Raw genomic sequence first — 288,358 nt, 5'->3', positions numbered from 1 at the left:
TAGATTTGATACCCCCCTCTCAGCTTGATAGATCCACTCATTAGTAGACATTGACCCACCAAACAGAGAACACAATGAGACTACATAATGAAAGATAAGCATCTTGAAAGCTCTCTTCTTCATCTGCTCAGAATTGCAAGTTGGCTGTCACCAAGATGGACCCAGTTAAGGCAGCTGATGTTGTTGTAGGAAATAGTTCTCACCCCTGCCTCAGCCAAGAGCATCCAATAAGCTCCCATAAATCAAAATAATCAGTGGTGGTCATCAGTTAGGCACTGTATATAAGTACACCTACTTAAGAGTTACATCTGAAGACAACAGTCTGTGCATTCCCAACAACAGTGTATATCAGCTGGAGCTGTCAAACGTAGGAAGTGCTTCATAATATGTTAAAAAAACAGGTCCTAGATATCTCTAACTCGGCATCTGAAATTATTGAGTATTTCTGACCTTACTATATGCCAGTCTCATTTTCTTGTTTGTGAAGCAGGGGAAATATATACCATGCCTTAGGGAACTTCTGAAGATACACTAAATAGTATTTGTAAAGTAATTGTGTGTTTTAGAGTTATAAGCACATAGAAAAGCCTAAGAGAACATAAATAATAGACACAGTGGGAAATAAAACCACCACTGAAATAGCTGCTAAGTAAATGAGAACTGCCAGTTCCTTGCACTGGATGGAAAAAAATGTTGTGCAGTCACGAAATTAAAAATTACATTATAATACATATATTAAATGACATTGAACTAAGGTGTTTTCTCCCATCTTTCAGATTTTTTGCTTTTTTACTTCATACTGTTTTTTTAACATTACCTTGCAGTTTGCACCACAATGAAATGACCTTTAGTTTCATTTGGACAATGAATTGCATGATTATGTCATACAGCAAAAGAATTTTACAGTCATTCATACTGAATCATGGGATTAATCACAGGAAGCAAAGCCCTAAGTGAATTACACAGATCACATCAACTAAATGTTAATAAAACCATTCCACTACAGCACTCTTCACTCCCTGTACAGCACACTGCATACACTGTTTTTAAACTCTTGAACAAATGTGGTAATTTCTAAGGAACTATTTTTCAATCCCCTTCTTGCAAAACCAGGATTAGTTTTTCCTGTTTTGTCTAGTGAGATATTAAGCCTTAGGTGCTGTGGTTTCAGCTATAAGAACAATATGGGTGACTGGTATATGATCTAGTCTGTGGCCTGGAGGAAAGCATCCAAAGCTTCACCTTAATTATAAAGGCATCTCTGGGATGCATGCACCTAAATGTGTTGCTAGGAATTAGATCAAAATGCCATGTGTCTTATCCTGCAGTAAGTCAAAACGTTCTCTGGTTGTTTATCTACTTTAGTATATACTTAGTACAGGTAAGTATACATACAAAGTATATTATGCCTTATACAGGGACTTAGGAATTCAAAGATATACAGATTACTACTTCCAGCAACCACATCCTCAGGCACAGGATGGCACCATGTACCCATCATGGCACCATGTACCCATCATGGCACCATGTATCCATCTTGAACTCTTTTAAGAGTCACAGTGGCTTTGCACCATCTCTAGTCCAGCTGCTCCCTCAGCCTCTCCAGCTTCTGCAGCAGATCAGCGGGTCTCCCAGCACTCCCCATGGTTTGCTCTATAGCACAATAGCCAAACACAACTAAATTCATTCCAGTTAATGTATGCCCCCGGGTGCCTTAAGATTACTCAGATTCAAACAAGTCATTGTTATCCTTGGAAAGCAATAGGTGGTGTTTAGGCTACAACTTTAAACCAGTTTGAAAATAGTTGACAGCACCTGGGGTAGCTGAGGCAGAACTAGGCAGAGTTCAGCCTCATGGGCAAACAAGAACCATTTTACTTTTAAGCCTAGTCAGAACTAGAGGTTAAGACAGTAGCTTGACGCAACACAAGGAAAATTGTCATTCTGTCACCTGCAACTCATGAATGCTGCAAGGCCCAGATTGGTGCCATGCTTTCCTCCTTCTCACTGTCTGTCCGTATCCTCAGGTTTACAGTTACCATCATCAGAGTATTAAAGCTCTCCAGGCATCATCTACATCTGTCTGCACCTGGCAAATCCTGCATTCTCCCCCTCATATAAATCCTACTGCTGAAAAGTTGGTTTATACATTCCATGCACTCAGGGTTAACCTTACAGTCTTAAAAAACTCTTGGCTCATAAGCTATATAAAGGGGAAATTAAAAATGAGAGGGAGGGGAACAGGCAACAATTAAACACACTAAAATTAATTAGGTTTTTTGAAATGTGCTGGTGACCTGAAGAGAAACATGCCTGTTTCTAAACTCTTTCAGTACTTTCATATGAGATACATTTTTCAATCTCTCTGCTTTCTATCTTGTGGTCATTTTCGTCTTGAGTGAAGGCCCAGAGATATACCAGTTTATTACAGATAAGCATCCGTAAGATTACTTGCTTATCTGAACCTTGTCCAGAGCTCTTTGTTTGAGAAATCAAACCATAAATCAACTTCCTTGTGGTATTCCTAGGAATTATTTATTGTTGGCTAGGCTGGAGACACTGTAAAACAGTCTTTCTTGTGGTATTTTGGGACTTCAGATTATAGCAAGATTAATGCAGCCTCCCAAAACAGATATGGACACACACACAAAATAAACAAAAAGGACCTACCACAAATCTCAAAGTGCTGTACTACTTGTGAAATGACCACTGTCAGAAAGAGGGAGCTAAATCCACTTCTCTCTCCTGGTGTAAATCAGGATTAATGCATTTACTTTCAGTGGAGCTATTTTGAGTAATTTAACATGATATCATAGGAAAAAATCTTCAACTAAAAACATAGGTTGTGTCATCTTTTCTGCTGACATCATTGTCTGAGGGAAGCTTCATGACAATGGTAGATCTAAATTTATTTTCTTTTAAATAAAAAAAAAAGCTGAATTCAGAAGTTCCCATCTCCTGTGTCTCAAAACAGTTTGTGAATCATCTGCATAGACTTTGAGGCCATTTAAAGTCAAAGATTATGCTAAAATGCAATAGCTTTTTCCAAGGTAATTGCATGCTATCCTAGACTGAAACATTACCACTCCAAACACCCCATGCATGAGAAGAACATTTCCACACAGAGCATTTGACTGGACAACTGTTTTCCTTTAGCGGTGGAAGTTGATTTGTAGTGGCTTGTACTGTGCGTGTTTTGAGTGTCCACAAAATTCTCTAGCTGATTATGATGTATTTATTTGTGTGGGGTAATCTGAGATTATATGCTTTCTGTTGTGGAAGGTGGTGAGCCAGTGGCTGTGCAGAGTCTCCAAAGCCTACTTTTTGTTTCTAGCTCTGTTTTTTCAGAAAACAGCATGATGCACTCTGGCAATAGTGATTGCAGGGAAAGCAGTAGCAGGCATAAAGAATCAAGAGGGTCCTTTGTGCGGCTCACTCACCAGACTTCTATCTTAAAATCATAAGTTTACTGGCCTGGTACTGAGTGGGTTGTTCAGAAATGACCCAATGCTTCTTATAAAAAGCAAAAGCAACAGGGAAGTCAGCTCAGATGGGAATAGTGGGAAGCCAGTTATTCCTGTCAACAGCTTTGTCACATCCTAGACATAGACAGCTGGGTCTGCTTCAGGAAAGGTACTCTAGGATTGAACTATGGTCAAGAAGGGCTGGAGAAGGGGCATGGAGACCATGCTCCACACTCCAGTCAACATCTGTACTAATTACATGATGCACGAGCTAGAGTAACAAGCAAACAAAGGCAGAAAGAAAAGAAACAATGTTAATCTAATGAAACAGTGAGATGGAGAGGAGAAGTAAGAAGATACTGGGGGGTGAGAAGACAATGCAGGAGAAATATAAAGGCTTTGGATTTGACTTCCTCTGACTGCTTAAGCACTCCTTAGGCAAGAGAAGAGCTGGCTCAGATGCCAGCAAGGGTCTGTGGTAGGGAAGTGTGTTTGTGGCTAAGGAGTCCCAAGCTGTCAATGTGAGACTGCTTGACCAGTGGGATGCCCCTAATGGGCATGGTCAGGAAAAATTAAGGGTATGAGAATGTTCTTCAGAGAAAGCAGGAGATGGAGATCTGTGTGAAATTCATGGGGAGAGGAGGAGATAAAGGAAGCAAAGGAAACAAGAGCTGCTGAGGAGCCTGAAATGGGGCACTCCTGCTGCGCTCTGCTAACTGAATTTATGGGGCTTGCATAATCATAGAATCATAGAATCATTGAATGGTTAGAGTTGGAACAGACTTTAAAGATCATCTAGTTCCAACCCCCCTGCCATGGGCAGGGACACCTCCCACTAGAGCAGGTTGCTCAAAGCCCCATCCAGCCTGGCCTTAAACACCTCCAGGGCTGGGGCATCCACAGCTTCCCTGGGCAACCTGTTCCAGTGCTTCACCACCCTTACAGTAAAGAATTTCTTCCTAATATCTAATCTAAATCTCCCCTCTAATACAGCCAGGTTACCCTCTGCTTTGAAAGCAAGAAAGTTAGAGTAAACTTGCCCTTTCAGATGTACTGAAAACTTCCAACTGCAAATTTCAGGCAAACACATATGAAGTTCCTGAGCTGACAGGCAGCCTGAATCGCAGAAGGCTCAGAAGTCATTAGACCCCCAGTAAACTCCCTAGAGTACCACAGAAATAGCTCTTCAATATCAGTGTTAATTTCCACTGTGAAGAAAAAGACAAAGGGTGAGTTTCAACACAATGAATGGTGATGCCTGCAATTTGGACACCTCCATCACAACTAGCAATTCTGTATTCCTGTTACAGTCAACAAAATCCTGGTCAGTCGAGTCCTGATTCATCCAAACCTCAGTCAGACATCTTAAATATCCCTGATGAATCACACCCTTGAAATACTCATTTCTTTCCATTAGGTGTGAAAGGAATTGAGGGTGACTAACTCAGAGAAGAGCTACACCCAAAAAGTCAAGTAAAAAGGATGAAAAAAGAGAAGAGGATAAGGAAAATGAAAGCTGGAAATCTAAGGGTCCCTTGTGTTGCAATGATGTACCTAATGAAGACCAGAACCCCCAATTTTATTACCATAAGAAGGCCAATTCTGTTGTGGATGGAGAGGGGCAGGGAGTTCCCACATTAATTCAGTTCCCACAACTAAAAGTGGAATTTGGCCTGTTGCATCAAAGTTTGTCAGCATGAGACTTCAAAATCCTTTTGAGTTTTAAGGTTTAACACCCTATTCAATTCTGATTTTGCCAGTTGTTGCGCTGTTTTATCTTCACAAATCCATATGCTCCACTGTTTCATAAAGGATACACTTTTCCAAGCATATGTATCTTCAGCTGTTAAATCCCAAGGAATCCAGGTTCAACTACAAGGCAGACAGGCTACAAAAAAAAAAAAAAAAGGAATAAGGTTTTTTTTTCACAAATGTTTTACCTTCAAAAATACCCAAGCTTTTCCAGAAGCAGTAAGCTGGGAAGGAAATAGAACATCTGAGGATTTCCTGTGATGTTATAGCACCCTGGGAAAAATATTTACAGGGATGGGAATTTGAAGCCAAGTGGGGTTCAGTGACTTGTACGATAATATCCAGAATACTCCAGTTTCTCAGTGTGGTGCTGTTACATTAAACATACCATTTTTTAAAATGGTAATGTATATTTACGGTGTTTCTCTGAGCATATATATTCAGAAAACAGTGGATATGAAGATGTTCTATGTTAGTCTTACAAAAATTGAGAAGTAATATTCCTCAGATTGAGAAGGCAGCCTCACTCCTTTAGTGTTCCCCATAGAGAAGGTCCTTTCTTAACCATTTGGAAGGAGTATTAGCTGTTCTTCGCATAAAAGACTCCTGAGAGCCAATCAGGAAGTTGAAGTTACCTTTATCGAGGAGAAAGTGCATTTGGAGGACCAAAATATTCCTCCCTCTGCTAGGAATCCCAAGATTACCTAGAGGAGGCAATGCAGTGTTGCACCTCTCCCATCATCCATCTGGGTGGCGAATGTACTTTCCTTTAAAAGCAAGGCTTTGTGGACAAGGAAAGGGAGAGCCTAGCCTCCAGTGATGTGAAGGCTGCAAAAGAGGTTATTCACAAACTAACAAACAAAATCAACTTTGGCAAGGTCTCTCTGTTTATTTTCAGTTTTAAAGTGGCTTTCAGTCCTTACTCAGGCACAGCATTCAATGGAGGCAATGCACCTTTTGCTGAACTGAGCTCAGCTTTGAGAAATGGAGTAAAACTCTGAAAATCATTAATAATAATATAATTAATGACTCCCACAAAGTAATCTTTACAGGTATTATCATAAAAAAACAAAACAAAACAAAACAAAACAAAAAAAACCCAAACAAACAAACAAAAAAACCACCCCAAAACGTAAGCAACCAAGCAAAAAAACCAACCCCAAACAACACTCTCCCATTTCCTGGCAGAAAATTTCACCACCTTAACTACCTTTTTTCTTTTACTGATTTTATGGTACATAACAGATATAAAAAAGAAGCTAAAACATGGCCAGGAGCTGTCAGCAAGCAAAGAAACCAACTTCAAGACCCAGGGAATGTGGGTAGTCTTTTGTTTCCCCTCCTCATGCAGACACAAGTCCTAAGTTCACATTTTTGTCAGTGGTTTTGCTATCTCGACCATGCAACTCCTTCAAGCATTAAATATGATTGAGATACAGGTTTTCCATTAATTTTAATTAACTAGAAAGAGAAGATGGAAATATACAACTCCTGTCCCTTCATTCAGTTGTCAAACGTCATTGAATTTATTCAGGTACACTGATTGTGTACAGGAGACCAAGTGATACTCATTTGCCTTATGAATTCTGTCTCCTGCCAACTAAGATTTAGCATAGGTTACTAATTCTATATAACTTGGGACTTTTTCAATTTTTTAGCTATCTTTATATTTTAGAATGTGTTGTGAACGAACCAGAATGCAAATATAAAAGAGAAAAAATTCACTGTCTGTATTTTATTAAGATAGATTGAGTTTGCTTTTTAAAAATTGATCTCCTAGATTTTTATTTTTATGTACTAACTGGCATTTCTTCCTGTTTTCCAACTGGGTTCCTAAGGATTGTTAATGTGGCTATCGGTCCTTTCACCAGAGGATTTGCAAAGGCTCACCCATTATTACCTTATAAACCAAAAAGCATGCAGAGACACGAGAAACTTTGCAGGACACAGCAACCTGTCCACCCTGTAGATGAGGCAGAAGTCCTTAGGAAGAGTCAGAACAACTTGAATTTTTTGCAAGAACTGAGAAATCCTGCACCTGAACGCAAAGGACTGTCATATCTGTGCATAAGTGCAGGAAGGACCATCGATGGCTTTACTTGATATGTTCTTTTTAGAAAGCTCTGGAAGCCATTTGGTGTCAGTAAAGTGCTTGTTGAGTCACTAGTGGAGGACTTCCCTTCTCCAAGTCTCCTCTGCACAAATATGAGAAACAAAAAAGAAACAGACAATTTGAAATTGCATGTATATAATCATTTTGAAGTGTCTGTTCAGGCAGCTTACAAGACTGAACTACAGAAAGCGCGTGTGGGCCAGGAGTGGGCTATCCATTTTTCCTTCCCTCAGGGGGGGAGTGGCAACCGCTGTTTCTTGGCATTCGCTCAGCCCTCCTGCTTTGGCATAATCAGGAGCTGGAAATGTACCGTGACTAAGTCTCTTTTATACCAAATCCAAACATTCTTGTCAACGCCAGGATTCAATTTGCATTTTCAATGTCAAAGGTCAGCAGACTAACTCTACCCTCTGTATATTAGTCAATCCCATGAATGAAGCGAAAGACCTATTCAGCTTAATTTAGATTACCAAGGGACAATTCTGAGACTTGCTACATAAATTATAGTGAAAAAAATCACAGAATATGGGGAAAATTGTCCTTTTGGTCTGTTTTTTAGCAACAGTTGGAAAAAGTGAATTTTGCCTTCAGACATGATTGAGCCCATTCTCAGCTGTTTTTAAATGGAAATTCTACAGTAACCCACCCACATACCTTCACCACCACTCAAGAGCAAAAGGTGCAACCGTTGTAGGATGGAGGGATTCAAAGGCAGTGTGGCCAGAGGAGAAAGTAGGGAATCAGATTGCTAGCATAGTCATAGAGGTATTTCCTCAGAAATGTTAAGGCAAACTACAAACATTTATAAGACTTTAATAGACCAGGTTGTCAGAGAACTGGGAGAATTTCTTGATTGAATTACCTGCCAACCTCAACTCTATCCTCAGTTTCACACTTGGCAGACATTTCACCTCTCTCCCCATCATTTGTCTGTCCCTCTGATGCACTGTATGCTTTCTTGGCTCACTCCTCATCTTTGCTATCTTTGCTCCTGAATTTACCCTGTGCAGCATCTCTGGAGGAAGCACCATGACTTTGACAACGTCTTATGCATTTGTAGCTCTTTTCTTTCCAGACAAGCTTCCTTCTTTCATATTCACTGTCATACTCTTTGCTGTCATGGGCTGACTGAGCCTTCTCCTTTCTGTTCATTCATTTCCCCCTGTCCAGTATTTTGACAGTTTGTTTAAAGGACAGGCAGACATTTTCTATAAAAAACTCTCTGTCCTTTGCTCCTTTTCCCTGCTTTCTGTTGATCATGTGAGTTCCAAAGCATCTCAGACTCCTATCAGCTGTCTCTGTTTGCCAATTTTTTTTTATACTCTCATTTTTCCTTTGTCTTACAAATTCTTTCCTTTCACATTCAAGCATGTTTCATGATCCTCCTCAACACCTAAGGAAATACTGCTCATGCTCACTTTCTTTTCCCCAAACCAGAAACTTAATCCTTAAATAACCTCTTACTTTCTGAAAATATTTCTTTTTTTTTTTGTGCAGGCTCCATGATTTCTCTGTCCTCTTTACTTCTGACAAAGTCCTGATTTTACTGAGCTTTCCTCAACTCTGTATTTCTCAAGGAGTATTTTTCTTTGAGAAAATACTCCTTTTTTGTTTTGCTGACCTTACATTCAGCACTAAATTTCCTGTGCTCTTTAATGTAGATTTGAGGTGAGTTTCCTTCATCTGGTGGATGCTGCTGTCACGTGGCATCAGGATATTATCCTATTTAATGCAGAGCAAGGCCGTAGGAATGCTAAGGGTGCAATGTTAGAAAGAAGTGACTTTGAAGGGATGCCCACTAGGAGCATTATGTGGGTGTGCACATTTTTGAATCACTCTGTTACTATTTAGCATGCCTGCAGAGATTAAGCGGGCATGGTAAAAGAGGCAACTGAGTCTTCCCTCCTGGTGAGGCAGTGTTACTATATTACTCAGGTGCACTTAGAGCCCTACAAAGTCCCCAGTCAGGCATTTGCTCCTTCTGATAGAGATGATCCATCTGCTGAGGGTGTACATCACCAGCCAGCTGAATGGCAACAGGAGGCCCAAGGCTAGATTCACATTGTGTGTTTGATGCGGGTTAAGACTGGGTTGTTAGAGTGGTAGAGGTGCCAGGCAGGAGCTGTACTCTCTTGAGAGGTAATAAATTCCACTCCTCTTCACTGCTGCAACAACTGAGCAGCTACCCCTCCACTCCATCAAACATGGTAACACATCACAAGCTTCAACAGTTCATTCTCTTCCACCTCATGCTTTTCTCCTCCATCTTCCTAGAGAGGATTAGGCAATGAACTTCCTTTCTGAACAGTCTGGCTTTTTTTTTCTAGAGGAGTGGAGACAAATGGCAAGGAGAAGTGGATATGAAATTAATTGGAAGTTTGGTTAAAATCTGTAAATCGTTTTTCATAGGAATAAATAGAGACAGAGGATTGGTACTGTATATTTAATTTTCTAACTTTGCCTATTTAAAATTGGAAATTTGACATAACTGCAAATGTGTTACAGGAGTTAAGACTGCAGGGCAAACATAATCTCTGCTCCGCTGTAGTTCAGCAAACTATCACATTCAGTTGTGTTTACAAGCTGGCTCTACTACTTGACTCTGAACAGCTCTGCTTTAAGACTATGATTTTCTTATAGTAATGGATTTCTATATGCATTTTAAAAAAAAAAGTGAGAAGAGAGAAAAAAGAAATATTGGCAGTGGGCAATCTAAGGGTAGTTAAAAGGTCTCTATTTTGGATGTTTCTGGAACTGTCTATTTGGGCTGTCTATTTGGTACCTGCAGCAGGCATAGGTAAGCTCACAGGAACTCGCCATGGCACCTGCAATGCGATGCAGCCCAGTTTCCTGTCTCTGACTGTGACCAGCATCAGTGGGAAGGTGTGGAAAACTTCTCCTGACACTACATAGTCACAATATGGATTGAGCCTGGAAGTGTGAATTTTAATGTTCCTTCCAATATTTATTTTAACTTTGATTATTTTTATTCCAGAAATTCTTATGATATGCATAAAATTCCAATATGATTAAACCAAATCCTTGCCTCCTCTACATTATATAGCTCTTTGTCTTTTAAATAAAAACAGCACCACAGTATAAAGTTTGTGGATCAGAAATACAGAGGTTTCTGTATCAGTTATTGCAGGGCCGATGACAGAGATGTGAATTTCATATTGCTGCTTTGTGAAGCTTCTGTTCTGTTTTAACAGTATAACATTTGTCAGATCAGGACCAGTTTGAACACTTGTCTTCAATGCATAGAGTGGACTTTTGGAAGGTTACTCTTAGTTTGGTTGTTCTAGGTGCCAGGGCTGAAGTCTCTCAGAAGATATTGTTTCGCTCTTCCATGAGACGTGCACAGCTTTCTGGGGGACCAGTGGTTTAAACATATGGAAAGTCTGTGGCTCAACATGTATTTGTTGGACTTGTGTCAAGTGCAGACCTCAGTGAAATTGCTAACTCAAAACCTTCCTCAGATGTTGTCAGCCTTGCTGATGCGGCAGTTATAGTTTGCTGGCTTGGTGCCATGGTGCAGGTTTGTAAACTGAGCATCTTTTCCTGGCTGATGTGAAGTCACAGATTCCTGAATGCTTCTCCTTATTCTTCTCACTCTTTCCTACATACTATTCTCCTGGGTGAGCTCACTATCACCTCGATGTCTTGTCTAATGCCTATACTGCAATTTTGCAATCTAATTCTTTAAATTCATCATCTTCCTCTGTGCAGACTTTTTTGCTGCTTCCCTCCCCCCTCCTCCCTAACTAATCAGAAAGATGGGAAATTCTTGTCTTTTCTCCAAGCCCATTCCCCATGCCATTTCTTTCGCCACTTTTGACAACTCTTCCATCTTCCCTGACACTCAGATTGACAACCATGAAATTATTTTTCACTCCTCACTTTCTAATATCCGAGTCCACATCAAGTTTTGCCTTCTTTGCTTCTATAATCTTTTAAACCTGCCTCTCTATTTTTCTTCTGTGTCACTCATCATTGTACTCTCCAGGCCTACTTCAGTCTCCTTTTCTGTTCATTCCCTGGCACTCAGCTTCCCCAATGTAGCCTACCCAATGCTCATCAGCTAAAATAGCTTCTTTTCCCTCAGTTGAATCAATGTTGTTTTCTTTCTTTAAGTCCTTTTTTCTCTTACTCTTTCTACATCCATTTCAAAAGCACTGACAGAAGTTTTCCTTCTGCTGTACCCTCCTGTCATGGTTCCTATCATGATTGTTTGCCCTTCCCACTCCTCTTGTTTCATTGTTGTATCCTCACTTCCCATCCTTACATGTGGTATTTGGGTCAGGCTTTTTCCACCGTGCAAACAACCCACTTCTTTCATATAAATCTTTGATTACATTTTTGGTTTTGTACCCCATTATTTTCTCCTAGTGTGCTCCTTACTGTTCCCTACCTGAACAGTACATGCTTCTCCATATAAAAAGTCACTACTTGTGTATTTAGATCATTTTAACATTTAAGATTGGTACTCGATATAATTTCAATTCTATTTTTCTGTGTCTTGTCTTTCGTCAGTTTAAATTGTATCTTTTTTCTCTGAAATGGGTATTTTGGCCCAGGAATTGTATTTTATCAGGTATTCGGTACTGATGTGGCTAATCTCTAGTCAGAATCATTACAAATGCCCCCAAAAACATTAGTGAGATAACAAGATTAAAAAATATTTCTCTCATCCTTCTGTGGGACTACAGCATCCAGCATGACCCTTCTCTATTCCAGGCACGTTTCACCCCTCTGCCTTGTAAGTGCTGCACCAGGTTTCTAAGTGCATCCTTTGTTGAAAATATAGACAGGAATTTGGCAAGCACCTTTCTACGAGGCTTGGGAGGAATGTTTCTGAAAAATTCACTGCTTTAGAAGTTGTGCATCTTCTACGTACAAGATTTTGAGGGAGAATGTCTTGCAGATAAAAATACAGTGAGTGCTTAGTATTCATCTCTTTCACCTTTCCCCTTTAGTAGCAGTTTCCTAAGAAAAATGTTAATGCTTCTCCTTTCAAAAACACACAGTATCTGATGTGTATATTTTATATTTACACACTTTGGAGAAAATAGCCAGTATTGAGTCTTTTGCACTAATGAACTTGTACTGCTATTTGAGAACCTTATCACTATGTTGGCTTCATTTAACAACACAACCCTTGCTACATAAGAAATTAAATTAAATTATACATTCAGTATTATAAGTTATTCTCACACAGCTGTAGCAAATGTAATTGTTAATGGCAGCAGCTACAGCCTTCATAACTCAAACAATTTTATGACCAATGTGATCTGTTTGTTTTAATTATAAAAGCTGTCACTAGTGGTAGGAGTATTACTTTGGAACAGGCTTGTCAAACAGAACTTCTCTCTTTGTAGAAATTTTCATTAAGAGATCTACTCTTCAAGCCAATAAAACTCCCTCCAGTGTACAGAGGGAACATTATAGTCTGGGGAGAAGTATTACTTTGGTTTCTGACCATCTAGCTATATGAGTGATACATACATAGATAGGTATTTATTTAAAGATCAGTCTCTTCTGCAAATCAATGTATTTTAGATGCAATCCAGAAATCTTTTGAGGCAACTTTATACATGACTTCAAGAATAATTGTTTTCTGGTTGGGTTTTAGTCTGCCTCTTTTGTGTATAACACACAAGGATAAGGGCTAAAATACTTAAATTAAGCCACATGCTAATCAGACCTAAGCAAATCAAACCCTATTTGAGCCACTGTCTACTCTGAACTTGAACACAAAGTTACTATTTTTCAGAAGTGATTTCTGAATATTCATCCTGTGACTGTTGAGTCTGCTGAACATGATGCCCACTGACTTCACTTGGAAGTGTGAATACCTACACTTTTTGTGTCCGGAAACAGCGTGACTACATCAGGAAAAAGCTCCCCATTCAGAAATCTCTCTGGAGTAGAAAAATTAACTCTGCTTTATTAATGTCAGTCCTTAATGGAAACAACTAACATATGTTAGATTGTAATAGACCGAAATGTGTACTTCTTCATATCAGTTCTACAGTATGTTGTATTTTGTCCCAACAAGATAAAATTATACACATAACTACACATAGCTGAAAGCACATATAAATTAATAAGCATATATGAATGTTAGGCAGGAAAACAAATGCCCACAAATATGTGGGATGAGAGCAATTGTGAAACAGTGGCTGTAATGAAGAAATTTAACACAGATATGTATTCTTTTTTCATCAGATTATTGTAGATTAAATTTTGTGATTTCACAAAGAAAATAGAAACAATATAAAAATAGTAGAATTGTTATTTGTCTTGTAAAAATATTTGCTGAAGGAATAAACTCCTTGAAGCCTAAATGTTTACATTGCCACAGTTTAAACAAAAACATCTTTAAGGCAACTTGGCTTCAAAGATTAATCCTGTGTGTGGGAATAGGAGCTCAAGCAATGGGACCAGCTTTGCTGGGCAGTTCTGATTTATATGTGATTTGTAAGACAGACTCGCCAAGTTTATGTTCCCTATGCAATACTGAGGGCCAAAGCCTGTTCTGGTGCCAGCCAGAACAGCTCCACTATTTACAGACTTACCTAATAAAAATGAGCCAAGCATGTGTCTCTCTCAGAGTTCCTGGAATAGCCACTTCTATACTTAACTATTAAAGTATTCCAATGAGAAGTTTGCCAGATTGGTAAAACTAAAACCTGGCTCTGACTCAGATGGAGTTTACTGCAACATGTATGCTGAGTATCATTATTGACATAGGTGTACCCCTTCATGAACATAAGTTTATTTAAAGTAATTGGGTCTAGAGGGATGCGATGCAGTACATGTTTGCAGGAAAGATAATATTCACTGGCATATACATTCATCCATATGCCAAAAAAAAGATAAATATCATGTAAATGCACAAGGTTGTATTACTGGCACCAAAAACTGAAGTCCAAATCTAAGGCAATTACCCATCCATAGATTTTGTGCCATACATACTGCTGTCTTCCTCACCTGGATCCATAAAATTTCCACTTAATTTTGACGGTCAGTTCCACATGAGGACAAGCCCCTATTACTCTGGCTTGAAGGGCAAATGGAATTCAGAGATTTACTGAAGGCAGAACTGAGTCATTTGCATCATGTCTATGCTACCCTGGGGCTGCTTTCATATTCTTTCAAGATGAAAGGCATGATAATGTTACATGTGTAAAATATCAAGGATATGGTTTGGTGAGGCAGGCATGGATCAAGCATCAAACTGCCTATCGACACATTCTCAAGGGATTTTCCACTTACGAGCTTGTCGGGGTGATTTTTTTTGATTAAAGACCTGTCCCCTTGAAAATGCTGATTTCTTGAAACTGTAACTTTTCAGGAAAAAGTATAATATTTGACAAAATTTTTTGTGGTAAGGAGTCTCAGATGCAGGATGACATTCCTGGTGAGGAAAGGAGAAAGCATGTGTTGTGTCCCATCCTAACAAGTGGTCTGGAGTCTGGAGTTTGGCTACTGGTGGTGAGGGTCCAGAGCTTAAGGTAGCAGCTTTTCATTATCAGGCTTCTGTGTTTTTCTGAGTTTCAAAGGAAAAAAAAAAAAAGAGGATTTCAAGATATCCCAGATTCTTCCTTGCACAAAATAAAACCAAATGCTGAAACTTGGTGTGCATATGCATGTGTGTATGTATGCTGTATAAACATATGTATTGGAATTTTTGTTTTCCAGCCATCCCTGTCACACAGTTGATGTATGGTGCTGGCTCAATGTTAATATTTGTGAGGTTAATATTTTCTATGGATCTATCGGCAGAGGCCCATCTAGCTGCTGAATGTTCTGGCAGTTACGGACTGTGTGCGGCAGCTGTGATCCACAGTGTAGAGACTGTTTTCTGCCAGACAAAGCTAATTCTCACAAATTCCTAGACAGTAGTGTCTTATGAGGACGAAAAATGTCCAGATGTAAACTGAAGTTTTGCCATGATGAAATCCATGCCAATCCAGAGCTTGGATTTGATCCACCGTTTAGGATGTACCACAATGCTTGATTGTAGATCCTTCGAACCACTCTGGATGTTGTGGGCAAACTGAGGAAATTTCTCTTTGGCATGAAGCTGCCACATGGGAAAGCCACATTTCCATCTTGCTATGAAGAAAAACTTGCCTAGTGAATGTTCCGGGAGAATTATAGTCCTTAGACATTTGGTAAAAATGCCTCAATTCCTTTGAGTAACAGCAGTAGCCTCTATGCAGATGTTATCATGTAACATGTAAGTATGTATGTAACATGTAAGTATGTATCATGTAACATGTAAGTATGTATCATATAACATGTAAGTATGAAATATCATGTCCCTTTGGCAGGGGCATATCTTACAAATTACTATTTTGGGAACAGTACATTTAGTCAAGGGAGGAGAAGAAAGAAATTTTCTATATGACAGAAAAGGTGTCCAGTGTTCTTATCAAACTTTAAATCTCACTGTGCAGGTCTCCCAAATGCTGAGTGACGTTGTTTACTGAACTCCATACCTAGCTTTGTTGTGTTACTGGTGTTTTTTAGATTCATAATCAATAAAAAAGAAGACTGGATATCGGTCAGCTGAATTTCAATTTGAAGCATGTCACGTGGTCCAATTAGGTAACTGTTTTTAAGAGCAGGTGATGTAAAAATACCTTTGATTCAGTCGTAGTTGTAATAAAAAGATCCAATCATCACCTCAAGACAGCAGAAGTTCAGAACTCAGCTTCGGTTGTTATCAATGCAAATAGTGTGTGCATTTTCACTTTGTTTCCAAAAACCTAGTTAAATTACAGTCTTCTCCTTTGAATAGGTAGTAGAACGAGTAAGAATTCAGTGAATATCTAAGACCCCTTCTTTGAGTGATGGTCAGGCTTGTCTTGATTAGAGAAACAATGCAGCTTTCAGGATAAAGCTTGAGATCAGTCATCTGAAATCTTTATTCCTCTTCCTACAATGCTACTGATCTTTTGGGGTGACCTCAGGGAAGCTGTGTTATTTATCCAATGCTTTAATTTTACTGTGTGGAAATAGGAGATAATGACATTTTCTTTTCTTTGTTCAGTCTTTAAATATTTTTCAATTAAGAATACTATGTGGTTGCAATCTAGGGAGTGTTGACCTCAGCTGAAAGCTTTCTGCTAAATTCAACCTGTTTTATCAGGCCATCTAAGTGTAAAGAATTATTAAATGTTGCTGATGTATTTAAAAAAAATCCTTTCACTTTGAAGTGCTTCAGGTTCCAAACACTGTTTTCTCCATTGGGGCTTACAGATCTTAGGACAATTTTTTGTTCATAGTTTCCTAGCGCCTAAAATTCTTTGAAAATTTTTGTTGTTATAGTTTCACATTAGCCAGAAGCTCCAAGATGACCCTGGAGCAAACTCTTGCAAATCTTCTGAAACTCAACAAAGGCCTCTGAGGCCCAGATTCTATTTAGCAGATGAGGCTTGTGTGTGGTTTTGAGTTTTATAGCAGAGTTTCCCACAGTTCCACGTTTAACATCTCTTAAAAATTATTTAAAAAAAAAGTAAAAGAAGGAGAAATAGCCTAACGACATAACAAAAAGCCTAAAGAAGGTAAATAGTCTGTGATTCAAAACATGGCACTGCAGCTTTACATACCATACCAAATTGCTGAAACCAAGCCAAACTTCATTCATATTTGCAGATTTGGGTTTAAATAAACAGTACTGCAGTAGCAAATGGAACATTCTCACTTCACTGTTTACATTTCAGAAAAGCCAGCTCTGGAGGCCAACTCTGTGGTGAGGAATGGTTTCAGATTCATTTTGTTCTTCACTTGCTTTACATTTGGGCATCGAGGTAAACCACTACATGTAGTCAGGTCAAACATAAGACCTGAAATTCAGTATGTGCTGCTTGTCATGCTATGCGACACAACTACAGCATCTTTCTGATGAAGAATTGCTGCTTAAACATGGTTATGCAGTTCAGGTATATAGTGGTGAATTAAAACTATATGTATTGCTGGCAGAAGCTTAGCAGCGGACCTCAGCAAAACAAGTATCTACCCACTATTCTCTTCAAAAATTCTTGTGGTTCTACTAGCTCTTTTCCAGAGCTATCTCTTATTTCCCAGTTGGTAAGATGGATTTCAGCACTCTCTCAGTGAGCAACCAATCACTCATAATTTGCACCATATTTGGTGGTCTATTGACCTTTTCCAGACCAAGACTTAGATCTCTAGACATGTGTGTCCTGCATGGTGTACTAGGACAAGATTTGCTTAGAATGTATATGTTTCTAGCATATATTTTAGCAGCACCACAGAGTCAAATATATATTTTTTTTTTTTGTAAGCCTAACTAAGCAAATGTTAAAATTTCCTAGTTCTTTATGCTTTTAGAAAGCTACATCTTTTGCTCTATATAATATTTCTTCTGTTACAGCCTAAGGATCATAGCACTAACTGCACCTTATTATGGAGGTGAATACATCAACTGCCACATGAATGTGCACAATCTGTTACACTACTGAACAGACATTTCCTGACATCCTACATTTTCAAGGAATCTTATCTTTCAACAAGATTTGTAACAGGCAGTTCAAGTCACACAGACACTCATATCTTAAACATCCTTTCCCCTGACCTTGACAAATGCAATCTTGTCTGGTCAGAGCCTTTCAGAATGCTGCTTTAATGATCATTTTCCCAGCCCATTGCTTTGATCTTGGTACCCCTTCCTTATGCACACAATTGGCTCCTCATCTCCCCTCCAAACAAAAGCAACTTCATTTCCAAGACCATTCATGGTTTTCTTCCACCCATCTCTTATTCCTTATCAAGACATCAACTCCCACCTCTGATTGACCTATGGTGCTAACCTTTACAGCTGCTTGTTGCATTTTCATGTGAGACCGTTTTTGCACTTGCTTTCAAGCAGACCCTCAGACTTGAGAAAGACTTCTTAGCTGTGACAGTCACTTATTAGTTTTCTTCCGATTTTTTTTTAAATATATTTGGGAAAAAAAAAAAGTATCTAAAAATGCTTTAATGATGATGTTGTGGGCCTCTGTATCCTTCTCCTCTGCTCTGCCTCATGTATACACATTGTGGGTGTTTTGTGCAGGTCCTGTACTATGAAGTTCTGCTGGTGCGGGGTCCTAAAACATGATCAGTGTATTTGAGTCATCCAGTAACACAAATCAAAGTAATGAAGATCTTTTCTTCTCCTAATTATGTATAAATTTCTCCATAACAGCTAATTTTAAAATGCAGGTATTCCATAAGCCCCTCAAGTGGGCCATGCCTATCCTATAAGGTTGCCCTTATAGGGCATGCATCCTCCTTAAACTTGTGATCTTATATCAGCAAAATTATTGGCATGGACATCCCTATGGTGCCAGAAGGAAGTTCTAGTTGACTTTGGTTACGACTTTCAGGAAGATAGTTTAAGTACACCCATGAAACACTTTTCCAGTCAGCAAACACTGCATTTGCACTGCATTTACACTAAGGGGTTTTACTAACACAACCGTGATAACAGAAACTCTACAGTGCAGACAAGGGCTGAAAAAAAATCAGCAAGACCCTGAAAACGCTGAGCAGTGACTGCCTTGCTCCGTTGACATGCATGGGAATTTTGCCATTATCATGAGTGAAGCTAGAATTTCACAAAAGATGTTTATGAAACATCATAAATGGAGGCTATAAACTGGAAGAATACCATAACATCCAGCTCTATAAATGACATGAATATACATCCCCATTCTTTTAATGATGTTTTAGAGGTAGGTCAAAGTCAGAGCTGATCTGAGTCTAAAAAAAAATAAAAATCTGTATTTACTTTTCAGTGATCTGTTTTAGATTTCTAACACTGAGGAAAGTTCAGCTCCTCACAAAGGGTAGTAAACAAATAAGAAGAGAACCACAACAGTTTTCCTTAAAATTCAGCTGATAGTCTGTAAAATTTCAAGGGAAGCATAAGACTATTCAGACACAGCCACCTACCTCAACCAAAAGAAATTTCCAGGCCCTGAATTTCTTCAGTTTTGTGAGTTTTGTTCAAACAGCTAAAGTGGAAATCTGTAAAACTATTTAACTCCCCAAATCTGGCTTTTGGCATAAAAGGTCAGTTGAAAATGGCCAGACCACAGGCTCTTCCTGAGAGGTGACCTGGGTGCATGTGGCATAAAAATAAAAAGATATATCTGAGGATTCTAGGTAGTCTATTTAAAACATGAATGTAAACAAAAATAACTCACAATTTTATTCGAAATGATAGAGAAATAATACAAGTTTAATTGTATATGGACTGCAGGAACATGAGGCAATTTTTATTTTTTTCTTTAGTTAAATTTTGCCTAGAAACATCTGAGACTAGAAGAAAAATGAAGGTGGTTGTAGAAAATATGGAAGGAAAGACAGAGATCCTTGTTAAAACAATAATCCTTTCAATGATTCCCCTCTTAGCTGAAGTATTTTGATGTGTGCTTCATTTGCTTCAGCTTAGCACATAAAAAAGAAAGCAATCTGAGTTGGGATAGCAGGGGGGGAAATTCACTGGAGTGAAAATAAAAATAGAATCTTTTGTAACTTTTCATGCTGACTTTTATTTTAGCAGTACGCCAGAAACAGGGGCTTTTGAAGACATTCCAAAAGAATGGCCTTTTAATTATCCTACTGTTATATTGCTCAGTTATGAATCTTTTTGACAGAATAAGTGCAAAAAGCTAAGAAAATGTATTTATAATCTTATCCCTACTGTCTTTGCTCTTTTTCTTCTCTCATGCATGTTATTTTCCCATATTGGAGTAATAAATACCGGCATCATAATAGGAAGACACATTGAATGGTTCACTAATGAGCTGAGGGAGCTGAAGGCAGAGACTTCATCCAGCAGTAAGGGGTGCCTGTGATGGATGAGACAATAACAGTGACTTGAAAGCAGGAGCAGGACTAAATACACCCAGGGTTGTTTGGGGTTTTTTTAGCACGTATTCTCTTTTGCTTCCTGGGACAGTTATTTCAGTGGGATTCAACCATTTGCCCAGGATCTTTGGAAAAACCTGGCTGTGGTATCACCTCCAGCAGAGCTTTGGGACGTCCCACAGTCCCAAAAAATAGGGTCTCTGGAGTCAGTGTGTGCCTAGTGAGTATTGTAGAAGCAGAAGGTAGTGCCCTTGCCACACTTCAACAGCAAATCCATCTTGCACACCCATGTAGATCAGCTGCATGGGACATGTTCACTGGACCAGAGCACAAAGAAAAGAGAGGATTGCATATGCCCTGGTGCAGCCACTCTATTCATCACACACCAGGGACATTGCTCCTGCTCTGCATAGCTGAGCTGGGCTGGGACAGAGTTGCAATGGACTGTATTGCACCGACTGCAGGGAATTGCTGGGTGTATTATGCTACCGCAGGCAAAGATGAAGTTCAGGTTGATACACACACGTACTTCCCATTTATTCATGATGAAGGGGACAAAATACCCTTACAGTCTTCTGCTAGGATTTTTCCTAACCTTGTTCATATTTGCTATCTACAGACACAGAGACATTATGTTTATGAAGGAGTCTATTGACCACAGAACTAGCTGTTACAATCATTTGAAAACTCCTAAGAGGAAACTGCCTCCAATTGCACCAGGGGAGGTTTATATTGGTTATTAGTAAAAAATTTCTTCACTGAAATGGTTGTCAAGCATTGGAATAGGCTGCCCAGCGAAGCGGCTGAGTCACTATACCTGGAGGTATTTAAAAGACGGGTAGACGTGATGCTTAGGGACATGGTTTAGTGATGGACTTGGCAGTACTAGGTTAGCAGTTGGACTTGATGATCTCACAGATCTTCTCCAACTTAAACGATTCTATGATTTCATGATTCTATGGTTTATGTGGTTATTCCAGTGATCAACAATTTCATTTTACACATTGCAATTGCTTTTGACAATTAGAGAGTGCCAGGATTATTTCAAACAGACTAAAAAAAAAGTTAGGGTTGTTCAGCCTGGAGGAGAGAAAGCTCCGGGGAGACCTTATAACAGCCTTCCAGTACCTGAAGGGGGCCTAGAGGAGAGATGGGGAGGGACTCTTAATCAGGGAGTGTAGCGTTAGGACAAGGGGTAATGGTTTTAAACTGAAAGAGTGTAGATTTAGATTAGGTATTAGGAAAACATTCTTTATTGTGAGGGTAGTGAAGCACTGGAAGAGGTTGCCCAGAGAAGTTGTGGATGCCCCATCCGTGGAAGTGTTCAAGACCAGGCTGGATGGGGCTTTGAGCAACCTGCTCTAGTGGGAGGTGTCCCTGCCCATGGCAGGGGGGGTGGAACTGGATTATCTTTAAGGTCCCTTTCAACTCTAACCGTTCTATGATTCTGTGAAAAAACCTGCAGAATGAAAAGCTCCCATCTATGATAAGAATGATTCACATTAACAAATTCTCACTCTTGTTCCGTGAGATATCTTTGTATTTCCTACCACTCAGTAAAGTATCAATCAAGTATAGTCAAGTAATTATTGCCAAAAAAAAGTAAAAAGTATTTAAAGCAAACATGATGGCTTGTCATCTTACCAGAGGCCCCTGTACATTTCTTAATGAGCAGAAGATAAAATACTAGTGTTTCTCATCCAGAGATTTTTTTTTTTACTTGCTGCTGGAGCAGAACGATAAGTTTAGGCTCATATATATGTGCAGATCTAATGGAATGTTGTGTAACTACATATGAAATGCTACATTATCAAAGAAATCAAGCAAATATGTATTTATAGCCAGCATACATATTATGCATGCTGTTCTAGTCTTATAAAAAGAATAATTGTGACTCTAGCATTTTGCTTGATCAACCTAGACTTAAAAAAAATCTGAAGTTGATATAACATAATACTTCTGTACTAATCTTTAAAATATTTCTACAGCCACTGACACCAGCTCTGTTCTAAGAATAAAGATCCAGTACGTTATTGCTTGAATCTCTTTCATTCAGTGAACTCCCTTGAACTTCAAAATGCTTAATGACCTTGAAAAAATTTAAACACAAGTATGTTCTTGACAGTTTTTGTTTCTATCTTGACTTATGTGCCAGCACAATAAGGTGGAGAATGAAAAATAACACCTTTCCCCCAAAATCTGTTCTTTAGAAAAGATGACCTTGTTTCTCTCCAACACCAGAGATTTCTTCTGGTTTTTGTTTTATGGTAAGAAAATATTATTTTCCTCTTTGCTTTCATAAGAATGGTTGGAATCTGTTAGCTCATCTGTGCAGTTTGAGACAGACCCTACATTTTAAACATTTATCAGTTTAGGACATATTTTTTTCCAGCTTGTTTGCCAGCAACTTTCATTCAAATTTATTAGTGAAATAGACTACAAGGCAGTGAATAACTTCACAGATCCTGACCAGGTTCTGTCCTTGCCTTATGTTTTGTCCTTGTCTCACAGATAGGATCTAGGAAAGTTTAAGCAATTTCGGCAGAAGCTAAAATAGCTTTGCTACAAAGAAGATGAGGGGGGGTTGGTCTTTTTTGTCTGATTGTTTATTTGTTAGGTTTTGGGGTTTTTTATGTGGTTTTTTTTAAGTATTCTGAATGCCTGATGGGACCTGGATCACTGTCTGTCTCATCTTGTAACTCATACTGGATTTAGCTGGATTTTTCTTCCCATTTATATTAGATAGGAGCTTTGCCTTAGGAGCTGGGCGTTAAAATGTTTGTGAACATTTAGGTCCCTCTTTTCCAGGGAGTTCTTTACAAATGCTCTAGTTTCCATTTTTGCCTTTCTGTAAAGTTTATCAAAATGTGAAGTTCTGGATAAAGGTTTTTATGTAAGACTTATTTTCTTCAGCCTTTTTTCCTTAAATAAGTCTGTGTTGAACCTGCTGTAAACACCTACTTATAGCTTCCCAAGTCTTGAGGCTTGATATTTTATTTTTTTCAGTACAGATTTCATTGGCAAATTATATGACTGATAAAATTTAACAGAAGTTTTCTGCTTTTGCTTTAAAAAAATATTCAGAGTACTGATAAAATTGATGGGTCTATTTGAAAGTTTCTGTAGATGCTAAAAGCTTGCAAATAAAGCTATAATATCTTTCTGAGAATCTTTCGGTAGAAATAATTGCTAAATCTAGTTCTGATTCTGTTTCATGCACCTCTTCGGATCATCTTTGATGTACACTATTAGCCACTTTGGATAATGAAAAAAAGGCTCAGAAATCTACACAAGGCCTTAAAAAATTACTTTTCCCAAAATTTATTTAATTACTTATTAAATTTATTTGTAAATTACATTTACAGAGGTGGTTTTAAGTGAATACTGAGGTGCCAAGGGGAAAATAAAGATGTAGCAGAAATTTCAGAAGCAAATTTGTTCTTGTATGATTTTCATTTCAACACCATGAAAACCTGGAGAAGTAACCACAGTTTAGCAAGACCAAATACCTGGCTGTTTTTCAGTGCGTTCTTTATGTGGCCATTTCAGAAAGTCCTTGCTCTGATGAAGAAAGGTAAAGGATAGGTAAACTGCAGATACTAGTATCCTTTAGACTTTCAGTGTAGTAACAACGCCAGAGTAGTATATTGCTAGTATTATCTAGCTATGGTGGCTTGGGGGCATCTAACAGCAGGACCCCAGTACCTGTGAGGAAGCCACGAGTGGTTGGTGGAAGGATGAGAAATAACATGCATAATCTGAAAGGAGAGACTCGGACTCAATTTAAGGAAAAACTTTTACACCATGACTACCATCAAGAAGTGGAGAAGGTTGGCCAGAGAGGTTGTACTGTCTCCATCCTTGGAGGTTTTCAAGACCTGGCTGGGAACAGGCAAGACCCTGAGCAGCTTGGTCTGGCCTCAGAGCTGACCATGCTTTAAGCAGGGGTTGGAATTCGAGACCTTCTGAGGTTTTTTCTAACACAAATCAGCCTATGATCCTACAAAGACCTGCTACAAGATAAGTTCAGGGTCACCTGGCCCAGTCCGTCCCATGGAATGGTGGATGCAAGACATGTTGCAAGTACAAAATGCATAGGATTGTCTTTTTATGCACCAGAAACATAGTAACAGTAGTAACTAATGTGCTAGCAGGAAGAATAAAATCTGTTGCGAGATAGAATATGATGGAGTTAAAATCAGAGAAATAGTGCCTTCTGGCACCATTCTGACTACCCAGGTGTCCAGATGCTTCCCTCTTTCTTCACCCTCTCTCACCCTGCTGCCACCTCTTCCCCTCTAGCTACAGTCCTTTCCATCACCCCCTGCCCAAAGCAGATTCCTTTCAAGGAAAGAATTCCACTTTTGAATTCTGTTACTTTCCTCTTATTTCAAATAATTGTAGCATTGTCTTTTCTTCCATCAGTGTTTTCCCTTAGGGGAATTTTTCTAGCCTTAATTCCCATACCACCCTCTTTCAAATAGCTTAAGGTTTAATGCAAAAAACCTGTTCATCAGCTTATGTTTCCAGCTACAGTTATTTCTAGCCAGGGTGTTTAGGAAGTCTTATGCCTCCCTTTGCAGGTTGTAAAGTTGTGGGTTTGGCCTCCATGAAATATTCTTAGTGTCATTTCTGCTTTCCCTAGAACTGCCTTCAATCAATCCCCTATGCATTTAGCTTGGAAAACACAAAGATGCGTTTCACACCGATATAGTTCCTTCTCTGAAACCATAAGTGTGGAGATCATCACCCTGAACTATTTAATACGCTTGTTATTGGGACTTCGGTTTATGAATCCTTTTTTTATTTGACCCTTTGTATTTTTTTGGTGACTTTTTCTCCAGCCTAACTGCCTGTGTGGTAGATGCTTTCACAATGTGCAAGGAGGGGGGCTGCTGCCCAGTCCTTTACACTGGAATTAAGAAAAAGTTAGAATATTGAATGAAATTGTTGTTGAGATATATTCACTGAGCAAACTAGTGATTCCAGTAGTCTTGTGCCATCGCTTGTTTTCAGTTGCTAAGTTCTCCCACTTTTTCAGTCAGACCTCTGTGAAGTTTTGTCTGCTTTCTGCTGCTGTAAACTGGACTTCAAACTAGTGTTCAAATAACCCTGTGGAATTTTGAATTAGTTTTCATGGGTCAAGTTTGTCAGTGAACTTGAGGAAATGAGATAAATAGTCCCCATCAAGTACCAAATTCCCTTTGGATCTTCAGACTTTGAGCCTCAACACAAGTCTAGAGCTTGAGATGGCACAAATAAAAATGCTGTCAGGACAATTTTGCCTTAGCTGCTGAATCCTGACTGCCTTCAGATAGTACTGAAGTACCGAGTTCCAAAATAGTCTCTCATAAACCATTAGTTAGCCTAAGCTTTGCTTAAAATTCAGATCCCACATACACTGAAAAGGCTGAAGGATTTAGAATACATTAGAGCAATTTTCTGCATTTTAGGCTGAAATCTTCCCCATCCTTCACACCTCACATTTCATGACTGCTAGAGCAGTTGGTAAGATTGCATTGGTTCAGAATGCCCCCCGCCTTGCAGAGGGAGCAATACCTCTCTGTGTGCTTCTACTTTGGCCATTGACTGCTGTCTATAGTGCCTATGGGCAGGCCCCCAGAGAGCCGAGGTGGCTATGCTGCTGCCGGCCAGGCATGAGTGTGTGTAGATGGACTCTCTGAGGAGGTAGGAGACATTAGTTATCAGCACTACCTCATAGTCCTCTGGCAGCAAGTATACCTAGCCCAGGCTGCAGCACCCTCTACCCCATCTCTGTCCTTCTACTCTGCCTCTCATGGCAGGAGCAGATCAGCTCCAAACAGACCCCATCATCTCCATCCGGGGAGCATAGTGCAGCACTGCTTTTTTTGCCTTGCCTTTGCACTCACATTGGTAAACAAATTTTTAAAGCAAGTAAGGGTGAGAAAAGCATTTCTTGCTTTCCTATACAACACAGATTGTATCGCTTCACAGAACAATTTCTAGATTCAAAATATCTTTATGATTCCTCATATTTGTGAGTCTAGAGATGCAGATGCACTAAAGGGAAATACCTGCTAAATGTTTTTTTGTTGGGAGACAATTAATCCCTTCCACCTACATTTGACCTCAGTAACTTCCCTTTAATATCCCCTTGCTTGCAAATGCCTAAAACTCAGTCTTCATCATGATCAGTCTGTAGCAGAGGTATGTATGTCAGTGTGAAGGTACTGCTCAACATGCAGTGTAGTTCTGCCCTGAGCATATAGTAGAAATGGAAAAGAAGAAAAAGAGATTTTTGTATATTTCCTGTAGAAAAGAGTACCCTATTTGATGCAGTAGAATGGATCACTTTGACTTGGGATAAACACAGTACAATATAAAAGAATTGTACATAAAATTTACTCTGGATATTGCAGGGAGAAGCAGCTGGACAAAAAAAAAAAAAAAGTGGGGAACCAGAAAAAGTAGAGGATATGATGCCTATTGCAAAAAAAGACCACTTCAGCCTTGCAGAAAAGGACCCAGGGTTCCCTGTTGAACATAAGCCAGCAATGTGCACTTGCAGCCACAATGTGGCTAATGGTATCCTGGGCTGTATCAGGAGTGGGGTTATCAACAAGTTGAGGGAGATGATCCTTTCCTCTGGTCAGCAGTGATCAGGCCACACTTGGAATACTGAGTCCAGTTCTGGGATTCCCAGTACAAAAGAGTCATGGATATACTGGGGAAAGCTCTGAGACATCTCATCAATGAATAGAAATATCCTAAGGGCAGGTGAAGATGGATCCAGGCTATTTCCAGTTATGCCCAGTGGCAGGACCAGAGGCAATGAGCACAAACTGAAACACAAGAGGCTCCGTCTGAGTATCAGGGAACAGTTTTTACTGTGAGGGTGACTGCGCAATGGAACAGAAGATAGCCTTGGAGATACTAAAAAATCATCTGGACATGGTCCTGGGCAACCAGCTGTAGGTGACCCTGCTTGAGCAGGATGGTTAGGCCAGATGACCTCTACAGGTCCCTTCCAACTTCAATCATTCTGTGATTCTGTAATTGTTGTCTACAATTAAAGTTACAGTAAATTAATACCGTACTCAGTGTTTTAGCTAAGATACAACTTCAAGCTCAGGCACTGCATCGACATGAAATATCTTTGGTTTATCTACTGTATGGGGGAGTGATCAAAACAAAAATTGTCCCTCTAGTGACAGAAGAGCAGCCCTTTCTGTATTTTTTTCTTTATGGTTTATATTACTCTGTACTATGCCATCAAAACCAGATGCATTTTGCATCTGTTGCTGGAAGCTTACTTGAACAAAAATGAAATTCCACTAGCTTTATCAAAGGAAAAGGGCATTGTTATTTCTCTGAAATCTGTTCAATTCTTTCTTTCTGTCCATGCATAACCATAAATCTACCTGGTGTATTGACAACCAAATGTTTTCTGACCTGTGCCAAACATAGTCAAATAAATTTTAACTCCTTTGATGCGCTACTTTACCAAAACTGAAGCCAGATGTTTCACAGGTGACCTGACAGAATGCCATTACTTCCCAATTACCATAAATAAAAGGCAAAGCTGTCACAAAGAGTGTGCAAAGATATATCATCCCAACATTCCTGAAGAATTAACCCTTCCTGACCAGTCACAAACCGAGCATCTCAAAGATGTTCCTGGGCTCAGTAATTAGACAGAAGGATCTTGACATTATCAGGTTTCACTTTTCTCAATATTTAGATGCTTCGAAATGAGGTATTTGGGAGGATTCCAGTCTTTTCAGAAGCTACAGCTGTGATATGCAGACAGGTAGACAGACCTGCAGCAGCACTTCGGAGCTATGCAGAAGGTACAATTCTGCCTCCTATAAGGCTCAATGAGAAGATAAATAGGTAGACTACTGGCCCTTGATACATTAGCAATAATCTGGTAGTCTTCTCTAGTACAACTTTTTCCTGAATTGGTGTGTTAGTGAATATAAAAAAACCTCTAAGAGTTTGCACTTTGTATTTCTTTCTGTGACATAAACTAGGATCTAAAAGTATTTTCCAAAATGATAGGTCTAGCTTCAGGTATGCGTCCATTTATTTAATTGCACTGTGCTCATGGCATACACATTGCTGGTAGCGTAGGTAGTCTCAGTGATGGTGGGATAATACATAAAATTAGTAAAATTAATACATAAAATACCTAACACTACCAGAAATGTTTATATATTTTGCAAAAAGCAACTCTTACCCTAGAATGGTGGACAAATCAAATATTTTCCAGAGTCCATTGAATTAATGGATTCATTCTGACTTTCATGGGTGTTCAACTAGGCTCAGTGTACCCAAAATGTTGAAGGAACTTCACACCCTAAAAGAACCTTTTGTAGTGGTTACATGGAGCCAAATAGATGCATTGACAGACTCTTTGAAGGATGAATTCTGTGTAAATATTCACAGAGTGAAGACATGGGTAAAAAACAACGCAATTATGTACCATGCTGGCAATTCAGTTTAAGCAGTAAACAAGCAGGTTGAAAAGATTTCCAAACAGTACCTGCACTTAGAGTTTGAGATCCAGATGATAGTATTTGCTAATTAGTGTAGCACCAGCTGGTGGAAAGTCACCTACTAACTCAGTGGATGCTAGCTACAGTATCATCTGCAATGGATTTTTCAGCTTAGATTCACAAGGAAAACAGGTTCATAATTGCCGCTTCAGACAATATATGCCCAACATACAATTCCATCAAGAAAAACAAAAAACTCCTTCCTTACTCTGAAAGTATCAAAGTTCCCAAGGCCAACAAAGTGCCCTCCACATCTATACTTTTCCCATAGAACCGCATCTATCCTGAGGGGAGGAAGTTAAATAGCACTGATCCAGTGACTGCCTAATAAAATTCATATCCACAGTCCTGTTTGGTTACCCTGCTCAAGGGCCTATATGGGAGGTGAAGCTAGGTATACCTACATTTACATCAGACGCAGCTAAAAGGAGGCAACACTCTCTTACACAGTAGTGACCGGGTTTATCATTTATTACCCATGAAATTGGAGACTTCTGTATGGCTTGTTAGCAGTGAAGCAACAAGAATAGTCCAGGATTAGTTGCAACTGTCTGGATATAAAACAAAGTAAACGTAACAACCACTCCTTCCTTTTTAGCCCAAATGCTGTATTAGCTTCACAGACCTCTGCAACTTTTCAGTCACCAGAGGGGGACGAAGAACTATAATGCTGAAGACATGGTTACGTTTTAATTTGCCTAAATCCACAAAACCTTCACTTCACTGTCTTGTCAGATTCTGGCTCGCATTCCTGCTCCAAAACAGTCTCTTTTTCTCATCTTTTCCAGTTTGGTATATACTTCTTTTAGCGGCTATGACTTATAGAGGTGTATACTAGATTTCAGGATTGTATAAAGCCAACAAAATTAAACCCTCATGAAAGAATAAGAGCTTGAGGTTTCCCCATATTGTTCCCACTAACACCACACAACATTCCTGTTGATTTTGTCTTTCTAGATGGAAATATTGCTATCGAACTGGTCATACAACTCACACATGGCTTCCTGCTGCAGTCGTTGACATTTCATGAAAACTTCAGGTATTGCCAAAGTTTTCCCCAAGCTTTACTGAACTCTTTCATTACAGTTTTGGTTTCCTGACTTTTCTTTCACATTATCTGAAATATTAACCTGGCCTTCTTTCCTTATTTGGCATTTCTGTGCAGGAAAAACTATGTCAAAAACATATTGACCCGTTAGGACCATTGGGCTGTGTACTAACATCATGAGGCAAAGAGTGCATGATGCTCCATTAGTATCTTGTTGTGGAGTTTCAAGGAATATAAACTGCTATCAGAAAACTCAATTGATCCTGAACGTTATTCTGAACATGAATTCTTCTCTTCATGCAGAAAAATATAAAAAGTACATATTATTTTATGGCTTACAATTGTATAGCCCATGGAAGTACAACTTTGATGGAAACTTACAGATGTTGATGGAAACTTGCAGCCCCCCCACCCCCCACCCCGCCCCAACCCTGGCAAACGTACAGGGTTCAGCTTCCCTCTCGTTCTCATATCCTCTTCTTCCAGGTAATGAAGTATATAGACAGGACATATGCTGAGCTTCTAGAAGAACAGGATCGCTATGCCCAAACAAATTTGGCTTTCCTTCATGAGCAGAAAAGGACAATAGCAACAACCTAAAATTTCTCCTAGGGAAGACTAGGGAAGGTGTTTATCCCATAAAATAAAAACAGTGCTTCACAGAGGTTTTTTCTGTATATTAAAACCTGTGACTATCTGGTTTGGTATCATGCTCACAACACATGAGGAGAAATCCCGTCAGGTGATCTTTTTCTCTTAGCACCTATTTATCAGAAGGAAAGACAATATCGTAATCATGTCCCATGCTATCTTCAGACTTATATCACCCCTGCTGTATCGTCTGGTATTTAGCATAATGCATCATGAATCATTTGCTATCTATCTCTTTTATTTGTATGTCATTACCTAACATACATGTATTAAATTCTCAGTGTTTTTCAGACTCTCAAAGATGCAATTTCATGCCTGACAACTCCATAAAATATATTAGATATTTTCATTTCTTTTAAATTTAAACCAGAAACCTGGCTCCAGTGGATGTTTCAATTGGTTTTTTAAATCTCTCCAAGCTTGTGACATTTGTAACTGCTCAGATGTTAACCCAAACCATTCACCCATTCACCTTGGTAACAGCATACTTTTGGTTTTTATGTACTGGGCTGGACATCAAAGACATGTTTTTATTGCAGTGGTTTTACTAGCCAAGTCTGGATTTGTAACAGACCCTGTTCAGAAACAGCTGAATTGTATAGACAGTTCTTCTTTGGGATAAAAACAGGTGAACTGTGATCAATCAAGTCCCAAATTGAAATCTTCCCTCCATCTTTGCTTCCACCCACTTCCCTACTCAGATTTTGGCTGGACTGGGGTACTTTCTGGAAATAAATGCTTTATTTGGTATGCTCCTTACCATAGGAAGCCCCAGTCTTCCTGCAGGAAGTGTCTCTCACACAAACACACGTACACAGTTATTACCTTTCCAGTGGAGACACTCAGGAGTCTATACTTACCTTATTCAAAAGGAAACTAGCTAATGATGGATGCATTGAATGATTTATTTTTAATGATGCTTTTAGCACCTTGGGTTACATTGCCTTCCCAAACCTGTTCCTACAGAGCTTCTGAAGGTTCATATACATAGCTGTGGCTTGTCCTATACTTACTCAAACTATCAACTCCTCTCTCACTCCTTCCAGAAAACACCAACTGGCAAAATAATGGCTTCTCCCTCAGTTCAGTCAAGCCCTCTTTCCCTGCAATCCACACTCACAAGGTCTCTACACACACGTTTAAGTATTCATGCTACTGCACAAGTAGGGCTGAATATATTACCTGGTCTACATACCCACTTCCACGAACACTTGTTTTAATACGATTAAGAGCTCCAGATGACCAGGCAGACATAAGGCAGGGACTCAGAAATCCTTTTGGCAAAAGATACCTAAATTACTTGTTAAGAAATGTAAACAGTGTTCACTGTCATTTTCGTTTGTCAAGATTCATATAAGAACCCACTTCTATTAAAAAAGTCAGGGTATCTGCTGTTTCAGTAGATGTTATTAACCAGTTTTTATGGTGAAGATTATTTCCATCTTATTTTCAAGAGAAAGAAATGAATGGAGGATGTTGCTGAATGACAGTTTAATAGTAATGATATATTTATATAGTATCTGCCATCCCAGAGCAATTTATAAATGATATTCATAAAAGAATTACTCTGCCTATTTTTGAAATACCTCTGTCTCTCAGCTGGAGGTTGAGATCCCAACAGACAATTGGCAAAGAGCAGAAAGGAGATCAGCAGGGGAAGGAGAATTTTGGCCGAAAATTCACAGACTTGAGAAACAACATCTCTTATGGAAAAAAAAACCAAACCCCAACAAACCAGCACTGTGGAATCATTAAACTCCCCATGGAACAGAAAATTTTGGTCTTGTCAAAAAAACTCTGGTCATACAGAAATCTTCTTGGGACTTAATTATCTACCACTGACAGACGACAGACCAAATTCTGCCATATGTTGCCAAGGAATATCCATAAGCCAAATATAGGCCATGCCTTTCTGGTTTAAGTACAAATGAACTTAAGAAGGTTGGTCATTGATATTTATGGATCTGCTTTTACTTGCATGTATTGTCAGTGCAGCACACACAATTGTGTACCACACTCCCTTTTACTATCACTATACCCATTTACAAGGTATGCCAACATGCTGCAGCGCCTGATTTGAAGTCTATGATGGAATCTCTCACAGAAATACCTCCTCCAGCACTTGGGTCTATCATTTGAAAGGAAAAGGAGAGCTGTGCTCTCCTCCTACAACAGCTATACTGCATCATTGGTTTGGGGGGACTCAAGTCAGCTTTGGGTTGATTGCACCACAGCAGTGATTTAGCAAAGAATTGAGGGAATTCTTTTTGTGACCTTTGTGTATCGCACCAGCAGATTAAAGACAAACAAGTACATGCTTTGTTCACTCAGAGTTATGGGACTTCTAGTCGGACATCCAGTTGCTTCAGGAGTCAGGCAAACCATTTAGAAGGTGTGCTCTACATCTCCCTTCTCAGTTTCCCACCTCTCAGGCAAGTACCTTACCCACTGTTTTCTGGTTTACTGAAAGGTTAAAACACACTAATCTGAAGGTGAAGCATTGTACCCAACCATCTCAAATGCATTATAGTTTAATGAAAAATTACAACAGTGACAGACACTAGTAAGTGTCTGAAGCCAAAGCATCAAACTACAAGAGGCCTTTATTTTTTTTTTCAAATCTGACTTTTTTCCCTCCTTCATCCATTAGTAGTTTTCCCAATGCAGAATTTTCCCACTAGCCACCAGGCGCTGGGAAAGCATTTGAGAAAGAGAGGTGATAAGGGAAGAATGATTTGAGAATAAAATGTTTGCAGCAGAGAGAGAAAATTAGCTGGTTTAGTGCTTCAGTATGTAAACTAGCTTGGGCTTTGAAGCAAATTCATTAGAGCAGGTTGACAGTCCGAGTGACAAGTGAGGGAACTCCTCACAGGAAGATTTCTCATGGTTAGAACAGGGCAGCAGGTTAACCCGTTACTGAAGGATTAACTGTTCATCAGTTATGTGCTGACATGCCTGAAAAACATTTAGCCCCTTTGTCTATGATTCACTTTAATTCTGCCAGCCCTTTGTAACCCTGAAAAGCCTAAGGTTTGTGTCCCCTCAGAGCTCTATGACATGACAGATGGTTTGAGAAATACTATGACACAAAATTTTATTACAGAATTTACTGTGGACTTTAGTTGAACACCAGTCTGCAAAGTAAACTTTCTCTAAGTTTTTAAAATAGCTCATTTTCACCTGTTATACTCAAATATCCTTTGAGAGATTGCTTCTGAAAGAGATGTCAGAGTCATCATGAAATAATGCACCCGGTGAGGAATTCAGCCATTTGTATGCCAAATTCTGACACTGAAAAAAAAAAAAATCCCCCCGAAAAAAATCAAAACAACCCAACAACCGTAATTCTCTCTGATCTAAAGTGGTATGAAAATTTGGTGAGAGATCCCATTCTTCTGTAGTCATGCCATGAAGATAGAGGTAGATAGGAAAGGAGTACTGTGTAGACTGTTTTGGTCAGTTCTGAGTAGCTAATACTAGACATTTTCTCTTCTTGCTCTTTCCTTCTCTAGTTTAATTTATCAGTATACTTGCCCTTTGCTGCTTTTCTTTTTTTTTTTTTTTTTCTGGTGTGGTGGGTTTTTTGGGGGTTGGGAGTGTTTGTAGACATCTATTTAAAGGTCAAGTACAAGATAAAATAAAAGAAATATGAATCAAATCATGAACTTTACCAAAAGGTAGCTCAAATAAAGATTACAAAACAGACAGCATTGTGAAAGCTGCAAGCCACCAGTTCTTATTTATGAGGAGCTAGAACCTTCATAGATCTGTGTGCCAAAATAGAACCTTCTGGAAGAGGTCAGACCAGAACTCAGACTTGCCAAGGAATTTCTCCATTACACTGGCTTTTGATCAGGCATCTAGAGTCCCTTTCCCCTATGTCCTGAAAAATTTTCTTGCATTTTGCAGTGTTTAGAAATCGCTGCTATATGGCCAGTAAGGAGATAGACTGTAAATCTGACCAGCAAGGTACACAGTCATCTTGCTCAGAACTGATCATTTTTTATCTAGTTTTGACTGACACTCTTGAAGAAGCTCTCCACCCTGGATATTGTTATCAGACAAATAAAAGTTGTAGGGCAAGACAGGTAGCTGAGACACATCTGCTGCTAAAGGACTGTGAACAAGATTGTCTGGCAAGTTTACAATTGCTGGGTATGGGCTGTTGCAGCCCGAGTGTAATCCAGTTAGTTTTGGGATGTTGTTTCACTGGAAAACTGATTTTCTGCTCTGAGACTGTAGTGAAAAGACCAGATGGATTATATGTTGAAGAAGATGTTCTGGGAGTTATGCAAACACGCAGGGCTGCCGCTATCTAACAGGGTGGTCACTTCAGCAGAGATAACAGACTTTATCTGAACTCAAGCACGCTTCCTGATAAAATGGGCTGTACAGCTGCTAGGTGACATTTACAACAGATAGATTTAGTAAGAAGAAGGAAAGACACTTTTTTTTTGTTATTACTACTTGGGCTGGAAAGCTAAGAATGACTTCAAGTCAAAAAACTCAGCTTCTTGAGATACTTAACTCAAACCATGAATGTGCACTAGTATTCTCTGATATTATCTCCAGATTCCCAGTATACTAATTCATTGATTCAATTACAATAAATGCACATTCTGATTTCAGTCAAATCAGATAGAACATTGACCAGTTTGGGTCGTTTTTTTAAGAGCAAAAATCAAATTATTTTCCACAATGCTTACATTCATTGAACTATGTAAGATTTTTCATATAAGGAACCTGAGGTATACTTGTTTTGTAATATTTCCTCCTGGAGTTATTGCCTTTCCAAGTGCATATACTAAAGAAATAAGTGTGGTAATCAACACTTTAAAAGATAATGTACTTCTGCATCAAGAACGCTTGCTCTTGCAATACCTACCCTTAGCAAAGGCTCCCTTCCTTTCTTGATGACAGAAAGAGGTATTGTAAACTATGCCTATATGAATTTACTGTTAGGACTCAGATTTACAGATATTTCTATCCCCAAAGCTCCTTCATTCAACCTGTATAATGGCAATGACATTCTCCAGAGTGATGGAATGTAAGCAGAATCAGTTAGTTAGCTCCTGGATAACTTCCATATACTAAAAACCACCAGATCTTGTTATTGAAAGATAAGAGTCCTTCATGGGTGGCTACAGATTCCAAGTAAACTCCTGGATTGGAAACAGAATATTTATTTCGCTTAAATCTTTATCATCAATGGAATCTTTATTCTTCTTAAAACACAAGTAAATGCAAAACAATATCATCCTCTTAATGGAGATGACCTCCAGTAGGCTAGAATAGTACAGACCGGAAAAGAGTGCTACAAAACTACTTCAGAAACAATTAAGGATATGGAAGATAAGGATATGGTTGTATGAAAGAAGCTGAGGCTGTGGGGAAGATTATGATAATAATTACTCATATAAACAAAATATGTGTCATGGTTATGTCTCATCTTCAAAATGATGATTTTTTATATCCTCATTTATAGTGATTAGGAGGCAGAAAATACAAATTTTATGAAAGGAAAATTATCTTCCCTCACTAAGTATATATGATCAGACTTCCCAACTATTTGCAGCTGGAAGTTGAAAGTGAAAGACTAAGACTCAAAATCAGGTTAAATGGGTAAACAGGAGCCCTCAGTGAAACAATTACTTTATCTGGCAAGTAACTCCAAAAGAGATAAAAGTCTTTGCAGTTTTGGTTTGGTGGGGGTTTTTTTGGTGCTCAAGCAGCTATTTGCATTAAGGTAAATTCATCATGATTTGAATTATGATACTTCTACCTACTGTACCTTTTTTATATTTCTGCTTTAGGCAGCTGGGACTTACTGCCTTGGAAACTGTTCTACTTGTGCTGTAAACTTGAAGGCGATAGTAGGACTTGGACTTCCTCTCTCCCTCTCCTGTTTGGCCATCTTCAAGGGATAAACGACTTGTATTCTTTTCTGCTGAGAAATGGTATTTTCTTTCTACTACCTCCAAGTGAGTAAAAGGGCTGAGGGAGTTGTTAACACATTAGTGGTGTATCTATTACTCTTTCTCCCAGAAAGAGTCCTCCAGTGAGCTGAAAACTTACATGGTTAGTGCTAAAGGGGGTTTTTGAGGTGACCTTTTTTCCAGGCAAAATACATAGTTGTTTCAATTATTTTTTATGGAATGTTTCTTGTATTCCTCCTACTTGCTCTATGCCTTTAAAAATCCTAATGCCACATCTTTTTCTGTCCAGGTCTCAAATTATTCCAGGTCTTTTCCATTTCTTCTATCAGTTTTCTATGTTATGTTTTCTCTTCCCACTCGCAAACTCTACACTACACTGGCCATGTGAAGTTGCATAGAGTTATCTATTTTTTTCCCACCCCCGCTGCCCATTGAATATATCTAAACCTTTTCGGTTTCTTCATGACTGGCCCTAAACATCACTGTATACCAGAACATTCATTTTTACTTTATATTTTGGGGCTTTCCAAAGGTACTTCAAAATACAGTTTGCCTCTGAAGTCTAGAAATATACATCTTAGATTTACTATAAATCAGCTATAGGTACTTCGGCCAATGTTTATGCTAAGCCTTCTCTTTCTGGAGTATGTAGGTAGGAAGAAACTAAACATAAAGAAGCTCTCTTAAAGTCATCTGCAGTAATTCTTCAAAGTAGAGTTTTCTTGAAGACCTTAGTCATGAAAATCACAAACAGCTTCCGTGCACTAAACAACAACAAATGCTAGCCCTGAAGGTCTGAGGAATCATGGAAACAGTTCTTCAGTACATTTCCCAGTATTGATCCATATGAATTTTCATGCTCTCAATTTTGCATAATTCTCAGGTTGAAATGAACTCAGACCATGCAATGTGAAACTCAGCCAAGCATTCTTCTTCCCGTAATTCTGGCTCAAAACCATACATTGGCCTGACTTCTCTCAAAGCAGTTTTCACAAAAGGCATGCAAGCATTGACCACCCCCATGCTGGATTCCAAATTTGTAATATGGTTTTGGTTTTGTTGTAAACATTTTGCATAGCTTTGGTTTTCTATATTAAAAAGTTTTATACAATCTTCAGAAGTGTCTAAATGGGGAAAAAGCAAAATGAACTCCAGCGTCAATAAGTCCATGCCGTTCCTCCTAGTCTTTAGACCCTGAAGTCCCACTGGCTCCACAGCTTGATTCAGATATTAAGGAATAGTTTTTGAGATGTCTGCAACTGACCTTCCAGGTTGTGCAGCAGACGTTGCACATCTCTTCCAGAACAAATGATCTTCTAACACCATCCACATAATTACCTACCTCACAAGTTGTTCTGCATGGTCCTATCGTTGAACATGGAGCCTGCAGCTGCCGAGTACTCATGCAGAAAACGTGTAGAAGAAGGGTACCTTCCCACCCAACTGTGGGTTAGGGACCTCTTGAAAGAAATCCTGACACTTAGACCATATGGATGTAGAAAAAGCAGAATACCTGTAGGTCAGAGATTTATAACCAAAAGGTCATTAGAGAGTCTATTCCTTTCCTACAGTTTTAGCTAAACTGCTTAACAGCTTGCAGCTGTACCTACAAGTATCCTAAAGAGCAGAAAGCTTCCTAGACTACCTTAGCTCTTTGCAACCCTTAAAAAAAATATTAAAGACAACAATTTTCTTGGATTAATAACAGAAGCATTCAGACTATCAGTTAAGGGGCTCCTCTCAGCCATTTTTACCAGCATCCCTACATTTCTGAGAGCACATCAAAGAGGTTTACCTGGCCTTCTAGTCATTTAAACTTAATTATTTCACTTTGCAGTGAAAAGAATGAAGAATAGAGTCTCAGATAAAATTACAACTTGGCCTAAGAGGCTGTTTAAGAAGCTACTGTATCTCAAGTATTAGATATAACCTTTCATGAAATGGTAGTGCAGTGCTATGGTGTATATGGATGCAGGATCATCAAAGTGAACTACAGATCAGAGCTTACATATGTGTATCTGTGTGGATACCTCTGTTGTTTTCATTTCTGGAAGAGCTGAGTATAAGTACAGATCAGCATGAAATCTATGGACAATAGCAGATTATTAATTTTGTGTTGGAATATCCAAGTCTCTAGCTACGGCTTTAAGAAAATAAGGGAGGAAGAGGAGTTAGAGCGTGCTAACACAGGAGGACCAAGGAGAATCTGTGACGCCACAGATGGCATGGTGGAACACAGTCCTCATCCCCTCACTGGGCACTTGTGAGGCCTTGAATGCATTCAGGAGCTGCAGCATCTAAAGAAGAACAATTTTAGCAATCCTTAACCTATGGATTGGCTCACAGCTATTGCTAGAAGACCGCTGTCTAATTCTCTGTCCTGTCTGTCCTGCTGTGTAAGTGCTGACATAGTTTTCAGCTGGACTTTGCTGCAATTCTCCTTTTTGCAGAATGTACATTAAACTCCTTAGTGGAAAAGGGACGTTGTGAAGCCTGACTGAATTTGTCACGGTGTTTTGCTATTGATAAGTGGTGTCACAGGAGTGTGAAGTGGAGCTAGATATGACTCTTACTCACCTCTTCAGTGCTGGAGAGGTGTTTAGGGCTTGATGTCTCTAGCTATCTATTAGCTCTTCAGTATTTATTCAAGACAGAGTTAATGACTCAAGGTTTTAAAACAAACTTTAGAAGAGGAAGTTGGACTAAGACAAATAAGCGAATGTATTTGAAATTCCCAGAGTGAAGGTATTAAGGAGAAAAAAACTGCTGAGAAGGAAGTCTTTCTCCCAGCTGTGCTTTCTCATGTCAGGTGAATTCACACTCTGGTTTGACTTTAAATGATCGTAAAACATCTTTAACATAAACAGTATATTTAACAAAGATAGAAGTGGCCTCATTAGAAGTGCAGTAGTTTCTCACACCTCGTCTGCTTTCAGGGAATGACTGGTAACTCTTTGCAGTGGATGTGCTGCAGACGCATTCCATCTCTGATGTCAGCAGCAGCCACACCAAGAGCTTCACTGTTGTGCATCATGGCTAATTTGCCAGAGCTTGTCAGATAAGGAAATAAACTTATTTCAGCAACCATGAGTTATTCCCATCCAAAGAAAATCTTCTTGGGCTCTGATGTAAGGATTCTGTGAAAATTTTATTTCATGATTCTCTTTCCAAAAGTTTGCTGACTTTTCTTCAGATTTTTTGCCTGTGTAACTGAGGAGAATTTAACCTAGAAGATTTAGCTTTTTTTACCAACTTTCCTCTAAGAAATTTCTACTTCAGTGGCCTGTACAAAATTGCAGACCAAGCTATATTCTGTTCTCAGACCAACTTTGCGCACACTTTGATCGAAAACATTTTCAGACTTTTCACTATTCATTTGTGTACTCATAGTAGTTTCACCTGTAAAAGTACAGTAGATTCCAACGCTTCCCGTCAGACTCTCTGAGATCCAGATTACTCTTCAGGCTTCCTCCAGACATCATCCTCTTTTCCACTGAAGTCACAATTAGGTTCTTGCAACCTTCTTTCAAGTTGTACCTAAATTAGCATCAGTCGACATGGCCCAAACTGATGATTGACTCCCTGACATCCATTTCCATCTTGCTGCTGTGTTAGACTTGTGAATATTCGTCGATCCTCTGCCTTTGTCTTCTGTTCCCTGCTGCTTCTATGTTAGGTCCTACTCGAAACTGCTTAGTCTTGAGGGGCTAGACTCACCAGTGTCCTTATCTGAAGATCAAATACATTATTTAAGAGTCGAGGCACATTTTTGATTTTGCAGGTGCATTGGTGGATTATAGGAACTCCTCTACTAGTCCTGACTACCATATCCTTATTTTTCTTCCCCTATGCACTGCCACAAATGTAATATTTTCTTGACCCAGAGTCAAGGGACTCAGTAGCAAATCTGAGATTTAGACCCAACCCCTGTATGAACTAAGGCAGATCCCAAAGGTGATCATACCTGTAAACTGTTACTGTTTAGTGGAGTTTGGTATTCCTAAATTCATGAGCATAAATAAAACGTTACTTAAAAAAAAAAAAAAAAAAAAAAACCAAAAAAAAAACCACCAACAAATATTTCTGTTTAACCACATCAGCAAACATGACAACTCTTATGCCCATCTTCGTTACTCTGAGCACAGAAAATCTTTACAGGTGATTTTGGTCAGTGTGAAGCATGCTGGCTAACATCCTAACACCCAGTAATACAGCAGCAATAACTAAAACTGATGTATCTCTTTAAACATCAAGCACCTTCACCCCGTGAACTGGCCCAGGTTAAGACCTTCTTTGGTGATACACGATGATTATTGAGCAAAGGGAGAACTTTAGGTTTTCTGCTTAGAGAGTTAGGTTATCCAGATACCCTGGTATGTTCAATCAAGACTCTTTAACGAATATCCAGACTACTGGGAAAAGCAGCATATGTTGAAGTAAATGATGCTAGAATTTAAGCAGAAGCTTTGTAATTAAGACTAGTTATATGCGCATAACTGTTATATCTCATGTGAATGTGATGAGAGAAAATGAAATTTAAAATGTGCAGGTAGCCAATAAATCTTACTGTAGCCTAATTTTTCTATGAATGCTACCTCAGGCAAAGCATATGTAGCCTAGAAAGATTGGCATTTTATAAAATATTCCACAATTTTGCTCTCTCTTCTTAGTTATCCAACACTGAAGTACCTACTATTCTTTGTGATATTACAGCACTGTTGTACCACTTAAAAAAAAGAAAAAGAAAAATCACAAACCAAAAAACAACCAAAAAGCAGGAGATCCTTTTCAGAGTGCTTGCTGCTTCTGACAGGCACCATCCACTGTCATCATCCACTTCAAACAGACAACGTCCAAAGACGGAGTTTTCATTCTCTCCAGTTGTGGGTATCCTTGTAACTTGAGTTCACCCAATTATTTTGTGGGAATTTTAATTCTGCAGCTTAAAGAAAATTCCATTTTTTATGAGCTATTTCAATATTCTTACTGGAAAACTTCCCTGTTGTATTCTGAATTCACCAATACATATAAAGGAGTTTTGTTTGCTACTGAACACCTCTGAAACCTTTAGAGGTATGTCAGCAAATCTGTACCTTTTATACAAGTTGAGCTACTGGAAGCCTCATATGTAAGGCCTGTCCTAGTGGATGCTGGGAAGGTTTTCTGTGCTGTATAAATGTCAATTATGTTTTTTTAACACAAAACAGGGGTGGTTTGTTCTATTGCATCAGCAAGTATCAGATGCAAAATAAAGCAAAGGCCATCTATGTTAAGTAAAGGATGAGCTGGGTGTGGAATTTTGTTTAAAGGAGACTTAACAGTAATTCTGGCACCTGACATAGTGTGACATGCATGCTTTCATATCCAGAAAGAGGTGATTTTTCCAGACAGGCCATTGTCAATGGGGCAGACAATATACACCAAACAGAACATAGAGGGAACAATGTCGTGTAAATGTTAAATATGTATGATCCAGCAGGAAGCAGCACCTTCTTGAAACCCCAGTCATGAAACCCCCAAAATTTTGTCAGAAATATTGGTGTTCCCTTACTTCTTTTATGACAAAATCAAAATAATTGCAGCTGGTCATTATTGTTTTGCAGAAAAAAATTAGGTTTTATTTGGGAGGACACTAAGAAAGAAGAAGTGTGGTATCCCTGTGGTGCAGTGTAGCAAACGGTAGCAAATGCGGCTGTGTTAATTAGACTTAGTAGGAAACAGAATAAATTTATTCTATCTTCCTAGATACTGTAGTTTTAGGACAAAATCAGCTTTCAAAGATTATGTTAGGCTCTTTTGCCTTTTTTTTTTTTTTCATTTTTTTTTGCCATTAAATGCATTAAGAATATTAATGTTTAGATATTTTTAATCTTTCACATTTTTCTTTATCTCCTTCAAATTCTAGTGATTCAGCACTTCCAGTTCTCTTAAATTTACACTGCATCAAAACGTGGAGTTCTCATCTTTTCTTTCAGTATTTTTTTATTGTCCGTAAACTCAAGATGTTTCAAAGAATTAGAATGAAAGGAGGAAAAAAAAAACCACTGAAAACAAGCATAGCTCATTTCTTTCTGTTATACTTATTTATTTATGTATTTAACAAGCTGAGTTAAAAAAGTGAGAGAACAAACACAGCCCTTAGAACCTGAGATAAAATGCAATTGAAGCAGGATCAAGTTTTAACGTTTCAGTCAGTTCTAATCCCAGTACAGTAGACCCAAGATCCAAGATAAAAACAACCTGAGTTTGCAGACTTCAACCTGCAGACCCTATATGCCCAAGCCATATTTTTCTCAAGGGCCCCAGTTCTTCAGTTCTTAGCTGATCAATTGCTAGCCTTCCAGTGAACATGTTCAAGAAAAAAGATCCAAGAGTACTTTGATACTAAACTCGACATACAGTTTGTCTCAGGCTAGAGTATATCTCATTTTATTTTAAAAAGAGAATACAGAGAGGAAAAACAACAAGTCTTCTGGGGCTGGTTCTATCCCATTGGAACTCAAATTAACAGAAAAGTGTGAATCACAGCTTGCTTTGCCGTGATTGCTTCCCTGGGTCCTTTCGGGTGCGCAGTCTCAGGGCAGAGGAACAGGTTAATCTCAGACACTTCATTGTTAGTGAGGTTCAGACAAGAAATGGGGTGCTTGTACCAGAAGCATCCCTCTTTGCCTTGGGACTCAGAATCCTCGTGCCTCACTTGCATCGAGGAGTTGGAATTGTCAGAAAGAGAAGGAGAGAAGCCCTGAGGTTGGGAAGGTATCTGAGGAGTGGCTCCCCTCCCTGGGGAGTGGCTGAGCTGAATTTGTAAGATGCTGAGTCCTAGGCTTTTTGAGTCTGAAAATTAGTTTCTTGTACCTGTAACCCAAATAAGAGCAACCTACCACTGCAGGAGCTGACTTGCCTCTTTATTTTACTACTGCGTTTCTGCTTGGCAAAAGATCTCACCTGCAAGTACTGGAGAGACTGTAGAGAGTGGCTGAGATGCTGGAATGCCCAAATCCACTGAGCACAAAAGAGCCCCAAATTTACCCTACTGCAGGGCTCAGCCAGGACAGTCCCTCACTATCTGAGATTGAATAAACACTTGAAAATCAGCCCAGCTTTCCACAGCAAGATTCTTAGGACGCAAGGATCAGAGACAATTTCAAGCTGGCATTTTATTTCAGCTGTCACTTCTTTCCTGCTTTCCGTCGCTCCGGTCCCTACTGGCCAGACTTAAAAATAAACTTTTTTGGATCTGGAAAAATTAATGACATTCCTTTGGAAAGCAGGTTGGTTGAAAGAAGCACTATCAAGTCCAAGAAATAAACAGGAAAGTATTATTAAGAGAAAAATAATCTTTAAGAGAAACAGATTTAATGATTAACAGCTCTATTTTACCACAGACAGAATTCCTGCGGTGATATATGGAAACCCTCTGGGACTCTCAATTTTTACTAGATAATCCATCCTGAATGTTAAAATACAGCTTTATCCCTTGCACATCACCTTTTGAACTATTCAGGCATTTTACTAATTGACCTCAAGAATAACTCTGGTCAAGATTATCTGAGGTACGTGGCTGCCTGACTCCCAAAAATAAAATAAAAATTAGGGGGGTTGTTGGGGTTTTTTTTAAGTTTTTGTTTTAAGTTTGTCTTGGAGGCCTTACTGTTGAGGAGAAAAAAAAGGGGGGGGGGGGGGGGGGGGGAAGAAAAAAGCTCTAAGAATCAATGTTGTGGACCATGAATATTCTATTGCTCTTAATTGTGATTTTGCACATTGTATTGTGGATTTGCTTGGTGACACAATTATCATTTATTCCTAGTGTGTTCAGTGCACAAGAATGAAAGGAAACCCTAGATATTTTAAACAGTATTAAACATTATTCATTACAGAAGGTCTTCTATAGTCAAGGAAAAAACATATTTGTTCCCAAACTGATCTTTCAGAAGTAAGCCTCTTACAATGGGCAGACTCAAACAGCTGTAGCCTTGAAAGAACTTTACTCCTCAGTATTTCCTGGCATAGCTCTCTAAGTTTCCCTTAACAGAGTGAAAAGTGATGAAGCTTCACTTTTAAGTAACTTGAATCAGCACCAAATTAGTCACAGGAGAAAGGCTGTAAAATAGTTGTCAATACCTATAAAAGCATTTATTATACCTTCAATTAACAGAGGTACATCAAGTTCCTCGAACCTGTCAGGGAGAGAATAAACGTACCGCTCCCTCTCCCCCTAGAAGAGTGGGAATAAAATACTGACAGTTAATTTTATTACTTAAAGCCAGAAAACAAAATTATGGCAGATACCCTCTCCTGTGTATAACTCTACAGGTGAAGTTATTTACACTCCTAGTACAACCATGGGCCCAATCTGGGCCACCCAACCTATAGACACAGTAGAAGAGAATCCCTGCCTCAATGAATTTGAGGAAGAAAAGACAGAAAGAGAAAGAATGAAGGATAATCGAAATCATCTTTACTTTTTTTGTTCATAATTTAGGTGGAGAAGAAGCCAGTACTACTGCTCATACCTGCATCCAGTTTTCAGAAATCTCAACTGTAACAAAACTAACAGAACTCTCACCAAACTTCTTTACTTACTTCTTTTTCACTCTTCAAAATACACCTTCTAGGAGGTATACAAATAAATCAGAACTACACGATGACACCATGACACATGGAGCACAGCTGAGGGTTTGTGTCCACCAGAATGGGTCAAGGCTGAACAGGACTGGTCAGGCAGCGGGACAGGTGCCATTTAGGGTTGGTCAGGGCTACTAAGCCACACAGCACCCATTTTTCTGTAACCTGTTATTTCCATCTGTTTTTTATCTTGCAGATGATAGCCAAAACATAAAATGTAGGCTGGATGGTGTTGTTGCTAAACCTTTGTCACATTTAGACTTCTGGAGTTCATACCTTTTCCTGTAGCATTTTGGACAGCTGCCTTCAAAGTGGCCATCAAACCACTTCTTGTGACCCTGCTTCCTGTTTGTTTTTTAATTCTGAGCTTCCTGGAGGAATAAACTGCCACTACACAGAAAAGCAAGACAGTAAGCATGACAATTTCAAAGGTGTCACGTACACAGTAGAACATGCACATGCAGTCAGGATGTGACCTGAAGAGATTTCATAAAGGTGCTGTATTGAGTTTGAGCGGCAAGGTTTTGGTAGTGGAGGGTACAAGGGTGCCTTCTGTGAGAAGCTGCTAGAAGGTTCCCCTAAGTCCAATAGAGCCAATGCCAGCCAGCTCCAAGACAGACCCACTGCTGGCCAAAGCTGAGCCCATGAGCGACAGTGGTAGCAGCTCTGTGATAACCTATCGCATATACATTGTCCGAGCAAAAAGATACAGTACTTTGATATTGAGGTTGACGCACAGTTTGTCTCAGGCCATAGTACATCTCATTTTATTTTAAAAAGAGAATACAGAGAGGAAAAACCGTGAGTCTGCTGGGGCTGGTTCTAGCTCATTTGAACTCAAAGAAGCCTATTGGTGAATACTTTCTTTGTTGTGATTGCTTCCCTGTGCCTGTTCGGGTGTGCAGTCTCAGGGCAGAGGAACAGGTTAATCTCAGACACTTCATTGTTAGTGAGGTTCAGACAAGAAATGGAGTGCTTGTACCAGAAGCATCCCTCTGCCTTGGGACTCAGAATCCTCGTGCCTCACTTGCGCTCAGAAGGCGAAAAAAGCCCTGTGCAATGGCAATTGCAGTCAGAGAGAGGAGTGAGAATATGAGAGCAACAACTCTGCAGACAACAAGGTCAGTGAAGAAGAAGGCAAAGGAGGTGCTCCGTGTGCTGGAACAGAGATTCCCCTGAAGCCCCTGGTGAAGACCATGGTGAGGCAGGCTGTCCATGGTGATTAACAGCAGAGCAGATATTCACCTGCAGCCCATGGAGCACCCCACGCCAGAGCAGGTGGATGCCCAAAGGAGGCTGTGACCCCAAGGGAAACCCGCACTGGAGCAAGCTCCTGGCAGGACATGTGGACCCGCGGAGACAGAGAAGCCCACACTGAAGCAGGTTTGCTGGCAGAACTTGTAACCCTGAGATGGACCCATGTTGGAGCAGTCTGTTCCTGAAGGACTGCATCCCATGGAAATGTCCTACCTTGGAGCAGTTCATGAAGAACTGCAGCCCATGGGAAGGACTCACGTTGGAGAAGTTAACGGAGGGCTATCTCCTTGTGGGAGGGACTCACGCTGGAGCAGGGGAAGAGTGTGAGAGGTCCTCCCCCTGAGGAGGAAGGAGCGGCAGAGACAACACATGATGAACTGACCACAACTCCCATTCCCTGTGCCCCTGCGCCACTGGCGGGGAGGAAGTAGAGAATTCTGGAGTCAAGTTAAACCCATGAAGAAGGGAGGGGTGGAGGGAAGGTGTTTTTAAGATTTGGTTTTATTTCTCATTATCATTGATTGGTAATAAATTACTTTTTTTTCCCCCAAGTGGAGTCTGTTTTGCCTGTAACATAACTGGTGAATGATCTCTCCCTGTCCGTATTTCTACCCATGAGTTTTTTGTTGTATTCTACACTCTCCTGTCCAGCTGAGGAAGGAGGGTGATAAAGTAGCTTTGGTGAGCACCTGGCATCCAGCCACATTCAACTTACTAAAGGTGCCAATTTACACTTTTCTCCAATAGCTGGAGAGTGGTAAGTCACACTGATATCTAATGGGTGGCTGACGTGAAAAATCAGGGATGTTCATAATGGCCAAGTGTCAGCAAAATCAACAGCTCAGTGCAAATTTATAAGTATTATCCAAAACTCCCAAGGAACTCAAGGAATGAGTCAATGAGTGATTTGGACTGACCCTTATTCTTCAAGACCTATCTAGAACTGAAACATTTAGGCTGGAAGCCTGATACTAAGAGAAAAGAGAGGAGAAGAGGATGTTACTTGATTTGTGTCTAACCACACAACAAAAGTCAGAGATAGAGAGGAGCTTGCTGCTTGTTTAGGAGAGCACTTACCTGCATACATGCCTACAGGGACAATAAAAGCCTGCCAGACCCAATTACAGATAGTTTTATCCTGCCTAGGGAAAGATTTGGGAGTGTGGGAAGAGGCAGGGAGGCTACAAAGGGAAAGCATTTTCTCAATTTAATGATGAGTCAAGTGTCCTTCACCACAATGCCTGCATAGCACCAAGCTCTTTACTGCAGAGCACGTTGATCCTCTGGAGAGACAGCCATTTCACAGGCCGTATTTTAAAATGTTTCTGTTAGGATGCTGACAGCTCCTGAGCTCTGGCTGCTATTTTGTGGCTTACAGATTTACGGGCATGTGACTGCATGCCCGCCCACCCATCCATGCTTCAACCGAGTTCCTAACCTGTCAAAGAGAAAGTCATCTGATTGCTAATCCTCACAGACATTTTTCTTTCATTTTTGCCATGTTCAGGGTTTCTTGTCTGTTTCAGGGTGCTGTCTCCTTCTCAGAAGGAGATACAGGCTGTGATCAGTGCTGTTTTCTTCACAATACAGCAGGCCTTACAGTGTCCCCCATCCTTGTTTTTTGTCCATTCATTCTTCCTCTTTACTGAAAAGAAACGCATTGCAGACTTATGCTGGGTGGCTTCACTTTCTGATTCTAACCAAGAGTTCATATTTCAAGTGTCCTGTGCACAGGGCTGCATTTTGATTGATCGCACAAGGCACTGCAGAGACAGTAGCCTCACCCGATGGAGCTCTGATCTCCTCCAGCTTCATCTGTGCTGATTGAGCACACTAGTCTCCTAGGCTCCCCCAGTTGCTGCTCACTACCCTGCTGTGGATTTCTGCTCCCTGTGATCGGTCTAGCAAGCTGTTTGCGTGAATGCTCTCTGACAAGCCTAAGTCCAAAAAATTCAGCACAACCTTCAGTTTAGATCATCTCCTGTTGGCTAAAACAGGTTAGGGGATGCTAATGTGACTATATCACTTGAATTCAGGTGGTGGTTTTTAAGGCAGAAGGATGAGTAAAGAAAGGTAGATGAATTAATCAGCTGACGTAGTCAGTCCTGACGTAGTCAGTTCTTGTGCTCTTCAAGAGTAAGAAAGCACTGTGATTTAACAGTACTTTTTATTGTTAATTTCAGCTGATCTTTTTTGTCCAGCTTTTTCCTGGACAAAGCTATGGGACTCCACTGCCTGGGACATGTAAATTAGATGTGCATTTGTGCACAAACCTGTGTGCAATGACTGCATGTTAAGTATGGAAAGCCTTCAGCATGCGATGGCAGATGTATGGTTTCTTACAAAACTCCATTGAGCCTCTGACTTTGCTAAATGACACATTTGCATTCTATCCCCAGTAGCCACATGACACGACATCCTCTTTTCCTTGCTGTGACCCTGTATGCCATGTAAACCCAAACTGATGTATTATAACTTGATCCATAGTCCTGGCTCTAATCCCAAAAGACAAAAGATGCTATAGTGTGATAGAACTGAGGCTAGTGTGGGATGTTTCTGCAGAGCATGAATTTTGATAAGTCTACTTACTGATCCTAAGGTTCCAGTCTGAATTTTCACCATGCATGGGAGAAAAATATCAGTGATTTTCTGGGCTGGTGCTTCATTAGCCATCAAAATTTTAGATGCATTAATGTAAATGACACCCTGACAAAAGCAAACGCTATGAAAGGTATAGAAAATAAATCTTAGAAATCTTTGAAAAAAAATTTAAGGATTCAGTTTCCCATTTCAACTAGATACAGGCAAATCTTGTGTGTTACTGACAGAGGTTAGTGAGGAAAATCTTCCTATCTGAAGTCTCAGTAGAAGCTAATGGGACAAATTGAGGCTAACAACCAAAGCACGAAAATATGGATTTACAGCAATGACAAGGAAGTGTGTTTGATTGTCTATGCCAGTGACTCCTGATTGAATGATTCTTTTGAAGTGTTAAGTGAAAGAGAAACCCTGCTAGGCATACACCATGATCTGGCCAAAATAAAGAACATGTGACAAATTATTTGATATGTTCTGGAAGAAAAAGTGGGCTATGAACAAGTTGTTTCTTCCAAAGAGAGAACTGAGCTACCAAGTCAAAACAAATGTTCTCAGAGAAACAGGATGAAATGACTTCATGATCCAAACCATGAAATTCTGATCCAGACCTGAATCTTCAACTGGCTAGAGCATTCAGTTCAGTGATTTTTGTTATGGAGGTGCTAAAATATACATAACTCTGTCAACTTGTGACTTAAAATATTGATATTACATATGTGATAAAAGCCTTATTTGTCACCTTTTGACATAGCTTAAATATTTCATTTGATTTGATGTGTCAGATTCCAAAAAACCCAGACATGAAATTCCTTATATGATCCATTTTTTGATCATCATAAACTTACATTTTACTCTGAGCTTCCTTTCTTTCAGGTTGGGACTAGTGGCTGGGTATACTGTGATTAAAAAAAAACCAAAGTATTATTCCGCATTACTGAATCTGTTGAACTTGTTAATGTAAGATGAGCAACTACATCTCAAAGAGAAAAGACTTTCTGCCTTTCAGTTAGAAGTTCAAAGTATGTAGAGGGATTTTAAATTTCTATACACCTTGTCAAATGCTAAATCAAATGGAATAACCTTATGTATACATACTTTACAATCCTCAACAGCTTTCTGATCTCTTTCAGGATAAAGCCATAGCGCAAACAAACGTTGCTTTCTCATCAGAGACACTTTCTAGTTTTAAGAGTTTCAGCTCTGAATTCCTTTAAACACCTGTCTCCTTCCCCCTATAGTTACTTATACCTTGAAGGTAAAAATCTGCTTGTTGAAAGTGAGCAAACACCAAAATATTAGAGGATTGCAAATTATAGTAAAGTCTTATAGAATTAGGAAATTGGACAAGAAATATAAAATATGTTTGTGTTCCTTTCTATATTCTTTGATTTATATATGCAGAAAAGAGTGAATTAATATATACATTTATAAACTATTTATTTATATTCTGTATGAAACACTTTAAATAAAGAAAATACCCACATTTGCCTTCTGCCTCATGAAGAGCTATCATTAGAGCTTACTCCATAAAACCAACTCATTTCCCAGTTATCTCAGCCTACCATTTATTTATATCCCAGATGTACTTCTTGCACCATGTTATAAACTAAATGCCTTTGGGGACTGTTTTTCTGTTTCATTTGTGTTTAGTTCAGGTACAGTATGGCTTTCACCACGTGTGAGGACAGAGTCACTACTAGCAGTCAGTATCAGTAATCATGATTTTGTTTACCACAATGGAAGGAACAGCTCCTGCAGATGTGTCACTGGTTCCCCAGTGTGCTCTAGGAGCACTGCCCTGTGGAGACCTCTGACTATAATAATAAAATTTAATAAAATTTAAAAAAAAGAAAAAATTCTTAACTGAAGTGAAATGTTTTGATTACTGTACACTGCACTCTTGGGCATGCTTCCCTCTGGGACTGTTGCTTTCTTGCCCTGCTACTGCAGAGGGACAATGGGGGGACCAGCAGCAGTCACCTGAGGTTTCATGTACTTATCCCTGCTTTGGTGGCCCTACTACCTCCCCATGTGCTTTGATCATTGTACAGAATTTTGGGACTTCAGTGTGTGCAGAAATCTGCTGTTACAAGACACTGGTACCCATACTGGCAATATCTGCAGGGCTGCAAGTCTGCAGCAGGGCTGGGGAGAGAACAGAACATGTCCAGAACACTTCTCCTTACCTCAGTCAAAAGACCATCATAACACTGTAAAATGTATATATTAACTTAAGCAGTCTATATTTACTTAAGTGATATTTATAATATAAGTTTTCATGTTCCAAGTGTTTTCTTTGCAGATTTTAATGAGTTTCAAGACTGTGAATTTAAAGACTGTATAAATATTACACTCAGCCCTGACTACAGAATTATGACCAGTAATTTTATAATATCCTACATCAAATTTTGAATTAATTTGGAGTTAACATGGTGTATCTCACCAACATTTGGCTGTACAGTTGATGAAAGCTGAAGTCTTTCCCACTCTGTGGGAGGTTTTGCTCTTTTGAAGGTCATTTCCACTCATATATCACCTGTGTTAAAATGTAAATGGCTTGAACATAATTCAAGCAGGGAATGTTCTGTGATAGAAAAAGAAAAGCTGTTTCAATCAGCGTGAAGCAGCAATTCTATAAAACTGAAATGAAATATTTAAACAGTTATGTCTCATTATGGTATGTCAGCATCATGAATAGAACTGCTGCTGACATATTCTTAAATAGTAAAGAAATAATATTGGCTGGAAAAATCCACTAGATTCTGAATTAATCGCAAAATAAAAGAATTCAGAAACAAATTTTCTGATTTTGAAAACAGTCCTTTGGGATTTCCAATGATGTTAATTGAATTTAATGGAAAAGGTGTTACAATAAAATACATTTTTCTCAGGGGAAAAAAAATGTAGTACCATTTTACTGCCTAAAGTAAACAGTATGCAACTGATAATGCCATCTGAAATGCAATCATAATTTGTCACTCTCAGCTTCGTTTGTCTTGTAATTATCAACTATCTTTACCTGGGGGTACCTTAAACCTGCCTACATGTTTTAATTTGATGCACTTTGGAAATACAAACACTGTTGTTTGTTTTTTTTTTTAAATTAAATTTAGTGCAAAATCAAAATTCTATTTTTGCTTAATTGCTCAAAATATTATTTTTTTTCTGAAATATTCAAAGGGATTTTTTTTAAATGACTTTGTTATGTGTTTTCATAGGCCTTTTTTGCTTTAGTCAGCATTGTTGAACTGGTTTATGAACCTTTTCATAAAAATTTATTCATAGATTTATTTGATTTACTAGAAAACAAATTATTGAAATGTTTCATATCATATGAAATAAACATATAGTTAGCTATTTAACAATCTTCTGATCACATAATATGTATTATTATGAAAGGCAACATTTTTATGTTTTAGGAGTTTTATGTTTAGGAGTTTGAGGAATAATGTCAATATTCTGTATCTTTGGAAAGAGCCCTCTTAGCCCTTTCCACTTCTGCAAAATATAAAATATTGAAACAAAAAAAGCCCATGGTCTGTAATTCTAACATTTCATACGAAGGTTACCTGTGGTATTTCCACCATGTGAGAACGAAGATTTGTTTCTATACGGAATATCTCTATTTAACTAGGGAAAAGTAAACATATATGAGAAAAGGTGACAGAATTATAAAAGATGGAGCAATTTATAAATTTCCACATATAAACATTGCAGAGAAATTAAATCATCCATGGAATTATATTTAATGTGTTAAATGTGAAGATAAATTACATTTGAAAATGTGAGAGAGGTGTGAAATCTCATTTTGCTGTAACTTTGGTTGACATTTAAAAGACAGTGCAACCTGTAGTAGAAGGATGAGAGGCCAGTGATTGGCTTCTAGGAGGCATTTTGCATTTGTTAAATACATTGGAAAGACTAAACTGATTTGTATTACAGATACTATATTCATAAAATGCATGTATATCAAATTGGATATCTAGCCTCATAATGTTGCATGGCCACACAAGCAAGCAGTCACCAAAGTCATTGTTCGCTGCCTAATCCCAATAAGAAAATGGTGGAAAGGGACCAAGGCACTGCAGTTAGAGTAGTAGGGATGCTGTTCCAGTCATGAAAGCCAAAGGAGGGACACAAGGGAAATTTTAAAGGAGAAGTACAGGGGGTTACTCTTACTCTTACTCTTACTCTTACTCTTACTCTTACTCTTACTCTTACTCTTACTCTTACTCTTACTTTTATTATTAATATGAGTTGGATTCTGGGTGGTAAGAAAGCAAGATTTCTGGCATTCATTTCTCGTTTTGGGCCTGAAACAGAAGCGGTAAACTTCAAACTAAGCAGCACACTAAATCACAACTGAGCTGTCGTTAGCTGTTGGAGGTATCTCAGCCAGGCTCTATTTGTGGGTGGTTTTTATACAGTAAAGGAGACGTGGAAGTGTAAACTTCTATTACAAGGTAGAACACCATCTATCGCAGATGTATCTCATTAGTTACAGGTACTGATAGCTGAAATTTATCAACTAGGATTAAAAATTTGAAATCAATCTTTTACCCAAACCTCAAACCAAATAAGAACAGTGGTCACATTAGAGTAAATCCGTGGACTTCAGTGCAACTATGCTGATTAACACAAGTTGACTTCTTGACCCAGGGTTCTTTTTTCTTCTTTTTTTTGGGTTGGTTTTTTTTTGGAGGCATAAAAAAAATAAAAGGGGTTACATTTCAAGTGCATTTCTCTTTTTAAGGGCTATTGAAATACATATTCTACAGATTTCAGCAACTTGTATCAAATTTCCAACTAAGAATCCCTAAAATCATACAGGAAAATTTTACATACTCCTGAACCCCACATTGTCATTTATGCTGATATGACATAAATACAATATAATCACAAATACCCACTAAATGAAAACACTACCTACTTTGTATGTTTATGTTTACATATATACCAAGATCACATAGATGAATAACAAGTTTGCTTAAACAAAAAAATCACAAAAAAATATGAGTGAAAACACGGCCATTTCTAAGCAAGTTTGGCGTCATAAAATGTGTGAAATGTCTATGAAATGATGACTAGGTGTTAAACCATCAGTGGCCCCTTTGGGTACAGGTGGCTGCTAACAGCAAAATGATATGGTTATGGTGAAGGCTTCTTCTGCCTGCATGCTTAGAGGCACCAGAGATATCACGGAGCTTTGGCAAGAGGGGCAAGCAAATCAGCAGTGAAATCAAATTCAAGTAGGTGACCCAGTACAGAGGAGAAAACTCAGCCTCAGCCACTTACACTTTTAGGCTGACAGGACAGGATTAATTAGCTGACTTTGAAATATCTAGCCTCGGCTAGCCAACTAAGCTCTCTCTATGACAGGGGAGACACAAAGAGGCATTTGTCATGACTCAGACATTTAAAGATAAGAAAGAGTAGAACACCCTTGGCAGGTGTCCACCTCTCCCTTTCACCTCAGGAGCATGGGGAGTGGCTTTGACTAGATGCCTGTGTCTTTGGTCAGTGAAAGTTGGGTGAATTCAGTCCCACCATCATTCACGTTTGTCATGTATACCCTATTATGTGCCATAAAGGAACACTATAGCTGTCTGAAAAAATGCTGAATATTACCTGAAGGATGACAAACAGTTGGTTAGTTTGTTTTCAAAATAAAAAGATATGTTGCTAATCTGTGGTAAGGGTTTTTTTTTTCTTTTCTGAAAATCTGGAGAGTATTACTCCCAAAATTTACTGCATACTGTTCAGTTCTGCAGAAAGATTCTCTTAAATCAAATACAATGACTTTTTTAATGGCATGGAAATTTTTTTAGGGTCTTTTTCATTTGAGACGTTCTTCCCATATTGAGTATCTAAGGAAAATGAAGAGGGCCAAATCCTACACTACTTGAAATGATGCAGGCAACATTCCCGTTGAATACAGCCAGGGCTGACACAGGCTGTGGGAACTGGATGAAAGTAATGATCATTGAAGCAGCTGTTATTGATGAAAGTATTTGCCAACACCTTCGCAGTGGCTTGATCTATTCTGTTTTGCATATTGCAAATTGTAACCATTGCAAAGAGCAACTTGCTGGGCAGAGAAAAACAATGGGATGTCAGCCACCTCACAGGCAGGTACATACAGACTACTGCAGAAGTGTTTGCTAGCCATCCAAATGGCACTTATTTCAACGTGAGTAACATTATTTCAGAGAGATGTTCCTAATTTTTTCCTTCAGCTTCTTTTGATTCCCTCACAGATATGATGAGGATCCCCTTTCCCTTGAAATTCCTTTATTCATTAATTTTTATTACTGTTTCCATTCTCAGAGATAAAAAAATTGAAGAAAACAGCCATAAACTGTAAGGGTGTTAGTATCCAAGTGGGCTTTTTCAAGCTGAAATGTACTGCCCTGTTCACGAAGTGAAAGGAACTTGCCATCTTTCAAACCGTCGCTAGAGGCTGATCATTTTCATTAAGCTGAATTCACAGTCGGAAGATGCAAAGAGTACAAACATGCTAAAAAAATCTGCAAAACTATTCAGCTATTCCAAGAGACTATGCCACCCCTCAGGTTTAAATTTCCATCTGCAGGAGATGCAGACATGGAGGTGATAATGGTATCACATCATGTGGGAATTCAGGAACTAGTGTCAGAGCTGAAAAATGCTCAGTTATATATATCAAATAGAGTTATTCACAGATTTCAGTGGGATTTATAAAAGAAAGTTATGATACAGCTTCTTATTGTATCCAAGTACAACATTTCTTTATACCTTTAATTTTGTACCATTAGTTACATTATTTAGATTCCACATAGATTAGAAAAAAAATGACAGTTTTTGCCCTTTTTTTTGATTGAGGTTAAATAGTTGAATGCTCTGTGTATAAGGAATTAGAGCTATGAAATCATGCCATCTTTTTTAAAACCAATGTGACATTTCAACACTTTTACAAACAGTATCATTCTCTTGACATGAACATTTCTGGTGCTGCAATAACATTTTTGTTCATATACTGAAGCTCTGAGAACTTTGACAGCTTCAAATCCCCAAGGTTCGATATATTGTCTTTTTTTCTTTTTTTCTTTATTTTTGTTTCGTTTACTGTGGGTTCACACACTCGCTGAGTTTAACTTTGGGTTTCTGGCCTCACGCAAACCCAAAAACTCAAAGCAATACTCAACCATAATCATGAGTTTTCCACAGTTTGGAACAAAACAGTAAACTTTCTGTGGAGCTCAAAGAGAGGATTAACTTGACAGTCAGTCTATACTTTGTAAATTCAGCCTGAGTTCATTTCAAGGGCCGGCAAAACTTGGAAAATCTTTTTGACAAATCTGGGACAAATTGAGGATTATGAAGACAACTCAAAACATACCCGTCTCAAAAAAGGCAAGTAATCCTTCCTGTATTTCCTTTGAGCCCCACAAAAAGCCTCTGACAAACCACTTGCTATAGAGGAAGGGAATTTCACATGGCTGCGAACTTCATAAAAAATGTACACAATTCATTCAGATGAGAAAGGCTTAATTATTCTTATGCTCTTTAGAATTTAACGTTGCATCTGTCCCATATTCAGCTGAACTACTTCTAATTTATGCTTACTTACATTAAAGGAAATTCAGGCCTATAGTTCAATGTCGATCAAATTGTATAAAAACTCTCTCTCTTTCAAACAAATGGGTCTTTATTTTTTTCATGTGTGAAGGTACCTAACTACATTTGATCCTATTCAAGTCATTTTATATTTAAGTCCAGATCTCAAAAAAAAATAACCAAAGTTAAAAAAAAAAACCAAAAAAGAAATGTCCAGTCTTTCATTATTTACATACTTAATGTTGTTTGATTCAGAAACCACAATATAAATATTTTCTTTTAAAAAAAATCTGTAAGTATCAAGATATATATAAATATTCTACAAAATGATCAGTGTGTTCTCACCAGAAACAGATGCCTTGAAAATATTTGGCTTGTTTTTAAGAAAAACACTTAAATCATTTTTTAAGGTTTAGCCATCTATACATTCAAAGAGCAAGTGCTTTCAGAAGAAATACTTCTAAAATATATATTTATACATATTTCATATGTATACATAAATAGAAGGTATTTACTTAATATTCAGAAAATCCACTGTGGTGCAGGTGTTCAGGGCTTTCCAAAAAAGACTTGGGAACGAGACGAATTTACCCAAATGGCCCCTTTTACAGCAAAGTTTATTCTGCTGTTCGCAGAGTCCCAGCAGCGCAGCCAATGCCTTCAAGCTCCTGGCTCCTTCCAAGAAACAAAATGTCTCCAAGCCCACGGGTCTGGATGGGCCTGCAGCCTCCGTGCCCTCGCACCGCTGGACAAGCAGGACCCCAAGAGGTGGCCGGCAGTGTGACCCTTTGACATGGGGGATGATGCTCAGGCTGTTGGGCAGGGAGACCAGCCCTTATTGCAGCTGGTCCTTTCACATCTCGGGGAGAAGCTGGGTTTGTCACAGTGCTTGGCCAATATAGCAGGTGCCAGAAGGAAAAAATGTGTACAAGTAAGCCTTCTGTTTGTTAATTGTTTATCTGGATTAGCTGCTCACTGAGGAGTACAGACTTGAACTTGGCACCTGTCCTCAGAGCAGCGTGAGTCTATCCCATGCAGCTTTGCTTTTTACTGGGATAAAACATAGTTCCAGTATTCCGGTAATTTAAGCATATGAGTTGTTTTCTTCTTCTGGCTTAGCTTTCTTTAGTTTCCTAAGTTTTCCATGCTTTGGGAGCACTCACTGATCTACACTGGAATGTGGTCTTTTCATTTTATTATTTACTATGTTTATTTTCGAGGTAGCCATTTCAAGTCTCTTGTCGCTAAGCTACAGCACAACTAACAGGGCCTTATCCAGAAACATTCACTGACTGAGTTAAGAAATAAGGGCAAAAATTACAAGTAATTGTAAACAGATGAGGCGGGATCCATCCCTCCTTAATTTGAGAGCCTAAAATTTAGGTATCTGGTCTAAACTAGTCCATCTAAACTCCTTCTCCCATCAGAGGAGAGACTTAGCCTTCTCCAAATAATAGTTTATTTCACCATAAATTGGGCAGCTACAATACATGATCCTTATAAGGTGCATATGACTCCCCTTCATTTTTATAGGAAGCCTAAATAACTAACTGAAACTAAATGGTCCTCTTAGGTGAAATGAAGCCCGCCATTGGTATCTGCATCTAACATGAACCTGGCACACTCAAAGTTATTTCACTGAAGGGTTTCTTAATAGCTCTGCAAGGAACAAATACTTTGAGCTGGCTAAGAGCAAGCAGCCCCCACTACACAGAGATTTTCAGCATCGTTTTTGTTACGCGTCTCCTCAACTGTTGTGAAATATATGACTATACAATAGAGCAATTATAAAATGGCTTTCATGCACAAATACAAATGTGTAAAGAAGAGATGTTAAAATCAAAGACAAATGAATACATGATGAAGTAATTAGAAACAGATCACGCTATAGCGCTGTTTGGAAGGAGTGTTTTTCACTTGGTTCTATTGATATACGGAGGCCTGCAAAACACTTAAACATGGAAGAAGCTTTGTAACACATACTAAGTTGCAGAAAAGAAACAATTAAAAAAAAGTCTTCCACTGCTGCTTCAAGTGAGTACAGTATTCTTTTTCTGTACTTCTAGCCTAAATCAAATTACAAAGCATAAACAATACACTTTACATAAAAACCTAATATGTGTGCAGAATTATTTTTACAGTGGAAGACAATGTGCCGGTACTTTCAGTGTGAGACTCAGAAGGTTTTTCTTACAGATTTGTTGGCAAAAGCAGTATTAGGCATGTACCTGGATTTAACCACATAAAGTTAAAATACTCTTTGACCCAACTGCACTGAAGTCAATGTAAATTATACATTGGGTTCCTTTATTCTCAAGGTCCTTTCATATTCCATGGGACAGTTTACTGCTCAGATCTCCCCTTCCAGAAATCAAAATCATGTTTTGTTATTTCTCTCTTGAACATGATAGTAAGTCCCAGATTCCCTTTTGTTAGGATCCTCTGGAAGTGACTTTGTCTATGGCTAGCTTTTGCCCACTGCTTTTATAAGACATCAATTTCTAACCAATAAACAATAATGTACATTTAATTCCAACTTTTGAGTAGAAGTCAAACATAAGTGTTTCTAGTTGGAAAAAAGGGAGGACAGTTTCCTGGCAACTTAATGCCATTTGGATTTATATTTAAAGTTCATAATATGTAAAAAGACTCTTCAGCAATCTTAATTACATTCTTAGCAAGGAAAGAAAACAATCTCAAATACTTGGGTTAAATCCTGGAAATAGACAGTTCTAGCAATATGCTATAAAACCTCCCAAAAGTGGGTGAACTGTCGAACAAAACACTGTAAGGAATATTATAATTTATTTGGCCACGGGTCTTTACCAGAATTTGTGATGTGTTACATGAAGAGCACAAACCACACGTCATACACAGTCATTTGTAGAAAACTTTCCACTTCTTTGTGCTTTGAGACTAATGTTGAGCTGAATTCTCATGGATTTCAGGAGGAAGTGACAGCTGACCACAGATTTGGCTCAGAGTTCAACTGTTTTTACACCAGGGGCCATTCTTTTCTAGAGGGCAAGTAAACATTTTCATAGGCATGAATGGAACTGGACAGAAGAATCTCTGTGCCATCACTCAAAGCTAAATGACCTCTAAAGTGAGATGTGGAAAGAAGACTATTTTCCCCATAGCTAATACTATAGTGCATTCTTGTTGAACTGAAAGGATCTCATTGCACTAGAGAAAGACCATCCTGAAGAGAACTTAGAATCTAAGTGATAAGAAAGACTAAAGGCAGAAAAACTGCATTTACTCTCCAGCATCAGCTGCAACAGAATGAAGAATGATGGTCTGTCAAGAGTAAACCATTTTATATTGTCTGATTCGAGTGAAGTTTTCACCTCATTCTCTTCATAAAAATTTGAAAAAGTCTTTTTCATTCTTGACCCCAACCTTCTACACCCATCTCCCAAAAGAGAGCTTACTGTAATCAAAAACTTGAGATGAAACAGCAATACCATGAGGGTTTATGGACCTTTAAAGGTTTGGTTAATATCGATTTAGTTAAAACAACAGTTGTTTGAAAATTATGCAGATAGATGCCTATACTGAAACCAAAGATGGGTAACATTAAAAGCAATTACCTAAATTGTTTTTAAAGTGTTAGCTCAATATTTGTATCGGCATTTAGTACTATGCATTTTGCACTATGCATTTTGCACTATCTGCTTGCTTTAGACTTTCCTGCCTCTTTTGGTAAGTCTGGTAATTCAGACTTTTCTATGTAAAATTAGTTCTGACATTCCTAATGGCTTGACATTTACATTTCCAGAATCAGACATGGTAATAAGATGTACTTCAGTGCATCCTATTAAATGTTGACCACTCATTTGGCAAAGGCAGCTATCTAACATGAACATTTTCTTATAGAAGATCCAAATACTGCAACCTTTATCTAGAAAATCTTGCATATAAATTAGAGGTAATTTTAGCCTTGCATTTCCAATAAGAAGAAATGAGAACTTATACCTGAGACTTGCAGAGTGTAGTGTTAAAACATGAAGAATTTTCAAAATGTAATCATTCTTTCTTCTTTTTAACTCGAATTCATGCAAGAAAAACCATATTTCATGGTTGTGCATATGTATATATGCTTCAGTCTTAAAAGCTTTTAAACCCATGAAATAGTTTAATAACTTGTAAATCCACTTGTGGATTTCAGTCCATTTTGTCAGAACAGGTGGTAGACCACCCAGAGACTAATGCAATCCTACAGGTTCTATGAAAATGAGCGTCTTCATAATTATTTAAGGATTCATTAATATAGCCAAAAGAAGATAGAAAATAAGTATTAATTACTGATAATGATCCCCAAGGTGGTATATGGGTGTTGACTGGCTTGAATACCATGAAAATTACTAGAGTTCATTTGGTCTGTTATGTGCAAGTTGAAAGCCAAGATGTGGCTTTAAATAGTCAATCCTTTGATGTGGGCATTCTGACTTTACTGATAACTGCCCCTCAGCATCACACCTTAAGCCTATTGCCTTGATTGTTGTCAAGGCATTCTTGAGTCAGCAAAAAGGAGAGAAGTCAGTCCAGACCTAACAGGCCTTCAGGCTGGGTGGTTTTGTAGCTGTGAGTATGCTCACTTTATGCTAAGCATAAGGAAATTTTGCCTAACCTGTATTTTACTTGAAGATAATAATTCTTCTGTGAGCACAGAAAGACACTGCATAAAGCTACGTTCCCTGAAAAATTGTCAATAATTGAAGTCAAATTTGCAAGCTTTACAGCTGCTAAGAACCATCAGATTGAAGACGTGTCCTTAAAACACTGAGGTAAATGTCCTCTTCTTATACTACAAAGTTTACACAGTTTTCCTCCCCCCTTGTTTGTGTGATTCAGAGTCAGTTGCTGCTCTTACTAGCTGCCTTTATGGGTGGCATATCCATGGACTGTGTGGGAAACAATCCCACGCAAGCAGAGGATAGACAAGATGACCTAGTACTTTAAGGCTTTTTTCTTCTAGCTGACATCATTTGTGGTATGACTGAATTCCAGACTCTCTATATACGAGAGATAAGTGAGTGTACAAAATGTTTAGTGCACAAAACACAAAAATTCACAGTAACTGAAGTCTGCTTCCTTAGGTTCTCTTTATAGTCCTTGGAGAGGGAGAAAACCCCTAAAGGAGCCTATCTGAAGTAGACAGGTGTCCTCTGGAAGCGTCACTGCCCTCAGGGAGGAAATCTAGGTAGACAAGGTTCCCAGGGTTAACTTGAGACTTCATGAATACCTACCCCTAATTGTAGTTTTCAGTTCTTTTGAGACACAAGAATATTTTAGTCCAAAGAAAACCAGGGCATCTGGCCTTCAGAACGTTGCTGGTTGAAGGACTCTGAGTGGGTGCAGCTTTTATGGCCTGAAGTTAGAGAGTGGCTCCCTGGCAGATGAACACTGTATATCCCGTGGAACTTCCCAGACCAGCATGCAGGAAATGTATTCATCATAAACATCTGAAAAAGTTAGTTACTTTCATTCTTTAAAACAATTAAAAAATGAAACAAACTAATGCAGAGACTGACCTGTTAAATACAGCTTCTGGAGGAGCACGTTTAAAGGGTCCTAATTCAGAAATTTTGAGGCCCATTGTGACAATGTAGTCCAGTTCCTGGCTATAAGGAGCTTCTACACAAGACTGTGAGAGGTAGGGAACTACAATCATCCCCAGTCTCATAGGTAACTTACTGTTTCAGATCAGGAGCATCGTATACCATACCCGCTGGTCAACCTGGAGCCAGAGAGCATCACCAGTTGTAACTTTCTATAAAAGCTAATTGAGTTCAACAAATTGTTTCCTCCAGCTGATGCATGCAGACAACTCACAACAAAATATTTGAGTCCTGTTAGCATAAAATGAGACTCTGGGCAGTTCTGAATGAAATTCTGCATCTTTAACTTATTTTTAACAACGCTGTGTAAGGTAGCTCTGTCATTGCCTCAGCAAGTGTGAAACCAGAGACACACAGAGGCACATGGCTCGGTGTTTCTCTCATGCACGTGCATATCAATTGAGCATCACAATAATAAAGCCAGTGGAGTAATACATGTATAAAATCCCTCTCTCCTGTAGTGAAAAGAGAATTAAACCTTGCATAAATGCTCCAATTTCAATGTATGTGTGAAACATGCAAGCTAATTCATAGGGTTGCATCTGCATATATAGTTCTCTGGGCATGTTCACCACGTGCAGCTTTGTGTTACCTGGTTTAGAAAGCTCAGGAGAATAAGCTGTATTAAACAATCACCATTCTTTCTTCCTTCAGTTTGGAGGAGAAGTACTGGTGGAACAGAATAACTCCTAGGAACATAACACATCTGAGCTCTCCAGGGCTGGAAATAACAAAAGTAAAAGTCCTCAACACAATAAAAAATAAAATATTTTTTTGGAAGTAAAGTGACTAGGATTTTTTTGGACAGTGTTGAATGAAAGTGAGCTTCCTTTTTTACTTTTATCTAAATCTCTCTCTGCCACAAATCAGAGCAAAAAGAAGCATGAAAATGTATTTTATTATCTGCACGTCTTTTGTCTTACATTTTGAATGTATTTCTCTGTACTGTGGCTTGCTTGAACAAGTACTTTTCATTGTAAACACTTTCGATTGTTTATACAAACTAAATGTCAGCCAGGGCTAAATGCATTTGCAACAAGAAATATACCAAATCAAAATAATGGCAGATGTATCTCAGGCAATATTAAAGGACTATAAACTGCAACTGTATCCAAAACAAAAAATCTACATCAAAGATGGAAACACATGGTTAATCTGTCACATCTGTTTAGTTAATTGATGGCCTTAATTACTTTTAGTCACCCATGTCTCTCATGAACAGCCTCTACTTTAAATTTAGAATCAGACATTTTTCCATTTCTCTAATTAGGATTTATTCATGTGTAAACAAGTTCGACATTGGCTTACCCACACACATTTACATTTTTTGACTGTGTGGCCTTGCAGAGAAAATTATGCATGCTTTATGCATATTCATATAGTTGGCCTCCTTGACCCACATGTAAACTGCAGTAATAGCTTGTTGACTAGAGCTGATTTTTTTTTTTTCCCCCCACAAATAGGCTTCAAAAGGAATATCCATAACTGAAACCTTGATTTGCAGAACCATCTTTCTGGTAAGCAGACAGTTCTTCTTTCTCACGCATCCCTTCTGAGTATCTGGGACGGAAATATGTCTGGGTTATTTTTTCCCTCCTCCTCTTTTCCACATCACACTAGTAGTGGATGGAGCATGGAGAGATTTCAGCAGGCAAATGAAACTTCCAAATAAAATTTCCCATGTGACTGTGGCTGGCCACTGACATAATAATCAGCATGAATTTCATTAAGGGTTACACATTTGTGGATATGGTCTTTTATTCAGCTATCTCTGGAATGATTTCTCTCAAGCACAGAATAATGCAGGCTGAGCACATTCCTTCAGGTTTAACCCTTAAATGAACTAGATTAGACACAGCATGATTATTTGCTGGAGTTAATGTTACTGAGAGTCCTTCAAGATAACCTATTCTCAGGCATGAAAATGAGATTTAAATGTGTTGCCAGAGTTTGCCCCTTTAAAGTGTTATCTCAGCGCCCTTTGTTAATGGGTAGAAAAGTTTTTTCATGAACATCCACGTTCGAGTGTCCCAGAAATGTGACTTACCATATGTTCATGACCACCATTAATGATTTACAGAGGAAAGGATTAAAAAATTTAAGTGGCTGTTCTACAAGCTCTTGGCTGTGTCAAGGGCTCTGCAATGTTCTATCACAACATCAAGAACAGACAGAAGCTGATCCATTGAGACTGATGCTACACCTCATATGATGCTTCACAGTTGTAAGCAAATGTTGCAAGCAAAGTGGTTCAGAATGCTTTATAGTAATTTTCTCATCTAGTTTTACAAAACTCACATTTTAACCTCTTTATATTTGCTGTAGCATTATCTACATTTATGCGTACATTTTAGTATAATGTATTATACAGTATATTTATTGTATAAACTATACTATTACATGCTGTTTTAAGTAAACTAATAAATCAAAATTAAAATCATTTTCCTGATTAAAAAAAAAAAAAACTTAACTATTTCTATTTAAAAAATAATCCTTATTTGGAAAAAACTGCTTTATTCTGTGCTAAATAATATCTCCTCCCTTCTGTCTTTCAAATATATCTTCCTTATGGGCTATCTGTAATTGCAGTTTAGCTAGGTGGTATCAGGTTGTTACAGCCAAGCATTTTTTTTAATACAAGTGGAACTGCTCAAAACTATTTCTATTGACAATAACTGCATTATATGCATGTCAAATTGATACAATCAGGTTGAGACAGTTTTCTATATAAACCACATTTATTTTTTCCTGGAGTCCCTCCACTGCTGCTGGACTTACACAGTATTTAGAAAGTTGAAATCTGAAGTTTAAATTCAGATACTATGTTATTATTGAACTAGTGCTGACAAATAATTTCCACGCCATTACTGCCTGTTGATGTAGTTCTTAAATTTGACCTAGGTCCTTCAGTCTGTACTAAAAGTTTTCAAATCCAAATGTACGTACGCAGCTTGAGCAGACTGTGAATATTGCTGCTCTCTGAAACTCCACTAACCGAAGGCAGCCTTAGTTTATGAGATCAGAAAGAACCCAGGTTATAAGAACCCAAGCTGTAAGAAACTTACACATCCATTTAACATATGGTGGGCATTTTATCTGAGTACAGTCTCTTTAAAGTTTGCTTAAGGAATGGAAATGAAGTGACAATTCACATCTTACTAGCTCTGCTCAAAGTATTACCAAAAGACTCCTGGTGAGAGAAAGGGAGAAGCAAGGATAGTGGTAGTGGTTGTGGTTATCTTAGTGTCAGGATCTGTGATGGGAGCACTTAGCGAGGTCAAGTTTTGCAAGATGGCAAAAGCAGTTGAGGATGGCTTCTAAAAACACAAAATTCAAAAGGTGTTAGAAAGATCTAAAATGAGAGAAGTGAAAGCACATAATGGGCTGAGAGTCAGAAGAAGTGTGAGCACAATCCTACTCAAACTTTTTATTTTTTGGCAAGGAAGGGGCCAGAAGTCTTTTGACAGAAGATTTTAAAGTTACTTATAAACTAGCTTAGCCCAAATCAAACTACTGTGGCCTTTAAATTAACATCTTTGTCTTTGTACTCTACCAGAGTCTTTCTTAACCCATGGAGAAAAGACAGCTCACAAACAGCAAATGCTCAGAATGATTGTTGGACCACAGAAGGGAAAAGGAAGCAAATGCCCAGGTTTTGGCTGTGGAGTAAAGTAAGCCTACATATTGTCAAAAATTACTTACCAAATATGTGAATAAATTTAGACTTTTTTGTCTTCCAGACACAACTAATACTGTCCTTCTATTTCAAAACAAAAGAAACTGCCCATTCTTTACCCAATGGCTATGACCAAAACCATCTTCTATATTTAAGTGCAAAGATGCTCAGTTGGTGCTAGCAGCTTCCATGTATCCACCTCTGCTCTCCAATTTTGACCATATTTTTGGATGAAGATTGTGCCAACATCCACTTCTGAGGGAAGAAGTTAGAGCTATACTTGCTGGGTAATGATTAACAAGCGCTTTATTTTTCATTTTCTTCTGTCATTTACACATGACATGTTTGCTTATTAGCTCTCAAATGTCTAGGCCCTTCGATATGTCCCAATAGAAGTATGCTATGATACTTTTAAACTTCCTGTGATTTTTCTGTGCATGTAACTTTTATCCCCAGTTTCTTCTTTTTCTGATGTGGCATTTATACTACAGGGGTTTTATTTGTTTATTTGTTTTAGGTCAGAAGTCTGGCTCCTCCAAAAGTGGCCTGAGCATCTGGCCTTGCTTTTCTACCATTTTTTTCCTGATCAAATCATCATGTGCATAGACTTAAGTGTACTCTATACAATCAAAAATGTGTTTCATTTTCTGATGAATCACTGTGGCTGCCAAGCACAACCCAAATGGCAGTCTGAGGAACAGTGTCTCCTAATGGGAATAGAGAACGTGCAGAAATGTTTCCTTAAGGCACCTGCCAGAAACCTGCTGATGAGGCATGTGCAGAAAAATATTTGGCAACAGTCATTTCTTGGGTAATGAGAAATGTTGCCATTACAGACATTTGCTTAATTTCTTTGGTCTGTCCATAAAAAATGTCTCAGTCTTTTTGTACCATGACCAATTAGTGTACCTACTCAGTTAATTCTTCTGGTCATTTTAAGGACTTTTGGACAAAGTTTTGTCATTTATTTTGCCTCTGCTTAAAACCAAAATTATCTTATACAAGGCAGAAGTCATGGGCTCCTAGTAACAATTGGACTAATAAGCACTTTGCTGAAAGCTTCCTTAGTAATTCAAAGACTTCCTGGCATTTTTAGCTGGGTTTTTTTTCCCCCTTCCCCTTTCGGTGAGCGTATCTTTAGATAAAATCATCAGATGAACACATTTTTAGCTCATTAATGGATAACTTTTTCCTAATAACTAACAGTGACAATAAAACAAAATACAACATGCCACAGAATGCTTCTTCAGGTGAGAGCTGTCTATCCTGAATAGGCATAACATTAACATAGGTACAGGTTGTGCCGGGGAACGTCTCAGCACCCATGGCACTATCTGCCCACTTGGCTGATAGCATATCTCAGGCTGTGGTTATCTACTGCAACTTTCAGACAGCAGTTAAGAACTAACCTAGGCCAACATCTCCTCTCCCGCTTCTCCCGTTTCAACTCAGTGGCCTTAATTGAACATGACAAGGGTGGCCAACAGCAGAATGTGTTGATCGGAGTGAAATGTAGATAGGAACAGCAGCCAAATTATTGCACAACTGATTATCTCAGTTAATATCTCACTGCAGATAAATTCAGTTTCATACCAAGATAGAATCTGCTTCTTTGGTCCATGGCAAGATATAGCTGGGATGCATTTCTAAATGACGTAACATCTTCTGCTGTTTCAGGTCACAGACTAGTACAAGTAAAGCACTGAGGAAGGTGCAGAGCAAAATTATCCATCGATCAGAATAAGAATGGTGTCTGTAATTACTCGTGCTGGGACAAAAGTCACAAGAACCATTAATCCTCATGCTTCAGGACATAATTGAGCAACAGTTGGAGTCAGCAATAATTTTCCTCTATGACAGAGCATTGCACAACTTTGTGTACTAGGGGCTTTTATGTCTACATTTGAGATGGCTGACACCAGCTCAGTTGAAGACAGAAGGTCAAATTAGATGGTCCTCTGGTTTGTTCTGTAGCAGTTGTTATGTTTGTACACTGATATATTCACTGTAACAATCCCAAGCTGTCTCAGGCATCATGTAGGCGTTAATGGCTGCTTCTTCATTCTCTGTGTTTCATCTGCTTTGGATAACCTGGAAATTAATACCAGCTGAGTCTGTGGCTAAATCTCATACCAACAAGTGGCAAAATGAGGATATGGAAGTGCAAAAGACCATGCAAGAAATAAACATTTTCCACATCAGCCTGTTTATCTTCACCAGCACTCACTAATTATCAAGCACTCTCTATTAGGAAGACCATTCTGCAATAATAAATAAAAAAGTTTAAATGGTTTTAGTGTCACTTCAGTGCCTTGCTATGAATAGTTGCATCTCAGGTGAACTGCTAGCAGGATTTTGATGAATCACAAAATGGAAATGATGGAAATGACAATTCAGATAAGAATGAGTGAATAACTTAATTATAACAGTTGTGGAGATTTAGTCCCGCACTTTTCTTTTCTCAAAAGAAAATCTTGATGATGTTGATTTTTCAGCTAATTCAGTGTGCAACCTTGTGTGAGTTAGTGTAATGGTTTTAGCTGGGATGGAGTTGACTTTCTTACTAGCAGCGGGTGCAGTGTTGTGTTTTGGATTTGGGATATGTTGATAATGTTCTGATGGTTTTGGTTGTTGCTAAGCAGTCAAGGTCTTCTCTGTTTCTCACCCCACCCCACCAGCGAGTAGGCTGGGAGCACACAAAAAATTGGGGCATCTGACCCCAACTGACCAAAGGAATATCCCATGCCATGTGACGTCATGCTCAGTATATAAAGGTAGGGGAAGAAGAAGTGTGTGTGTGTGTGTGTTGGTGTTTGTCTTCCCAATTATTAAACTGTCTTTATCTCAATTCACGTGTTTTCTCACTTTTACACTTTTGATTTTCTCCCCCCAATCCCATCGCGGGGGGAGGGGGGAGGGGGGGTGTGAGTGAGTGGCTGTGTGGTCCTGGTTGCTGGCTGAAGTTAAACCATGACAGTTAGAAATGCAAATTTAGTGCTAGATAATTTGATTCATACTGATAATGCAAGGAAATTGGGAAAAAGGGAATTCAACCTCCGCCAGGTATTTCCAGTCTTGCAAGCGTGCATGGTTTTAGGATTTATATTGCCACTCTTATTAAGGCAAGGGAGTTACAGCCTATTCTGAACACTATCAGAGTAGGGAAATTTTGAAATTCTGTCCCACTTCAGGCTTATCTATTGAACGCTTCTTTTACATTAAGCCTGACCACTTCTCTGTCTAGTCTAGGCAGTAGCAACAAGACTCACTCATTGGTCAGTGAAAGTCCGAAAAGCCTAAAAGAAGTCAGAGGAAAGTTCTACAATCATCTAGCATAATGGCTGCCTAGACAATCTTCTCATTTGAAGTTTATGGTTTTAGTCTCTACAGTTGCTTAATTAAGTTTTGCTTGCTTTCATTCTGCTTCTTAAGGGTAAAATTCAATTCTGTGTAGATCACAGAATATTTCTAATAATAAAAATTACCTCCAAACCTATTTATTCTTTATATGGAATATTTACACAGGGAACGACTTTGATTGCTATTTCTGAAGAGTTGAATTTTAATCCCTAGAAAATGGCTATAGTTATGCAGAATGTGCATCCTGTTATCATAGTAACAGGTGTGAAAGAAATTTTATACCATAGAAAGTTATTTACTGAGTAGTTTCTGAGTAACTTGATGCAATCTTCCTGTGATAGAAGACCAGGACAAACTGAAGCAACATGAATTTAAAGACATTTATGAACTCTTCTTCTATTTGACTATCTCTTTTTGGTGGTTGCAGTGAACAGAAATAGAAGCAAAGAAATTCAAAGAAATGGCAAATAACATAGATGGTTCAGTCATAAATCAAGTCACTTCACATTTATATAAGGCACTTTGTTCAGAGTATTTCCAGGAAAGCTGTTCTGAAAGTCTGGAAACTGAGACTAGTTTATATGCTATTCTTCACGTTTCCAGGTTTATGGTTTTTAGAATTGAATAGTTGATTGCTGGAAGAAAAATATTGAGAATTTAATTTTAGTAACCTTTAAAATACCCTCTAGAGGACATGTAATATGGATTATAAAATTATTTATACTGTAAATTAGAGTTTCCAAGCAAGTAATCTGCAGAGAAAGATCATCAAAACATAATTGAGTTTACATTAAAATATTGTCCCAATTTCTTTCTGTGTATCACATATAGAGAAAAGGAAAACTAAGAGGGGAAAAACTCAACAATAATTTTTATTTTTGTCTCCCCCCAACCTCTTATTTTTTTATCATTGTGGATATTCATTCCATCTGTTCTACATTAGATGCACACCTCTTAATACGTTTTCTAACCAATTCTTGTGAGAGATAAAGGGAAATTGAGAAATTGAAAGGAGTTGAGAAACATAAAGGCACTGGGGGGGAGGCATGAAGTGAGAAATGGACACATCATAAATCAGAAATGATAAGAGATTTCGGAGCTGTGGAAGAACAAGCTTAATATATGGGAGTTGCATTCTAAATCAAGTCTTGCTGTTTAATATCCTCAATATCTTCCACAAAAAGTGGCATATAGAAAGATGTCAACCTTATATTCCATTGGTTTATTTTATTTTTTGCTTATACTTTGTCATTTACATATGTTGACTTTGTAGCACCACACTGCGTAAGCCTTGACACTTTCCATAGTACTTGATTTGCTCCAAGAATATTTTATTGCCTCCATGTATTTTCTAATTATAAGCTTCTAATTATAAGGCTAAGTGGCATCTCCTTAAACTGAGTTCTGATGAATAACTAACTGCATTAAGTGATATCAGCTGGTTTTATTTAATCTATTCATCACAGACTTACTTTAGTGTTGAAAGGCGGCTTAAGCAGCTTGTATACAAAAAGCCTGGAGTTTTCACGGAGGAAGATTAAAAAATTTGTAATGACATACGTTCTAAGGCTTTTTAGAGAACTAACTTAAAAGAAAATGATTTCTTGAAATATTCTGAAACCCAAGTCAGAGAGAGCTATGCTAGTGCTTGATTGCCAGTTTCTCAAACTGACCAACACCAGCTTATTACATCCATACTTATTAACTTTAACCACTTGCATCACATTATTGATGCTAATTGGAACACTTCATTATTAACCCAAATAAGCAAATACCTTTATAAAATCAGGGACGCCTTATATATACAAATAACTACTCTGATTTAACTCTTAAGATAAGTAAAATGAAAAAAGTAAACCAGGAGTAACAGAAAATAAATCATGATTTTTTTTTTAATAATTTCTAATTATTTTCAATGTTATTAATTCCATTGGGTAAGCAGTTAAAAATAATTATGTTATTTGAACTGAAAATGTAACTTTATTGAGTCTAACACTGAAATGAGTGTCTTGAAAATACTTTGCAACTATGAAGAAAGAGCCCTGTACATATAGGGATGGCATCCTTTTTCTTCCTCCTCTTGGCCTTGCTCAGTAACATATTCCCTATAAGGCTGACTCTTACCTAAACCTGTACCGAGGCTCAGTTTTGTAATTCTTCCACTCTTAGATTGTAACTCTTGACCATGGTAACCCATGCCAATAACATTCACTGGAAAAGCTCATCTGGCTTTAGCACCTGCAAATCCTTCCTTCAGGAGGTGGGATTGGTGTTGTACTATGACCAGACAACTGTCTTGAAGGAATTTAGAGAAAAAAAATTAAAATATTAATTACAACATACCCAAGGTTGTATACATCTACCTTCTTTCTTTTCCTAGGTCGGTCTTTCTTACCTTGCCTCCCCCTGCTCTATAGTTTGGCTTCTCCTTACCCACATGACATGTATTATGTATGTCAGAGAAGGCATCTCATTGCTAAAATCAAACAGCTCTTCTCTCTCGTGCCTTCAAGCCTACTTGGACTTGTTTGAATAGACCACTGGTGACTGAAAGCCAGGGTATAAGCCAGTTGAGATGGTATTCTTCTGCTTCCTGCATACCAACCCCTTCTTGAATTAATCCTAATGATAAAAAAAATCCCTAACTGAACAAAAAAGTCATACAAACATATGGAGCACATGATATTGCTAACTTAGAGCAGATTCAGAACTAACCCAATACACATAAACAAGATGTCTTTTGGAACATGGTAAGTAAACAGAAAACCACTATATGGAAATTATTTATTCATGTGACATTGAACAATAGCATCATTTGGAATGGCTAATAGATGTAAGAGTTATGTTAGGCCTCATTCAGATTACAGAAAATAAATCAATAAAAAAAAATGTAGTCTTCACAACAGAGATGAATGGGCTTTTCTGTGTTAGGAAGTCAGAGATGTACTTCAGGAGACATGCTTGTCCTTGCTTGAACTAAAACATGTAAACCACACGAAGAAAATAGCCTAAAATTAATTAATTCTGACTGACTGTATGTGCTTCTTTATGAAAAATATAATGCAAGTCTGAAAAAAGTATATAAAGACAGTTCAAAGAACTCTAACCTTTATTTCACAGCTTGCTGTATCTCTGTAGTCAGGTACATGCTGAGCATTTCCTTAACTGTTTTCTCATTGAAACAGCACTTCTACAGCTTCCATGCTGGTAGCCACAGCGGAGACATTGGTATATAGAAGGCAACTGGACTTTCATCATGTCTTCTTCTTATCCTACTCAGAACAAGGGTGGATGACACAATGGGAAGGAAGGACAAAGATGACTCTTTTCATGTCTTTGCCAGTACACCCACCATTGCTTCTGCAGGGAGCGTTGTATTTCTAAAATGGAGAGACAACTAAAAACAGACAAGGATACTCAGGTATAAGGGCCCTATCATTTGCTGGACCTCTGAGCTTGCTGTACGTGAACCATTCCTGAACTGGGAGACATACAGCCTCATTACTATGGCACTGTTACCATGAGCCATCTTGTAGTCAGGCACTTATACAGCATAGGGGGTGGAGCTTACACATGCCCTCATATTTCTAGAATTTGGAGACAGTTTAGCATACAAATTCAAATTTTGTAGCAGAGTAGCCTGCTTTGATCCTAGCCAGATTCTTGACTCCGAATGTATTTGTTCAAAGGAACTGAGACCTGGAATCATATCTTAATTTTTCTGCAAGACCCATTTCTAATCTTTGCAAAAGGGACAGAATAACCCAGGATTTTGATGGAGAAAAGTATGTCCATTTATTTCTTGACAACAGTTCTTAGGATTAGCATGTAATGTAAGGATGATGAAAATTGTGCATGCATTGATTCTGAGTAATGGAACAAGAGAAAAAAAAATCAAAACTGTACTCTCTTTTACAACCAACTGGCATAAATTTCACAGTTTCCAAAAGTAATATAGGTTACTGATGCATAAACATATTGAGAATAGTCTGTGCTCTGTTTATTTCTGGTGGAATGATGAAAACCATTGAGTGAAGGCCAAGTATCAATCTTAGTCAGCCACACTGTGGTGAAATAATTGCAGCTTCGTTGATCCAACTCAATCCATCAGTCACGTGTTCTGTCCTGGTAATTAAGTAATTAACAACCTTTGTTCTTCTGCCACAAAATGCTGTGGCAAAGCAAAATTTGGATCAGGCTGTCTTGAAACAGAATAGAAAACTATTTTTGTGATTATTTGCAAAAATGAGTTCCCTATTTTTGCAAAACTCAGTGAAGCAATTATGTATTTCTGTGCCACTGCCAAAAATGCAGCACTTCATTTTCCTCTGTTCAGTGACTATTTTTCTATGTAGGCATTTATAAGTGAGAAAATCTGCATAAGGGCTCTTTGTGTCTGTTCTGTCAATGATTTTTTAAAAAAGTAGAGTATGTGGAGTGGGTGTAAGATGATTGTTGTGACAAGGATATCTATTAGACAGTAATATTGTCTACTCAGAGAAGTGATTGAAACCCCAGCGTTTAAGTTTGCAAAACTAAAACGGACATACAGCCACAAATATTCAAATGGGAGTAATCTTTCATTCCCGGTATCTGGGCTAGAAGACCCAGAAATGTTTTCATCAGTGATTTTATTTTAAGGAAATATTTCATAAAACTCCATTTGAAAATATTCTTATTGAAAAGGGCTACTATAACCTAAGCAGAAAAGTATTTTTGTTTGTTTGTTTCCTTTGTATTTCCTGTCTTTATTTGCCGCCATTTCTATTAAAGAAAACCCAGAAAAAAACCCAAATGAAACTGTGAAGATCTGCTTCAAATGCACTCCATCCTCCTGCAGATAGAAGTGCAAGATTTGCTTCCATGTATGAGTCTCATGTGAACTCAAACCATTTGTTTCTTTGGGTTCCAGGTGAGTGCCTTCATTTAGACAGTTCTAACAGAGTTTGTATATAATGTCTCATCCTTAAAGCTGATGGCTTGAAAACATGAAGGTGGCTTGATTTTTCAGTTAATGTCACACCATTTTCATGAAACCAGCAATGTCCCTCTTTTTTTTTTTTTTTAATTTATTTTGGTAGTCTTTCTTTCTTTTCTTTTTTTTTCTTCTTCTTTTTTCTCTTTGTCGAAACTATGAAATACGTGATCACAGGAAGGATTTAAAGCTATTTTTGCCTCCACTCACTGGCCTGGCCTGCAAGGTCCTTGCAGTACAGTACAGAAACACACAAAGGGATTTGATGAAGCACAGGGGTGGAGTATTTATAGGATTATGTTAGCTAAACAGATTTGTCAAATCCTGTTGATTCTGTAGATTTTTATAGAATCATAGAATCGTCTAGGTTGGAAGGGACCTTTAAGATCATCAAGTCCAATCATTAACCTAACACTTCCAAAACCACCACTAAACCATGTCCCTGAGCACCACATCTACCCATCTTTTAAATACATCCAGGGACGGTGACTCAACCACTTCCCTAGGCAGCCTGTTCCAATGCTTGACAACTCTTTCTGTGAAGAAATTTTTCCTAGCACATCCCGTTTTTTTCTCTGGACTGACATAAAAAAGCACATTTTAGTAGTGAGATCCAATTTTTCTCTTTTGTTTTTTGCTAGTGTCAAACCTGTGCTATTGGTTGGAAACAGCAAGGATTCTCCTTGTGCTTCATTTGCTTCGGAAATACCTAAAAGAGATAGTATGTTGTTCCATAAGTGCAAAGGAATCTTGTGTCAGTTGCAAATACACTGATCCTTTAGATATCTCTCACCAATTGACTCCCCTAATATTCAAAAAGAACCTACAGTAATATAAACCTCCTCCAGAATCCATGAGATAAATTAAGGTAAGCAACCCACGTATCTACTCAGCATGGTTCTTTTTTTAGCAAAGGGTGGGTAGATAAATCCTTCAACTCTGATGCTGACGTTCAATGAAATACACATTTATCTCCATTTCCATTTCATGCAAAGGGAGTTAATTGCTTCATTCCTTTCCCCTGGACCACAGCCAGGGTTTGTTTCCTGGATTGCTGAGTTACAATGTTCTCTTCTGTCTAGGAGCAAGACCATGGGCAATAGTTCTAGTATAAAGATGCTATATTCTGTGGGAAAGAAATTTGGAAAACACATTTAATTAGGATATTTCTAACTTGCTGTATTTAATATCGTATATGTGGCAATATGGCACAATGTTAGTTCTCACTTGCTATCTCTATAAAACAGCCACTCTAAATAAATGGTTATAATTTTTTTTACTTTACCACATCATTATAATCTGTCCATATGTCTTATTTATATGGATGGATGTGCATATGTACTTATGTATGCCCATACTTACAGGATTTGACCAGTATGTTATCAAATAACCACTTATTTGGGGGAGTTGAATTTATGACACTTTCCATATACCTAATTTTCAGAAAATGCTGAGCATTCAGTGTTTGAGGCTATAGGACGATGTAATAAATTCAGCACTTAGAATTGCCAGTCACCTCTACAGATCTTAGCCACACATTGCTAAAAGAAAGGGGGTTTTGTTGGTTGTTGGGTTGGGTTTTTTTTCTGAAAGAGTGCAAATAAGTAGTGTCAGCTGTAAAAGCCCATTCCAGAGTGACTCCAAAGAGGAAATGGACACATTCACTTATGTTTTGAAAACATAAGGACATGAAAACTGATACTTATGAGGGATTTCTTGCAAAAGACTGAAATTTAGAAAATGATTGGAGTGTCTCTTACATAGTCAGGAAAAGAGGTTTTTGGAGGGCTAGGCTTTTTTTTCAGAATGCGAAAATGTAGAAAGAGAAGCACTGACACACTGATTCACATACCCTGTTGTATAGGTGTCATTGTTTTTTTCTCCAGATATATTTTCTTGCTGGAGGAATAAAGATCTGGGTTGAAGCTGGCACTTAAACATATGTACAGACAAGAGTTGCACACTATCTCTTTCTCTTGTCTTTGAAATAGGACTTTAAATTGGTCTTAACCTTGTTGTGACCCTTTTGCTATAAGAAATATTTTGGTAAAGTTGTGCATCTTGATAGGAAGACACAAGACATGGCTTTCCAGGATTTAAGTGCAAACTCAGAGTTCAAGCCCATTTCTTTGCCTCTCCCCATCACACTAGACACACAATCAGACCCATACATCTAAGAGGCCATACATTTATGTGCCTCCCATGTCCCACCAAAGAAACTGTGATTCAGTCTGTTTTGGTCTAAGAGGTACACCAGTAAGTGGGGGGCAGGATTGACGGTAAGATTGGTTCTGTATCTGACTAGGAATATCTCCTCACATACAGCAAGTATTTTCAATCTGTGCCTATACCTGCTTACATGTGGATTCCACCTCCACAGAAAACTAGCCTTGAAAGCATCAGGAGGAGTGAGGCCAAGGGAGTGGTTGGCTGGGTAAAGAAAAAGACCACTGCTGAAGAGCTTCTCTGCAATGAAAGACGGCGGGGACACAATTTGGCCTGCTTTTATTTCACTTGTATTTTTTGCCAGGTAGGTGAGCTTCCCCAGGCTCACAGACCCCCACAGCCTTTCTGGCGTTGAGGGCTTGATCTCAGACTGAGTCATAACCCTTGTGTTCAGTCCTGGGGTCTAGCCCAAGCATTGCATAGCTACAGAGCTGGCCAAAGTGCGTAAATATAAATAATTACTTGCTCAGTGCACCTATGGGGATGCTTCTGAGCCCTTGAACAACAGAAGAAAAAAATATCCAAGGTTTGTTCTCCACGTATTGTATGTGTATCCTGGCAATAACTGCAGTACTGTGACTGCTTTGATGGCTGAATGGGGTATTACAACAACTACAAAGTAGCCTTAAAAATCTCTGCATGACTCTATTACGGTAACTATTAAAGAGTTGACAGCATCTGTAGGAACAGACTGTACTGGGGCAAAGGTTCCAGCATGCAGCAGGGAAAGTATGCAAATGTGCTCATTCCTGCACTTAATTTGTATATAACTCTTTTCAGGACTATCGTAGGCTTTCTGCGTTAGATTTATTTTCTGATCCACACATGACATTAATTGCGTATCAGAGAGTTGCAAACTACAGACAGAATTTCTTCGAGCAGTAATACCAGTGCATTCAGGTAGCTTCCTCTAGTCTTTGCATTTAAAGCCAGCTTGTCTGCAGTTGCATGTGAATTAAATTACAGGGTCAACCTTAATTTTTGTTGTTTTCCTGTCTGGCTACAGTATTCTTGCATTCCTCCCTTCAGTAAAATACAGTGTAACCTGAGGGTCATTTTGGTGCTGCTCTCACCACACATTTACTCATGACATTTTCACAGTGTGTCCCCAGATTCTGGTTCTCTACTCTGCAATGAAGCCTGTTTCCTTCAATCATTTGCAGCTACTGTTGCCCAAAGAGATAGTCTTTTATAGTGATACCAGTGCTTAAAGGACAAGTATGTACTGTGAAGGAAAACGAGGTTCTATTAAAAGGGGGAGGAAGTTCATTGATTTGAGCCACATGATGAAATTGCTCATGCAGCTATTAACAAAGCATCCTCAGAATGTTCCGCCAACACCTTTAACAATTCCCATGTCAGAAAGTTACGGAAAACATATAGAAATAAATTATTCTCACAGCACTCTAAAAAGCACCCAATACCTCAGAGACACAAACAGAATAAAATCCCAATTAGTGCTATATGGGGCTTTAACACTTCCAATTTCAGAAAGCTCAAAGCAGTTCTGAACAAGATCAGCTTGCGGGAATAATTTTAAGCAGAAAAATATGAACAATAACTGGAAAATGCTTAAGAATATTAACACTTGTTAGTTAGGAAGCTGCAATCCCATAATCCAAAAGGAAAGCCACATGGATTAGAAAAACAGCCTGACTGAGAGTCAGCTATTTAAAATGTATCTAACTGTTGGAAAATAACTGTTGGTAGAAATTAAAGTAAACCAGAAATTAAGACTTAAAACCGATTAGGGAAACTAAACACTGTAATGAACAAATATAATCCTTGTGGTATTAATCTTTTTCTAGTTGTCAATGGTAGAATTGTTAATTGTAGTACAAAAAGGGTAGAACTGTTCAGGAAATATGCTATTAGATAAAGCTTGAATAGAACATATTAAAATGAGAATTTCAACATTTTCCACACTCGGTACATAGGGGAAAACCAGAGGCTCTATTCATACTTTACAGCTATCATAGAAAAATTACAGAAAAACATCTTTATGTGATATTAGGAGATTATCTAGTCTATTTCCTGACCCTCAAAATACCTTTGTCTTTCATGATAGCTGTTTGTATAATGTGTTTTTACAGACGTCCAGAACTGAAAACTTTGTAGTGTCCTTTCGCACTTTGTTCTAGTGTTCTACTGTTCTTGCCCATATAAGGTTTTTTCCCTTCTAACCTTTCCCAATATTTTTTATTTCTTTCTTCAGATTAAACCCGCTGTTTATTGCCTAATCCACCATGGTCACTGAGAACAGATTATACCTTTCATCCTTGCAAAATTCTTTTATGCACTTGAACACCCATTATGCCCACTTCAGTCTTCTTTTTGTTAGGTGAGACAAATCCGGTTATTTCATTCTCTCATCATAGGTCATGTTTTCTAGACCTCTGATCATTTTCATCACTCTTATTTGGATTACCTCTGATATTTTCACATCTTTCTTGAAATGCACTGCTCAAAACAACTCCAGCTGAGGCCTTAACAGTGTTAAGCAAAGCAGAAGGATTATTTCATATGTCTCATCTTGTTTATACATCCCACTGTGATGTTAGCCTTTCCACAACATCAGAATGTTTCTGACTTGAGTTCAATTTATGAGTAATTCAAACCCCTAGATGAGCTTCTAAAATATGGCCACCATCCTGGGGTTTGGTCCTTCCCCACCCCTCTCCTCTCCCTCCCCCCTATCCTGTATCTCTGAGGCTGATTTTTGCTTACACTTGTTACTAATGCATTTCATCCAGTCTTTTTTTCAGACCACTTCTTCAGTTTGCTAAGATTATTTTGATTGCTCTTCCTACCCTTCTGGCCTCTACTCAACTGTAAATTTAATCAGTGTGTTCTCTCTTCCCTCCTGAAGGTCAGTCAGTCATGAAAATACTGAGCACACCTAGATCCAGGGCAACACATGACTGGATATTTCCTGTCACTAACCATGGACCATAACAACTGTCTGGAACTGCTATCCATCCGATTTTGTGTGCAGTTAATAGGCAACACAAGATTTCCCTAAGATCATCATAAGATGGTCAAAAACTTCATTAAAAGGAAGATATATAGCATCTTCTGTGTGTTCTCTGCTCTGTTACTGTGTTAGAGAAAAAAATTAGACATGATTTGTTCTTGGCAAATCCCTATTAGCTCTTACTCTGACAAAATAGTTTCCACTTTGACAGAAAATACTAAACAAAAACTACTAAAACTTGACATTTCAACCAGTGAATAAAGATTAACTTGCATCCAAGATTTTAAAAAGAACTGGTTGAGTGTCTGTTTAAATTTCAAATATTATTTTCCAGTAAGTTTGGAAAGAGTAGGGAAGTTCCAGTAGAATAGAAAAATCCTAATGTTACGCCAATATTCATAGAAGATAAATAGGATGAAGCAGTTATAATCCTGGTCTTCCCAGACACTAACCCAGTTAACTAAACAGCTGATGAAGGATTTCATCAATAAAGACTGGATAGTGATAAAATAGAAGTCAATTAGTATGGCTTTTATGAGAAACTTTATTTTCACAAAAGACTTTGCATTTTAACCACAGTAACAGTTTGATTGATAAAAATGAAACAATTCATAAAATATTGCCAAACTTTTGCAATGTTTTACATGCTAATATGTTCCACTTTATTAAAGAAAACACCATCAACAACAATAACAACAAAAGAAAACCATAATAGAAAACTAGTTAATTGAGTAGTAACTGAAATGCAATTGTTCACAGGAAGTCATCTTTGAGTGGGTAGGTTTCTGTGTGGGTCCAGAAAGTATGATCTGGCACTAAATAGCTTTCCATTTGTATTGCTTTTCTGGAGAAGCATGTGAAGTCCTTTGTGATAAATTTTCAGGTGACATGATGATACTGGGAGTACTGATAAGAAAGATTGGATTGTCTATGAACTGGTTGCAAGGAAACCATCAGAGTTTTTAAAGATACTGCATATAAAACCATGCATTTAAGAACAAAATTGTATCTCAGAATCATACGAATGTGTCAAATGTGTCATAAAGTCCTGACTTTGATCAGTTGGAAGCCACGGTGGTGAGGAGATCATATTGCAGGACTATGGGCAAAGAATAGCATGTTCCATAAATGCATGAATAATGATATATTGGGTTGAAATAAGGAGGGTTTTATTTCTATTTAAGGAATTCCTTTAATTGGCACAGTTCTAAAAATAGCATATGTGAACCTGGGCATTACAATGCTGGTTAAAGCATGGGGAAACATGCCTTGTTCCCAGTCTCAAGAATTTCTGAGATTTGACTTTGCTAAGAGAGAGTTAAGAAATCACTTGACTGGAGCAAAATGTTAAAAAAACCCCAAACCTACTTGCGTACAGTGGGGACTGTAAGACTATTATTCTTTGAACAACTTTGTCATGTTTCAGTGACTGCAAATGGCAGAAAGAAAAGTGAAAATGTGTAAGTATATAAAATACAAATATGTAAATAGTGTGTCTGTATAGTAAGGGGAAACTGGCCAAAGTTTTCATAGGTTTACAAAACTGGAAGAAAGTGGAGAAGACAAAAAACTATACATTTATATTTAATAAACTTCTGTATTTTGTTATATAATGTGTAATAAGAAAGGACTGAATTTCAGTCTCTGCAAAATGGAAATAATCTTTTCTTTTTTCTCCCTATTGCCTCCCCTTTTTTCAATGAGTTTTGTTACAGATTCTTACCCACTTTCTGATATTCTCTTTTGTTTTTCACATAAATTAATTAACACAGAATTTTTGGTTTGTTTCTACAGTTTCTCAGATGTGCCTGTAGAGAAGGGGAGAAGTTGGCCAAGACAAAATCTCACCTTATGTGAAAAGCTCACTAACACGTCTTGCACAGTCTCACACAAGGTGAGCAATCAATCTGAAGCTGATTTCTGAGGCCCCTCAGAAATGAACCCCATACCTACCTGTGAAAAAATAACTATAGGCATGAATAGTGATGATATTTGTGCTCACCCTGTTGGCACTTCCAGACAAGAATGAACAATAACACCATCTCTGATGAAACCACAAATAGTGCAACCCATTTATTTAAATACACCATGATAAATCATGTAGAGAAGTACATTCTTGGGAAACAAAAATGAGCTTGCATTTTTTTCTAACCTTTTGCAGACATAAACATTAGTCACTTTCTGAGATTTTCCTCTAATCTGTCCTAATTATATGTATACAGTATATTTTCATCATTAAGAATATGAACTAAACTTGCATAGAGGGCTTTTTTTAACTGCCAGGATTGAAACAAACCCACATCGATATACTGCAGGTGTTCTCTCTTTGGAATGCTACTTCAATGCTCTATTTATGAGGCATATTTTTATGAACACTTACAACTTGCACAGGATTTTTGATGTTCATTGTGACTTTTTCCTTTTGATAATTTAGAATGGTGTCAGTTGTCAATTTTTACAGCTTCCATATCATCAGTTTTCTTATAAGACATGGTACACCCGAAAGATACTTCTCTCATTTAAGGAGAGCTTTAAAAACAATAGATGAAAAACACTGGTTCTCTTAGAACTCCCAAAGGCTCCTGAGTCAGCTATAGCTCTGGGAACAGGAGATATCATTGACTGATTAATCCAAAAGACTAGTGATGCATTTTCACAGAAGAGATAATCCATTTCTGTGAATCATGAAAGAGGTATTAGGTTTTGTTTTCAAAGACAGCTGCAAAGGAGATGAAAGGAAAATGCAGGATTGGGCTGACTGACAAGATGACAGTATTTCCTACGCTGCTTGAAAAACATCGCATAGCTGTAATGTTAATCTTGTTAGATGCCTCTAGTAATAAATTTGCAGTAGAGATGACAACAGAGTGCCAAATACATACCTTAAGTTAGGTGAAGCCTGCTGAAGCTAGTCATTTATGGCGTCTTCTCTTAACAGTTGATCATCCATTTAAAAACTGAAATCCATCAGCACAGAAGCCCTAAAACAGACAAGAAGATTTGTCAGGACTTCATTTTCACCACATCCAGGAGCTAAAATTCACCACAAAGCAATAGAAAATGCTAAAAAAATGCTGGTCTAGGCTTTGGTACAACTGAGCTGTTCCAAATATTTTGAATGAAAATGAATTAATTTGCACCCAGGTTATTTAAACATACTTTTACATTTCGGTATGCCAGGATTGGTTATTCCCAAAGAGATGACTGAATGTTTTAGCAGATGAGAGGTCACATGATATGTTAACTAGGGAAATAGTGCATCTTTAATACAAGTCTATCCTGGGACATCTGATGCACGCTGTATTAGATTTAAAAAAAAAAAGTTATTGCTAGTAGATTATGACTTAGGTTGAAAAGCTAAACTCTAGAAAGCCAGGAAAACGTAGATTTACACATATCTATGGAACTTAATTAGCTTCACTTGCACATGTGAGGCATAGAAATGTGTTTCCATGTAATTAAAACCAATGTGTAATATATGTGTCCATGGGAATACTGCTAACTTGACCATGCTGCTTTTGGTGCCTAGAGTCATACCTCCACATTATGCCATATGGATATATCACTTGCAGCTGTTATTGGCCTGTGCTACTCTTTAGTACTCTCCATTCAATTTAGCATTTTGGGATTCTCATTCTTTTGTTGCTGCTGCCTTAAAGCTTTGTAAAACACAGTCCTGTGTTGTGCCTTCTGGCAGTGCTCAGAAAAAAAATAGCATTGGGAATTTAAGTTAGGTCTTATACATAAGAGCCAGGTTAACAAATCTGAGCAGCAAGAGGGACACAGAGCACTTCTGCCTCAGAGATAACTCACTATGTTAACCAAGTCCAGTATCCATCAGACTCCAAACCTGATTAATGTCAGAGAGCAGGTCACCCATCTGTACAATGAGTTTATAACCCACACCCACCCCTTTAAGACCTTTCACTTTTCAGAGAAACATTTTCTTTCTTATAAAAAGCTGTTAGTTTACTCTGGGGAAACAGGAGGATCAAATAGTCCTTTCCCGCTTTGCTGAACTGTCCCTGGGACGAGAGAAACAACTTACGAAGAGAGCAGAGAGACAAAGCAAGTGGCAGATATGTCCTACTGCTAGAGCCATCCCCTCCTTCTTCTCTAGCTATTGCAAGCGGAACATTTGAATTTCTGTTGTTTATTCAATTTACATGGTACGCCAGTTTGGTTTGTCCGCTTTAGATTGCATAGTGTTATTCATTTCGCTCCTCTCCTTCTCTTCTCTTCTCTTCTCTTCTCTTCTCTTCTCTTCTCTTCTCTTCTCTTCTCTTCTCTTCTCTTCTCTTCTCCTCTCCTCTCCTCTCCTCTCCTCTCCTCTCCTCTCCTCTCCTCTCCTCTCCTCTCCTCTCCTCTCCTCTCCTCTCCTCTGTATTTCTATTTCTACAGAAGCAGATCTCTACTATCCTCTCTCATAAACAACAATAAAACAAGACAAAGGTTTGCCTTATGAATAAAGAAAACATTTGCCTTTAGCTGTATGTCACCCTCTTTACTTCTGAAAGATTTTTTGTAAACCGGAGCAAACAATGAACAGATTTTACAAAAAGTCCTTTCGCACCTACCCAGAGGGCTACACAGCTAGAACAAATTTGTCAGCATGGTATTGTAAAGTGCATTCCTGGAAGCTGCTGGGCCCCTAATCCCACCATTTAAAAGTACCAAACTGCAGAGCTGAAAGACTTGAATTTGACAGTTTAAAGTTGCAAGGTTTTAAATTGCTACAAACTAAAGTCCAACTGAAGAGACAAAGAATCATCCAACCCTCCCTCTTCTGTTTACACCCTTCCTCATGCCCATCTATGGCTCTTATCCACTACAATCTCCACATCTGTTGAAGAGGTTTTCTGAAAATGTCTGCACTGAATGATTTCCTACTGTAGTAATATATTGAAAGGTATTTCTGATTTGAGCTAATGGTTACATGCGCAATTTCTGGAATGAACTTAAATCTTAGCTATCAAAATGTTTCTGTTAAACTTTTTTCTTTCCAGGTGCCTTTTTTTATGCAAGACAGATTTTATTTTATTTTTTACAAATAATTACAGTTTTCAATATCTTCTCTCCTCAAAAGCATAAAGGCTTAGAACTACTAGATTAAATTTAATATGCAAATAAAAATTATTCTTTAGTCAAAGAAAAAGCAGATGGGAGAGGTAGGATTAGCATGAAAAGCTGAAAAGGGGATAGAGGGGAAGGGAGGATGCAAGTTGAAGATCATCCCTGATTATTTTCCTTTCCTTGCATTTGAGTACTTTGAGATTTTGGCTGGGAACAATGTGCTGAAATGCCATGACCAAAACTGAAATTGTGGTATTTTTGGACAGAGTGGAAACAGGAAGGATTAATAACCTTACAAAACAGCCCTTTTCTCTTGAGACTCCCGGCTTAATTTTGTAGTTCCAAGTTGCTATATCCTTTTCAGCTTGAAGTTATACAACAAGACTATCCAAAGATTATTTCATATTGCAAGTTAAACCAATGCAGTTTTGTATATGAACAATCCAAACATGTTCTTACATGCCAGGGAGATGTGGCTGTTGTATGGCAAAGCTCTGAGAAGTTACATTTCAGCTCTAATTTGAGAGCAGATGGCTACAGAGACATATTCAGGGCTGTAAAAAGATGTCTGAGTTTCACAGGGTCCTCAATGACTTATCACAAGAGGAACTCTGCAGAAATTTTGCATCTTCAAATTTGGGATATCTTTGGGACTTTCTCTGGAGCAAAACTTGTTTGACCCAATTGCTTCTTTTAATCCCTGGGTCATGCCTGTACCATACAGCACTGAGTTGTTTGAAGCCATGAAGAACTGTGTGAAAAAGAATGAATTTCAAAGGCACACACATAAAAGTTTTCCTGAGCACATCCCTTCCTAAGATGTACTGAAATCCACAGCTGAGGTTCTAGTTTTCATACACTTCTTTTACTCGTCTGGTCTCAATTTCCTGATTAGCTTTGTCCTTACAACACTAGAGGGAATAACTCAGCTGCTGTGTTACCAGCCATTTTGCCCAGAGCATCATCTGGTTTGAAGCAGCCTGGATAAATATGTTTTGATACATCTAGATGAACGGAGATTTGAAGACCCTCCTCTTCTCTGGACATGCAAAACCTTTGTGGTTACATGTGTATTAAAAATCTAAAAACAGCTAGGGCCCATTCTCTGTCCCTGAGACCAAGTAGGTTAGACTAGCCACTCCTATACTTCCACAAACAGGCTGGCCACATCCAACCTGTTTATTGCTAATGGTTGCTGGCCTGTGCTTGCTTCTGACTGTGCCTAGTTATGTCCCAGGAATTGTTCTAACAATTTCACAGCCCAGATGATCAAGATTCAGAGCTACCTGGATGTAGTCACATGATTTACAGATCTTTGGGGCAGTGTGAGAAACTGACTCAAATATGTTTGGTGTTAATGTTAGGAGGTTTTTTTGTTTGTTTCTTTGGCTTTTTAGATATCTGGGAAGATCAGAGGAAAAAAAAGCTATCCCCACATATTGTTTAGTTCCTTTGGAAACAAAATGCTTTAGCTTCTGGGCACAATTAGTGAAAGCTAAAGACACAAGCTGCAAGATAACTGAAGCACTGCTTACGTAATAGGTGTGCTCTCCCTTTCTTCTTTATATAGCCCCAGTTAAGGAACCCAGTTTGGGTTCATCTTTCTTTGTTCTGTGATCAACAACAGTGGTATTTTTGAATTAAGGCTTGTTATGTGCTAGCAGAGAGCCTTTATCCCTGACTACTGAAGCTATTCCGCTTATATACATCACTGAGATGTTTTGTTCAGGTCAGGGTGACTATGAACAACTGAGATAAATTCCCAATTTTATCTGAAGAGAGAACCTGCAGCAAAAGTCCTCCTTCTTGCTGTCTTGGAAATCATTTGTCTTCACTCACCAGGTCACACAACATCCCTGAAGCCATTGGAGCACTTGCTCATGTGAGACAAATTTGAGTTTACCGCGGCAGGTAAGCAAGAGTCATGCTGGGCCCAGTCTAAAGGGGTCCAGGTGCCGAGTTAACAACATAGTGTAAAAAACATAGCAATTTGGTAGGTGGCCCCAACTCCTTCCTTGTACCAGATTCCTGTCTGTTACTTTATAACACTGAATTAAACATATATGTAGCTGTCTATAGTGCAGTGCAGCAGTGGTAAACAAGGGTACTCAACAGGATGAGGCAACAGCCCTCTGCAGACCACTCCCAGTGCATGGACCATAGTTTGAGAACCACTGAACCAGCCAATGGTTACAAAGGGCTCTGAAGAGGTAATTGCTATGTCAGTGCTAAGTATTATTATTATTACTATTTTGCTAGCTAGCAAAACCCAAAAGATAATGATATGATACACAATACATCATACAATACCGGAAGACATACTTGTCCTTGGTTTTGGTTACAGTTTTGTGGAATCAAAAATTGAGGGGAGCCATATCTTTCACTGCCCATAAAATGAGAACAGCAGAAAGAAGGTTCAGATCTAATACACAACAGATAAAGAAACACACATGAAAACATCAGGAGAAAGAACGCTTGTGAACAGAACCTGCCCAAGATTTGGATCCTACTGACCCTGGCTTGTCCTCTAACAGCACAGGACCTGGGGCATCCCTGACTCTCTCACATGCAGAAGCCCTTGCAGAGAAAAGCCATGCCTGGAGAAACACAGAATCTCTGTCTACTCACATGGCTGTTCCTCACGCTGGAGACTGTGACCTTCACATTTACGAACATATAATGGTGAAAATATTTTTGCCAATTAATTTAATAACTTCTAGATTTCTATCTGTTGTGTATAATTTCTATTCCTAGAGGATTCCTGCACTGTTAGCCTTCACACCTCAACCCTCCCCTGAGCTATGTGAAACATGAATGGTTTACAATCCTCACTTTGCAGAAAAGTAATTGCACCACAGAAATGAAACCCAGATTTTCAAACTGGATTAGGCATCTCATTTTTTTGCTGGATTCCAGTGGGTGTTATTTGCTTACATATCTCTGAAACTTGAGTGATGGGCTGAGGATCACACAGAAAGCTACTGGGACCCCTTGGAATAGTTCCCAGCTTCCCTAAATCCAGCAGTGTTCACTGTTCCCATCTTATGATCTCTTAAATTCATATTAGTAAGCTTTTATTTGCAAGCAGTAAGGCCAAGAAACTCGCTGGTTTTGAAGGTTGACAGCAACGATTTTACTGTAATCACAGAGCTGCATGCCTCAATGCTGTAAGGAGTACATAAAAAAAGGTATGACCTGTGATGAAATTATTAGTGTTGGCTCTGTGGTGCATATAGAGGGCAATATCAGAAATGCTGGTTAAATGTTGTTTGCATACTGCACCCCTCCCTTAAGCAGCAACCTCTAATAATATATCACAAGACAGCAAGTCAGCATACGGATGTCTGATAATCAGTTATTTTGTGGGTTGTGTATGGCCTTGCTGAAAGTGGGTCCAATCCCACACAGGCAATACTAATCCTTGCAAATACAGTCAGAATCTATTTGCAGATAAGAGCAGGAGCAGTCAGTACCAGTTCAGGTTTTTATGGTTATTTAAATACCCAACAAAGAATCTGTAAGACCACTCCTGCAATTACCCTCACATGAATGGAATTCAGTAATAATGCTTCATTCTTAAAAGATACTTTCCAGCCATGCATCCCAAGTGGCTTTACAAAGGGAGACACATATCTTCACCCTTTTTTACAAGCTGGGAAACAAATGTACACAGAGATGCATTACTACAAAAAGAAAAGCCAGTAGTCCAGACAGGAATAAAACCCAGGCAACCTGAGCCTGACATGCCCTTCTCCAGTGCAGTGGAGAAGCTTTGAAGAGCCATGCAGGAGTGGAGTCGTGGCTTCTGCCTTCTAATCTACCATAAAACCCATTGTGCTCATAATCATTTCATTCTGTACATCATATGGGTTGATTTATGTCACCAGGAATTATCTTTCAATCAGAAGCCGTGAATGTATTTTACTTATTTTTTTCAAAATCTGCCTGTGGAAGAAAACAACACTTACAGAGACACTGAAAGTGGAAGGACCTGAGTTATGCCTTCCCTTACTCTTAGGCCCTGATCTTCCCACATATGAATAAGCTCATACATGAGGAGTCACAAACACTTTATTAAGATTTTTCGTACTTCAAGCTAAGTCAGTGTATAAATGAGGAAAATTATTCTTATAACTCTGCTTACAACAGCATTCAAGTATTTCTAAAGTGACTCAGAAGGTTTGAGGTACAAGATCTACTGGAATTTGGAACCAGTGCTCATTAATGCTTTTCTGCTTTTTTTTATGTGTAAAAAAGTCACCTATGATTGAGTACAAGGTGAAAGAGCATGAATAATTTATTGGAATTATGTTGTTTTGGGTCAGTAGAGTTTGTTTTGTCAAAGAGGTACAAAACAGTAACTTCTGAAAATCACATTCCCCTCCCCCATCCCACCCCAAAGTTATTAGGATTTCTTCCAATTGTCATTGTAATGTCTGAATGCTCAGTCTGGCTAAAAAAAAAGTCTTGGCTAGGGTTTTCAATGGGAGCTGGGTGGCTCAGACTCCAGGGTAAATCTAAGCTCTTATTAAAGTACTTAAATTGTAATCTTTTCTAGGACTTGGCAGCATTAGCTCTGACCCATTTCCCGTGAAACCGGGTTGAAGAGTCAGCTTTGTCTCGCACTTTTGCAGTGCCATCTAGTCATCCCTTGTGTCTTCGCTACCCAGTACTGCAGATACATTTTTTTGATAATGGACATCCTTCCACATCTGGCTGCATCTGTATGAGATACATGGGTCAACTCATCCCATTCAGAGCTGTCAGTTCACTCCACTCACCCTACTTCCCCTCCAACCCTTCCCACACTGCACACCCCCAGATGGAGATATGTGCTATATCTAACCTGTTTCCCTGAACTGTTTGAAAAAGGAGTGACCTTTTCAAGAAAAATGAACAGCTCTGGTTCAGAAGATGTGCGTTGCTGTTCTTTGCCAGTCCCTGACTAAAACAAGGCACAGGGCATTTACAGCCATGCTGTCAGCACAACCGTGGACTAACGGACTGGAGGCAGCAGTTTTTTTGGCCTGCACAAAATCAGCTGCAGGTCACCTTTCCTTTAATACTTCACTAGCCTGGTTGTCTGTGTATCTCATATGCATATAGTTTAGATATACGTAGTTCACATACATATTTGTGTGTATCATATATATATATATATATAAAAGACATAGAAGTGTGTGTATATATATACACACATATATAAAAAATGTGCATATTATTGTTTCTTCAGTACACCAGTGAGGAAAATTAGCCACAACAGAATTGTCTTTGCTTGATGAAAAAAAAAAAATTGAAAAAGCTCAAAGTTGCCAGGCAGAATGGAAAATCTTTTCAGAAGACAACACAAGTGTAAGCCCCCAAATAAAAGGGTGTGTTGCCAGGAAAAATTACCTTTGAGCCAATGTAACAATGACAACAACATGCAGAAATGAGTAAGAAAACAAATACAGAGAGAGTAAAAGAAAAGCTCTAAAGACTCAGAAAGAATAGAACTGACAAGCTAACTGCTATTTTGTAAACCTCTGAGATGAATAATTCAAAGGTAAAACTGCTAAAAAACTGCAGATGTTTTAGCATCAGTTCATTAACCTCTCTTTCCACACACTCTAACAAAAGATACAGAATTGAACCTGGCTCCCTAAATAACATGAATATCATCAACTGCAGGGAGTATCTCAGGAAGACACAGATAAAGAACAGAGCTGCAGTCAGTTTCACTATCTTCTCTGTAGTCTGGAGGTAGCTAGTGCATGGGACCTTATAAAAGAGTCACCCCACAGTCAGCTTTGAAAGAAGGATATCCAATGTTATGATATCCAGCCTTGATATCCAAGGGTATCCATGCCTGAAGGAGTCCATTGAGAAGGGAGGAAGTTCCTACAAGTCCCACTAGGTTTGTACCCAGCTGGACACTGCAGACATCTCCCCTCAGGCATCTGAGCTTCAGTTCCAGTGGACACTGAGGAATTGATCTGGTAGCAGGGGAAAAAGTGGCAATGTTGGCAAAGAAATTAAGAGCACTTCTTATCATGGCATGCTCCCTTCTCCTCGCAGACAGGCTGCAGAGAGTTTGCCAAGCATCCTTATTGGCATGCTAACCTCACCAGCATGCTTAGGCCTGCAAGATCCTGTATGCTCTGCAGGGTGTGTTTAAGCCTCTGCCTGCACAGACTATGAGTCTGGCCAAGGTGATGCTGACCTCTCCCCGGCATATTCCTTTTTTTTTTTTTTATTTTTGTGTGCTGTGAAGCCTCCCCTGCGGGACCACACAGAGGCTCAAAAGGGGTGCAGAAATACTGAGGGAATCTCCTGGAGAATCTCCTCTACTGAGGGACAGAGAAACTCAAGGGGTAGATGTATTCCCCAGGCACCAACCAGAGCCAGTGAGGCCCAGCAGCTGGTGTCTATCCCCATGGACTCCTGAACTCCAGCAATGACTCTTGTAGAATTTCTGGCTTCTTTCATGCTAAGCAAATAGATAGCTCCCAAAGAAAATGGGGAAAATGAGTCATTGAAAGTCCCCCATAGGGAAGAACGTAAGGTTTGGTATTCATCTTTAGTCTGAAGAATTGTACCCTTATCTGAAACTCTCCTGAAGGGTCTAAATCTTTTGTGTCTGCACAAATGGTCTGGAAAGCTCATCATCTGTTTCTTCATGAAAGTCTGGGGCATTCTTGCTTCTTTCAGGCCTCATGATGTTTCCTCACGAAACTGTACCCTTGCGTGTGTTGAATGCCTCCAAACCTCAATAGCTACTATTTGGTTTGGGGCAAAACTCTTAGGGATAATGGGATAGAAAACCTCCAGTTTTCAACCTGAATTATCTCTCCACCAAATCTATTCAGCAATTCAGCCATTTGCTAAACACAACTTGCTTGCATCAATGCCCAGTTCATCCAGATCATTGTTATTTTCTGTTTGCTGTTTTTCCAGGCTGATTTAGATTCTCCCCTTCTCTTAACCATATAAGCAAACTCTTTTTCCTTCATGTTTTGTTTGGCAAGTGGTGTGGAAATCTTACACGTCCAGCTGCTTTTGAGCAAGGCTCCAGGATAGGTTGTCATTGCCACTGGTATTTAACCATCAGTGGCAAGTACTATGGCGATACCTGAGGGACAGTAAATGCTTAATTTGACATAAAACTTAATTCCAGAAAGGTGCTTGACATTCTGGCCCCTGTTAAATACCTGTATTTGTGCCCTAGTAGGTGAAGGCCCTGCAAAATTCTGTATTTTCCTTGGAGTCAGATTTAGGAGGGATGTCTGGCTCGTAGGCTGAACCAGGCTTGTTTTCTAAAGTTAACTTCACGGCATTTGGAATATATTATTAAAAAAATCACTAGTCTGAGAGAAAGAGAGTCTGAGAAGGATTAAATACTTTAAATAAAAGAAGACAAATAATGTGAGAAACTACAACTAGCCTAAATTTTACTATCCGTTACATTTCATGTTGGATGATTTAATTAATGAACTTGTCTGCAGCTAGTTCCATACAGAAAACGTCATGCATTTCATTATTTATTTTCTCATTGGTGTGGTTTCTTTGTTTTGATTTTTTGTTTTGTTTAATTTTCTTCTGTACCCCCAGCCCACTGAAGGCGACGCATGATGTTCAAAAGGCTGTTTATATTAAAAAACAACAACAAAGCAACAGACCAAAACCACAGTGCTGTGCTCATCTATAGCTAACAGTTAATAGTAGATAAACAAGGTCCAATAAAATAAAAGCCTACATGGCCACTTGCCCAAAACACAGAACAAGTCAGATTTGGACGTTTGGAAAAGCAGAGTTGTTTATTCTCCTGTGCACACCTCTGGAGCTCATACAGTTACTAAGGAAGGGAAGTCACAGACCGTGTTTTGTTAAGAAGGTTGTCCCGCAGGATTCGTGAATCAGCCAGGCAAAAGCAAAACTGATTACCAACCATACAAAAGAGCAGCTATATATTTGTCATATGACTTTGTATTTACTCTTTAGTTAAAAAATATTTTCACAAGTGGCTACGTGATGTCTTAGTTACAGATAGGCAATCTGTCAAAACAAATTGAAGGTGAAATGTATGAAGTCTGAAATCTCCAGGCCAATCTAATCTCTTCAGTCTGATTTTTTTGCAAAATACATTATACTTTGAGAACAGAAGCCTGGGAGTTGGCTTACGTAAAGTCTGAATACGGATTTAACGAAGTTAGTCTAGAATTTGTATGAGAAAAGTTAATCAAATAGATAATGTAAAATAGCCTATTCTGGAATAATTTTCATTAGAAATACTATTCTGAAATAAAAGCCTCTCTTCCACAATCGTTTGGATGCTGTTGAAGTGGAGGGTTCTGATCACATTCTTTAGTGCCAAAAAGCACTTAAAAACCTTACTTTGTAATGTGCAAGAGATGTGAATTGAGAGAAGTAGTTTATTGCTGAAGATCCAAGACAGATTGCAAACATCATTTTTTATTTACTTGTTAACAGTTAGTTGTCTATAAAAGCATCAAAATAATGAAAAATGTGCTATATTTTAATAGCTGTAGCTGCATGGAATTGATGTTGATATGCAAACTTACACTTCTCAGTCTTTAATATTGAACCTAAACTGCTTTAATTCTAACATAAAATTATGAAAAGAGAGTCACAGAGATGCACATCCATAAAGGGAACAGCTTAAACTGTGTCCACCAAAATAATTAAAGCTGCGCATAAAGAAGGTTGCTGCTGTGCTAGAAAATGTGTTCTATTCTCATTGCTCCTGACTCTCTCTTGCTACTGCCACTGACTTGATCTTCAACTTCATATTTCAGTCTTTCTGTTTTATAAAAATGTATTTAACTGTATGAAATGGTTTTAAATTGCTATAGGAAAGATATTGCATTAGGACATGGTAGTCCATATTATGAAATCTTCTCTTAGTAATATCCTAGCCAGATGTCCTGAGAGCACTATCGTTATCTTATTATTACACAGGGGTGTTGGGATGGACCAAAATGTTTCTTAGTTCTGCTTACCTCAGCATTTCTGTTTCAATGCTACCTTGAAACAAAACAAAGGTGGCTGTGAGCCCAGGGATAAACAAAGCCAGACACAGACCATGGACAGTAGGTCAAGTCTTGTCAAAGACCTAATAATAATAAATGCAGGAGAGAAGGAAGAGGATTTAACCTGGTCTAAAATACTTTGCAATCTAACTCTAGGCATACATACATTTGTCTCTGCAATGTGAACCACTGGGACCCACGTTCACATCACCTCTGTGCACAGTTTCCTGTTATTGATGCATTTACAGGGATGGTTTCTGAATGATACAAACCACCATAGAAATTAGACAGGAAAAAAGAAAAAGGGCATGCCCTGTCCCTCCCCAACAGATGATCTTTCCACTATCCTTATATGGACATACTGCCTTTCTGTTAATTCACTTATTTTTTCCTATATAGATGTTAAGTAATAGATTTTTGCAGACAGCAACATGCTGAATTCATTGAAAAGTGATGCTGTGTAATGCAGAGCCTGCATTTAAAACTGGAAGCCCTAGGCTGTATATGAGGGAGAAATACCTTGTGTGTAGGTTTTTGGAACAAAGGTACACTCAGTCCACCCTCATGGCCCAAGATTCATTTGTCTCCGAAGTAATAAAAAACAAGTCAAAAAGACCACTGCCATCTTTTGCATCAGGTGGCACCAGAACTATTCAGGGGAATGCAATGAAATAATATAATTGTAGTAAAAGACGGAAATATATTGTACTGGAAAACTACCAGGTAAAGCCAGGAAGGGAAAACCTGAGAGGAAGAGAGAAAGGCATATATTATGCCCTACTCAGTGTATCATGATAAAAAGCAACATTCAGAGACCAATAAAGCTAATCTAAGATAATTAATTTCTACGAAGAGATAACACTTATGGAAATAAGAGGGAAGTAAGCGTGCTTTGGACAAGCAACAGTAATTTTGACTATTGAAATCAATAGCAAGACTCTCCTCGTCTTCCGTGGGCTTGCATTTCATCCAAAGCACTCTTCCAAGTCTGCTAATGTGCAAAGCACTTGGGCAGGCAAAGAATGCTGAATTGACAGCCTGTCTTTTAGCATTACAAAACTTATAACCTTGCTGAAAGTAGAAGGCAGGTAAGATGAGAGGAAATGGCCAGTAATTTTGGGTGAGGGACTAGTTAGAAGTAAATAAGACAAGGCAAAGTGGAAAATGAATATTTAGTTATGATTTATGACAACACCGTAATTAGATAAGCAGCTACCATAAGTAAATAAGCATCTCACAATGATGACCAAAAAAAAAAGCTGGCTGCCAATACACAAAGTCTTCACTGAGAACAGAAATATCATGTGTGTGTTCAAGTGAGCTTAAGGTGTTAGAAGTCAACGTGTACAGTATCTGGTGTCCATGGTTTAAAACCAGTTTATCCATTGTGCTTCATTATGCCAAATTAGAAAAATGCCAAGGTGTCATTTCTCAGATGGCCCCATCAGAAGCAAGGAAATTGTTGTGAGCCATACAAAAAATTGTGGCAATGTCTACCAGTTTTAAAAGTGGAGTGGGTTTATGTCATCTGCAGGCATCAAAATGCAATCAGATCTTAGTTCTGAGTCCTTTATCTTCATATGCATTTTTAACAGCTCATAAATACTAGCTTGTATATGTGGGTCCTCTGTGGAGGGCAGGCTAGGGGTTGAGGCGAAGGAGTGAAATGAATGCACCTGGGTAATTCACAATAATCTTTGGGATCAGAGAGCTGGCTGTGGTGGAGATGCCACAATTCCCAAACAGAGCATGAATTCTGTCTCTCACTGCCTCTCAACAAAAGTCAAGTTGGCTAAAAGAGCCAGACCTATTTTGTGTAAAGCCAGAGTGCTGACAAAGTTTCCATAATTCTGGACAAGATTTTCCCAGTAAATTTCCCTGATGTGGACAAGTTCCCAAAACACAAAGGCCACGCATTAAAATACCATCTGAAAAGCTAAGATTGGATAAAGGAAGGGAGAAAAACATCAGACACTCCCATTTGTCCTAAATGTTTCCAAGGGTGGCTTTGGGGGTTTTTTTGTTTGTTTTGGTTTGAGTTTTGTTTTTTTGTGAGTTGTTTTTTTTGTTTGTTTTTTTTGGGGGGTGGCAGTGAGGGGGGAGATGGGGTGGGGCACAGGATGAATTTTATCTGTCCAGAAAAGTCCAACTATAACTCAAGTAACAAGTAAAAAGGCCCTAATTATAGCAGCTGTTGGGATGAACTTAGAACTTCTCTCTTCCCTGAGGCTTTTTTCCATCCCTACTACTAGGTTCAGCTCCTAGGTCCTCTGATAGGAGCTCTGCAACAGATATAATACCAGGTTGCACTATATGCAACATTATCTCGGTATGCTTAGAGGAAACAAGAACAGAAAAGATATTAAAGTTTCAGCCCCAGCTGGTACTATATTTACACTAGCACTCTAATGGCAGCACTATGATAGGAAAGAGAAAGAATTATTGGCATAAAATGCCCTTCGTTTACTTAAGCCCTTGGAGAGTTCTGCGATGATGACATTTAGATGTTGTGCTGGAGATAGAGTCAGCAATGCCATTCTGGAACCAGATCATATACCAATAGGCAGTAAATTGCAGAATCTGGAGACTTGGGGTAGAGTTAGATATGTTTGTTTGGGGACAGGAAGAAAAAAATCTCAGCAGCCCCCAAAAGTAAAGCAGTCTGAAAGGTTAAAGAAAAAAGATTCATAGATGGGTAGAAAAAGAGGCTAAGAGGGAATATGAGATGATGTTTGCTCCATTGAGTTGCCCAGGTGAGAATCACTCATGTTGGATTCTTGTCTACAAGATATACAGTCTGCTTTTTAAGGCCCTAGGCACTAGCCTCTCCTATGATCTTTAGCACTTCGCTGTCCCTACTACAGAAGAAGTTTTTGTGGTGTCAAACCTGAATCTTTCCTGCTACAGTTCAAGGTCATGACTTCTGTTTGTTTCCTTGTTGGAAGACAAGAACAATGCTTTCCTCCACAGCAACATCTTAAGTGTGTGAACTTCATTGCAGTGTCTCCCTTCGTTTTTTTGCTAGTCTCACAGATACTAAATATACACAATTCTATCAATCTTGCAGTCAATTTACAATCTAATCATTTTCATTTAATGAGCTATAAGTAATTTCAGGTACAACACTGATACAGTATGCCAGTTTTTTTCTGCTAGTTTCACATTCACATTTTCCCTATTGAAAAATAATAAACTCCCTCTTGTTGTAGTCTGAAAGACCCACACAAACAAAAGAAAGAAATGACGAACTGATTATTCACCAAATAAAACAGTTCAGCTGACTCATTAAGTACTTTTGAGATGTTGAAATCAGGGGAAAACTCTTTAAAATCCTTTTACATCATTTAATTGCTTCAAGTGGCCTTCAAATAGTGACTTCCCAGGTCTCTCATACACTAACCTGGACAGCTGTAGCTCTGTTGCCTCCAAGCCTGCCTGTGTTGTAACGGTCAGACTGGTCTCTGCCAGGCACAGCAGATGGAGGTGTCCTTCCATGTCCCTTTGACAGTTCAAGCTAGAAATGCCCAGGGCAGTGGGATGAAATTTTGAGCTTTGCAGTGGAGCAGAGTCCCTGGGCCATGAGAAAAACATGCTGCCTCTGTGGTATTTAAACTGTCTGGGTCTCATACGCTACTCTGGTACCATATGAATTACTGAAATCGCCATTTCAGACCTTTAAGAATCTATTTTTCAAAACCTGCTTTCTCCCTCAGGGTCCATATGTACCCCCACAACAGAGCAAGTATGTGTGTGGCTTTTTACTCTATTTTGTGATTCTCTTTCAAGCATCCTCATTCCCAGGTCTTTGCAGGCTGCTTTTGTCATGAATTTTCCGTTTCCCTTTAGAAACAAATATTGAACGACCCAGGCTGAAAGGAACCTCAAAGGATCATCTGGTCCAACCTTTAAACAACTTTTCCTATTTCTCACTTTACCATTTACCAGTATTTATCTGCCATTTTGTAACTTGTCAAATGATTGTGCAGATCCTAAAAACTCCCAAAACAAATTCTGAAGCCTTTGTGGAATTTTAAAATAGATGTTAACAGGTAGTGGAAGATTTGTGGCTACACGACTCTTTACCACTGTGCAAAAGGCAGTGACAATTCCAGCTTTAATGATTGCTGCAGAAAGACTGGCCAAAAAGCTTTCAAGTCCTCCTGCTCCTGGTCCCATTAACCCAGTTGGCAGTCTGTTAACACAGCAGTCAGTTGAAGAACAGCTTCTGGCAAATGCCAGCGCCTTTGCTACAGTACAATAATTGTTCTTACCAACTCTCAAAAATACTTGGCTTTATAAACAAGTGCTTCATTAAATGCCTATAATTTCTCTATCTGAGTTTGGGCAGAAATGCACACAAACTGTTTCATCTCACATAACAGGTCAGAGCCTTACATCATACAGGAGAGGGCTTCATTTTGAAGAAGTCTTTTCCACTGTACTGTGCTCTGGCTAGGGTCACCTCACAATGAAGTGGTCAAGAGGAAGCTCCACTGTTAATCTCCCCAACCCCTATTTCTGTCGAAGCTTCCACCAGACCTCCTGCAGGCAATTGATCATTGTCGTTGCTTGATTTCTTTGGTTAGACTCTTCCAGTGAAGCACACAGCAGACATAACTATGTCTTTACTTGATACCTAAGGAAAATTGGTGTTAGGATATCTTCCATGTTAATTTAGGGTTTTATGACCTGATACCCTGGTCAGGACATCTGAACATATCCTAAGTTCAGCCTAAAGCCCAAACATGAGCCAATAGATACACAAAAATTTACTTGGATTTAGTTGAATTTAGGTAACTGTCCATACAGACTTGTTACCAAGATATTTCATAATATTTGTTTGTTTATGATGCAGGTAAGGCCTGATTTAGACTGAATGCAAACCAAATTTAAACTGAAGCAGGACAGGAGATCCACAAACTATGAGACCACAAAGCACCAAAAGGCCATGTTACCTGACTGACCTTACACATTTTCAACTGCAAAATCGTATCTTCTGGAAAAGTCACCTAGGATTCATTTGAATACTACAAAAATAGAGAATATTTTACTTCCTTGGGTTGTACTGGGGTTGATAAATCTGTCTGTTAAAATATATTTCTTATTTCTCCATGTCAGCATCCTAAGGAGCTGTGACCTTAGTCCTCCCTGTCCTTGCCACCCCCCAGGACACCCTCCATGCAGTCCACAGCCCAGGACCCCATGTCAGTCACTGGGGCCATCAGCCCACTCCCCAGTGACCCCACAGCAGAGCTCTTCTTCAGCTCCACATATGCCTGCCCCTGCCCAGCCATGGGCCCTGCAGGGCTGGACCCACCCACAGGCCTGTGTCCCAGCCCATCCTGGCCTATCTCCATCCCCAGAGAGATGCCTGATGCACAGGGCTGGGGCTGTCCCAGTGCCCCGGCTGCCTGCTCCTGGCTGAGGGTGGGATGCATCCTGGATGCCGGACCCTGCTCTGATGGACCCACATGGGCAGCCCCTCTGGACCTGCAGGGACCTGATGCTGGCAGATTCAAGAGAGTTATACTGGGCACTTTTTCCCCAGGGAGATACCCTGTGCTTGTTGAATTGCTTCTCTGTCATCTGATTATCTAAGCATATATGTATACTGTTTACTTTTCTTGCAAGCTAATTTTATGAGCATTCAGCTCAATCTCTTTTCTGCACCTTCTCTGGTTCTGGAAACTCTTTCCAAAGCTGTGAATACTCGTGCACATCCCTGCTTTCCTACAAACTGTATCCGTATCAAAACCAGAGATAATATTACCTCTCTGTTCCTCTTCACAGGCAAGAAGCCAAAGGTCCTTTTGGAAATGGCTTCGCCCAGAGGCTCATACTTGCCTGTTAGGCCAACGTAATAAATGCCCATCCTGATGTTCATGTATGCTTGAGTAATGTGGTTTGAAAGCCATATTTTTACTTTTTAAAAGGTGCATTTTGTTGTGGAGACAAGGTCCAGACTCAGTTTTCAAGTCCCTTTTATTCTTATGATGCCTTTGTTACTTTAATGGTGGTAGCCTGAGGCTCCTAGACCTGGCAAACATGAACAGCTTTTCATCTTCATAAAAATGAGCTGAGATTGTTCAGTGAGTTTTCCATTGTTTATCAACCCTAGTAAATATTTGTGGGTGTCCCTATTCATAAACTATTTCATATTTGCAAAGGAGTCCTTCCAAAAAAAGAGAGGGGAAAAAAATGGGGGGGAATATCTGGAATGCCAGCAGTAGCAGCAACCAGTGCAGTGAACGCCAAAGCATCTGTACTGTTCTCTGTGGTGGGTCTGTTGAGTCTTCCTATCCCATTCGCATTGTCTGTTCTGTATTAAGGACAACACTGCCAATTAAAACAAAGCCTTTACCTTGCATCTCTTTTTGCAAACAGGGTTGACTGAGGTTTACTTCTGGAACACTTTAAAGTAGCCAAGAAATAGACAGGCAATTCCAGCTGTAGTAGATACTGTTTGAAGAAACACTCAGAGCCATTTTTCTTGGTCATGATCTTCCCATCATGTAAAGAAGAACTGAACTGTTTCAAGAACATGCTCTTGTTGCATACAGAGATTCCAGTAGTATGCCATTCATAGTCTTCCAGTCTTTGATGGAGATTTTAATAGCACTGACGCTGCCTTTACTGAGAAAGTGTCTGAGTCGTCCCCCAAGCCTATGCTCATTTCTAGGGCCATTTAGATACAAGTGTTATGCTGTAGGTGGAAAAAAAACAACAAAAAAAAAAAGTGTTACTCAAAGCTTTGATGATCAGTCTGGGGCAAAAAAACCCCATAATAAACCTGAATATTGTTGTTGGAAAATGTCATCTTGATGTATTATATTTCATGTTTCATTTACTTTCATCATTACTGGCCAGATTTTTTTTTTATTCTGCATTTCAACCTACAAGATGGTTCCAATGGCGGGGGGGGGGGGTGTCTCACAAGAGGCTATAAAGCTAAATTGGCTATGCCAGTAATCTTAAATCTTGGGTAGGTAAATTATTACTAAAATTTCTTTTAATTAATTTTAATGAAAATTAATTCCACTTATGGAAAACAAAACTGCTAAAACAAAACTAAACAGAATGAGCTAGAAAGACCTATCAAGAGGCAAGAATAGAAACTATCGTTATTTTTTTCCTCTTATTCTTCTGACGCTCAGCAAAACCCCCAAGATGTGCTGTTTAGCACTGGTCCACACTGTAAGCATAAGCACACCACTGCTTCCAACTGCTTGGTAGTTCAAGTGGTTTAGGTTTATGCTACAGATTGAAAGGTCTTACATTCTTCATTCTCATATTGTGCAAGTTGGATTAAGCATCTTTTTATTAGGTAGAAGTGCCTTTTTCAACTTGCTTTTACTGAATAAAAAGAAAAAGGAGGAGATCCATGTCAAAAAACCAAAAATACTCAAGGGATATTGCAAGTGTCAATCCCAGTGCACTCGGAATTAATTTCTATCTTGTCTTGGCTACGGGACCAAACCATGTCCTTCTGTGCACACATGCACAATTATGTGGTTTTACCTGACAACACACATGTTGCTTGTTGGAAATCTGGTTTTATTCACTGCACAGACAACAGGGCAGAGGAGAATTTATTAAAAATATATGCGTATATCTAATTAATATTTTTATATAATATATAAATATTTATATTTTAAAGCACTGTTCCAGGACTCAGAAGAATTGGGTTCTCTTTCTGGCACCCCCACAAATGTCCTGTTCAGCAAGGTTATAATAATGCCAGCATTTGAGGATGTCAGAGCAGCAGGTTGCATACCAACCTCAACCACAGTATTTCCTGTTTCTTGCAATCTGTACATGGTACTAATGCTTGGCATTTTTGTATTATTTGGGGGAAGGTGGGAAGGAGGGGGGGATATTGAGAGGCAGAATTTTGGTAATAGGTGTGCAAACTCAAATTCAGGAAGGTAAAAATGAGAAGCCCAGAGTCCCACTGCAGGTCCAAATGGGAATAAAACACATGCATCTTAGTCATCCCATTCCTTTCCTATTTATGAAACAAATCTAAGTCTCACCTCTAGCTGCATACTTTGTCTACTTGGGAATATAAATTACTGCAACAGCTTATGTTGGCTTAATATATTTTGGTTGTTCATGATGAAAGGAGTCCTTTTAAAGAAGCCTAAGTAATATTGCTCGTTCATTATGTTCTCCTCCAGTCTCTTTCCCAAGATGATAATATTTGTAATAAAACAGTTGTCATTCTGAGTTTTTCATTACTTCCCTTGAGATAGCTGTCAAAGGAAACGGCCAAAGTCATGTAGCAGAAACTGCATTGCTGTTCTCCAAGAGATCCCAAGTTACCAGCATGTGGTTCTCATTTGGAAAGACTAAGGAGCAGTGTTCTCAAAATTGATCCAAACAAAAAACATTTACTTGAAACTGAAACATACAGTGAGAGGTGATGTCCTCAGGAATACCTTTTTTTCATTTTTAAGCCAAAAGTGGTAACAAAAAGATGAATTCATTTGCCAGCCTTAGTACCTGCCAAGATACAGAGAAAAGTTGTCTTAGTCACCTCAGTTAACTGAAGAAGCACAACTGAAAATGGGAGCATTTGCATCAGTGCATTGTAGTATCAGATTGAATCCTTATCCTGGTTGAAAATGAAGTCTATCTAAAGGTTGATGAATTCTAAAGCATTGTTTAACTTCAGTATTTCCCAGGCTACTGCCACATACAACAACATTTAAAACTATACTCATCTAATTGCCTTGCCTACAGACATGAAGCCACTTACAACCTCCCCTGGTGTTTAAACATGATGATAAAATGTTAATCAATTTTACCATTCCAATATGATTGATTGCTTCTGTTTGTCTTTACTGGTTATACATAAAACATCAACCATAATTCTGAAATCTCTGCAATGTTACTGTTTAGTGTAAATGTAAATTCTGCTAAATGTAACTCTGCTACAGAATATCATACATACAAGGTCTATGTGCCTAATCCTTTTCTAGAATAACAAATATACATGGTCTGAGTTAAAAGTATTTTAAAGGCCAGCTTCAACATCTGAAAGATCCGGGTCCCAGACATAACTTATCTTTGGTTTCCTCCTAAGTTATAGGACTCAGAAGGTAGAAATGATCTGACAAAGTAAGTAGGCAGAGAAGTTTATAGCATATTTAGCTTACCATTAACAGAAAGAAAATCAATGGCTATGAAGTCTTTTAAGGAAGTTCAGCTAAATAAACGCAAATGTATATCAGGGCAGAAATCATGGGAATTAGGTCTAGGGCAGACTACTTTCTTAAGCTTATGTCACTGGAATGTGTGAAAGAGATGGTCTTGCTAGACATGATATTATGTTTTTCTGATAGCAAAGGCAGAATCAGGGAAATACTTGTGGAATAAAAAGGAAGATTTATAACACATAACAAACAGTTCAGTGTCTTATGGAAAAAAAAAAAAAAAGGACAGTCCTGAGGTAACTGGAAGCAAGCCATATTATTTTTTAAAAGAGCCAAATTTTCTGCTTAAAAATTTTGGGAATTCAAAAAAATCTAACTCTTGTAATGAAAGTTTGTGGTTTTGAGTAAATTTCTGCATTGAAATTAAGTTCAGTTTTTATAAAGACTTTTCATAAAATAAAAAAATAAATTTAAAAGATCATCCTTAAATGAATTAACAAATTCTTCTCTTTTGAAATTTCTCCCAGTTGGGCCAAATAAGGACAAGAGAGTTTTAAAAATTTTAATTTTTTTCCTATAAAAGAAAATTGTTTCCCATGCCACTTACCTTCTTCCATTTTTTTATTTTAATTTAGGTACTTTATAATTCTTTGATTATCCTGAAATGAGAAGACTTTCAGCTTGCACAGAGGTCAGAGTTTGAAGTGACCATGTTGTTATTTTTGTTAGCAATATTGTTGGTTACTCAAACAATTAATCCCTTTTGGCAGTAGTATAAATTATTTCCTAGGGCATAGCTTAAGATGGGGAGTCAGAGAAAATCATAATATGCTCTATGACAGCAGGTGGGAAACCTATTTTTCTTATGTGGAGTTCCTAAAAGTGGGGACAAAAGAATTTTTTTCCAAAAAGGTTTCCAAAAGGTTTCCTGAATGTGCTGAAGCAGGGTACAAATTCAAGGACATCCCGCACAACTGAGATTGTCTAGTCAACCACACAGAATCCAACTTGCAGTCATCAGACTTGCAGAGATTTCTGGGAAGTTAGGCACAGATGAGGGAAGCAAGGCTGGAGGTGCAAATTACAGCAGATCTGTAGGTACTCTGCCTACTCTGTGTTTGAATTAACTAAAAGAAACCTCTAAACACTACAGAACAGCTGAATATGAGAAAGTTAAAAATTTCATCCTTTAGATGGGTTCAGTACAGTATTTCTTCATCATTCAGGCCATTTTGTTGTTCAGGAGTGTTATAAACTATGATGAACATGCTAATAAAACATGTTTTTATTCCTGATTTTTTCTCAGTGTCTCAATGCAATGTCCAGTCATGATTTTACTGCATTTCTGACACTCCATGAGACAGTATAAACGCAATTATCCCTATGGTATACAAGGATGGGCACAGATAGCACCTTCAGACTACTAGACAGGTATTCAGAAGAGAAATCTGGGCAGAAGGAGGAAGGAGTACATATAACTAATTATAGTAATGATAAAAACCCAACCCTCCACATAGGTTCCACTGGGAGGTAGAATAGGATGGGGTGGGAGTGGCAGCAGGGATTTCTGCCAGATGAACAGAACAGATTTCTGCCAGATGAACAGAGAGAGGACAATGCTGGCTCACTGCAGGATGCCTGTTTTCCTCCTACCAGTTTTGAATGACTGCCAGGGAAAGAGTATACTCAAGAATATCTCTCCCTCGAGTGCCTGTGTTCCTGACAAGTATGAAATATGGGCAGGAGGGTGTGGCTATACCTTCAAAATGTGAAGCAGAGCTAGTCAAAAAGCTTGAGTGTAATCCTTCTGCTAGTAAAGGGGATTTTGTCCAATAGTTATCATGAAAAATTGTCTAGTTATTTTGTTTTGAGGTTTCCAGCAGAAAAATAAAATACTGAATTAGGTCTTAAGGACTCAAAAAGTAAAAATTTTTTATCATCGTTATTTTCTTGCCGAGTAAAATGTTGAGGTATTTTTCCCCATCTTTTACTTTCTGTTTTTCTCCAGTGTGATTCCTCCTTTCTTTTGTTCTAATAGTTAAAACAGCAAAAGGGAAAATAATTCAGTTTCCAGTCAGAAAGACTTTTCACATCACCTCCACTCCCAAAAAATTTCAGATTAGAAAATAATACTCCATTTTATTATTTGTAACATTTCAAGTGGAGAAAAACAACTCCCTAAGAAGGCAATACTCTGAGTAGAACAAGAGGAGCCAGATTGTCTGACTCTTCCTAATATGTAGAGAGCCTGCTCAGGCTACCGGTGCTGTTGTGTCATTGCATTGAAGAAGGAACTAGGAAAGCGACTGCAGCCTTTTGCTCTCTCACACTCCTGCCACCCATGGTGCAGAGTTAGGCATCCTCAAAGAGAAAAGGTTCAGACAGAGGAACCATAAATCTATCTGACATTGTTCTCGTGGTGGTAGATCGTTAGCCTACTGGCACGCCACTGGGTTTGGCTTTGTTTAACAGCTCGGCATTTCACAAAAAACAAATCAGGCCTTTAATTTAGATGGTAACCTTATGCCGTCAAGTTTCAATATTTTCAACTGAGGCGTTTAGAATGTACCCATTATTTTTACAGATCACATAATCAGATAGTACTAATAACAATGCTACCTAATTGGTTGTTCTTTTGGCTAGAGCATATTTCTCTAGTCCTAATGATTATAATCAAATATAATATGTGTCAATAGTTACAGAAGAAAGAATTAAAGAACCTTAATACTACAATGGAGTTTTATTCCTGCTTAGGTATGAAATTACTTATTCTGATGTAAGTTTGTGGAGTTGGAGTTCAATGTTGTCCCAATTAAACCAAACCTGCCATAACTCCAGCAGAGCAGTGTTTGCAAGTAACTGGTTTTACTCCTTTGAGAGCAAACATGGAGCAATATTCAGACTCAAAGTCTGGATTCAACTCACTATGGATCTGGTTTCTGTGGTTGTTGTATCAAACCCGAGTCTGACTGTAGTGAAAAATATCAGGTTCTCTGCTAGATGTGAATCATAGGTCTCAGACTGGACTGGATCTCTGTTCCTCATATAAGCATATTGCATCTCCATAACAACGTAACAATTCTTGGCAGACTAGTAATAAAAAAACCACACTGTGCATGAACCCCTCTCTAAATGCGTCCTGCGAGAAGATCTGGTAGTTAAGGGCAAACACAAACAAGAAAAGGTCACCATCAGTATAATACCAATGCAGCTAGCATCTTTTCTTTGAGAAAACGCTATGCTCTTCACAGCACAAATGCGAACAAGCTCCTGAGCAGTTAATTTATGGTTTTTTGTTTTTTTTTTAAATGTATTAGCAGATTCCAAACAGAACAGCAACAGAAGAATCAGGGCAACTGTTCAAAATAAGGTATGGAAAGAAAGTATGGAGATCTTGGAAAGAATCATTTTGTCATCAATCTTCTATCCCAACAGAAGAAAGCTAACATGAAATTTCTTGAAACTTATTTTGACTGGGAAAGAATAATTGCACTGTGTTCTCCATGGGCTGATTGTTGTTTCAAATTAATTTTCATGATGTATTGCTCCCTAAGAATATTAATTTACAGGAATTAAGCAAGCCACATACAAAATCTACTAATTAGAGTCTGTCCAAGAATAAAGGTGATATTTTCTAGCACCACCTAATTATTGAAATATAATAAACATAGGCAAGTAGGGACTAAGTTAAAGTTGACAAGAGAAAGACAGGCTTCCATTTCATGGTGTCAGATTTACTCTTTGGGCAAATTCCATGACTATTTATTTGTTGCTTCTGTACAGAGTGTAACTGTTTTTTTGACTGAATTCTGCTGAGGTGCTGCAGGGATTCATTTGATTCAAAATGCATTCAGATTTTCTGATGGTATTGCAGAATGGCATGTATTAAACAGTTTGAAAGTGCATATAAATACATACTCTGAGCTAAGATGCTCTCAACTGCCTTAAGACTGAGCAAAATTTGGGAATGAGGTGGACTCCGGACTTGGAGAGCCTAGACTGGAGACTTGGCAGCCTCCAGTTAAATTGTACCAGTTAATGTCATGTCTGAATTTAGTCCACTGTATGCAGAGACTTTCAGTATACTTGGCTAATTGTACTGCAAAATCATAATAACAGCACCTTATGTGTAATGCAGAATAGCCCCACCCTTTCTTATTGGGGCATGCTGAGCCTTACCATCAAATTTTGTTTGGGGTCTGGCCAGAGCCACCTAACACAGATAAACAGGTCTCACTATGAATTACAACTGATTCGCTCTACTCTGGGTCAAGCTTGTTGCCCTTCTCCTACGCTTAAACCTGGCAGCTTTGTGGGATAATTTGTCCTTAGCGTTCAATGATGGAATGAAGCTTGGAAAAGTCAAAAGCATGATTTATTTGTAGCAAGGAAACCATCATTAGGCAACTCAAGCACTAAAGTATGTTTATTCCAAAGTGTTATAAAATACTCAGCTTTGGAGCCCAAATTGACATGCCCTTGTGCAGGTGACAAATCTCATGCCACAAATCAACTTGAAATTATTACTTCTGTAGCTTCCTCTCCTTCTCTAGCAAAGTGTGTTCTCAGATAGGCCTTACTGAAGGAACAAACGTAAAGCACAGATGCTGTCATTTAAGAGAAATTACTAATTGCTATGGAGCTTCTCTATCTGCTGGAATGGGTGCTAGAACAGATACCATGCATAGGATCTATTCTTGGCAGTGATGAAGGGTTGAGATTTCTTCTTCACAAATTGAATTAGATACAGAAGAGTGATCAGGCACTCTAATTAAAACTAAAAACCTAGCCCAGTAGGACTTAAATCATGGAAGGGCTTAGCTGAATAGCTGAGTTCTGCTGCCTTCCAGTGGGTAGAAGACAATGTATCATTTCAAGTGAAAAAGTTTCTCACATCACTGGCTCAGTACCTTTAAACAAAACTATAGTCGTATTGGGTGACTATTTCTTAGAATTTAGCTGAGCAGATTCCCTTCACTCTGGTTTGGCAAACACCTTGTCAGCTACTAGGAAAGGTAACTGTGGCAGTGATGTTCTGGAAATGCTGCTATAATCTAAATGCTCATTGATTTTTCAGATCTTTGGGATGGTAGGAAAACAGTCATTTCCACTAGCCAAAGAAGATGTGGGAAGAGATTGTTGTCTAGAACTGTTTACAGATTAACGTACCAGAAGTAAGCATGGAAGCTGCTCATGAGGTGCTGTAGCTGAAGTACAAATACGCCACTTCCAGCCAACTCCCTGATGAGTTCATTTCATAATTAACACAGTCAGGATTAGAAGCTAGATCTCGCTCCCACTGAAACCAGTAATAATTTTTTTCTCTACTGAGCAAGACAATTAGCACAAGATTAAAGCACTCAGTGCACAAGCTGAAACTCAGTTCTCTACAGGGCCAGGTGGAAGAGATACATTTAAGTCCTCATTAAACCCTTATGGATTCTCACGAGAGTGAAGTTGTTCTTTACCTCCTGTCAGTCCTGAAATTCTTAAGTCTCAAATAGAAAATAATTCTGACTCTCCCAGGTGTACCACAGCATAACTTTGTAGATGTAAACAAAAGTTTTGGCTCCATGAAAGTTAAGTATCTCATGGTCCTCATATATAATTCTTTGCAGTATGACAGTAACAACATAATGCTGCTGAGGTGGATAAAGCCTCCCCAAGGAAGCCCTGTGCCATGACCCTGGTGCTGCCATGGGGTGGGAATGCGATATTCCATCAAACAGCTGGCTGTAAGGATGTTCCTTCAGGTGATGTATGTAGAAAGCACGTCTTGGACACACACATCCTTGGAGTTTTAACACCAAAGATACGCATACTAGTGACAGTTTCTCTGTTTTTAAGGGTAAAAAAAAGAAACGTGGAGGCTCCAAAATACATGAATAAGTTTGCAGTTGCATGGAACAAAGCCATGAAGGAATGCTTTACTAATCTAAATCAATCATTCTGTGTCAGATGATGGGAAAGGAAAAGAGAAGAGCAGAAAAGAAACTTTGGTTTTTCTTTTTTAGTTGAAAGATTAGATATTGTATGTTAATATGGCTTAGGAAAAACACATAGCCACTTGAACAGTATATGAATGCTCCTAGCCAAAGACCAATAAGAAAGTTTTTCTTTAGAGCAACGTATTTCTTCCAGACTTGCTAAGTAATCATTACAAACACCTCTGCAATTCTGATATTTTAAAACAATAAGATCCCGAGCAGCTTGACAGTATTGAATTCTGAAGAACTGCTGTGTTATTACCCCCCTAGAGCACTAACTGTAGGCTTAGATAAGTGCTCAAGCCAGCTCTCATTTAATAGTCCTGTTTGGGAAATTATGCTTAATATTAATAAATGAAACAATAATCTAAACCACAACAGATTTCTGGTTTCATTTTACACAATAAAAATCCTTTGTGAGCTAGTGGTGGTGCATTTTATAGGCACTGGGACAGCAGCGGGGGGACAGATGCTTCATCTGGAGGAAAGCTTTGAAAGATGCTATTATCAGCAATCTATGGCTAGCTGAGCTTTGATATTTTGCTATAAAATCAATCAGTGAATGCAAGTTATGCTTTGGGACAAAGAATTCATATTTGTGGTGCTAGACACCACAGGGAGAGACCTGATTTTTTTAGAGCACTCAATCATGCCTTTTGTAGAAATGGTTAGAAAACCTGAACATCACAGCATGTCTTTGGATAGTGTCTAAGATTGAAAATTTTTGTTCCTTCCTATGAATTGTTAGCCAGGTTTCCTAAGCAGGTATGATATGTTTATGTGTATTCCTAATAAGTTTTGGACTCCTCAGACAATTTCAGGACAAAGGAGTGAGCATCTTCAACATACTGTTTCTACAAGTCTCTTTAAAATTGTATCTTACTAGACATGAGAAAATTCAGTCACACATGTCAAGCTAGCAGAAGTCAGGCCCTATCTGCTGCCCATAGAAATACTGACTTTTTTATGTCTTCTTCCAGTACTTACCTGGTTCTATGTCTATTTACATAATTAGTTTCATGAAACTTGTTTAAACTTCTCCATCAAATGTCAGGACCTCTTTGCATTCCTGGGAAATGCATAAACAAGTTAATGTAAGATGTGGGGTGAGATTCCCAGCTGGCCACACATGGGTGAGTCCAGATGTAGGATCTTGCCTGTTTAAATCTGCAAGCCCTTCCCAGCACTTAGCAAGTGCTTCAGTGAATTTCTGTTAGGTTTGCTGAGTTGCAGTGATGGGTAGCTCTCAACAGGGTCCAGGGAAACTTTGACTGCTTACTGGGAGGGAGCAGGGGACCAAGGGAAGTTTCTTTGGCCAACGCCATCTCTGTCAGTCAGTGGGTCCCAGGCCAATCTCTCAAAGCTTTCATCCCAACATAGTTACATCTCATTGCACAAAGGCAGGCAAAATGAGAAGCAAACGTATCGGTCGAAACAAGAATGGCTACTATTTGTTTTTCCCACTTCTAGTTTTCAGCTAACAAGAAAAAAAGTGCCACTGGGCTTTGGTAACAACCAAATGGCACAATATTGTACAAACTTTTATTCTTTATTCACTTTAAAGAGAGGATGAAACAAACATGAAATCTAAAGTAGTATGCCTGAAACTGAATGTTGGAGCCAGTATTTCCCTCTGGAAAATAAACATCATTAAAGTTTGGCAAACCCAAGTCCTAGAAGTTAATCTCACCTCTAATTAAAAGTTATGTTGAGGAGTTCATTTTGAATAAGTGGCATTAAAAGTACTTTACCTTTCTTCCTCTGTATTACATGTTTATTTTGAAATTCACAAGCTGTGAAAGCCAAGAAGAACCACATAATCCACAGTCTGATTTCCTGCCATAGGGATCTATATAGACCCTTGCTCAGTCACTACTGCTCCAGGCTCAGCATTCCGGCTGAGTCAGTGAATATCTTCAGGGAAAAAACAACCTTGATTTAAGAAGTGAAATTCTGTCCCCACAGAAGCATATGGAAAGTCTTCCCCACATCCTGCCTATATAATTACTACCTAAACATTTGGCTATGACAAACTTTCAGCAAATATGAAGAAATACATGGAAACCTGGTGACATTTGCTTTGCACATCTCTGTGTTTGGGATCTGCAGTGAAGTTATTTGATGAAGTGGTTGGTCTCTAGAGCTCTGAGTAATTCTTCATTTCATTACATGTGACCAGAGATAGATTCAAAATGACATACAAGCACACTGCAATCTAGGCTATCAGCAGCGCTGCAGCAGATACCAAAACACAAATCTGCAAATTTACTGGGCTACAGCATCGGTTAATTTCCAAACTGGCAGAAATCAGATTTTCCAGTAGACTACGTGGCAGAAATTATTCTTTTCCAAGCTGCAAGAATAAGCATTAGTGGATGAAAATGATTTGTAGAGGATTCATGAGCAGTGTCATCCATACTACCAGTAATCTCTGTCTACAGTGGGAGTCTCAAACTGTGAACTGCATCTGCCAATGGTCCATGGTCTGTTTCTAAGAAATCCATGAAACATAGTTAAGAAAGATCTACTGTCAGTAGCTTGTATTGACTCAACCAGAAAAAGCATCTCCTTTGAAAAAAAAAATTAGATTTACAAACCGAAAAAGGTTAGAAACTAGTATTTTAGTCTGTTGTCCTGTTCCCTGCATTAAAAATTAATGGGACAGTTAACTTCTGAAAGAGAAGACAAGTTGAGACAAATGGAAGAAAAACTGATGTAGATCTAACAAAGAAATTTCAAAAATACCTATGTAAAAGGATTATGAAAAAATAACATTTGCCTTAAGAATGTTACGATGAAATTAAATTTGTCACTATTTTTCTATGATGAATGGTACTGCCTGAGTCCATATTTGAGTTACCAATCTGTTGGAGCAGATGCAATTGCTTACTATAAAGTCACAAAAGTATAACATGCTTTTCCATCTGCTGGAGCAAGGGCATTAGACATCAAACTAGTGAATCCTCTGTGTAGTGTTGGAAGTGTTGGACTTATCTACTCTATGTACCATGCTTGGTGGCCCTAGAGACCATAGCAGGTAGGACTTTCTGTATGTCTGGAAATGTAGATTATAACCTTAAATTAAGAGAACAATAGATTAGCACTGGGGGTGTCAGTCCATTGCCTAGAGCAATAGAATTGGCAGGTGTAACTTGTAAACCTGCAAAGAAAATGTATTTTCACTGCAATGTCTCTGCTTCACTCATCTTTTTTGATATGTTGCCTACAATTGTAATCCTGTCTGAAATAATTTCTAGTGTTTTGCACAACGTCTCAGGTTTCACCCCCATTCATGACCTGGAAAGTTACCTAGAACTTGTTGCTCTACCTCTTGTATTCTAGCTGTTCCCAAACCACAAGAGGAAAATATAACCAAACACCAATCTCCTGTGTGAGTTATGTGCTTGTCAGGTAGACAAACAAAAAAATTTGCTTCGAGTCAGTTGAGACATAAGTTAATGATCTTTTATTTTCTGGAAATATTTTTTCTGTCTTCTAGTGACCAACATTCTTTGTCAAACCTAACCAGAACTCGTGCATAGCTTTTTGGGGGGCAAGTTTGCTATTCACCACAAACTTCACCATAACTCTATGCAGTTAAAAAGCTTTATGTCAAGCCTTCAGTCTACTTTTGCTGAGAATTTCAGCAAGAAACTGTTTTCAGAGTAGCTAACTAAATTAAAGCTGAAAACCATTATAAAATAACCCATGTTATTTTTTTTTCTTCAGAACCAATGCCCAAGGCTTTCTAGAACATGTGCAACCCAGTTTGTGATGCAAACTGCAGATTTGCCATGCTCCTGGAAACAGATGTGTCTATAGCCTGTGCTGCCAACCTTATTCTTTTCACGGAAACAGGCTCTCAGAAGACTTGTACTTGGATGATGGAACTCAACTAAGACATAAGCGCTGCATATAACTTCTGTTGCTCTATTGAACAGGACAGATTTTATCCACTATTAGAAACAATGGATAAACCTAATTTGCTGATTCACTCTTAAATTTTAGATTATGAACTTGCTCCTAACTCAACTTTCTTAAGATCCTTCACTTTAAAACTTACAATTTGCTGACTTCTCACAATACATGGATCAACATTTTTTCCTTGTGATGATGGCCTAAACCATTACATCAGTACAGATGTCCGGATTACACATTAGATCCTAGCTTCACCCATGAGAAAAAATAAAATTAAACTTAAAAAAAAACCATATCTGGTCCATAAAACTAGCATTGCCTTGTTCTTGAAATCCCTATCTTGGATTCACATACTCCTCATTACTCAGAAAGTCAGCCAATAAGCAGAGATACATTCCTTTGTATCTAGGGCCAACTATGCCCTTGTCTGAGGTCTTAGTATGAATTAAAGTTGAACTAATAGTTGCCCTAACTTCATGCTGGCAAACCACCATTTCTCCTCCCTGCACATGGCAGCCAGTCCTTGCGCACTTTTCCAATACAGAGAAGGTCCCATCTGTTTCATCTGTTTGTTCATGCCCATGCTTATTAAGGCTTATGGAAAGGCTGCTCTGAGCCTGGCATCATTGGTAGGGATGGCTCATGCTGGGGCTTGTCCAGAGTCTCGCTCAGCGTCTGAGCCCACAAAGCCATGGTCTGAAGTGACGGCGTTGGAGCCCTGCTTTGAAGTGGACCCAAGCACCACATTTAAAGCTGGCGCCTAACCAGATGCACATTTAGCCCATCCAGCAGCACCCTCCTGACAGGTTTCTAGGGAAAAGAGCATAAGGAGGAACTCCACAGTGAATGGAGTATCACAGAGTAACACACTCGCTGCACTATAGGCTGAGGTGAAAGGGGAAATTGTAGCAGCACTTTGCAAACGGTAGCTTACAGCCTGCACCCGTTGCACTGTCAGCCCCTGGTTCCAAGGAACTGGGCATATGCATGTTTCAGATCACCTTAGCTCACTGCCTGTGAGAGCATTTGTATTTTGACTCTCATGGGAACAGGATGTGATAAAGTGATGCTTCCATTCCCCTCTCAAATCTGGCTTGCTTACTCTTTAAATCCACACCGTGCTCGTTAGAGTCCCAGGCTCTGGTCTTGAACACTGGCTTAATGTTCTCAGGAAACCAGAGCGCAGCTGGTCTGCACAGCGTTTCAGAGAAAGGTAGGGATCTTTATGTGGGAACAGAAATCTGCCTGCATGTTAGGTTGTCTGAATAAACATAGGTTTTGCTATTAACCACAGCCCTGAGTGTTTATTGAAGGCAATTCACAAAGGATATTAGACAGAGGGCATTATCTTTATATCCAGAAACATCTGTATGCATTTTCCTGTAGCAAAAGTAACATACTTCACTATCTATTAAATGTTGTTCTTAAAAAACTGAGTTGAAAGTTGACCAGAAGGCAAGCTTAAGAATAGCACAAGAAGATATTTTACAAGTTTCCACATGTAGTTTTGCCTTTGCACTTCTACCTGGATCATTTGTATTCCACTCCTTGCTACCTTTGAAACAAAGGTCGTCAGCCACATCCAATTATCTCATAGTTTTGTGATATACTACAAACACATGGGGAATATGAAGAAAATAGTCAACTCCCTTATATTTATGGCAGACACTCAAGGAATGGGAAACTCTTTAGTGAAATCCTGTAGCATGACAGAACCATGTAGTATATCAGCAAAAGCTGAATTTTGCTCATGGAAATGTGTGCAAAAGATGATAAAAAATAACATAACAATTAAATTTCCCTGGCAGAACTTAACTTTGCTTTTTCTAAAATAGATGGATTTTTTTTCCTGTTTTTTATTGTTTCTTGTTTAAAAAAGTAGCAATTAATAGAATGATGGTGGAGGCTAAATATAATCTAAAAGCACGAAGACCGAAGACCAAAATGTGAAAATGCCATCAGCAAAGCACTGTCTCCGCTATAATGATGCTGCATGAGATGTCCTATTGGGTCTCTCTCAACTGTTTTCCATTGTCGAGAAGACTAGCAACACTATTCAAAAGAGGGAGCAATTGGTACAAGTGTGTCATTTCATGGTGTGAAAGACTGCTTCAAGCCCACGAGACAAAAAAAAACGAAAAAAAACCCAAGATAATAGATATACTAGCAGTTGCAATCAAGCAAGGCTGCTAAAGTGACCATTACTGGTTTCTCCCTAGTGATAAAGCCTATATACTAACAATACAAACTACAGCAAGACTTACGAGGGAAAATATCTCTCAAACTTACTGTTTCATTTCAGTGGCTCAGGCCCTAATGACTAATATCTTAAGCAAAATCCATCAAAAGTGATGTTGAAAATTAAAAGAAAATAAAGGGGGGGATGGGGGCAGGAAATGTGATGATTGACCTGTTGGAAGTCAGGTTGGCTAGGCACCCTCAGGGTCAGCCTCCTCCTTTTCACCTTGTCCTTTTCCCTCATCCTCCTCCAGCTGTGTGTGGGCATACAGCTGTCCCTCTCCCAGCTGCACCCAGGTGAAGCCCCTTCCTGCCTCTCCTGACAGCTGTCCCAGCCTATGTCAGTTTGCTACTTGCAGGGGACAGCATGTGATGAACTTGTTCTTTTACTTTCTTTACTGCACCACTGAAAATCTGAACTGTGAGGCATTTCTTGTCATTAGCTATTTTCCAAGTCATTTTCTGGATGATTATTCAAGGCTAATGAAGTCAAACTTCTTGTCATCAGGTCATCACAACATTTATTACCCTGAAAATAGTTCTAGTCTGAACCTCTGATATTTTCCTAAGGCTCCAAAGTCTTCTTGAGCACATTTCATGCACCCATTTTCTCTGCCTTTTTCTCTCTCACACACAGATACAAACCTTTAATTAAAGATTAAAGATTTGGAGAAATATTTAAATAATTATTTTTTAGCCACCCTAAGACTGAACATAAAGGCAACCACAAAAAAAGACAACGAAAAGCCAGCACTCTTTTGTAATCCTTTTCCATCAATGTGTTGATTAAAGAAAATGTTAAACTGTAGGGTATCAGCCAAGTCTGTAGAGGATCTATTGGTACAACGAACGAAATAAAAAACTAAAAAAAAAAAATAATCTAATTACACTTTGCTTGCATCTTTACTGAATAAGAAATACAAAAGGAAATTTATCTTTGTTGTGGTTCAGATTTCCTCATCCTGCTCAAATCTGCTCTTAATTTAGAAATATGCTGGTTTCTGCTTTCACATTTCCATTAAATGTTGCTTAGACTTCCTGGATCTAAAGGAAGCCTTGGGATTGGCCATGAAAACAAATGTCTCTTGGAACAAAGTCCCAGAGCCACTGGGACACAGAAGACCAAATTCAGACCTTATGCATGCACAGGGAAGTAATCCAAAGGCAGGGTGCACCTCTTGTATAGGTCAGAGAGGGATGCTGTGTGAGATAGATGTTGTGCCCAAGAAGAGTAAATTTGGGGTCTCTTTTCACCTGTGTCCCTTCTGTTCTGTTTCTTTCCTGGGTCCCTCAGACTTTTTCCCCTCATGGAAGTCTTACGGGCAGTTGTTTCTGTCTGTCTTTACCATTTCTATCCTTGTTTTGTTTCCATTCCTCTTTCTTCTGTCATTCCTCCCCTTTTACCCTCTCCTCCCATTTCTACCTGTTATCTCTCCTTCCGTACTTGTTCTGTCTTTTTTTCTGCTTTTCCTTCATTCCCACATATGGCTTTAACAGAGCTCTAGCCACCCTCCTCAGTTCCCCTGTGGTCTCTCCATGGTCCTCTTTTCATTCCTCTCCTCTCTCTGTTTCTCTCTTCATTTTTAATTCTCTTTCTTCTGGTTCAGCACCTCATCCTTCATACGTTTTGTCTTGCAAAATATTTCTTGAAACCTATATAAAGCAGCAACAACACAATTTAGGCTCTTGGGATAACAGCAAGAGATGGGCTAGAACAAACTTCCTCATTCAATGCTGAGAGTTCAACACACAGGAATACACACCTCCCATCTGCAGAGCTATGTGTGCAGACACTGCTCCATCATACGGTGCTGAGCAGAAAGAGGAATTGTTAGGTGTGAGTTAACTGAGCACATGCATCTCTTGAGGGGTCAGAGTATTTCTCAAATACTCCTTACCTCAACCTCATATTGAGTCCCACTTGTTTACAGTATGATGTTCCATTGCACTGAGTATGGATTTGATAGATTAAGAAGCAAGAAGTTAGGGTTTGTCATTGATGATACAGGGCAGGAGATTTCAGTGGATCACAGCCCACCAGGGAGGGTAAAAAATCTGAGCTATGGAGTAATAACCTGTAATTTACAGTATCTGTCAACATGTTTTTTCTTGTGTTCTTTGTTCTGGTTCTTGGTCCCACTGATATCCCAGTCTGGGTTCTCAGAAGACTGAACCCAAGCTGTGGGTTCAAGAAGACTACCTGGGGAGCTACACGTCAACAGAGCTAGAGCTGCTCCTCAGGTAGTGGTCAAAGTGGGGTTTGGCACACTTCAACCTTTGAGTGAAATGACTGGCAAAAGATGCTATTCTATGCTAGAATAATATTTTAGGTTTGAGGGTGTTTGCATTCAGTCCCATGGCAGGCTTCTTTTGCAAGCTGAAAAAGTGCCCTATATATTTCTGTGGGGCACTAATTCACACTGCTTCAACTGTGCTGCAGAGATACAAACTAGTGTAAATACCCTTAGCCATACTGCCATACTGCAGTTTTCTTCATGTTCTGTGTGCATACAATGCTAAATTCATCAGTTCATCAAGCTCCAGACCTGTTAAAGGAAAATGTAGCATTTCTTTGCCTCATACAGGGATAGCAAGGTACTCAAAGACTGTAAAATGAGACTCAGATGAAGCATGATGAATTGATGTTCAGAAACTTGACTTCTTTCAAACAAAAATGACTTTTTTTTTTAAAGTCGGGGAAGAGTGAAATTGCTACTACCTTTCACAATATCTGATTTTGGGATAAAATTCGTGTCAAAATGGTCCTTTTTACTGTTGACACTTCATGATTTTTAGATCAAGGAAGTTTTGACATAAAAATAACCACTAAACCAGAAACAAGACTTTTAAAAGTGAAATTTCATGGAAACCCTCAATCACATGAAATCGGTCAGTCATGGTTTAGTGAAAACAATGTTTCTTAATGAAAACTCCATTCACCACTTTTTTTTTTTTCACTTTCTTTTTTCCTGACTGGCTACTTAGAACAGACCACATACAGCCATCTTCAAGGATGTTCTTCAGGTACTAAGAGGGCTTTATAAATCTTTATAAATTTTTATTTGTGGTGTGATACAAAATTGCAGCATTTAACCTACAATCTCATAAACTGTGATAATCTTTTATGAGTGATTTTCTTCATAAAGTGCCCATTTAGCAAAGAATGGGCCGCGTGCCTGTGCAAAGAAGTATTCTGTATTTGATAAAAAGCAAGCAATCCTATGCATTGAATTGATGTCAAGAATAAAGAGTCTCTAGGGAAACGAGCCTCAGATGACTGTATTTTATGGAAAAGTTTGTTCGCATACACAGAATGGACTCTCATTTCAGTATCTTCCCTTCCAATAGGCTTTGTATTCCAGTGGGGACATTACTACGACAACAAAGTGTATGAAAAAATAGGGAAGGTGAATGTAGGAAAGGCAAAATATTGTATATATTTCTATTGCTAACCTAGATAAAAAACAGACTTCTCTCCTTGCCACCCCCATCATTGGATGTTCTAGAGAAATGTGTTATTCTGAATGCTTTCCACATGAGCTTTTGTTTAAAGAAAAAAATAAAATGCATTATTGATGCTTTTTAAACAAAGGGCATGTTTTCACTTATAAAACTTGAACTGAAACAATTAAATAGGACAAAAAGTACACTTTGTATCAGTAATTCATTATAATCATTCTAATGTTTCAGACATCAATAAACTTTGTTGGTTGCTATTTAATGTCAAAGTAATTATTCCAAAATGACCTCAATTTGCCATCCTAGTGAAAACAAAAGTAATAAACTTTCCACTTTCTGTGTTAAAGACCCTTTCACACTAGTTTGTACAACCTAGTTTTATAATATGATGGTGTAAATATTTAAAAGGGACAACGAATTTATCCTTGTCAGGAAAGATTTCTTAACATCTATTAATCCATCTTTTATTACTACTGTAAAAGGAAAATATTAACTACATCTATCAAATCTTGGACACACTTAAATGTCTTTAATGACACATTCTATATTTTTGTTTCTCCTTCCATCTGTCTAGGAATGCCTGCTTTCTCCATTGGCTTATGGCATTTATGGAAGGCAAAAGCCTGGTCCAAACAAGAAAAGTACAGTGTATTCCTTGATTATATGCAGTGACTATTTGGTCTTTCGCCTTATGTTCATATGACCTGATGCTTTTTTGCTGTCTTATTATCTGAAATGACATTAGCAAGAAAAATGTCATTCTGAGCAATCATCTAGGTCCCAGTTCTGCAAAGTGTGTATCTGAAAGCTTGGTATTTTCTTAGACTGGGTGAAGACTGAGAATGAAGTGATTTTGGTAAAATTGGAACTATGAAATTGGACTACTTCTGGGGCTGGGAACAAGATGAGAAAGTTATCCGAAGTGTTGACAAAACATGGAACATTTCTTACTGTGTGGCCTGTTGACTAATGGACATTGCAACAAGCTGGACAAACCATTGAACAAATACACATTTTTGAAACTTAATAGACTTCTACTTACAACTTTATAAAAGCTCTAAATAAATCTGTTCAGCAATAGCTGGAAATAGAACAAATATTGGTAAATGAGAAGCAGAGTATGAGTTGTACTTTCAATAAGAACAGAATTAAAATTGAAACTAAATTGTTGCACGTGGAATAGGATAAAAACTAGAACTAATTAATTACTGTGGAACTAAACAAACACTGGTACTAGAGTGTGAGCCTAAGGGTCTATCCACATGGATTGCTTTTTGGTATCAACGCCATGCTTAGTTACAACTAGAAGGGCCAAGATTTATCCAAGTTTAACTATCCTATGGATATATAGGATATACAGGAACCCAAGGTGAATTTAGCAAGATTTCAAGTGTGTTCCAGTTAGGGCTCTGGACTCTTAACTGGAACTGTGAGAACTCAATAGTGCTTATAGCCTATAGTAATGGCTGGAAACTGAAATGAACCATAAATGTGACGACACGGAAATATGTACAAAGATGAAAGAGCTCATGTTTCAGTCCTTGTAGAGTCATTAAGGGACTCTATGTTGTAGAAGTCTTTGGATACCTCAGAGAATCCCAATAGCATTTATTTGTGTTTTGGTATGTGTTTAAGGCTACTCATTAGATGATCAAGTGGCTAGTCCAAATTTGCCTCCCCATACATCCTACGAGTTTAAACGGGCTGCCCTTTCAAACCATGGACATGGCAAAATATTTGACTGCCTACATTTATATTGTCTCTGAAGGTCACAGTGATGGAATCAGATGTTTCTCACAAAATGCTCCTATTAACCATACTATGCCCAGCTAACCAGGTGCTGAGCTTCCACAGGGTTTGCCTCTCTCCCCTCACTGTTTCTAGTGAGGTTGAAAGTTCCCCAGGAGCTCATACTCACACTGAGGGGAGAAGGTGTGATCTCTATGCCACATTGCACCTTGCCGAGAAAAGGCAAGTGACCAAGCTGAAGCTATACAGAGATAGTAGCAACAAAGGATCTGCCCTCAAAATCACTGCTTTGAGAAAGTAATGGTATGAATAAGGCATAAATGACCATAGGAGAGAATTCAACAATGGGGCAAGGGAAGAAAAGAAGATGGACACAATGTGAGGTCATGAGATTTCTTGCAAACTCAATGCAGTGGTGAAGTCATCACTGTTTGTAGCTGCTTCCAAACATGGTTATCTGTGTTGCAGAAGAAAAACCACCAGCATAGTTTGATAACATACTGATCTTTAATCTATAAGAAGATTAAATTCAAAGTTTAACAGTATAAAAGAATAACAAATACTTTTTAAAACAAAAATACAAGATAACACACAGTTGCATCTTGGTTCCTCCTGCTGTCAAATCTTAGAGAACGCAAGTTCTGGGGTACAGTTCCACTGCGTACACTGTTTCCTATCATTTCAGCATATGTTGAAATTGAAATGAAAGATTTTTATTTGCAAAAAAGCTTTTCCAGGTACAAGCTCAAGCCACAGTGCTATTATGATTAGCTAGTCACATGTCAGATCCCACACATAATTTAAACAAACCGGAATGAAATCACTGCTTGTTGCAACATTCCTGCCTTTTCATGTCAGCTCCTAGATGCCAGCAGTCCATCTGCCACTGCATCAATCAACCCAGCTGCTTGTAACTCACAGTTGTTCAAGAGCTGAACCTTTTTCACTTGGGTCCCCTGCTCTAAATTCACATCCTCAAGTTCTTATTCCCCTCAGGCACACACGCAAAAAAGCATTGGGGCAAAAAATGACAGAAAAGGTATGAAAATTTGTGAGAACTTCCAGACAGCAAGGAAAAAGCCTCAGGCAGGGGTGAGGTGAGTATCCCCTCCTGATGGCAACTGTTCATAATTTGTTCAGCTTTACCTCCAATGGAACCCAAGTGTTGGGGGCAGCCAGGTGTAGGGGAAGAAAAGGCTGAACAATCTGTTTAGCCTTCCCTGTCTCTTTATAGTTAGATTTACAATTCTGACACATATAAACTCTGCTCCTGCTTTGCATTGACCACAGGAACATGCTTTTAAGCCTAGGCTGAAGCAGACTGGAGGGACGTTATAACCCACCTTACTCCTTGTTGAAAACAAGCTCCTTTGTGGAAAAAAAAAAGGGGGGAAAAATCCTATCAAAACTTATAAGGTAAGGTACCTTAAAAATGGATAAAAGGATACATTTTTCTACAAGTATCCCAACTGTAGAATAACTGTTTTGAATCCATTAGTGGTTGCATTCTCATTGCATGATCTTTGGAAAGCATAATAATAACAATAAAAACAGTATGAAATAAAATATTGTCACCAATGAAAAATCTGTTCAGTTAAAAATTGCAAACCCAAGTAAACAGCAATTTACACACTTCCCTCAGTCCTGCAAACTTAAAACATCCAACACTGCTTGGACAAAATTGAGAATACAGTAGACTTTTCAGCATAACTCTACTTAAATGACAGTATTGATTAAGAAAAACAAGGCATACTACTGAAACCAAAATACATAGAATCAGGTTTCTATGCTACTCTTTGCCAAAAAGCTATATTTTTTAAAAAATGGTTTAAATGCAAACTTTTACATCTTCAACATGTTTTACATATTTCAGACAACAAAAGAATACACATACATTGTATGTGATAATTTTTCGAAACTAGCCATTACATTTTCACAGATTAAAAAAAAGTCTGTTTAAATATTTCATTTCTACAAAGTGAATTTACATTTTTAAGTACAAAGTGCAAATACTACAGTTGTTTTTATTGCCTTTTGGTGAGGAAATCTCCCACATGTCAGAGATCTGCCTTGGATCAGTAAGCTGTTCACCCCTGCTTCCTAGAAGCTTGCTGAAAGAAAGAAAGTTGGAAAAATTTGCATTAGTAATAATATTTTCAAGTAATCAAGTATAAACAGTTATCTCTATTTCTCAGTAGTGTCCACATGCCACTATAAGAACAGGAGTTCTCCACAAATATATATGGGGAATAAAAAAATCCCTGCCCTGTAGTCCTTCAGGGCATCTACAAACAAGGGTATGAGCAACATCTTTATGATTTCTTACCTGTGGCCCCTTTGAATCCATACCTGTCAAACACACAGTTTTAGCAACTGCCTAGGCAAGTCCCTGGTGCAATATACCTTTCTATGGCATGTGATGTATAAGGAATGGGCTGCTGGCCAAAGTCTTCTGAAAAATCTATAGTTTCCTTGTAAACTTTTTGCTAGACTGCGAAAGACCCTCTGGGTCTCATTGACAGTGTGTGTGCATGGATGTGTATGTTTGTTGGACAGGGTGGAGCTGAGCAAGGGAAATATACCTGGCCACTAACCCCGCTCTGTCAGATCCTCTTTTATTTAACCTCTTTTAGAGTAACAGCTGAGATTCAATTAGCATATCAGTATATGTATCTATATCTGCTCTCTTTCAGTAAGCTTGTATGTGGGTGCACACATACAGATGTGCACATATGTAAAAAAAACATTCAGGAATACACGCCTGAGCACACATAAACATATATATATACGACTGAAATCCTGCAATAAACTTGAGTGCCCATCTCCTGAGTGGTGCAAACCTGATCACTCATTAGATGTGTGGTTTCCTTTGAGAAGCTCCCACCCAGCCCAGTTCCTTTTCAATAACTTCCTTTCAAGTGAAAACTTTTGTGATGAAAGCCACCTTCTGCATTTCCAGCCTTGTATTGTTCGAGTACGAAACTGCCAACAGATGGTTTGCTGAGGCAGCCTTAATTTAATGCTATCATTTGTCAGCAACAGCTTTTAAAATAATTGGTGCTGAGTCAGCAAAATTATTGGACAAAATTAAAAAACATAGGACATTTTTATTACAGATTCAGCAAGTCAGGATCAGATTACAAGAAAGGGGAGAGGGCTTGTCATGCTTCAAGTGTAATGCACGTGTGCCAGTAATTGCCATTATATAATTAAAACCCCTTTGAATGTTTTTGAGTTCCGACAGAATAATTGTTTTCAGGCTGCCTTATTTAAAGCATAAGTGATTTGTGGGGGGAACTTGAAAAGTTAAGACCACAAACATTTGTTTAAACAAACAGAAACTTATCACATCCCTCTAGCTGTGAGAATATTTTCTATTCCATCAAAGGTATGTAGGAGGTCTCTGGTAGAACCCACAACCAATGTTGAGCTTGCCTTAGGAAGTGTGAACCTAACATCAAACAAATCAGAGATAAAGCAAGAAACAAATTGACTAGCAAGAATGAGAGGAAGATTTCTCTTGGCTTGTGGGGAGGTTCACCCTGCATTCAGTTTTTAACACATTAATCTAGCTTTCTGATAGATGAGAAGACATCAACCATAACTATGGTTTTGGGATATTTTTAGTCAAATTCCTGTTTTCCCAGCTCTAGGGTTACCTGAGCTGTTCTTATGTTTTGATGAGTATTTTTAAAAACAATTCATCATTTAAAGATGTTTTTGTGGGAATTAATAATTTAATTCCTCTAATACAAAAGTGAGGCAAGAATGGTATGAAGGTGATTCTTTTACTTAGACTCACAAGTCCTTCAGACTCATGCAAAAGTGTCTGGAAACTGTGCCGATGTCCAGAGAAGTGAGTCTTTAGTATTAATGATTATAAAAATAGACACACACAAATGAGAATCCCTTTTTTAACCTTTTTCCTGAGCTTCCATTTGAATCGCTCCTTTTCAACATGTATCTTTCCTTGATGGAAAAAAATCTGCTTTTGTACCTTTTGTAGCTCTGACTGCCTTAAGTAGCCAAAACGCCATGCATGACATACACTGGTGTTATTCAGAAAAACAATATCAAGTCTTTGCAGAAAACTGATGCAAAACAAAATCATGGATTATGTTGTCAGGGCACTTGACGTTTTATGACCTAACCAATTTTAGTTTTAACACACTTTAGCAGACTGATGCAAATCCTAGTTCTCCAGCATCATTTTGCTCAGCCAGCAAAGGCATTTGAAAGTGACAGCTCTTTTCTCTACACTAATATTTTAAAAGGTGTTTAAAACCACCATTCAGTAACTCAGTGGGGCTTGTTAAATGTATAGATTTTCATAGGGTGTGGGAAATGCATGGCTTTTTTCACAAAGAGTAATTTCAATCAAAATTTGTGTCTATAGTGTGACTCACAGGAAAGTTAACGGAATTCAGTTAAAGCAAAAGAAGATAAAGCAGCACACATTTAAAACTGTATGGGAATGTCAACATTCAGGAATGCAGAAGACTCATACAAGGGCTCAATTACACTCATCTAATTATCACTAACCTAGATGCCAATTACATTTTACTAGGAACACCCACATGCAGGCATTTATGTACATTTACTCCGCACCTGTAGTTGACTAGTTCAGCTTTCCTTAGAACTTAAGTTAAGATGTGTTAATCAGGATGTTGCTCTACATTTTCCTGGCAAGTCTGCAGAATGGCAGATGAATGTAGTTTGAAGCTGCAATGATAATTGCTGAAACCCCAAGAAATGCATCTGGAAAGACAGTAATGGAGATCTTGCTCTCCTCAGTACTCACCTGCCTGCTGGATGAAGTGCTCTCAGTGTTGGTTTTAGGGGCTGCTAAAGGATGGAAAAGAAAACATTATGAATATATTTTGTAAGTTAAATGTAACATCCCCAAGAACTGAAGCCCTCATTCTGGTATTGTTTAGAGCAGGGTAACTGCACAGCTTTCAATAAATGACTTATTTCAGGTCTTTCATTGAAACAACCACTTTTTTCTTTCCTCAATGCAGGTGTCACTTTTACCACGTTATATGAAAGTTGAATGACAGCATTTCTTGCCAGTTAATGTGTGTCATTTGCTTAGGATAGATTGCATCTAGTCAATGTTGAGCATTTCAAACTTATTAAATCTTTAGCAGTAAATAGAGCCTATTACCCCTGGTGGGAAAGAAGCATGGACAAGCAGACTGTCTGGAAAGCATTCACTTGCTTAAAGACATTGCACAGGAACAGCTCTACCAGTCAAAGACATTGGTCACATTTTATCTATAAAACAACAAGATTATCACTTTTTTTTTTTAAGTTTCTTAGCGGCAAAGTCCAAGACTGTAGTCTAAGTGAGGAAAAATAACCCCAGCTACATGAGTCTGCTGGCCCATTCAACTTCACAAGCAAACTTGGGAGGCTTGGGAGGAACTCACCCTCTTGGTTTTCCATGTCAGTTTGTTAGTCAATCAAGCTGTACTGTGACAGAAGGGAAGGAAATTGGACCTTGAAAACTACTGCACAAACTACCATTTCCCCAAGCAAGTATGTTTTGTCGTTCTCTGGCTTTTATATTGCTTCAAATGATTCTCACAAGACACCTGGGACTCACACAGAATGATACAGAGCAGTCTCCTTATCTCAGCTTTCACACTTCAGGTGATGGGTTTCACCTATTCCTAGAAATTTAACTCTAGCTTTAGTGGAGTGGTGGCTGATTTGTGCAAGTGAAAGGATTATCAGAAAGGAAATTTTAAATATCAAGCAGGAGAAACAAAATAGAATGCTGATATTCCAACAAAAGTAATTTTTATTGTCATCTTTAAAAATATGTATTTCTAGGAAAGCAATCAAATTATTTGGTTTAGGAGTTTTTTCCAACTGGATGTCATTATGTTTTCAATGCAATTGCTCTGAGGTATTCTTTTCCTTCCAAAAATTAATGTTCTCATTATTGACGGTATTTTGTTTTGAGAAGCTCTGTTAAAAACCTCCAGATATGGTGAACATAATCTTTTCTTTAGCTAAATCTGTGTATGATCTTCATATAATTTCATGCCTAATACAACTTTCTTTTCTAAAACAGGCAGCTTATGTGAAGCAGGAGAATCCTAATCTTTGGGTTTTTTCACTGAAATGGGCATAGGAAAACCTGGGGTTTGTTTTGAGTCTTGCTGTAGTTTTCCTTTATTTCCTGGAGCAATGACTTTGGACCCAAATTTCATCTACAATAAGACCAAGGAGTGCCAGCTGCAGCAGGACAGAAGTGTCTGGATGTTAACATATAGAGTGACCATAATGGCCTCCACTTTAAGACACTAGTCTACCAAATAGTGTAAATGAAAAAGGTGTTACATTTCAGTTTCCACACTTATAGCATAAAGATAGCGACAGCTGTCTTCCCTCATCCACCTTCGTATACAGTTTTTTCACCACCCTCACCTAGATGAAAATTGCAAGGTATTAAGTCCTACATTTGATATATTTGTTTTGAGAGATCTGTTTCTGTGAGACATAGACAATTTACTTTTTAGTACTATTCCTTCTTTCTGCAGTATTCCCTTTCCTGCATTATTTCCCTTAAATACAATCAATTTTGTGGAAACTGGCTGCATTTCCCCCTTGACTTGCTTTTCATTTCCTCTGACACCTTTGTTTTACTGCCTTGGCTTCACTTTGAGATCCCAGGCAAACAAAACAATTTGCCTATATTCATGTTCTACAGCTTCTTACAGTATGGGCATCTACTGTTGTTGTTTACATTTAAAAAAAAAAAAAATTCCTGTTCGTTTTCAGGAATTGTGTGATTGAATTCTGCAGGGACCGTTACACAATAGTAAGTTGTTCCCCTTTCTACCAATTTTGCAGCAAGGTAAGGCGGCTGTGTACCAGCAGTTGTTCCACCTGTTTGGCAGATGACCACATTTCTCACTGTATATCTAAACCACATTTGAGAAATGAGAAGTCATTAGAATGCTCAACAAGGTGCTTCCTTCCCAGCAGGAATCCAAAAAGCATAGGTGTGATACTTTTACTCATTCAGGTCATAGTACTGTAATAACATTTAACTGGCTTTTTGATGACTGTTAATGTTATCATTTCCTCTTAGGCTTCCTACTGTAATACATTAAATGATCAGAATCAACGGGAAATTTTTTATTCTGTTGAACCAAAGTGATGATTTGCCTACACAGAAGCAGCTTTCCTGACATCTGCCCTAAGCAACAGCTGCATTAGCTACAGACAGGTGTATTCTTTTATTTTGTATACTTCTGGCATATACAAATATCAGACTTTGTCAGCTTTTAAGAATCTAGTGAAGAAGATCGAAAAGATTCTTACTATGGCGTTTCTTTGTTTCTGCTTTACCTTCTTCTTTTGTTACTCCCAAGCAGCCCATTAATTCTTGAACTGACAAGGACTTATCGTTGTTCACATCACAGTATTCCACAAATTTCTTCACACATTTTTTGGGTTTTGATTTCTTTCTTAGGAATCTCTTAAATGGCTTGATTTCTTTCTTGCCAATGTCACCACTGGAATTTTTATCTAGCTGTTTGAAATACCAATGGACCACTCTCTCTTCCAAAGTATGATTTGGATCAGGCTCTGAAACCCTGAAACAGAAAAAAAAAAAATAGTTTAGTTTTAATTCTGATACAAAAACCTCAGTTTATACCTTTATTTCAGAACAGTTAAATCACTGTCAGGTGCTTTGTAACATAAACCTCCCTGCTTTTGGCCACTAGATTCTTTTAGTGAATCCCTCTTTTTTTCTATTTGGTCAACTACATCCTACATTTTACACTAACGGCTGGAAACTTCTCTTAGTTAACTCTCTGAATCTGTGTTGAGGTCAACACCATACTCAGAAAACAGTACTTTCCCCTTCCATTTCCTGAAACAGAGGAAAATGGAGAGAGACATAAAAGAGAAAAAGACAGTTCATAGATGACAGAGACATGAAAATATGTAATATACCCAACTGAAGCAGGTCAACAATTACCATCGCCAAATACCTAGGCTCCAATTACAACCCATGATGATCTAAGCTGCTCTTAGAGACAAAGATACCTAAATGTATTGAATTACAAGGTAAGTTATAACAATAAATGCCACCTCCTCTTCAGATGACAAGCACCTAACCTGCAGACACCCAAAGTTTCACAGAATTTATGCATTTTGAATTCTGCCTGTAACTGTTGATAGCATTGGTGTGTTTTACAACCAAATAGGCAAAATATGAATCAGGAAGGTAGCACACATTCATCAAGTAAAGCCTGAGAGCAGAACAAAGACTGAGACAGTTGCACCAGCAGCTACAGATAAACTCTAAGCTGTGCTGCTGCTGAGAATTCAGCTATCAAGAGCATCTGTTTAGTGAATATAGTCCACCATGGCAACTGAAGTTTCCCAGATAGGTTCTTGGAAATTTACTCTTTGTGAAGGCAGAAGACACATTATTTCTCAAAGCTTTCAACAATCTATTCACCACTGCCAGAATATTTTTAAAGACATACAAAAAGGGTCTGAAACCCACCGGCTAGAAGACAATGATGGATCAGAGACTGCATGCACCATATCTGTGGACAATGCATCCAAAACACTAGTCAGGAACTCATTCTTCTTGGCCCCAGGACAACCTAGAACAACAACATTTTTTTATTTTATTTTATTTTTTCCTCTTTTTACAACATTTAATTTCCAACAATAGTTCAAACTTAAAGATAGATGTGACTCCCTGCACACAAATTCCCATAAACTGTGGACAAGTTCAGAAGATAATTAAAAGACAAGCATCTAAATTCAGGTACATATCTTAATATTGAGCAGGAATAAAAAAACATCCTTTTGAGCTCAAGCAAGTGGGAACCTGGTTTGCATACCTTGGGTCCCTCTCTTTCAGTTTTGGGCATTATTTTTCCTTCTTTCAGATATTTTTCCCATGGGTGACACATTTTGAAAAGAATAGCCTTGAAGCATCAGAAGGTTGTAAATGACACACAGTGCTTGAAACCTGGACTAGAAGCCCATAGCACAACACTTCTTTCAGATATCCACTTTTGCTGCTCTGAACTACTACTTGCTTTCTCAAAACACATTCTCTCAGTGCATTGTTTTTCTTCCCTGTAAAATGACAGTCAACTCCTCTCCTCTTTCATTTTTCTCTTGGGTGGGGGTTAACTCACACTATACAGCAGCTAGCCCTATAGGATGCTGTTAGTTGGTACTTTGGCTCATACTATGGGATCCTAATTACATTCCCTATGCCACAAAGGTCTTCTTTGAAAGAAACTGACACCGCATTTCAGACACGTAATATGTCAGATAAATATATACCAAAAGATCCACTGTTAGAGCAGTGCAGCTGCAGCCGAGAAATTCATCTGACAAGTGTTTGGATGTTGACACATGGAGGTTTGCTTATACAACACACCTGCTTCCTCTCCTCTTCCCTAGAGCCCTGAGCCAAACACCAGGTCTTCACCTAGCCCTGTAGTAGCTGAGTTAGACTCTAAGATGATCCACAAGCAGTAACATAGAGATCACAAGCTTGAAGCTGGAGCCCATGGCAGGACTTTCACAATTCTGTGTTTGAGGCCCACTTATATGCAGTTCTGTTCTAAAGTGAAAATGGAAAAGCTTTGAAGTGTTGCGGAAAAGGAAGATTAGTCAATCAGTAAGGATTCGTTATTTCATTACACTTCTCAGCGACCTCTGGAGCAGGCAGTAGGAATATCTGAGCCTGAAAAGCCTCATCTTGCCCAGCAAATTATTCTTAAATACATCCCATGTTGATCCAAGGAAATGAACCTGTGTTATATTAGCCCTTAGCTGTGCTGCAGTAAGAATAGCTCAGCAATTATGTATAGCAGCAGCACCCACTACATATTATTGTCTAACACGTTCATGCAGTTATGAGTTCCCTGTCTCTTATGTGTAAGCCTTCGGCACCAGGGACATTTTATTCCAGTAACTGTAAAAGGCTTATAACAGGAATTCTGCACTAAAAGCACACATCTGAAACCAGATGTCACTCTCCTAGATATGGTCCTCTTCCCTTAGTCTTTAACTAAGTTTTTTTTCCTGTTACAACAGGAAAACAAAACAAAACAAAACAAAACAAAAACAAAACCACCAACCCAACAGCTATAACTATAATCCTAAATTTGATTTCAGTGAGACAAGCACATGAGTTTTCTCTGTAAGGCACAGAAATGAGAAGGGTGGCAAGAGATTAATAGGGAGGGACAGAAGACTATACCAACAGGTTTCTGGCAGCATTCAATGCATAATTCCAAAGTATATTCTCTAGAGCAAAGAGCTTACTGGTAAGTAAGGCTCACACACTGCAGCTGTGTAAGTAAATTGTGCATTGTGATTTAAATGAAGCCACATTGCATTGTGATTTAAACAAAGCCAAGTAACTTTGCAAGTCAAAAAAGCACATATGCCCAGCATGGGGGAAGGTGTTTTTAAGATTTGGTTTTATTTCTCATTACCCTATTCTAACTTGATTGGTAAAAAATTAAACTAATTTCCCCAAGTCGAGTCTGTTTTGCCCATGACAGTAATTGGTGAATGATGTTTCCCTGTCCTTATCTTGACCCACAAGTCTTTCGTTATATTCTTCTTTCCCTGTCCAGCTGAGGAATCATAGAATCATAGAATGGTTTGGGTTGGAAGGGATCTTAAAGATCATCGAGTTCCAACACCCCCCTGCCATGGGCAGGGACACCTCCCACTAGACCATGTTGCTCAAAGCCCCATCCAGCCTGGCCTTGAAAGGGGAGGAGGGCAGCTTTGGTGGGCACCTGGTCAACCCATCACACCATGAGATGAACAGGTAGATCCCAAACAGTTCCCATGCAGAAGGCACATCCAGCCATGTTAGTATGGCAACCTGCCTGAATCAAGCAACTAAGTCTCTGAGCAACCTACATGAGCTCAGCACTACATCTTGCTAGAAAGGATACTAGGCCTGTGCACCAGAGCTGATTCTCTTCAAAGGACAGGCAAAAAGAGGTCTGTCTGAAGTTCTCCGTGTAGACCTATCTTAAATGATACAAGCTTTATCCATTTCATGTTGGGGATGCGTTATTGTCATCAGGCAGAAGCCTGGATCAAACATGAGCTGCAAATTGATACAGGGCTCATGGAAAATGCAGACGATAATACTTCAGCATATAGCAATGCAGCACAATATGGAGACAAGATAATCTGACTTTTTTCTTTCTCTGTACTTGTTTTGTGTATTCGTGAAACATCTGGAAGAAACAAAAATGTATGCTTTCAGTAGTTTCCACTGCTGTCCAGGGAGCTGCTGAGTGTACATATGCTACAGACGTAGAGATCAAGATAATGACTTAGCCTGCTATTTATGAGATACAGCTAGGTAGGGGAAAGTATCAACTTCTAATTCACAAGAAATCATGGGGAAAAAATTCTATAGTTTAAAGCCTGTCTCTGACAATTTTCCCTAAAATTAAGAAAGGTTTCTAAATGTGTATTGCATAAAGTTGAAATAGCAGCTTACAGCAATAGAAATCTTCTCATAGGAAAGAAATCTCACTGTTAAAACAAACACAATCAGTTGCTGTGAAACCCTCTAAACTATAACTCTACTACTTAACGTAAAATGACACCCTACAAAATCCTTACCAGTTAAATAAGGAGAAAATATTCAGTTTCTCCCAATTATAATTTTTGCTGATGTGTGGGCAATCACACAGCAATTTACCTCACAGTGAAATCTCTGTTCTTTCCAGGTGTTATTAACTCAGAATAATTCTCTAGAGGCTTCACGCTGAGCTCTACTTTTCAACAAACTTGTGGATGAAATGGCAAGACTGGAGGAGCTTTAGCTTGATTGTAATGAATAATTCACTCTTAGTGGACTAAATACAGAAAGGGAAAGACTAGTCTCTTATGGGAGCCTTATGCTTCTCACTATGGTTTATGTGCTTCAGTTTCTTCTTCTGCAGCTGCTTGTTCTGTGTGGATTTGACAGCTTACATAAATAATAATTTGTTGTTAAAGAGCTGAAGTTGAAACCACATGGAGTTAACCTACAGGTTCAGAGATGTAACACAGAGTTGAGTGTTTGCTTTAAGAATAGTTTTACCCAGAGTAAACCTTAGACCAACAAATACATACCACAAATGACAGGAATATACAAACACCTAATTTCAGCTATAATAAAAGGCAATCAAAGAATTGTCATTATACATTATATATCCCATATGTACACGTGTCTCTAGAAATATATCTACCTTTAGTACTGAAGATGGATTTTTGGAGTTAAATCTGTGGGGCAGCTGTCTATAATCCTTCTAAAATATGCACTTCCAAGTGCCTTGTAGCTCCCTGCTTGGTTGATAATAATCTACTACTGTCAAACTTTGAAGATTATCTTTTATAGCACATCTGAAGTCATGACTACAAATGTATTTTGTTCATTTCTGTAAAAATGTGAATACAATAGATAAGATTAATCACTTTAAAAGAGGGTTTACATTAATCTTCCTGCAAGAGAGGAAACTGTCGTTAGTCACTCAAGTAACTGAAGGCATGACAACTTCCAATTAGCAAATCTAAACCTTCTTTTTTATTCCCTGTTTGTTAATATGAATATCAGGCTTAGCAGTGCACTCAAATACAATGACCACTGAAATACCTCTGATGATTATAAATAAGCTTTGATCTTCCAAAAATCAGAATGATCAGAACTATTCATGATTCTTTTGCAGCTTTGACTTCACTGAAATATAGCGGTATACAGGAGAAAAGAATTTAACAAAGTTTCTCAGTGCTACTGGTTATGCTGGGAGATAGATGATACAAGGAAAATATTCTTTCTTTTACTTTTATTCTATACACAAATATATGTGCAGTTCATTTTACTTCTGTTTATCCATATAAAGCACAAGTTTGTGTTTGTCTTGATATGCTGAGGATCCTCATTTTCTGGAGCACCTCCTGAGCTCTTCCTGAGCCCCATTCCATTAAAAAAGCTCTTCAAAAGATAAGCCTGGGAACTGAAATCTGTAACTCTGCTAGAAACTGAAAATCATGGCCTCAACAGAGTCAGTGGCTTTATGGTTCATTGCAGTTTTTCCCTCATTGATTGCACCTCCTGGTAACCTCTTACAAACAATAATTATCTACCCTTTAGTCTCTGTTCCAGAGGGTTTGAAGAGCATCCATTTTCTTTTCTTTTCTTTTCTTTTCTTTTCTTTTCTTTTCTTTTCTTTTCTTTTCTTTTCTTTTCTTTTCTTTTCTTTTCTTTTCTTTTCTTTTCTTTTCTTTTCTTTTCTTTTCTTTTTTCTTTTCTTTTCTTTTCTTTTTTCTTCTCTCCTCTCCTCTCCTCTCCTCTCCTCTCCTCTCCTCTCCTCTCCTCTCCTCTCCTTTCTTGTTTTTTCTTTCAAATATTCTTACCAATCAAGAGAATTAAGTTAAAGTCAGATCCAAATTCTCTTTTATCTGTGCTTACCCAAATTTCAGAAATAATAAAGTATAATAGAACAGATGTTAGCTGGAGGGGAGCTACAGATTCATTGCTTTGTAGCCCTAGATCTCTGTGTCTTACAGGGAAGAAGTATTATTTTTGGAGAAGTGCAGGAAGGAGATTTCAGTTTTCCACATACATTTAACTTTATTTTTGTTACTATTTTAAAATGATCTTTCTGTTTTAATTTCAGGGGTGAAAAAAATAAAAGACTTAACAAAGGATGTTCTTTCAAGGCCCTACCCTTCAATCCCAGGCATTCATATCATACCAAAGTGCATTGAGTGGGATTTGTTGAACTTGAGCCTGCTGAAATGAGGTGTCTCACCCATAACAGTTATTTAAGCTCAGTATAAAGGAACCCATTCAGAAGGCATTCATCTCAACTACCTTAGACTTTTTCTTAGAATAGGGCAGGATCTCCCTTAAAATGTATCTCTTCTTCCCAATTAACTACTGAGGAAGTCCAGACAGCTAACTACCCTCCCAGGTGGTGTAAAACTGCCTGTGATGAATTCTATATGTATCTGTTTTGTAAGTTCATTTAGGCTCAAACTACTCTGTTATTCTTTGGGTAAATGTGGTGGAAAGGGATAATGTTCATAGCAGAAACACATATGAACATATAAACAGTTTTCACAGGCAACTGAGTGACAAAGGCTGGGGCATTCGTTGATAGGAAAAGCAGTTCATTACATTTATTTTAGTTCTTGTAATATTGTTAAACAAGAAAAGGATAATCGGACTGCCAGAGCATAAAACAGGCAATGTGAATTGCCTAACTTTCATTATCATATTTTAGTTTGGTTTTTCTTCCACAAGGGTTTGAAAACCCTTTGAGAAGCAAATTTCTGGCTGCTAACAGTTCAGAGACGTCACTGTGGGAAAAGGGAGGGATGAACCAGCTAGAACACTGTAATCTTCTCAGATGCCATCCAAAAGCCAAAGAAGAACTTGAGAAGGTCTGTGGACTTTATTTGCCTTTTTTAAACATTCTCTTGTTTAAATTCTTGTTTAAAATTCTCTTGTTTAAACTCTTACCTTTCTAGTTTTGACTGTGAACATGCAAAAGGTCTGCAAACTTGGATGATAAGCAGGTCTTGCTCCTTTGCTGCCTAACTGGGCATAAGGCATCTGATGTTTTTATTACATAGTCACTGGCTACACAATATCTACCCCAGTTTTGGAGGCCAAAGACATTTCATTGAGAAGAATCTGAAAATCTGAGTATATAGGTGCAGCCAGTGCCAATGCAAACTCCTAACCTTTAGAGGCTTGTCACCTTACGTTTAACATGACCTGCAATATAACCGTGTGGGTCCAGCTCCAGTGTAAGAAACACAAGGTATTTGTCTGAAGTGTTGGCACAGGGACTCAAGTCAATCAGACCACAGATTAGGACACAGAGAGAAGAGTTTCAGGATTAGAAAGGGGCTCAAAAAAAGTGCAGAAGAGAAAAGCAGCTGGATCTGATTTTCAAAAGGTTATACTTCTGCTTTACATACAATATGTCATGACTGTCTGTCCCCAAGATATACAGCTGGTACTTTGGACTGCAGTAACACTTTCAACAATAGCTTATTAAATTGAAACATTTTGGAATCTAGTTTTGTATAGTATGGCAGGCATCTGAATCTCCACATTATCACTTTGAGAGTCTTAACAATTAACAACCAATATTACTTAGGGAGTCAAAATGCAGTCCTTTTTACTAAACATTTACTACTTCCAATTCACTTGCATTTTCATTATGCTGTTATGTTTCCTCTCAGGAGATGGGTATGAAATAACCATATTTAATTACCTTCATTTAAAAATCCATTAAAAAGGAAAAACTATTACAAAAAATGTATGTTGTTGCAATTATGGAAGTGACCTCAGAAACAAGGTGCATAATTCTGGTCTCCTGCTGGAAAAATTGAACTATGGGGAGTTGCTTAGTAGGTATGTTTTTTACATTACTTAATTAATCTAAGCAGCCTGCTCCTTGGAAACATGTATGAAAAACAGTTTTTTCTACAAACTGATGTTGATTTTAACCTTTCTGGATAACTCTTACTGAGGCTTTTACCATTGGAGGCATCAGCCGAAAATCCCAAAAGCATCCACTCTCAACTAAAGCCAGAAAAAAGCTCTCTATTCAGATACTAAGAATCATTAAAGTAAAATGATGAAGGAAATTCAGGGCTGAGTTAGAAACTGTCAGCCCAGCAGCACACACTGATGTAAGAGCTATTTTCAAAGAGTCCCTGCCCAAACCCACCCAAAGAGTGGTACGAGGTTTTCAGAGAGAAGAGCAGAGCTTTCATGCCAGTCTGTGGTTCTTACACTGTCATAACACAGGATAGATGGAGATGTAAGGCCAGTACTCCTTAAAGATACCTTGCATTCCCTGAAAGGGTCTTACATATATGATGGATTTTTCAAATGCACCTTTGAAACACTAGGCTTTTTTTTTTTTTTTTTAAATCCAAATGTAGATGGTACACAGCAACCTTGACCTGTGGCACAAAAACAGGGAATCCCACAGCTGCAGTGACTTGGTGTCTCTATCCTGGAAATGAAAGCAGTGGCAGAACCACCAATTATGAATCTAAGTCACTGCTACAAGGGCACAAAGCAGATTGTTGGATGGTGTAGGATGGGCTGGAAAAGGATATGGAGGAGAGAGGAGCAGAAAGGAAGCAGAAGATCTAGCCACCTGATTGCAAGCAGTCAGGTGAAGCATTAGAATCTTTCCCCATGCTTTCTTTTGCTTATAGAGATACCTACAAGTATTGAATTTGGAGACAAACTTTCATCAATGTTATCTGATTATCCTTTCCTCCCATAACTGGCAAACAAAAGATTTAGAAATTAGATTTCCAACACAGAGGGGAGCTGGGAATAAGGGGAAGCTGGCATGGATATTTCTTGGAACATTAACTATATTCTGAATTTTAACTCAGAATGAGTTTTTACAGCAGTTATTAAAAGAGGTTTATAAAATGGAAATTATGGAAGTAACTGAACTGAAACAAGAGTCAGCAAGAACCACTAAAGCATTACTTGAACACTATGGAATGAAGCAGTCCTTGGAAACCTGGCATCACGAAAATCTATCTCTCTTTTTATGTAGTATTTAATTTGGGATTGGCAGTTGTGTTACCTTCCTGGACACTTTCCATTAAACATGACAGATTTCCTCTGCAAATACCATTTCAAATCCACTGCCTCATCCTTTGCTAAATAAAAACGCTGTAAAATGACTAATACAAAAGCATAAATGCAGCCTTACAATTGCTCAGTGTGGAACTTTTACAAGGTATGATATTATGGAAGAATGAAATGGCCTTAGTTCCTGCTGAAGGAACTGAGCATACTATGACAGGCTGAAGGCTCCGGCCTTAATAATTAGACACTATTAATTTAATTTTAAAATGAAAATCCACTCCTAATTCAGCATTACCTAGCTCACTTCTCCAGGGTTGATATAGAGTGATCTCTGTATCTAAAGCAGGTTTCCAAACCAACTTTCTTTGCAAATTGACCTCTATTTGGAACGGATCCCCCAAGCCAAATATAGTATTGTGTACCTCATTAAACCACAATAAACAAATGTGCAACTAATGATGAACTTGACTTCATCCCACAAAAAGCAGGGCAATTCAGAGTTAATCATGCCACTCTTAGTTTGCAATTTACAGTAAGCACTGAGGATATGAACACACAGCACTTGGTAGCAAAGATCCTGCAATGACAGAAGCACAATGGAGTAAATTAAAGATGGAGATGAATGTAATTATGGTTCTAAAGTGTCTGCCAGGAAGGATGCAATGCAGCTGACTTCATGTAAAATAGTTTACAGTGTGCGGTTTGATTACAAACTGCATTGGGTCATTTTACAGCAGGGAGATGCCATTACATGATAGCACTCCATTATGGATTATGAGGACATTTTCCTCACTGGACCACTACGCTGTATGCTAGTTTCATTGTGTACAGTGTGGTCTGCTCCCTTCATGTGCTGCACGTCCTGCATTTGGTCAGGAACCCAGCTAGGAATATGCTGCAGCCATGCCAAGGCCTGGATTTCCTTGTATTTGTGCAGAAGCCCACCCTGTCAACTTCAGCAGAGGCTGTGCGGTTTAATGCTAATCAGGTTGCCCAGAGTTGGTCACTTGGTATTAACAGGTAATATCCAACAGGGCCGAGGGACAGGCTATTGAAAACCATCTCAGGCTTACAGATCATTGGACTTGAGAGGAAAGAAAGAGATTTTTTGGTCTGCAAAGAAAGCATGACCCCATTTTATACACAGGCTGAGATGACATGGACTGCTGCAAGACTGAGCATATGTGCACAATTATAGGAGCATGTGTGTCCTGTTTCTGGAGTAGGCCATGCAATCTCATTTATTGATAACACAGCAACAGCAACACAGGAAGGGAGTTCTCATGCACCTTGCTGTCTGCTGCTGCATAAATATAGAGAGATGGAAACAAGACATCATATTGTATCTTTGTGCTCTGGGCATCGCACAGGATAGGGGAAAATACAATCCGAATGTACAACAATAGTATCCCAAATGCTCATGCACATCAAAACTGAGTCCCTCTTGTGCATGTATAATAACCTGATTTCCAGCCATGCATTTTGCAACAGTAAGTGCCTGCCTGTTGGTGAATGGAACTGAAATAATGACTCTGATTATAATTCATACACCCCACATTTCCTCTCTAACTCTCCTGTGAATATATTTTTAGTATAAATATGCATAGTCTAATGTTGATTTAGTCAACAGCAGTCATTTTCCATCTCAAGTGAATGAATGTAAAGCACTCTTACTCAAAATTAGAGGTCCATGCTCCATACTTGGAGATACACAACAGTGCAAATTCCAACAGACACAGACTTTCAGTCCATGAACTTCATACAACTAGAAACTAAGCCCTCTGCAGATGGCCATGAAAGGGTTCACATGCTAGACTGTCAAAAATCAATAGGTCGTCTACTGCTGGTTAAAATCAGAAGGCAAAAGAGAAGGTAATGAGAAAAAAGATCCTTAAACCTTTAAAAATGCCTGGGATTAGATTAAGAAATTCAATATGTATGCATGGATTACAAGGACAAGATAAACAGTTAAAACCTATCCATTTCTGTCAACTGACATAAGCGCATGCACAGACGGTTTTGCACCAGGGTTCAACTATGTGTGTCATCACAGAGACCAAAGCTTAAGCCAAAACAATTTCTTTGTGGGAAGCAGAAAGACATGACCATATGGTACAGTTAGTGAAAGGAGACAAGCATGGAAATTAGAGAACCAGGTAGAAAGCCATGGGGAGAAGACAGGCATGGAAACCAGTGGGGAAAAAAGCTGCTTGAAGTTTCAAGCAAACTCATGCAGGCAGCCTGTGCTCTGGCACAGACACCTCCGACAGCACTGACACTGACCGAATATTAATCTTCCTCCCCCATTCTCCTCCAAACAAAACTGTAGTTCACTGAGATAGCTCTGGCGTTCACATGAGTAGGCTTCTGCTGGTTTTGTTTTCCCTGCTTCTGCCAAAGCCATGTGGATAACATGGCTGAATCTCTTTGCATCTTTAGCTGCATTTGCAGAGACAGAGGGTTTTTATATCATCCTATTGCTTCTGGCGCTCTTGGTATGTGACCACGAAGTAGCTCTCTGTAGGCCTGGCCAGGAAACAACAATTCCATCATGTGGAAAGTGTCAGGATTGGGTAATTTACATTTTACTCTGGTGCAGAATGAGCTGCTTTTTTTTTTTCTTTTTTTTTATAAGAACAAAACACCCCATCCCATCTTGGCAAGATAACTTGGTGATGAGGGCATGCAGCAGAGATGGGGGAGACTGAGGTTCAAATCACTGATCCAAACCAGACAGAGCAGGGAGTTGAGACCTGGCTTGCCGCTATCCCAGAGGAGTACCCTAATCTCTGACACTAGAGAGTCAGGTTCAATTCCCTGCTCTGTCTGGTTTGGATCAGGGATTTGAACCGAGGTTCTTTCCTCTTTAGCCAAGTGCTCTAATCATCAAGCTATTGTGTGTCCACAGAAGGGTTCCTTTTGTTGTGAGCAATTCTTCATAACAAAGAGAGTCTGAAACCACTTCTATTACTACATTAAAACATTTTCTTCAGCAAAATAGCAATAGTGTCAAACTGGACAGCATGTTCTTTAAGTTAGGGCTTAATCCTGCAAGGTGTACAAAAATGCAACCAACATCTTCCAAAAAACCTGTCAAATAGGTCAACAGAGTACTCTCACTAGATCAAATGAATTCATGAGCTTAAAGAAAACCATGGGCTTCAGTGCTTTGCTGGATGAAGGCCACTGCACTTTGCACACTGATGACTCAAATTCTCAGTAAATAAGTTTTTTGCCTTGCATGTTTTGGACTCAAGGCTTTCTGCCTTACCAAACAACAGAGTTGTGGGAACTGATTCGTAAGCAGCACTTCATCATTCTGCCATACTATAAGCCACTGTTTAAATTTTTTTTCAGCGGTGCAGATACACAAGAGGAGCCTCTTGTTTGGTATAGGAACTCATTGAGTCGGTTGGATTTTGTTTTCTAACTTTAAATTTGTTCTATTTAAAATTCAGTATTTAACTTTTCTATTATTCAAGATAAATGTTTCACTTAGGAGACATAAAGAGGGTAGACGTACAACTTCCACTGGGATAAAGTTGAATTCAGAGCACAGTGGAAAAAATAGGGGAGCTGGAGGGAATCAAACATTTAGACATCATGGGAAAGAGCAAAAAAAGAAGGAAAGATCATTCATAGGGGCAACAAAAAGCATAGGGCACTTCAGTGGTTCTATCTCAATTTGACAGTTATATTTCTAGTCACAACACAAAGTACGAGCTTCATTTCAGTCACCTTTTTTCTTTTCATGAAAAAGGTTTCACTCAATTACTTACATTTTAAATGGGAAGGGGACTCAGGGTTCTCTCACAATTCCTCCAAAAACATCATCAAACTTTATGCTTAGTGACATGACTTAGTAAAGCACCTAGGATTGCCTGTAACATTAAGTGCATCATTGCTTGATCTGATGCCTGTGATCTGCTCGGGCAGAATCAACATGATCTATGAATTTCATGTATATATATAGTTGGAAACATCTATCAAGACAAAGGGAGAGGATGGGAGTTCCAAATTCAAGTTTTACAGTAATTTTTTAGCGACCTTTAGTTTTTCTGGTTTATGTTTTTTCTGCATGAAAAGGATCGCTTCTCTCAAGTATTTGAGAGATTCCATTAATGCTGTTGATGTGTTTTGAAATGGTTACCAGGAAACACTGCAGAAGAATATAACTGCCTAGCCATCAAAGTGTGTCTTAAGAATAAATTGCTCTTATTTTATGACAGGCATTTATCTGTAGACTCTACTGAAAATATAATGAGTATAGAATGTCCTCACTTTATGTGTCCTGTGTTACAGCATTCTGCTTTATCAGTAAACAAAGATAAAACACAAAGAATGCAACTGGGGGGTAGGACAATTAATCTTTTGCAGTTGAAGAAAGGAGTACAAATTTTGGTTTAGTTACCAGCAAATCAACCTAATTAATGCCTGCTTGTCTCCAAATTACAAATGTTACTAAAGGAAAGTGCTGAGGCTAAACAACTGAGAAAGAAAAAAAATCTGTGATGGGAAACTTGACTTGAGCCTATGCAAAGGGTATGAATATTTACTTTAATATAAAACACACTTGTAAATAAATACTTTAAAACATAAATTTATTCCTCAGTATTAAGACTGGTAAAGGGCCTACTTAAGAGTGCCATCTGAAATATAAGGCATACCAGGTATCCTTCTTTTTCTGCACTGTTGAACAGTTTCTGAAAGTCATTGTAGAAGGAGGGAAAACTTCAGCATCAAGACATTCACTGTACCCTACAATGAGCTCACTTTCTGTATATCAGCCATATCTTCCTGAATTAAGAAAACGGCATAGCATTACAGTTAGAGTAAGATCCAGTGGGTCTAATATGTGGGTTTTTTCACCCTCCCTCTCGAAGACCAGGTTGATTTGGAACGAGGAGTCCAGGTTTAATAGACTCATTCAGGTAATAGTTTTATGATAAGAAATGCATGCCTCTCCTCTCACATACACCAAATTTTTCTGACCTGCTTCCCAGGGCGACCTTCCTTGGGCAGATTGTAAAGAATCAGAGCAGTGTGTATCTCTTCACATTCCTCCTTCCCCCTAAGCCCTCCACGCGAAGCAACTATCAAGTAAAGCCTGCCCACAAGATACCCCACAGCCAGATATGAACGAGAGCTAGCAACAACAAAGCATTCACCCAAATGCTTAGCCAGGTCTCCAAGCTTAATGCTCAAGCAGCTGAGGAATTTGACAAAACAAGGTTTCACTGTAGAATAAACCATACAGTTTTCACTCTCCCAGAAGAGTCCTGCTTTCCCAAATAACCCTAATTTCACCAAGCCACCTGCCTATGTCAGGGAAATTAATGAACGTCAAAAGTAAAAACAACTCATGATGAACAGTGAGCCCTGTTTTTCTAAACACCGGAAATGCCAGCACCACAGCAGCTTGCCTTCTTTTTTACCAAGCCATACAGGGAGGCGTAAATTAAAGCCTGATTCCTGGACCTTGCATGTCCAGCCGCTGCACTGCACATTAATCTCTTTCCTTGATTCAGTTGCCAAGTTTGCAATAAGGTTGTGTGATCCATGCCTTGAACCACAAGTCTGGCTCTAAGAGAACTGTGCCCCCTGTTAGTATAGGAGTCAAAATACGTGTCTTAAGAAATCGATTTTTTATAGGAACTTCAAATGAATGATTTTTTGTAATATCTATTGGATTAAACTTTTTCTATTGACAAACACATCTAGTGAACAAAATGTTGTGTATAAATCCTGCACAGCTCATAGAATAATGAAATGGGCTTGTAAACATGTGAGAGACAGATGTTGTGGCTCCGTTTGCCTTGATTTTGTTAATTAAGAAGCAAGAACAAGAGAGAAACAAACACAGCAGACAAAGGATGAAATCAGAATTGTGTCAAAGAAAGTGGACAGTCAAAACAGAGAATGTGATTTCAAACAGGTCATAACAGACTGGCATTTTAGTGTTTGCAAAAAATTAAACAGCTCAACTTGCAATAGCAGAGCACTGGAGTTTCATGAAAAAAATAGTAACATTTAAAGTCATTCAGGAAACAAAGAAATTTTGTTCTTTTATTTTATAAGAGAGACTAGCTTCCTTTGATTTGGTAGGAACCACACTAAGTCAGGGAAACATACTTCCTTTCAAAATCTGACATCAGGATTGTATAATCTAATATTATTATTTTTATCCATGACTTTGGTTCAAATCGATATGGCAATGTCAGTGACATCTAGAGCATGAATTCTCTGTAGGTGCTGTTTACATAGTTTAGATAATCCCAGCCCCTATCACCCAGCTGGTGTTCTAATTATGCTGAAGTATGCTTTGCACAAGAAGATAGGAAAACTTGGATTCTACTAAACAATTAAGGAGGAAGAGATATATTTACTGAAAGTTCTTAATTAAATAAGTGTCCTGACTTGCCAGGGCAAAAAACCTCATACTCTACACAGAAAGTGCTCCTTTAAATATATACAGCATAGGACACGTTAGTCATATTTTTTAAGAAGCAATCTTCCTGCTTTCCTAAGAGAAAAGATGTTGAGATACAGTTGTAAGGGCTGGAACGTTTAATTTTCTCTCATGCCTAAATAGACTCCAATCTGTTAATAGAACTGCATCAGAAATTTGAAAGATTAGTATCAGAGCAGATACAAATAGGTGAAAAATGTGGCCATTTCTAGTGCTGTACATGGTAACCTACCACTCAGAAGTTTTAAGATGCATGGAAACCATTGATAAATGGAGAGTGGGATATACTCAAGGAGTCACATCATATGTGTAGTGAACCCAATATTGCCTGAGGCTTTTGAGCTCACGGACACAGCTCTCCCCTGGAGGAAGAACAGCTCTAGGAACAAGCTCTAGGCAAACAAAGCAGGCACATACGTGTGCCTACAGGAAAGGTGGGCTGGTCAGAGTGGTTCATCCCACTTCTGGGAGGGGAATAGTTCAAAATCCCTGCTAGGTCTCACTGAGGAAAAAGATACAAAGAGCTCATTCATCACATCCTGCCTCCAGCCCAGACTCATGCCTGAGCAAGCTGGCATCTGCCACATGTGGAAAGAGTTGATTGTCCAAACTCATCTCAGCACAGAGGTGCACACAGCCTCACCTCCCATGGCTCCTCTAGAGTCCGGTGTCTGAGCTGCCTCGCTCCCGAGCAGGAGAGCAGAAGTAGAGGAACGAACCTTCGCTCAGATCTTTGGAAAGCAGAAGACATGACATCTACACTCCAGGTCCTAGCACAACTCTCCAGGAAAAGTTAGTATTTGTGAGAGATATCTGGACTGTAATACTGACACTTCTTGAAACCTAACAACCCTTGCTACTGAACCTCACTAATTTCTTCCCTTTTACAAATAAAAATATCATAGTTCTCCACTTAATACTGAGCTCTTTGCAGGGACCAGAAGGTACACTGTCCTGGTTATGAGTGTCATTTGTACGACTTTAAAACCTAACAGAACTGGTGACAGTGAGATTATTTTCAATTCAAAGCAATGAATTAGAAGTAGAATCTGAAATGTAGTTTTACAGATTAAATAAAATAAAAATTGTCTTCAGAGCAAGTAACTGCCAAGCATACCAATAAAAAACTAAGTCAATTACAAACCTACCTGCAAGCAGTTATCTTTATAACCAACTGGATGATATCAACTAATGTTAGAGGATGTACTGACTTAATATGTATCTACTTATTTTTCTTATTCTTAATAAAATGACACTTAACAAATTTTAAAATTCTGATAGTGAACCCACTGCTTTCTTAAATTTGATTAGTACAGTCAACTGGAGTGAGGCTAAGGAAAATATTATTTTTTTCCCTAAAGTATGTCACAATAGTTCATTACAGACAGCAGAAATAGGATACAGCTCACAGTATGGATTCAGTTCAATTCAATACTTGAGAAAATTCTATATTGAGCTGGCTTCAATATGGTCATAAGTAGAACCTGTTTAAGACCCTTTCATGGGAGGGTGAGTTGAGAGGCATAAGAGAATCCCTGTGCGTACACATGTGCATGTTAATATAAACAGATTTAAATTTAGGGCTGTGTAAGATATCATATAAAAGCTTTTCATCTGCATAAATCAGAATTCCTGTGTGGTGAAATTACAAGTGCACGTCAACCCAAGCAAACACCAGTAGAAACTATACCCCAATGCACCTTCACAAACCCTGCACAAGCACATGTTATATGGGGAAAAAAGAATCCAAAACAGTCTTATATAAATATTTTAGAGAGTTTTAAAACATTTTATTAGGATTTTTTTTTTATCCTTCCAGCTTTCTTTAATACTATGAATTCAGCTACACAGATCTCAGAGGGAGATAAAAATTCTAATAAAATACTTTCCTTAATAACTTAAAATTTACTTTCTGCATTCAAAGCCTGATCAAGTACCAGATATATTTAAAAATTTCCAAGGCTGGAAATATGTGTTACATATCATCATGGAAAACCAGGAATCTTTTCTTTGCAGTGGTTCAGAGATCTTGTTTCATGTTCATTTTAATATTACTTCTCTGAATTGAAACTAAGGGGATGGAAATCTCTAGCATACATGAAGGAGAAATTGTTTTTATTCACTGGTGACTATTTAGATGCACACTTATACACATACATACACAACTAATGGAGCTTTTTATGATGTGTTCATCCTGAAATGGTGAAAATGAGAGACACATAGGAAATGAGATTATAGAACTGAATGCCAAATGCAATTTATGTGTTAAATCCAAAATGCAGTATATTCTCTTCACGACCAGATATATATAGTATATATGATACAGCTAACTACATAGTTGAATATGCCAGTCATCAGCTATGCCTAGATTTTGTTTTTCTCTTCAGAGAGCTAGCTAAGTTTTTCAAACTCCAAGTTTTACTGCCCAGCTCTAGTAAACATTTTCTGTTATAACCATGGATGTCTACAAAACCTAGGAAATCCTTGCTTATCAGTACTTTTCCCAATTATAAAGTTCACAGCACAGAAGGGTCTGTAGTGATGAGTAAGTCATAAAAAAAGCTGATGAATGTTCACTCTCATTCTTATATGAATTCGATTCAAGAACCTTTGCTTTGCATTTAACTGTATTCCAAAGCTAATTTCAATTTGGATCACTACCAGCAAATCTGCATTATGTACTCAAAGAACCCAAAATTCAGATTCGTAAGGACGGATTCTGTAACTCTCCAGCTAGGGAATAGGAATAGTACCCTGGGACTGAAAACTCTGACTTTCAACAGGTTCTGGGTACCTGCATCTCATTTAGCAATCAGAGACTATATAGCATGTAGAATATCAAGGCTTAGGGAACCAACTTAAACCTTCATCCTACAAACACTTATGCCTGGGCTTAACTTTACAACCACGTGTAAAGGTTCCTTTGATTTTAATGGGACTAATCACAAGAAGAATGTGGGTAAGCGTTTACAGGATCAGGGTTCAGCAGGTCATGAATTGTATTTTAGGGACATTTACAATGAATTGACTGTGGATGACTACCAGAGCAAGAGTCTTTATCAGAAGACTTTTCTAGATAGCAAACAAATTCAAGAACTTCACAAGCATGAAGGGCAACATTTTCGAATAAATTATTTCCCAAAATTGTTCATGGATTTTTACCATATGCTAGCATCAGGAATCTATGAACAGTAGCATTCCTGCTGAGCTAAAAAGAAGCAAATTTCTGAATCTTGTGAAGTATTATGAGTCCTTTGAAAGAACTCCCAGATGTTTGTATGGAGTAATTTCTTTTCCTCCTTGTGGATTTTCAGTTGTGGAGGCCTACAAGTTGTATTGAAGGTGAGGAATAACATCATGTATTTGAAAACCATTGAAATAGTCTTGTACACACTGTTATCTTTGTGACAACAATATTTGTTCTACATCTCTTCACTGAGCCCAGAGAAATGTATTCTCTGCTGTCTAAATACCTGATGCAAAAAGAGACCTGGAGGAAAGCCAGCTGGCTTAAGCTCAGCCAGTGTGAAAAGGAGGTGACACATGTTGGCAGACTGAGGCACTTTGAGGAATTGGCAGGAACTTTCACTGCCTCTTCAGTTGATGGCATCTGTCCACCCATTGTCCAAGTGGCTTTGCAATCAGCTAGATTGTAAATTTTCCAGGCATCATCTTGTTATTCTGTGTTTGCACTGTGCCCAGAACCCTGGGATCCAAAACTACATGACTATAAACTATTGTGATACAAACAATTAACTATACTAAGCACAGAGACTTCCCAGCCTCACCTCTGGTCCCAGGTTCTCCACATTAACAGTAACAGGTATGCCGTCCTCTATCTGTGTCTACGTCAACGTTGCAGCACTTCCTTACCAAGACATATCAAGTATAGTCAACCACATCTTTGATCCCACGTGACTAAGGGGCACATGGCCTGGCATTACCTTCGAACCTCAGCTGGAAACTGTGCTTAATAATGATACTTTACTTTCTAAAATAAAACCAACCTCAGCGAGAGCATGCAACACTGATTTTGTCTGTTACACTGGTGAACAATTCCACTGGTCTTCCCCTATAAGACATGCCAGTATCTAGAAAACGTGAGCATCGAATATACTGTCTGATTGTCAGAGACAGTCGCCTTCTCAAAAGTAAGTGAACAGAAACATTAATGCACCAGGCTAAAATCTAAATATTTCTTCAGGAAACTATACCTACTGATGTGAGATCAGAGTATCAGCAGTTTTGACTTTATTTTGTCAATTTTCCTCGACAAGTGAGCTAAACCCATTGCTTGACACTTTCAGCCATTACCGAGCAGCCAAAACTGATGTTATTTCTGTATTATACATTAACTTACTCAAAATATTAGGAAATGGGAAGTCTTGCACTGACTTAATTTTTCACAAGCCCTCACCTCATAACTCTGTCTGGATTTCAAAAAGTCACCATTTGATACAAAACAAAAATCACTAAAGTGGTTCATTATCAGTACAGTATTTTCAAAGTTGCTGGGAACTGAAAATCCCACTGAATTCACTGGGAACTAAGTGCTCATTTTATTTGAAAACTGGAACACTTTTCCAAGTGACTAAATGCGAAGAATAAATGCCTAACCAGTGTTGTTCCCTCTTGAAAATATATCTGCAGATATATATTAATTCAGAAACTAAAATATTTCTTTTTCCCTGTCCACAGATTAAACATGAGAGCTGTTTCTGCCAATAAAGGAAAACTTGTATCCAAGTATGAAAACACAACAAAACAAGATATCAGTTTTGCAGGGAACAGCCTTAAAAATCAATGACATGTTTTTATTCAGTTTATACTCTATCAGATGAAAAAGGAGAAGCCCCATACCACGTGTTTTAGAGGAAATAGTGTCTTATTATGCAACTCCCACTTACTGTCATGATAAGGTTCAGGTGTCATTTTTCATTATGATTACAGCCCTGGCAGACTAAAAGGTTTTTGCCTTTTCCTTTCAGTCTTATGAGTTTTTTCTGCCGTCTTTCAGATTGCGAGATGATAATGATTGCAGGCATTCTGGCAGAAAACACTGAGTTTATTCTACATCAACCTTCCCCACTTCCTGTGTTGTTTTTTCTATTCCTCACCCAAGAACTGCAACCCTGTTGCCTGAAGTTATTATGGGATACCTCTCCCATGTATTCAGTGTACCAGACATTAATTCAGGATTTTTAAATGCATTTCTTAAAGTTTAGTAGCTTTAGGAATACGGCATCAAAGTTTGTTCAGTAAGGGCAAATATTTTAATCCCTTTTAGGTTCCAATGTGATCAAAGTTTCACTCTGCTTATGCTAGGTTTTTATACTGGGCACAGACAATACCTCAGTATCTACAGTCATGTACTTACAAGCAGCTGTTTTAAAAGGGTCTGAGGTATTTTCATTGTAAACTTCAGACTTCTTTTAAAAGACAATCAGTATCCTGGGTTTTTTTTAATACTCACAAATATTTTCCACAGAGCCCTTGCTAAAGGAAGCAAAGCTGTTTAACACACACCATTTTGCACTTTCTTTCACATTTCTTGGTTACACTGATCTCTGCATCAAAACATTTCAAATAAATTCATTTCCTTCTTCATCTTCTTGGTATTAGAAAAAAAGACTAAAAATAAAAGGTGAGTAACTATAACTTTCAGTAGAAAGGAAGATCTCTCAGGTCTCAATTCTAAAGCATCTCTGCTTATCCCCTGAGAGAACTAAATGCTACATGATTTTGAGCAGATCAATACTAACCAACAAGAAATCTCTTGAAGTACAGAGTATTAGTCCATGCACAGAGGCTCAGGGCTTGTCATCAGTAAGCAAGACCGAGCAGTCTACATGAAGTGCTAGTTTAAGGAGAATGAAATTCGAGATTTCATTAGACTAAATTGGTTTCACAGAGACATTAGTCATTCCTCTCCCCCTCCCACTGACCCAATATCCCCAGTGTAGGTAATATTCCAAATACTTGTCTTAAGTGAGACAAGGGAGTATCTGAAAAAATGCCATTTTTCAAACAGATGCTCTCATAACCTATTTGTATTGACAGACTCATTTCCCTGCTAAAAGCACTTCAGAGTGAACACAGCAAGAAAAACTGTTGCTGCACGATCCAATCTCAGCTGAGTACCATCGACCACGGCAGAGACAAAGCCAGGCTTTATCTCATTGCTTGTGGAATACCACAGCTGTTCATTTTCATGGTCTGTTTAGGTAAGGTGGGAATTAGCACCTTAAATGATAGGGAGTTACCACTCATTTAACCTGAGCTATCAAAATATATGCAACTACTGATGTTAGTCATACTTGCTCCCTTTACAGTCTATGGAGACAGGCACTTCCAGAAAAAGATTCAACCTAAATCAGATGCCAGTGGGAAACAGAGACGTAATTCTAGTATAAGGATCTGAATTCATTAAATATTTATATATCAAAATCTCTATTTTACTTTTAGATATTACAAAACTGACCATTTCCTTGAATGGGTAAGAATGAATGCTTTGTGGATTTTTGCCCCCCTCTTTGGTCTGATGACTTCAAGCATGAGATAGATTTTCCTACTCTGCCAAGCATGATTGGACTAGTAATGCACTTGGAGTATCATCCAGGAGGGCTGTGTACTACATCTTGTTACAGGCTAATCTGCCACTGCATTTCAAAGTCTGTCTAAACTTTCACTGTCTTGCAAGACAGCATTTGCTTTTAGGTAGCAAATTTGCTGGTTTGATGATTGTTAATGGGTGGGTTCCTTCATATAAGCAGTTCAGAGATATCCAAGCAAAATTACACCATGTAAAGGAAGAGAACTGATAAATATAAGTACAGATTTATAGAGCAGTTAGAAACTTTTCAGTAAAAGACCCCCAAAAAAATAGCCCTCTCTAAATCAGCTCTATGTGATAATACTCATAATAATGAGATTGTTATCCACGATGCTGTTCTGTTTTTTTTTTAAAGAAAATTAAAAAAAAAGGTGTTTATCCAAAGTTTTTTCATTGCTGGATTTAGAACACCTTATGTGTTAAATTGTGTATGGATTAAAATGTATAAATAAATTGAAGGAAGGAATAAAAATATCTTTCAGAAATTTATTTTTCAGCTCTAATGTTTTATGGCAGAATAGGCTTCACAATTTCTTATTTCTCACTAAGGTGAAAACAAATATTTTAAATGCATATACATATGCATATATTTAATGTAAAAATATACATGTATTTATATGTATATGTATTCACTCCAAAATAATAATTTCCCTAGTAAATAATGGAAGAAAAGGGTTCATCTTTATCAGAATCAATAGCAAAATAATCAAGTGCAGGGGCCAGCATTTGTCTTCATATTTACATCCTCACTGAGTGTAAACCAATACAGCTTCATGAGGGTCAGTGGAATTTTTCTGATGTCCATTTGGACTTAGAATAGGCATTTCTGAGATAAAACATTCTCTAACTTAATAATTTTTTGGCTGAGAAGACAGAGAAACACAACCAGAAACTCATTTGGAGAGTCTCTGTCTCTGCTGGTGCAGAGACAGTGACTGCACAGCTGCTGGGTGACAACCTCCTGGGAAGCCAGCTGGAAATAGGAGAAGCTTCTCCCTTTCTGGGCACATGTCTGCTGGAGGTATTCCACTGCGGGGACTTTCTCAGCTCCCACTGAGAACAGGACCCAATGGCACACAGCAGCACAGCGGGCAAGGCTGCTATACCTAACAAGGGATTTGGCTGGAAAAGGATGACAGCAACAAGTGAGGTGAGAAACAAAATTTATATTCTTTGGCATAGCCTCCAGAATTTTTTTTTAATGCTGAGAAGCAAATGAAGTCAGTGTTTATTACTCCTAATATAGCCCTTTAAAACAAACATAAAATTATAGGTTAATATTAAATAGTGCAATGAATGAAATGCTATTGCTGAGCCAGTAGCATCACCTTCAGTTAGCCAGTTTTTTTCTTTTGCTAGCTGTGACACAGCTGTGTCTTTCACTGGTGCTCTACTAGTAGCTCAAATGTTTTCACAGTAATTCTTTTAAGTTACAGCACCTCAAGTTATGTTCTTGAGCATTTTTGTTTGTTTGTTTCAGATATTAATATTTCCGCTTTAGGTTGGGGGAAGATATTGTTTTGTTAAGAAATTACTACAAATTGAGGTAAAAATAAAGCAATACGAAGAACTGTGGCCAGACCATTAGTAGTTAATGACAGGATGGGTAAATGGAGAGAAGAGAGTGTGCAGGAAATCAATGTCATCTGCAGAGCCTTGAAAACTAACTTACAGGCCTTCCTTCCTCTGGAGCAAAACTGCCCGCTAGAAGACTACAATATAATCATGTCGCCAGACAATAGGGTAGAAATATTGAAGCTACTCAATCCAAAAGCCCAAGCAAATGGTTGTAGGTTAAAGAGACAGAGTCCTCTTTGGAGACCGGCCTGCTCTGAAGCCGTGGTAGCATCTTTAGGATTTACTGCTGCAGACCTCCCTCGCTATACGGAGGTTTCACCAGAAGACCTATGTGGTCATGAGAAGTACTGCCTTAGCCCGACGTCCTCCCCTGGCCGCCACGACTCAGTACTTCACATAAGGTCGCCAGCACAGGGTAATTGCAGCAGACTGAAACATGTGGAAAGAGGCCTTCACCGGGTTGTCACTAACCTGTATGAAGCCTTCAGTATTGCAAAGGCATCCAGCTGCTCAGGGTAGCAGAGGGCTGGAAAGTCAGGCTTCCTCCTGCAGCCTCATACATTAGAGAATATAGCTACTGCTTTGGAAGCGGAAGCAGCCATTCCCCTGCCTCCCCCAGCACTAGAGGGCTGAGGAGGAGCAAGCCTGGCCCTCCAGCATCTCTCTGTTGAGCCTCACCTCTCCCATCCTCCCAGCAGTCCCCCTCCTTCATCCTTGCCACGCAGCTATTCAGTTCTGCCATTGCTGCTGGTTGCACTGACATTTCCTGGTCAGAGTTCAAACACTTAACTACGCTGGTCTGCTCCGTATAGAGACTTTTTGCCAAGTATCTCTTGATAAATAAAGCAGTATAGGGCTCAGGACAATAGTTAGAGGCTGATTCAAAACAGCTAGCACTTTCAAATGGTTGTTTGGCAACTCAGAACTTTAAAATTCAGCAGCAGGGATATTTTAAATATTAGCTCATGCAGCCAAAAAGCTGGTTACATCATTAAAATATACTCCTTTTAAATCACAGCTCAGTGGAGAAAGTTACATGCCAATGGACCTAACAATTTGAAGCTCATGGGAAGGCAGGCATATGTATATAATCTCTATTATGATCAGAAATACTCGATTACTTAATTGATACTTTTAAAAACAAGCAAATTTTTAGTCATTTGAACATTTAAGAACATGTAGTAAGGTAAGATCATTTTCTACTCAGTGCCAGTACTGAGCTCCACAGAGGAAGCAAAGAACTCAGTGAAACTGCAGTAAGAAAGGTTAGGTAGACCAGTGGTGGTACCTCAGCATTTTAGCTAGGAAATAGTCTGGCACCTTATGAAATCTGATGTGAAATTATAATGGATCATACCTCAAAAGGAAAAGCAGTTAAGCCTCTATTATTTTTTTTTTTTAAAGATGCCTTTGAAGTAAGACACTTTATATGATGGTTGTTTGGTTGTGGGTCTTGCATCATTGTGGTTTGAGCGTTTCTGATTATTTCTCTTTAACTTTGGAAAAAGAAGATGAACTGCCAACAACCAAAAGCAAACTGTACTTATCCACACATAATTCACCCATAACTTAAATCATGAGTTTTGCTCCACAAAATATAAATGGTTCAGGGTCAGTGCTGGAATATGCCACCAGAAACACAGTAAATAAAACCATTACAATAGGAAGAAAATTGGGCAGTTAGAATACTTTTGTTACACTTAAGTAGCACCAATGTGAAATAAACAAATAAGTTAAACAGCTCTCATGCATGACTTCAAGGAGAAAATATTAACAGCTTGAATGGCAGGGTTAAACTAAACTTATGAAGATCTATAGGACAAAACAATAGGTGAGAACAGAGTCACTAGTAAACTGTGAAATCAGAAAACAACTGGTAGTTCAACACACCATATTTAAGGAGGAGTTTTAAGGGAATCTTTTTGTTATTAAATAAGTTGATTGACTATACAAGGGACATGCATCAAGACATTTCAATTAAGCAATATTTTAACATATTTAGCTTGATGTAAACTGTAGACCATCACAGTACCAACACAGAGATCAGCAGAGCTTAGGCCCTAGATGGAAAGCACTGGCTTTTGGTCTGGGGTTGCAGGAGGAGAGGGAAGTGGTCTATACTCTTGTCCAAACTGAGAATTCAAAATGTGTCCCACAGAGGCTGAGCAAAGATGTCAGTTTTTCTAATTTCAGTCCTTCTTGTGTCACTAAATGAATCCCAGACATTAAAAATGGAAATCTTTCAGATGTTTATTAACAGTGCTATCAAAAACCCAAAATACTCATCTCTTTGGAGAAATGCTCTAGGATCAAAAACTGTAATGAGAAGCATCTGAAGTGTGGCTTTTCAGAGAGCTGCAGGATTTCCAGGAAGGACAAAAATAAGAGTGAAATATTGATCTTATTTCACCAGTTGAAATCTGCAGTAACTTCAATGCAATTGATGCATTCTACTGGATTCCAGCTGGGTTAATTGAGATCAGCATCTCAGGAAAAGGAAATATTCAGCAGTGAAAAGCTATGTTATTTTGAGAAAACAGAAAAGAGAGATTTCAGGGCTTTTAGTAGGTGGACATACTGAATCTGCACATTCACCCAAGTCAGCAGACTGTATTACTGTTACAGTTTATAAGGCACTGTCACTTCTAAACTACCATTTCCCCTCCCAGATTATCTTTTTTTGAAAGCAAGTCACACAACTATAGGAATCTCAAAAAACATACTGTTATAAAGAAAATGAGAAACTTAAATAGACCAAAATCAATGGTCTGACTTAAAGCCACAAAACTATAGAAACACAGTAAAGTCTGAAAATCCAGCTTGACATTGTGTCCCTCTCTCAAGCTTGTCTGCCTTTTACTTATTTGGATATTTTTTTCTTCACAAAAGATATCGGTACTTCTAATTAAGGAAAGTTGTGTGAGCAAAATCACATTTACCATAATACTTTTCAAATTTTTCCACTTACTTTACAAATTTCAGGTCTTGGTAATGAAAATTATATCACAGGAATAATTCCCAGGTTAAGTTTAAATAGAAAGTCTTAAGCAATATAAAGGATTATCCAAAGGTTATCCAGCCCTCACACACAGTGGAGCCTAAAGCAGAGCCTTCTTGCATTTGATGCATACTTTTTAAATAAGAAAAAGATTTGCCCTTGAGGCAAATTAGATGAGTGGTCTGGCACTGTCTCAATATCCTCTCACGTATTGCTCTCTTACATATCCAAGTCCCTTTCTTCCAGGCTGCTTGGAGCAGAGGTAAGACTAGTGTTATGAACAGGTAGCTTATCCACTGTCTAAGGCACTGGTCTCCAAAGTGGGGTGCATCTACACCGGGGGCGGGGGGGGGGGGGGGCACAAGATAATCAATTGGAGTGAATGAAAAATATATTTTTTGTACTATTAATGAATAAAATAAAAAAAATTAAATTGTGTTTATTTAATCTTCATTTCATCCTTTTTAATTTCTATATTTGGGTATGTTTTACAATGTACTTCATACATTAGTACAATAGTACATCTATATAGTTTATAAATAAATACACATCTATTGAGGGTGCATGCTGAAAAATATTTTACTGACTATTAAAAACCAGCAAATACATATAATGCTTGAAAAGACCTTTACCAATAGACCATGCCTGAAAAAAATACTGTTCCAAGAACTGATATTTCTTCAGCTTGGCTGAATTTGACCTAAAATCATTATTCACGATTTTAGGAAAATGCAGAGGCACTTACACCTCATTCCATCATAGTATAGTTTTAGCTTAACTAGCCTTCATGTTATGTCCTTTTAAATGCTCTTGACCAGCTTCTGTAGAAAACTGATTTTCTGTTTAACACACCAGTTATCCAAAAGTCTGAAATAAACCACTCAAGACTCTTTACAGAATATGTTGGTTCATCATATGTTTTACTGTGTAACACAGAGGAGAATAAAAGGTCAAAATATGAACGTTTGAAAACTCTGACTGTGAGAAAAGTAAAAACCCCTTCTGTTTCCCCAGTATGTGACATTCTCTAGACTCCTTTTTTGGGTTCATTTTCATTATTTTGGAATAACTAGTTTCTGAGAAGGATCAAAACCACAAATAACCTCAGAAAAATGCTTTGGCTTTAAAGAAAGGACTAGAAATTTAATAGGAAGAATTATTATTATATAACTTCCAGCCCAATCTAACAGATACAGGTGGCTTGGATCGTTCTTACAAACATTAGATTAGCCTTCAATTTCAGATGCTTTATATTAAGTTACCCTTAGGATGTGAGGATACATTCTTAGCTCACTTTAAATCAGTGGGAATTTTGCCATAGACTCCAAGGGGCCCTTACTTTCTACAATTTTGCCTTAACAAGATATCACTGTTTGCCAAAAACTGCATCTTGATTTATTTGCAAATTATTGCTAAAAATATTTGGCTTAACATGTAATGGGTTCAAATTTTCAGGTGGTATAAATCAGCGTAACTGCAGAACTATGCCAATTTAATCCACCTGAGGATGTACCAGTGGGTTTTATCCTATTTAAGATCATTCACAGTAGTAAAGTAATTGTTTTAAAATCTTCCTGGTTTTACACGGCAGGCGGTCACAGTGCTTTCACCCAGGGCTCCTGCTTTTTTGTGGGTATAAGCTGCAAGCCATGCAAACCCATCCTTTCAAAAATGTATTATTCCTTGAAAGTAAGTACACACATAACCTACATTTTTTATTCAGTCCTGGCATGACTCAGCAATCAGATGCTGTATTAAATTTAGACAACACAAATGTAAACATGCCTTTGCAACATTGCTTTATAATAGAGAAAATTTGAGTAACAGTGATTTTTTCTACTAAAAAGTTGATTCGTATTAGCCATTTGTGCCATATTACATGCTACTTGTTAACAACTAGTCACACCTGTGCAAGATCCTCTTTCAGCCTCCTTTTTTCAAAAAGCTATCTAAAGTAAACCAAATTAATTTTTACTTGATGTAGTATTTGTAGCATCAGAGAGAAATTTGCCAGCTGAGGACTTGGGCATTTAATAGACCAGTTGAGAGAGAGAAAGAGAAAGCCTTAGGAGAGAGAAAGAAAAATGAAACACCTCAACACAACTGCTACCGTGAAGTAACCTCTTCCCCCTGTTACTTCTATAAGCATGTACTTATCCATGCTGCTGCAGAGTATAAGAGGGAGGTTTTTCTTGTTAACCCATAAATATTTATGAAATGATAGGAAATTTTGGTATTTGCTTTATTTTAAAATAATATAAAGCATTTGGAAGTCAAAGATTAAGCAACATAAGATTTTCATACATAATAATTTATGATTATTATGAACTCACATTGGTTCAGTGATTTTCTGGACTAAAGCTCACATAATGCAAAATACCATAAAGTAGAAAAATAAAATCAAAAGACCATTGCCTAGCTTAATGAAAATTAATTTATCGGGTAGGAGTTTGCAGCATGGAAAGTTCCTGTTAATTGTTTTACTGATAAAGTGTCTTTGGATACATCTTTATTACTGTACTGTATAAAAACACTACAATTTGGATAAAAGACAGATGTGTGAAAGCCTAAAACTCTTCACCTGTCCATCTTCCCTCCAAGATTCCAGCTAGCAAATGCTTCTTCAAAATTTTTAGCAAAAGTGTGACCAGCAAGTGGTATCTTTTTGTGCAAAACTTGTTTCTTCAGCTCTGCTATACTCTCTTCTAAATGCAAGTACTTTTTACACAGAACAAAAATCACAAAATCAAGTAATTATCCAAGTCTGTAACCATTCCAGTGCTGTTTGAAATAAACTGTTGAAGATGGCCAACTTTTGGTTTCTGTGGAGTAAGGATTGTAAAATATCATAGAATAGTTTGGGTTGGAAGGGACCTTTAAAGGTCAGCTAGTCCAAATCCCCTGCAATGAGCAGGGACATCTTCAACTAGATCAAGTTGATCAGAGCCCTGTCCAAACTGACCTTGAATGTTTCCAGGCATGGGACACCTAGCACCTCTCTGGGCAACCTGTTCCAGTGTTTCACCACCCTCACCGTAAAAAATTTCTTCCTTATATCTAGTCTGAATCTACCCTCTTGCAGTTTAAAGCCATTACCCCTTGCCCTATTGCTACAGGCCCTACTAGACAGCCTGTCCCTGTCCTTCTTATAAGCCCCCTCTAAGTATTGAAAGGCCACAAGAAGGTCCAAAATATTTGCCAAATTATCCCTGAAATACCTGCTAACTTCCCTGAAGTTACAACAGCAGTAACTCACTCCAGTAAGCAAGTACTGACTGACGAAGTGATAGATAAACATCAACAGTCTGACTGTCAACAGAGGTGTATTTACCACTAAGTTTCACATATCTGAGGACTTATGTGACACACATGGTTCTTGCTGAACTCTGTCAGCAGCCAAACAGCAAAACTGCAAGTCACACACGCTCCATCCTTTTTTTTTTTTTTGTGAAGGAAGAGAAATGGAGACAATTGTCCATTTTCACAAGCTATGAAATTCATGCTACAAGGTGAATTGTTAGTGTTAATCAGTTTTTCATCTCTTAGTATATATATATATGTTCAGTGTCTTAAGTGATAAGACATAATGTGGAGTGCCCACTCATTTGATCCTGTCTCCCACTATCTTTTTCATAAAGTAATTAAAATCTGCCTAAAAAAACTAACTAGATTTTCTGCCCCACTATTAGTCCTGCTTTAATAGTTGGATATCATTTTACAGCTCCCAGATGAAATTAATTCACGGTAGCTCATACCTAATTTTCTTGAGTCAGAATTGTCACAGAGGAAAACAGTTTCTCTTCATCATGGTCTCAGAGGAACCATATCACCTCCTGAGCTTGTCTTGTTTGTCTAAATGAAGCAACTGCTAGTTTCCTTCTCTTGGAAAGTAGCTGCTTTCCCTGATACATTAGTGATAGCTACCTTCTCCTGTGTAGCCATTTTCCTGGACACAGATGACCAGAATTGAACCATAAAATCCAGAAAAAATAATAGGGCTATCTAAAATGGCCTGAATGTTTCCTTGTCTGCCTTGTCTGTCCTGTTCCTGTTTGTCTGTCCCACCATACCTAGCTAGATATGGTTTTGCACCACACTTGCCATTTTTACAGCCACAGTAATTGGACGGCTTACAATTAATCCTATGATTGACTTCTTTCTATGTAGAAGACAACATATAATTATATATGCTATAATAGCATATCATTCATATTCTTTTTTTTATTACACCTTGGAATTCCATTTGTTTCATGACAAAAGAGTATTAATGCCTGATTCATAAGCATTTCAACACTGTTGGGCATGTTTAGCTCAGAATTACTGTCCAGATGTTTCTCTGGGTGGCTGAACTGAAATATTTTTCATGACAAAAAATCTGCTCACATTATTTGCTTGTTTCTGGTTTTTTACAAGAGCTCACAGAGATTCATAATTCCCTCGTAACGTGCAATATCACTCAACCTGCTACACCTCAAGTTATTCAAACATATTGAAAGGCCATTTCAAAGATGAAGCAAGTCTTCTGACTTCTGTGTAGCTCAACTATCCAGAGGAAAGATCTCTCACACACTTATAAAAAGTGTGAAAAAATGAAAAACATAATAAACACCAAGGTTTGTTCCTACAACAGCGAAAAATAAAATAATTCTGAGGTAAACTGACAAGGGTATTCTTGGAAAAAAGTAAGTAGATGATACAGTTTTTAAACCGATTTGAAGACAGAGGCCAACGTCCCATGAATTTTGCTATAACAATGATTATGAAGTACAGGCCAAGTTATTCTGGACATATTTGCTGACTTCTCTGTAGCAACAACAGCAAGGAATAATTCCAGTAAGTGAATATGACTGCCTTTACACTACTGAGAAAAATGAACCTTACTTTCTCTGTCAACATCCCAAGACCCATATTTACATAAACTGTTCCAAAGTCAAAGACTTCAGTCAGTGTCAAATCAATATAGCAATATCTAAAAGTTACAGTGTTTTGATATAAGGTAAGAAATTGCTTTCTAATTTATTGCAGTAAATAAACAAAACATTGGAATGCATGAAACCAAATTTATCTATTTCACTGACCTTGAAGCTGGCGTCCTTTATACAAATCCTTTGTTTTAGTTGGGTGAGCTCTGGCACCATTATCACACTTAGGTTGTTCATACCTAAAAAACAAACAGGGAGAGAATAAAACCAGCCAAGGTTAATTTGATTTAGAGCTAATTTATTTCCAATTTTGTAGTCTAAATTAAACTTGTACCTTCTTTTATTCAGGGAATAAGTTGCTTTTCATTCAGAAGGGGCAATGCAAATTCATCTGCCTATTTTCCACCTACCTCAAAGAAGCCAGCACGTCCTTATTCTCCTCGGGTTGATACCAAACTAAAAAAAATATTATCTATTCCAAAGCCCATTCTACAGGGAGGGAAATTGTGGAACAAGAGAACTCTGGGAAGTTGTTACAAAGTAATATAATATAAAAAATAATTTTGAAAAAACACCAAAAAAACCGCCAGAAAACGAAACCAAAGTCAGGCTGTTCTCCCACCTACCAAATCAAAAAGCCATAAACACTACAACAAATTCTGACATCTGACACAGTATTCATGTTGGGAAACACCAGAGAAGCAATTTCAAAATCACAGCAAGGCAGGTACTGTAAATAGTTACGACTGCAGCTCTAAAGCCATGTGCTACTGTATCCTCACCAAACAAAAATGTTTGTTTACATAAGAAGGGCTAAGCCTGAACACCTAACATTTTGAACAAGAGTCAAGGGTTTCCAGAAGGAAGGGAATTGGGCTGGAACAGCTTGAAATGGGTTGTGTAAAAGACTGGATCTCCACCTGCTACTTGAATATTCTGGTTCTTCTATGCTTTCTGAGTTTACTTAAAGCCACTTTGTTAGTCCAGCTGGTAACAAGAAACTTTCTGTTATTTGTACTTCCAACAAACATTGACTTACACAACACCACTAGCAATATCTTTCATGCAAGACTGGAGGCATGGGAACATTTGCTGCTGAATCTCTCCTTTTTTCTTATGTCCCACTACCGATGCATGGTGGTTTTTCACTCAGCTTCACTCTCTTTCTGAGAAATTTTACTTTGTCATTCTCCTAAAGTAGCTTGAAGCTCCAGAATTTAGTGTGTAGAATTTCAGAGAAAGCTTCAATTCTCACTTAACACACTTAGTAATATGACTCGTGTCCACATACACGTGTGTGCACATACATAGCTGTTCACTGAATCTAGGTTCTTTCATATTTTATATGACTGCTCATCTTTCTTTGAAATTCTCCTATTCTAAGTTCCCAAAAATGTCGTTTACTAAGTGGCATACTAAATTGTCTAATTAAAATATACTAATCCAAATTTTTTGAACAAAATATTCATTTTTAAAGCATTAAATGGAGACTATGTTCTGGGTCCAGGCCAGACTGCCACTGAGAGCAATACCTAAGTATTCTGATTTTAATTATCAAGCAGAATGAGAAAAAAAAAATATTATTTTTACTTTGAGTGCTAATTTCTTTCCACATCATCTGATGAAACTGCCCACTGGCCCACCAAATTTTGGCTGCTGCAAGAAGGCAGTGTTGTTTCATGGACATGGGAGAGCCACAGGCACTTTTTTTCCCTAAAGAACAGCAGGAATAGAAGCTGCTTTGATAGCATGGGTTGGATTCAGATACCTGATGGATGACCATTTCAATCAGCCAAGAAAAGAGTAAAAGGGAAATCTCTGAGCAATAATCACTAATGCAGTATCTGGCAACCAGCCTGATCCCCAATTAATCTGATACCTGACTCTGCATTCCACTCATCCTCTTCTATTATTGTTGCTGCTCTGTGCCTACACTTTCTTTTTTGGCCTCTACTCTTCTACCCTTTTGGCTTATATTTTTGTTAAATATACATGTTGTTCATCATATACAAACTAAATCTATTATAGCCCAATAGGTGTTAAAATGATGCAATGTGAAAAGTCTACATTTAACTCTTTAAGGTAACAGAAAAAAAGACAAAATGAATCATTAGAAATTTACCATACAGGAACAGCCATGCTAAGAACTGATAAGAAAACCACACTTGCCTCAGTTTTCATGGGGAAAAAGGAGAAAGAGATAGCATGTCAGAATGGGGCACTGTCAGGTTAAAAATAATGTAGTCAAAAGACATCCCAAGTTACTGTTTTGAATTTTAAAGGGGAAAGAATGCCTGGCAGTGAATGTATATCTAGAGTCGGCAAGGGCTTACGAAGACTGCTTTAAACACCTGAGCAGTCTGCTGGGAAGAACTGACATTTACTGAGCTGTACAATGCAGTAGAGGATGGAGGCTTTCACAGGGATTCTACAGTGTGGGCAGCCTCATGAAGCAGATGACTTATGCTCTTTTTTAAGTTTAGGGAATCTTGTGCGAGTGGATTGGGATTTACTTTGCCCATGATCCTCGTTGCTAAAAAGTCGCATGTGAGAACAGACTCATGGGCCTGCTGAGCAAAAAGGCTGAGGGTCACACTGTGATGTCCACAAGGCATTGGGAGCCAGCTGGTGAGGACCATACTGATAGACTTTTTGGGGAACGGTTGTTTTTACCCTTTAAATGCATTACCTCCTTTAAGTCAAATGGATGTTTCCTGTAGGCTTTCATAAACATGAAACAGCTTTATAACATGACTTCACCTATTTCGTGTAAATTTTACTGCCTTAAATGTCCTACAGTGGTTCTTCATTCACATACCTTTGTTTAAGTCTAGAATGATTTGCTTTTTTTTTTTCTGGAATACCTTCACTGACAAATGATTTATCTGTTTTTCAGATACAGGACATTAGGACATGAATGAGTACTAATAACTTCCCTTTATTTTAGGGGTCTAATTTAATGAGACTATTATTTATTGTGGTATTCAGAGCCTGAGGATATAACAAATTTCATCCTCATGAATATATTAAAAACAAACAACATGCAAAATGCTAAGTTGTTCTGGCAAACACTTCCCAGATCTGCCTATCCTTTCACTGTTGTCCCCTAGTGATTTGATCCAGATTTGCAGAAAGAAATTCCAGGATGCAATGCACCCATCTTGCTACGAGGACTACTAATGCAATAGAGTTTTAACAGCTACTTTTCTAATTTGTATTTTGCAGAGAGCATACACCATTTTGCATGAGCCTGGGGCTCTTTAAATGAGGAAAGAGTCCCATGTTCACTGTTTCCATTCTATAAGAATTACAAAAAGACAGCTGCATATTTCTCATCATATTCTGATCACCCTTTACCTCCCTCTGATAGACAAAAAAATAACTTTAATTTTATCAATATAGAAAAAAAATTAAAACCAAGAAATAATTCACGGGATTCCAGCCCACCTAAATCTTTCCCAAATGAGGTCTAGACACTCCTCTTCAACTCCAGGCAGTAACCGCACCTGCTTGTTTACCAGGACTGTAGATTCCTAAATACACCAGTCATTCTTTATTTAGTATGAAACTCCTAAAATTGAGTACTCTGCTTGCCCATCTGTGTTCAGAAATGTCCTCTCTGTAGATATTACTAAATATCATTTCCTCAGAGCTCCACTGAGAACTGCCTTTAAGTCCAGCAAAGTCGAACAAATCAGAAATGGTCAAGACCACATCAGTTGATCTTTTGAGTATCAGTCACCAGGCAGAGCACTCATCAAGAAAAAGGAATATTTGTGTCTAAACCATATGTATGAGGTGACTGAATTCAATTTGACAGCCTTCCAACTTCAGAGAGTAAAAGACCTCCCTGTCACCTCTTCTCCCACAGCTGAGTGGCTGTGTAGCTGCCAAACACAAGAAGCCAGCAGACCAAACAGGAAAAGAAGAAGACAAAGACTGATTCTAGATCCATAGGTGATTTACGAAGGGGTTGGGAAGATCTAGAATTCCAGTCTGTATGACAGCAGAAGCCAAAATCACATGCACTGCATGCACACTGTACATATGAATAGGAAAGTGACCTGGTTGATTGTCAAAGATCACCACCTCCAGTTTCATGAATGGTTCATCCAGATGTGCAGGATATGGCAGGAAGCCTGCACAGATGAACAAGGAGCACCAAACAAAATTCAGACTTAAAGCATACAAAGGGTCAGGTGATACAGAAGGAATATACAGACACTCTCCAAGTGTGCAGGTTTGGGATTAGGAACGCCAAACCCCCCTGGAGCTAAATCTGGTAAGGGGCATAAAGGACAACAAGAAGGTCTTCTTACATGCCTATGAGCAGCAAAAAGAAGACTAGGGAAAATGTACGCCTGCTGCTGGGTCGGCAAGAGACCTTGTGAGAAAGGAAGCAGAGAAGGCAGTAGTACTTAATGCTGCTTTCTCCTTGGTCTTTACCTGAATACGATTAAGGGATGGAACAATTGACATAATAAGGAAAGAATAAGAGAACTGTGTTCAGCCTGGGGAAGAGAATACTCAGGGAGGATCTTACTGATGTCTATAATATCCAAAGGTGTGAAAATAAAGAAAATGGAGTCAGACTCTTCTCAGTGATATCCAGTGACAGGAAAAGAGGCAATGGCCACTAAATAAAATACAAGAAATTTAATTTAAATGTAAGGAAAAATATTTTTTAAACTGTGATGGTGATCAAACACTAGAACAGGCTGCCCACAGAGGCCATGGACTTTCCATCCTTGGAAATATTCAAAGCCCAACTGAACAAAATCCTGAGCAATCTACCTTGCTGACTTTGCTACTCAAAGCTGACCTTGCTTTGGGAAGGGGGATTGGATTAGAGAATCTCCAGAGGTCCATGATTCTATAATAAAAAGATACTAAAAGATAACAAAAGCTCTATGATTCTATAATAAAAAAATACTCATTAAGAACTACAAGAAAATCAGCAGAAGCCTTATTGCTTGTCAAACACAAGAAGAGGATTTGTACCCAAATTACAGAATAGGAACTAAGGCTCCATAAAATGACTTAAACTATAATTCAAAGAAGTATTAGCATTAAAACCAAGAAACAGGGAACAAACATAGGGGAGGAGAACAGAGGAAGAGCAGAAAAGGGAGCCTCTGGAACCTCTAGAGGACACCTCTAGGTCCTCACACAACATGTGTACTGATCCTCCAGTTTCAGGACCAAATTTAGACTATTTTATATTGACAGTTTAGGGATCCCAACTTGCCAGAATCAGCAGATCAACAGTAACTTTAAGTCATTCTCACTTCAGCTAGTACTGTAATTGGCATGGTCTAGACTATGATATAAACAGCTATCAGTAAATCGGCACTTGAAGAATATGTGAAAACCACTCCCTAAGAATATAATACTTTACAGCAAGCGGCTTATAATGTTTTTTCACAAACCTTATGTGAATGATAAAAAATGATTTTTGCTTAATCTTGAAATGATTTATGATTGCATCAAGATATCCATACTGCCCACCAGCTTTATATGAGCTTCTATAGCATTCCTAACAAGGGCCAAACCTCAATAACCATCCTAAATAACATCCTTTAGAACCTGATACTTGCTTTGCTTACATCTGCTCTATGTGGCTCACAACACTTTACCATGTATCCGGCTCAGCTGAGATGACTGAACTCCAAGCTTCTATTAATAACACGCTAAAATGATATTTCCTCTCTATGGGTTCCCAAGCAGTTGTTCCGTCAAAGCCAGTCATATGAAATAGTTGAGAAGGTTGCTGGAAATATAACTGAACATTTCTGAGGTTGGACGTGGTTTCTGTCACAGACCATCTTATTTGGTTCTTCTATAATCAGGCTAAGCAGCGTGAGGTTTCCTCTGGGCTTATTCATTATCTGCTCCAAGCCTTGGCTTCCCATCACAAAACAGAAGTAGAATAGTGGACTAGGGGAGCAAACTGCCTGTGACACTGCAGTGAAAGAGTCTGTGGCCATCTGGCCTTAACTTTTGATGGCTCTTTAGAAATATTTCACTTCATAGTGGAAGAAACCTATATTGCATAATTCCACCAGCAATAGAAATCTACATGCTAGTACATGCACACCAAGGCATCTTCTTGCTACAACTTTTGAGCACTGAATGTGTATTCCCTTACCTGGTTGATGTTCCAGGGATGGGACGTCCCGTATCCACCAGAACACACCAGCAGTAGCCCGTGGAAGGATGGCATTGCACTGGTTTGTAGAGGCCACCCTGAGCACACTCTGGAATGAACACATTGTCTTTCTGGGGCTGTTTAGCTTCCTCCAGGGCTGACTGAAGTTCTTGATCACATGATGATGCTTTTGGAAGGAAAAGAAAAACTACTGAAGAAGCTATATGGAAAGGGCCTACTAGTTTTATCAAAGAGTTTTTATATCTTTCTTTGATTGCATAGACAGATTTTATTTGAAGAGGCTTGCTACAGCTCAAATACCCACTACATTCGTTTATGCTGTATACTGTTAAGGAACTTCAGTTTCCTTTTCATGCAGTTGCTTCATAATACAGTCCTAATAACATCTGGACATCTCCTTGCCTCTCTCCACTAGATATAATCCATGGATAACCAAATACTTTCTCTGTTGTCTTAAAAAAATCCTTGCCCACTCCACAGTCCCTAAACTACTGATTCTTTTCAGAGGGAACAATAAAAATCCAACTTCTTAGGATTCATCATATGAATTATTCATCTAGATATTCATTTAGGTGTTTCTATTATGCTCTTTCATTCCAGTTTTGGAACAACTTCTTAATACTGTGAAAATTCTTACACCTTATTTTCTGGTGATTCTGGTATTTGCTCTGGAGACCAAAGACCCACAAGAAAAAGTAATAAGTTTTTATTTCTGCATTAACAGTATGTCCCAGACCTCTTCTTGATGTGAGAAAAGCTTACTTGTCTACACATTCCTAGCTTTTACATGAAACTAGGAACTGGGGGGCAAAGAGCAGAAACCCCAGGACCTGAAAATTCCAGTCAGTTCACACCAATCTATAAAAAAACACATCTGCTGAGGACTTTTGATCACTACTAAGCTGGTATATGTGGCACTGTAGAGATAATAAATGAGACAGACTATTTACTCAAACCATTATTTCTCAGTCTGCTATCATGTGACATTTAGATGGTTAATAAAACAGGTCCTGTATAATTCCCAAACTAATCCAGTGAACAAAAATTAAATACTTGAAAAACAAGAATGTTAACAATAAGCACTCTATAAACATATGAATTACTGACAGAAAATTTCAAATTCCTAGAATTTCAATCAATAAAAGATTCTCTTCAGTGAAAAAAAAGTCATTTCAATGTTAATAAAATATGTGTGTGATATTTGCTCTTCTTTCAAGTCAGTTAAAGACTAGTGAAACACATTCTCTGAATCTCTAGCAGGATTTACTTGATATTTCACTGTTCAACCCACAAAAGAACAAGTTGAATCCTGACTGGATTTTCTAGTGTATTTGTAACAAGTTTCAGCTCCAGACTGATCTCATTTAGTCATATCCATAGGGTTCAGAAAATGCTTTGTAAATTGCAGGCAATAACTGTCAGAAGGTCACTAGTTATGTCCAGAAAGCTACTGCTCCTTTCCAGCTTCTTGCAAATGCAGATGACCAAACTCAGTAAGACTTCTGCTGTAGGGGAAAAGGTGGCAGGAAGTTAAGCATCTTCATACTTTAAACGGCACAAAATTCCATCTATACAATGGCCTAGTTTCCAAAACAGTGAATTTTGTTTCAATCCATGTAAAAGGTTTAAAAAACAAGCGTATCACTTGTTAACTTGATTACAAGGCACAGATGGAGTGTTTTTTCAGTTTTTTGTTTTTTTTTTTTTTTTGCCTCGTTTCATGTGGTAGTTGAGCAGGACAGCTAGATAAATTGATTTATTATGCATGGTTTTGTCTTCATCTACCCACTAACATAATCAGAGATTGAATAGCTCTCAAAGCACCAGTGTTTAGATAATAAACTGTACTTAGAGAATCAGTGTAGTGAGGACAGAAAGGCTCCTTTAAAAAAGGGAAATAGCTAATTATTTGCATGTTAAAACCTTCACAGAAATAGCTATGGTTTCACAAATTAGAAATCCATCACCAACATCCTCTTGGAGTAGCCAAAATAAATCTTTCCCTCAGTGAATCTGGATTATGATGATTATCAAGTTACAAGATACAAAAAACCTGGAAAATACATCACTTAGCTGAGTTGTTCACTTTTTATGTTTTGTATATAATCAAGCAAAAAGGAGCAAATGGGGTGAAGCAGCTGCAGTGAGAGGGAGGAAATCATTACTTGTCTTTAAACTCCACTAAATTCTTTTCTCATTCATACCGATAACCTTGGGACCATTCCACTAGCTACTGTGACCTTCTCTCATTTTACATCCTTGTAACTAGCAACATAATCTGGCAGATGTGCAGGTATTATTATCTCTCACAAACCCAGAGGAGAGATACATTTTCATGCTCTCAGCTTTGTTTAGAAAACACATTGGCGAACAGAGACTACATGGTCAGGTCATCCAGACAGACAAAATGTAACTGCACAGAGATGGTGTGACGGAGAATTCCCAGTGCAGAAGCAGATATGGACTGTTTCATCTGTGAGCACGAGCTACACCACCTAACTTCTAGGCAGCTCTAGTTTCCACTGACTGAAACAACCAGCAAAGGACAGCACTGGTGGCTCAAAACCACTGGAGTCATGGGCCAGTGCAGTCAGCTGCATCATAGTGATTTAGGAGCAGGTGTTACAGACCTAGATAAATGGTCTTTACTCACCTGAGTGACTTGCCAAGGCAAGGATTTCTACAAGCTGCTGCTCAAGCTAGAAATTTGTTTGTTGTGCACTGGGTCAGGTTTGTTCTCATACTTTTTCTCCCTTATGTCTGGGTTTAAGTCTCAGAGATACCAAGAAGCAGTATTATGGGACAGATGTCAAAGGAGGGTTGCAAACGTGGCTTATGGCTTTATAGGAGAAAAACATCAGAAGACTGGTGGAAACTAACATTGCAAGTGAGAAAGGAAACAGGACAGTCAGTTAAACTAATCAGAGGAAGGTTTAAAAATAAATAGAAAAAAAAAAGATAAAAAGAAAAAATGGTTAATGGCAAAAGTATGAAAAATAGACAAGGTAAGAGGATTCATACTAAATGCTAAGGTGAAAGTCCTGTAACTGAGAGGACTTTAGTGATGAAAAAGTCTGCCTTTGAAGAGCAACCATCAGCACAGGCATTCAAGACCAAAAAAAACCATATATAAAAGAAACTACAGTATTTTCAGGAAGGACTTTTCCCTTCTTGGAACCTTTAATTTCTTACTGTTCCCCTATCGAAGGGAAATTGTAACAAAAAGAGTTTATTATTAGTTGTAAATTTGTTGTCAGATAAAATGTAGATTATTTTTGAGAAATTGGAAAAAATATAAATCACTGTGATGGACATTATGTCTGTCAGCTCTCTGTCTATGTCAGTGAGTTCCAAAATGACTGAGCCTTATATCATATCTGCTGAACCTAGTTCATTCCTTTTATTCACCAAAAGTGCGGAATTGTTTATTATTTCCCTTCCTTACACAAAGGCCAATGAGCTATCAGGCAATATGCTTACTGCTTGATTTCTGCAGAGTCCAATGCTTTTGTACACTTTTGACATGACCGTTTGTGCCACCATTACTACTTCCCTGTTTGCTTTCACCACTAGAACACTGTTCCTACATAAAGTAAAGGAAGACTGCTCTTAAGCACTTACCTGCAATCCTGCCTGTTTTTCCCAGAACCAGAATATTAGTCCTCTGTGTAATTTCCTCTCTGAGGGAACCATTCATTCCCTTTCAAACTTTTGTTTCAATTATTTACAACAGGAGTGCTGGAAAGATGTAATTGTAGCCTGTGATGACTAAGAGCTCTTATCACAGAGCTACCATACTGCTGCAAATAATTGCCTTCGTAATGTCAGAAGAGTCATGGTCAACAAACGTTCATTTGCCAGGAGAACCAGTGATAAATGTCATTAACTTTGAAAATGCCTGACAGTTTGTCCAAACAATCTGACAACAACTGTGATCCGGAACCATAACAGATGGATGCCAGAAGTTCATAAAGTGAACAGTATGGAAAAATATCCATGCCACAATAAAAGTATGATAAATACCTTAATCATTAAAATACATCAAACTTTCTGTGGAATGTATTACTACAATAACATTCCTTCTGGGAAAAGAAAAGTACTGAAGCTCCAACTTCATCTTTTCAGGGAATATGCTTACACTATTGTTCTTTTACTTAGTTCCTTCTGTTTTATCTTGCAGGAAAACACAGATGCTTTGCCAAGCATCTTAGTTCAATAAAATAGTTAGACTTTGCTGAAAAATCTTTTTCACATAGTCCACCATGTTAGCCAGCCACACTCTAGCTCCTTCGTCTCTGGCTGAAAAAAATTCCTGCAGTTTCTACCAAAAACTATATTTTATTCCAGGTTCATAAGCATTTGGGATTCAACACACAAATTTAAATCATGTAAGGAAATAGGTATATTTTGCCCAGTTTTACAACAAGAGCCTTGTACCACCCAATGACCATCTACTTACTCTGAAAAAGGAATTTTTGAATGAGTTTAAAAACCTACTTTAAATGTAATGTATGTTGTTCTGCCTTTGTCATACTGCTATTCCATTTCTTCCCTCTTTAATTTAAATGTTAGTTCCTAAATATACCTTTCCTGTTCTCGTTCAAGATGCTTTCATAATCCATTACAAACAACCAGCTGAAATGCTGCGTCTTCTGTCAATGTAAAAGATACCCCAGACAAACTTTTTGGATAAGTTTCATATTTTGTATAAAATCTTGAGTCAGTTCTTGTTGCTAGTGATGAATTCTCCCTAAAAAAACAGCCTGCATTTCAATGAATCAAGTAAATTTACATGACCAGAAAAATACCTCAATAGTAGTAGGGTATAACATATAATTTATAATTTATTTATTATAAATAAATCCTTATTTATGAAAGACTCCATTTATTCATCTCTGATGGGTTACTTAAACTGTCAATTAATTTTTACTAGGAGATATTCTGGAGGAGAAAAGGCATGGCTTTTCTGTAAAAGTCATCCGGAACAAACCATGTAACTGTGTGTATCGAAAACACCAAGCACCACATTATGTAAGTTATGATAATCATCTTGTTAGTCTTGTAACAGGAGATGTTTTAGCCCCTTGTTTCAGAAATTCTGGCAGTAGTTATCCTGTGTCTTATCACAGCTTCTCCTAACGTGGAATCTTCATGACAACAAATAATTTTATTTTTTTTGCTTAGATATGAATTGCTGTATTTATGTCTAAATTTCAGTGTGTTCTGCAGAAACAAGTTGCCAAATCTGCAGAAAATTACAAAGGCGTCTGTATACTACTTCAACATTTCCTGCCACTATACAAACATTTCCTTTCAATTTCCTCCACCCCACAGTGTGTATATGACAAACAGAATCCATTCCAAGAAGTTCTGTTTTCAGTTGGTTCCTTCTCCCTCCTTTTCTCATTACAATAATGGGCCATGAAAGGACAATTTAGACAGCCTGGTTTCCACAGTAAAGGGATCTTTTATTAGGGCTTTAAGCTCAATGTCCTCTATAGAAAGCAGGTAACAAGAAACCTGTGAACAAAAACATTCCGAAAAGTGATACGCATGCTCCAGAGGAGTGCAGTGTAACATTAGGGACAGTTAATATTGCAGTTCTCCCACGTTTCTGAGAGGATATACAGACAGAATACATTCATTTCCAAATTTCAGTATAGAAAGACTTGTGTGACAATTTCTCCTCATTAAAATGTTATGCAAATCATCTGTCTGTCCTAGTTAATTAAGCCTAATTTAGGCACCCCTTCAGAACACTTCAAATAGTGGTTTACACAAGTTCTGTGCTAGTTTATTTCAAAACCATAATAATAAGGATGGATAAATAGTCATCCTATTCACACCTATGCAACAAATTCACATCTCATGGGGATAAGAATTTGATCCATTTGCTTAGGATGAACCCTCCTTGAACCAGGGAAGTTAATAGGCCCCAAGGAAACTGATTATAATGTGTTTTTATATTTTCAACTAGTTTTCATAGTCTTCATATTTCATTGAATGGATTTCCACTTACACTACACCAAACTGTATTTCCACATACGACCGAAACATTCACTTTAAAAAAGCGGTGGGAAGTGGGTTAATTTCTATTCAAGCTATGCTCTCCCTGGGGAAGGATTTATATTGACTGGATGACAAAATGAAACATTACAGCAGTGTCCCTATTATTCCTAACTCCAGCAAACAAAGCACCTTCCAAGTAAACCAGCTGGTTCTTTATCTATCACTGACCAATTTCATCACCCAGAATCCATCACGTCTGTTCCTGCTATAAACACATCATCCAAGGAAGCATTTTAGCTAGGTATAAATGAAAAAAATCCTTAAATTATTTCATTCTAGTCAAGGAGAGGTGTAGCACCACAGCTTCATATTCTTTCAGGGTTTCCAGCTTGCATTTAGACCCTCTCTAGCATGACAGATTCCTTCTCTGAAGAGGTAGATGAGGTGGTATAATGCAGTTCAAGATGCCAAAATCAAAATCTTTATGTATGCAATGTTATTTTCTTATCCCTTATGGCCAGAGTATGAGCATCTTACACTAATCTTTCTTAAGAAGCCCTGTTCTTACAAGAATTTGCCTGCCCTCTCTTGACAGTTTCAAATAATCTCTAACAGAAATCAAGTGGAGCTCAATGCTACAAACAAATGCAGGAACAATTTTGCTCCTGCTACTTGATTCTTATAATGACTATTCATAGACCTAAATCAAACAAAAAGTATTTCTGTGGCCCAGTTTTCCCCCAGTAGAAATCCATGGGAAAATACCTACTAAATTCAATGGACAATACATCAGTCCTCAGCTGAATATATTCACATGCAAGTATGTTTCCAATTAAGCCTAATATTTGCTCATGGACCAAGTACTGATTGTAAGGCACAGGTAACATTAATAAACACTCAACCTTAGTCCCAACATCTAGATGGCAACCAAAACCTAAGACTAAATTACAGTATTAATATTCATCTGGCGCCACATGTTTTGGTTTACATTAGGTTCAGATACGCATCAGCATGAGGGTTCTCAAGGCCTGGAGGAAGCTGGCAACATTCCTACCCATACTTATTCTTGTTTGCGAAAACTTGTGGGAACCAAATATTTCAGGCCCCTTGTGTGTATTTGCAGAGTACTCTCACTGTAGAGCTCATCGCTATTTTGCACTTTTGGAGCTTGGGTAGATAATTGTGGCTAAACACGAAGCTCATGGCTTCAACACAGCCCTAAAGATTAATTTATGTACTTTACTCCACTGAACAAAGCAGGAGAAATCACAGACAGATGCTCTCATTTATCTATGTGGTTTCATATGCTAAGACAGTGCAATACACAAGGAGGATCATCTGGAAATGCACTGAGCCCATCAAAACAAAGATTCAGAACACAAAGACCACCAGCTCCCATTTAGCTTTACCAGAAAAAACACGGCTGGAGTCAATCCAATCTACCTAGGATTCTATAATCTTTTACCCTGGGTTTGAGTAGCCAAGTGGCATTAGATCAAATCAATATTTCTGCAATACACAAATTCTGGTTCTATCAATAGTCAAAAGTTTGGGGACCCATAATACAAAGATATCAGATGAAAATACAATGACTTGCTCTTTAACCAAAATCCAAACCCACTTGACTACTGTATTTTTGAAAAGAGTTTCTGGTTTAAGGAAGGTTTTGCACATTACCTCTCCAATTCTTTATTTGTCTTAGAATTTGAAATACTAGGAGTGCTGTGAGAAAGGCTGTAACCACAACACTGTAAAAGAAAAAAGAAAAATTTTTGTCACAAAAGCCTGCTATTTTAGCAGTTTATTTGTTTGTTTGTTTGCTTGTTTGTTTAATTCTTAGCCCAAATTCTTGGTTAAAGAGCTGAGAAATATTATGTAAGGATTCAAATTTCTCTTCTCAGAATTATAACTAATTTAAATTTCTCAATTATTCACTTATAGTCCTTTTTCTCCTTCACTGAGTTCTCACACTTATTTTAAGGGATAAAACAAGCTACCTGGTTTTAAACGAAATGTAATTCTAAATTTTGCCATTCTTATTTATATTGAATGAAACAGTAGCATGAGATCTGTCTGCTGACTTGAAAATTCAGAGAAGCTAAGTCTTCACTTATAAGTGTGACAGAATCTGGTTCTAAATATTTAAGTATTAGCGTTTACTCCTCCTGTAGACAACATGAAATTAGTATAAATTAGACTGTAAATCTGAGTTATTTCAAAAATGCATTTTGCATTAGAGCCAAAATGTCCATCCTGAACACCCTGAGTCAAGCATTTATTATACCATCAATGAAACATGAGAAAGCAGTGAAGTAGCACATTTTTGCTAAATCTTTAACAACAGTGTGTGAAAATGATAGCAAACCTTTGCAAAGTGAATTGCATTAGCCAAACTTGATCCAAGGACTGCTTACACCCTACCCTCTAGACTGGATCTTTGAATGCAACCTTAACACAAATTAAAGATCCTTTTAAGCCAGCTAGTCAATTACATGGTAGCAGGCTTCACAAGGAGAGCAAAAAATCTTTCGGTCTTCTCAGAAGAGGTCCCTTATCCCCTTTTGCTCATAGAATCATAGAATCGTTAGAGTTGGAAGGGACCTTGAAGACTGTCTAGTTCCAACCCCCCTGCCATGGGCAGGGACACCTTCCACTAGACCAGATTGATCAATGAGTTGAGAGCATTCACTCAATTACAAGGCTGAACAAGGATGTATTATCATCTGCAGGTGCTCTTGCTTGAATTTATTAACTTGGCTCCCCTAAAATAAGAGAGGATGCTGCACAAAAGACTGTCCCATCCTGCAAGGATACAACTGAAAGCAGTTATTTGCCAAATGGGATGAAAACTGTTTTTTCCTACATAAGAGGGAATGTCGGTTCCTATTATTGCTAGGTATGGCTGCCTCACCCTGTCAGAGCAGACCAGCACCATAGGGTTCAAACTGCAAAACCAAACAAACAAAAAAGCCACCACCCAAAGTTACAGCAAATGAAAATCACTGACTTCCCAAACACATTAGCTAGCTGGCCAGTTTGCTATAGCAATCTAAAGGCTCATTCATTAAACAAATTGCGCAAAGCTACCATTCTTGCTTTATGAGTATAATGACCAGTAAATGTTAGTCTTCTGCCAGTGGAAAAATCTCATTTTTAAGGAAATATTTGAAGTGAAAATAAAGCTGGTTCACTTTTTCCAAAGAGCTGTGAAAATGAAAGTCTTTGCCAGGTGAGCTGAGGGTATTTGTTTTAATAGCTCTACTAAAAATTACAAAACAAAATGTGCAAACTGGGATGCCTAAATTCATACTTTGGCACTTAAATAAGCCAGCCAGTTTACAGGAATGTTCATCAACCAAGCAATTCCACTCAGTAAAACAGGAGTTGTTTCTGATCATCATTTGGGAAACTGAGGTACTTACATCAGTGCTTGGATATGACTTTGGATCCCTGACCTTAGGAACCCAAGCAATTTTAATTTCAGGGGTGTACAGTGGCATCACTGGCTGCATTTTGTGCCATGTTCCTGCCATTGGTCCACGCTGCTAATGCTGTTGGCACTGTGCAATATTTTCCAACCTTATTGCTTAATTCCTGCCTCAGGTGGCTGCACTCCTTCTACCCCTTTTTTTTTTCTAAGTATCAGCTCATTTTCTACCACCTTACAGACAGCTCCCCTGGTTATATACTTACTCAAGATGTAAACAAGATTAACATAAGAATCAACCAATCTTTTTCATTCACATTTTTGTTTCATTTTTTTCATAATTCATGTAATTGTTGCATAATTCATGCATTTGTTTCATTACATCATCTACTGTGGCTGTGGTGCTTGCGGATGTGGGCTGTCCACAGTCAGTCCACAAAACAGCAATCTCAATTCCCTGTACTGGCACATGAGACAGGAATTGTCTCCCCATGCACTGCCAGGGCACCTGATTTCTCAGGCGAGCCCTGGAAACGCACAAGCAAAGTAGGTATCACCATGGTCTCCATGGCTTTTCCACAGAAGAAGGAACATAATTCTGAACATAGCCTGAGCTAGACTTCCCTAGATTCCCCACTTACATGTGCAGACACCTTCTGCGACCTGCTCATATACTCTGCAGCCCGTCCATGTGTGTCCCACAGTGTCTCACTTCAGCAGAGCTGGTGGAAGGCTCAGTAATACAGTGTAATGGGACTTTTGATCATTATATCCTCTCAGATTTCACTGTAATAATCTCAGACCACAGTGAAATGAACTCTGCCTACTGTTGCAGAAGCCAGCAGGAGCCAGGAGGACTTCTGACTGGTTTACAGGAACATGATCCAAGATGCAGAGATAAAAAATATGCAGCAATATTAATTTAAAAAAAAAAATAGAATGTTATTTTGCATTTAGGTAGTTATCTTTTACGTCTCAGACTATCTTACAAAGTTATCAATATAATATGCACCTCTGTCTAGTTCACAGGAGACTGGATGGGCGTTACAGGTTGGTAAGGACTTGGGCCTCGACACTGAGCAGGAATACAGGCTGTTGAAACAGATATTCTCCTTTCTTTCTCAGTGTTTCAGGGACCATTTCTCTGACAGCCATAATGCAAAAGTTTATGCTACCATCATTCCCACAGCCTCTTCTGTGGCTAAGCAGGACAATTCCACCACCAGGCTTCTCAGACATGTACCCTCCAAACCTATCTGATTCAAAAAATCTCAACATTTAAAATTGTAGTAATGCTGAGAATATAATTGCACCTTTAGAAGCTAATTAATGACAGATGAATCAAAAAAAAAACCACCTGGCTATGTTTATACTGACTTGCTCTTCTTCATCTTGCCAAAGAGAAGGCAAGAAGCAGGTGGAAAATGAGCATGCATATTATTGCTCATGTCTCTAATTACAAGAACTATGTTGTCAATGAAAACTCTTTTAACAGAAAAAGAAGAATATTCTGTAAAGTACTATCACCTGTTGAGTCACACTGCTCCCAGAATGCATTAAGTCTTGTCCTCAGTATTCGGCAGGCAGAATTTGGCAAACAATGTGAACATGAAGCCTGGTCAAAAGGCAACTGCACTGCTTTAACCCTGTACAAATCTGAAGGCTTGTCTTACATTAAATGCTGTACATATCTTTCCCCCCAGCACTTTATATCCAAAACACACTATTTATATAACACATAGGAAGTCAGTATTCCTAACAGGAGAGGTACAGGATTCCGATAGAAGACTGTTTACTGATTTTGGCCAAGTTTTGTGTGCTATAAAGAGGATGAGCCAAAGAAGAGTAAAAGCCAATAAGAATATTCTAATACTATTTCTTTCAGGTCCAACAACTTTTTAATATAGTTTTATGTAGCTCCTTCATTCTTTTTTTTTTTTTTCTTTTCTCATATGCCCATGGTTAAACAGCTCAGCTTGTGCTTTGGTTTCAAGAGCAAAGCCAAATCTTTGGCTTGGCTTTACCTTCTAACTTTGGAGAAAAAACGAGGGCAATCTGAATTAAAAATAAAAATGCTAATTCCACTCCACTTTCGTCTCTGTTTTCAAAAAGAAATAGTTCTCTGAAGTGTAGATAATGCTAAATATGGTGTGATAGTGAAACATTCCTATGCTTTTGAAGGACTGAAGATCCCCTATCCCATTGAAAATCCAAGGCCACAATTTCTGCTCCTGTAAACTGGAACAATTCCACTGTGCACAGTAGGGATCAGCAACAGAAGAGTCAGTCCCTAGCCTATCCAGAACAATTTTAAAGGTTTCTCTGATGAAGCATAGTAGCAAAGTCAAGACTTTTTGAACCAGTAAAATCAGAATTTTAAAGTATGACTAGTGATCTTTAATCCTTTACAACCCACGGTTACTTTAATACTAGTTTTAAGTCCTTAACGTACCACACAAATGATCTGCATCAATGGAACAAACCTTGCATAAATACTTCCCAACAATCCATTGTGCGTGAGAGTAAAGAACAGGTTTCAGAAAGTGTTATTTTTCAAAGTGTTTGCTTAGCTTGTTTCCCACAAATATTTTCAGCCCTTTCAGACCTGCTCCTATCCTGTTTCCTCCCACACACATGCACATCTACCTCAAGTCTCATTTATTTTGAAGCTCTCTACAACAAACAGAGAAAATCCAAAGGACTGTTTCTGGCAGGACTTTTCAAATAAAACAGATTCTAAATATTTAACTTTTCCAGATAACCAGCATCGCAGGAAACAGCAATGTTGGCATTCAGTCACCTAATAAGGAAACGTTTTTATTATCGCTTACGTGAAGACAGTTCTGTTATTCTTTCTACATATGATACATCGTATGCTTTGTTTTCTTTTTAATTTGGGAAGATTAAGGGTTGTTTGATGGCTTAAAAATAATGCAAAAGGAAGCTCAGTGCATGATGCTTCCAGGAGGTTGTGAAGCTGTTGCAAACAGAGCTGCTGCTGATTAAATCTGTCTATTGTTATAAAGTATTTTGGGCCAAAACAATCAGCCACTGGCATAATTAATGAAGTCCACAAGTGCCTTTAGTGGGACTTGTTTTCATCAATCAGGAGGAACAGACACAGGCTAAAGAAGAGTGCAAAAGCCTGTGTATTTAAAAACCTGCTTGGCTTAGGTCATGCTTGTGAATAACTAGGGTACAGTCCCATAGCAAGTACCATTGAATACTAGAAATTTTGTCTCACATTGTAGGCTCATTTAAATAAAGATAACATGGAGGTGAAGACAGGCTCTCCCTTGCACCAGTCATGGGCATTCTCTTTTTGCTTGTGTTCTACATATATATTTACTGCAATCATGCAATGGCAGGTACAGTTTGCAGAAAGAAGAGGAGGAATCTTTCAAGTTGTCAATCAGTTGCAAGGAAAATGGGTGAAAATACAATGTCATGATTTACATGACTGAAACAAAGAAACCAACAAACAAAACAAAAGACAGGAAGTCTAGATGCAAAATCGAAACTGAGAGAAAGGGTTTCGGTTGTGCCTTTTCATTTTGAGAAATGCAACTATTTCAACTGGTCAGTACAACATATTTTAATTCACTTCCACCTCCTATACTATATAAGTCGGTAAAGCTCCTTAATGTATTTAATAGTCCTGTACTAGACACTACCTCAGCCATCTCTCTGCTGAAACTTTTGCTTCTGCTTGCATTGATCTGTCCAGTCTGCAGCAGCCCTCCCAGAAGCAGAGCCAGGGCTAGAGCCCTGGAGTTCCTGGCCAACTGCCACCAATGTAAGCAATGCTGTCTCTCTGCACTAGCTGACGTCAGATGCTGTCTCATACAATGCTTTGTAGGCTGCTTAAGTCTCCCCAATGACATCCTGAGGAAGTAAAATTGGCACAGAATATAGGCCAAGAATATGATAGCACTGGTCATTCAGACTAACAGTGTTGATGTTACGACACTTGCATTGAGTTTTATTTGAAAAATACAAACGAACTTCCACAAAAAACTCACAGACTTGACTACGGAAACATTCTTACTTACAAAAGCACTGGATTAATGCTGATCTTATAGTCCACTAACTTTAGTATCAAACACCTAGTTGCTCTGCAAGTTTGGTAACCTTCAGGATTCTGCAGTATGCAAACCACAACTCGATAAGGTATCCCTGAAATGGTCTCTGAATTCCTATATAGACAGGTAAAGACATCTTTCCATGCTTACTCAATGTAGAAATCAAACTATGTGTCCTTCAACTGGTTGCTCCTAAGAACTCTCAGCTTGGTTTTGGAATCTCTGCATTTTCAGAATACAGCCTGCAAATTCATAGCATGATCCCATCCCTGGAAGTGTTTAAGGTCAGGCTGGATGGGGCTTTGAGCAATCTGCTCTAGTGGGAGGTATCCCTGCCCATGGCAGGGGGGTTGGAACTAGATGATCTTTAAGGTCCCTTCCAACTCTAATCATTCTATGATTCTACAGCATTTATTCCTTGGTGTCCAATCTGGCCTTTGGCTGCAATAGTCAAAAAGAGAAGTGGAAGAATAGAGAGATGAGAAATCAGTGTTGCAAGAAAAGCCTAAACCAGCAGCATTTGAGATTGCAGAATGATACCTAGGCAAAAATGGAGAAATATGCAGTGAAGACCAGCCATTGACAGAAGAGAAAGCAGACTGCAAAGAAAGGACTGGAAACACAACAGGAATTGTGTGTGCTACAGTGAGGATGATTCTCTATACTAGAAATAACAGAGACTGCGATAAAATTGCATAAGGCTCCAATAAAAGCAGTTATGAAAAAAGGTGAATTAAGCTTAAAGATAGTATTCTGACCCACAAACTTTCTTATTCAATTGTACAGGGGAAAAAAAAGATCCAAAGTAAGGATTTTTTCCTCTAGCCTTGCTGTAGACAGGAGATGCTCCATATAAAACTCACACAGGCTCATTTTGACAAGTCCATTGAAAAGGTAACTGCATCATGACATCCTTGAGGCTAGCACCAGGGTTAGTTATATTATATTCTCAGACATGCATAAAGGTATTCATGAATATTCAGTGCTTCTGAACAAGACTTCAATGTGCAAAGCATCACCTCCACTGGAGACAATGAAGTTGTACAGAAAGGTAATAAAGAAAAAATACTTTGTTCACTTTCAGCTGGCAATACAAGTGGAGTAGCTAAGCCCTCGTGCCGACAGCACATCCATTAAGGTCAAGAGGAATTCCAGCTATGCAATAGCACCAGGATTGGGGTGGACTGTCCTATTATCACTGATCCAGCAGACTGATTTACTACACACTAGCTACTTAAAGAAATGAAAAAAACCCTCCAGCCCTGATTCTTTCCTCATAAGATTCCCAGTGGTGTTACCCTTTTGACTGCAGTGGAGTCACTCCTGTTTACACTGCTCTGAGTGAAATGAGTCTTCATGCCTGCTGAAACTAAACCATCTCCTCCTGCAATCATTTGCTATTATTATATTGAACTGTTTAGTTTAAAGGATGAACTATAGGATGTGTGACTACATTAGAAGTCACTGTGTCATACTTGGGATGCTGGTAAGGAAAGAGAGAGAAGTGACCTTTCAAACCAGACATACATACTGGAATATTTGGCTTAGCTGTTTCTCTATTGTATCAACACAACGGAACTAAAATTCATGTCCTAAAAATAATCTTAAATTGCTTTTTAAATTTGATTAGAAACTCCAAGAACACTAAAATTGTAAGTCCCTTAAGCTAGGTAGGATGTAGCATTTACTCAGCCAAACCTGAGAGCAATGAGAATAATGATTCTCTCATTACTTTCAGGCAGTAAGGTCTATTGAGATTATAGCTTTAGCTACATGATGGTAGTTTGGGGAAAGTCAGAGAGGAAACATCCAAAATCAGAATTTACTTATACTTCTGCTCCCCAAACAAACTAGGTAAGTAAACCAACAGAAAGGGTCCCTACCTCCTCATCAGCCAGAAGTGCACAGTGCCATTGTGAAAAAAGGGTGAGCTGCACCATGACAGCGTGTGATGGTCATGAACCTCTGCAACTAATCACATGCCTGCCTCTGATAAAAGTCTCCTTTGTAATGAGGTCTATGGATGAAATCACTTAATGACAAGTAAGTGTGATCAGACAGTATCAGCCCTTGTCAGCCCTTACATTGCTGGGAGTTTGCCTTAATACAGACCTTAAGATTTGGCCTAAGGACTGAGCAGGAGCACTGCAGACACTAAACCCTTCCTACAGTTTGAACCTGAATAGATCTTACAATCCTCGACGATTTTCTACTTCCTTGACAAAACTGTATCTCAGCTTTTGGGGGTACAAGAGGCGTCAATTTGACTTTATATTCTCCTGTTCCCAGACCAAACACCAGCCAGTCTGTTGCTCTGATATAACTGGGTGCACTGGAAAACAATTCAAGGGCATTACAGGTCATCCACATTTGAGCAATTTATGTGTTTATAATGCATTCTCATCCAACAAAAACGGCATCTAAGCAGTCACCCAAATAGAGGACAATAAAAGCCCTTTCATTTTGCTAAGTTGTCTTTAGTCACTGAAGGATAATAAAAGTAGTAAGTTTAGAGACCATCAAGATCTCACTGGAAAATAATAGAGCAAGGTAACCCACTGTTTAAGTTGTGATAATATAAGTTTTTTCATAGCTTGTTATGACTGTAATAGGCTTTGTTGAAAAATTTTATTGTGACGGTCTTTGGTGGAAAACCAGGTCTTTAAATGAAAAGATGTTTTTCATTCAAAGTGTTTGTTTTTCATTAAAAAATGTGATTTTTAATGAGAACAAAACAAAAACAAAAGCCCACAACAAGTTGTTTCTTTGTGTTCGACTTCCCAGAGAACAACAAAATCCAAGATCCCTACAAGTTTTCTGAGGTCTCTCTGAGTTTTTAAAAAAGGGGAGACCATCATATCCTGCATGTATAGTCAGCCTGAGGACCCTGGCAACTGAAAAAGGAAGAACTAATGAAGTTTCAAAATTACAGCTCCCACAAGGCATTAAAATGACCAGTCAAGATTCTGAGTTTTGAGCTAAAACTATTCAGCTTTTTGAAGGGTTTTTGTTTGTTTGTTTCAATTTTCATCTTGAAAATAATTTTTTTTAGCTGAAAATGCATATCTTTTCAAAAAAGTTCCTTAAGAAGTCAATTTTTTCCCTAGAAGCCTGTGTTTTCGACCAATTTGGAATATTAAGCTTTGCCTTCTCTTTTCTCTTGTGTTTTGTAATGCACCAAGAGAATTTAAGATCTGAAATTTAATTTACATCCTTAATCTCATTTAAACATAGTTTTATTTGTGGTTGAATGCAGATACTTGGCCTGCTGTTCTTAAACCAAAACAGGTATTAAAAATAGCTTAATGAAAAACAGTGGTCTGTCTCTTCAAACACTGCTTCTTCTCCAGTAACACAGAAATCTAGTGCATTATGACAACAATAGTTAATGTTATTTCTAGGCAGTGTAGAGTACAGGAAAACATAGTGTCTAGCTTTTATCTGGAACAGTCTGTTATGAGAGAGGATGGAGCATGATGGACAGGGTGGAGTGAAGAAGAAAGCAAGCCAGTAATAATACAGTACTTGGGGTATATACAGCATCTTGCAGATGAAAAGATCTCAAGTGGTTTTAAGTACTTTAGCTATGTAATTTGACGAGAACAAGTTCCCTTGTGCCAATTATGACCCTTGGTGTGGCTCTTCATGGAAAGGAGACTCTACACTGGTCCTAAACAGACAAGCTAGTGTATTGCATTAAGAGCAGGCTAGGGGAAAGGATCCATGGATGACAGCATTAACTTGGGACCTTAACAGTCCATAAAAGCAGACACTGCAGTAAAGGCTTGGACTGATGCAATAGCTGCATTGCAGACACGTGGCCAAGGCACAGGTTTTGGAGTGAATTCCACTCCTCCCACATAAGTCCCTGTAGGAGTTTAACTTCTCTTGCTTTTGTACCAAATGGAAAATGCTACCATTATTGATGAAGCCTCAAAAAGTTCCTGTATTACATGGCAATTTTTTTCAAGAATTAAATGAAAAAGCCAAGAATTTATAGGAACATAATTAAGCAATGCATGAACTGTAACACAAGCTGTCAATCTTTTCAGGGAGTTCGGTGAGAGATACATGGTTTGGCAAATAAGAAAGTTGGAAGCCATATGTGGACTCAATCATTCCATTAAAAATCCCTCCAAATTTAAACCACTCTGACTGCCCATAACCTGATCTACCAGGGACCATCTAGAAAAGAATTCAGACAGACTGTCAGAAATGTACATGTCAGGAAACTGAGGTAAAAGTTTGACTCCAGCCACCAGGGCTAATTCATGTTACATGGCTACTGGTCCTTCCATGGCCTGTATTTCCATTAACAGCAGACAGAGCTTTTTGTGCAGAGCAGGGAGAGATCAAACAATAGAACTCCACAGTTCACATAAGATATTAACAGGGGAATATTTTGTCATAACTGTTTTTGGCTTTTTTTAAAACACTTCTTATTCAATTATTGGAAAGGTGGACAAGTTGGTCATTTGACCTCATGGAAAAGAGAAAATTGCTTTCCTCAGAACAGTCTAATCTGTCTTCTAAAACCAGAATAATCTTTCCAGAACAGCTCACTGGGTGATTTTGATTAAAATTAAGAGCAAAACTTTAGATTTTGGTTTTCTTAACCTTAGCATTTTCAAGAGTTTTTATCAGCTCACAGATGAACCTTGTAAAATGTAGGAGATAGTTTGGTTGATATCCTTGGAGTGATGGAATAATTTTCTTCACCATCTATATTGCAAACAGAGTTTCTTCTTCTTCAAGAGCATAACTACCAATTTACTGAAATTTTGAAAATATGAGTCTCAGAGGTCTCTGACATTGCAGGTATTTCTTTCATTTTGTAATACATTTTTTTTTATTGTCTTGACCTCAAGAGTGGTAGTGGATTCTTATTATTTCAGAAAAAAACAGGACAATTGTTTAGATGCCAGTTTGCAAATTTACAAATTTTTTGCTAATCTATATGCTCACACTTGACCTGGGCCTCTTGCACTAGAAAGTGCATCAGAATCAAGAAAAATGTTGCCTTTCCTGTACTGACAAAGATATGAAAAGGTTACTGTCTATGTTCACTGCTTTTAGGGTTGTTGGCTGTGAGGGGGCAGGGAAGGGAAGGCAGCTCTGCATGGAACATGGACATTTTCTACTAACTGTCAGGTCATTGGGATGATGATGGAAGACCTGGCAGCTCTTACTGCCGACCCTGCTGGACTTCCAATTGCCTGCAACATTTGGAAGAACTATCTTCTATATACCACACAGCAATCATAGTATATCCAGATCCAGATCCAGACTGTCTTGACTGGAAGATTTATCTGTTTCCCAGAAAGATTATGTCTTTAGATATGATCCAGTCCAATATGTTTCTGTGCATTAACATGATTTACGTGGGGTTTTTTGCATCTGTCATTAAAATATAGACTGTTAGCCTGACATCCCTCTTAGGAATTAAGAGGCTTATTGATGCTTTTATGATTATGCAATCTGATGTCTGGTAAACTGTGGAAAGCTATGGGTAAGTGGGGGAGTGCATGTCTAAAAACTAAAGAAGAATTTCAAGCAGGACTGTTGTGTCATTTACTTGCTGCAGAAAGCAACGTGATATAATTAAAAATGGTCAGGAAAGATTACTATCTTTTGGCATCAAATTTTAACACATGCAGTAAAACAGAAATTATCAACATTGCATAAAACAGATCTTTTTTTTTTTCCTCTCCCTCCCCCCTCACAGAGGGGGTCCAATAAAAACCTGGAACATCCTGAGCATAAAGAACATCAACTGGATGTAAAACAGAACACTATTTTTATAATGGTTTAGGATGGGATGATCTTCCCCTGTAGTGGGAGGAAAAAACTGGAAATGTCAGTGCTTGATCTTTATAAAGGTTTTGAACTAATATGTAAAATTAAATTGAAGATAAATGACAATGCTTGTGAAAAGGATTATTAAAGATAGCACAGTACTATAATTAGCATGATCCAGCCGCCTGCAAATTAGGAATGTATCATAATATACAAGCCCTGTGGGGAGGTCTGGAAAGTTTTATCTTCTTGGAAGAGGCTGAAAGAACTGAAAGAAAACTGTAATTTTCCTTTACCAATTTAGGACTGGCAAGGCAAGGCAAGGCAAGAGGACCAAAGAGTATGAAAAGTCATTTTCTTCACAGGTGAAGAGGGTGAAAAGTACTGTTCTCTCTTTGTGTAATGGCTAAATCAAGACTAGGATACCATTAAAAATTTCTACTGAAAAGTAAGACAAAGTTCTCCATTAGGAACCAAGTCAACCATTTACTGATTGGCCCTAATAGTGTGAACAATCAGTAGTTCCAAAGCCACCAGTTTTTCAGCTGCCAAGGAGTATCTTGAAATCAGTATTCTAAAATAATACTACTCTGAAACTATTCTGTTTCTTGACAGAAAAATAACCCCCCAAAAATGGAAGAGAATAAAAGAGAAGTACCTCCTACTCTTCAAAACAATTAAAAATAAAACAGTAGGGGATATAACAAGACATGACAGCGCCTCGCACATCTACCTCCCCAACAGCTTTTTAATGATGCTGTTTTTATAGTAAAATATAAATCACAAATTATAGTTCATACCTAATAATTGAGTTTATTCAGGAACTCTAAAGGGAACATTTAGTGAGTTAGCAACCAGAGCCAATCCAAAGAGTCTGAGGAGGCCACACGACTGTTGGCCTGGAAGCTTCCTGTCCTCCTCTGTATCAGTTTTTCTTTCTTAACTTCCTCACAAGGCTTTTCTCTTCATCATCCATGCACAATTTGCTGAGACAATGGGCCAAACAACAAATATTCTATTAGCTGATGCCTTCCAGCACCCACAAATTTTACAAGGCCCAGAAGCCAGATCTGTGGCCATCACAAAACATTCAGACTTCAGCTGTAGATGACATACATGCTTAGGGGTCAATTCAATGCCATTCATTTCAGGTACTCTGTTTTATCAAACCTACGTGCCAGAACATCACAGATTTCCAGTATGCTGTTCTATCTCCTAGCTCTTGCAGATCTCAGATAGCCGAGGCCATCTGAAGTCATGAGATGTGTGTATTTCAGCAACTAATTCCCATGGTCTTGGTTTCTCCAGCTAACGGCTGTATTTACAACACAAGTTTGGGAATGCAAATCCCATCTTTGGGTGTGGCTGATACCTCACCAATTATTGGAAGGAAACACTGTCTTTAGGGCTGAAATGAGATAATAATGGGGCGAAAAAACATTGGTTTTCCTGTGTAATTTGGTGGTTTGCAATTAATGAACCACTCCTACTCAGGCTATTTTCATATGCAAATCTACTTTATATATTCATTTAAACTGAATTTCTGAGTATCCAATACAGGCATAATGCATGCAGAGTCAGTGGGACTCTTTGGACGTACGTGCATATTCTGCTCTAAAGTCCTCACCTGCCCCGCCTTTAATGCTGAATACAAGCAAATTTGAGAATGGAAGGCTGGCCAGGGCTCTGCAGGCCAACACACGACTTGCTAAGAATCCCTGCTGAAAACTGGAGGCAACAAGCTTTTAAAACACCTTCTTCCTCCGCTTCTCTGTGCTCTTCTCTCAGTTTATGATATCCATTTTGATTTCCTTCTGTTCTGTTTTCATATCTCAAATCTTCACATTGTAAATAAGACTAATTCAAAATAGTTCTAGAAAGCTTCTAATTAATTTGTAATAAGTATGTAGCTGGAAACATGCAATTTTTTTCTAGCTATCTCACACATCTTCAACTGCATATAATTTATCTTCAGTCAATATTAAAAGCAACATCTGGAAAATGCAACAATTAATGAGAATAAATACAAAGTCACTGAGTTGTTACTCATTTTTCTGTAAGTTACTCATTTTCCTGTACTTAGAGAGGAATGGCTATTAGAATTAATGTGATTGGGCAGACACTCAAACTCTTACATTTATTTCCTTTGAAAGAAAATGCTACTTTTGTTTTTTATGTAGGCTTTTTTAACCTCAGGGCTGAGTTTTGCCATGATAGGCATAGCAGGAGGACATTAGCCAGGTTCAGTTTGGAATGAACATGAGCATTGGAGTACGGAACAAGGTTTGTCTTCATCCTTTGTAAGAAGGTGACTTTCAGGGAATGATCAGTGAACAGGGATCCCACTGGAACAGTTGCTTCTGAGAAACAAAACAAAGCAACCTAACAAAATAGAAACCTCACCGACAACCAACATAGTTTCCATGTGGGAAAAACTCATATGTATAAATGCTTCAAAGCAGTCAGATGACAAGGCAATAAAAAACTGCATTCAAATCTTAGAATGTCACTCTGTCACACTAGTCAGTCTCACTGGCAGACTTGGCCAACAGATTCAGACTATATGGACAGATAAATGCAATCAGCTATTTGGTATAGATACAGACATATAATTGCTGGTTACATTATCACTTTAAATTCCCTGTTTTAATCTACTAAGAATGTATTCACAGTAGACATTATACTAACTCCTTTCATTTGCATTTGCAGCCACTCTATACTATATTACTGTATGTACACTTCCATGTTCTCCCAGATGGCATTTTGAGAATGAAACTCCTGTTGGAATGAGCCCTCTGAGGCTAATTGATAAAATCTTGTAACAGATTTTTAAAGCCTTGAAACTGATGGTTTATACTGCAATAGCAGCAATAAAACACTAGTCTGTTGTGTCAGAAAATTAAACAAAAAGCTAGGTGTTCCTTTCATGTGTGCACAGCCAAAGCCAAAAATGAAATTGAAGATGATTCTACATTACTAGAATACCCAGGTACAGTGGCTGAAATCTGGGCACTCTTAAAGACACTAAAGCTATAGTTTGAGGAAACAATGAATTCTGATTTAGGATTCTTTGTTCTGGATGAAAAATGTCATAAACACATGATTCGCTACTTTTTGCATAGATGTGTTAAAAATTTTGACAGCCTGACCCTGCCTCAGCAGGCTTCATGCCAGAACAGGGCATTTTCTCTGGGCCAACCCTATTTTATGCTGGATCATGTATGGCTTGTCCTCTAGCACCTGCTTAAAGTTTATAAGCAAAAAGCTGGCAGAAAATATGAAGCTGGCACAAGACCTACATCATGTGTCTGTGCCTGATCCAGATGAAATGTGAACTGGTAGCATGTAGTCAGAGTATGAATGGTTGTTCAACCACCGTCTGGGAGTTCTGCCATTGACTGCCAGGGGCCCTAAATTTCTACCCACTCATTTCATGTGTTTAAAATTTAACGCATGAATCAAAATCAAGTTCCATAAAATACAAAGAAATGTGACAATTTCTTCCTGTCTTCTATTTTGCCAGTCATACCAGATGATAAGAAAGAAAACAAACACCAATTTTTCAATCACTTTACAATGCTTATTAAACAAACTACACAACTGCTCAATGGACATAAAAATCATGAGTGCTAACAATGCCATACTAGTCAATCTTTAAGGAAACAGAATACAAATGTATTAATAAAAGAATAGAATTGAATAGTAAATATGTGAAATTGTACTGCGTCTTAACCAATGATACATTATTTAACCCTGGCTCTTTTAATTTGAATTCCATTATCACCAGAATCTCTAAAGACCTAAAGCACATATGTAAATATATTCCAGATTATGGATGACTCTAAACAGAGCTACTGTTACATGATCCGATGTTGATGTGGTTTTTACCAGCAGTAACATTTTGTCATCAAAAGTTAATAGGTTAAATATCATGCTACAAATGCCTTTAGTGAGCAGCAAAGGTCTATTTCTCTGGACCAACAAAAAGAATACTCACTAGAAGTCATTATAGAAGATGGATATGAACTACAGCAATTTCATGCTCTGCATCTATAGGTCTCCCAAATGCCATTACTCTGTGCTAAATTAACTTAGGCTGACTTATTCAAATGAAAGCACTGGATAGCTAATATAAACTAAAATTTCCTGAGCCATTATTTTCTATCTTCCAAACCTAAAAGCTTATGCTGACTTTACTGGCTAATTGTAACTGGCAGATCGTTTGCAGAGTAGCAAAAGCAAAGGACTTCAGGATGAGTACAATAAATTTAATGTATCATGTATTAATGTACTCATCTGTGATCCATAACTCATAAAAACATTCTCCTATGTGGGCTGATTTCTCAGGTCAAGACAAGTTTCTTTATGACCATAACTTGTTGACGATGACATATTAAGACACATATTCAGGTCAAAACTAGAAAAAATAAAAGCAATACAGACTAAAATAGGAAGATTTAAGTAGGATATTTGGAGTTTGCCTGAAATTTTTAGCTTTATAATTTTATAACTATATAATTATAGTTATTTTCCACAGACAGGGCTAGGTCATAGTCTTATTTGCACCTGAAGAATTTCTTTGAAAGCACTTGGGTTGCTACAGAACAACAAAGGAAAAATTAGCATACTATCAATAAGTTTGGTTTCAGAGTTTGCCAAGCAAACTGAGTAAAGAAGATATCTGTATTTATCCCTTATATTGAAGTCTGGGTGTCCAAAGGTGGTTAGTTTACAATCTAGTGGATTCAGTCATGAAGTCCTTCCTATTCCATACGTGTAGTAGCCCAGAGTTCATTCTCTATGGATGCTTCCAAAAGCCTTGGCACCACTCTGAGAGATAATCAGGGGAAAATCTAACCTAGTTTTTTCAAAACCTTAAAAGATCTGTTTACTGAATATCAGTGAGTCTCAGCCACCAAAACAACTTATAAATATGTAGTCACTGACACATTATTTTTTTGGAATCTGAAAGACACATACTGCCTACCACAACTGGTGAAGACACTGTGTTTATCACCTAGATTCATCTTGATTGATTATGTCTTATTACATATACAAGAGAAGTTAGAGCAGAGAGAGTATGGATTTTTTTCTGGCACATCAGGTATGCCTAGAAATTAAAGCAAAGCTGGCTACATAGTGTCTGCTGACTTCTACTAGTCCGGTATGGCACCACAGACTGTAGTGTGTGGTAGTCCTCCAGAGATCCCCTGTACACAGTACAGCTGTGAGCAAGTCCTGTTATTAGCAAATCCAAACCAATCATGCTTTTGATGCTAATGCACCATGAGCTAGCAACCCTAATACAGGTAGACTAGGCGTCTGGTTTTACTTCCTTTGTAAATAAGTCTTTAGATGGGCAGGAAGTTACGTTCCCAGTAATAAACCCATTTTTCCTTTGGTGTTCTGATTTTGTGTGTGTGTGTGTGTGTTGAAGCTTTGGCTTGCAGCAGCTCCACTGCACTGCAAACTCAAGAAGTTTTGCATTAGATCTAGTCTCTAGCACTGTAAAAATTAAATAAACACTCCTAAAAGTCACATATTCCTATACATGTGTTTTACAGGACAGAAATCTCAAAGGAATTTTGTTCTTACTAACACTGACTAAACAAGTGACAGAATAAATCTTCAGCGCAGAAAGTGCTCTTGTCTACGCTCTGTTTAAGGTCCTTTCCTTAAGTGCCTACTGGAGCACCAAGGAGAGGAAAAAGTATTAATAATTATTGCTTTGATGTTAAAAATAGTTTATATAAAGGAATTTGTAAGCCTCTTAGTAAGGATATGTCTGTCTTTCTTATGACGATTACTTGTCTTTTTAAATCCTTTTGGACCTCAATTCAGCAAAATACTTAAGCACAGTACTTAATGTAAAGCACAACTTCAATTTCCACTGGATCTGAAGTGTGTTTTTGGGTGATTTACTGAGTCATAGCCTCTATCATTGATGTTTCCTTTTAACTTAAACATTTTTCCAGAGAAAAAGAAACCAGGAAACTCAAGAAGATTGTCTAAAGTTTATACCACTGAAAGGAAGGAACAGTGAGGAAGGCATCAAAATTTATAGTCACCAAAGCACTGAATGTATCTGGATATTACAGAGGCTTCAGTCTTAGGACATTCACCTGACATTCCTAGTCCAGGTTTACAAAGCTCAGTTTTGAAGAGTGGTGAAAAAAAAGTGAAGCCAAAATTCAACCGTTATAAAGAAGCCAACATAATTAATTCACACTAAACTGATGATCAGTCTGTAAATAGCAGATGAAGTTTCTGATGGGAGTTTGCTTCTTTTGAGGTTTGCTTCCTAAGATTTACTACTGAACACGTGTAACTCACACTATCATTTTCCAAGCACCCTCTTGCAAAAAAAAAAGAACGTATGAGTAGATAACAGTGAGGCAGAGAATTAAAGAGGATGCAAAAAAATGTCAGATCTCCTCACAGATACAAACAGGTGTGAGCCAGAGACTTTAGTGGAATAACGTCAATTTACACCTAGTAAAGCCTGGCCAAAAATATTTCCATATAAAAGGAATGTATGATTCATGAACCTACAAAATCATCACCATGCAAATCATTAAGTTGCTATTGTATGAGAGTGGAAGCATAATGGTTATTAAAATGGATTTCATCTAAATGGCTTCACTTTTAACAAGTTCTTACCTGAGCTTTTATTGGTTTTGTTTTGTCTACTCTTAACTTGCTCAGTCCATAACGTAGGATAACGAGAAGCTATATCTAGAAAAAAACCAACAGAATAAAGTTTGTAAATGTTACATTTTTTTAAAAAGTTACTAGCAGCTGAATAGTAAGTGACTAGTTTTAAAGATAAATGGATCTCAAAAAGAAAAGGGCACACTGGTTTCTATTCAGGCAGTTAAAATCCTTATTCATGCAAAGGCATGAATAGTTCCTTCCTTATCCTGTTAATACAAAAGGTTGACGTAAATATTTGTAGACTAAAATTATGTTTAAATGGAATAAACATCTCCCAGTGTGGACCCAAAATATATAATAACTTCAGATCAGATTCTGTAAGAATTGCAATGATTCATAAGGCAGCCACAATATAGGACTATCATTGTATGGAGGTCTTCAGCTTTCCATTTACAGAGCACTGAACTTCCCTAGAGGCAAATAAGCCTGACAAAACATCAACCTTAATATTAGTAGGCAATATGCTGAGGACAGAATTTACCCTTTGGCCACACAGTTTTAATCTGCACTCTGGTTCATGTTTAAAACCTGTCTCTGCCCTGAATAGTGACAATTAAAATTGCTAATGTCGGACTCCATAGCTACAGTGTCACCTCAAAACTATCACAAGGAATTCGTTGCTTGTAAGTAAATTCTCTATTGTATTTGTTGTCTTTATCTGAAAAAAGGTACAGATGCTTTCAATTTCTTGCAATTTCTTGCAAGAACTGCTCCAGTAGTTGCCTTAACTCTAAGGTAGCTTTTGACATTGTGGTATTCAGTCTGTACTGCATAGTTCAATACCGCACTGTTAAATTCCTGTTGATGCTCACCTTCTTCATCACCTTGAGGCTGAGTCTCCAGCGCGGGAGCTGAGGCATCATCTGAATTCAGAATGGAAAAGATTTGCAAGGAGACTACAATTATGAGAGTAAGCTAAATAAGTGTACATACGTGATTGATACTAATGATTTGCACATAGCCCCGACCGGTAAACAAACAATAATTTAAACATTATTTATAGGTACTACAAAGCATATATCTGCAGACTACAGATCATGAAAGGATGGCTGTTGAGGTTATGGCTGACGTAACGATTGCAGGGTCTTTGCAGGCACGAAGTGATCAGGTCCCTCCCTGGAGAGTAATTCTTCATTTTTAATGCTGCACATTGGTACCTATAGATTTAACTGACCAAGTCAACTTCTCTAAAGAATTAATTAGATATATGTATTGAAGGGGTAAGACCTGTGAAAGCAAAAGCAGTCTGGGGCGAATGAGTGGCTGCAGACCTGTTGACTCCTTAAAAGAAAGGAAAGTTTCTTTTGGCACAGCAGGATCTATTTAACAGTCAAGCTGATTTTATAAGCAAGATTCACAGATTAAAGAACCAGAATATTGTTTGCGTAATTCTTATCCTCCAGTCAGCCATCTCCATCCATCCACTACCAAACACTACTGCAAGAAAAAAGGGAGGAAAATTTAGAGAAATGATAAAAGGATGGGGGTAATTTTAGGTTCGGTGAAACACAGTGGAAGTAGTGCTGGAAAAGAAAAATTCAATATGAAAATTTGTTATCATTCTGGGAGAAACAATGGTACCCAAAGGCCTATTGTTACCTTACTACATTTTCATTAGTTAAAATTATTCCAGGTATTGGGTAAATATGACTTAGTAGGCCCTACTAGTACATATTTTCCAATCATTGCTGTTTCCTGTAGCACGGAGCTAACTCCAAGACCAAGATATTCCACAGTAAACAGCATCTTCCATACAAGGGGTTTATTAGCATTTATTGCCGTTTCACAATTGGATCTCAGACCAACATAGTTTCCATACTGTTTTCCTGGCATTTTCATAAAAGCCAGAACCAAAGGTAACTGAAGATTCCTCTCGCATGTAGCTCTACCAGGGTAACAGTGAGCAGCAGCTCTAAGGCTAACATACTACCTGTCTCCATTTCTTCTTGCCACTGCAGCTCAGAACAGCCTCCTGTTCTCTTTGTTGCCACCATCACAGGGTGGGGTTTTTTTGTAAATCTGTATTGTCTTTATGCAAATCATGCCGAGGATTTGGAAGCACTCTGACCTTTCCCTCTGGAGGCCACAGCCTAGTTTACAGCAAATACAGATATCAAGTAAATAGTGATAGCAGGTGAAACCAAATTGGCAGCCACGGAACACTAGCTTCCATGCTTTTGACAAAACCAAAGCAGCAACAGAAACTTATTTTCACTGCAAAATGTTTTAACCAAAGCATAAGGAGACTTCTTTTAAGAATGCTCATTCTTCATGTCCACACAATGACAGGATGCTCTGGTCTAATGCCATAACAGACTGTCACTTCTCATTAGTTTTGCTGGCATATTTGTGGTGTCCTCTGGGTGGTGGAATAAGACCATTGATTAATTTCAGAGGGGCCATCAAGTATTCTAGTTTGCTGAGAATCAAGACACATGTTTAGATCATCAATCAGTATCAATTGTTTTCAGAAAACACAGAACTTCAGGGGGTAGCTTACGGTAGGTAAATATTACCAAGAGCCCAGCCAGAAACTTGGTTTTTGGTTTAAGTGACATTTTTCTAATCATTATTTTGGTAAACAATTTCAATTTGTGACACATTTGATCTTATGTTATTACCTGAAATTCAGATATAATGCTGCAACTTTATAAATTATCAGCCTAATCAAAATGAGCCTCTTGAACTTTGTTCAAGCAGCACTTAGAAGAGCTTATAATTTTTTTTAACTTCTTTTTTTTAAAAAAAAAACCTCAGTGTTTAATGGCTGAGTCATAAAACTGGCCTCATGTCTCCACAACACCAAAGAAAGAAGGAGGTTTGCTTTTGATCATCAATGAAACAAACATTTGATACAGGATATCTGTATAAACTGAAAGGTATTAACTTCACTCCAGAACTGGAGGAGCTCCAGCAGCTCCTGAATTACCCTTATCTGCAGGAAGGCACCCGCATTAATTTTCTGTTTGCACTCTGTCAGGTACACCATCTTCTCATAAAATTCTTTTGTGTTAAGAATGAAGAGGCATGTGGCATTTCATTATTCATTTCATATTCATTATGACAACATTCAGTAGACAGTCACAACCATAGAGCAGCTCATCTTCATGTTAATTAGGTATCTCTCAGGTTAATTGCATAGGTCCTCCTGGCTGGCACATGCATACCAGTCCATATGTGCATAAATTTAAACAGAAACCATTCTGTTTGCTGTGGGAGTTCAGTTACCAAAAACTTATTCCTGCAGTCAGCTAAGAACTAGAAAAAAAAAGAGATGCCATCCCATCTCTGACATGCGCTTCTCAGATAGTCTGAATATTTTCCTTGGATAGAGGAGGGACCTGCGGAGCCAGGGAAAATAAGTTAGGAATTATCTTTTAAGCTTTATTCCTGTTTGGGTTAATGTGCAAATATGCAAACATGCAAACAGAGCTCCTGACCTCCAAAATATGCAGCTTTAAATTTTATTTCAGTATTGGAATACCCAGAGAAAGCAAGGTGCACAACTGCAACAAATATAGCCTGCCAGGTCATCTTCTCCTGTGAGGGTCCGTGGGACATCTTGGAAGGAGAGACTGTCTCTGGCTAAGTCTGTGCTGTCTCTTGAGTGGAGTCTTCAAGACCACACTTGTCCTCTGTAGCAGTGAGAATGTCGTGAACATGCCTAAGCTTGCTGGCTTACAATAAGGGCAGGTACCCCAATCCAGGCACCCCTGGTTAGTCCACAGGAACATGCAGAGGAAAGATGACCTAGAAGTTTTATGGTTGTTTTAAAAACTTCAAAAATTGTGACCTTTCAAGCTGAGCTACAAAATAATTTTTACTACACTGACTGTGAATCTGAAGTGCAGTTCTTTAACTCAGACAGCTGAGCCTGTTCACTACTCTGTGATTGTCTCTAAAGAGGTTGTGATATATCTGACAACGTGACTTCATGTAAAGCATAAGGCAGTGACTGGCTGGAAGAGGGGTGGGGAGAGGAAGTTAGCAGCATCAGAGAAGAGCCAGGGACCACGTGGGAACCAGGTCAGCAGCCCCTCGTGCTGCAGGCTTGTGCTGGAGAGTAAAAACAGGGTATGAGTAAAATGCAACCATGTCACTTTAGACACACATATATGTGATGCAAAGAGAGACTTGACAAATTGTGTTCATTTAAGTTCCTTGTTCTATGATTGTTCATTCAGGGCTCAGCAGCTCAGACGCCGCAGTCACAAACAAAAATAAAGGATTCCAGATATATATGGGATAGTTCATTCAGTTCAAAGCTGAAAATTAAAGTCCTAACCTAAAACAAATGGGTAACTTAAGGTTAGTGGAACCCACAATTCGTCTGGAAATACATGAAGGAACAATTTTCCAGTACTTTGTAATTATTAGCCTTTAAAGTACTGATTTTCTTAACCTAATGGTGCAATAGTTTATTTAAAAGTTGGGTATATTATAATGCTGCAAAAGTCCCTGTAAAAAAAAATATATTTACAGATAGTCGTTAACTATCTGTTAATTAATTAGCACGAATATGAGTAACTTCTTTAAAATTAATTTATGCCACCGTAACTGACAGCAACATTTAGTATGTTATTTTCAGCTGAATTTAAAATTCTTTTAAGTATTTGGAGAGTGTAAGCTTTAATTTTGATTAAAGCATAGACATCTCCCTCATTTAAATCTATCAGTTATGTTGGAGTCACATCAGATTTTGTCCTGCCAACAAGATATACACCATGACCTATCTCTAATGACAACAGTCATCTGGCCATGAATGTAAGCCACCAGATGAATCAATCACAATACAGAGAAAAGTCCTGGATCCAAGATGACTCAAGCACGGATTGTTATGGAAATAAAGTGAAGTCTCCAGTTCCCAACATTTTGGGACTGTAGAATGCTGTCTTTATCAAACAGACAGAATAATCTGTCCTCCAGGGCAAGCAAACAGTATGGGAAAATATTTCAGAGTATAGCTATGGGAAGAAAAGCTATTTTCCAAATAGCAGAAATAGGAAAGCCTGTAGAGCTGAGACCAGAAAAATATAATGTCTATGCAAATAAAGACAAATACATGCATACATATATATGTTTATATTCATAATTTTACTAAATATCTACAATGCAGGCATAAAATGAACAGAATGTATGCATGTGTAAATACTATATATGTAGCTATAATACCTGATGAATATATATTGATAACTTAAGCCTATGGAAAATCACAGTGGGGTATCCCATAGCTACTTTAGTTTCTATTTAAAGGCCAACTAAGATATTTACCTGTTTTTCCTGCACCTTCCCGTTGTGGCAGCTTCTCACTCACTGAACCTGCAATTGGAAAAAGGAATTAACTAGAAAAATACTATTTTCACTTCTATTATGTTTTCTAAGATACACAGTTCAGTTTTAATGATTAATTTTTGTTTATTACAGCAATAAAAATCAGCGAATTCTTCCCTTGCAAACCAAAGATTTTAACTGTGCCTGACTTCTGCATTTGTGTACCCTCAATTTACTGTCAGATGCTACTTCTTGGCCACCGCAGGACCTGAGAAAGAGATAACATTGAACACTACATAGACACATTTCAAGAACATGCTCACATGCTGCAGAGCCAACGACTCCCTTCCCCGTTGGCCCAGCAAGGACAGGTCCTGCAGGGAGATGCATTGCCCCGGCACTACTCCCTTGTGGTTCCCTGTGCAGGGCAGACCCTTCCTACACACAGAGTCTTGCCCACGCACCTCAGCTGCTCTGTGGGTCTTTACCACTCTGCCCCAGCCCTGGCTCAGATTAAAAACTGCCCCTTTCTGCCTTAAATACCTCATACAAGGCCCTCCGGAAAGCCTATGCTGGTGTGGAAAAGTATGTGTGCTGGGGGAGGCAGGGACAGCACCTTATTCTGCATTTGAGCCTGAGCTGGTTGCAGGAGACATCCTCAGAACTGTGGCCCTTAGGAAAGGAGACAGCAGTGGTGGAAAAGGAGATAGGAAGTTGGCAGGAGACATGTTTTAACAGTTTACTCTGCCAGCCTGGACTCCAACCCAGCATCCAGTCTTGATTTCAAGGCATCAAGAAATGGAGAATCCACTGGTTTTCTTAGTAATTTTTACATAAGCTAGTGTTCCTTAGGGTTTAAAATAGAAATATTTCCTTATTTCTCACCTATGTCTCATTATTAGAACAATTTGAATGATTCTAAGTCCTAGCCACTTCTTATCAGCATATTAAAGGACATCTTTAAAAGTTGTATTTTTCTCTTTGAAAAGAAAATCAAACAGCATAATGTCTATCAATTCTTACCACGTCATCTCTTCTTTCATACACCTGTATTAATGGAAAAAATAAAAACAACCCAACCCTCACATCTGACATGCTCAGAAGTGTGTGAAATAATTTGGGCCTTAATTTTCTTAATTTATTTCCCTCTGTAATAACAAGATTCAATGGGTGTAAAACAGACAAGCGAAAAAACACCAATCATTGCAGCAGAATAAATCTGTTCTAAAAGGACAACTCACTAAATCACGGGCCTTGTTTCTGAAATTCAGCATGAATTTCAGACACGGGAGTCTGTCAGAGGGAAGACTAACGTCCCAAATCTGGCATGCTGATTTTAAAGCCTCCATAAAAGAATACATGACAATATAGCCAAGCTGGTATTACCTTCTGAAGGATTCCGCTTTTAATACAGCTTTTACACATCCATATAAAGATATTCTAGGTTAGACTTGTTTCCTTTTTTGATGTTAGTGTATTTTTATTGAAACATGTTTGAATCACTAGAAATTCAATATACTTAGTTATGTATGGGTATTAATTCAGACAGGAAAAATAAAGCCATTACCATTTAGGAATTATATCCAAGAGTATTCGGGATAGCTTGCTCTAAATAGACTGCAGTACTAATCCATGGTGTTCACAGTGAAGAGAAGGCAGATTCTTGCATTTATGCTAGCTGAAAACAGAAGTTCTGAGCTTTTGGGTGCTTGGCTTAAATTTGATAAGAGGCCCAGCTTGAAGTCAAATGAGATGTTCCAGTTTTAGGAAGTACGCATACAAAATTACAGGCTTTTCTAATCACACTGAATACCAGTGATTCGATCTTTCCTCAAATTTCATCCAGTCGCAATTAACTCTGTAGTTTCCCAGTTTGATTTTGATGCTCAGGAGTATAATTGTAATACTCTTGCAAATACAGAGATTTTAGGTCTGGTTCATCAACACTAAAGCACTTGACACCAATTTGTAAGTACAGATGAGGTCTCAGCATGGGGAATGTGTGTGATGAACCCCCACTGATAGCCCTTTGCACTAGAGAGAGTGATAAGTAAAGCCTCAGTTTGACACCAGTGTTGTATCTCTGTGTACATTCATAACGGTTATTATAAATAGAACTTAAAATTCAGTTAATACCTCAGTAAATTAACTCATAGGTGAAATTTATATAATATTCCACATCTTAAAACAAAAGCAGAAAAACCTTTCCAGATTTCATTAACACCAAGATGTCTTTAGATTACGGCATCTGTATATGAAATGGTGCAAAATAATGACTATATGATATTCATGTACAGTCAGGGAGAAATGAAAATTCTTTTTCTATGCTATGTGGTTTTTTACGCTAAATTTTGATGGAAAACTGATAGATGGATGAAGAAAGTGGCATTCACAAAGGCTAACTTTAACATAGTGAAACTAATTTCGTTATGAAACTAGATGAATGCTAGGTAAGTTAGGCTTACTGGGCTAACATTTAATAGTCTTAGGAAGCTAACAAAACTATTAACAAGATTTTCTGCAAAGGGAAATCTGTACCCGTCACGTAGCTTCACCCGGAATTTTCAATTCATGCAGCAGAAACTTTGTTTTTTCTCTCCAAGTTGGAGGCAGGGAGAGTTTATTGAGCTTGTATCAGTTTTTTCTACCATTTTCTGAATATATTTGAGCTAGAAGTACTCCTAGCTTAAATGGTAATAGACAGTTGCATTTACAAGTTTCTAGGAAATTGTATTTTCAATACTAACAATGAATGCTCACAGTTTCAGTAAGACAAGAAAAAAAATAGCAAGTTACAACTTATCTAAAAGTTAGGCAACACAATCAGCTTCCAAGTTTTCAATGCACTGTAAGCAACCAAATCACCATGTAAATATCTTTATGGAAAGGAAGAGGGCAAGGAGGGATGTTAGATTCAGCAGCATTATTTTAACAAGAAGAGTCTACTACCATTCTAGCTTGTACATTTCCTTTGCCATGTATCCTTTTATGATTCTGATGATTTTTTAAAAAATGCAGAAATATTAATGCTTTAGCTTATTGCGAAACCCACAATTCCACCCAGTTTCAGTCTAAAAATTTCTGAGACAAAATAAATCTTGCAGGGAACGTGATGTGAGTTTTGCAATTTTTTATTTTAGTATATCCATTTTCCATAGTACTGATCATACGTAATTGGGCTTTAAAAGAGATGGTAAAAGTCTATTATTATGTAGTTTATATAATGATTTCTGATCTCCTGCTAAAGAATATTTGATATGTAATCACTGAATGCAGATATCAAGAAACAGGACAGAAAACTTCCCTTGCTGTTCTATACTTCACATACGTGCGTCTCTGACTGTCTATTTATAGGGAAAGTACTACATTTTGGGATAGAAGAATGAGATAATTCAAGGACTGATATTTTTCCCAGCTAACAAAATCAATTTAATGTAAAATTTAAAAGTTCATTGCCTTCACAAATATATTCATTTTCATCATATTATGTGATGATAATACTATATAGACAGGAAGAGTTCTGAATTTTTAATGGTATTGTATTTTGGCCTGAAAAGATGATGATGCCATCTTAATTGTAAGGTAGCAAAATTACTTCACAGAATAATAAAACACACATCCATACCTCTGCAATCTCACTGGCAGAAGCCCAGAAGAGGTAGTATGGCATAAAAATTCTACAATAGGTGAACATTGTATTTTCCAATGATAATTTAACACCTGCTTCTCAATTTCTGCCCCATTTCCCAGGACTCGGTGCCTGTGGAATTTCTGCAGTTCCCTGCAGTGCTGATAACAGAGATGGAGAGTTGTAAAAATGTCTTTTTTATGTCTGGTGTTCTTTAGTGAAAGTATTGGGGGACATTCATCATTTTTAAGGAGCTTTCTTTTTAATGCTGTCATGGGAATGTGTTTGATTTACTCTCCTTCTCACCACTGTTCCTGAAACAGTGGAGATTATTTCCATGGGGTTGAATGGCACTTCAAGATTTATCATGTGTGTTTTGGCAGTATCAAGTGTTGGTGAGGGAATAACTGGAAAGGATGGAAGAAGATCCTCTTTCAGGTAAAGATGTAGTAATTAAAGCAAAGGTTTTACATAAATCAGTTGGAGAGTCCTGTGTTTTTTAATGCTGCTACAATCTTCACCCTTGCACACCTTGTGTCTCTAGCAAAAAAGACAGCTTCAATAAGAGCAACCAGAAAAACACGAGCAAAAAATGGCTCATACTGTTTTTGTAGATACAAAAAATGTAGATACATAAAAAATATACATGACGCTTTTCTGTCCTGGGACCTGAGACAGCCTTAGGAAGCATCACATTAATCAGCTAACCATTATTAAGAGTCAGATTAACTTAGAGGTTCACTGTTTCACCTATCAAATATCACACAATAAATGTGAAGCATGGATAGAGAATTGAATCAGGAAACCAAACTCTTAACTGCCCATCCTAAATTCAGCTGCATATTTGCCCTATTAAAATCCAAGTTCTTCTGGGCCGCCATGTTCTTCTTTCCTATTTCTGGGTATTCAGCAAAGTCAAAGGTGGTTCTACTGGGAGAAAATGAAAGGCAAGAAATTATCCCAATATTTAGGAACAGCACAGTTGATTAGACATGTATCCAAACCTTATTTGAAGTTACTGAAGAACTAACCTAGAATTGAAAAGAAGCACTGAACATTTTCATTAAAAAGAGAAATTTTAACACATTCCATGGTACCACATTTCCTATGAGAAAATCATTACAAAAACATGTTCACAATTGACTGCCTGCCACTTTGATTGTCTGTACACATTCTGCTCTAAAGGGAAAAGGTGGCAAAAGTGATCCTGGGAGAAAAAAGTCTGGCACATGCAAACTGAGAAATCTGCATAAATGTATTTGAAATAGCTATAGCATCGTGCCTGCAGAATACAGAGAAGCAAGTGAAAACACATAAACATGCTGATGTCGGGATGCCATCGCTACAGGAGATCTGCCTGCAACATCAAAAAATAAGAAGGCAATGCCTGCAATGAGGCTAGCAAACACACAATGTACTAGACCGACTAGGCACAATAGCGTTGAAAGAAATGACAACCCTGAAATACTAGTTAAGAGAGGAGTAAATTCAGTATACCCACTAATATTTTGTTTGTAATTCCTGTGCATAGTGGTACTAAAGAAAAAGTATAAAAGAGAATCAATGGTGATCTGGAAAACATCAACAGTTGTTCTGGGAAAAAAAAAAAAACAACTCTGTTATCCTAAACAGATGGCAATTTTGAACATATACTGGGAAATGGGAGAGGGGTACAGTTGGACTTCAGCCTTTCATTCTGCAATATAAGAGCAAATTTTTGCCTTATTATACCACATAACTCTCTGAGAAAATCTGTAGCTGCCTTCTCTGCTGAATGAGAAGGTTTCTCCAGACCTCTTAAGACTGAGCCCTTTGCCACTACTACTGCAAAATCCCCTAGCACTTCAAATCTATTTCCAAACTCTGCTGTGCCTTCATTTCTTTCCTGAGGGACAAAGGAGAAGTGATGAGCAGTCAAACATGAGAGTACTGATATACAAGCAGGGGAGGAAATGTGCAGACAGAATCACAAAGGGTCTCATAGCAATTGGAAAATTGCCCATGATCTTCCATGGAGCAAAATCAAACTCTACATACTCACCTGGGCCCTGGAGCAGTCTATTTATCTCTGAGCTACTACATTAAAATTGAGTGCTACTATCACCTTCTCCTTAGCACTTCTGTAAAACTAACTTCCCTTCCCACCCCTCCAAAAATGAGCTGAAGCAGTCTGGCAGTTTATCTGCTAGGCACATGAATATAACTTTGAGAGGAAGAGAGACAGAATAATTCGCGTTTTAATCTATCAAGTAACCTGAAACTACACCGCAGCTTCTCATTGATAATACCAAATACAAACAGAAAAAGTGAAAGTATAGTAACTAACTCGGCAACATTTTGAGCCAAACATAATGCCATATGTTGTGACATTCTGCCAAACAATTACTTATTGAACTTTCAGTGTAAGCATAGCCCCCTTTTCACCAATGTCAGTGAAAGAGAGGAAGCTACAAATTGATATTGCAGAGAATGCAATGAAGGCATGCTTTCAGGGAAGCACTGGCTCTGGACATGCAAAAGCACCTCTATTCAAGAACACACTAAGGCAAAAAAAGGCTATCCTAACCATGCATCTTCTGAAGATGTGATCCAGTTATAAATAATAATTACATTAAAATGAATGCACATTTTTCTCTATTTTAAGGCTTCTGAACATTTTATATTATTTTTCACAATTGACTGTCATTCCACAGTGGTTTTTCAGACTAGATCAAAAGGATTAGTCTGAAGTCTCTTCAGTTCACCTATGGGCAAGATGCATGGAAGATTCTGCAAGTCATTTAAACTTAAAAGTGGAATTAACTTTTTATAATCTTTGTTGAAACTTTCACAGGGATTTCTTCCTTCCTCCATATACTTATTAAAAACATGAATATTGTGCTTGAATGATTGAAGTAGATCAGACCACGTGAATTCTCTCAAAGGCCCTAATCTACTTTTTTTCAACTTCATTTATTTTACAGGGTTAGCTTTTTAAAGCTTTTTCTTCCACTCTGCGACAGATAATGGTGCTGCAGCACAAACAGAAATGCAATACATACAACTCATATTTTTAGAGCTATTTCTGTGCAATTCTGTCAGCCTCAAGGAAGGTAAATAGCAATTCTGGCAACTGTTCATACACTGGGGATTTATATTTGTCATCAACGTCATGAAACAGGGTCAGAAGCAAATTCCTAAAAAACAGTGAACCTGTTAATTGTCCTGATGAAAGACAAAGGCAGTACACATGGCAATGAGTTTGATTTGCCAATTAATTTCTACAGCCAATGATTCCATTATGTTCTTAATTATTTTTTTCTTTTTTATTTCTCCTCTGGATTTGGTCATTCATGGGATTGCTGTGGGAGTTCTTTCATTGGGCTCTGTTACAAATCAGAACATTCACACTCCATAATTTTTTGGAGGCTGGGTTTTTTTTTTCTATACTCTAAATACTTAAGATATCAAAAAGGCAAAGCCCTCTGAAATTTTTTGCTAGGAATTTATGTGAAAGAGATTTTCAACATAAAGAAAGGACTGCCTCAGCAAGTCAGTTGCATGGTGTCATATATTGACACATAAATATTGTACAAATAACCACTAGAAAACCCTTTCAATAGATAGATTATAGTACAAACAAAGTAGATGGATCATAGAATCCCAGGATGGTTTAGGGTGGCAGTGACCTCAGAACTCATGCAGGGGTAGCTTAAAAGCCAGACCGACTTTCTCAGAGCATCCTCCAGTCAAGTTTTGCAAATCCCCAAGGATGGGGAGTCCACAGCTTCTGCCAGCACCCGTGTCTGGGCTGAACCACTCCTCCAGTGAAGAAATTCTTTTCCTTAGGTCTAATCAGATGCCACAGATAAACTCTAGAGCTCATGAGACAATGTCATAACCTGGCCAGACAAACAAGTCTTACCTGGGCACCGGGGAGTTTTGTGGGCCACAGCAGTACCACTGATAGGACGACCATTGGGCGTGACACACCAGCAGTATCCAGTGTAACTATGGCACTGAACCTGTCAGAAACCATGTGCATTTTGTCAGACATATATTTGTTATCCCACAGTGCTCATGACACACGAGTACAAAACACTAGTCCAGAAAACTGTATTGACAAAATCTACAACAATAAACCATAATGGACCTAATCTCAGTCCTAATGATTGGATCCTATGATTCTTTATCATAAAGAAGAGTTTATTTCAAGTGTGGTAGGTCCTTCAGAATCCAATGGAAGAGAAAACTATTGAAATATGTGGTTGTTTACACCCTATTTCAGAAGAGTGAGGTGCAGGTGTTATGAAAACCTCACAACCAAGTTCCTCAAGGGAAACATAAACTGTTCCTGAAGGAAGCAATCTCGAGTTTTTTTCCACATAGAGAACATATTGTTCCACCCACTGAAGGAGCAGGACAGAGTTCTTCTGCCAGCATTATTCATATCCCAAGCTGTCAGAAAGGAAACTCTTGGAATTCCTCTTAGAAATCAATTGCATTATATTTCCCGAGGGCCAATATCACTTCCCTAACCATGCTTAAAATGAGAAAAGTTGTCTTCTGCACAACAAGTGAAATGCAGTGCAGAGGCAGCGGAAGGTGATCTTGATTGGGATATATATCACAGGATAAGCTTCTAATTGCGTCCCTTCTGAATTCCATGATCAAACCTAAGTAAATTAGTCTCAGACCATATGCTTGTACAGAAATTCAGTTGAGAATAGGGAAGAATCCTGTATGATTCATGCTTTAGCACTAAAATACGGACTGGTCACAAGATTTCTGGTTGGGATCAGGAACAGATAGAAATTCCAAGCATTTTACCATCTGATGAGTATTCAGGGGGCTACAAGAATGACTCAGCTGCCTCAGCCTAGAAGAACAGGGAGTGTAGCACATGAACAGTGGTAATGTTTGGCTCTTTTGCTGGCCAACTCTGAAAAAAAGAACAAGGACTCGGCCCAAAACATGAATTTTCCTTCCATTTTTTAACATCAGTGTTAGCACAAATTACATTTTATTTTGAAATTACATTTGACTTCATTACATTTGTCTTTTTTTTATCCTCTTCAAACACACATACTCTGACTTTCCAGCCATGCAAGATACTGAATGTAAAATTTTCAACCTGACTATATGTGCCATCATCATTGCATTCTGGGATAAACACTTGTTGAAATTCCTTGCGAGCTTGTTCCTGGGTGTACTTCCTCTCAGCCACACATCTGGAAACATCTAGAGAAAGGGAGAAGACAAGTCAATTGGATGATGCAATATAAAGAAATGATAGGCGAAAACCTAAATTAAGAAAAAGAAAGAAGGCTCCAAGACCTACGCAAAGAGAAATGGAATTATAATCAGGGAAAATGTACAATCACTTGCATTTTTTTAAGAAACAAAACCAATGGAAGACAATAACTTCTGGGAAATATTGTCCTTATTCACCGGCATGATAGTAACATTTTTTGCTGAGCATCACCTGTAATTCACTAGTATAATTATGTTCTTCTGCCTTAGACTGCCTGTCTAACCTGTGAGTCCTTTTGGTTCATACAGGTGTGCTCATGCTGTCAAGCAGAGTAAACAAAACTGAAATTTTGCCACTACAAAGATGACATGTTACAGAGTGAAGCACAGAGGGGAAGGACAGAACTGGGAGATGAGATGGGGAGATGCCTAGAGATACAACCTTGCTGCTCCAACTACCTTCAAAGGGCAGAGATCCATAAAGGGCTTCTCCTATCAATTTAACATGGCAATAGCTGCCACTGTGCCCCACAATATTCTTGCAGTGCTGGTGGCAGCACCAGCTTTCTAGTGCTTCAGGAAAGACAAAGCAGTCAGCAGGAACATAGCTGCCTTGTATTTCCTACTGTGAGTTTACACACCATTTACTCCAGTTAGGCAGTGATCTCAGCTGTGACTACCGGGCTGGTAAAAAAAAATAAAATAAAATATACTGTACCAGCAGAGGGCTTGCTGGGGAGGTGATGTAATAATAATTTTGGACATGCTTAATTCATATTATGCTAAAATTTGCTGTAACAGCTTATGATTTAGACATGGCACAAGTCAAAGTCTATCACATGGTCCTTTTTTGACCACTGTGTGGTTTCTTGCACCATCTCCTGCGTTATTTGGTACTGGTCTCTATCCAAGACAAGGTATCAAACAATACAGCTTTAATTCAGTAGAGTTTCTATAGGTCAATATACTACATTGGCTAATACAAATACTATATTTCAATTAGGCAGCCAAGGGTGAGAAAAGCCACATAATATATGCATTTCTTTGTTTAAAGCTACTACAAATTTTAGCATGCTGCTGATGCAGAACCAATACTTCAGAATGTGCTTGAGCTAAGCAATTTCAGGACAAATGAGAATACCAGGCAAGCTTAAGGTAGTATTAATGATTTCAAGATGTGACTGTAATATCTGAATTAGAATGATCTCAAGCATACAAGTGGAGAAATTTGCTGCTTATGTTCCTGCTTTGTTTAAAGACTGTTTGACAGTAACTGGCTAGTTCCCTTCTAGAGCTAAAACCATCCAGCCTGTGAGACAGGGGTGTTGTGGTGATTTGTGAGTGTTTGTGCAGTTCTTAGAAAGCACAGGGACAGGCTTTCTCATCCACACAATTTGCACATTGAACAGAATCTGAACAGTGAGGCAACACTTTCACTTACCCACTTGATACCGGTACAGCTCACCAAGGCTTTGGCATTTAATAATCCAAATTATTGTATACAGGTGAGCCAGCAAAGTCCCCCAAGCACCCTCTCTGTGCCAGTATTATCCAGACATACGTGCACAGAACCAGCACAGAAGCTGATGCAACTGCAGAAGTCCTTTGTACAGGATGAACCCTTCACTGGTCATTTCCACCGAGCTTTGGACAACTCAGCTGGCAACATTAGCATAAAAAACTCCAAGTCCTAGGCAATCTGGTGTGGAAGTGTAGCATAATGAGGACAGAAACTGCTCCTCAACATCTGCATCCTGAAAACAAAATTGGGGCCCCTTAATTCTAATCTTCATATTGATTTCCTCTTGGGTCTTGGATTCGTGTGCATTATTTCTATGCATTAGCTTACTCTTGTCACAGGAGCATTATGAGAGTTCATGTTGGTAAAAAGCCCAAAATACAAGTTGTTTCACTTTGAAAAACTCTGTTTCGGTCTTAACAACCTTAATCGTATTATGCTGTTTCAGGATGGATATTCACAGACCCGATTTCCTCTCGGGTCTTGGATTCGTGTGCATTATTTCTGTGCATTAGTTTACGCTTCTCACGGGAGCATTATGAGAGTCCATGTTGGTAAAAAGCCCAAAATACAAGTTGTTTCACTTTGAAAAACTCTGTTTCGGTCTTAACAACCTTAATTGTATTATGCTGTTTCAGGATGGATATTCACAGAGGTGCAATGTTACCTGAAATGGACAGAAAAGTTCAACCATCCAGAAATGTGAGAAAAATAATAAGGAAGTGAATTAGTATGTGCTCTGGTACTTTAATAACTTGTTTCGTCAAGGGAAAATTATAGCCAATGTACTGTGCACCTCAGGTAAAGTCTGTTAATGTATGCACTGCCAAAGTTTTTGGGGAAAAAAAAAAAAAAGAAACATTTTAAGCAAGCTTTAGTGTCGTAAGCCTTCTTCTAAGCATGGTTTGGTTATACAGTACTTAATAACATGTGGTTTTAATGTAGCTAGTATTTTAACTGAAAATAAATCACTCCTTTGTTGGACCTCTGTCCTCGTTTTTCTAGAATGACATGTGGTTTAAATGTCTAAAAGGAAAAGTGATATAAATTCCATCACATGAGGTCTCTGGTATAGTACCAGCAGGGTTGTAAATTATATCCAATATTTGAATTATCATAAAAACATGCCAAGGAGAAAGAGAAGCTCTCCAAAACTGTCCACCACTTGTTCCTAAACAGCCTGATGCTCTAAAGGGCTCCTATTTGTGGATGATCTAATATGCTTCAAAATCAAAAATGACCACATTTAGTGGAATAAAAATTCATGTTTAAAGCCTAATTTTGTGTTATATAACCATGGAAACTTTATTAAAGCTGTTGGGCATTACTGTGCTTCAGCATACCCAAAATAAACCCACAAGGAAGATCTCTTATCAAGGTAAGCATCTGAAACTGTGCATAGTCAAAACACTATTCCTAGTTCTGGTTTTTTATTTCACCAAGGTATTACCACAGAGGAATAACTATGGCATACAGATATGGTCCAAACCTACTAGAAGAAATGTAATAGGGTGGTCAAGAAAAAAGAAGACATATAAAAACATTCTTCCTCAGAATACTAATGAACGTTAAATTATTAATTCAGAGGAGCTAAATTCCTTCCAAATAAAATATCACTGAAGCCAAAAGAAGTTATAGTATTTTTTATAATAAACTTGTAAGATTACCCAATCTGAGCATCTGTCTCTGTGTCCTGGTTGCAATACCTCCTAAGTCTACTGCACGATTTCAAACAAATTTTCCATGGGAAAAGAAGAATTCAAGAGATTTAAGTGCTAGACATTTATATAAAATAACAGTTGAAAAAGGATGAGAAAGTTAATTCTTGCCATGATTGGGAGAAAGGCTGAAACACGAGCTCACATCAAAGTGAAAGACAAGAGATAGATGTAGGGAGACTTTGGAACAGGCAAAAGTCAGTGATGGGTGAGATCCTAATCCATAGGGAAATGAACTTTCCTACATGGCCATTGCTCACACTTGCCCAGTGAGGCCAAGTCTGGGACTCACTGTGCAAAGTCCTGTGAGTGCACCCAAACAATTCTTGTCTATGGGTCCCTCTGTGCACCTTGCACAAGTGTAACTCACAAAGATAACTCACATGAATCTCAAATTAGTAGGATGAATCTAGGCTTAAGCGGCTTGCCAGAAGGAGGTTTATAGAAATATTGACATCGAAGGGGATGCCAGTGAAGTCTCTCACATACAAATTCAACTTCCCTCTTTACCTAGAGCAGGAATAACCCAGATCAGGAAGGACCCTGATTATTTCAAAATTAAGATCGAGAATGAAATGTGGTGGGACTTACCTGGCATCTCTGTGCTGATTAATCAGCCCACAGCTTTGATTTTGACCATCATATACCCTGACTAAACTCTTTTGGGGTGAATGGTGTACAACCAGGACAAACAATATGAGAGCAGAGAGGCTCCAAGTCTGCAAGGTGTTGGAAGGATGAAAAGCACCGTGCATCACTGGAACAAGTCAGCCTTGTTTCACTGGTGTTATATTGGTTTTCTAGCTCTAAAAAAATGTTTGTTTGTTTGTTTTTAAATCCATTTTTATTTAAACTTTTGGAACCATCTAGTGGAAAAATAAGGGGCTTGAAACTGTTACTAGTTTCTCACTAGAATTCCCACTATACTTTATTTCTTGCCCTAGTTTAAGTATTAATAAGGGAGCCAGCAAACTCAAGCCAGAATCTGGTATATGACCTGGTGAAAAGACCATTTGGTTCTAAGACCTGTCAAAAGCTGGAAATGAGGCCTTATTTACTTATACTCAGACAGTGAGAGAAACTAATTTTGCAGATCTGTGTGCCCAGCTGTACTTTTTAATTATGTCAATGACCGACTCAGTGAGACTTTATCCTCTTAACTCCAGGTAAATGGGATTTTACATCCCAGAAGCTTGCTGGGAAAAATATTGTCCTGACATAGAAACTGAGCATGAAGATGCATGAGTTTACCTTAAATTAGCTCACTTGGAGTGTATTAGCTGTCAAACTGGGTTGGTACAGGGCTCAATGCATTTTAGCACAGCACATTGGCCAGTGTGTTGACTGTACCATTGTGACTCAGCACCAGGACTGCCAAGGCAGCTAGAGGCTTAAGAAGACAAATACATCTTGGGGTGTATAACTGAAGACAAAAAATGGGTGGACAGAACTGAGGAGATTACAGAGCTGTAGCAGTTTGGGCAAGTCTTTCTGAATTGCCCTGGTGACAGTTCTTGCTACCAGAGGAGACCACTGTCTGGATGGCACTGGTGAAATATAAAGCCATCTTAATTCTGTGCTAAGCTTCCGTACGCAACAGGGAAGACTTTCACCTATGAAATGAAGTGGTGCCAGTACACCGCTGCAGGATCCAGAACGAGATTCTGTCATGTGTGACACATGGGAGTACAGGAATTCCTGAGATAACATTAAAGTCAGTAGAAAATTGCAGTACCCAAGGAAATTCTGGAAACAGAATTAACCTCACAAACAGCATAGGACTGTCTTGGAACTAATCTCATTTTATGCCTTATTTCCAGAAGTACAGCACCGAAAACACTGAGCTTCACTAAAAAAAGAAAACATCTGTCAACTTAACTCTGCTGGCTAATCTTGAATAATATATCACACAGAGAGAAGTTTATTACTGAAAAGTAGAAGTTTATCTTTAAAACAATGACACAAACTCATCAAGGGTGTAAACACCATCTCTAAAGTGACATTTAATACAATTGAATTTACAGCAACTTTGGGGCTCCACAGGGAGATCTAACCCAGATTCTCTCATGGAAAAGTAAATGATTTGCCAAAAGAATAGGTAAATCTCCTGAAAAGATTTTGATTTAGTTCATCTCGTATTTCTTGTTTTGCTATATATTTCAGCAAGAATAAAAGTGTCTTTCCCAGTACCAATACTCTGAGCAGACTTCGATTGCTTCCAAAGAGATTACTCTGTGTGACATGGAATTGTTATGCATTTGTGCATTAAATGAACTTCACAGTTTATTTAGTTATTTTATTATAGATGGAATATTCTGCTGAACAGATCAGAAACATTTACCACTTTGTTAAAGCTACTTATAAAGTGGTTAAACTTAATAATTTGAAGAAAAAGTTCCCTCGAGGGCTTTCCACAGATACATAGCTGTTCTTATGCTAAAGAGAAAGCTTTTCTAAAGTCACATAGATGTGAACCAGCCGACCTAGTACAGGCACACATAATCCAAACACCTCTCACTATTTCCCTTATTGCCCCTCCATTATGCCAGAATACCTATACACACTTACTTGCCCTTAAATTTAGAAATATACAGTACATCAAACTGTTTAAAGTTAGTTACTTACCTGAGCTCTTTACTGAATTGTCCTAACAATAAACCTGAGGTTTTTTCCTACTTCTGTGTTTCTTTCTCACTACTATACCCTTTTGCTAACTGGTAGTGATATAATAAAATTAAAATTATCTTAATTTGTAGTTAATTTAACATGAAAAATGTTTTATTCAGAGCACAAGACACAATTTGGTTTATACGGCATAAACTAATTATAATGTGAACATTTTCTATTATATTTGGCCTAGGTCAATGTATATTCCAAAGAACTGATCACGTCTACCAACAAAGCATATAAATAGCTGTAGTCTCTAGTGGTAGGAAACACATAGCAAGCTATATGTGCTCAAAGTTTCAATTTCAAAGATGCAGAGATTATTAGCCTCTTGGGTTGGAAAGGATGTCAGCACAGACATTCAGCCTGACACAGCCATAAAAGAAAGACTTGCTGCTTCGTGACAAGTGCTGGCCAACTCCTTCACTATTTATTTTTATTGCTGCATTCTAGATTCAAACAAAACAGCAGAGCAATCTTAGCCTAAACTCTCCTTTATTGGCATCTAACAGAGGCAAGCAGTGTGGAGTTTCTTCGTTTTCTTTTTCTTTTTTTTCCTTTCTCCACATTTTGCAACCACCCAGCAATTTAGATAGCTAAGCTTTAAGATAAAATAAGGAATGTTTTGCTGGATTCCTTCTTGGTAACATAATATTTCTCTCGATTTGCTAATAGTAACATTTGGAGAGATACAGTCTGACTAGAACTGAATCAAATATTTGCAAGAAAAACTAAAGCTACAGCTTTCTGATTTTTTACATACCAAAGGCCAGACTAGGCTTTCTGAGCAGAACAGAGATTTGATAGTTTGGAGAATTCTCATATGGGCCAATTTATAATTCTTGCACTGAAAATCTGAGATTGCTTGGAACTATTTGTGGTTCCTAGTCTTCAGTGCTTTTTTGTGCCTAAGTATGCTTTTATATGCCTTGTTTCTGTGCAGTCTGGCTTTGGCAAGAAATATTATCAAGAAAAAATGAGTATTTTAAAAGGAGATAATTTCCACCTCCGACAAATTGTGGATACTATTTCAGAGTTACTTGTCCTGTGTTCCAGGCAGCAGTAGAAGCATTTAAAAGAGCAACAGATACTCCACAAAAAATATTCTAAACATACTTCAAACTTTATCCACCCCCTCTACATACCTACTAGAAAGTATAATCAGAAGCCAACTCCTCTTGCTTCCAGGGACTAAATAAGTTATAACTTCTGTATGTAAATACCTTTTGCTCACCAAGATGTTGAATATTTTGTTTCTCAAATTAACACTTTTAGTATAGTGGCTTGATACGTAACAGCTTGACGCATAACATAAATGAAGACTCAAAACCAAAATGATGTTGTTGGGACTGAACAGTGTTTGTATCATGATTGCCAGCATTAGAGTCTGGAAACTTGCTGTCATCCAAACTATTAAACAGTCTACAGTGAGAAAATATGTCTGAAAAAGGAGGAGACAGCTCCTACCTAAAAGTATTATAAGATAAAGATCTGACCTATAATCAGTTTTTTTCCCCAGAAGGATTCTTTTTAAAAAAAAACCCAAACTGATACCACTTTTTAATACAGTCTAATTTTAATATATTTTTTCCCAAATAACAAAAAATCCTCCATCCTTTTTTTTTCTTTTTTTCTTTTTCCTCACAAAATGTGAGGGAAAAAAAAAAAAGGAGAGGAGAAAAGGGAGAGGTGAGGACAAGTGTTTTGCTGTTTTGCTTTCAACCTGCAGACTGTGCAAGCTCTCTCAGTGTGTGTTCAGGATTATTTTATAGACTGACACCTTGGTCCAGTCCTGCCTTCACTCATTTCAGTTAGAAAAGGAACCAAACCTACTCACTACATCTTTCTCTCTCGAAGTGAAAGATCTTAGGAGCACGTTCTGCCTCCCAAATGCAACCCACAGGGCTGACTTCCAGGCAGCAGATGGACTGGCCAAGCCAATATCCCGGCCCACATGTTGTCATAAAGGACATCCTCAGGCTCACAGCTGAGCTCACACTCTAAGGTTTGTGGCAAATCTGAGCTTGAGGGTAGCCTCCATGGGAATACAGGATAAGGCGTGCACCCAGAAACCACGTCCAGCATTTATAACCCACTTCATTAACTAAGAGGTAATGGTAACGTTTCCCCAAAGGATGCTTAGATCCATGTATTATGGGACCAAGATTAATTTATGAGCCCAAAAAAACTACTGCACAGCAATGTCCACCTTTCTCCTCACAAAGGGAAGAGACAAACCACATCAACACATTTATCCAAGGACAGAAAGGTTCTGTAATTCATATCATTAAAGCATGTCCTTAATTCATTCATTAACTCATTGTACTGATAACTCAAACGAGTGAGATTTCTCACTATTGCTGAAAGCCCCATTTTAATGAAACAAATGCCAAGTGTTTCTCTCTTTAAGGAAAGTAAATATCAAATAGTAAAATACCTCTTTATGGGAAATTCCACTCATATTTTGATGTGCTTCAGTTCTTTATGTGAATCGTGAGAGTGAAGATAGTACCTTTTGTTATGTCTATGATAGCCCATAAAAGAATGACATTTTTAAACAGCCAGGCTATTTAAGATACCATAAATGAATTAAGCTAAACATGAGCTATCTAGAGTTTCCAATGGAGAAAGGGGATCTACGTAGTTATAGAATAACAATTGCACTCCTGTGTGTGATGGCTCTCCTTGGTGTGCTCACGAAGCAGCAAGGTCCTACTGGGGCCACCATGGCAAATACTGAATACATACACTGAGTGCCAGCCAAGCTAAATGCCAACTCTCTCATGACTCAAATATCGCTCTGTGTAAAGCTCCTACTTTGCCATTTCGAGTATGGATCGCTCCAAGATGTGTCCAAGTCCAGCTGAACAGTTCATTGTAAACCCAGGTTGCTGCAACATGCCGGTAGTGAAGGAGGGAAATGCGATGCAAGTTGGCAGTGGAAATTTCATATTGATCAACAATTTGTATCAAACCTCCAGTCATTAAAGAAGTCTTATTTTAGTGAAATATTGGTAGAGAAGTCACAAAATTCAAGAACCTCAGCTGGGATGTTTCAAGAGTTCTGTGTTAGGGCAGAGGTATGCTGGTACATGTAAATTTGTTTTTTCCATTGATAACAATGTCAGAATACCAAATATTATTACTGAGCCACTTGCTTAATACTTTCAGAATATTATTCTCCAATGCCCCAATTATGGGCCTGGTACATTCATTTAAGCTGGGAAAGGGAACAAGTATTCTTACTGTTACTTAAGGAACAAGAAGAGAAAAAGAAGAAAAGAAGAAAAAAAAAAAAGGTATTTCTGAGTACATTATCCTGCAATGCTTGCAGACCACTTTCAGGGCAAGCTTTAGTTGAAACAACAGGAGGTCCTCTAAGCTAACTCAGAGGGGCATCTCCATGGGAGACAGAGGCTTTGTAGTTCAAGAGAAACATTCCCAGTAGCCACAGACATCCAAAATGCAGTCACAGGCATTGCACATGCTCTGCAGCTTCCTCCTAACAAGTGCTAAACATTGGCAAACATTCATATAAAGAGCTTACATGCTCAAATAAAGGTGAAACTACCCCAGATGAACTACAGTGCCACCTGTTCCAATTCACCCTTACACCATCAGCAAAATTGCAAACTGAACTGCTGCTGGCAACTAGTGGCTGTTCACTTGATAGTCCATAAGAGAGAAAAACTGCTCCCCCCACCAGATGCTCCTGTTACAGATTTTGCTTGCTTTGAACAAGATGCCATCAGCTAGCAGACTTTCTACACTCGAGACCTGAAGTTGCTGGTATAGGAGATGAAAAGCTGTCCAACAGGAACTCTGAAAAACTCCGTTGATCCTGTAGGAAAATCTTCCACTAACCTAGCCATGACTACAGCTTGTTGTCATGTCACAATTTTCATCGAAAAAAAACTTTAGTCCCACTTGCCTCCACCCAGCATCTTAATTTCAGGTTTAGAAGTTAATACACACTTTTTACTGTCACATAAAACTACTTAAAGGGCCTAAAATTATTTGAAAACTGCTGCAGGAAAAATACGTGTTCACATTTTCAAAGTCCATGGGAAAAAACTTGTTCATTAGTGGGGAATAAATAAGTTAGCAAACCTGATAGAAAAATTCTATTGATTTTAGAATAAGGGAAACTAACAGGAGTTTGCAGAAATGAGTTGAAGCATTCTCTCTTTTTTTTTGTATTTATAATGTGAAATTTTCATGATAATAGAAAATTGAAGTATTCTTTGCACAATGCCATTCCATGGTGATAAAAGTAAATTTTACAGAGTAATTGTGAACAATTATAGGAGATTAAAAAACAAAAACAAAAACAAAAACAAAAAACAACCACCCCAAAAGCCCAACCAACCAGACTTCTTCATATGGGATGTACAAGATGCTCCATGAAAAAATAAAAAATCACAATTAGTTTCAGGTAGTCTCATCCATTATGATACATGACATTCAGCCTTATATTTGTAAGATAAAGAAGGAGATCTTCACTCAGCAATGCCACTCCCATTTCTGCTGAGGAAGATGCTTTTAGCTGATGTCTTGTACGTTTTAGTTTCCATACAAGCACAGCCTTTTGGAGTAACCTATACCATATTCCAAATAACGTAAAATCTCCCTTAAATGTAAAACTGTAGTTACTGGCCCTACAGGAGACTGCAGTGCTGGGCAACATTCCCTACTCATAATGGCATCTGCATCATTCATGGATTTAATTTAAAGAGGCTTTTTTTTTTTTCCTCTTTAAAATAAGGTTTTTACCACTTTTTTCTTCTTTTTTTTTTTTTTTTTTGGAGACATGGTATTTCTGCATGGTTGATCATAACCTTGTTGCACAGTAAATGTCTGTGTCAAGTAAATGGCAAATCTCTAGAACTTCAGAGTTTATATTAGATTTTATTTGGAAAAGAATCCAAAAATATGGGTGTTCATCTACAGTGTAGACAGATTATTTTGACCTTCGAAATTTTACAAGATTGTAACTTCTTATAGCATTTCCAAGCTTGGCGTGGAAAAAAAAAGCCTTATTCTAAAAAGAAAAAAAAAAAAAAGAAATATTATAAATCTTCATAATGTCTTCAGAAAAACTCACTATCAGAACAGTCTCTTTTGATGCTTATTTTGTCAAAGGTGAGTTGTTTTTCAGAACTGAGGGTAGAGAACATTAGTTCAGAGTTCATTCATTTTCATGTTTGTTTAAACTGTCTTGATCTCTGCTGCAGCCATCAGAAACTAGGACAGGAGTGTGAGAAAAGACAATGATTTAAATTCTGCCAGTTTTCTGTCATTTAGTTTTAAGATCCAGGTTTCCATTTAAGGTTTCCTTTGCAATGCTAAAGAATTGCCTGGGCTGAGCACCATTGCTGTGAATGGAACTTGCATTAAGAGAGGAAAGCAAGCATCTTTAAAACAAACTACCCCTTTGTAATTTTAGTATTTGAATGATCAAAACCAAATAGACAAGCCAAATGTTGAGAATAGGTGAGAAGGAGAAAAGATAGCCAATCTAAATTTGGCTTTCTCAGAAAAAAAGACACAGAGAAAGCAGACACCAGATCAAACTCCCTTATGGATGTGAAAAGAAATGAATGTATAAACAAGAAATGTTTGACTCACAATTATTCCAAAAGGTTGTCAACATAAACTGTCAATGTGTTTAGATTTCTACTGAATAGACTGAACCAAACAAAAAGCTGGTCACCATGTTTTCAACTAATTAAAATGGTACCTGCAAGTATTTAATTTTCAGGCAGGATTGTTGTGAGATGAACAGGGATTTTTACCTGTGAAAAAGAAAGGAAGAGACAGACACAGACTTAAGAATGCCTTTTCTGATCAATGACAGAAAATATCAGACACAGATTTGAAGTTGTGAATCCTATACCAGGAATCATGTCTTTTTTCTCTTCATAATTTCCACGTGCAAACATGCATGTTTCTTTCCCTTTTTCCTGCATTAGCAACCTCAAAACTTGTGTCATAACCAATGTTTTAACGGAGGGAGGAGAGTGTCTAGTTTTTTGGGAGGACGGATGAACACTTCCAAAAAGATTTGCTTTCATTTCAACACGGAATGAAAACAAATTCTGAAACCTTCAAAGTTGCCCTGAAATGGAACCATCACTTTTTGGTTAGCCCTATTTAAACAACCCTCTGCTCTTTGGTCAAGCATCACCTGCAACAACAAATTTCACCACTCAAAAGCAACTGGCTCAAAAGAGTTCTTAATCTGAGGGCTTCCTTACCTCTTTCAGAAGAACGTTTGATGGGACTGTCAAAAGTAGCTCTAGCAATGCTAAAACTGAAACTGCAGCTAGGCCAACAAATCACCTTTTTCTTCTCTAAAACTTGTTTTTACAGCTTGAAATATTTCTGATGATTGCAGCCATGGGTAGGAATAAAGATATTGGTCACTTAAAAATTTAAGACCGCTTTGACTGAATAAGAAATAAAATATAAAATTTAAAAGAACACCAGTCTCTTGCTCATATTGACCACATATGTCTATTGCCAATCAAAGGAAAAAATATTTAAATATTGTGATGTTTAAATGTGTGCCATTTGCATTTATTTAATGAAAAGATTAAAAACATCTAATTGATGAGGGCATGATGTGTACCTGCAATTAGCAATACTTAACCTGCTTAAAGTGTCTAATTCCAAGTCTACAATTGTACTGACACTCTATTCATTAATAAATAAATAGCAAATGAGCACTTCTCCAAATTGTAGTTGTTGACTGCAGAAAAATTTGCCAGCATCACGGAGGATACCTTCACTAGGGCAATACAACACAACTTTATGGAAAAAAATTCATGCAGATGACATTGTTAACATGGTAAGAGGAAAAAACAATAAAGAAAACCACTCAAAACTGATTTCCATAAAAATGTATAATGCTCCAATGTATAAAATGAATAAATACAAAGTGCACAATAATTCTCTCTGCCATTCATGAGTGTAAGAAAAGCTTTGGCTCAGGTAGCTTCATTATGTTATCCTTGTTCTCAAAAGTAAATAGATCCATCAGCTAATACAATGGCCTATTATGAAAGGGTAAAAAAATGTGCATAGTGTTTCAGCTAGGCAGAAGATGAGACAGAATGTCTCTTTGAAGCAGTCTTGATGCTTCAGAGGTTTGCTGGAGCTAATGGAGAGAGATGATGTGGAAAATTGCCTCCTAGAGGTTGAATCAGTGTGGTCCCTAGGGTTTTCCTCCCCCTGCTGCCTCTCTCTTTTGGACAGAGGGAAAGGGAAAGTAAATCTTTATGACCACTGCTATTCTTACATTTTAGAAAGAAGATCATTGTGTTGGGAATCACCCTACATGTCAGTAAGGAACTGCGTTCTCTAGACCAGGCTACTCTAAAAGTGAAAAGATTTAACTGGGAATAAGCATTGGAACTGAAGTACTAGGATTTTTGGTTTTGCTCAGTTTCTCTAAATAGAGATGAGAAGCAAACTGTGGATGATTCAGATAGGAATGGCCTGTGAGGGTTCTAAACATTACAAACCCTTTCTTTTTTTTCTTTTTTTTCTTCTCTCCCCTCTCGGCCCCTAACTAAATGATTGCAGTTAGGAAACACAAGACTGAATTTGACCATCTTTAACTCAAAAGACCAAACTGCAGTAGACAAGAAACCTTGGGAGATAAAAAATCTTAAGGGTTACTCTGAGCCTGCCAGTGATATGGTCCTTCAGAACAAGGACCTAACCTTACAATTTCCTTAATAGTGACTTATAATAGTGTAAATGGGTGGGGAGACTTATATTTTTGCTGATGGATAAAGATTAATTTACCTTTATGTAGCATACTATTATAGAATCAACAGGATTGATTTCAACCTGCTTCAAGTACAGCACTTCTAGTTTTCAATACACAGACATTTTCAAAAAAATTATTTAAAGTCTATTATTTTTCATTATGGTCACGAGAGACTTTGATTTGCTCACCTTTGCAGTTGCCCCGGTAGGCTATTTCCAGCTGAGGGTCTTTGCATTTTGCTCGCTGAAATTCACACCGGGACAGAAAAGTTCTTCCATCAGATGCACAGAGTGATTTCTGAGGTGAACCTGCACAGTCCAGGCTGCATTCTCTGTCTTTGTCTTGGTCCACTCTCAAAAACTAGAAAAAATAAATTAACGCTGTAGGAATGCTATTCCCATGTGAAAACTACTGTGTGATCCCCTTCCCCAGGGAAGACATGTAAATATTATCCAAAACAGAAAAGAAAGCTTTGTGTTTTTAGCCTATTGAAGTAATCGCTGACTCACTATATCTGGAGTTATTCAGCTGCTGTTTTGAAATGGTAGCAATTGCAACATTTCTGTTACATACACTAAATCCACTATCGCAATTAGAAAATCTCAGTCTCTTACAACCCTTATGAAGCTGAACACAGCGTGTTAGAGTCTTTAGGGCAAAACCAGCGATGGCAGAAACATTCTTCACAACAAAAATGAAACAGCAATGGAAATTTGTCTATTTCTTAGCTATGCATTAACTAATCCACAATAGCAAGCTGAAAAGTCCATTCTAAGTTCCAAACAGGATTTTTCACATCAATACTCATCAAAAATTATACCCATAATATGTCCACTAGCCTCAGTGCAAGAAGACTGAAGAGAAAATGAGAAAGGTAGGAGAACCTTATGAAGCACCTTATGAAACACAACAGAACATTTACTCTTGCAATGCCCATAATCAAAATCTAAAGATTCCTCAACAAAACAGAAACTTCAGATAAATTTTATAGAAATATTTGTATTTGTGCATATGCTTGCCTATAAAAATATATGCCACGAACAAAGAGGAAAATGTTATAGCTTGCAATTTTTCCACTGACGCCACTCTTGAACATGCATGATGGAGTCTCAACAGCCATTCCAAAGTGCCCCACCATGGGAGAGCAGAAAAGACAAAACCTGAACCAGGCTATGTGCAAAACAGCCTGGAGTCAAATAATTTCATATAAATTGTTACCAACAAGCAAAACCTTCTGCCTGCTGTTTTGAGCATGTTCTGAGCCCTGGCATGGGTTGCCTAAAACTGCAAACCCTCAGGGGTATCTCTGCCCCAGCATGGGCTGCCCTCCATGGTTGCCCATGGAGACTGTCCTTGCACCAGTTGGGTCACCTGTGGGCTACAGTATTTTTATTCTGGACTGGCACAGGGCAGTTCGTGTCCTTATCTCACTGGAGAGCCATGCAAGACCCCTGCTGCTCAAACCCTGTCAGTTCTGCTCATTGCACCACACATTCTCCCTTTATCAGAAATTCAGTCTTCCCCAGAAGACAGTGAGCAGGTACAGACTGACAGAAGTAATTTAGTTTGTTCCCATTACAATTTTCAACAGATGCTCCCCTTTCTAGTTTTGCCAACAAGCCACACCGAACCTGGTCTAACTGTTCATCCCTCCATTCCCAAGACAGCAGGCACAGCTGGTGAGTTTGGCATCGTCCTTGGCATTGGAGTTGCTCACCCTGAAACATGCTGCCAAAAAATGAATCAATTCTGATGCCACTGCATGCCAGCCAAAAGCAGAGATAGCACTTTTTCTTCTGAGCCCCTGAAAAGTGAGTTCACCCCTAGGGAGGAGGTGAAGTCAGTCCTCAGATGAATTTCTCAATCATTTTGCTGTTTCAGAATAAGCACAAAATTAAGCAAGGCGTATAACTACCAGGAGATAATCGTTCTCCTAAGCATTATGAGGCACCTGAGAAAAGGTCTTCATCCAACTGAAGCACTGGTTTCATTGGTGCTACTTCATCACCATAAACCTCAGGTACATAAAATTTTGAACTGCAGATTAGAAACCGAGAATAATAGGAGGAAAATTTCAAGCAAAAAAAAAGAGGACAAAGAGTAATATTTGAGTAGGAAAGAGTAGTACAAGCTAAAAAATTCAGAAAACATTTGCTACGTATAGTTTCCCTGAATTTTATTACACAAAAAAATGTAAAGAGGGAGTCATAAATCTCCATAATCTTCATACTTAAAACTGTGGTCTATTTGCATTTCCTGTCACTTATCGTGAGGAAATACAGACGCCTTTCTGGAGAGTATGGCTGAAAATGGAGAGAGAATCTCAAAGGTATCACTTAAAAATAATAGTCACGTGGTTGGATTTTGACCAGAATTTTTATGTTTTAGTGGCACAGTAGCATATAAAGGAAAGTTTCCTTTTCCCAATGTTTTTGAGCAACTTTTCATTTTTAACAATAATTAGCTTCAGAAGAAAATTACTCATCGATTACAGACAAACCCCAAACCTTTATCCCTGGGATTTAGCTATAGAGCTCCTTCCCCCATTCCCTTCAGTGCTATTTTGCAGATCCTTTTTGCTGACAGAAATTAATAATTAGCTGAGCTGAGTGGGAAAGGAGAAAAACTGAAGTCATCTCCCCTTACATGCAAAATGAGCAATAGTGAAGACAGGCTTCCATGACTCTGACCAATCTCCAAATTACGTTGGTCTCCAGGGCCTGACCAGGTGCCTTGATGTGCTGCAATGCAGGGTGGTGAGGGGGCCCTCTGAGGTCCTCCAAACCTCCCTTTATTGTCTGGGAGACATCTGCAGGACTCAGAGTTTAGGCTTAGACAGGACTGTGAAAAGGACTTTTCAAGGAAGAATGGACCACATGCGGCCTCTGGCAGAAAAATTGGGCCCAGTTTCCCACTCTGCCTCAGACTTCCCCTATGGATTTGGTGATGGCAAATCAAGTGATCTCCCTCTTTCTGTTTTGTGGAGTAAGGATCTGAGTACAACCTTTCTGTGTGTGTATAAGACTACCCCTCTGCAATGGCTAGGCGCTTTGCCACCCTTAAGTTATCCTCGTCAACATCCCTGTCGAGCAGAGAATTATTTTTCTAAAGCACAGGAAGGCTTCGTGACCCACAGAAGATCACGTGGTAGATCAGGGAACCGAACCCAGGCATCAGAAAAAAATCACACAGAGCAACAGTCCAGCCTCTGTCCCATTTTTCTCCCAGACTTCCCTCATCTTTCCTGTTTTGAGTTGTTGCAGGAGTTAAGATGGGTATGCCTGACCGCAGTGGACAAACCACAGTAACACAGTGGACAGAAAATCCCCTTAATCATCTGAGGAACAAAATCCACTCCCTTGAGAGCGTGATAGTTCACAGATAAAGCTATATTTTAAAGGGCAATTATCCAAAGAGTTTTATTTAAGCATTTTATTATTTCAAAGCCTTAGAGGAGATTAGGGTAAATTATGGGTTCAAGGATATTCAAGCAACCTGGAAAAGCAGAGGATGAAGACATACCCGGGAGACAAAACCACTTGAATAGCTTGTTGGTTAGCCAAACCTCACTGGAGAATTTGGGTCGTACATTTAAACAATTTCCACAAAGCTAGTGTAACTGAGGGATTTAAGAGCAGGAAGGACAAAAAGGCAAGTAACTGCGAGAAAAGACAGCACATAAGAGAGACTAGTACATGTACTTATTAAAAAAAAAAAAATATTTGATTGACATTTGGAAAAAAAATCCATCATCATCTTTACTACAGCAGCACAAGATGATACAAGTCCAGATCAAGATTGCTTGCTCACATGTAGCCAAAGGAATAGATAAATATGTCAAAACTAATAGAAATGCTGAAATAAGCAGGGGCTATGGGATTTCTCATGGGATTTACTATTTGTTTAAACATAAACAAGCAGAGTCAGTGACACAAAAACTGGATCATATTGATGCATATCTTAGGGTTGTGCTTTGCCGTGAAAATACTCCTTTTGATTAAAATAGGACAGTTTAGAGAGAGAAAGAAAGATGGTTCTAAATGGACCAGAAGGTGACTCACCCTGCACACTGGCTCACCTATTTCTGTCTTTAAATTCATTTAACAAACAAATCTGTTGTTGTAAAAACATGTGATTCACTGAAAGACAAGCTTAAAGCAGCATTTTTGTTGAGTGCTGGTAGCAACTGAGATGAAGCCAACAATAGTTGGCCAACCTAAGATGGAACTATTTTGAAGAACCAGCAAAAACTGGAAAATTATGGTTAAACCCTATTAAAAAGTAAACCACTTTTAACAGAGAGGTGTTCCTGCCCCTAATAACACAGAAACCAGCCTAGTCAAGTTTCAGAAAATTGTTTTCAACTACAAATTTGAGCTTATGCTACAGATTAACAGGCATGACTCCTCAACTGGAGTTGCTTTGACTTATCTTCCGCTTTATATTTTAATATCATAAAAAAAATTTACAGCCTACAATTTATTTCAGCCTTTCCAAAGCACTATACATTACAACACTCAATTTCTAAGAGGTCTACTATGCTATACTAGGCACTGCTTTAAATTCTCATGTTGTATTTCTGAGGAGAAAGAACAATAATGGGACTGTATCAGAAAAATCTTGATTATTAAGTTTACTTCAGTGACTAAAACCAAAGTCACTATAAACTGCGTGTATGCACTTGACAAATATACGCATTGATAAAATATTATTTACTGACATATGTTTCAGGCATCATGGAATTTAGCATTCTTCACTGTCCACACACCAAAGGCTCTTAATAGTTGTTGAAATATGTCCCCTTGTAGCACTAGCAGTCCTAGTGGTCTTTCATCCCTCTGCTATGGGAGTTTGTTAACAATAGAATTATCAGATTATGCAATAGTAGATACCTGAAACTGGGGAAAATTACTTCTAGTCTGTTTTCTGCTCTGCATATCTTTCAGCTTTGTTCTTGTCACTGGTGCTAAATCTGGGCTGTGGACAGTCAGGATGCTTATTTCCTCAACCACAAGCAACATGTTGCAGTCCATGACAAAGTTTTTCCAGTACCTCAAGAGCAGGCATTCGATAGCTTCTTTACTGGGCTATTAAACCATTTATTAATATAACATGTCCATAAACTTGTTCACTGCTATGGCATAACACTATCTTCTCTTTACCTAATACTATCCACTTTTATGGACTTTTTCATTCTTTCTAGTCTACATCCTGCTGCCACATCACTACTAAGGCAGAAAAGGTCCTCTGATGAAACTGAGTCATATCCACATTTGTGCATTTTCAATGCACAAATCTGTGACCCCATCATCTATAGTGCAGAGCAACTCTCCTTCCACCTAAGCAGATCACAGAGAAAAATGGTGCGTGGCTAGAGAGGTCAACAACTGGATACATCTACAGACTGCCAGCGCAAAAAAGCAGAAGAGTCAAGACCAATGGTACAGTCTGGTAATGGGGAGCACAGGCATCTCTCTCCACTGGAGGGAAAGCTGACGACAGAAGCACTTAGGCTGAGGCGTAAGGATTAGTTATTGACTCAGGCTCACAGCTTTTTAAACAGTAATGGGAAATGCTCTGCTCTACATTTCACAATATAGTGTACAGCTGTGGATTGCCTTTGGTCAGAGGCCAGTGTCTAATTAATCTGAGCAAGGCAGGGGAGTGCTCCCCAACTTCTCTTTTTTATTTTTTTTTTTTTTTGGGTCAGCTTACCTCTATGAAAGTTTACTTGCAGTCATGTAGAGAAATCCTTAATACAAATAGGCTGCACACAAAGCATAAGTGCTAACTACATTAAACCTATTTTTACTTTGCCCTAATGTAAGTTTTCTTACTACAGCTGAAACTGCTGCTTTTCTGTCAGTGGAGAGAAACTCCATTCTCTTCTGTGAGATCAGATTGGGGTCTGTTCACTAGGAAAGAGAAAGACCTTCAAGATCATGGATTTGGATTGTTCATCAGAGGTTTTCAACGTTTCTTCAATTTACAGACCCCTTCAATTTCCACTGGACCCTCCACTGACAGTAGGTATTTAAACATAGTGACAACAGATTTTTATTCTGTTACTTTTTGTGGACCCCTTATAACTGATACACAGATTTTCCCTCTAACCAAGTGAAAACTACTGCTTCAAAATCTAAAATGCAGTTCAAGCCTGCTTGCAAAGCAGAAGAAGAACACCTCATCTTGGGGGGCTGAGTGCCAAAAGGCCTGAAAAACAAGCAAAAGAGAAAAGATGAACGCTAGACATCACTGTTTTGCTTGGAAAAGCCTAGTGCAGACTATAGCTTTGAAAGGCAATTTCTTTACCCTGCATCTGGTTACTGTAAGATGTTGAATAGAATGGTCTGACTTCCCTACTGCTGGCATGGGAGGTCTGCGAACAAACTATAGAGCAGCGCACTCTAAAGTGGCTCACTGCTTAGGGTTTTGTGCTGTTGAAAAATGTGCTGATTTACAGTGATTTATGTAGCCATGCTGTTTCTGTCTGATAGTTGCCTGAAGGGCAGATGTGGAAATCTCCAAGCTAGGAATATTTTGCTCCCTCTGGGCTCATCTACAATGGGAAAATGAGTTAGACAATAGTAATACATATGAGTATTTGTGTATATACACACACCATTGTATATATATCCACACATGCAGGCCATAATATGTAAAGTCATATTCCCATGTATTTCAGACAAAGGCAATGATGTTTAAATATCAACACGCTACAGTCTGCCTTAAAGACCATGCTAACCAGCTTGTCTGTCTCAATTAATCTGCTTTATTAAAACACCACACTTTTTTTTTATATTTATTTCTTCACTCTTCTGCCAAGGAAGGAAGCAGAAGGCGCATTTACAAAACAAACCCTACTCTCATCCCAATGCCATGGAAAAGCACTCAACCCTGGCACTGGAACGTATGGAAAATCTAAGTTCTCCTTATCCTTATTCTTGAGTTACTCAGGACAGTACCAAAAGATACCTTCAAAATGGTAACTCGGTACGACTGTACAACTGCTGTACTTAACCTATCTTTAACAGATTATTTCATCTTGCACTGTCCCACTGAAGCAAAACAGTCTTTCATCACTGTTCCAGGACAAGGTCAGAGCTGCCTACTTCAAATTGTGACCTCCTGCTTTGTCCAGACATACAGGACACCCCCAGTAAGAAGAATTTACAGAGAAAGCCATCACACAGAGGACTAATAAGGTACTACTCTGATGAGCTGGCATGTGCCCATTCCTGTTACTATAGTGGGCAAGGCCATTTGCACTTAGAACAAAGAACCTCATCAAAACATTTTTGTTTTTCTTCTCAATGGTAAAGGTTTTTGGTGTAAATCAGGATCTTTCCATTACAGTCCACTACCAGACAAGTGAGCAGACTACTGACTTCCATGAGGTTCTCTCAAACACCTATAAATGAACATGAAAGTTCATTTATCCCTGTTCACACAAAAAATTAGTATTCCAGGCTCAATACTGCAGCATTCTCCAGGGCAGCAAGCCATGATCATGATTTCATAATGGGGAGCAAGTTGTGTAGACTAGAGAAACTAGGAACTGGCACCTTTAGGCAAAGATTCACCTGACTCAGGATAAGACAGATCACATCCTAGGAACATCCCTTCTACTTTATGAACTGGACAGTCTGATCAACTAGCTCTCCTGTAAATGGCTGAAGTCCTATGAGATTAACCCAGCCCATAGCGTCAAATTAAAACAAAGGGGAAGAACCATTCGAGGTCCCAGCTTCTAGACAATTAAAACAGAGGCGGGCTCTAGGTTTCACAAATAACTTTAACAAAGGTCTCCAGTAGGTGTCTGTGCATCTGCAGGGTGACACAGGAGGGAGCATTGTGTCTAATGCCTGATGAGACATTGTTTTATTGAAAAGGACCCTGTTAAACCTCAGAACAAAGACAGTCACCGACCCCTCCTTGCCTTATTATATTTCATTAAACTCTTCATGTGTAACTTATGACATCAGACCTCTTTCCATGTAAACTTTAGCAAGGATGGTTGAAAGAAACAGCTAGAGAAACAGCTCAATTTCACTGAGGGGGAAGGTGGCTTTTGGGTTTGTTGGGTTTTGTTGTTGTGGTGGTTGGATTTTTTAATCACTCTTGGGTCAGTACCCAAAGTAAGCTCCAAATTACCTATTAGGATAGTGTTGTGCTTTACCCCCTCAGTGCCCAGAGTGCAGTGGAGCTCTTGGAGACTCACTGCCAAAACTACAGTATGATCTTGTTACGAGCAGCACAGAAAATTGACTATTAAATAGGGTTGTGCTTTGACTGATATGTTTTGCTTTGGCATTTTATTTTTTAAAATGTTTATTGCTGTAACATGTATTTTTTTAAGTGAGCAGTACTTTGCTGCATTGATGGAGTGATGGTGGGGCTGAATGTCAGCACATCAAACACTTATTTTTACTGCTGCTTCACAAATGACTAAAAAAGGAAAAATATCTCAGTTGTACAACCATGTAAACTAGGAAGGCCTTAGCTGAAATTGAAGAAAAGTAACACATATTCTTTCCTGCTTTGTAGAAAGGACAGACATCAATTTATTACACATGCAATCCCAAATTTCAACATTACCATATCACACAAAAAAAGTTCCTCCCAACAGCTGACTGACTTAAAGAGATTGCAGGTGATTTGATGGCTCAGCAGTATTTCTAACCTACTAAGGATGAGGTATTTTGGGGGCTTGGGAGGCAGGGAACCACAGCCAATTTAGAGAAGGGTTAGGAGGCACGGAGGTAATTGACTCTGTAAGGGGTTCAAAACTGCCAGTTGAACAGATTTTTCTTCTATTTATTATAGTTTTGATTAAAAATGAACTGAATTGCTTTAGTCTCTGGAGGCATAGTGAAAGTTACAGCAAAAGAGCATTCTATGCTGTTTAAACATTCTGAATATAGCATACTGGGAAATCTGATGAAACACTACAAGAACAAGGGGTCCATATATTTTCTTTTTCTCTCCATTTGGCTTTGTCTTGAAAAGAAATTTCAAGGTAGTGCAATCATACCTCTTGAAGGGCTATTCTCTTGAATAGCTTAATTCTAGGATCTGGTTCCATCCCTACTAAGGGAAATACAGAGACTTCAATAGGAGCAGGTTTGGGCTCCTATTGAGTAGCACTCAGCCCTGGTGAACTATCCTGTCAGAGGACCTTTCATTGACTCATTTGAATACTCCTACAATACAGCCTTTGGAAGCACAAAGCACTCCCTCCAAACGAGTCATACCAGAAGCTGCAAAGTCTAAGTATCAGAAACAACCTATGAATGATTTGTTGGCATTGACTCCATATGGCAAAAAATAAACCAATGGCCTTAATTTTCAAGACACGATAAACACTGCCAGTGACACTAAAACACCCATTATCTGACTACATTCACTCACTTCCAAGATTAGGAGTCCTTTGTATTTCACAAAACCACTCATTTTTGCAAACCAAGTCTAGTTCACTCTAGATGAAAACAGCCCACACATTTAATACCAGAGATATTTAGTAATTAAAGTGCATCACAGCAAGGATAAATAGAACTTTTTTTTTTTTTTCTTCCAAAAAACAGAGTACCTGGCTTTTCAGTGATCAAAAAATCTCCTTGTGATTTTTATTATAGTTGTTTTGAAGTCCAGTTTAACATAAAAAGCTGGTTTCTTTCATTTTGCAGCATCAAAAAAGTTAAATGGTATCCAAATTTAGGGTATCAGCTTGCTGTATGTGTTGCCTGAAAATTGAACTGTAGATTGGGATGGAAAGCATGACAATCAAGTACAGTGCAGAAAACAACACTGTTAATACAGTAGAGAAAAAAAGGCAACTCTTATCAGGAAGGTGGTGTCCTTTGTTTGTATGTACAGCTGCTAATTAGAGAGATCTCAGTCTTTTTATTTCTTCAGTAAATATATCATTTTTCTTCTTCTGTTTCCAGTGGCATTATTTCTTTTAGTTTCCGAGTATTACCAGTAAATTATAGGTGTTCAACAGAGTCAAAAACCACCTGCTGATAAACAGACCTTGGGTTACCAGAGACAAAACAATCTACCATAATTTTATACGGAAACCTAAACTGAAAGCATTTCTAATCTGAAGGTATTCTATTCTGCATGTACTATAATCCACTAGTTTCTAGATGTGTCACGTGTCCAGTGTTCTGCATTTTTCCCAAGTCACTGGTAACTTTATGCCCTTCATTCTTGTGGTATTGTTATTCATAATCTTTTCTTTGGCAGGCTGCTGTCATTTATAGTGTTTCTTCTGCATTGCCAGAAGTCACACAGGGAGAAAATAAACAGAGAAACAGTGGGATGCATTGTCTATGTATCGAATTATCTTCTAGTTTACTTAAGCTTTTAATGAGTACTGACCCAACTTTCAGAATACAAGTGGGCTAGCACAACTGTCCTGTTAGCCAGTTTCCTCACATACAGATAATCTGCCTGGTTGGTGTCTTTAATAACCACAGCTATGATGTAGGAAAATAGACACATTTTAATTTTGTTCAAAGGCTGCTCACATGAAAAATATTTTGGCTTCTAAAATGTCAAAAAGCTATTTTAAAATGCAAATAAAATCTAAGCCAGATCAACATTTCTATATTTGAGGGGTTTGTTTTAGGATTAAAGAATACCAACACACACCCTTAAAGTGTCTGAAGTAGCTTAAAACAATAAAACCAAGAGCAATGACCTATAACTCAAAATAAAAACCATTAGGTTGAACCCCTGTTGCAAAGGCCAGAAACTTCCGCATCCACTGGTACAGCACAAAGGACATGCAAATCTCTGAAAATGAGCTTCTAGATGGTCTCAAACATTTATCTCCAGGGTAAGGTATTGCCACTGTCCTTGCTCCCTGGAATCACAATCACAAGCTACTTCCCTGCTCACCTATGCTCTCTTCCCACCACATGCCCAAGCAGCCACCAGCTCTCCATACCCATCCATCAGCAATTACACCAGGGGATCTCAAAAAGACAACTTCATCAGAAGCTCTTACCTCAGTAAAAAGGAAATAGTTTATTAAAGGGATACCGGGACCCCCTCTAAAGCTAAAGTGAAACAGTACTGGATGTTGCATTACAGAATTGTAGGGAACAATCTCCTTTTGTAGGTGGACAGAAAGGCTCAGCTAAACAGGACTTTTCTATATTCGAGTTTCTATGCAACTCTATTTAATGCCTATCATGATCAGCAGGCAACTGGCCACTCTCCATATGGCTGGTTGCCTTGTCTTCCTAGGGTAATAAAGAACACTGAGGGCATCTCAAATGACGAAGACACAGTATGAGACAATATCGCAACAGAGCATTTCTTTTTATAATTTAAATCAAGTAAGCAACTGATTCATGCAGGGCAGAAACTCGATAAGACATCAAAGGTCTAATCCCCAACCCATAAAGCTAACTTGCTGACAATGACTGCAGAGCTCTAACTCTCTTACATTTATCACTGCCATCAGCTCCTTCAGAACAAAGTATTTCAGAAGGAAGGCAGGCAGCTGAGTCTGGGAGGTAGATTTTGCTCTTGTTAAACTGTTGATCTTAAAACAACATGTTGCTAGGCTTAAATACCATCATCTTTAAAAGCAAAAATCAAGCTAGAAGCAAACAGTTAAATATTACACATTGGGAATATGCAAGGGTTTAACAAGCCAGTCTAATGAGAAGAAAACACTTTCCATAGGGACACAAGAACCTGGCTGTGGTTTTCTCAAACCACTGGCACTTCTACTTCCTCCCAACTTTGGGGTTTTATGGAACTCTTGTATGTTTGTTTGTGTGTTTGACAAAAACATTTTTCCTTTAATTTAAACCATTGTTTCCAAGGAAAAATGTCATTAGGAAGCCATTTATTTCTAATTATTATGAGGAATTTTGCAAAATAAAACCCCTTGAATATGAAAAACAAAACTTTGTGTGTATCTAGAAGTGAGTGGGAGGGGTCAACAAACCGTGATCCAAACCAGGCAATTTACCAGAATAAAAAAAGAATTTTTCCAAGCTCTGTGTCACATTTTAAATGGCCTTTGCTTTCTTTATAGCAGAACACATTTTCCTTGCTGTTTTTTGCCTTTTACACACCAGTTGGCCAGTAGCTTTTAAATCTGTCCTAAAAGATTACCCAGTAATACCAGAAAATGTCAAAGAATCGTCATACCATCAGCACACCTATTAGTCCCTTTACATTGTGGACCCTTATGTGAGAGATTTCTCAATAGCAAAGGGAATTGTTAGGGATGAGAAACCTGATGAAGGAGAATTTTCAGAGTTTCCGTTTCATTTCAGTGAGCAAAGACTCCACCATTGTAGGCAATGCAACAAAAAAAATCCCCAAAGAAGCTGTAATGACAGTCACTCATACAGTATTGTGAATGAAGAATCAACAACAGCACTCCAGCAGTGAAAAAAAACAATGCTGTCTCTAAACATAGTGGAGCTGAGAACATACAGATGAAGATTTTGTCAATCAATTGGGATCCTTTGATAAAAATCACCTCTATCACAGGTCTTTTTGAGATTTATTTTTTTTTAAATGGGATGCATTCAGAACCAATTCTTACACACTTAAGGAAGCCTAGACACTGTGTATTAGTGACAAGAAAACTCTTCCAAGTTGAAAATACAACAGACTTAAAAAAAAAAAAAATAGAGCTCTAAAGAACAAGTATTTCATTTTAATCAGACTTTGTTGCATACCCTGAAGTAGAAAAATTGAGGCCCAGCAAGTTCCAGCTTTTACCAAAAACTTACCTAAACATCATATTTCTACAACCCAAGAGTGAAGATTTGTAGCATCCAAAGCCTGTGATGCAATATTTTATATTTGTGATTTCTAGTCATGTTAGAAAAATCAGAGAATCTTAATCTCTCAGATTTTTTTTTTTTTTGGAAACACATAATTATGTTACAGATATTGTTTATACACAGTGGAACTGATCAATAAAATAAGGACAAGGATGGCACCTACGAAATATTTTCTTTTACAGTGTGGAAAATAGCACCCTGATCCAGTTTTATACAAATTACAGCATTTGGAAGGATATTAAACAAAGCCCATCCCCTTCTAACAGGGATACTCATCACACCAATTCCACAACCACTTCCTCCCCCATGTACAAATTGTTCTTCATATTCTGGTTTTGGTACTTGTGAGCTCAAGCAGAGCAACCGTAGCCACAGCTTTGTTTCTCTGTTGTGTGAAGTGGCCTGGAAAGGCAGCATTGAGATGGCTAATTTTGACCAAATTTCATTGGCATGGGAGGAAGAGAAGAAATAGTGAAGCCATTTTTAAAAAAGCTTAATCTTTGTTCCCTGCCCTCTGCCTCACAGAGAGGAAGAAGAGTAGATGCCACAGCAGATGCTGAAGCATTCTCATCTCCCCTTGTGTGGTGGCTAGAGGAAAAGGAGTATTAGGTGGCTAGCCTAAGGGAAATTGCTCATTCACCTTCCTTCCCTGCAGGGAGAGGTTGGCCAAGCAGAATTACAAGCTGTCCATCACAGGCTACTGATGCTTTCTGTGGACAGTGCTTGACCACATTAAAAAGTAATATGGAAAAATATGACAAATGTCAGTCTAAACGTATTCAGCCACAAATATGGCTTGGCCTAGATGAACAAGGGGATTTTTCAGGCTCCTCGGCAGATGCAACTTACTGTTTAACTGTTCCAAAAACAAAAGACGTAAGGTTTTATGTGAATTCAGTGTGCCCATATTTACTACTGCAGAGGCATTCTTCTAGTTAAAATGTAGGCCTGGGGACCTAAAAAATCTGTCCTCCATCAGATCTAGCACAGATTGCCTTTAATACCTGGACTAAGATATTCTTCTGTCATTGCATAGTCTGCCACTTGACCTTTTGGATGTCATCCACTAGGCTGATATCCCTAGCCTCCTCTGACAGCATCTGAGGACCAGGTCTTCCTGGTTTATTAAAGTTCCCTGAGGTCTGTCACTACTGCAGTTTACACCACAGCTCCAGCCACAACTTCGCAGCAGCATCATTAGCTGACTCTGACACATTTGCCATAGGTTTGCTGTCACTGGCTTGGACTCCCAGGTAGGGAAGTACGTTCAGCTGCAAAGATGTCTGACAGAAAGAGGTGCCAAAGTACCACAGATTGCTGATACAAATGATTCCAATTACATTGTGGCATTTTCCCATTATTGAGATAATACGTAGACAATGGCCACACCTTAAAATAATTCATTTGGATTCATAGGTTTTTAGAAAGTTAAAAATCTAAGTCTGCAGCTGCAGTTGATACCTAAATATACATTCTCCTCACAACTTGCCTCTAAAGAAGAGAAATTCCACTAGCATCAGTTTACAGCCAGTGAATTTAGTCACAGAGATGTGGTGACTTGTCGAAAGTCACAGAGGAAGTCTGTGGCAATTCTGGGAATTAAACCCAGGACTCCAGAAACTCATTCCTGTTTTTTAACCACATGTGTCATCCTTCCAAATGTTCTTTCCTGCAAAAAGATGTAGTCATGGCTGAAAAAGGCCCAGCTCATTAACAAAGTAAGGACACTGCAAGAGAAACTGTATGAATCCTTCAAAACTGGCATGTGGATTTTCTTGTTAAAAACATTTGAGGATGTTTTGTAAACTAAATTATGACCTTCTTTGTTTCCATTAAAAAATTCTTTGCTGAAGGTCATTTTTAATGGAATCTAGGATGATGCTCCAAGAGAAAAGCACAGGCTGAGCTGTTTTGGCTCTGCACGCCATTAATTCTCTGAAGTTTTGAAAAACAGTGTGGTACCGATTGGTTTTTTAGCTCTTTCAGGGCAAGTCCTGAATTCAAAGTCTCACACAGTTCTCCTCCACTTCTAAGCCTAGAAGAATAGAGGAGAACAATAACACATTTAGTTTGTAAGAGATATGTAACCTGCAAAATTTCTTCGTTAAAAGAACTAGGTCTACCTAAAAATCAAGACAGTATTTGGAGTCAGGACTCTGCCCTTTCTACCTACAATGAACTGATTCTATCTCTTGGTGCTTCTTTAGTCCTCACCCCAAAAAATCAGACTATTATTACTTGTCAATGTAAATCATTTCAGAAACTATGTATGAAAAATGCAATATATGAGCAAAACATTAAGTAAGCACAAAAGCCACACAATCAGTCTCTGAATGGGGCCACAGACATGACTTTCACTTCAGTTCTCTTGGGCTTATTTATTGCTGAGCATGGATTACTTGGATTTTCTATGACAGCTTAGCACAGTATTTGGTTTAGTTATGGGGCTTTTATTTCAGATACTTCTTTGATGTAGCTGTCAGACATGTGGGAACAATGACAACATTGTTAACATATCCATCAAAACACCAAATAGATATGAAACATTAATGTTTCTATAGCAAACTGATACTGTTAAGGCAGAAGTATATTTCTCAAGGTTTTTCTCAACATTGTTCCTTACCACTAATTTGTCTAAAGGCTATACCATAGTGCTTCTCAATAATACTTTAACCAAATTACAAGTTGATCTGAGAAAAATATAAAATGCTCCAAACAAGGATATGTTCCTTAGCATGGCTTCCATACCCAAATACTTCTATCTTTTCTTCTCCCAGTTGGAAAAGCAGAGAGGATGAGCACAACAAGGAGTTGATATTATCATTTATCTGCTGCATACCATGCTTTTAATATCACAGCATCTGTCAGATAATCAAAATAAATGACAGTGGAAAGTCTTGAACACAGAGTATGCAAGATGTATGTCTGTTAGCTGCTCTCAAAAGAATGAAGCTGTAAATTGGCTAAACTCTTTGCCCTCCTTGCACTAAAAGTTTTATTAAGAAAACTGGACTCTGCTTGAAGTCAACAATGTTTTGTTTCTGTAAAATATTGTTGAACCACAAGAGGATCCAAGCTAACTAAATATGGAACAAGAGATGTTTTTGTATACCAGCCCCAAAATATTCTGTTACTGATTCATTGGTAACTTATGACTGGTTTGGATATAATCTTAACCAACCACCATTGGTTTTGGGAGGTGAAATGACATGACTCAACTGAAATTAATATGATAAAGGACAGCTCACTCTTGTTGCTTAAATAAGCTGCTCCAGTCAAAGCTTTGCTTCTTGCAACAGTGTTCCAGTTCTAACTTTTGAGAACAAGCAAATACAGACGCATAGCAAGCCCCGTTTATCATATGATTCCTTTCTCCCTAGCTCCGAAGCACAACTGCATTGTACAGATGAAAATGAAACATAATATGTTTTCATGTGCACAGAACACAAAGAAGCAATAGACAAATGCAGTATTTTTTCATATGGTAGTTGTATTGCATACACAGCTGCATAAAGTGTTGCTGCCCACTGCTAAACACTCTTCTTCCCATTTCTAAGTCTAAAAAGCTTGTCAATCAAGAGATACTCCAAGGTCTTTCAGCAAGGCTGACACAACTGCACAAGAATCCATTTAAGAACTTTTCCCAGAAAATATTAAAACTTAAACTCTGGAAGTGGGAGAGAACTATTTAAATAGAGAAAAACGCTATGAATAAATTTAACCAGTGAATTTTAAGACTACATCTAACAATCTCCACAGAAATAGTACAGACAAATGTGAGGTTTTAAGCTGAATCTTGAACTCCAGATAAAGGAGCAGGTGACCTGGTGCCACCAATAGAAAGGAGATGGATTCCAGGAGTTATATAAAATTCCAGCAGAGAGAATGAATCTTGGGGTAACATGATTCTCAGCAATGAACAGTCTTCTAATTTAAACCTTCAAGCCCTAACTTGGATTGCCTTGGTTGTCAGTGTGAGAGAATATAGATCTTTGTCTAACCACTATAAAAGTGCCTAGCTTTAAAATTTTAGGGTTGTATGAGTTTCCCCAGTCAGCCTGTAGGTTGCCTTTTACCTTTGAGTTTTCCCCAGTTCTGTTCTCCTTTTGTTTATATGCAGTATGTAAGCTGAACACTTTTTAAATAAAGTTGTGTTCTGGCACAGCATAAACAAGTTATCAATTTGAATATGATCCACCTCCAATGAATCATCTATGATGTATCATGGATATCATAAAAACATAGACACAAAACAGACTTGCTTTTTCTATGATATATCTGTTTAAGCTGCTCTTAAGAGATTGACGGAACAACTGACAACTGTTACAAAATTTGCCTGTTCTTAAAAGGCTTTAGCTAATCATGTATTATATGTACACAAAAAGAAGATCCCCGCTGTTCCTTAAAGGATTCACACTGTCTGTAACCTTTGAAATACTGCTGTTCTCAAGGGGAGGCAGTCTATGATTGCTCATCCTTGCCTGCCTCAAAGTTACAAACTTGAATGGCAACTTAAAAGGAGGTGTCGGGATTTCTATGTTCCTTAGCCAAGGCCTAATAACTAACTTTGCTGAAGAGCTTGTAGATCTCATCATCTTCTTGCACTATTTTATTACTGTCCCAGAGCTATCTGAAGTACCAGTTTCTTCTATCTAATAGAGTATGTAACAAGGTTTCATGGGCCTCACTGTTTTCTCTCTTGCTCCCTTAGTGGATTATATTTTCATGCTAAGTATTACTGAACTGGTAAGTGCACTAATCTTATCCTTGATTAACCCTGGTTTATATGTTTCTTGGCTAGAAGAGGTAAGAATGAACAACCTCCAATGAGAAGTCCAACCATCTTCCTCCAGAGGAATTACAGCTGTGCAGAGACCACATATCATCTTTAGAAAATAAAAATCTGTAAGAGAGTTTCTTCTTGCTGGTGTAATATGGTGCATGTCAGACCACTTTCACTGTGACAGATAAGTCAAGCCCCCCCCCCCTCCCCTTTAATTAAACAGAAAAATAGCAATTGCATCCAAATAAAGACACAAGTAAAGGAACGGTAAATTATTTCCATCCAGTGTGAATCGGAAAACACTCGAAGATTAGATTCAGCAAGCCTGGAAAACCACACAGGGACGCTCAACAAAAGGATTTTGCAGCAATGTTTCCAGGAGTTCCTGCTTCTGGCCAGGACAAGAAATACCACAAGAATACCCACAGTTTAATCTGGAACTGGATATGTATGCAAGAACAATGAAGATGGAGGGGGGGGTATGACAGACACAAAAACACAGGACTTTTGCAAGCTCTGTCCAACCTAAAGAAAAGTCTGGGTTTCTTTACAGCTCAAGTTCGCTTGAAACCTTTATGTAATTCAATAGGGGAAGCTGGAGTGGAAATCAACACTTGATCCAGCTCTAACATTCTCTTTACCTTAAATACTTGTATAATGTTGGTTCCCAATTGCTGAGGAGTCATAGCCTCAAAGGTGAGAGGCAAGCTCCACAATGACAAAGTCGGTGCCCTGACAGGGTGCAGCAGGACATGGCTACAGAAAGTGTGAGGAGAAGGCACTGGTGGTTGCAGGTACTTCCAGTAGCACTGGAAGAAACCAGTGATTTGGGGGGAAGACAGCACGGAGGATACAGTGAGGCACTGAGGCCTACCTTAAAAGAAAGTTCCCAAATGGCCGTTGTAGACAGCTGCCATTCCAACTCCTTTGTATTTTTTGTCTGCCAGCATATCTGCATGATGTTCATGCACATGCAAAGACTTGCAGACAGATTTCTCCCAAAGCTGATGCAAAGAATACATGACATTTCTATATTATTAGCACACAGAGACATCATATGGAAAGCACAGACCTTTCCTCACACATCATCTACTGGCATCAATTGCACTGACTTTAGCAAAATTACTCCTGATTTACATCTGTGTAAAAATAAGTCCAATGTGTTCAAGGAAATACTCTGCACAGCTGGGACAGTTTAGACACATGAAATAGATGTTTGTAACACCATGTGATTAAAAAAAAACCCAAACCACAGAGTTTAGATCTGAATCCAAATCCTCCTCAAGCTTGGTGTGTTTTAGATCCAACATTTTGATTCAGACCCTTGTGTATATAAATTGTAGCAATTCAAAATTTGCTGTGATTTTAACTAATATATCATACTGAATAGATCAGCACCTACTTTGGATTTTACAGGCTTTGTGGTAACTGGTAAATTAAGCTGTAGAACATGAACAGTAATGAGTACTGGTCTAGAACAAAAGAGAAACATGGAAAATAAACACATTAACAGGCAAATGCCAACTGGATGTTCCATTGAAATTATAATTTCCATTGTCCATGACTCAGATGTGAAAATTAATTTGCTATATCAGCAAGTATGTGAAAATTAAAAGAACTCATTCCAGAGTTAAGCAGTAGGGACACCTGTGAGAGATCCCAACAATTTCCAGCATGAAAAAGTTGTTATGGCTCCAAAATCAGTTTCTGCTTAAAGTTGGAACTCTATCTCTATTAAGATTATCCATCAACCTCAGCTGTTTCCTTGCTCAAATATTTGTGGGAAGGATTGAACTCTGTTAATGTCATTAACAGCAGCAATCTTATTTCCTTCCATAGGACAAGTCATTGATCCCTTGCACATTAAAAAGCAGAACTTAATTATTCTGAAAACATTTGAAATGCAAATAAGCTTTGAAGAAAGTATTAAACAAGCAAAATACCTTTCTCATTCAAGGGGTCTGCCTTAACTTCCAGCAAAGGCAAAAATCCAATAACTGGAAGCTGAAGTTAGAAAAATTCAAAACACAAATAAGATTCAGCTTTTAAAAAGAAACACAGTTTATCAGACGGATTTACATACTTAGTATGAGTGAGGACAGGAGTAACACATCTATGAATATGTACATACTTAATACTTCTTTCCCTAGTAGCCTAATATTTTTCTGAATTTGAAAGTGTGCATTTTTAAAACACATATACTGAAACTGGCTGTATAAGAAGTAATTAACCCAGTAATAAAATGAACTCATCTTCCCACTCTTGAGAATCAGTGTCCAAACCAAAATATGTCAACTATGCAGTTAGTTGTGGGAAAGAAGCTTCTTTCCTAGAGTCTAAGCCGGGAATCCCAAGTTTGAGAAACCACTTTCCAATTAAGTTAAAGGTCCACTGACTCCAGCCACAGATGTCTTTTCTCAGAGGTGGTATATGCTGCCAACCAAGTTGACAATTCAGAAATATCAGGAATATGCTGAATAAGCCTTCATTTCCCCTTTCACCCTGAGCTATGACAATCCAGTCATTTGAAGAGTTTTCATAGTACATAGTCATCAGACAGCTTCATATCCTTTTCTTCAGCAAGCAGTACTGAAGAACAAAAATGCAAACTTCAAGCTCTATGCTGGATGCAAGTACTTAGTTACTAGATGCCAGCCTTTTTACCAACGCAACGTTTTCACAACTAATCAGTATTTCACCTTTTCCCAATGTAAGAAAATCCTGCCCACTTGCTCCCACCCAGCTGCTTACATTTCCATAGACTTACCTGGGGTAGCAAAAGGAACAAGTGTCTCGGGGTAAGACAGCAACCTCCGAAGCAGATCTCAGATCCTTAACCTCACACAAGTCAGAAAACCAGCATCATTTACAAGGACATGAACTGGTTTTGTTAGCCTCAACTGAGCAATCTATGATAAAGTTATGTATTTTAATCAAAACCAAGTAGTGATATGCCTCTTACTGTCATCTGAGCACTAAACATGAAGAAGGTGAACAGAAAAACGGTTTCCTGAGTCTCCACGTCAACAGTGACACCATTCATTAGAAGAAAACTACCAAAGCTGTACTTGTTTCCAAACATCCATAAATTAACTCCAGTGCCTCAGAGTGATCCACACTGCAACACCTGTCACATCCAGATGCTTTTATTTGCTTTTGTAGCAGCAAACTCAATGCTTTCACAAGTTGGGAAGACTGTTTTTAAATGAAAGTACTAATAGGGGGTTTTGATACATCAGTCTGTTTATGCATATATCTGCATACTTATCTACCTCCTCAGAATTAGCTTATATGTGAAATCAGAAGTTTGTTGGTGGCATTTGGGGTTGTTGGGTTTGTTGGGTTTTTGGGTTTGGTTTTTTTTATACAAACCATATGCCCTGCTCCAGTCACCTTTTTGAGTACCTCACCAAAAAACTCTGAGCCTGGAAGGATTTGGGGATTGAACTATTTCAGTTAAAGGGTATCTGAGTCAAGGTCACATTGCCAAGGAGGCGCATGGGAAATTTGCTTTACTACTGCTCATACTGTGATTTATTAAACACAAGAAAAACATACAAAGCCATATTTATAGAAAAGAAAAATAGACTATTTCAGTGACTTAGGTATGCTGCTGTACAGTTCCAGTAAAGAACACATTGTTTACTATGGGAGCAGGGAAGAAAGGTATTGTTTTACCCAGCAAGTGCATTCAGTAAACTGAATTAATTAACAGTATCTTTCTTCAAATGGGTATTTAGAAAGTAGGAACCAACTTTTTCCATTAGGCAGGAGGAGGAAAATCCACCTATATTTGATTCACAGCTGCAAGTAACACTTAGAGCTTGATTAAAAACTTCAAGTCAATACTGAAATAAGTGGGAAAATATCAAGCGTTTCCAAGAAGACCAGGCAACCTTTTGTCAGCCCAGCTAAATCTTAAGAGAATACACACAGATAAAACAGGCTTCTGGAAGTAGCTGGTTTGGATTTTTCTGACCTCTGGCTGCTTGGAATTTTCTTTCTACATTTAGGGGTGATAAGCATTCATTATGAAAATCCAAGCATGCCTGCAATGATTCTTCACTCTGGCACAGAAAAGAGACTCTTAACTGCTTTTGTGTGAATAAAGCTACAGTGATAAATTCACACACTAACCGTAAGTGGCTGTACAAGAATTTCTATGGTCTTTTATTGTAGCTCAGAGGGTCAGGGAACTGGAGTTCCAGCTATGTCTGTGAGTGATGGGCACAAGACACAGTTTTTCCAAAACTGTCGGTCTGCCACCTGCAAAAACACAACTGTGGAGTAGTCCATCTATGTTATCCTGCACGGAGAAGAGTTTTATACACTGCAGCTACCTGTTAGACTCAGAATACCCGTCTATCTAAATGTCAATGGTCTTCTGGGCTATTTGTTACTAGAGAAGATAACTTGTTCAAGTGTGAGAATTTAATACACTTGGAAAATATTTTTCCAAATACCTGATTAATTTCAGTTTTTCTTTTAATTCTGGTTTTTGGACTCTGTACCAAGCCATTGTAAACTACATCATCATATGCAGCCATTTCTTTTTCCTGCAAGTTACATAATTCAGATCAGCAGTACTTAAAATGCTCAGGTTTGGAGGGTTATTTTCCTCTAGTAAGCTGACAGCCTTCCCTGCCATGCTATTGTATCAATGGAAATACAACTACCTACCAGATAGAGTTAGAGAAATTTGCAGCTTATGTTTTAAACTCATTTGACTCCAAGTGTAAATCATTAGCGAGATTGATCAGTATGTTCATGGGACACATTAACTGGGATTAAAAAAAGACAAATACATATCCCTTTTTCAGCACTGGTAACTCAAGCACATTTCTTTCCAAGACGAGGAGTTGAAAGTTTCCTGGTGAGATCAATGTCCAAGGGTTTTTGGCCCAACCAATGGATACTTGTTATATTTAATAGGGAAAAGCGTTAGCAACACATACTACACCTGCAACAAACCAGACCCGAACACAATGAATTATGCATCATTTCACTTGGAGATTTAAACCTTCTTTGAACTGTAGATTCAGCACAGAAAGGCATCCCCATGTACTTTTGGTTGCTCTTCTAATAACTCATAATAAAAACCTTCTTGCTTTTACTTTGCAATTTTTATTTCCAAGAGCCAGGCATCACCTGGGATTTTTATGAACTGTAAGCCTACCCAGGGAAGCTGTAAATGACCTAAACTATATTACGGCATTTCAGTTGGTGTGTTTTAGTCCAGGTAATAGAATTTGTGCTGAAAACACTCAGCGTCAGGAATTCTCCTAGCAGCTTAAGAAACAATTTACTACTTTATCCTATGCTTTATCATTTTTAGATTCTATTAATAGAAAAGCTCCATGGTCACAATCTTAGCATTTTTCTGAACTAGTGAACTCAATCCAGTTTACAGGACTGAATAAAGTCTGCTAACAATAGTGTCTTTCTTCTCAAATAGGTAAGATTATGCTTTCAGGAGCCAGTTGGATGTGGATATCCTCTATTATTAACAAACAAGAAAACTGAAGAGGCTGATTAACTTTTGCAAGGGCTCATTTTAATACAACCTTCAGTAGACTTTATTCTCCCAATCCTAAAAGGAGCACAGACCAGAAAGTGCTATGTGTCTTTTCCTTTCAGGAAAGGTACATGCTTCATCTGCAGACATCTTAGAATATTGTACATTTTTTCCTATGGTGAAAGTCCCTATTCAATATAGGATCTTCTATGATGTAGACAAAGAGTGTGACTACTAGCTGAATAATATGGGCACATCAAGAACCACTGAGGAATGCTGCCCATCATCACTAAACACAGCAGCACCTCACAGAGACAAAATAAATAGCAGATGTCACTAAGTCATCACTGGGATCCCATCTGTAAATACTATAGGTCAAATTCTTCCAAGTTGCAGCTGTGCAGCCACTTTCATTTGAATAAAGATTCACTGCTATAACATGAGGAAAATTATCCCGTTATCTAATGTACATACACAGCAGCTTTTATCACAACAGTAAAATAAAAGGCGGAGGGCTTGAGGGGTGTAGGGGGGCTGGCACTCAGCAGATTTCCCCAGAGTTTCCTTTTGGGAGATGTGCTGCAAATTCACTGATACAGGATGCCCCAGTATACAAGAAGGACTACAACTTAAATACAAAGCAGTAGCTTAAGCTAAGAATATTGGCACTGCGTCCACAGCAATTTTGTGTGAACTCACAGAAACATACACAGGGATAAAATGGCTTGAGCTGTAACTCTTCCTTTTTTCATTGTTTCTATTATGTGGTTTAGGAAACATCTTTTAACATTCTTCACATGCTCCCCTTCCCACCATCCCCAGAAAGGGGAGTGACATTTAGTCCTCCCACCATGAAGTTGTGGAACAAATCCCATACAGCACTAGTGCGGGAAAATTCCATTTTCTGAGCGCAACCAAGAAGCTTTGAGCACCGAGCTTACATTATGGCATGCAAACTGGCATCAAGTCCATCCTAAAGTTCAGCTCCATGGTCTTTTTCATCTGACCATTGTATAAGATTTTCCTGGTGGTTGCTCAAATTGAACAATGCAATTACCTGCCTAACAAATCCTCTCCTCCATCCCATTGCTCCCCTGGAGGGAGGACTACATGAGCAGTGGAGCTTTAGCCTCAGATTATCTAGACCAAAAAAGGCAAAGTTGAAGAATTTCTATTTCCTCTGGACAAAGAGTTGGAGAATTTCTCAGTTGTTCCTGACAGATAGCCACAGGCTTCTGCTGCCCTTAAGCCAAAACAGCTTGACAAAGGCCCTTAGTTTGAAGTCCCTGAGAGGGCAGGATGTTTCTCAGCTCTTCTTTCTAACTAATTCACGTCTCTTCCAGGTCCCACAAGCAGGATTTCAACAGCTGCCTCCACCAACCAACAGAGCTGACCAGCGTCCTTGAATCCACTGCTGCCATACAGGGGTATGCAGACCACCTCACACCATCACTTCCAGGAGTTTCACAACCTTACGCTTGAGAAAGTCATACCTCACACACTGACACAGAGATCTTCATCCTGAAGACATTAGATGTGAACAGGACAGGGCATGGAGGTGGCTGCAACAGTTCTGCAGAAGAAGCTACCCCTCTCCAAAACCTCATTGCATGGGAGGCCTTCCCCTTAGGCAGCACTAATCAAGAAGGGCTCAGGCTGTAGCCATGTGCTCAAATAGCTACTCAATGCTTATACAGTAATGGTAGCAAAGAAGGGACTGAGACCACCAATAACTGACATTCTCTTTGGGGAGACCACTGCAGGGTAGAGGGCCTGAAAGACACCGAATGGTATAATAAGAGTTTAATTCCCTGACAGGATATCAATCTGTATTTTCAAGGCTCCTGCAGGATATAAAGATGCTTTTTTGATTCTCCTAATTCCCTCCCTGTTGCCACCCTGAGATGATGAGTTACAGTGTTTCCTGGTGCTGTACAACAGATCATAGGCAGCACCTACAGAAGGCAAACAAGCTACAGGAGGAACAGGGGACTACTCCTATTCAGAGCTGCAGCACCCCGGTTGCTTCCAGCTCCAGGGAGCAGAGGGAGGGAACATGCTCCCTTCCTATTAGGCAAAAACATATTTAAAAGGTACCTTGAGAAGTGCCACCATCATAAAAACAGCCTTCATTAAGTGTGGTCTCTCCACTAGATTTTGTTTCTAGCTGGAACACTTAGTTCAAACCAGAACTTATTAAATATTGCATTGATTATTTAGATAACAAGCACTACACACTGATGTTAGCACCAAAAGAAGTTACTCTCTTAGCAGATATAAGCTGCCAGTCACAGAGAAACAACCCATTGAAAGCCTACCTGAGAAAACCCAGTCTGTTCTGTCAGCAGCAGCACTGTGCAAAACAGCAGCTGAGAACCAATACCACCACCACCACCCCCCCCCAGTATTCAGGCAAACACGCCTTGACAGACTAGCCCCTTTCCTACACCCCAGCTCTACCAACAGCCCATCCAAACCCCTCCCAAACTAATATCTCAGACTCCTGGCACCACCAGCTATAAAAAGGCCAGGGAGACAGCTAGCTAGTTAGTTGCACAGCTGCAGCAGATCTCCATGAAATGGAACTGGTGCAAATGGGAAATAGGTGTTATTCCTCCCTTCCCCCATTAAATACATATCATCACTTCATTTGATATGCTACCCAAAAGTGTGTGTAGATAAAAAGGCATAGGTCTAACTTCATTATATTAAAAAGCAAGGCTATTGCTTTGGGGTCACAAAATCTGCACTACTTAAAAAGAATCTCAGTGAGGAACTGGATGGATCACTCAAGATTAATACATTTATTGTGAAGGCAGATGGGACTTACTGATGGAATTTTGTCCCCACATATGCTCTTACCAAGTAGCTCCTGTATAAAACCGTTAATCGTTTCAGGAGCTAATGTCTATCCGTGGCTAATGCTATGATAACACAGTTCGCTGAGCTATGTGGTCTCCTACAACTCAGAATTGTTTGCACAATACTCAGCTGTGCAGCGCAGAAACAGTCAGAAAGCATGATGTCTATCCCCAAGAAAGACACCAAAGGAGGTCAAACAAGCCTTCTGCACCAAAAAAAAAAAATCAGTTAGCAACGAAGATTTCCAAGACAACTGCAAAATTTCTATCATTTTATTCATTCAAGTTGATCAAAGAGATTAACTATGAATGGAAAATCTTCTACAAATCCTGAAACTGAGTTAGATTTAGTGTCCACCCTTATGGCCAGATATGATAGTAACACAAGTTACTTTGCAAATGCTTTCAGTGTAAAGGTTTCTCCTAAAGTCCAGAAAAAATCCTGATGTGGTGAAGTAAGAATGTAAAAGTAAAAATGTCATTTCTGTTAAAGCAAGAAATGAGAAATGGATACTTGTTTCTTTCTTTTCTTTCTCCAGTAAGGAGGAAGCGTCCTTCAGAGTTTTCTTGTTGTCTCAGAAAAGTTGATGCTGGCAAGCACTTTTTGTTTCATAACTGCAAATGCAAGGCATGAAATCTGATTTTTCATCAGCATGAGATCAGTTCTTGTGGTCCCACAGATATTTCTGACCAGACCTTGCAAGATAATAGAAACTGATTTCATTAAGGCATTTCTGGGCTGAACATTTGAAGGCAAGTCACCTGTCTGTTAGTTACCTGCAATGTGCTTATTCAGTTTAGTCTTCTGAAATCTGAAAACATTGAAAAATGTATCTGATGATTATAAGCGTAGTGATCTATGGCATCCCTGCACTGCCTGGTGGAGAACTGTACTGCCACATTAATGTTGATGTAGGTGGGTATGTTTACTTAATGTTGCATGGCTCTGAAAGCCACAGCAGCTTGGGCACTGTGCCATGGTAACACAGTTACGCTGAGCTATGTGGGCTCCTACAACTCAGGAGTGTTTGCACAAAACTCAGCTGTGCAGCACAGAAACCGTCACAAAGTCCTGCTTTCTTCACCCGTATACAGTCAGGCACACAGCTTCTGCCTCTGGCAGCCTAGCCATGCTTTCACAAGGTTTACTCGCACTTTGCAGTTTATATGGTGTGGAAAGCAGGGAAAGCAACGTGGAAAGCCATTTATTCATTTCCTGTTATAGCTTGCTCCAGCTTGCACCCGAGGATATTGTGGATGGGGGAACTTTGCATGCTGGCTATCATGTCAGATATATTAACATGAGTGGTCAACAGCCTAGTAACTGCTGTCTTGCAAAAATATTCACTATGATGTGGGAACCTACGAAGACTAGTGGTCTCTAGACATACTGGGTGATGAGCTGTAAGACTGCTGGACGCACATTGCTTCCACAGTCTGTCTGAGACAGTCCTCTATGCAGATGGTTGCATTTTTCTAGTTTCTTACACTCACATCATAGGAATTCATTTCCCCAGGTTCTCCCTTCAGTCTGTTTTCATGACTCAGAAGATGATGGGATCCTTAGGTTTGGTATAGATTCATAGATTGGTCCAGGTCGGAAGGGACCTCCAAAGGTCATCTAGTCCGACCATCCCGCAGTCAGCAGGGACACCTCCAGCTAGACGAGGTTGCCCAGGGCCTCGTCAAGCTTCACCTTGAATATCTCAAGGGAAGGGGCCTCAACCACCTCCCTGGGCAACCTGTTCCAGTGTTCCACCACCCTCATGGTAAAGAACTTTTTCCTAATATCCAATCTAAATCTCCCCTTCTCCAACTTAAAACCATTGCCCCTCGTCCTGTCACTGCAGGCCTTTGTAAACAGACCCTCCCCAGCCTTCCTGTAGGCCCCCCTCAGGTACTGGAAGGCCGCTATGAGGTCTCCCCGGAGCCTCCTCTTCTCCAGGCGGAACAACCCCAGCTCCCTCAGTCTGTCCTCATAACAGAGGTGCTTCAACCCCCTGATCATTTTAGTGGCCCTCCTCTGGACCTGCTCCATCAGGTCCATGTCCTTTCTATATTGAGACCCGCACACAGTACTCCAGGTGAGGTCTCACCAGAGCAGAGTAAAGTGGCAGAATCACCTCTGTGGATCTGCTGGCAATACTTCTTTTGATGCAGCCCAGGATGCAATTGGCCTTCTGGGCTGCAAGTGCACATTGCCTGCTCATGTCCAGCTTCTCGTCCATCAGCACCACCAAGTCCCTTTCCTCAGGGCTGCTTTCTAATACCTCATCCCCCAGTCTGTATTTATACCGAGGATTGTTTCGGCCCAGGTGCAGGACCCTGCACTTGCTTTTGTTGAACCTCATGAGGTTCATCTGGGCCCACCTCTCCAGCCTGTCCAGGTCCCTCTGAATGACATCCTATCTCTCTGGTGTATCGACAACACCACATAGCTTGGTGTCATCTGCAAACTTGCTGATGGTGCTTGTCTTCTTGTTTGTGCTTGTCTTCTTGTTTGTGACTCTCCTCCAAGGGAAAAGTCTTCACTCATCAATAAGAAAGGAACTTCAGCATAACATATCACGGAATCACGGAATTGTTGGAGTTGGAAGGGACCTCTAGAGATCATCTAGTCCAACTCCCCTGCTGAAGCAGGATTGCCTATAACACATTACTCGGGACTGCATCAAGGCGGGTCTTGAAAATCTCCAGAGAAGGGGACTCCACGACCTCCCTAGGCAGCCTGTGATTAAATCAGAGGTTTATTTTCTGTATTGCCTGTTATGTTTCATAGCAATTTAAAGCTATAACATCAGTATTATACAAAGTACAATGCTACACAATGCCAACCAGAATGCAGAGGTCATCTGCTGGGGTTCTGACACTGCCACCAACCAACACAGTTTCTGTCCTGTAAAACTGGAAACAACACCTTGGCCTCTGCTTGCCTTTAAGTTGGTTTCTGCCACCTTTTCCAGATCAAAACACTGATTGCTAGGATCTTTCATTGGAAGAATTACTTTGCAGATTATACAGCCATTTTTCAGTGTGCCTTCTGGATTGTAGCAGTTAAACATGATGTTGGATCTCTGTGTATGGGTCCTGAGAGCATGACCCTCATAAAGATCTGGCTGCCTGGCCTCAGGGTCAACAGAGAGATAGCACAGCTGCAGCAGCCCCCTTCTCCTGGTGTCCCTGGGGAGAGGCTCCCAGGCAGCACTGCAGGGGTGACAACCCAGATGGGGCTGGCCCCTGCCCATGGAGATCTGCTTTTCAGCAACATCTTTGCTGCTTGGCATCTGCCTGATCCATTGCTCCCACCACACTACAGCTTCACCATGGGCTGTGGTCATCCAGACTCAGACCTCAATCTATGGAGGACTTCCACCTTGACACCATTCCCTTGGAGGTGCCTGATGCCAGGAGTTGGGGCTGCCCCAGGCCCCCATGGCTGCCCTGATCCTGGCTGAGGGGTAAGACAGGCCCTGGCTGTCCATGGGGAACCCCCACTGCTCCCACTCTCTGGTCCTCACAGTGTCTGACACTCTAATGTAGACTGCTTGCCTTTTACATTACATTTTTTACTATATTAAGAGGGTGTTGTCAGTTGTAGTGGTTCAAGTAGAAAGGAATTGGTCCCCTGAGAGGGATGTGTAACAATTTGCTTTGGACTGAGAAAGGGGAATTCATTTTTAATTGAATAATATGAGGAAAAAAAGCCTTACATGTGTTAATTTGTTGGATTCAAATGTATTTAGTCTGGGCTATAGGGATGCTTTGACATTGGGTAATTAGGGTAATTAGAGAAGACAGTTGTAAGATTGGACTATTTTGACACTAAAGATTTTGATATGGGTAAGGTCACTGTGACACTAAGATCATGCAAGTGATATAAATGTAAAGGAACTGTGCTTACCCAACAAAATAAGGAACCTGAAAATTAATTTTCTATATAACACCAATGATATCTTTAAAAATACATAAATGAAATACCTTGGCATTTTTCAAAGGCATGTTTGAAGAATGGATCTTTGGAGACATCTCCTAAATCACATCTTTAAACTTCTATAGATGATCTCATCTGCCATGCAAATATTGTGAGTATGAAATAGATTAAAAAAAAATGTGAGAATAAAATAAACACTTTTATTTTATAAAAGTTTGTCTTTGATGATAGTTATATAAGAATAGTTTTTTCCCTATTTCTGCAGTGGTAAATATGAAGCTGCCTGTGAACATTTAATATACCTGGTTAGAAACAAAGTTAGCAAAAATAACAATCAGCAACTTGACCTGTCTTAGCCTCTTGTCATGCTAAATAATGATTCAAAATTCAAATATCAATTTTTCCCATATTTCAGATATACCTGAAAGATTTTCCTGTATTGACGTGACAATTAAACAGTATTTATTATGTCTGGTTATTAATATACCACGAAACTACACACATAACTATACTAACCTGTAGTTGCATCCATGTTACACTACGCACGAAATACTACAGCTGCTTGAATGTCCCTCCAATTAAACACCACTTCTACTTAAAAACTGCTAGATTTCATGCACTTTTATCTTCTGTCAGCTCTTTTAGGAAAAAAAAACTCCTTTGCGTTACTACACATTGCTAGAGTACAATATAATGACTACTCCATTTCTTTAAGAACATCAACACTATAAACCCAGGATTTCAACAAAATCCAAAAAGTTTATCAAAAACTTTCAAACAGAGGAGATGTTTCTTACGAAGTGTTCTCTTTAAAAATGCAACATCTCATAGGCAAATTGCCTTTTAAAAAAGCTTATAAAAATTTACCCAAATTTCTCCACTTCTTCCTTCCTTATGCTAATATTGTTTTTAATCACTTGTATCTTTGCTTACATAATTCTTATCATGAAAGAAAACATTTAGCCATTCAGCTAATCAGATTGGCTAGTAGAGGTTTCACTTGTTTTGTTATTGATAATTATTTTTAAATCTCAGATAATGAAAAGCCATTTATCCCCAAAAGAAGGAACTCAGTTCAAAATTAAAAAAGCAAACAAAAAAAATCAGTGCATGCATGTACATGACTTGGGCAAGAGGGGAGCATTTTCTCCAGACTGCCTGGAGCTAGATGGCTATCTTGTATGTGATATTGATTAAACATTCTTCTCTTGTGCTTATCTTTTTTGATCCTTCAAATCTATATGCACCTGTCTTTGGATATATGTGACTCTTCTCTCCCTATTTTTTCAGCCCATTTTATAGCTGATATTTTTTTTGGCCTTTCACAAATGCTCCTTTAGTAGGTGAGGGAACCATCCTTTTCATCTACTCAGTTTCCACTGGCTCCTAAATAACTAGACTTTACAGAAATGATGATAAATAAACAGGAACAACTGGGCAACTGTAACTGTGCCTCGCATGTGAGCTTGTTCTTAGACTCAGCCACCACTCAGAAATGCATCAGTGATTTACCAGTCACTTAAGAGTAAACCAGAATTATTTGCCCAATTTTTTTTGAACCAAACCTGTCTTCTCTTGTTCTGAGAGGCACCTGTAGGCACACTGTTACCAATTTGGCCATTACCAGAGCTTCAGGACAGGCTCCCAAGCCCTAATATACACTTTCTAGGAGGAAGGAGTCCCCAGACAAATTCCCAAATGGCCTACTATGTACGGTGGAACTGCACTTCTCCACTGGAAAGATCCACCATCCTCCACAGGGTAACAGAAAGGTCCATAATGAAGCTGAGTGCCACTGATAAATTCTCTCTAGGGTAACAAAGTACTGGGTTTGTATTTTATTAGGTGATGAGCAGTAGAAGGATAACATCTGGATTCACAGTCCATCAGGCTAAATCTGCCAAGTGTTCGATTCAAGTTACAGTGTATACAACTTCATAACAGTTAAATAGATTCCCATGGCACAGACTCTAATGCAATTTGGAAAATGAAATAGCAATAGTGCAATGGTGTTCACCTTTGACATGAAAAGCGTGATGAAGAAAAAAGTCTATATGAGAGACAGCATATAGTCAACAGCTGTTTGAGAAAGCAAACCGGTAAGCAGCAGAAATCTCTGGGCTAGAGAAAGTTTAAAACCCTGATCAATGTACTGCAACAACAATGCAAGCGACCCGTACACTGAAAGGCCAACCCTTCATTTCATAACACCATTCGTAGATTCAAGTTAATGGACGTGAGGGAGTACTAGCCACATTAACTGAAATAACAGCATTAACTAGTTTCATGCATCATACAATTACTAAGACAGAGGCTGGCTGTTGAAAATACAAACCCCCACATTGCATGCTTTCATACCAAATCTGTAGAGGCGTTTTATTTAATGCAATGTACAAATACTTCTGGGCAACAAGGCAGATTCTCAGCTAAGGTAGTAGCAGGTAAGCACCCTGGCTTGAGAGGAGCCTCACCTTTTGTATTCTAATCCAGCTGGGGCAGGATTCCAGGCCACAGGGGGTAGCAGGACTGATGGAGAGGTGTGAGCTTGGAAAACAAAGTGCTTCCTGAAACCAATAAACCCTGAGTGTGCTTGCCTATGTTATGCACTCAGATTGAATAACAGGTACCTTAGCACTCCCAGTTCCATGAGCTTTCCTTAATGGTTGTGTTGATGAACAATACATATAGATGGCCTTTCTCTAATTTAACAGAGTTGTATATGCAGACAATCGATGTGACTCTGATGTGATATGAAACCTTTAGGGACTGCCTTACAGCTTGCTTGTAAGAAACTAACTTTATAAAAATAAGTATACTGAGACACAAGATTTTTTCTTTGCATATTTTTGGGATGAGTACAGCTTCCCATTCTGTTGACCTTGACTACTGCCTCTTCCAGGTTCTGCTCACTTCTAGTTCACCTGAACTAGTGCCTCCACCACCTTCAGGTATCTTTCAGACAATCTTTGGCTCCCAGAACAGTTTTTGGAGCCTGCATGCAGCATATCATCTAAGAATGGCTGTCTCAGAAAAGATTCTCCCCTTGCTGCCAAGATCAAAACTATGATTTTCACCAGAAAAAATGAACTGATAATGGTCCCGTAATAATGGTCTCTGTGGGTGTGGGATTTAGCTCCAACTTATCAACCTCCTAAATCTGTCCTGTAAAGTGAAAGTTAGACAGTATTTTAATAAGTTCTATTTCACAAATTAGTGTTTGCCTGCTGTTTCAGTGGAACTTTAAGTTCTGTAGTCATATGCATTTGACAATACGTAAGAAGCACAAATATGATAACAAGGTTGATTTAAGAAAGTAAATACCACTCAGTAGCAACAGACAGCAGAGAGGTGATTTTGTGCCATACCTCTGTACAGTGTATGCCCAGCAGTATCTTTCTGTTGACAACCTTCTACCTATACGCACAAAAAACTGACAACAGGTTTCTGTTTCATTCGAGGGGCAGGCACATACAGACTGACAGAGATTTTATCATGTCTCTGAGGCTTCATATCCAAACATGCTCATTGAGAGGATCAGTTTCAGATATTGCAATCATCTCCAAGCTCCTCCACATGCTTCTGCCCTTATAGGGGAGGCCCATAATAAGTTTTTTCTCCTTCATTCCTTTCAGGAGAGCAAATAAAAGTTTCCCTTGTTCCAGAGTCAAGAGGACAGACACATGTCCAACTTTGCCTTGTGCAAACTCTTACTGGACTCAGGAGGATGTAGTGGAGAATGTTGGAAACATGCATTATAAAGACTGTGCAATATTTGAATTGCCATCATGTACACCCTCTGGCACCCATGCGCACTGCACCTGCACCTCCTCTATCTATAACACAGATAACATGATCAGAGAGCTCGAAAATTCTGCTGAGTGTCTGTCTCAGTCACTTCTCTCCAAGCTACATGAGGGTGTACAAAAGCAAACTGATATTTAGGAGGACCAGGTCCAAAGCTGTGATTGTGACCCCCCTCTTTATCAGGAAGGACTGCAGTACAGTGAGGCAGAATCATTTCTGTTCTCTCAAAACAATATACTAGGGGGGCAAATCATCTCAATTCACCTCACCCACGCTTCTCCACTATTTGAAGTGCCTTGAAGACACCTGGCACACATCCCACCACTTTTTAAACAATGCAGGACACAGAATGTGTGGAAAGGACACATGCAGCCCTCGGGCCATTTCACAGCCACAAAGAACTGATACTAAATTAAGCAGTCAGTTCCAATTAGACTTTTTTAACAACTTCTGAATGTCACTCCACTAAACAGTACTGTTCTAGCAAACCCAGAAACAATAAAAAATAATCACAAAGGTTTAAAAGGCTTTGACCTATATTCAAACAAGAAACATCAGGTATGGGAAATAGAAAGCATCTATTTCTGCCTCTCTTAGACACACATGCACACCTGCTTTGCTGCTGCTGACAGCAGATAGCTGCGGGGCTCTTCCTGAGAGACATCCTGCATACCACAAAATAGCTGTAGAATATGAACTGTGACCCCCTTCAGCTTTAATAGACTTGTCATTTCTCTCAAGCTCTTCCATCCATCATGCACACTCTTTCTAATGTTTAACTCATCTATACAAAGATCCCTTGAGGGAATTTCATTGCATCTCTGACACTGGTTTAATTGCTGTCAGGTAGAAATAGTGAGTTTTTACATGTGATTAGTCCTATTTGTAACCACCTAATTTCATTGAACACATCTGGTTGCTTCTTACTTGTATTAAATGAGTATGATTTCCTGACACGGTTGCAAAATCAGTCTCACTTTGGAGTTTCCTCACCCCCAGGTGTGCGGAGAAGACTCAGGGTAGCAGTTTTAAAGAAATAATTTACTTTTCTGTCAAGGAGAGAAACTGTGTACGTTTTTGATTGCTCCTGTCATAATAAGCAATTCAAGCAGAAAAAGCTCTCCCTATTCTCTCATTGTTTAGCATGACAGTCAAGAGAGCTACTAAAATTAAACCAACTATTGCTTGAGGCTGTTCCTGAAGTGGAACAGATCTGTGATTTGAAGGGAGATGGTGTTCTTTTCAGTCTTTAAATAACACAAATTTATTAACTACCAAACACAGCTGCCCTGAAGCATCTCCAACATAGTCAAAAAACCTAACAACTTAGAAATCCTGTCAAATGAAAACTAACACTAAACTCCTATGCATCATCCCCTTTGTGTACAAACAAAAAATTCAGATCAAAGTGGTCAGATCAAATTGCATACACTTCAGAGAAAAAAAATCTGAAATTCTGATTATTAACCCCAAGGGAACTTGGGGTTCCCAAAAGGAAGAAAAGCATTGCATGGAAATGTATATGGTCCACCCCTGCATACACATATATGACTGACATGGGTACTCTTAAGATAGGAGATGACAATCTAGGGAATTTATTGCAGCCGATGGATAACATTTTGAAGCCCCAGGTAGCCTATAGGAGGAAGATCTGTGTTCCTTGATAATTCTTGACACCTCTTTGAGGTTGTCAAGAGAGCCTTTGGGCAAGGTTTCTTAGAGTGTTCTTCGTGCTGCTGCTGCTATAGAAAAAGAGTTCCTTCAAAAGGTGGTGAATGGAGCAGCAAGAACAACTCTCAGATCTTTGGGCTGCATCCACAGGATGGAAGGATCTTGGATCCAGACCCATCTTCTTTTCTCCCTAATGAAAAGGTAGGGAAGGGCAGTAACTAGAGAAGCCCCCAGCTCCATGCTGAGCTACGTGCAAAAATAGGAAGAGGAATCCAAACATTCCCTTTCTTCTTTGCAGGAAAGACCAGGCTGCATTGGTTCAGGGCTTTTTCCCTTTAGGGGAGAAAGAGTTTTGCACCATGAAAGGAAACACATACCACAGCCTGAAAACCCCAGCTTTAGGGCAATGATAAGCTTGAAATACTAAGCTCTCAGGAGTCAGGAAATACCAAGCAGATGACACTTGGCCCTCTGCGCTCTGCACTATTCAGGTCCCCTTTGGCCAGACAAGACCAGGGAATAGACTCTTTTCCTCATCTCTTCCTGTAGTGCTGAATTGATCGTTCCAATTCTCTACAAAACGTAGACTAGGTTGAAAAAAAAAAAAAACACCACAACCACCCAAACCAGGAAAGTCTATACAAAGTAGCCAGCTTGGATACTATGCAGGGGACGTAAAGAACCAGACTGTAGCCACAACTGCCTCATGAACTCCACTGTTTGTATACTTTCCATTGTTGGTGTTCAGCCTTGTCTGTAAGCAGGTGTCATTCAAGATTTACTATCATTTATCATTAAACTTGATAACAAGGGTAGACCAAGAGAGCCAACCAAGAATGAGGCTCCTTTGCCAAAAACATGGTACAAACCCAAAGAACCTACAGTCTATAAACAGGCAAGGCATGTAAACACTGGGGAAAAAAGATGTACTAAGGAAAGAAGATCAACTGTATGGGGAAGGAGAAGGTTGGAGCAAAATCTGCAGAAGCCAGAGACAGACCAGTCACAAAGGATGTCAGCTTCGAGCTTTTCTGGGCTCACTCCTACCAGCAAGGTTTTTGCTAGCTCTTTGCTTTGGTTTTACCTACATGTATTGTGAGTCTGTGATTATCTCACCAGTTACTCTATCAAATCAGCAGTGCTGCATCCGCTGTGCTTCTGTGGGTGTGTCACCAACCACCCGGGTGCATCCAGCAATCTCTATAAGCAATAGTCATGCCATTTCATCTTGGTGTCAGATCTGTCTTTGCCATCTAGTAGGAAATACTCTGCCCTTCTCATTGCCTTGCATCTCTCCTGGTCTTGTGTCTAGTGAATGTAAAACACTGACACTTCAGAAGAGCAGCACTGTATAACCATTTTGCACTGGAGAAAATTTCTGCACTAGGTTCAGACAAATAGACATTTGAGACTTGCTTTTTGCCATTTTTCCTCTAGAAAGAAATCAATTATCAGTGCATGAATATTGCCTTGTAATTTTATTGCAAACTAATGGAGGTCCATCACCAAGCAATGACAGAACTTTTGCTCTGGGAGTCATTCAGCACCTGGAAAAGGGGAACTTAAACAGAAGAGCAATTTACCAAATGAACACTTCTTTCAAAAAATCTTTCCCTTTCTCTCAGAAATGTAATTTATGGAACCTTTCAAGGAGGAAACAAGATGGAAAGATAAAACCTCCTGTACAAAGTTCAGATCTGCAACTAAATCCACTTAGGCTGAAATCCATCAAAAATTTGACGTGCGTTAAAACTGCCTTCCCAGGAGGACGCAGTCTGAAACATAATCCCATTAAATACAGTGTGGAAAATAAGTTGTCCACTTTGTTTTGTCTTGCTCACCAGAATTCCTGTAATAAATGCCGTAAAAAAAAAAAAAAAAAAAAACAAAAAAAAACAGTATGGCTACAAGCAATGAAATGAACAGGCCGTATGCTTTCTACAGGCTGAACCCCTCCCAGCGTCCCACAGTCAAGAGAGTGTCTATGTAAGGCCATATTTCTCCTCTTGTCCACACCAGCCTGCTCTGAGTTCTCACCAGTGCTAATGATTAATTAATGTCAAGGCAAGCCATGTCATTAAAGTCACTTCTTTTTACAGAGCTGTATTTTCCCTTTCAATAGGTTTTGTTGAGATTTTTTTCCATCTGTGATTCTTCCCATTTGAGGGCCTATCTGATGGGCAAGTGCTGAAAAATGAAGGTCCCCAGTTTTCTCCCTCCTCCCCTCCAGACTCAGGCAGCCGGGTAGAGAAACAAGGGATTCCCCTGCCTTCAGCCCTTCCCAGAGGGGCCGGAGCAGACCGTGCTGCTCTTGCACTCCCTCCCGTGGTGGATCCCTAAAGTGTCATAGAAGAAGACAGGTGACGTCCCTGCCCCTGAGGACGCTGCGTAAGTGACGCCACCGCGCTGTATTTGCAACGGAATGGACAGGAGGAGAAATGTAGAAAGACCTGCATAGAACCCCTCTCTGCTTTTTATCTTATGTCTCCGAAGTCTTTGACGGTTTTCTCCTAAAAGTAAGCCATCCTACAGACCAAATTCATTTTACTAAACAAATAAATATATGGTCAAGTCAGAGGGTCCTTTAGTTTCTTTGTTGCCAGTCTTTTTCAATTCTGTACCCTCTTGTGGGGACAAAGGTGTCTTTAGAATTTGTGCTATCGTCAACCACAACGTAGCATACTTGGGAACGTTTCAGTTATTTGATGCCATTTATTTGACAGAAAATTTTACTTTAAAAAGTGACATTTGCTATAGTGATTTTTCACTCTAACAGGCACATTAGTCCAGATGATGGCTACTCTCTGCCCTCGAGCAGTGCTGTATAACACTATTGGCGTAAAAAGGTGGCTCACAGGGACCGCAGCACTTGACAAATATAACCTTGTAGAGCCTGGGTCAGCTTCACTGGCACCCCTTTGGCTGCACTAAGTGGCATCAATGGGGATGCTAGAGTGAATGAGACCTGATTAAAACACTGGGATTAAATGCATTAAATAATTCTTCATCGACACAGATGGACATGATAGTCAAATACATTAACTGAGGCAACTGAACACGAGCGAGTTTGGAAGCCATGTTCACTGTGTCCTTATGATACCTGCCTCTGATAGTGACTCTCCTTTTAAGACCATTAGGTTCACCTTGTGGTCCCAGATATGAATCCAGAGTATTTGGATACCTATAGTAAGTCAGGATGAAAGTAAGTGCACTGCAGTCAGCATGGCACACGCTTATCAGCCTCACCGAGAAGAGGTTCCCACATTTTAGTATCACCGCCTTTCTGATATGCTGCCAATGCCATATTTCCGCCTTGCATTCTCCAAAAAGGTGTCCCAGACCCTAAGTTCTACCATTAGCAGAAAGATCCCACTGTAAAGAGCAGCAACTAGCAAAGAAAAAGGTTTGGGAATCAGTTCTCTAGACTGAATGATCTAGATCCCAGGCAGATCACACAGTTCATGCTGTGTGGTACTTTAGGATACATGGTCTGGTTTAACAGCACTTCTGTTCATGTAGTCATGTTATAGTTAAAATATGGTTAAATGGTTTGTGTGTCCACCAAAACGTGACTCTCCCTTCTCCCCCTCCTTCAAAGTAGTAATGAGACCCAATGGCAGACTTTTGCTCAGACTAAACTCCACCACTCCTCCGCTTTACTCCAGATAAGAGCAAGAGAAAGATAATAAAACCGAGTCATTGCTTTCCCTCCCTGACATCCACGCATGCCCGCAATCTGCAGGTTTTCTCTGTGCTGCAACTTGCTACAAGGATCATAGTGAGTCCATCCTGATTACCATTAAAATTATTCTTTATCTGACATTAGTTGCATTTCAAAAAATGCACAGACCTCTCCTGGGCATTTACGCTGCTTGTTCACTGACAGTATCTTGCTTTAATACTGAACAATGAATATTGATAAATATATGACAAATCTAGCCTGAACAAAAGACTATGAGCACTTTATGGCTGCAACTGTATCATAAAAATCTGTAAAATACAGCATGCAGCAATGGCATAAATAAAGAAAGAGTATTCCAGAGCAATGGAATTTTCTTTGTTTTCATGTAAGTTAAATGTAAGTACTCTTTAGGTGCTCTAGGACAGAGAATCAAAGACTTACGGTATATGTATGACAGCTAATTTGTGTACAGTTTAATAATGAACACCTAAAAGACAGGAAAGTATACTACTACATCCTCTGAACAAATTTACGGTAACACAAAAGAAAAAAGATCTTTACTCAGTGACTCAGAAAATGACAGAACAAGCAGCCTAAAGTAAATGAAGAAAAAAAAGTTAGGTTTTGGATAGGTATGAGGTAAACATTCTTGAGCGCATTTTCTAGCAGCACACTGAGCAAGCCAGAGAGAGAGCTGGAAAGGATCGCCTTCAGGAAATGTTTTCTCTTTCTGTCCCAACAAGAATTCTAGGATGTATTCTCTATTAGCCTGGATTTTCAGCAGCTGATGAAATACTTAGTGGTCATTTTTAAAAGCTAATAAATTAGGGGGAAAAAATTCACTGAAGGGCAGTTACTAACTCATTACGGCAACTTCTTCTGCAAGGACTGGCTAAAACTTCAGTTTGGGGGACTGACTACACACAAACTTACTTCACAGGCTCCGTGGTAAGACATGACACTAACTTTGCTTCTTTAAGACCATGCATAATTTGGTAAAGTCATATTAAGAAACACTCTGATACTAAGTGTTACCACACCAATCTAAGTACCAGTCCATACACTTTTGGGTACCTTTCACCTCCCCATACCCAGTAGTTTGTATCCTTGTACCCCATGCATACATTGCACTACACCAATAGCTGTAATTCAGACCAACTCACTATGTAGATGGGCAACTAGGCAAAGACTGAAAAAGCACAGGAAAAAATGCACTTATTTATGCTATAACTGCTCATGTCTGCTCAGTTCTTTGCTTATGGCCAATTTCTTGCTACAGCTTAAGTTATCCCTCCTTTTTCTTTGGCATATATTATTCTGCATAACATCAGCATATTTTAAACTGTAAGTTTTTTCCTGAAGCATTTCCTCTTTTCAGGCTTACAGCCAGTGTTGCACTGGAAAGTGTTTTATCTACCACTGTAGATAAATATGAAGGCAGTTATTATCAATTAATAACCAGAAGCGGACAGAGAAATGTCAACAGAAGCATATCTCATGAGACTATCCGGAGCCATTGAGTCCAAAATGATTGACATCACCAAAATTTTGTTGTAGAAGACAGTAGAGGGGCAGAGGAGGGGAGGGCAGTATTCACACAGTCAAAAACTATTTTGACTGCATTATTTCTGAAAAAAGCATTCCAACTTTCCACTGTGAAATGACCTGCATTTTGAATCTTTCACCTGAACTTTTTAAAAATCTACCTCAAAACACAATACTGAATCAACCAGAAAATTAAGAAACATTTGAGTTTTGATCCTGAAGAAAAAAATAAAATGTTTCAAAATCCCTAAGTCCTTTGCAAAATGTAACCTCATTCATTCTGCAGCTTTCCCAAGAATGTACGAATTTGTTCAGATAAAAAAATGCCACTCTTGAACCAAATGCAGACCTTTATTTGCCATTCAAAAATAGGTCTTTGATCCCAACTCCTTCTGACTCAGTTTTTAATTTTCAGGCGCCTCTGCACTTCCTGGTCTCAGGCCTGACAGGAAATGGAAGTACCAAAATACCATGAAAATGGCTGTGCCTGTGGTGAGGCTGGTCTGGCTGAAGAAATGGAAACACTAGCAAAGTCCTGAGTGAGCCAGATCTTGAAAAGATTCATAGCCCAGTTTCCAAACCAATATGGTTCAGATAGGTTTTGGATAGTAGCTAAGCCTTTGGAGGCTTCTCAAAATGAACCAAGCCCCGAGGTCTGCCAACTGTCAAGGAATACACATGGCTGTTCCTCGAGGTATTCAGTGGGCAATGGGGGATGGATGAAAGCACCACAACTGGCCAAAATCTGCATGATCTACTTCTTTTTTGTTTACCCTATCCTGCTCTTTCCTCCCCAGCCACGTTTGCTCCCACTTTTCACTTCTAATTTTAAAATCTTATGGGTGTGCAGTCAACCTGCCATCTCCATTATATCTTTCACATTATAAGGTAGAGTTTATGTCGGCTGCATGCAGAAAAATTACTTCTAACCCCTGATCAAAAGTTTTTCTGACTCTTTCAATAATAACCCCCACAGGTTTTGTTTTTGTTTCTTGAGTGTGAAGTGTCTCGAGAGTTTATTGCAAGGAAGCATTGTTGAAAGTGTTTTATTTTCAGAGCTGATGTACCCTTGGTTGTACCAATGCCCATTTGCAGTAACAATGATGTTAGGATCTGGAGCCACTTACAGTTTTATTTATGGTCTTGGGTTTTGAGTCACAATTAGAGTAACTTTTCCAAATGTTTGGGTTTGCAGGCGCCATCCAAATGGGTCCTTAACTTGGAAAGCTTTGATTGTGTTTAGCTTCCCTTTACTGAACTACCTTAGTGGTCCATCTTATATTGGTGAGTGTTGTGGAAGCTATCCAGCACATTAAATGCTATTGAGTACTCACAAAGTATGTGCCAAGGGAGAAAAAGAAAACAATTGTTCCCTGAAATACTCAGCCTCTGATGAAAGGAACTTTTAACAGGCAGAGGTGTTCATTTCAAGAAGCGATTTCAAGCAAACTTTCTTCCTTTGTAAGATCTAAGATCAATACTGTATTGAGAAGGACACATGGTTCAGCAAGACTTTGAAAGGAATAAAATTAAATAGCTTGTGGTATGCCCTAAGTCATCAAGATTTTAAAATAAGAAACACTTGTGTCCTATTGTTTGTACAAGTACATGCACACACACACCACGGCAACTGAGATAAAAGCTAAACTGATAGTTCCAAAAATACAGCATAAACAATGCCAAAGTAAGTGTGGTGATAAGTGCAGTGATCTTAAACTTGCTTATTTGAAGAACAAAATGAGCTTTCTTCAAAACATTGTGTTTCAAAACAAAAGTACCTATATCCTCAAGTTTTGACTATTCCCCTAATACAATATGCCAATAAAGCTCAGCTGTTGGTTTCATACATCCCGAAAGAACGGGTGCATCTCACAGAACAGCATAAAAATTCAAAAACATTCCAACAATGTGTTACACGAATTGCAGACTATTACCTGCCTTTCCATAAACAAGGTAAAAGGACAAGGCTACTTAAGATATTTTCTGGAAAGGAAGAATATTTTACATTAGCATTTGACACGAGGGGAGGAAAAAACAGAAGCAGCCAAATTGGCTACAGTCCCTCCAGATCTCATGGTTTCTTATGAGACAGCTCTCAGCCTACCTTCCCAGAATGAAAACCATTGTTCTGTTGCCAATGTTTGTTTATTTGAAATAACAACAAATATAATACTAAGTAATGTTCTCCTCCCCCATGCATCCCTGTAGCTCAGTTAGCAATTTGGAATTGGAATATTATGTTTCCCCTAACTTTGTCTATTATTGCAATACGCTCCTACTCAGGAGACAAGGGAACAACCATAGCAAAGAGTATTTTTTGACCACAAGAGGCCAAGATTGCTACCAATGCAAAGTTAGCTTTGGGCTATCTCTAATCCACAAGAAACTCTTAGACCCTGGTGCACATCCTGGCTCCCCAATAAAGACTCAAGTGTGTATCAGCCCACCCTTCCTGTTCGTTCTCTACCTTGGCACACAGACAGGGACCCAAGTGAGTTCTGGCTGCGTCCACAGCTTCGGCAGAATGACATGTTAAAACACTCATACACTGACTTTAGATGTAGCCATGAGGACCAGAAGACCAGATTCCAGACTGCCTGATGCATCTCAACTACCTGCTGAGTAGTCTGATGCATCCACCTGCCAGAAATTGTCCTGATGGCTATTTTCGAGGCTGTAGGAAGCCATGTGCTCGCCAGCCTCTGCAGACCTGCATTCACATATGACTGAGGCACTCCGAAATCTCCTGGAGGTGTTATTTGTGTGAAAATTCTGTAATTTCTTGCTTTTGGACTATTGCAAATGTGCCAACATTCTGAAAATCACATATTCACCTGAACTATAAACGTGGGTGGTTGTTGTGGGTATTTCTGCCCAAGAGAAACACAAAAATATTATTCCTGATTAAACGGGGATACAGCTCTGTAAAGTACTGAAAGTCTTCTCTGAAAGTAATACTTGCTCTGCTTCTGGAGCTAGGGAGGACATAAAGTTAAAACAGCCGAGATATCTGTTTAGACAGATGAATACATAAAGACAGATGCTGATACCTCCCCTCCCTGCCTGGTCATCATATAGTTTTTCACTTACAACCCAGAGATGTTCAACATCCAGGCAAGGAAAAAACCTCTGATACATATAGTCATCTTTTGGAAAACGACCTTAACTTCAGAGTTGCTTTTGCTAGAGGGAACTTTAATTTTATTAGCATATGGTTGCTAAGATTCATCTTAGGGCAGATTTACCACTGTGGTTAAGGAGACTTTGCCCCCAATATTGCCACTGCCTGACAAGCTGCATATGCCCATGGAGACCATCAGGAAAGTGCGCATTCTCCCTGCAATCATCCCGCAGCTTCTGTGAAACTCAGGTCCACAGTGAAACATGCTCTGTCCCTGCGGCCTCTGGTTATTTATGAAAATGTCACAGAATCATAGAATGGTTTAGGTGTCAGTCTTTCTTTGCTATTCTTCCAACCGCAAAAAAAAATCTTCATCACGTGTAGAAAAGAATGGTGGTTCTCTGTCATCACATACTGGCACAGCAGGTGAAAAAAAGTCATATATTCTTGGTCTTTCTACACAGCCTGGGTTTGGTTTTCCTTATAATTATGCAGATACTATCCATGAATATTTGAGAAAGGTACATGGGGGAAGGGGTTATACAGTCTGTGAACTATGAGTAAAATGAATAAAGAATGAGTAAATGCAGGAGTAAAGAATGATTTAGTGCTGTGGTATTTGTCTCTGTAATAGCATTGCTCTTTTTTTGTTGTTTAAATAGGAAAGTACACAAATAGTAGAAATAAACCTGCCTCATTCAAAGTTTAGTCTTGTGGGAAGATGTAAAAAGTACGTGTGCATGAGCGTGTTTGTGTGTTGTTTTCTTTCTATGGGTGTCTGACTGTTCATTGCCCCTTTTGTGGAAAGATTTCTAATGTCTAATTTCACATGCACAAGCCATCTCTGTAAAGAAGAGTGCAGGCAGCAGAAAAAACTAGCCTGGGCTCACTACCTACAGTCCCCTACTAACAAAGCTAACTACCCTTACCAAAATGTTCAAGTTCAATTCAGTTCAAAAGCTTGAAGTCTCCAAAGCCACTACCTTTTTGGTAGCAGAGGGTGGGGATTCCACCAGGATTAACTTTTCTGGTCATGGTTTATAAAAATGAACACTACTATAAGGTAGAGAAGCGAACAATACACACACTCTGGATGGGTGAAAGAGGGAACAGAGGGACTTCAGACATCTCTCAGCTAACAGTGAAGTCAAATACATCTGCATGGGTCTATGACATTTAATTATTAAATAGTCTGCCCAAGTGCCCTTAGCCAGATTTTTCTTCCCTTTTGTGAGGCAGGCAACCACTCACTGAATGACAGTTACATTCAGCAGTGATTTATATACATCTATTAAAAGGCTTTGGCATCATTTGAGTCATGTATCATTTAAAGACGATCTAACAGTCACAATCACTCTTATTTTACATTTGGACAAATTAAGTTTTGGTAGCATTTCCAGTTTACTTCCATGCTAATATGTAGAACCTTTTTATATACAGAAGAAAGAATATAATGTGTAATCTCTTGTAAATTCTGTGTACACGTTTGTGAAAGTGAACTTGGAATTAAATTGCAATGTTAATCTGTTAGCTAGAATACCACCTGACAGTCTTAGAGTGCTTCAAACGAGGTTCTTAAAAAATAATAGATGAGAATCACTTGACTTTATCTGTCCCTCACTTTCAAATGCCATACACTATAAAATTCATGGAGCAAACCCATTCCTTTAAGGTTTTCAATTAGCAGCTTCTAATCTACAAATCATTTCCAAATAGCTAGACGAGAAGGCAAAACTTTTTCTGAAGAATTTCAGGTATGAACAGCTCAGCCATCCCCCACCACCGTTTCTCCTTGAGCTGTCCCTATCTCCCCCTACTCAAAAAGAAAAGAAAAGAAAAAAAAAAAAAAGAAAGAAAGAAAAAGAAAAGAAAATAAAAACCTCAACTCTTAGTATTTTAGAGAAATTTTCTGAAAGACTAAGGCAAAAAATAGGGTCTATTTCACTTTGCAACTGCCTTTTACTTTAGCATAATAAACTCTAAAGGGCACAGCCCTCACCAAAACACTTAAAAACAGCTTGAAAGGGGTACTCGCTGCCCGTTATGTTTACTCAAGCACTTGTTTAAAAACACATTTAAGGAAAATGTTTTTATTTCTACAGATTGCATTAATTATAGCTTTGCAAACACTGCAAGCTCCACAAGAAGACTGAACTGAGCTATTAGCTGCAAACCTCAGGTCTTGGCTAGAGAAGTGGTTATGGCTTATTTAGCAAGCCTAATGAATTGGCTCACCCATCTCTACGCAGAGTTCCATGTTTAGCATCATGGAGCCTGGAATAGCCAAAGAAGCATGTTTCACGTCGCCTTATAATTAAAAATAAAGTAAAACCGGTCAACCCAAGGCGGTCCAGAAGCAGACCTCACTGCAGCTTTATTCCTCTTCGGGCAAATAAAAGGCTTAACACGGGCATTAACATTGGCCCAAAACTCTGCGGAAACCCGCAGTAAACTTCCACTTCGCTGCCACGGGCCGTGCTCTCCCCTGGAAAAACGCAAAGGGGCGGCGGTGCCGGCTGCTCGCCGCGCCCCGCTCTGCCCATAAGCCGCGGCGGAGCTCCCCATCTCGGCTGGGGGCTCCATCCTCCGCCCAAAGCAGGGAGCAGCCCTCGGCTCGGCAACTGCGGGGATGCGGGGCTCGGGGCGGCCGCACGCCGCCCGCGCGGGAGCGCATCGCCCCGCTCAGGTGCGCTCCCCACGCCGGGGGGACCGACCCGCCGGGCGCCCGGCGCCCAGCGCCCAGCGGCGGGGCGACCTTACCGTGAGGGCGGAGAGCTTCTGGGCCGGCACGGCGGGGAGCAGCTCCGGCAGCAGCAGCAGCAGCGGCACCCACATCCTGAGGCGGCGGCGGAGGCAGCGGCAGCGGGCACGCAGCGGCTCCGGGAAGCGGAGGAGGGGGACGCAACTTGGGATGTCGCTCCCCCCCTCCGATGCCTGCTTTGGCTCCTTTTCAATCGCTCCCGCTGGGAGGTCCCAGCTTAGGTCCTCTATTCTTTTTCCCCACCCCACCCCTTGAAATTTGGGGACGGGACTATAGTAGAGAGGCGGCAGTTTCTGTCTCTTTCCCTGTCCCTCCCTCGCTCCTGGAGAGTCAGCCCCGGCTCGGAGATGCTCCCCAGCCTCTCCTCTCCCGGCGCCCTCCCGCCGCGCAGGCACTGCCGGGGGAATCCGCCGGACCCCGCCGCCTCCCTCGGGGCGCCGCGCTTCCCTCCGCCTAGGAAGGGCTGCTGCCTAGCCCTGGGGGTCGCTTGCTTTCCCCCTCAGCCTCGTCTACTCCGTGGCAGGGGAAGCGGGAGGGGAAGATTGGGACGGGAAGGGAAGACCCTCCCACACCACCCCTCCGGTGTCCGCCGCCGGCGGGGGGCCGCGGGAAGGCACTGCCGCGGCTGCGGAGGCTGGCGGTGTGCGACCTCGCCGAGCCGCTCTTCCCCTTTTCCTTTATCCTCCCCCCTCCCCAGCCCGGCCTCCTCTTTCTCCTCCCAGACCCACAGATCCTCGCCGATTAACCCTCCCTGGTGCTCCCGGGGGCACGCCGGCTTGCTCCCCCCGCAGGGTTTATTTCGCCCCCCCGTCCCCCACTCCGCCTCCTGCTGAATCAACACGTACAAATATCGGCAACCCCTGGCGGGGATGAGGGTGGTGAGAGGCGCCCCGGCCCCTGGTCCGGTGCACCCCGACCCCCTCCCGCTGCGCCCCGGCTCTGGCCCCACCGCCCGCCCGGTGCGCCGAGCCGCGCCGCCCGCCCGGGCACCGCACGGGGCGGGGAGCAAGGGCGGAGGCAGACACGTTACCGGAGGGGGCAAAAGTCGGGCAGCAGCGGCCTAGAGTTCGGGGGGCGGCAGCCGGCCGTCGCCGGGGGCTTCCAGGCCCTCGAGCGGGCACGGCGGGGAGCGGGCACTGCTTGCCCGGGGCGGAGCATCCCGGGGAGATGCAGGTCGCTGCGGGGCTGCAGCTGAGCGTGCGGTAAATGCCAGGTGAAACCTCCCTTCCGACGTTTTTGCGCTTTTCTCGCTTATCCTTTAGAAGACGAATAGAGACATTTTATTATTTCCTTACTGTGAACCGCCAGAGGATCTCCTACACCCGACTGCCTGAAAGAAACCTTTTTACTGCAATTTTGTCAGTGGAGGAGTCACCCACTCCTCCCCTGAGACCGGTGGCTCACTGCCAGCCTGCAGAGATCCCCACGGTTCAGTGGTGCTACCAGGGAGTCTGAAGCTACCAGCTTTATTGGTAGGGTGTGTGTATTTGCGGGAGAGGACCCAGGCGTGAAAGGGCTTTAGGGAGTCTGTGAAGTGGCATGCTCACAGCACCCAAATGACAATTTCCCCAAGCGTCCAGATCTGACCTTGCAGGTTTGTCACACCACTGCCTCAGCCAAGGCTCGGGATGGAGAGTGCTCTCCGGAGCAGTAGCTGGATGAAGGGTGAACCAAGGCGGAGAGAAGTAGATATTAATTACAGACAGTCTCGGATGCCTTACTTGAGACACCAACTGCTAAGTTTTCCAGATCCTACGATGCTCAAGGCATGCAGCCAACAAACTAGTCACAGCTTCTCCAGGTCTCAATTGAGCACCCAGAGTGCCCACTCTTTCAAAAGTTTGGTTTTAAACAACTCAATTATCGACACAAAGTATTTGAATGCATGTGTGTGGGCATGGCCCCAATATCCACTGGGCTCTTTAAATGGAAAAAAGAAAATAAAGGTATCATATGGCATTGCCCAGGTCAGAGAGTGTTTGGAACCCTTCACTGCGCCACACAGACCTCCATCATTCTCAAGCTAGCAGCGTCTCACACAGTGGTAGCAGATTACCATTTGCTGCAGCAGGCATCACAGGACGTTTTGCCAGCATGGGTTTCACAGCCCTTTCCTCTCAGTTGGGAGGTGGTGAAACTTAGGAGCGTTGATGTCTCTGTCTTGTGGCTGTGGCTCCAGCCTCTTTCATACCTCAAAGTTATTCTCCACATGTGCCCAGTCCTCTTTTCCCCTCATCAAACCTCATATTCCCATTGCCTTGTCAATGCAGTCAGTCTCACCTCTCCAGAATTCATCTCAGTTCCTCTTCCTTCGCCGCCAGCCCCAGTCTGTCCCCCAGTTGGGTCTGGGCTCCCTTCATCACCAACCAGCCCTACAGCCCCACACCTGCTTTCCATTCTGCCATGCTCTTTGTAGCTTGCTAAGTCCACAGCCCCTTCGCCTTCAGCTCGGTGTCCTCTTGGGCACTGCCATCGTGCAGCTGGGAAAAGGTGATTCACAGCAAACAGTCCCTTTGCTCTCAGTTTATCTATCAGGACCTACTAAACAGCACAGCAGTTTGGATTTGACATTGCAGGAAAAAAATCCATGCTCGGACTAGATGAGAAATTTATCTAATAAAAACAAGCTGCAGGTTTTTTGAGGGTTATAACTTAGTAAATTTGAGTGGATTTCCACAGAGTTGGCAATAGCCAAAAGGCAAAAACTCGGCAAAAAGGGAAGTCTAGAGTCCAGAAACTGGTGGCCTTTTGGTTTTAAAATAAAGATGCCTTGCCAAAATATACACTATTATTTTGTCTACTGTCATTTCCCCAGTTTTTTTTTCTCAAAAGAAACTTGACTGTGCTGCTTAAAATTTCTTCTTCCTTTTTTTTGCCCCCCATCCTGGAAGATAATTTAGCCTAAAGTAAATATTTTTGAAGGAAAATGTGAGACCAAGTGATAAAAAACTGGCAAGGTTTAAGCAACTGAAAATAGTGTTTTATAATGTAAAAGACAGAGTGATTTTAACAGGCAGAGCTACCAGCCACCACTGTGGTGGTAAGAAATCTACCTGCCTCCGAGAACTTCCAGTCTGATTAGATAAGGGATATAAAAAGGGAAAGACATTTTTTTCTTCATTATAGCTGGGGGTCTATGAGAGTCACATCAGATTGATCTTCCTTTTGAAAAGGAGACAGGTTTCCAGAAGGACTCATGGGTCCATTCACAGCAATACATTGTGAGTGTCCCCTGTGCATAGATGCCACTGAAGGAAAATTTTGGTTTACATTACTTGCTGCAGTATGTCAGTGGTGGGTTTATCCTTAGAGCAGCCCTCAGCCCCCACAGCTAGACGTGGTTTGGGTCATGTGTCGGGGTCAATTTTGACCTAGCTGCCACCTTCCACCAGGACAATGTTCAGTCTTGATCTGTGCTACATTAGGAATTGTACCCAATTTTCCTGAGGTCCTACACTTCTGCTCTCATAATGACACCCCATTTTCTCTTCTTCCCCCAAGTCTTTCTAGAACTGTTGTGGAAAGCATCTCATGTTCCTTAGATGAATGAGCCTCATGGAGCAATCCTATAGCAGTGCATCCAAATATACAAGAAATACTCAGCAGAATTTACTAGAACATGAATGATTTCTTTTCATGCTTTTAATTAAGTCAGAAAAAGACAAAGTGAATTATCTCGCTGCTATAGAATTGTGCAGGCTGCTTTAAAATCCTGTGGATAGTTGACCATCCTGCATTAAATTCAACAGGAATGTTCCAGTAAGGATCTTGGAAATTCTAACTGTGAGAAAGGAAGTATTGTCTGGCTCTTAACTATCAAGGCTACAGAAAGTAAATGCTCTTAGGTTTCAATGCAGTACTGTAACAGCAGGGATGGACCTCTAGATCCAAGACGTGTTACTTGGCTGGGGTATGCAAGTGTTCAGGACTCTGCTTCTCGTAGCAGGATCAGGTGTTGCTTGGCAGAGGATAATGCAACTCTTATAAAGAGATTCTTTTTCTCCTGTGGATTCCTTGCACCCTCTTTTAAAGAACTGCCCTGTGCTCTTACCTGCTTTTCAAGTTTGCTGTTTCTCAAGCAGCAAATGCATTCTGCAGCCTCATTTGAGGTATATGAAACACTTGATTAATTTTTAAAGTTTGAAAAAATAACGGGAAACAATATTGAAAGTAAAGCAAGCAGTTCCTGTAATACCTGGAGAATACACAGGCACGTACAGACATGCAGACAAGTACAGAACAGTTATTTCTATGCTGTGTGGCTAGGGCCTACCTTCCTCTCCTAGGGTTCTACGTTATAGAGCAACATGAAGTCCTGGTCAGTGGCAGAGACTGATTGGGCCTGTAGCCTGATTGGCCTGGGCCAATAAAAAAAAATAGATGTAATTAATATTTTTACTTGTAAGGCATTATCACTTAGCTTCTTATAAATGAAGGAACTAAGTCAAAACTAACTGACATCAATGGCAAGTCTCCCATGGTGTGAATATGAATATGAATGCAAACCTCACAGTGATCTGAGACTCCAGCCCTACCTAAATTGTGGTATCATTAAACTGTATTCACAGATTTTCGTACTTGATATGGGTGATATCCCATATATATCATATATTTAGTTTAAAGGAATAATAAAAACCTCTGCTGTCTTACTTCTTTGTGTTTGCTGTGAGTAGTAGGGAAGATGGAGTCCAAGAGATAAGCCGGAGGTTGTGAGAGTTCTTAAACAAAAAATAAAAATGACTCATTCGTGTAACGAATTTTTTTTAAGTAGAAAATGGTCTTTGTAAAACTTCTTTAACACCCAGTTTGTTTTAACATGGCTATGAGCAAGCAGCTGATGAGTGAGCTGTGCTCTGTGCCACATGAAACGTGGGGTGGAATTTTTAGAAGTGTTTATGGGAACCAGGCGCCGAGATCCTATTTTTTGAGAGCTACACAGGTGAGCCAAACTCTCATCCCAAAACACCGAGGCCCATGCAATATTTGATCATGAAAAATAAGTTATCAAACTCACCTTTTAGAAAGGGAACACAATGTAGAGGTAAAGTCAAAATTGTGGAGGAACAGGCCCACGGGTGGCTGGTTGTCCCTGGGAAACAGGTAACTGAAAAGCATCATCCTTCAGTTAGACACTCCAGTTTCAGCATGTTGCATTTTTCATGATTAGAGCTTACTGTGAGGAGCTTTATCACGCTTTAGTGAGCAGTCAGCATGAGGAAGAAGACTTCATCCTTCAGGGCAACAACAACAAAAGAAAAACCCTGCTCTGCGTCTTGTGGGGTGAGAGCAGGGCAGTGCTGGAGCCTGTCCCATCTGTCAGAGACACACTTCTGCCCCGCTCTCCCCACCCAGCGCCAGCACACTCTTCAGACTTCTCAGAAGGAGGTTGCTTGTTGCAACGCAGAGAGGCATCAGTGCTGACTCACTGACTCACCTTACACTAAATCACCCTCCTGGATCACCACAGCTCTGTGACTGGAGGAGCTTTTTCACCCAAATGTAGAACTTGGGTCGGTGTGGTTGGGAGCAGGAGCAAACCCCAAAAAACCAGCTGGGTCTTGAGTTAAAGGAGCACCTGGAATGGCAAGAAGGATGTAAGCACTGACAGAGGGAATAAAGAAAAAGAGGAAAAAAAATAGCATTTTGGAAATGTTGCTGACAAACTCCGTCTGCTGCCTGATCCTCTGGAAACAACCATGGGATTCTGCACAATTCTTGAAACCTCGGAAACAAACCATAGTGTGAAGAATGTCAGCGGGAAGAGCTCTGTCTAGGGAGAGATAAATTCATCCCTAATGCTTGTAACTAGATTTACACCAACCATGAAAGTCATACAGGAAAACAGCTATTACATGAAACAAAATACTGGCTGTAAAATGCTTTTCTGAGTGCTAGTGAAGTAGCTGAAGTGACACGGGATGCAGGAGAAAATCAGAACACAAAATAATACTAGAAGGTGTAAGTCATAAAACAGCTTTGAAATCATTAGGCACACAAACAGAAAGTATTTATCCCATATTATTTTTATTCCCTTTCCTTGACCAGACTTATTTTGCTATCACTACCTGTTTACTGTACGGCTCATCATCTTCCGAAGGAAGTTCTTTATACTTGCAAATAAAAGAAGGAGCAAACAGGTTGAATGTGAAGATGTAGGAAGTCTTATTGGGAAGATCCTGGGCACCTATCAGAGATGTGCTACCTCATCATCCTAGATGCACTGCTTCTCAGAAGAATAGGAAGAGATCTGGAGTTAAACGGAAATGCTTTCACAGGAAAAGTGTGGTATTTTAGCAGTGGCAATTTCATGCAGTCCTAAATGTGGAATAAAAAGCTAGGTAAAGTGCATGACTATTTCTTATTTCCAGTCGCTAGCATTGACATTTGTGTTGTGTACCAGCTTTCTATTTCAGATTCGTAAACCTGTAGTAACCCCAAAGCCATTATGTTCTCATCCCTCTTCCTCAGCCCTGTATAAAGCAAGCCCCGTGGTCCCAAGCCAGCCTCCTGTGGGCACAAGGTGTTTGCAAAGCCTTCACACCAAGCAATCTCAACCCCGATGCCAAAGCCTAAACGGGCCCAGTGCCAGAGCCACACTGCCACCACCGACAGAGATCAACCCAGGACAGGATGGTGGCGAAGCCACCTGGGTGTGCAGGGCAGCCACCCTCGTCCCTTCCCCACACCATTCCTGTCTCATACACAAACAGAGGGCTTTGGTCTCCTGGGCTGTTACTGTGGCATCTTGCGCAGAGATTAATTTAGGAAGTAGAAAGCAAACAGGCATAGGGTAGCTGTTCCTCACCGCTTCTCCCCTTCCTTCCTAGCCCTTCCTCATATGGGGCACAAAGGGAAGAAAAGTGTATTTTCTTCTTTCTGCCCTCAATGACTGTCTAAAGAAAGCCAGAACATATCTTCTGTGCTAGGTGGGAAAACATTATTCATGACTACAAACAACAGCGTCATCTGCAGGGGTGAAATAGTGGAAATGTGAGCAAGAGGGTGAGGAGGACCCTACAATTGGGGGAGAGCAGGAGTGGCTGCCCAGCAGGCCCTATGGGGGGTGCAGGTCTGCAGGAGATGTTCTCAGCTAGTTTTTGAGTGTTTCAGAGGGTAGGCACTTCTGGTGGGAAAGTGGCATTATCAGCATGTTGTGGTCTGTGCAAAAATTGCTATGCTAGACCTAGCCAAATTCTGCTTTACAATGGGTAGCAGTGGTTTTTAGTCCATTGAGAGTCATTTTTTCTTACCAAGCTCCCTTCAGAAAGAGGAAAAAATTGACAAATAATGCAAGAATCTCAGTTAAACCTTCAAGAAAAAAATAACACAGTTTGGGGAAAATGCCCATTTCTCTTCATGTTTATGATTTTCGTTAGCTGGTTTTGCCAAGCTAATGAGGTACATTCTCATAGACACAGTGGCAGCAGTGAAACAGCAGGTTATCTCACGGAAGTGGATGTGACTACCTTTCTGCTTTTAATCCGTTCTTTCCTTTTGGATTTATTCGTTATTTCAGAGGCTGTGATTTTCATGGACTTCCCATTACTGTACCAAAAGCCACTGGTTGCACCTCGTGCCACCAGGTTTTTTTTTCACTTTTGCTGACTACTAAACCAATTAACAAGCATACATTCTGGAGAACATGTTGGTAAGTGCCAAGGTTTCTTCAAAACCCTTAAAAAATCCTGTAGTGTAATGTCAAGAACTCATTTGGGCATGTATTGCTTTACCACTTTAGAGAAAAGACAATATTATTTTTTTGTTTTAAAGTGAGGCAAAAAGCAGCAAGTTTTATGGGTTTTGGCAGGCTGGTCTTTGTTGCTAGCATTTCCCCTTAGGCTGAGCTCGTGGTGAGCTGCTGGCTCTGGGTGTCTCTGAGGCACACGGAGGTGAAGTGTAAAAAGGGTGGCAAAGAGACAAATTTATAGCAAGAACTAAGTGGAAAGACATCACGAACAATTGAATAAGGACCTGTCTGCTTAGACAAACAACCTGCCAAGGCTTTTTCAGTGGAGGGCTGATGTTAGACAAAAAGTTCGTTTCTCAGGGCTGAAGAAAACCTTTCGTTCTCGTTGTGGTTTTAAATCTCTGACAGGCTCCATAAACATTAATCCATAAGGTGTTTAAAATTTTGTGCCTCAGCAAAGATTTGTGCAGGTTCTGTGGTTTGTATTTATTTCTATGGGGTGACTATGGCATGAGAAGAGAGATTCTGGCTTTTGAAGTGTAAACACTGGCCCACTTGAGAGACAGAGATACGAATTACACTAAATATTTAGTAAATGATTGGTTTCCACAGGGAGAACAAAGTATTTTGCATTGGAAGAGATACAGAAAAAAAAGTAGGGAAAGAAAATCCAGTAGTTTCATAACTATTTTTCTAAGAAAGAATGTGAAACACTATCTGTAACTGGCACCTTGTAACCCTTAGGTCATTTGGCCTTTCCTGAGCTCACAACAAGGGCTGATCAGAAATTCCTCAGTGAAATACAATTATGCATGTGCTTGTGTCAGAAAACAGCAACTTTTTAAAAGCTATGCTCTTTGCAGACACACATCAATTGCAACAAAATCCTTGTCAGGAGAGATTTCTTGGGCCCCAACAAGTGCTTCTGCTGAAAATCTGACAAAGCTCTGCCTCCGGAGCTGGTGTTCGAGCTCTCCAGAGGTACAGGAGACCCTTCTTCCAGCTCCTGTGTTTCCTGACTGACACCCAGCTCTCCCACCTCCCACCCTAACCACCAGTTTATCCCACTGTCCTGAAGCAACTCTGACAGATGAGCACAGAGGAATGGAGTGACCTTTTGGCAACTAGCAGGGCCAGGGCTGGGGAAATGTTTCGCTAGGAGACTCAGAGTTGATGCAGCTGATTTGGGCAGATCAGGGACATGTATCTTTGTCTCCTGCATGTCAGGTGAGCATCCCACCCAGCTGGCTAATGTGGAATCCCTACCTGGTTTCTCAGGAGAAGCTCTTACTGGTATTCTGTTTCAGCCAAAAAAAACTGTCTTGCAGCTCTGTTGGCAAAAACCGCTTGGGTTGCCAGGACGTGTAATTTCATCCTTGGAACCAGTGCGCTGCCAGGAGTTGCACCACCCCTCAGGGGTTTATTGATATAAAAATTCCAGCATAGCTATACTTGCAAGCTCTTCCTAGTGTACACTATGCCTGTGAAAAAAAAGAGTATTTGAGAACATTTGGCATTAAAAGTTGATTTTTTTTTACACATTTTTACAGAAACATGGGATAAACAGTAAAAATAAGTTAGGTTAACAAATTCAGTGCCTAAGCAAATATTATAGGGCGCTTTGTTAGACTGGGCTGACACTGGAGTTAGGGAAGAAAAACAAACAACAGTGTTACTTTCTTTGAGATTTTTCTGTGGCCAACCCTATTAGCTACAACTAGAATCTAAATGTCATCTCAAAAAATAACCCAAATCATGTGCTGTCCTTAATTCCTGTAAATCATACTGAATTCACTTGCATTCCTCTGGTGTAACTGAGAGCAGAATTTGACCAAAAAGTATTAGTACTGCTCTTTTGCCCACAGGTTTTACATATTTCATGTGGAGATGTCTTAAGTAACTATCAGATAGCTGATCATCTGCCACCTTGGTGGCCAGCATAGATCACCAAGGCCAAACTTGACATGGTTGCTGTCAGTACTACAAATCAGAGGGAAAATGTGCAGGGTTAATCTGAAGAGAGCAACAGAGGGCAGGTCTGGCTTTCCATGTATCATAACAACAGGTCTGGACTATACAGATGTCCCCTGGCAGCAGGGGCAGCTTGCCTTCAGCGGAGTGCCTGAGAAACCACGTTTGCCCCATGGTTCAGTACATCAGTGCCTAATCCACACCATTAGGATGGCTCCAAAGAGCAGACTCGTGCTCACAGTCAGGACAGTGCCCAGGAATATCAGCTGTCCTTGAGCCATCATTTGTGCCCCAGCCATTACGAAACTTTTCCTGTTTCCCTCCTACACAGCTCTGAGCTATTGCTGTTTCTCGACTGTGCCTGTCTCTGGTTGAGAGGTGGGACTTGGCTTTTCTCCCCGAGATGCCTCACTGCTGCAGGTGCCATTACAAATATTTTATTAGTTCATTTTCAGAAACCCAAAGAGCGAAAGTCTGAGGTAGAACTGAGCACTGCTTTGCAAATGCTCTGGAAGGTATGTCCAACTTGGCACTGAGCTTAGTCATCCCAGCTGGCAGGAGAGCAGAAAGTCCTTTTCTCTCTCAAAGATGAAATCTGTATGTCTGCCAACTCCCTGCAATTACAAGCCCCAAAGAGTGTCTACTGCAGTGTAACTGAGATCTATGGGCTTTGCCATTTCATGTATCAATTACCACTTAGTGCTACATCACCAGGCCAAGATGGGAATTTCCTTTGTGGGGAGACCTCTTTTATTAATAAAAGAGGAATCACATTTGCTCTCCAATATCAAGCTCAGCTGGCTCATTTATTTTCTGTCCCCCAATACAGAACTCCAGTCAAATGCTCCCGGGGAATATCCCTTCTCTCTTGCCTGTCTCTTGGCTGTGTTTAATTCTGCATCAGCATACACAATCATCCTTTTTTTTTTCTGTGTAGCTAATTTCCATTCCAAAACAATAAAGACCCTTTCTGAACGTCCTCTTAAGGTCACTATGGGTTGAACTAACATTCAGGTTCCTGGGCTTTGCCATACCTGCCCATGACTACCAGCACCCCAAAGTCACACCTGACCATATAGTCACACCCATAGCATGTGGCAGTGAGATTTCAGGGGATTCCTTACCAGCTGGAGTCAGAAGTTAGGAGGCATATCACTGGCTGCAGACTGAACCTGAATCCACATAAAATTTTCAAAACCTGCTGAGAAGCTGTTAAGCACTCAGACAGCTAGCCAGTGCTGAATGCTATCCTGTCTGCAGCAGGCAGCAACCAAAACAGATTTAAAATGACGTGGCGGTGACACAGATGTACAGGTTGTGTCTGAAAATTAATTCACCAGCTATTACAGGAGAACTCCGACTTTCACCGGCCCTTATAGAAGAGTCCTCAGAGGCTCATATAATGCAGATAATTACTGCCCTTCATGCATTCACCTTTCTCCATTCCTGCCACTATCAGGTATGGATCCACTGCTGGAAGACAAGTCTTTTCCTGCCTGTGACTGAAATGTTATCGCAAGAGATTAAGAGAGAGGAAGATTATAAAGAACATTTTGCCAGGAGCCTTCTGGTCCCCTGGAGGAATCAGTGAATCTTGGGGAGGGGTTCAGCCTCACTAGGGGCTTACACAATACTATCGGAGCAGTGACTGCTGAAGACACTGGGAATATGTTTAATTTTTCACTTCATGGGTGGAAGCACTGTGGAATAAAGAGTTTCTGGAAGGTGAGAGAGAAAGAAAAAAAAAAAAGAAAACAATATAAGGGGAGAGCTGAGGGCGAGCAAATATCACCAATGTTAAGATACTGAATCTGTTCAGTGAGCAGCAGACTCTGCCACTGGCTTCAATTCTGCAGCTGAAACACCCCATGTGTGGTAAGCTGTGAGCTCTGGCCACAACTTTTCCTGCTGCCGGTACACGCACCACAGATCTCACCTCTTTAGTGTCTCTGGTGTCCAGTGTTGCAGTCGATCTCCCACCTCAGCTCTTCTGTGCCTCCATTTGAGCCTCTCTCCAGTACCTGGGTAGTGACATTCACAGGGCATTTAGGACCACAAACTCTCCAAGCCTCTAGCATTCTGTCGGCTTGGGCTGGAGTTAGCCAGCAGGGATCAGAGATTGAAAGAACGGAGAAATACAGTGATATTATATAAATCTTGTTTCCTTATGAACAACTTCAAAAAATTGTATTCAAATAAGCCAAAAGTATGGAGAAACAGCCTTCATGTGTTTGCCACTTGCCAGTTAGAAACCTCTATGTCCAGTGATTTATAGTTTATTGCTAACTGTACTCTCATTGAAACTTGAAATTATTTCACACCAGAAGGTTTTTGCAGATTTTGAAAACATTTGGTTTTGGGCTGATGGGACTTCTGAACCTTTCGGGGGGTTGTTGGCTTTGCTTTTTATTCTTTTGGTTTAGAATTGCGAGCTCCATCCCTTCCTTTAACCTCCCTCACCACTTGTTCTCATTATTTATGAAAATATGGATATTATCCATGCTTAAAAACATTTTTTCTTTTTATGAACCGTAATCAGAAGGGATTTCTCTGGCCTTTGGGGAGTCTGCGTAGGTGGATTTTGGGTCTCTGTTTGTACTGAAGCTAATTTTGAACAGTTGAAAATTAGAAGGAAAGTGCAGCTAAAGTTTCAGTTGGTTTGGATTTTGAAGCAATCACAGATAAGCTCAAAAACCTAGTAAGGCAATTCTTTTACTTCTTTTAACTATTTAAAGAAGGAAAACTTTCACTTACCTTGTTCACTTATAGCTTCAGTGTCGATCCATGAGATTACTTATGTGGATTTGTCCCCAGAAAGAAAAGCTTCAGAAAACTTAATGTTAACATCCAATAATATAGCAGGAAATACAATTGTAAGTATTTATATAATTTTATTTGGATTGCACATTGCAAATCAAGGTAATTTGTGCCTTGATGGGGTTTTGTTAGGATATGGCTATATGTGAAAATGGTAACGTTAGACATAATGCAATTATCTTTTGACTGTTAAGCCCTTGCTTCCAAAACTCCTGAGCGAAAACAATGCCACAAGATAATCATGTTTACTATGAAAACGAGGGTATTTTTTAAAGGTTGAAGATAAACACTGACTATAACATGAAAGAAGCTTTCTTTCAGGAAAGGTTAATCTACACTAGTTTCGTCTCTGGAATAAGTATCGTCTTGTTACTACTTCAATATCGAAAACCATGTAATTTTTTACAGTATTTGTAGCCCGGTCGGTCACTCATAACAACGCATGACAAAGCTTCTGCTGGTAAGAGCTGGCAAAAATAACAATTCATCTTATAAATATAAACATACATTTTCTTTAAAACATATCTCATCTTTAGTGATAAAACTAACAAACATGACAGTTTCGAAATGACTTTTTTTTTTCTTTTGTTTCAAACCAAGAATCCCCCAGGAAATTTCAGTGGAGTTGAAAAATTCCCAGCAAAATGTTTGATTTGGTCAAAAAGCTTCTTCAAGATTAGATTAAAGTCTTTCAAGCGGTTCTACTGTAGACTCTAAATTGTGTCTTTAATCCAATAAAAACTCCATTTAATGAAAGCCATCTGCAAGTCAAATCATTGTTACTCCTCACCCCATTCTTATTACTGCTTGAAGCATCTTTGGAACGGTGGTTTCTATCAGTGGCCACTGATTTCCAGCAGAAGCCTAGCAGTTAAAATATCAGTCCAGCAATTAGGACTTTCTGCTTCTCGCATTGGCTCATGCTGCATGGCTGAGCCAGTCATGGTCACTGTGCAGCTCATTTTGCCCATCTGATAAGAGGATATCGTGTCTGCCTGCCAGGTGTGTTGTAGGGACACAGCACAATGTTTGCAAAGAGCTACTGTGGTACTTGAATAGAAATCCTGCAGAAGGGCAAAGTTTTATAATAGAGTTGCAGCAGAGACTCTTATAACCATACTTAATGCTTCTCCACCTTAAAAAGTTTTACTCAGGCTGCAGCAAAATGAAATGCTGACTAAACTAATTTAAGAAATCCCAAAGTCTTTATTCCCACCCCTGTGCTATGTCTCACAGACCACTTGCTTGTGCTAGGATCTGTTGATGGGACCACACTGTACTTATCAGTACATTGACCTGAATGAGAAACGATGTTGGTGAGGGGAGACTTATTTTTAACTACATACCTTTTCTGATTTGCTTTCAGCATCTCCCAGAAAAATTCAGAGTGGAACACCTGACAGGGCAGTGAATTGCAGTGCACAGGCAGGGACAAGCAGATGGGACGGGCAGAAATTCTTAAACTGATGCCACCAGCAAACCACTTCGCTAAACTGCACCTCAGAGAGGCCCCCTTGCCATGCTCAGTGCTCCAGAGTATTACCTCCCTGTACACTAAAAAAATGCCACTTTGCAAAATATGCATGAAAGAAGGAAGAAAGGAATCATAGTGATCCCCTCTGCAGATCTGGGGACCCATAGACACTGAAAGCAAATGACTCGCCAAAACTGGATTGGACAGCAGCGAGAGAGCAAATCTAAGTGCAAGTGTTCTGTTTCTCAATTAGAAAGCCCATTCTTCTTCCCATCCTGCAGTATGCATTTTAGATACCTTTACAATTATTTTCATTCTTTCCACATCTAAAACATAGTTTTGGCTCAATTCTGATTGAAATTTCCTGTGATTGAGGTGTCCTAGAGAAGACTGGGGAGCAAGCTGTAATTTTACAGAGATCAAGGAATCATGTATGGCATAGAAGTATGAAACTAAAGCAGGGCAGCTTGCTTGGAAAATAATTTCTTTTTGTGCGCACTTAAACTCCCACAAAGAAAAGAAGTCTTTGAAATAATTATCTCCATATATGTTGCTATTATTACAAAATGCTCACATTAAAAACAAGCTGTGAGAACAGTCTAGGGTAGACTCCTGGTGGGAATGTAGTTATTGTGTCAGTCTTGTGAGGGGAGCTTCAGATGTGTCCCTGAGGGTCTCCCTGGAAGACTGAGAATCTAGGCTGCCTGCTTGTTTGTCACAGTACTTTTTAAATATAGTCCTCCAAACTTTTAGAAAAAGTTTTTCATGTTGCTGGAGATCTGAAGGAATGGGTCTTAGCTTTCAATTTCCTGGGTTTCAATTTTTCTGAATGTTATTTTTTAATATATATTTTTTAAATTTTCTTTAAATTCATCTAGATGTTCACATTTCTGAAGAGGTGACTCTAGGGTCACTTTAATGTGTTTCAGTGGTTCTGCATAGTTTCAGCAGCGTTTTCTGAGAGATTTTGAAACAGAGAAGGGCTCATATGGCAGCAGCATAAGGTAATTCTCCTCTTTTTCCTTATCCCATCCCCAATGTGAAAAAAAAAAACAAACACCACCACCACAAAAAAAGGAGACAAATGCCAAATTCTTCATCATCACTACAACATGCTGTTGACCAGGAGGTGTATTCTTCTTGGGAAGGGGAGTGCTTTCCCCTGACATCAAAATGACAGCTCTAATTACCCCATGCATTTGTGATTTGCTTTGGAAACTTATTTTGACACATGCAGAGCCAGAAATTGGAATAGCTTAAGGGAGAAAGGAAACCTGTCACAGATGTGAGTGGCAGAGCAAGTACAAAAGATTGTGAGTTTCCTCCTTGCACGAAAGATCTCTGGGTTACCATCTTTTTTCATAGCAAAATAGGAAAGAAAAATTCCTGAAAGCGAAGCTCTGTCTTATCAAGTGTGATAACATCTGACAAACTGTACAGATCTTCCCTCTCCGTTCCCCTCTCTTTTGCAAAGGTTGGGGCTAGGCCAACGACAGAGTAGCAGGTCATTGACCTATTAGCCTCTGCCATCATTTTACCCCAGGGCCTGAATGATGTCTGCAGACAGGTCCATTGGGAAAGAGAGGCAATAAGGTCACCACCTCCCCATTTCCTTTTCACTGCTATCTCTGCAGCAGCAGCTTCTCCAGGCTTGACTTCTCCATGAGTAATTGATGTGTTGAAAGTTAAGCATGTGCTTAAGTGCTTTGCTGGAGTGGGGCCAGCACCTGGCAAGGTCTAGTCCCAGGCAAAGGAGGGGCTGGCTCAGAGCAGCTGCCCGTATCTCCCCATGAAGCTTCTGAGAAGGTGGGCTTGAAAACCACCGTTTACCTTGGGCTTCTCCTTGCTGGACCAGCCCAGGGAGCTGTATGCCACACATGCAAAATCTGCAGAAATCCAAACTCTTTTGAAATATGACGTGACAGGTGATTTTCTCTCTCATTTAATAAAGAAATGAGACATTTATCATAATCTGCATATGCCTGGTTGTGTCTCACCATTCCTTCTGCCCTATCTTTTCTGAATCCATTGACCGTTTTGGTAGAGGAAGAGCAATCTCTGAGAAAATTAAGATCCTCCAAATTTCATTAAAGTAGGTGGCCAGAAATAAATGTTAAGACAGAGAAAGAGCCAAGGGATCTTCTGACTGCTGAAATATCAGAATCATCTTCAATGATATGACATGTTATTAGGGAGCCAGCCAGTATTAGCCTTAGTGCTTCCAGAACAACTTCTAGGTCCTGTGTGCCTTTGATCAGAGTGCATCATATATTGACCTGACTTAGAGCTGATACTTCTGGGAAAGAAAACTAAGAAAAAGGTATCTCCTCAATTCCCCAAGGCTCCCAATAAAGCTGAAATGTACCACTGGTATTAATAAGCAAAGCAAAACAAAGGGGAAAATATATATATCTAAATTCTTCCTTTTTGACCAGCAATATGACCAGCAAACTGTGGTAGTTCTTTCCATTATGCTAAATGAACAGCTTTTTTGAGTTTGAGTAAGGATTATATACGTATTTTGTGTTAAGGGAAAAAAACCAGCTAAAGAATTCCTTTAAGAACTTATTTAAAAAATTGAACATACCCTAAGTGATTCATTCAAGTATTCCTCTAGCAGGCTGAAAAACACCAAAAAGAGTTACAGAAAGATTTAAGTTACTTCTACTGTAAAGCAGACTTGAAAATAACTTCATTGATCTTTTAATTATGGAAATTGCTATGCTATACAAACTCCTTGGTGGGCCTGAAAAAAGAAATGAGTATTTTAAACCTCTTTGCACAGCTCAAATGCAAACTCAAAATCTGAGTTACTACAAATTGACTGTCAAGCACTTACATTGTTCTCATATTCTCCCTTGTTAGGCAGAAGATACTCAGGATGGTTTTGCCCACCTTGCAACTTTGGCTTTCCCTAGAAGTACAGTAACCATTGACAGTGAGAATGGTGAATAAAGTGCCTCAAAGAAGCTTTGGCAATTTCAAGAGATGGAGTAGTGAGAATTTGATGCCTCTGCTGTCCCACACAGAGCAGTACATTACAATCACCCTGTTACAGACACCAGCAGCATCACCATGTTTAGCTACATCTCTGTGAAAGGTAAGACAAGCCAGGTTCAGACTCTGGTTTCATGGTCGGGAGCCAAGGGAGCCAGAGCTCTAAGGTAGATACAGCCTTGATCCAAAGTCCACTGAAGTCAATGGCAGCACTTTCACTGACAAAGGTGAATTTTAGATCAGGCTGCATACCTTAATATGAAGAGTCACTTAGAGAGGAAATATGAAAATTAGTGTGAAGTTAGTAAGTGCAAAAGAAGAAGATGAAACTAAATTACATTATCGTTACCTTATGAAGTATTAACAGGAATTTGTATTTTTTAAAGAATTGCTTTTTTTTCCTAACTGTTCCCTCTGTATTGTGCTGCTCTGCAGAGCACGCAGGGCACACTGCTGTGATTATGTGTCTTAAGCCTCTGGTACCACTCACTGACTGATAAAGAGGTCAGAGGGGGAGTCCGGGTGATGATAGTGGAGAGAAATGTTCCAGAAGAAGTCTTACAAAGGGCTGTGAACTGTGGAAATTCACTCTCTCACTGTCACCAGCTATTAGCAGGGCCATTAATAACACAGCATCCAATGTATAGGTGCATTAGCTGTTGTTATGGTCTAGTAACGGACCTTCTACAAAAAGGAGTGATGGGTTCTTTATATTTACTAAAGGATAGAGATAGCCCTGTGCTAACTTCCCTCTTCCCTTCACTCTGACTTGCAGAGAGAAAAGAGATAGCACACACACACTTTTCTGAAGTAGTCATTCCCGAGAGTTTCTTTAACTCTTTTATGCAATAGCCTTCGTTGTTGTCCTGTTTTCAGTGTTAACATACTACATGTTCTCCATTTAGGAATTTGTAAATGTTCGATGTTGGGTTACTTTGGTTTGAAACTGAGTCATCTGATACCATTTCAATTCTCAATTGGGTGATTTTTGTCCCTGAAGAAATTGTATAGTTTGCACTTGTGCACACAGTGACCACTTCTCAACATCATGGTGATATTTCAGCCTAAGACTTGCAAATGGGCCGATTTCAAGCTTCACAGCAGAACATCCACTTTTGAAATTTTAAAGCTTAAATTGTGTGAACTGGTAACACTAAAACTCTTATATGTTTACTTGGATAGAAAATTGCTATCAAATTCAAGTGAACGTTTAAAATATATTTTTCTTCATTATTTATTTTGGTTCATAATTCAATGAATATCCTGTTCACAGATGATAGTCCATTTTCTAACCAAAGCGGGTATTTTTTTATTATCATTATAATTCTTGCTTTTGATAGCTTTTAAAAGGTTCTGATGAGAAGTATATTTTCCTTATAAGAGAAGATTGTCATTTGGCCTCTAGAAAGAAAGAGAAATAAGCAAATTGGAATGAGGCAATGATAAAATGCAAATTTGTGGTTAAAATACAGAGATGTTTGGCATATTTCTTTGTACATCTAGTGAACTCAGCAGAAAACCAATCAGTCTTTCAAATACCCATGGCATTCCTATTTCTGTCCTACAGATTCTAGTGCTGATAACCTGAGTTGAAATATGAAGCTCCTATGAAATCTGTGAGGATAAATTACATTTCTGTGAGCAACAAAAATGAGATTTTGTTCTTTGTGGGCATATACAAATTCATGAATCTATTTAAAATTCCAGAAGATCATAACTGAAAAAATAATCCAAGAATCTTCTATAACTGCAAGGAAATATATATGCTTATGCCATTGTCTATTTCCCTTTAACATTTTAATCTTTCCTTAAACATTGAAGTGATTGCATTTCACTGGCGTGAATGCCCAGAAAAAAAAGAATTAGTAAAGCTGGTTCGATATTCTCCCATGAGACTATTACCAAAAAATGCATGTGCATTTCTTGTAGGAAATTCTTTGCTATTTATCAAACCCAGATAACAGAAATTATATCATATGATGCCACAAGCCTGTCACAACCAGGCTCAAATTTTGCAGACAGGCAATTTATGGAATCAAAATTTTGAAGAAAGTATCTTCAGGGGAAAGTATCAGTATGAAAACATCGGTATTTCTGTGGATTGTCTGAGAACTGAAGATTATGTCCACAACAATAAATGCTTTACATCTCGAATTGTTAGCAAGGATCTAAAAAAACAGAGTGACAGAGGAAACACTTAACAGGAATTTTTTCAGAGCCTTTCCATGATGTGTGCGCATGTGTGCCTGGAGCACATGTGCAAACCCTATTGTCACTGCAGTTTCAATCTAACATAAACACTGGAAATATCATGGTTGGCCATGGCAGTTGGTGCACAGTCTTAACCTCTCCCTGCAGTACTCATCACAAAGCACAATAGCAAGACAAGGCAGTAGGTAGAATTTGTATGGCAAAAAGCAGAGGAACTCTTATGCCACAGCATGTACAACAAATAAAGTTTTTGTGGCTCTTAGAGGTGACTAGGATTTGATGAATAAGGGCAAGCTAAACTCTTCCTGTCATGTTTTCATTAGATGAGTCTTATTTGGACTTTTCTTGACCAAGCACCTTCAAGAAACCTTCCACGTGTTGTTTAAAATGGATCCAAGTAAGCAAGACAAAGATATAGGTCTGGTGACCTGATGGGTAGAGAAAAAAAGAGACACAGACAGGGATGTGTCTGGAAGTAGGTGTCTCCTGCCAGGAAGTCAATGGAAAAATAGTACAAGTACAGGCTAGTGCCTGCTCTTTTTGGAGCTCATTGGACTCTTTAGCACCACTCCATTATGGAAAGCCACAGAGAAGAACGTGCTGAGATTGCAATTTTATTTCCTCTGAATTTTAGCTCAAGCAGGTAATACTGATGACAATGCCTTTTTTCTTGGGAAGGTTAGAATGGCAGGCTCTGTTCTTTCCTTCTTTTAGAGAAGAAGCCATTACAGAACCACGTCTGTCTCACTCCGCTTGATCTAGATCTTCTCTTCTTAGCTACTGTGTTATATGTTGTTGAAGAGGCACAGGTTAAATACTCTACCATGTATAGTGCATGATAGTGCTCAAGTGACTGCTGGCTGATGGCTAGAAAGAGACTATACAGCTGGATTATTACTTTATAGCCAAAAGTCAAGCTCCGTATTTTGATTTGTCATATGATTCTCCTACTTAATATGAAAGGAGAGAGCTTTGTTGTGCTCCAAGCTAGAGGAAAGAAGGCAAATATTGTCCCTCTTATCCTGGAAGAGAAGTAGTCAGTGACTTTCCACATGGTCTCTTTAACCTTTGCTGTTCACCTCAATTGCTCAGTTGCTTTTATGAAATCACTCTTATGTCTTCTGTTTGTCTGGGCCTGTGCCATGTCAGGTCCTTTGACACTGACTCTCAGGCTGGCCAGGGTGAAATCAAATCACAGCTTTCTAAAGCTACTAGCTCAGACTTTCTGCCTTTTATAGCTGCCACTAAATAATCATTCTTTGTGAAATTGCAGTACCAGTGGCTGGGGAAAATCAAAACAAAGTAATAGCAAGTCCTGTGGTTGTGGAATGACATCCCACGTGTTTGGTGTCATGCTGGGCATGTTGAGTGGCAGTTTTTTTACTTTTGAGTGCCTTCTTTGGCAGCCATTACGTGCTGATGTGCTGTTGGAAACAGTTGTTCAAGAAAAGTCTGTAGGGGTGATATTAATGAGCGATTCAGGCACTGATGAAGGAGAGTTTGTGTTTAAGGAGAGGAGAAAGTGAGGAAAACACGTGAAGCTTATGGAAAATACATGAATATGATCAGAAGAAATAAAATAAGCTGAGAAGAGAGGAAGTACAGGACAGGAAACAGAAGAAGAAAGGAGAATGATGGGATGGCACATAACATACCAAGAGCATGGGGATTGACAAAGAAACCATAGACCTTGTTGTCACTGAGCTAGAAGAAAGCACCATGCCCATACTCTATAGCAATGATGTCAGACGGAGAATTCAGTAAAATGCTCTGTTTCAATTTGTTTGGGAGGCTTTTATTTTACTCAAGGAACTGGACCCTGAATACAGGCCTTGACATAAAACAGCACAACCGATTATCAAAAAAATTATTTTAAGCTAAATTGATGTTAACTATGTGATCTTCTCTCTCAGGAATTATGTACACAGTTGTTAAGCCCTAAAAAAAATCCAACAACCCAAAACTTTCCAATGTACCTCAGGTCACCTTTAAATTTTTTTTTTTTTCACATCAATAAGGAAAAGACATCATCTGATATTAGCTGTGTGTCACACATCTTGTTATTCACAGCTTATGAATGATTGCCTGTCATCTGCCAGCTTACCTCAGTTATGGTCTGGACACCTACAGAGTTGATAGATTGTCCTGTTGGCAGCCCATGTGGCAGGTGAGAGCCTCTCATCAAGCTTGATTGAGGAAACCTGCATTTGTCAGTCTGCAGCTCTTTAACCTGCTAACACCTGTTCTGAACAGGGTGACTTTGTGCTTGAAGTAACTGGGTGAAAACAGAAGAAGTTTCTAAACTAAACTAGAGCAAACTCGGTAGACCACCATAAGGTCACATTCTTTTCTTAGAGTGCTTCGATTCTACTACAATGGCTTTGAACTCAGTGGTTTTTCTCCTTGGCAAAGGCATGAACCAGAATCACAACTTCTCTGTCCTTTCTCTGTAACATAACCTGTCAACCTAGGAATTAGAAATGGAGAAGATTTTCTCAGTCACAGCACAGCTGTGATGAGAAGTACACTTCTAGATGTCCCTAGTCCACACCCCCCCCACATCTCCCTTTCAAAGCAGGGTCAAGAGCAGCTCACTCAGGGCCTTGAATCTATGTCCTTTCGTTGCAACTGCAAAATCAGCAGCCTGATCCTTTGAGCTTCGCTCCTGCTAGGAACCTTTGTGGATGCATAATTACCCACCCATTTTCAGTGGAAAGTACTCCTATCAGTGAGTGATTGCAGAACTCAGCTTTGAGCCCACTACTGGGAAAAGTCATGACAGGTACCAAACTACATGCCAACCCCCCTCTCTTCTTTTGCAGAAGGTCAGCAGGGCTATTCTTTTACCTGTCATCCTTAGCAGGGGCGTTTCACCATGGAAATGCCTCCTACGAACTCACAGTAGGAGGTTAGTCTACCTGTGAATTTCATTTCCTCCATTGGCCTGCCGGTATCCCAGCCTGTTGATCTTTCGGGCAGGATGCATGGCTCATCTGCTTGCTCAGACACTTGCCTGAGGACATGGTGATGAACATGTCTAGTTTATCCTGGAAGGGACTCTAAGCTGAGTTGACACAGATCAACAAGCCATCTGTTTTATTTGCAAATTTCTAATGGTAGCCAGAGGCTGTCTGGACACATTTAATAAATAAAAAAGTAAATAAAAAGCCACTACATTTCATTTGAACTTAATTGGCACAGGAAGAACTCACAAGGGAGCTATGTAAGGTTTTATGGGGGGTTATTTTGACAGAAGCCATCATTTGTTAAAAGACAGAAAAAAGAAAAAAAAAAACCGACATTGCCAGAATTTTGTTTCTCATTCACGCTGCTCTTCTACATTACAAATCAGCAGATGATGAAATCCAGACATGAAGAAATACAAGGAATCATTGGGTCTGAGTATAAATTTGTATTTCTTACTTGTCACTCTCATTTTTCCAACTCACAACATCTGTAATTATTCCAGAGCACATTTAGATTGGAAGAGTAGAGGAGATATGAATATTTACAATGCAGAGGGAAAGTAATAGGGAGGAAAGATTA

At 38.9% G+C, this 288,358-nt stretch overlaps 1 protein-coding gene across 1 annotated transcript; it reads right to left on the bottom strand.

The window, feature by feature from the left end:
- Positions 1–120,405: 120,405 nt before the first annotated feature.
- SMOC2 (SPARC related modular calcium binding 2) lies at positions 120,406–265,729 on the bottom strand. Its single transcript, XM_074168022.1, has 13 exons — positions 265,655–265,729; positions 219,349–219,520; positions 205,361–205,467; positions 204,152–204,251; positions 196,620–196,667; positions 192,161–192,244; positions 191,295–191,369; positions 165,300–165,486; positions 159,308–159,390; positions 128,451–128,553; positions 127,253–127,527; positions 124,716–124,759; positions 120,406–122,025 (listed from the first exon to the last, which is right to left on the bottom strand). The coding sequence occupies exons 1-13, from the start codon at positions 265,727–265,729 to the stop codon at positions 122,002–122,004; spliced, it is 1,377 nt and encodes a 458-aa protein (XP_074024123.1). The 3' UTR covers positions 120,406–122,001.
- Between the last annotated feature and the right edge of the window lie 22,629 nt (positions 265,730–288,358).

Source organism: Numenius arquata, chromosome 2, assembly GCF_964106895.1.
Source record: "Numenius arquata chromosome 2, bNumArq3.hap1.1, whole genome shotgun sequence".
Classification (NCBI taxonomy): Eukaryota; Metazoa; Chordata; class Aves; order Charadriiformes; family Scolopacidae; genus Numenius; species Numenius arquata.
This window is presented reverse-complemented; position numbering and strand designations above follow the sequence as displayed.

Excerpts from the sequence above, each read along its gene's own strand:
- SMOC2 (XM_074168022.1), bottom strand. The coding sequence starts at position 265,729 with ATGTGGGTGCCGCTGCTGCTGCTGCTGCCGGAGCTGCTCCCCGCCGTG. Across the intron at positions 196,668-204,151 it reads CAAAACTCCCCGGTGCCCAG|GTTCAGTGAGTGAGAAGCTG; the intron begins GTAAGACTTGTT and ends TTCCAATTGCAG. Across the intron at positions 128,554-159,307 it reads TAAAGGACGCCAGCTTCAAG|GTTGTCCTGGGGCCAAGAAG; the intron begins GTCAGTGAAATA and ends TTGTTGTTCTAG.